This window comes from Phocoena sinus, chromosome 5 (assembly GCF_008692025.1).
Source record: "Phocoena sinus isolate mPhoSin1 chromosome 5, mPhoSin1.pri, whole genome shotgun sequence".
NCBI classification, from domain to species: Eukaryota; Metazoa; Chordata; class Mammalia; order Artiodactyla; family Phocoenidae; genus Phocoena; species Phocoena sinus.
The window spans coordinates 92,575,584-92,833,882 of record NC_045767.1 but is presented as its reverse complement, the minus strand read 5'-3'; the positions used below and the strand labels follow the sequence as shown (position 1 = coordinate 92,833,882).

The 258,299-nt window shown below is 39.1% G+C and overlaps 2 protein-coding genes, 2 long non-coding RNA genes and 1 other non-coding gene across 10 annotated transcripts; 1 reads left to right on the top strand and 4 right to left on the bottom strand.

Moving 5' to 3' along the window:
• Nucleotides 1-47,041: 47,041 nt before the first annotated feature.
• LOC116754888 lies at nt 47,042-47,202 on the bottom strand. Its single transcript, XR_004350214.1, has one exon. It is a non-coding gene; the product is annotated as a U1 spliceosomal RNA (small nuclear RNA).
• An 8,180-nt stretch (nt 47,203-55,382) lies between these two features.
• Nucleotides 55,383-57,722, bottom strand: LOC116753829. Its single transcript, XR_004349884.1, has 2 exons — nt 57,181-57,722; nt 55,383-55,560 (listed from the first exon to the last, which is right to left on the bottom strand). It is a non-coding gene; the product is annotated as an uncharacterized LOC116753829 (long non-coding RNA).
• A 72-nt stretch (nt 57,723-57,794) lies between these two features.
• Nucleotides 57,795-62,047, bottom strand: LOC116753828. Its single transcript, XR_004349883.1, has 4 exons — nt 61,727-62,047; nt 60,937-61,004; nt 58,442-58,534; nt 57,795-58,221 (listed from the first exon to the last, which is right to left on the bottom strand). It is a non-coding gene; the product is annotated as an uncharacterized LOC116753828 (long non-coding RNA).
• A 13,644-nt stretch (nt 62,048-75,691) lies between these two features.
• Nucleotides 75,692-165,817, bottom strand: USO1 (USO1 vesicle transport factor). Of its 4 annotated transcripts, XM_032632452.1 has the most exons (25): nt 165,566-165,799; nt 140,300-140,386; nt 140,158-140,222; nt 133,088-133,164; nt 120,951-121,051; nt 120,114-120,216; nt 119,862-119,917; nt 115,519-115,639; nt 107,250-107,428; nt 101,198-101,338; nt 99,263-99,351; nt 98,712-98,866; nt 97,894-98,105; nt 96,221-96,241; nt 90,133-90,243; nt 89,660-89,778; nt 89,327-89,508; nt 88,939-89,060; nt 86,314-86,452; nt 84,061-84,224; nt 83,015-83,104; nt 80,484-80,582; nt 79,087-79,194; nt 77,285-77,500; nt 75,692-76,734 (listed from the first exon to the last, which is right to left on the bottom strand). In XM_032632452.1, exons 1-25 carry the CDS (start codon nt 165,629-165,631, stop codon nt 76,645-76,647), a joined length of 2,913 nt encoding a protein of 970 aa, XP_032488343.1. In that variant the 5' UTR covers nt 165,632-165,799; the 3' UTR covers nt 75,692-76,644. The 4 variants fall into 4 exon arrangements, with proteins under 4 accessions (XP_032488343.1, XP_032488344.1, XP_032488345.1 ...); XM_032632453.1 differs by lacking the exon at nt 96,221-96,241 and having other exon boundaries at nt 165,566-165,817; XM_032632454.1 differs by lacking the exons at nt 90,133-90,243; nt 96,221-96,241.
• Nucleotides 165,818-166,008: 191 nt separating this feature from the next.
• G3BP2 (G3BP stress granule assembly factor 2) lies at nt 166,009-252,520 on the top strand. 3 transcript variants are annotated; one of them, XM_032632808.1, is made up of 12 exons: nt 166,009-166,168; nt 236,243-236,361; nt 238,696-238,777; nt 239,564-239,737; nt 240,266-240,356; nt 241,068-241,170; nt 241,675-241,855; nt 242,846-242,944; nt 247,105-247,207; nt 248,419-248,547; nt 249,114-249,232; nt 249,571-252,520. In XM_032632808.1, exons 2-12 carry the CDS (start codon nt 236,267-236,269, stop codon nt 249,841-249,843), a joined length of 1,449 nt encoding a protein of 482 aa, XP_032488699.1. In that variant the 5' UTR covers nt 166,009-166,168; nt 236,243-236,266; the 3' UTR covers nt 249,844-252,520. The 3 variants fall into 3 exon arrangements, with proteins under 3 accessions (XP_032488699.1, XP_032488698.1, XP_032488700.1); XM_032632807.1 differs by lacking the exon at nt 166,009-166,168 and adding an exon at nt 221,201-221,509; XM_032632809.1 differs by lacking the exons at nt 166,009-166,168; nt 242,846-242,944 and adding an exon at nt 221,207-221,509.
• Nucleotides 252,521-258,299: the final 5,779 nt, after the last annotated feature.

The window sequence follows — 258,299 nt, the reverse complement described above, 5'->3', positions numbered from 1 at the left end:
GCAAGGTAGCAGGATACAAGAGTAACATATAGAAATTGGTTGCATTTCTTTACACCAGCAATGAAATATCAGAAAGGGAATGTAAAAACACAATATGTTTTAAAATCACACCAAAAAAAAAAATACTTAGGAATAAACCTGACCAAGGAGGTGAAAGACTGATATGCTGAGAACTATAAAACATTAATAAAGGAAATTAAAGATGATTCAAAGAAATGAAAGATATCCCATGCTCTTGGCCTGGAAGAATATTGTTCAAATGGCCATACTACCCAAAGCAATCTACAGATTTAATGTGATCCCTATCACATTACCCATGACATTTTTCACAGAACTAAAACAAATAATCCTAAAATTTATATGGAACCATAAAGACCCTGAATTGCCAAAGCAATCCTAAGGAAAAAGAACAAAAGAGGAGGCTTCCCTGGTGGCGCAGTGGTTAAGAATCTGCCTGCCAATGCAGGGGACACAGGTTTGAGCCCTGGTCCAGGAATATCCCACATGCCATGGAGCAACTAAGTCCGTGAGCCACAACTACTGAGCCTGCATGCCACAACTACTGAAGCTCATGCTCCTAGAGCCTGTGCTGCACAACGAGAGAAGCCACTGCAATGAGAAGCCCGTGCACTGCAACAAAGAGTAGCCCCCACTTGCCGCAACAAGAGAAAAGCCCTCACGCAGCAACGAAGACCCAACACAGCCATAAATAAATAAATAAATAAAAATTTAAAAAGAAAAAAGGAGGAGGCATAACCCTCCCAGACTTCAAACAATACTACAAAGCTACAGTAATCAAAACAGTGTGGTATTGGCACAAAAACAGACATATGGATCAATGGGACAGAATAGAGACCCCAGTAATAAACCCACACACCTATGGTCAATCTTTGACAAAGGAAGCAAGGCTATAAAAAGAGAAAAAGACAGTTTCTTTAGCGAGTGGTGCTTGCTAAGGTGGTTCTTTAGCAAGTCTACAAATAACAAATGCTGGAGAGGGTGTGGAAAAAAGGGAACCCTCCTACACTCTTGGTGGGAATGTAAGTTGGTGCAGCCACTATGGAAAATAGTATGGATGTTCCTCACAAAACTAAAAATAGAATTACCATGTTATCCAGCGATCCCACTCCCTGGGCATATATCCAGACAAAACTATAATTTAAAAAGATACATGCACCCCTACGTTCATAGCAGCATTATTCATAATAGCCAAGACATGGAAACAACCTAAATGTCCATCGACAGATGAATGGATAAAGAAGATGTGGTACATATATACAATGGAATACTACGCAGCCATAAAGAAGAGGGAAATAATGCCATTTGCAGCAACATGGATGCAACTGGAGATTATCATACTAAGTGAAGTAAGTCAGAAAGAGAAAGACAAATACCATATGATATCACTTATATGTGGAATCTAAAATATGGCACAAATGAACCTATCTATGAAACAGAAACAGAATCACAGATATAGAGAACAGACCTGTGGTTGCCAAAAGGATGGGAGAGAAGGGGAGGGATGGACTGCGAGTTTGGGGTTAGTAGATGCAAACTATTACTTACAGAATTGATAAACAACAAGGTCCTATTGTATAGCACAGGGAACTATATTCAGTATCCTGGGATAAACCATAATGGAAAATAATATAAAAAAGAATGTATATATGTGTATAGCTGAGTTACTTTGCTCTACAGCACAAATGAACACAATATTATAAATCAAATATACTTCAATAAAAAAATAATAATCACCTGTGTATTTGGGGGTGGGGATGAGGTTAGAGTGTTTCTGCATACTTTTAAATACATAGGTGCCCTATCCCATTTCAGAATTTTCGCAAGGTAGGTATAAGTATTTTAAAATTCTGAAGTCTATCCCAATTAAGAACCACTGATAATTCAACCCCTTCATTGTATACCTTTTATTTATTGTTTTTATAATGTCTTATTGGTAAAGGAAAGTTGTGAAAAATTGTTTGTGTAATCCCATGACCCAAACATATGGATTCTTTTCAGTATTTACTTTTTCTTGTTAAAACTAAAATGTTTATATAATTTAATGTTCTGCTTTTGTTTTATAAATTGACATCTGTGTTGTTACATACTCTTCATGATTATTCCTTTAATGGCTGCATAATATCAAATAGATGCAATATAATCTATTCAGCCATGCTCCAATTGTTAAACATGTATATTGTTTCCAGTTTTTAATTATTATAAATAATACTATGGTTAATAACTTTGCGCACATAGCTTGTTTCATAAAAAGCTCTTGAATTGTACATTTTCTTAGGCTAGACTCCCAGGAATCAGATTACTTTGTCAAATGTTGGAGAGTCTATAAAAAGATTTACTGTAAGGCTCATATGATTATGGCAGCTGAGAAGTTCCAAGATCAGCAGTCAGCAAACTGGAGACCCCGGAGAGTTGATGGTGTGGTTCCAGTCTGAGTCTGAAGGCAGGAGAAGACCGATATTCCAGCTTAAAGACTGTCAAGCAGAGAGAAAGAATTTTTTCTTACTCAGCCTTTTTTTTGACTTTTATTTTTTTATACAGCAGGTTCTTATTAGTCATCAACTTTATACACATCAGTATATACATGTCAATACGTTTGTTCTCTACATCTGTGTCTCAACTTCTGCCCTGCAAATCGGTTCATCTGTACCATTTTTCTAGGTTCCACATACATGCGTTAATAGACGATATTTGTTTTTCTCTTTCTGACTTACTTCACTCTGTATGACAGTCTCTAGATCCACCCACGTCTCAAAAAATGACTCAATTTCGTTCCTTTTTATGGCTGAGTAATATTCCATTGTATATATGTACCACATCTTCTTTATCCATTCGTCTGTCGATGAGCATTTAGGTTGCTTCCATGACCTGGCTATTGTAAATAGTGCTGCAATGAACATTGGGGTGCATGTGTCTTTTTGAATTATGGTTTTCTCTGGGTATATGCCAGTAGTGGGATTTCTGAGTCATATGGTAATTCTATTTTTAGTTTTTTAAGGAACCTCCATACTGTTCTCCATAGTGGCTGTATCAATTTGCATTCCCACCAACAGTGCAAGAGGGTTCCCTTTTCTCCACACCCTCTCCAGCATTTGTTGTTTGTAGATTTTCTGATGATGCCCATTCTAACTGGTGTGAGGTGATACCTCACTGTAGTTTTGATTTGCATTTCTCTAATAATTAGTGATGTTAAGCAGCTTTTCAGGTGCTTCTTGGCCACCTGTATATCTTCTTTGGAGAAATGTCTATTTAGGTCTTCTGCCCATTTTTTTTTTTTTAAACCAGGGCCAATTTTATTTTTATTTATTTATTTATGGCTGTGTTGAGTCTTCGTTTCTGTGCGAGGGCTTTCTCTAGTTGTGGCAAGTGGGGGCCGCTCTTCATCGCGGTGCGTGGGCCTCTCACTATCACGGTCTCTCTTGTTGCAGAGCACAGGCTCCAGGGGCACAGGCTCAGTAATTGTGGCTCACGGGCCCAGGTGCTCCGTGGCATGTGGGATCTTCCCAGACCAGGGCTCAAACCCATGTCCCCTGCATTGGCAGGCAGATTCTCAACCATTGCGCCACCAGGGAAGCCCCCTTGTGCCCATTTTTGGATTAGGTTGTTTGTTTTTTCAATATTGAGCTGCATGAGCTGTTTATATATTTTGGAGATTAATCCTTTGTTAATTCATTTGCAAATATTTCCCCTCATTCTGAAGGTTGTCTTTTCGTCTTCTTTATGGTTTCCTTTGCTATGCAAAAGCTTTGAAACTTCATTAGGTCCTATTTGTTTATTTATGTTTTTATTTCCATTACTCTAGGAGGTGGATCAAAAAAGATTTTGCTCTGATTTATGTCCAAAAGTGTTCTTCCTATGTTTTCCTCTAAGAGTTTTATAGTGCCCGGTCTTACAGTTAGGTCTCGAAACCATTTTGAGGTTTTTTTTTTTATGGTGTTAGGGAGTGTTCTAATTTCATTCTTTTACATGTAGCTGTCCAGTTTTCCCAGCACCACTTACTGAAGAGACTGTCTTTTCTCCATTGTATATCCTTGCCACCTTTGTCATAGATTAGTTGACCATCGGTGAGTGTGTTTATCTCTGGGCTCTCTATCTTGTTCCATTGATCTATGTTACTGTTTTTGTACAAGTACAATATTGTCTTGATGACTGTAGCTTTCTAGTAAAGTCTGAAGTAAGGGAGTCTGATTCCTCCAGCTCTGTTTTTCTGCCTCAAGACTGCTTTGGCTATTCGGGGTCTTATGTGTCTCCATACAAATTTTAAGATTTTTTGTTCTAGTTCTGTAAAAAATGCCATTGGTAATATGATAGGGATTGCATTGAATCTGCAGATTGCTTTGGGTAGTACAGTCATTTTCACAATATTGATTCTTCCAATCCAAGAACATGGTATATCTCTCCATCTGTTGATATCATCTTTAACTTCTTTCATCAGTGTCTTATAGTTTTCTGCATACAGGTCTTTTGTCTCCTTAGGTAGGTTTATTCCTAGGTATTTTATTCTTTTTGTTGCAATGGTAAATGGGAGTGTTTCCTTAATTTCTCTTTCAGATTTTTCATCTTTAGTGTATAGGAATGCAAGAGATTTCTTGGCACTAGTTTTGTATCTTCAAATTTAGCACATTCATTGATTAGCTCTAGTAGCTTTCTGGTGGCATCTTTAGGATTCTCTATGTATAGTATCATGTCATCTGCAAACAGTGACAGTTTTCCTTCTTTTCTGATGTGGATTCCTTTTTATTTCTTTTTCTTCTCTGATTGCTGTGGCTAAAACTTCCAAAACTATGTTGAATAATAGTGGTGAGACTGGACATCCTTGTCTTGTTCCTGAACTTAGAGGAAATGCTTTCAGTTTTTCACAATTGAGAATCATGTTTGCTGTGGGTGTGTTGCATATGGCCTCTATTATGTTGAGCTAGGGTCCCTCTATGCCCACTTTCTGGAGAGTTTTTATCATAAATGGGTGTTGAATTTTGTCAAAAGCTTTTTCTGCATCTATTGAGATGATCATAAGGTTTTTATTCTTCAATTTGTTAATATGGTGTATCAACATTGATTGATATGCATCTATCGAAGAATCCTTGCATCCCTATAATAAACCCCACTCAATCATGGTGTATGATCCTTTTAATGTGTTGTTGGATTCTGTTTGCTAGTATTTTGTTGAGGATTTTTGCATCTATATTCATCAGTGATATTGGTCTGTAATTTTCTTTTTTTGTAGTATCTTTGTCTGGTTTTGGTATCAGGGTGATGGTGGCCTTATAGAATGAGTGTGGGAGTGTTCCTTCCTCTGCAATTTTTTGAAAGAGTTTGAGAAGGATGGGTGTTAGGTCTTCTCTAAATGTTTGAATGAATTCCCCTGTGAAGCCATCTGGTCCTGGACTTCTGTTTGTTGGAATATTTTTAATCACAGTTTCAATTTCACTTACTTGTGATTGTTCTGTTCATATTTTCTATTTCTTCCTGGTTCAGTCTTGGAAGGTTATACCTTTCTAAGAATTTGTCCATTTCTTCCAGGTTGTCCATTTTATTGGCATAGAGTTGCTTGTACTAGTCTCTTAGGATGCTTTGTATTTCTGCAGTGTGTGTTGTAACTTCTTTTTCATTTCTAATTTTCTTGATTTGAGTCCTCTCCCTCTTTTTCTTGATCAGTCTGGCTAATGATTTATCAATTTTGTTTATCTTCTCAAATAACCAGCTTTTAGTTTTATTGATCTTTGCTATTGTTTTCTTTGTTTCTATTTCATTTATTTCTACTATGATCTTGATTTCTTTCCTTCTGCTAACTTTGGGTTTTGTTTGTTCGTCTTTCTCTAGTTCCTTTAGGTGTAAGGTTAGATTGTTTATTTGAGATTTTTCTTGTTTCTTGAGGTAGGATTGTATAGCTATAAACTTCCCTCTTAGAACTGCTTTTGCTGCATCCCATAGGTTTTGGATCACCGTGTATTCATTGTCATTTGTCTCTAGGTATTTTTTGATTTCCTCTTTGATTTTTCAGTGATCTCTTGGTTATTTAGTAATGTATTGTTTAGCCTCCATGTGTTTCTGTTTTTAAATTTTTTTCCCCTGTAATTCATCTCTCATCTCATAGTGTTGTGGTCAGAAAAGATGCTTGATATGGTTTCAATTTTCTTAAATTTACTGAGGCTTGATTTGTGACCCAAGATGTGATCTATCCTGGAGAATGTTCTGTGCACACTTGAGAAGAAAGTGTAATCTGCTGTTTTTGGATGGAATGTCCTATAAATATCAATTAAATCTATCTGGTCTATTGTGTCATTTAAAGCTTCTGTTTCCTTATTTTCATTTTGGATGATCTGTCCATCGGTGTAAGTGAGGTGTTAAAGTCCCCCACTATTATTGTGTTACTGTCGATTTCCTCTTTTAGAGCTGTTAGCAGTCACCTTATGTATTGAGGTGCTCGTATGTTGGGTGCATATGTTTATAATTGTTATATCTTCTTCTTGGATTGATCCCTTGATCATTATGTAGTGTCCTTCCTTGTCTCTTGTCACATTCTTTATTTTAAAGTCTATTTTATCTGATATGAGTATTGCTTCTCCAGGTTTCTTTTGATTTCCATTTTCATGGAATACCTTTTTCCATCCCCTCACTTTCAGTCTGTATGTGTCCCTAGGTCTGAAGTGGATCTCTTGTAGACAGCATATATATGGGTCTTGTTTTTGTCTCCATTCAGCAAGCCTGTGTCTTTTGGTTGGAGCATTTAATCCATTAACATTTAAGGTAATTATCAATATGTATGTTCCTATGACCATTTTCTTAATTGTTTTGGGTTTGTTTTTATAGGTCCTCTTCTTCTCTTGTGTTTCCCACATAGAGAAGTTCCTTTAGCATTTGTTGTAGAGATGCTTTGGTAGTGCTGAATTCTCTTAGCTTTTGCTTGTCTGTAAAGTTTTGATTTCTCCATCGCATCTGAATGATAGAGTAGAGTAATCTTGGTTGTTGGTTCTTCCCTTTCATCACTTTAAGTATATCATGCCACTCCCTTCTGGCTTGTAGAGTTTCTGCTGGGAAATCAGCTGTTAACCTTATGGGAGTTCCTTTGTATGTTATTTGTCCTTTTTCCCTTGCTGCTTTCAATAATTTTTCTTTGTCTTTAACTTTTGCCAATTTGATTACTATGTGTCTTGGCATGTTTCTCCTTGGATTTATCCTGTATGGGACTCGCTGCACTTCCTGGACTTGGGTGGCTATTTCCTTTCCCATGTTAGGGAAGTTTTCGACTATAATCTCTTCAAATATTTTCTCGGGTCCTTTCTCTGTCTCTTCTCCTTCTGGGACCCCTATAATGCGAATGTTGTTGCATTTAATATTGTCCCTGAGGTCTCTTATGCTGTCTTCATTTGTTTTCATTCTGTTTTCTTTATTCTGTTCCACAGCAGTGCATTACACCATCCTGTCTTCCAGGTCACTTATCCGTTCTTCTGCCTCAGTTATTCTGCTATTGATTCCTTCTAGTGTAGTTTTCATTTCAGGTATTGTATTGTTCATCTGTTTGTTCTTTAATCCTTGTAGGTCTTTGTTAAACATTTCTTGCATCTTCTCGATCTTTGCCTCCATTCTTTTTCTGAGGTCCTGGATCATCTTCACTATTATTATTCTGAATTCCTTTTCTGGGTGTTTGCCTATCTCCACTTCATTTAGTTGTTTTTCTGGGGTTTTATGTTGTTCCTTCATCTGGTACATAGCCCTCTGCCTTTTCATCATGTCTCTCTGTGAATGTGGTTTTTTTCCACAGGCTCCAGGTTTGTAGTTCCTCTTGCTTCTGCTGTCTGCCCTCTGGTGGATGTGGCTATCTAAGAGGCTTGTGCAAGTTTCCTGATGGGAGCGACTGGTGGTAGGTAGAGTTGATTGTTGCTCTGGTGGGCAGAGCTCAGTAAATCTTTAATCTGCTTGACTGCTGAGGGTGGGGCTGGGTTCCCTCCCTGTTGGTTGTTTGGCCTGAGGCAACCCAACACTAGAGCCTACCTGGGCTCTTTGGTGGGGCTAATGGCAGACTCTGGGAAGGCTCACGCCAAGGAGTACTTCCCACAACTTCTGCTGCCAGTGTCCTTGTCTCCACGGTGAGCCACAGCCACCCCCCGCCTCTTCAGGAGACCCTCCAACACTAGCAGGTAGGTCTGGTTCAGTCTCCCCTGTGGTCACTGCTCTTTCCCCTGTGTCCCGATGCACACACTACTTTGTGTGTGCCCTCCAAGAGTGGAGTCTCTGTCTCCCCCAGTCCTGTTGAAGTCCTGCAATCAGATCCCACTAGCCTTCAAAGACTGATTCTCTAGGAATTCCTCCTCCCGTTGCTGGACCCCCAGGTTGGGAAGCCTGACGTGGGGCTCAGAACCTTCACTCCAGTGGGTAGCCTTCTGTGGTATAAGTGTTCTCCAGTCTGTGAGTCACCCACCCAGCAGTTATGGGATTTGATTTTACTGTGACTGCGCCCCTCCTACCGTCTCATTGTGGCTTCTCCTTTGTCCTTGGATGTGGGGTGTCTTTTTTGGTGAGTTCCAGTGTCTTCCTGTTGATGATTGTCCAGCAGCTAGTTGTGATTCTGGTGTTCTCACAAGAGGGAGTGAGAGCACGTCCTTCTACTCCACTATCTTCATTCTTGCATGATATTTTAATTTCTGAGTAAAAAATTATAGGTTGCTGTCTAATACGGTTGCCATGAGCCACATGTGGCTGCTGAGTACTTGTAACACGATGACTCCAAGTGTAGAGAGGCTTGCTTTTGTTGGCTCCTGGGACATGCTGAGCTTTCCCCTGCTTGAGTCTCGCACTGCTGAAAGTCCTTTGCTGTGATGGTGATTGGCTCTGGTTCAGCTCACCTCCTCAGAGAGGCTGCTCCTGTCCCCAGGCACCAGAGGGACTGTTGACTGTATCACCCTTTGCTCTGGGGCTTGCTGATGATGGGCAAGGGGCCCTGGAAGGAGGGTCCAGATGGAGCGGCCCCACTGGAAGGCCCGAGAGTATCTGACGGGGTTCGTGGCCTGTGCAGAGGGGTGATTGCGAGGTCGTGAGAAATGGCTGGACTGCCCTGGGACCGTGCAGAGTTGCAAGGCACCGGGAGGCCGGGCGACGGCTGCACAGGACCTCAGGGAGAGGGCGAGCTCGGAAGGGCGCCTCCGGGCCAGTGGTTCTAAGTTAACATCAAGGTCTGCCGGTTCGTGGTAGCCGCAGCACCCACGGTGGTCCCCCACCCAACGGCGGCCCAGGCCACCACTTTCCAGGTGCCCTCTGGAACAACCTAGCCCACGAGGAGGGTCATTCTCGTCCCAATGAGTCACCTGGACTCGGGCAAGGGGCCCGGCCCAAGGTCACAGAGCCAGCCAGTGAAGGAGGTGGATTCGAACCCGGAGCCGGGCCAATGTTACCGGGCCTTTCTTGGCGGGCCAGAGCCGAGGCTGCCCACCCGGCATATCCCAGGGACTGGACTGGCTTGCGGACCCAGTGGCGGGGGCACGGAGCGCTGGGGCATCTGGGAGCCTATCAAAGAGCTCAGCCTTTTATTCTATTCAGGCCTTAAATGAATTGGATGAGGCCCACCCACACTGGGGAGGCCAATCTGCTTTACTCGGTCTACTGATTCAGATGTTAATCTCATCCAGAAGCACCCTCACAGATATACCCAGAAATAATATTTAACCAAGTATCTTGGCACCCCGTGGCCAAGTTGACACATAACATTAATCATCACAGGTGTGAACATTTTTTTTTTTTTTTTTTTTTCAGGTGTGAACATTTTAACGACATATTGCTTTCCAGGATGAAGCATAGTTGTTTCACTAAAAACTCACGAGCTTAGAGTACAGTCATTTCTAACTTTTGCTAAAGGCAAACAATGGTGTTTCCTTGCTATTTTAATATGCATTTCTTTGATTAGCATCTGCCCTACCTCATTTGTAAAGTAAGGAAATTGAGGTCCAGCTGGGTATGTAATCTAGTTAATGACACAACCAAGACCAGAACCCTTGATCCCTCGCTCCATCCACTGTCCTTTCCAGTTTTTTCAGGACAAACTAGGTTTGTTTGGTTTGACTATAAACAATCCGTTTCTCCTGCCCTCTTTTCTTGTTTGGCAAACACACCCTGAAGTGACCCCGGCCCCCAGTGATATCCTGCCTCCTGGTGGCCACACCTTTGTGTGTTTCCCCTCTCCATGTGTTGCAGGCAGGACCTGTGACTTGCCTTTGAGCAGTAGTATACGGCAAAGGTGATGGGGTGTTACTCCTGTGATTATACTACATTATATAAAATCCCATGTTAGTAGAGTGGAACAGGAGATTCTCTGCTGGCTTGAGGAAACAAGCAGCCATGTTGAGGGAACCCACATGACAAGGAACTTTGGGTGTCCTGTAGGATCTGCAGACAGCTTCCAACTGATGGCTATGAAAAACCAGGGCCTTCTCTCATACAAGGAAATAAATTTTGCAAACAACCTGACTTAGCTTGGAAGCAGCTTCTTCCGGATGTAGTTGAGCCTCCCAGTGAGAAGGCCTCCTGGCCAACACCTAGACTGCAGGCTTGTGAGACCCTGAGCTGAAGATCCAGTAAAGCTGTGCCCAGACTCTTGACCCACAGAAACTGTGAGCTAATAAATGTGTGTTGTTTTAATCCACTCCGTTTGTGGTTATTTGTTTCACAGCATAGAAAACCAACACACTGTGCTTCCTGGAAAACTTTTCATTTTCTTATTCCATTACTCCAGAAAAGTGAGTACAGTCTGGAGAAAAGTTCAGATATTTTAGTGAATACATATGGCCCATGTGTTTACCTTGCCTGATTCATTAACTGAGAGACCAAGTATACTAATGAATTCACATTTATATCTGTCTGACATATCTCCTGAAAACAGTTAAAACTCAGCAAATGAAGTATGTGTTGTTCCCCCCACCCCCACCCCTTCTTTGTGATTAAAGGTAAACAAGGACTCTGAGGCTTCAAAATAACTCAGAGAGGATGAGTTAGAGCCCTGGGGGGTTACTATGTATAGGAATATATTGTGGAGAGGAGCCCCTGAAGACGTCACTCCAACCAAAGGCAAGGGTGGGGCTTATAAAGGCAAAAGCCACAAAGCTTCACAAGGTAACATGATGGGTCAGTTTAAACAAGTCCTTGGCTTGTCAGTTCAGGATTGGTTGGTTATAGTGAGGCTTGGAGTGTCAACGGCTGAACTCCGAGTTCCTTCCTTGAGTCTAGATAGCATAGTCACAGGTTCACATCAGGCCCTTCTCACTCTGATCAGTTTTCTGGGAAGCAGTTTCTCTGGCTCCTTCTTCAGGGGCCCTCACTGCTGTTTACACCTTTCAGGCTCTGTGTTCTGTGGGCAAGTCCTATTTGCACACTCAAGGCTCAGAGAAAATTTCCTTTATCAATTTGCATAGTGAATTAATAGGCGGTTGGTTTCAAGGGAGTTTTAATTTAAAAGGAAGTTTTTAATTGCTCTAGGAAGAAATAGCAAAATCATGACTCGAATCCAGTGATTTAGCCTTAACTGCTCATTAAAATCATCTGGGGAGCTTTTAAAACATAGGATGCCTGTGACCCCACTCCAGAACAATTAAATCAAAATCTCTGAGTAAGAGGCCGCGCTATCAGAATGTTTTAAAGGTTCTCCAGGTGATTCTGACTCCAATACTGCGTATACTGCGTATCTAATTGGTTTACCCTGCAATAGGGAAGGGTGATTATTTGCTAAGACATTAACCGCTACTCGTACTAGTGTAACTCTAAGTATAGGAGGCCAATTCAGAAACCTAACATTTTCAGATTTAGATGAGGAAACTGCTAAATAACCCCAAATAGTATTACCAGACACAAGGAAGCCTTGTGTCAGACAGAACATATATACTTCTCCACTTGGATATTTAATGGGCATCTCAAAACGTAACATTTCCAAAATAATATATTCCCCCCAAAATCTATTCCTTTCATGATCTTTCCCAGCTGATTAAATGTCAGTTTCATTCCACCAGTTTCTTAGGCAAAAGACAAACAAAAACACACACCTCTGTTTTTCTTGTTTCCCACAACCGATCCTTCAGCAAATCTTGTTGACTCTACATTCAAAACACGTCCAGAATTGAACCCCTTCTTACTCCTCCACTGCTACTTCCCTAGTCTAAACCATATGATTTCTCACCAGTCTACCCACTTCCTCCCTTACTTGTATTGCAGTGATTCTCAAAGTTTTTGATCACAGGATCCCTTTATGCTGTTAAAAATGATTGAAGATCCCAAAGAGCTTTTGTTTATGTATGTTTACTGTATTAGAAATTGAAACTGAGAAATATTTTACTTATCAATCATTTTAAAATAAAAACTATACTTATATGTTAATACAAATAACATATTTTTAAACTTTTTATTTTGCAATAATTAGAGACTCAGAAGAAGTTGAAAAATAATGCCAAGAGATCCCAGGTTTCCATCACCCACCTTCCCTCAGTGGTGACATCTTACTTAACCACAGTACATTATCAAAACCAAATTGATGGGCTTCCCTGGTGGCGCAGTGGTTGCGAGTCCGCCTGCCGATGCAGGGGACACGGGTTCGTGCCCCGGTCCGGGAAGATCCCACATGCCGCGGAGCGGCTGGGCCCGTGAGCCATGGCCGCTGAGCCTGCGCGTCTGGAGCCTGTGCTCCGCAATGGGAGAGGCCACAACAGTGAGAGGCCCGTGTACCGCAAAAAAAAAAAAAAGAAAAAAAAAAAAACAAATTGATAATAGCATATTTTAAAGAAGATTAATTATGTATCCCTACAACAATCAAAATTCCATGAAAAGCATGGCATTTTTACATATTTCCAAATCTCTTTAATATCTGGCTTAATTGAAGACAGCTGGATTCTCGTAACTGCTTCTGCAGTCAATCTGCCATGAAATGTTTTGTTGGCTGAAGTATATGAAAAAAATCTAGCCTCATACGGATATATATTGATAGTTGAAAAAGGATGGACTGTTTTAATAGCCTTTTCAGATAACTGTGGATATTCTTCTTTGATACTATGCCAAAAGTTGACAAATGGTAGTTCTTAAAGGTTAGTATAAATGGGGAATTTGAAACCATGTCAATAAACGTTTCATGCTGTCAATACTATACAGGCAAAGACCACCAGGAACATACCTATAATTGAACAAAGTTAGGTTTGCTGAATGTTCCAGGCCAGCTAATGGCAGCCACAGCTGATAACACATGGAGCAGAAGAACCACCCAGCTGAGCTCAGTTAATCACATAATTGTGAAATATAATAAATAGTTATTGTTGTTTAAAGCCACTAACTTTTGGGATAATTGGTTATCCAGCAATAGATAACCCAAGACATTTGACAATCCCAGGAATTAAAGTTTCACCATGTTAGTCCATGAAGGATAGTGTCCGAAAGGGCTCATACTTCCCAGAAACATTATTTTCTAAGAATATACTAACAGTCTTTCCCTATTGCGGGATTTTTGACATATCTTCAAGTTATAAATATTTTGGAGGTTTGTTTTCTAAGCAATTACTACTGCTGCTGGACAGAGAACTCACATGCGGTTATAATTAGGGTTCTATAAATCTCTAACAATCGTTGCTTCAAATATGAATGTTTATTTCTGTAGAACTCAAAACCCCCTTTTACCCTTGTTTTAATGATTAAAACAAAGTCATAAATTTCTTAATCTTTGGGTTAGTATCTTGAAATATTTCCCAGGCACAGACTTCAGACACTAAACATAACCTCAAAACCACTTCTCAGGGGCTTCCCTGGTGGCGCAGTGGTTGAGAGTCCGCCTGCCAATGCAGGGGACACGGGTTCGAGCCCTGGTCTGGGAAGATCCCACATGCCGCGGAGCAACTAGGCCCGTGAGCCACAACTACTGAGCCTGAGCACCTGGAGCCTGTGCTCCGCAACAAGAGAGGCCGCGATAGTGAGAGGCCCGCGCACCGCGATGAAGAGTGGCCCCCGCTTGCCACAGCTAGAGTAAGCCCTCGCACAGAAACGAAGACCCAACACAGCCATAAATAAATTAATTAATTTAAAAAAAACACAAAAAATACCCCACTTCTCAGGCAGGTGTGCACTGGCACTGCTCCCAGAGGCAGCTTAGTTCTGTTTTCAGAGAGATGTACATGTTGGAAAGTTTTTCCCTTGTATTAAACATCAGCCTGGTATGAGGGTCTGGAGTCAGAAGACATGGATTTTGATTCCCAGCTATGGGATCTGGGAGGTCATCTGAGCTCCCTGCCGTCCTGCTCTTTAGGAGGCGGGGGCCATAAACACCCACACAGGTGTGTTGATTCTGGGGGCTAATAAACACAAAATCAGAAACACAGAATTGTCTTGACCGAGCCCTCTTCTTGGTCTGAAACTATAGGACACAGGGCTGAATCTCTATTACTGACCAATTATAAATCATTTTATTTTTTTCCCAGCTGAAGATAATTTTAGGTGTTCATTTTTTGTAAACATTATATTTTAATTTTAACTATTTCAAATGTACTCACTTGGATTTTTTTCTTTTCTTCTGAAGTTGTTTTTATGGAATCTTACATTTATGGCAAAGGATACTGATTTTTCAATTACAGCATTGAGGTAGTGTTTTCTTTTAAAATAAGAGTCCAGGGACTTGCCTGGCAGTCCAGCAAGTTAAGACTCTGTGCTTCCAATGCAGGGGGCGTGGGTTCCATCCCTGGTCAGAGAACTAAGATCCCACATGCCGTGGGTGTGGTCAAAACATTAAAAAATAATAATAAAAATAAAATAAGAGATCCAGAGTTTGAGAAACATCAGACTTGCAGACAAAGTCCAGACTGTATGATCCAGCCTGTGCCCATCTCTACAGTCTCAAATCTGAGCTGCTTCCAAACACTTTCTAGCCACTTGGGTTTTCCTATGGTTCCCCCAGGTATACCCTACCTTTCACATACTGGTTCCCTGATCCTGAATTGCATGTGTCCCACCCAACTCTCCCCACCTGTTGGCCTAGCCTCATTCTTTAAAACCCAGCTCAAATGCCTTCTCCTGTGTGAGGCCTTCTGGGAATGCATCTTCTCCTCAATCCAGCTTTCCTTGGGTTCCTTCCACTAAATCCCAACTCGCACACTCCCAGTGATCCGCTTACGTGCGAGCTCCACCAGCTCCCTAGTAACAGAGGGCAGGTTTCATACTCTATTCACATTGCGTCTCCAGCAACTGGCCAGACACTCCACAAATATCATTTGAGTTAATGAATATTAATAAGGGTCAAGAATTTCCTTGTTTCTAGGTTGGAATCCACCACTAGGATACAAATTCCTACAAGTGTTTCTGGGAAGGTTAACAAAACTGTATCACACAGAACCCAACCTTGTCATGGCAACAAAAAAAAAATCCTTTTTTTTTTTTTTTAACAGAAAGATAAAAACAAGCTACACAGATTTTTATGTAAATGATAATATGCTGGTGTTTTGAGCATATGGGGAAATGTACCCTCATACATTGTTGGTAGAGGTGTAAATTGGTGCAAAAAATTCTCATTCTCTTTGACCCAGTATTTCCACTTCTGGATGACTATTTTCAGAAACACTCTCAAGAGTACCAAAATCACTTGTACACAGATGTTCTTGGCAGCATTGCTTGTAATAGCAAAAAAAAAATTAGAAGCTACCCCAAAGTCCATTAATGAAGGATGGGGTAAAAAAATTTATGAAACACTATGCAGTCATTAAAGAGAATTATCTACCATTAGCTGTGGTTACTCCTGGGGTGTGCATTTATGTGGGACTTTCACTTTCTATTCATATAGTGCACCATCAAAGTTTTCGGTGAAATTCTGGGAAAAAATATAATTGGCAAGGCTATTATTATTCAGTATCCTTTAAGGCTTTTCTTAGGATCATGAGATACTTTTTAAAAAAAATATTTATTTATTTGGCTGTGCCTGGTCTTAGTTGCGGTGCACTGGATCTTCGTTGGGGCATGCAGGATCTAGTTCCCTGATCGAACCCGGGCCCCGTGCATTGGGAGCGTGAAGCCTTAACCACTGGACCACCAGGGAAGTCCCATGATCATAACATACTTTTGTAATTAAAAAAATACAAATAAACCAAACTACAGTTTGATGTTCCTTTAAATAAGGGCCCCTACACCTCAATAAATGATACTTTTAAAGCCACTAGATGTCACTCTAAGCAAATGCTCTGTGTCATAGCGTGGCTGTTAGAAAACGCTGATCCCTCATCACCAGCTAGCTAGAAGTAGAGATGTTATCTGGTCTCGCAAACGCTGACTTCCGGGGAAGAGTCCCCGCAGAGCTCCAGCAGGTGCCACACAGTGTGCCAAGGGGTGCAAGTGAGGAAAGGTGAGACGCAGACACAGGACACCGGAGGGAGGCAGGGCTGGACCTGGACCCTGAGCTGGGAAAGGGATCCTCCCAGCAGAAGCAGAGCCCACCACGGCCACGGTCATGCAGCTTCGCCTTACTTCTGGGCCACGAATTTATGTGTATTAGCTGCCAAAATTTTGCTTCCAAAATTTCTACCTTCAGGCAAAACCTTTCCAGCACCTAGGAAGGAGTTGTGGGGAAAAAAAGAAAATCCAGCCCAAATCTGATCAAACTTCTGGATCTACCTAGCAAATGACAGGCGCTACAGAGCTCAGAGGAATTCGTGAAATGACAACATGAGCTTACAGTCAGCAAAACCCAGACTGGGGACTCTACACGACCAATAACCTGGTTTCTTCAACAAATAAATTATAAGGAGACAGAAAGAGATGAAGGGGAAACCCTTAAATCAAACGAGGCTTAAGAGCCCTGTCAACCAACTGCAACGTATAGAACTTATTTGGATCCCTAATCAAAGAAACTAATGGGAAAAAAAAAAAATCAGATGTGTGAATAGTGACTGGATATTTGATATTTCAGAATTACTGTTAAGTTTTTAGGTATGATAAATATATTAAGGTTTTTTTGTTTTTAAGTCCTTAGAGAAACATACTGAAATATTTACTGGGATTTGTTTCAAACTAAGGGCCAGTGTGAGGGGTTATAGATGAAATCACACTGGCCCTGAGTTGATCATTGTTGAAGCTGGGTGATTACATGAGTTTGTGGGGCCTTTAGGGACTTTCCACCCCCTCACTTGTTCCCGTAAACCAATTCTTCTCCCTATCGTGCGCCACTCCTTCTCCCTATCGAAACCAATTCTTCTCCCTATCGTGCACCACTCCTTCTCCCTATCGAAACCAATTCTTGGAGTTTTTCAGTTGACGGGGACTTGCCAGACAGTGGGTAATTTTCCAGTTGCCCGTAACAGGTATACGCCCTAACCGCCACAATGAACAAACAACTATAACGGCCAGAAGGTGGGACAAAAGTTCCTAAGCCACTGAATTCAAAAGTCACCACATTTACCCAATCATTGTGAGAATATACCCGCCCTATGAGTAAATAAACCTATAAAAAGTATGTGATTCCGCTTTTAGGGGTTCCCCATCGGCCTCCTGCGTGAGGTTCAGGGAACCCCGGTGCATCGGCTCCTAATAAACCTCTTGCGTGTTGCAGCGGCTCTCGACTCTTGGCGGTTCTTGGGCGAGTTGGAATCCCTCGTAGACCGTTTGGGTCTAACAAGTTAATTATACTGTTCTTTTTACTTTTTTGTTTGAATTTTACTATAAGCATTGTTTAAAATTAGACATCAGCGTTAAGATGGGAGGAATAAATGACATACTTGCCAAAAAAAACAATCAGAGAAACTTCCTCAGGGCACAACTAAAGCCAGATGAGAACCACAGCAGTCAGTAAATTTCCCAGTGGACAAGAGCTAAATAAACACAGTTCGTTTATCAGTTCTGTGGGATTTGGGAGGGGAAATTAAGCCTCAGCTTCCTTATCTGTAAATGGGCATCACATCGGTATTTTCCAGGGGAGTCACGTGACTTCAATGAAAGAAGCATATCAAAGAGTATTTTGAAACCCATGACAAACTACCCGAGTTCTAACAGTAGTTTATGTGGTAACACTAGTTCATTTATTCACACGTATGTTCCGTAAACATTTATGAAGGGCCAGATGCTGCGTTAGGCACTGTGAATACAAAGATGATGGGACCTTAGCCGGCTTTGTCTAATTCCGTGTTTCTCAACCCTGGGCACACATTAAAAATACCAATGCCTGGGCATTCGCCCAGACTAATTAAGTCAGAGTCTCTGGATGTGGGTCTTGGCATAGGGATTTTGTTTGTTTAGAGCTTCACGAGTGATTGATTCCACTGTGGGGCCACGGTTGAGAACCATTCGTCTAATCGATTTTGATCAATGAGTAGTTCTGAGTAATCTTTAAGAAGCCTGGGTCTTAAAAAAATGGTACAAATGAACTTATTTACAAAACAGAAATAGAGTCACAGATGTAGAAAAACTTATGGTTACCGGGGGGAAAGGGGGTGGGGAGGGATGAATTGGGAGATTGGGATTGACGTATACACACTACCATATATAAAATAGATAATAAGGACCTACTGTATAGCACAGGGAACTCTTTTCAATACTCTGTAATGGCCTACATGGGAAAAGAATCTTAAGAAGAGTGGATATATGTATCTGTATAACTGATTCACTTTGCTGTACAGCAGAAACTAATACAACATTGTAAATCAGTTATATTCTAATAAAAAAATTAAAAAAAAAAAGCCTGGGTCTTGGCTTATGTAATTTTCAAGCAACTTTTAATGACTAGAGCACCCTCTAAGGTGTTTGCTCTCTGAAAGGACAAGGACTTGTCCAGCTGTGCACTGATTGTGGCCGTCTGGCCACACCTGACTTCCCAGTGGTTGACAAAAGAGACAGGGAATTTTAGGTATTTCCCATGGAATTTTTCATGGTGTTTTTCTTCCCTATAGGGGATTTATCTTTTCTGATTATAAAAGGTTTGGGGTTTTGTAAAAGTCCCAGTTTCAGATATGAACAAAGGAGGCGGGTCAGGGTTCCTGACTCAGATTCCGAGTCAGACCTCCCAGAGTTTGCATCCCTGAGTCATGCTGAGCCCTGAAACCACGGGGTGTGAGGGAGGAGAGCAGTGAGCCTGACCACACCAATCTACTCAGCACAGAATTCCCCACAAACACTTCCTGTTTGACCTTCCGGTTTGTTCCAGAAGGTTCTGAAAAGAGAGACATAGGATCCGTTGAAATGCATAATAACGGAAAGAAAATCAGGTTGAGAGTAAAGTTTCTGGAGAAAAAACGTGAAATAACGCTGTGAAAGCAGCATCCCAGATTCTCCAAGTCTCTTTACTAGATGCATGAGTTGTGTAAAACCATGGAAATAAAGATTTACGTGTGGTGGGATCTTACTTTACTTCTTCCCTCTACATATCCAGGCATCTTTCTTCCTCAATACATATCCTCAAATGCAAGCACCTGGATGAGATCTTTACGGGTACCAAGGAAGTCCAGAAGAAGGAAAGTATATGCTCTGGAACCACAGATGCTAAGTGATACCCCAGCTCTACCCCTTACCCATGTGTAACCTTCAGTAAAACGCTGAAATGTTTCTCTATCTGTACAGTGAGGTTCATGATAATATTTCATAACGTTGCTGGGAGGATTAAATGAGATAAAGTGTAAATGAGATTAAGTGAGATAAAGAATGCTTAGCACAGCATCTACTGCATAGTAAACTATGATTAAGTTTAACACAGGATCTACTGCCAGAAATCCCACAGACCAAATGCTTCTTAAATTTTGTGCATATGAATCACCTGGAGACCTTGCAACTCAGGGTACAAGTTTTAGTTTGGGAAGATGAGAAAGTTCTGGAGATGGATGGTAAGGTGGCACAACAATGTAAATTACCTAATGCCACTGAACTGTACTTTTTAAAATGATTAAAATGGCAAATTTTGTTATGTACGTTTTATCACAATTTTTTCTTTAAAATCTTTTTTTTTTTTTTTTTTAAAAAAAAGCACTTTCAGAAGCATTTCTAGTAAGCTCCTAGGGGAGACTGATGATGTTGGTTTGCAGACCACACTTTGAGTAGCAAGGTCCTCTGGGTAATGAACCACTACCATCAAATCTATATTGCACTTTATAGTTTACATAAGGCATTTCTACATCCCTTGTCTCTGTGATCCCCACAATAACAACACATGATACTGTATTCGGAGCAAACACAATGCTTCCTCACCTGCAGACAACCCCTTGATCTTGGGTTGTAGCCCTTTACATCACATCAGGACTGACTATATAGGCAGATAGGACGTTACTTGAGGGCCTCTTCATTTTTTTCCAGTTTTTGACTGCTTTTTTTAGGCCAAGTCTCCCAAGCAAATGCTTCCCATATCAACCTAGGCCTTCCTTCCCCATTTATGTTTATGGCTGGGGTAAAGATAGGTTCTCCAGCCTAAATAGGGAGCATTTGCTTCACCCATTGGATGCTTGCCTTCCTCCCAATCTGCTTGGGGGCATTTCAAATATTTCCTCTGTATTTACCATCTTACTGACAGAATACATGGAAAACGGCTTTGTCATGTCTGTCGAGTGCCGGACCTGACAGCATTTGTTGGAATTCTAGTTTTTGTTTAGTCATCACTGCTACATATCTGCAAGTGAAAACAGAGCTGGGCGCTCTCAGCTACACTGTGTGCGCTACATGATCACCAGCCCAAAACAACAGTTCCCCAAGTGTGCCTACGTAACCTAGTGAGAGTACCCTTCCTTGGAGAGCTATGAACATAGCCCTAATTAGTGCATTTGCTCACAGCTCTTTCTTGTACCAGACGTTCATGCAGGTTCGGATTTTGGGCTGTCACTTGGAGTCATCTGCAGGAATCCTGCAGTAATGTGTCCATTTCCCAAGCCATTGGGAACAAGAACAAGGTCACTGGGCATCCATAACTCCACTTGAAAGAGTAGGTTGTCCTGTCAGCTTTCTAATCCAAGAAGAAACTGCGTTGCCGAGGCCAAAGTGCCTGCCGCCGGCCCCTCCAACAGTGGGATTCCCTACAACCACCAGCAGGATTTCTTGGGCGTCTCAAATCTCAAAAAGAAAGGAGGCAGGACAGGCACCCTAGAGTTCAAGTCCCTTAGAACATGGTTCTCCACATTAGAATCATCTGGGGAGGCAAGCATTTTAAAAAATATTGACACCTGGGCCCCATTCCGCATCAACAGAATCAGAAAGTCTGGGGGTGGAAATTGGGCATCAACAATTATTTTAAAGTCTAATGTGTGGCCATGTTGAAAACCTCTACCTTAGAGGGCTTCTGTTTTGTTTTGTTTAGACCTTAATCAGAGCAAAAATTATAACTGACAAAGAGGCTGGAGCCTCTCATTACAAAACATAAGATTCAAATGTCTTTGATGACACAATGTGAACACTGAGTCTGAGCGAAGCAGCAGTTTTGGTGAAACTGTAATCATGTTGTGTGTTTACCTCAAGAGTGAGGATAATTCGGTTTTCGGTGACAGCACAGAACCAAGGGCCAGCTGCCACCTCAAGAAGCCCTGGACTGCTGACCCAGCCCCGAGGCAAGAACCGGGAAGAAGGAGGGTTTGGTGTGCCTTGCTCACAGGAATGCCCACCAAATACTGGCTGGACTCGTTGAATTTTGAAACAAAAAGTGTAACCATAAAAGAATTACAGGACTTCCCTGGTGGCGCAGTGGTTGAGAGTCCGCCTGCTGATGCAGGGGATACGGGTTCGTGCCCCGGTCTGGGAAGATCCCACATGCCGCGGAGCAGCTGGGCCCGTGAGCCATGGCCGCTGAGCCTGTGCATCCGGAGCCTGTGCTCCGCAACGGGAGAGGCCACAACAGTGAGAGGCCCGCGTACCGCAAAAAGAAAAAAATAAAAAGAATTACAAAAATTAATCTCTTTATCTGAGAGATAAGTTTGGAATTAACTGTTCCAGGAAGTAGACAGCAAACATACCAGAACTCGGCAAAGTAATAACACACCAAATTCACTAAAAATCAGTACGTATTAAAACTTGATTTCTGGGGCTTCCCTGGCGGCGCAGTGGTTGAGAGTCCGCCTGCCGATGCAGGGGATACGGGTTCGTGCCCCGGTCTGGGAAGATCCCACATGCCGCGGAGCGGCTGGGCCCGTGAGCCATGGCCGCTGAGCCTGCGCGTCCGGAGCCTGTGCTCCGCAACGGGAGAGGCCACAGCAGTGGGAGGCCCGCGTACCGCAAAAACCAACCAACAAACAAACTTGATTTCTGGATTTCTTGGTCTCTCTGTCACAACACTCTCCTTCATTAGGAGGAGTATTTGGCTGGACATGCTTTAGGAAAATGAGATCTCCAAAATGTTTTATCTACAAAAAGTTTTCAAGACTTACATTCTTTAAATCCATTCTCCTTAAATGGATTTAAAGCATATTCTAAGCAGGGTTCTCCAAACCTGGACGGATATCAGCTTTGTAAAAAATGCTGGATCAGAATCACCTAAGATGGGGTCCCAGAGCTTGTAGATGGCATATTTACTTCCCATTGCTGCTATAGCAAATTACCAACTTAGTGGCTTAAAACAAAATAAATTTATTCTCTTACCATTCAGTAGGTCAGAAATCCAACACAGGTCTCGGCGAGGCTGCTTTCCTTTCTGGAGGCTCTAGGAGAGCATCTGTTCCCTGCCTTGTCCAGCTTCTAGGGGCTGCCTACATTACCCGGCTCATGGCCCCTTTCTCCACCTTCAAAGCCAGCAACAGCACAGTGAGTTCTCACATCACCTCACTCTGACCTCCTCTTCTGCCTCCCTCCTCCTTCTTTAAGGGCCTGTGTAATTAAATTGGGCCCATCTGGATAATGCAGGATGCTATCAACATCTCAAGGACCTTAATCACACCTGCAAAGTCCTTTTTGCTATGTAAGTTAACCCATTCCGGGGATTAGGGTCTGGACCTCTTTAGGGAGGCTCATTAGTCAGCCCCGTACAAATGGTTAAATCTCCCCCAGATAAATTTGAGGCAGCTTGTCCATGCACCATCACTTGAGAACCACTGCTGAATGTCAAAGCCTCTCTCCATCCCATATCTATCTCCCAGTCCCAGCCTTGATTTCCTTCTAATGAAATTCACATGGTTCTTTCCCCGTCTGCATTGTCATTCCTACCCACAACCTCCATCACAGTGGGGAGTGAGACCTCCGGATGATTTTCATTTATTCTCTGAGAAATGTTAGAGTGTCTCTATTTTTCACTTTCCTCATTTTATTTTAAGAACAATTGGTTATAAGCCCTTACTAATCATAAATGTCTCCTTCAATATAATTCAGTTGGTTAAGAATGAGTTAATACACTAGTATATTCCCTAGAGTCTTGGTCAGAAAACATCAGTGTCCATATGCTTAAGAACCTAAATAAGTTAAACTAACATTTTTTTTTAATATCTTTTTTACCTGGGGTGTTCTGGTTAAAAAGAACTAGCTCCTGTTAACTCAGGTAAGTGGAGGAAGGGTGGGATTTCTTATAAAGATACAGACAGAGCAATGAGAGCCGGAATCAAAGAGCAGAAAATGTAGTAGTTGGGCATCATTCACCATGAAATTGAGAAGAGGAGGGATATTTCGGGATCCAAAGGCATCCTTAGAATATCAGCGGCAGAATGTTCTAAATCTTTCCTCTGAAGTGGCTTCCTGAATATAACTCAGCAAATTATCCTCACTTTGGGGAATAAACATAGTCTTTTAAAACCCATTAAACTCAGTGGCAACTACTGACATACATTTTAATATTTTTAATGAAAATATAGAGAGTAAAAAATTCGAACAATATAAATAGGTATAAAATGAAAAAATTCTTCTAGAAAGAGACCTTTGTTAACAGTTTGTACATATCCTTCCAGAATTATTTAAAGGTACACATAAGCATATTGGAATATATCTTTTTAAAAGCACACGTGAAGTTACATGATTTGTTCCTTGATTTTTTTCACCAAACAATATATTTTGGTGACTTTTTCATATTCTTACACATAAGTCTACTTCATTCTTTTCAGTGGTTTGTTTAATATATTCCATTCCATGGCTTACCATAATTTATTTAATTAGTCCCCAACTGAGGAAGAGTTAGATGACCAGATTTTTGCAAATATAAACAATAATGCAATAAATAAATCCTCTTGTCCATTTTTCATTGTCCCCTTGTCTGATTATAGAGGCAAGGCAAATTCCTAGAAGTGGAATTGCTGAGTCAAAGGGTATGTGCATTTTAAATCTTATTAATTTGCTATCCATTGTATTTCTTCCGTGAACCACTTACTCATGTTCTTATTCTATTTCCTATTGAGTTACTCATTTTTTTCTTATTTATTTTAAAGTGATTTTTATATATGAAGGAACTTAGTCCTCTGACATATGACATTTTGACATTTTTCTTTTGATTTCATTAACTATTGAAGTTATCTCTTTCCTAAGGAAGAGTTAGAACCTAGAGGTTTTTGCTTATCTGTTTTGGCTTTTGAATCACCCAGCTAGTTAGGATTCCTAGAACACCACTCTATGTGCAGATTTTCCTGCCAATTTAGGCCCTCTCATCTTTCAGCCAGTAAACTATTAAGCATCTATTAAAATTAGTGTTTACAAGGAGTTTGTAGTTGCCATATTATGTAAAAAAAAAAAAAAAGGCAAGAATTCCCTAAGATTTCAGGTACATAAATAATATGTTAAAGAAATGACTAGAAGGAAATGCAGTAAAAATTACTAGTGGTCCGCTCTAAGTATTAGGATCATGAGTTGTTCTTATGTCCTTTTTTGTTCATATACATATATTAATAACAAGTTTATTGAAATATAATTCACAATCCATAAAGTTCAACCTTTTAGAGTGTACAGTTCAATGGCTTCAGTATATTCCTGGAGTTGTACATCATCACCATTCTCTAATTCCAGAACATTTTCATCACCCTAAAAGAAACAGCATACTCATTAGCATCACTCCCATTCCCCCTCTCCCCAGCTCTTGCGACTATTAATCTGCTTTCTGTCTCTATGTATTTGCCTATTCTGAACATTTCATATAAATGAAATCATACAATATGTGGACATTTGTATCTGGCGCCTTTCTCTTTTTGCATAATGTTTTCAAAGTGCATACATGTTGCAGCAGTTATCAGTACCTCATTTCTTTTTATTTTTTTTAACCTAACAAAAATATTTTTTCAGGTTTCCTCAAAAATGCTAATTCCCTCACTAAATTAAAAATACTATTAGACTTTATTATGACCACTTAGGGATAACTTGAGGTCTCATTCTAAAAAAAATTTTTTTCATTAATGTCACGCTTAGTTCTAAGAACAGAGTAAAGTGTTCTGGTGTTATAAAGACTTTTTTTTCCCCTCTGTAGCTATCATACATCCTGACTTACTACACTTTTTAACCCTTTGACCTGCCCTCATCCATTTCTCTCATCACCCCCACCACACTTCTGGCAACCACCAATCTGTTTTCTGTTTGATTTGTTTTGTTTTGTTTTAGATTCCACAGATAAGAGAGATCATATGGTATTTGTCTTTGTCTGACTTATTTCACTTAGCATAATGCCCTCCAGCCTCAACCATGTGGTCACAAATGGCAAGATTTCCTTCTTTTTTATGGCTGAATAATATTCCTTTGTTCCATTTTCTTTCTATCAATCTATCATCTATCTATCTATCTACCTACCTATGCTACATTTTCTTTTATCTATTCACCCATTGATAGAAAATTAGGTTGTTTAAGTTATATATTGTGGCTATTATAAATAATGCTGCAATGAACATGGGGCTGCATATATCTTTTTGAGTTAGTGTTTTCATTTTCTTTGGATAAATACCCAAATGTGGAATTGCTGGGTCATATGGTAGTTCTATTTTTAGTTTTTTGAGGAGTCTCCATACTGTTTTCCAAAGTGGCTATACCAATTTACATTCCTACTAAGAGTGTACAAGGGTTACCTTTTCTCCACATCCTCACCAACACTTGTTATTTCTTGCCTTTTTGATAATAGCCATTCTAACAGGTGTGAAGTGATATCTCACTGTCATTTTGATTTGCATTTCCCTGATAATTAATGACATTAAGCATCTTTTCATGTGCCTCTTGGCCATCTGTACCTCTTCTTTGGGAAAATGTCTATTCAGATCTTCTGCCCATTTTTTAATCAAATTGGGGTTTTTTTGTTGTTTTTCCTTTTGTTTTTTTGCTATTGAGTTGTATGAGTTCTTTATATATTTTTGGATATTAATCCCTTAACAGATATATGATTTGCAAATATTTTCTCCCATTCAGTAGGTTGCCTTTTCATTTTGGTGGTGATTTCCTTTGCTGTGCATAAGTATTTTATTTATTTTATTTTATTTTATGTGTATATGCTAAAGTTTTTTAGTGTGATATAGTCCCACTTTATTTTTCCTTTTCTTTTGCTTTTGGTGCCAGATTAAAAACAGTCATCACCAAGACCAATGTCAAGGAGCTTACAGCTGTTTTCTTCTAGGATTTTAATAGTTTCAGGTCTTACGTGCAAGTCTTTACTCCACTTTGAGTTAATTTTTGTGTATGGTGTAAGATAGTGGTCAAGTTTCATTCTTTTTCATGTGGCTGTCCAGTTTTCCCAACACCATTTATTGAAGAGACTGTCCTTTCCCCACTGTATATTTTTGACTCCTTTGTTGTAAATTAATTGACCATATATGTATGGGTTTATTTCTGGGCTCTCTATTCTGTCTCATTGATCTATGTGTGTTTTTATGCCAATACAATATTGTTTTAATTACTATGGTTTCGTAATATAGTTTGAAATCAGGGAGGGTTATGCCTCCAGGTTTGTTTGTCCTCATAATTGCTTTAGCTATTTGAGGGTTTTTTGTGGTTCCATATACATTTTAGGATTATTTGTTCTATTTCTTTAAAAAATATCATTGGTATTTTGATACAGATTGCATTGAATCTGAAGATTGCTTTAGATACTAAGGACATTTTAACAATAACAATTCTTCCAATTCATGAGCATGGAATATCTTTACATTTATTTGTGTCTTCTTCAATTTATTTCATTAATGACTTGTAGTCGTCAATATATAGGTCTTTCACATCCTTGGTTAAATTTATTCCTAGGTATTTTATTCTTTTTGAGGCAATTGTAAATGGAATTGTTTTTATTTCTCTTTCTGATAGTTCATTATTAGTGTACAAAAATGCAACAGATTTTTGTATATTAAATTTGTATCCTGCATCTTTACTGAATTCATTTACTAGCTCTAACAATTTTCTTTGATGGAGTCTTTAAGGTTTTCTGTATATAATATCATGTCATCTGCAAAGAGTGGCAGTTTTACTCCTCCCTTTCCAATTTGGATGCCTTTTATTTCTTTTTCTTGCCTAATTGCTCTGGCTAGGACTTGCACAAGAGTGGGCATCCTTGTCTTCCTCCTGATCTTAGAGGAAAAGCTTTCAGCTTTTCACCATTGAGTATAATGTTAGCTGTGGGCTTATCATCTATGGCCTTTATTATGTTGAAGCACATTTCCTCTATAACTACTTTGATTAGGGTTTTTATCATAAATGGATGATGAATGTTTTCAAGGGCTTTTTCTGCATCTATTAATATAATTATATGATTTTTATTCTTCATGTTGTTAATGTAGTGTATCACACTGACTGACCTGAGAATGTTGAAATAGCCTTGCATCCCTGGAATAAATCCCATTTCATCATGGTGTATGATCCTTTTAATGTATTGTTGATTTTGGTTTGCTAGTATTTTGTTGAGTATTTTTTCATCTTTGTTCATCAGGGCTATTAGCCTGTAATTTTCTTTTCTTGTGGCATCCTTTTCTGGTTTTAGTATCAGGGTAATGCTGGCCTCAAAAAATGAATTTGAAAGGGTTCCTTCCTCTTCTATTTTTTGGAAGAGTTTGAGAAGGATTCTTTGAATGTTTGGTAGAATTTATCAGTGAAGCTGTCTGGTCCTGGATTTTGTTTGTTGATTACTGATTCAATCTCTTTACTAGTAATTGGTCTCTTCAAATTTTCTACTTCATCATGATTCAGTCTTGGTAGGTTGTATATTTCTAGGAATTTATCCATTTCTTCTAGGTTGTCAAATTTATTGGTGTGTAATTATTCATAGTAGTCTCTTATGATCCTTTGTATTTCTGTGGTATCAGTTGTAATAGCTCCTCTTTCATTTCTGATTTTATTTAATTGAGCCTTCTCTCTCTCTCTCTTTTTTTTTTTTTTTTGGTGAGTCTAGCTAAAGGCTTGTCAATTTTGTTCATCTTTTCAAAGAACTAGCTCTTAGTTTCATCGATCTTCTCTATTGTTTCTTCAGTCTCTATTTCATTTATTTTTGCTCTGATCTTTGTTATTTCCTTCCTTCTACTAACTTTGGATTTTGTTTTTTCTTCTTTTTTTTTCTGGTTCTTTGTGGGGTAAAGTTAGGTTGTTTATTTGAAATATTTCTTGTGTCTTGAGGTTGGATTTTATCATTATGAACTACCCTTTTAGAACTGCTTTTGCTGCATCCCACAAATTTTGGTATGCTGTATTTACATTTTCATTTTTCTCAAGGTATTTTTTTATTTTACTTTTTAATTCTTCTTTGATCCGTTTATTTTTCAGTAGAATGTTGTTTAATCTCCACATATTTGTGAATTTTCCAGTTTTCTTCATGTAATTTCTAGTTTCATATTTTTGTGGTCAGAAGAAATGCTTGTTATGATTTTGATACTCTTAAATTTATTAACTTGTTTTGTGTCCTAACATGTGATCTATCTTGGAGAATATTCCATGTGCACTTGAAAAGAATGTACATTCTGCTGCTGTTGGATAGAATGTTCTGTGTATATCTATTAAGTCAATCTGATCCATCGTGTCACTTAAGGCCAATGTTTCCTTATTGACTTTCTGTCTGGATGATATAGCCATTGATATAAGTGGAGTATTAAAATTTCCTACTATTATTGTATTGTTGTCTATTTCTCCCTTTAAGTCTGTTAATAGTTGCTCTATATATTGAGGTGCTCCTGTGTTGGGTGCATAAATATTTATAAATGTTATATCCTTTTGTTGGATTGACCCCTTTATCATTATGTAATGCCCATCTTTGTATCTTATTATAATCTCTCTTTCAAAGTCTATTTTGTCTGATATAAGTATGTCTACTCCAGCTTTCTTTTGGTTTCCATTTGCATGGAATATCTTTTCCCATCCCTTCACTTTCGTTCTGTGTGTATCCTACATCTAAAGTGAATTTCTTGTAGGCAGCATATTGATGGGTCTTGTTTTATTTATCCATTCAGCCATTTTATGTCTTTTTTTTTTTTTTTTAATTGGCCACACCACATGGCTTGTGAGATCTTAGTTCCCCTGACAAGGGATTGAACCTGGGCCATGGCAGTGAAAGCACCAAGTTCTAACCACTGGATCACCAGGGAACTCCCATGTCCTTCAACTGGAGAATTTAGTTCTTTTACATTTTAAAGTAATTATTGATATGTATATACTTATTGCCCTTTTGTTAACTGTTTTCTGCTTTTATAGTTCCTCTCTGTTCCTTTCTTCTTTTGCTCTCTTCCTTTGTAGTTTGATATCTTTCCTTAGTGGTATTATGTTACTCCTTTCGCTTTATCTTTTGCATATTTACTATAGGTTTTTGCTTTGTGGTTACCATAAAGCTTACATTTAACAACTTGTATCTATAACAGCATATTTTAAGTTGATAACAACTTAAGTTTGATTCCATTCTAAAGCTCAACATTTTTACCCTCCCCACTGCTCATTTTATGTTTCTTGACATCATATTTCCATCTTTTTATCTTGTGTATCCCTTAACTAATTATTGTAATCATATTTATTTTTACTACTTTTGTCTTTTAACCTTTATACTAGCTTTATAAGTGATTAATCCACTAACTTTATTATATATCTACCTTTCCAATGAGATTTACTGTTTCATATGTTTTCTTGTTACTAACCAGAACCTTTTCTTTTCAGCTTAAAGAAGTCCGTTTAACATTTCTTGTAAAGCTGGTTTAGTGGTGAAGAACTCCTTTATCTTTTGCTTGTCTGGAAACCTCTTTGTCCCTCCTTCAATTCCGAATAACTCTGCTGTTTAAAGTATTCCTGGTTGGAAGTTTTTTTCTTTCAGTACTTTGAATATATTGTGCCATTCCTTTTATTGCTAAATAATATTCCATTGTGTGTATATACCACATTTTGTTTACTTATTCATCAGTTGATGGATACCTGGGTTGTTTCCACTTTTTGGTTATTATGAATAATGTTGCTATGAATACTCATTTACCAGTTTTTGTGTAGATATATGTTTTCGATTTTCTTGGCAAACCATAGGAGTGAAATTGCTGAATTGTAGCTCTTTTCTGTGTGGTCCAAATTTTCTGAAGGTTATGAGTTGTTTTTATAAGATAAAATAATCTTTGTTCAAAAGTTAAATGCACCTTGGGACTTCCCTGGTAGTCCATTGGTAAAGAATCCACCTTAGGGCTTCCCTGGTGGTGCAGTGGTTAAGAATCTGCCTGCCAATGCATGGGACACGGGTTCGAGCCCTGGCCCGGGAAGATGCCACATGCTGCGGAGCAACTAAGCCCGTGTGCCACAACTACTGAAGCCTGCGTGCCTAGAGCCCGCGCTCCACAACAAGAGAAGCCACTGCAATGAGAAGCTCATCCACCGCAATGAAGAGTAGCCCCCACTTGCGGCAACCAGAGAAAGCCTGCGTGCAGCAATGAAGAACCAATGCAGCCAAAAATAAATATAAAAAATAAATAAAATTTTAAAAATAAAATAAAATAAAACCACAAAAAAATAAGAATCCACCTTACAATGCAGGGGATGTGGATTTGATCCCTGGTCAGGGAACTAAGATCCCACATGCTACAGGGCAACTAAGCCCGCATGCCACAACTACTCAGCTTGTGCACTTCAACTAGAGCCCACATGCCGCAAACTACAGAGCCCATGTGCTCTGGAGCCTGCATGCCACAATTAGAGAAGAGAAAACCCACACACCACAACTAGAGAGAAGCCCACAAACCACAATGAAGAGACTGTGCACCTCAACGAAAGATCCCACATGCCTCAACAAAGATCCCACGTGCCACAACTAAGACCTGATGCAGCCAAAAAAATTTTTTCTTCTTATTTTTTTTTATTTTATTTTTTTGCGGTACGCGGGCCTCTCACTGTTGTGGCCTCTCCTGTTGCGGAGCACAGGCTCTGGACGCGCAGGCTCAGCGGCCATGGCTCACGGGCCCAGCTGCTCCACGGCATGTGGGATATTCCTGGACCGGGGCACGAACACGCGTCCCCTGCATTGGCAGGCGGACTCTCAACCACTGCGCCAGCAGGGAAGCCCCTCCCTTCTTATTTTGAAGAGAGTATAGATTAGCAATATAGACCACCTTCTTGACTTAGTCATATCTACCAAGAAAACCAACCCTTGTACCAGTCCAAACAAGTAAGCAGCCAGTGGTTTATAACACCAGTCTAAATCCAGTCAAAAACACAAAAAGAAAACATGCCAATGACCTGAATATTCTGTGTCTCTCTTAATGGATTTTCCAGTGTTGGCAGAACAAAAATTCAACCATCCAACATCTAAGTTACACTTACTATATCATGCCTGTCTTTCTGTGGGATAGAGAGAGAGTCTCCTCATGGTTACGTGGTCCATACAAATTCATCAGGACTCATACTCCCACCCTCTGGTTCATTCTGCTTCCATACTTTTAAGGGCTGGCACTAGATATTTTCTCTTGTGCTCAAACCTCTCTTCCCACTTAACTATCCAAGTGGGCTAACCTGTAATGGGCTAACCAGACACTGGTTATTCAAATGGCCCCTTACAATATTTTGTTCTACTTAAACATGCTTCTTTGCACACTAGCTTAGAAGCAATGAGGCTCCATAAAGACAAAAGACACATGCAGATCATTGCAACATATAACAGATAAAATCTTCCAAAAATGGACAAGAAAACGATATGTAACAATTTTTTAAATGGGCATCAAATACATTCATAGAAAGATAGATACATGTATAGATATGTGATAAAGCAAATAATTCATAGTTAAGAGTAGAATCTAGGGCTTCCCTGGTGGCACAGTGGTTGGGAGTCCACCTGCTGTTGTAGGGGACATGGGTTCATGCCCTGGTCCGGGAGGATCCCACATGCCGTGGAGCGGCTGGGCCCGTGGGCCATGGTTGCTGGGCCTGCATGTCCGGAGCCTGTGCTCCACAACGGGAGAGGCCACAACAGTGAGAGGCCCGCGTACTGCAAAAAAAAAAAAAGAAATTAGAATATTTTCTCACATTATATACAAAAATAAATTCAAAATGGCTTAAAAAGCTAAATATAAGATCAAAACCCATAAAACTCCTAGAAGAAAATATAGCACACTCTTTGACATAAGTCATAGCAATATTTTTTTGGATATGTCTTCTTAGGCAAAGGAAACAAAAATAAACAAATGGGACCTAATTAAACTTAAAACCTTTTGCACAGCAAAGGAAACCATTGACAAAATGAAAAGACAACCTACTGAGTGGGAGAAAATATTTGCAAATGATATGACTGATAAGGGGTTAATATCCAAAATATATAAAGAGCTCATATAGCTCAATATCAAAAGAAACCCAAACAACCCAATTAACAAACGGCAGAAAACCTGAATAGACATTTTTCCAAAGAAGACATACAGATGGCCAACAGGCACATGAAAAGATACTCAACACTGCTAATCATCAGAGAAATGCAAATCAAAACCACAGTGAGATATCACCTCACATCTGTCCAAATGGCTATCATCAAAAAGACCACAAGTAACAAATGTTTGCGAGGATGTGGAGAAAAGGAAACCCTCCTACACTGTTGGTGGGAATGTAAACTGGTGTAGTCATTATGGAAAACAGTATGGAGGTTCCTCAAAAAACTAAAAATAGAACTACCCTATGATCCAGCAATTCTACTCCAAGGTATACATGCAAAGAAAACGAAAACACTAATTTGAAAAGATATATGTACCCCAATGTTCACAGCAACTTTATTTACAATATCTAAGATATAGAAGCAACCTAAGTGCCCATCAATAGATGAATGGATAAAGAATCTGTGTGTGTGTGTGTGTGTGTGTGTATACATATACACATACACATACATACACACATATATACATACACAGACACACACAATGGAATATTAGCCATAAAAAAGAACAAAATTTTGCCATGTGCAACAACATGGATGGACCTGGAGGGTTTCATGCTTAGTGAAATAAGATGGAGAAAGACAAAGACTGTATGCTATCACTCATAGGTGGAATCTAAAAAATAGAACAAACGAATGAATATAACAAAACAAACAGACACAGATATAGAGAACAAACTAATGGTTACCAGTGGGGACAGGGAGGGGGCAAGATAGCAGTAGGGGATTAAGTAGTACAAACTACTTTGTATAAAATAAGATACAAGGATTTACTGTACGGCACAGGGAATATAGCCAATATTTTATACTAACTTTAAATGGAGCATAATCTATAAAATACTGAATCACTATGTTGTACACCTGAAACGAATATAATATTGTAAATCAACTACACTTAAAAAAAAAAGCAAAAGCCACACTGAGAAAGTGTGTTACATTCTGCCCTGGATGGTGGTCTGTGTTTCTTAGTGCTGAGGGCTTGTGAATCTTCAAAGGGAAAGCACATACTCCTGTGGGATGCCAAATCCGAGAAAGCTGAGAGGTCCACCCGCTCAGATTTGTTCCTGAAGAAACAAACTTCTGATCACCACTGTTGAGAAGCCAAGAGTTAGTGCCTCAATATAGGAGACACAGATAAGTTAACAAACAAGGTTCTGATATGGCTCCCAGACCATCCCGTTCGCTGCTGCTCAGCGTGGTGGCTGGACTCCCATTGTGATGGATCCAGAAGTTTCTTTGATTTTTCCCACTTATCCATTACCTCTGTTCCAGACAAGATGAAAGAGGAGAACGGGTACTGCTTTAAAAGGAATCAATCTGTTTTATCATACTAGAGAAAAAGAGTGAATTCCGGGCTGTGGGCATTTACACTATTCACATACTTACGTAGCTGGAACATGGTGGAAGGTCTGTGAGGTGAAGTTGTGAAGTTTGCATTTTATTTCATTTTGCATTGGAGTTTCAAAGCACTAGAACTTTTTCCCAGAACTAGGTGACACTATTTTGATTAGCCCAATAAAGGAGTGCTCATTTATATATATATATATATATATATATATATATATATATATATATAGTGAAAGGAATTGGGTTTGGCAAAGTGATGCCTTGGCTAAGCTGTTGGTGTCCCACAGGTGATGTTATTTAAGACTAATAACCTAGATTTTGGTAAAAATGCTGCAGCCTGATCTGCCTGGACCATAAAAGTGAAACCTATAGATGTGGAGAGTATAGGACTTCTCTGAAAGGAGCTAAATATTTATCCTGTCAAACATACAGGAGCAAGAGATGAATGGGTTTTTGTCGGAGGAGGGAAGAATTTCCTTTCTCTGGTATTGAGTTAGCTGGGACCTGGACTCTGAGATAAGGAGAGCCCTGGGGATTTTTTCTGTGGAAAACCAAACTGACCTTCACCAGGTGTAGCCAACACAGGCAGTGGCTGAGCTGGGACTCGGAGGGCTGACTCTTAGGCTAGTGCTTCCTCCACTTATCCAGCTCACAGCCTCTGTCTCCCCACTGAATGAGATGGCAGAAAAAGACATCCTCTGTCAATGCATGATTCACACAAATTTCAACGGATTTATGTTAAGTCTTTTAAGTTGAAATTCTCAGGGCGTATCTCCTAGCCAAACTACTAATACAAGTATGGTACTTTTCTAGTTGTTGCAATTATTTGTCCTGATTGTTCATTAGCAAAACCCTAGGTCTCCTGAATTACTCATGTCTCAAGAATAACCACAAAAATGTATTATGATCAGAGACAAGGGTCTTGGCCCTGCAAAGAATGAGGTATTGTCCTTGCACAGGGAAACCCCTGTCCCATTCCTATGTAAATGAGGGTCATGAGGAATCTTTTTTTTTTTAAGTGCTGATACTGCACGTCATTAGTATCCACATATATAAATATCTTCTGACTATCCAGATCATCTGCAAACGAGGCGTCAAGGAAATCTTAACGATATTGGACATTTCATTTTTCCTGGTGTACAAGGTAATAAATATCCTTTCAATTATAAATTACATTATCTCATAAAAGATATGGACAACTAGAAAGGTTGAGAATTAAAGAATTTAATTTATTTACAATAAAATTTTAATTCTCTTTTATAGTCATGGCCTATGCTTTTAATTCTTTAAATATTGTCTCATGTACTCACATGTTTATTTATTTTAAATATGTTACTCTGATGTTTGCTCTGGGTTATGTTAGGGCTTTAAAATAGTGACTGAAAACAAATTATAGAAAAACAGCAGTGACAAAAATCCTACATAAGTGGAATATTCAAAGTTATCCTTCAAATGTGCATTCCTGTTTCCCTCTTCCATATTTACAGCAATGTATATAAGGAAAAATAAGGGGAACATCAACAGTTATAACAGGGGAACATGAAGGATGCAAGCCTTCCAGCAGGCAATAATATTTACATAAATTTGGTCTTCCTATCATCCTCTTGAAGGTTTTCTTCCCATTTCAAATATTGTTTAACCTTGAAGATGGACTTTCAAAGTCAGTCATTGGCGGTTTGGTTCAGGACATATTCTCTTATGGCATTTCACAGATCTAAGATTATTGGATATGTGTTGTCATTTTGTCTTGATTTGTTTTAAAATTACATTTAGAGCTCTCTTTGTAAAAAGTATTTCAAATGGCAGAATTAAGTTTTATTGAAAACATTTACCAAGAGTGACACCACTTACAAAACTCAATAAATATACTCTTGATAAAAATTACAGTAATCCTATGGAGAAATAAAACAATTATACTTATCTTCAGAATGCCTGATCTCTCTTCTCTTCCCTCAACACAACAAAAAAGGCATTTTGTATATCATTTAAAAGATGATGGAATTTTTCTTGTTTTCATGAAAAATGAAAATGATTGAAATAAAAGTTGCCACGATACAGTAGAAAACAGAAAAACCATGAACCTATTAGAATTTACTAACACATCAAATAAACAATCTACATCATAATATAGGAGTATAGACAAGACAAATACCCACTTCTAAGTGGATATTATACTAATGATATCTACCTATCAAAGTCATTGTAAGAATCAAATGAAATAATAACTCTTTTAAAAGCTGTGTTTTTACAAGCAGTTAATAGAATAGACCAATATTCTTTTAAACTCACTGGGGGAATATTCCTAATAAGCATGAAATGTTTTATACTGTACTGTACTTGAATGCACGCATGCGTGTGTGTGTGTATGTTGTAGATCTTGAATTAGAGCCACACACAATTCTTTTTTGTTGTTGTTGTTGTTTGTTTGTTTTTTTGCTGTACGCGGGCCTCTCACCGTTGTGGCCTCTCCAGTTGCAGAGCACAGGCTCTGGACGCGCAGGCCCAGCGGCCATGGCTCACGGGCCCAGCCGCTCCGCGGCATGTGGGATCTTCCCAGACCGGGGCACGAACCCGCGTCCCCTGCATCGGCAGGCGGACTCTCAACCACTGCGCCACCAGGGAAGCCCCACACACAATTCTTAAGGCACGTGAATCATAATCTACATTCCAAGTGTTTAATATCTTCCAGAATCTCTAATCTATACATCCTTTGGTTCCCAATAGCATAATCTTCGCCAAGCTCCTTAATAATGTGCCTGATCCAGTGTCACGCTACATAAGCAGGAAAGGGCTCCATATTTTCCAAGTTAAGAATTAATACTCTGTTTTACTTGTAGATAGAGTCAAAAGATGAAACTGGTGTTTCTGATCACTTTCCTTTTGGTCACAGCTCACTGCACACCAGTAAGTAAACTCTTAATGTCTATTTCTGCAAATCAGTCTTGGTTCATGCATTCCAAACTTTTATATTCAACCCTCAAAAAAAAAAAAATCTATCATTGGATTCAAAGCCACAGTCTCCATTTTAAGTTTCTTTGGAGCTAAAAGTAGCTCTTTCAACCTATTTTAAAAGACACTGTTAGAAAAACAATAGATTTGAGTCAAGCACAGCAGAGAAACTCTCCTGGCCTCAGAACAGAGCAGTCATTCTCAATCTTGGCCACACTATGGAATTGCTTGGGGAACTTTAAAAAGTCCTGATGTCTGGGTCCCACCCCCAAAACCTGACTTAATTGGCCTGGGGTGTGATCCAGGCATCAGGATTTTTATATGCTCCCCAGGTGATTATTTCACTGGGCCACGGAGGTTGAGAACCACTGGATGACGGAGGGGCTGTCAGAGGGAGCTGTGATTGCTCTGGAGAAGCCCTTGATAAACCCTGAGACAAACGGAAGCCGCGTGGTAGCAGGTTAAGGAAAACTACAGCTCAGGTCGTTATTATGAAAAAAGCATAGAGTGAGTAGGCTGAGAGAATTACAGGCTTACCTCGGAGACATTGCAAGTTCGGTTCCAGACCACAACAATAAAGCAAATATTGTAAGAAAGTGGGTCACACGAATTTCTTGGCTTCCCAGTGCATGTAAAAGTTATGTTTACACTATACTGTAATCTATTATGTGTGCAGTAGCGTTATGTCTACAAAACAATGTGCACCTTTATTGAAGAATATTTTATTGCTAAAAAACGCTAACCATCATCTGAGCCTTCAGCAGGTCGTAGTAGTAATATTTTTAAAGATCACTGAGCACAGATCACCATGATAAATATGACAATAATCAAAAGTTTGAAATATTGTGAGAATTATCGAAATGTGACATGGAGACATGAAGTGAGCAAAAGCACTGGTGGAAAAATGAATGATAGACTTGTCACAGGGTTGCCACAAACCTTCAATTTGTAAAAAAAAAAAAAAAAAAAACCACTATCTGTGAAGTGCAATAAAACTAGGTATGCTTGTACCTGAGATAATATTTTTGGTATTAAAAAGGATTAGTGACCGATGTTAACAGATGCAACGTCCATTCGCTTATTCTGTAAACAAATTTTTCTTGAAATGGGCGGATCGTGCTAGGTGCCAGCATTACACAGATGACAAAACATAGCCCCTGCCTTCTGGGAACTCAAAGTCTAAATCTCCTAGTTAATTACTATTATTATCATTACATCTGTTTCCTCGGTCTCCATACTCTTCCTCTCAATTTTCACAGGTACGAGAATTTCATTCTGGAATTCACCATGATCGCTTCTTAAACTGGAAGGTAACTGTTCTTTTTTTAAAAAACCAAAATTAGGAATATTTGTTGTCTCCTAGGAAGATATGATTTAGGGAGAAAATATGTGACATTTTCAAGAAGTAATATTTTCAGGAACATAAAGCATGATTACAAGATTTTCTCCAAGAAGAGGAACCCTCTTACTCTTTTGGTGGGAATGTAAATTAGTGTAGCCACTATGGAGAATAGTATGGAGGTTCCTCAAAAAACTAAAAATAGAGTTGTCATATGATCCAGCAATTCCACTTCTGGGCATATACCCAGACAAAACTATAATTTGAGAAGATATATGAACGCCTATGTTCATAGCAGCACTATTTATAATAGCCAGGACATGGAAGCAACTTAAATGTGTATCATCGGATGAATGGATAAAGAAGATATGGCACATATATACAATGGAATATTACTCAGCCATAAAAAGAAACGAAATTGAGCTATTTGTAATGAGGTGGATAGACCTAGAGTCTGTCATACAGAGTGAAGTAAGCCAGAAAGAGAAAGACAAATACCGTATGCTAACACATATATATGAAATTTAAGAAAAAAAAAATGTCATGAAGAACCTAGGGGTAAGACAGGAATAAAGACACAGACTTACTAGAGAATGGACTTGAGGATATGGGGAGGGGGAAGGGTAAGCTGTGACAAAGCGAGAGAGAGGCATGGACATATATACACTGCCAAACGTAAGGTAGATAGCTAGTGGGAAGCAGCCGCATAGCACAGGGTGATCAGCTCTGTGCTTTGTGACCGCCTGGAGGGGTGAGATAGGGAGGGTGGGAGGGAGGGAGACGCAAGAGGGAAGAGATATGGGAACATATGTATAACTGATTCACGTTGTTATAAAGCAGAAACTAACACACTATTGTAAAGCAATTATACTCCAATAAAGATGTAAAAAAAAAAAGAAAGATGTGGTATATATATACAATGGAATATTACTCAGCCATTCAAAAGAATGAACTAATGCCATTTGCATCAACCTGGATGCAACTAGAGATTATCATACTAAGTGAAGTAAGTCAGAAGGAGAAAGACAAATACCATATGATATCACTTATATGTGGAATCTAAAATATGACACAAATGAACATATCTACAAAACAGAAATAGACCCACAGAGATAGAGAACAGATTTGTGGTTGCCAAGGGGGAGGGGGCTGGAGGAGGGATGGAGTGGGAATTTGGGGATAGCACATGTAAACTATTACATATAGAATGAATATCAACAAGGTCCTACTGTAAAGCACAGAGAACTATATTCAATATCCTGTAATAAACAGTAATGGAAAAGAATATGAAAAAGAATATACATATGTATAACTGAGTCACTTTGCTGTACAGCAGAAATTAACACAACATTGCAAGTCAACTATACTTCAACAAAATTAAAAAAAAAAAAGATTTTCTCCAAGGTAAAAATGAAAAATCTAAGGTGGGAAGCATAGGAACCAGCCTCGCTGGCATACCTAGGAATTCTGTGGACAGTTCCTGCCAGTTGGGAGAATCATCTCCAGAGAAATAGACCATCTCCAGGCCTGTGAAAGTTAGAACACTAGCCTTGTGTCACTTCTTGTCTGGGTGAACAGCACCCTTCTCAATATACAACTGGTTTAGATCTTTCTCTTTCGCAAAAAGGGGATAACATAAGTCATTAAACATCTTCTACAAGTTTAGCATAATCTGACTTAAATAATCTAGAACCCAGAGATCACCAGAATACTTTGTTTTTGCAACTGAATATTATGTCCTTACTTTTCAGAGGATCCATCAAAGAATGCGCCCATGTAGACTGCATCACCTGGTAAACCCATTAAATACATCCATTATAATATCTAAAATTCCTCATTAACAAGTTACACGTATTATTAATTCCTTTTAGAAGACTTCATCTCAACAGACAAATGTCTACTTCCTTTTGCCAAGCAAGCTCAGAGATAAATTTATACTTATTTTCAGTAATTATCTTTAGCATAGATTTTGATCTGTAGATTGTGGCCTCTTGGTGTATTGCTTGCTGCTTTGCATCTTCCTGAAGATGCTTGGAGCATCTTTGAAAGCTCAGGTTTCTGCTCAGAGAGAATTGCCAAAGCACACAGCTCTCTGTTCCTCACCCTGGCTCTCAACTTCCTTTTCCTTTTATAGTCTGACTAAAAAGGCAGAGATAAATCTTTATGTTTCTATGGACTCTGGTTGTTTTTTAGTGGAGTTAATCTCTGGAAAATTTTTGTACTGATACTCATCTCAGCTGACTCCTAACTCCCTTTTCTTCTATATGATCGTCCAATTTACATTACAACAAGCTTCTTTACTACTCACAGACCTTAAAGTAATTTTTGCAATTTCTTCTTGGAAGTATTTCTTTTTTTAAGAACTTAAAAAATTATATGTGAACTGAAACAAAATTTCCTAACAATTAAATGTCAGGTAACTGTTTTTATTTTCCCCCTCTTGCAGTACCTTCAGAGGTTTTATGAACTCTTCAATATCAGTGTAAGTTTTCATTTTTGATTTTTCTATCATTATCAACACTTGAAAGAAGAATGAAGGTTCAGGAAAATAAAGGGAAAGACAGGAAATGTGAAATCATGTTTGAGGGTTTTGTTATCATAATACTGGCTAATTTCCCATTTATATCTTATTTTTAATAAAATTTTAAGTCACTGCTTATGAATTAAGGATGTTCCACATACTAACAAAATTGCTAATTAATGGAAGAACTAAAACTTGTGAATCTGTCTGAAAAGCATTACAATTTCTTGAAAATGTTGAAGATAGTTATTAAGCAAAAGTCCTTTCAAATTTTCATTACATGTATCCTACTAAAAATATCTGAGAGGGAAGTTACATTTAAAAAAATATACAAAAAAAAAATATATACATATATATTTATATATAAAAATACGTGAAATTATTTAAGAAATTGTAATTTCTTAAAATTATTCTATTTCCTTCTATTTTTCAGCTCTGAAATGTCCCTTTTATGCCAAAGTCACCATCTTATTTTCTAATTCCTTGAGCATTTTAATCATAGTTATTTTAAAGTCAGTGTCTGGTAACTCCACTGTTTGGACCTCCTGAGGGTCTGCTTCTATGATAGACTTTTTTTCACTGTCACTTGAGTCTCGTTCCCCCCCCAACCCCACCCCCTCTGGATTCTTTTTTTAGCCTGGTTGTTTTTGATTGAGCAGTGAACACTGTTTTGGAAAATGATAGAGACAACTTGAGGTTCGGGGTGAAGTTATCGTCCTCCAGAGAGAATTTACTTTTGTTTCTAGACTATGTAGACTGTGGGGACAACATTCACAGATCACCTTGATCCACTTGGAGACTGAAATGATTAGAACAAGTTCCCGTGGTTCACTCTTACCACCAGGGTGAGGTCTTTGGAGTCCTAGCCTTAAGCTGGGTTACTTACCAAGTCTCCTCTCCGGCAGCCCCTGAACTTGAACTTTTGGCCCCCAGCCCTGTGAGTTTTGTCAAAAGTGCTGGGCTTCCAGCCTTTCAGCCACTGCTTTAGGAGTCTCCAGTTGCCTTGAGCGCAGTCAAATGCCTCCCTGGGATTATTGCCTCCCCAGGATCTCGGGTCCATAAAGCCTCACTTTCTTAGAACTCTGCTACCTTCAGAAGTATGCATAAACATTTGGCGGTGGGGGCGTCCAACTCTTCTAGTTGTTCTTCCCAAAAAGATTGGCTGAAACAACAAGGTTGGAAAGAAAGTACTTGCTTTTCTTTGCAAAGTTGAAATGCAAACAATTTGAAATTTCAGTAATTAACTGTCATACACATAGAGAGAAATAGAGGAAGTTGGTAATGTTAATAAAACAAAAAAAATGGTATTGGTTGAAAATTCTCCCCTCTTATCTATATAAACTTAAAAATATTTTAGGGCTTCCCTGGTGGCGCAGTGGTTGAGAGTCCGCCTGCCGATGCAGGGGACACGGGTTCGTGCCCCGGTCTGGGAGGATCCCACATGCCGCGGAGCGGCTGGGCCCGTGAGCCATGGCCGCTGAGCCTGCGCGTCCGGAGCCTGTCCTCCGCAACGGGAGAGGCCACAACAGTGAGAGGCCCGCGTAAAGCATAAAAAAAAAAAAAAAAATATTTTATTACTCAAGTAGTAGCTACGTAATATTTATATGTCGAGGATTTATAAATGCCTTCTTTGTCTTGATTTTTGTTTTATCAGCGGAAACCACCAACGAACAGACGGACTACCATAGTCCCCATGCTACCATTCTCACCAATAACAGAAATCACTCCTCCTTTGACTCCTAACCCAACAGGCTCCTTTACCCCTGACAGACGGGGAGATTCATGATTCATGAAGTTCTCCAGGAACTTCGTAGCCAAATGCAGCTTCTTTCTCCAGCATTGTTTAACACTGCAACTGACGATCAATGACTTCATCTCTCTGCTCCTTGTACCACAGTGAACACTTTTCAGTATCCTGGCTAAAATGGCAGTGCTTCATTAAAAATGTTTATATCACTATATTATTCCCACGTGGAATGTCATTTTCCATCATTATCGACACTTAAAGAGAGATCAGGAAAACAAGCAAAGGAATCTAGGAAACAGGGTCTCTTTTTCTCTGGGAAGTCATATGCCTAGCTAAGAACCAGAGATTCTACGACAAAGGAAGGAAGGAAAAAGAATATCGGGGAGGGGTATGCAGCCTGCAGTCTCTGCCATTCTTGGGGAGGGGTGGGTGACAGGACTGTCCTCAGCCTACATCCAAGCCCTTGAGAGACCACTGGGATGTTTCCGGCAAGAGGAGATGGTGTTTTGACCCTTTCAACTGGGATGGAAATTGATGAAGCCATGCGGAAATGCACTTAAAATTTCCTTTTGTCTTATTTGAGAGGCAAAGTTACAAATTTCTCCCTAATCTGTCTCTACAGATGTACAAGGCAAAAAGGAACAAAAAAGATTTTACAGATATTACTCATTCTCCACCTCTACAAATCCGCACGCAGTCCACTTTTCAGGAAAGAGAGTGGTAACCATTTCACCTCTTAATTAAGAAGAGTGATCACAGTCTGTTAGTCCCTTCTGTTCCTTCGTGGTGGAAAAAATCACTACATGGCATTCATAGGGGACTTTGGCTTCATTTGGGAAGTTTCCCAAAGGTCTGTCCTTACAACTGGTTCAACAGGGCTACATCTAAAAGTCAAAGGGAATGGAGTCTGCATAGGAGGGGACATGCATCTATTTCATAGAAACCAAAGTCTCAGACTTGGAAAGGACCTTAGAGGCCATTGAGTGGATATCACCTGGAAGCTTGTTAGAAATGCAAAAGAGATCAGGCTCCACTGGGGACCTACTGAAGCAGTATTTGTGTTTAAGCAGGACCCCCCAGTGCTCCTCCAAAACATCACTGACATATAGACATCTGCCAGAACACCTCAGTCTATGTAAGAGAGACATTCCATAGTCTTTTCTTGGCTAGCTTTGATCTTGGAAAAGTCTTTTTTTTTTTTTTTTTTTTGGGCTACGCGGGCCTCCTCACTGCCGTGGCCTCTCCCGTTGCGGAGCACAGGCTCCAGACGCGCAGGCTCAGCGGCCATGGCTCACAGGCCCAGCCACTCCGCGGCATGTGGGATCTTCCCAGACCGGGGCACGAACCCGTGTCCCCTGCATTGGCAGGTGGACTCTCAACCACTGCGCCACCAGGGAAGCCCTAAATGTCATTTTTTTCTATGGAGTTAAAGTTTGGTTCTAATCCAGCTCTTTGGGGTCACATCAGATAAATCCAGCCTGGTTTCTCAATGCTAACCCTTCAAGTAAATAAAGATAACTTTCACAGTCCCGAGTTCCTCCAAGAAAACTTCCCCAGTTCTCCAACCATCCTCTGTATGACATGGTATGATTTTTCAATATCCTGGGAGTCTTTGCCAAATATTCTTTAGTTTTTATATTGTCCCCATCCTCGAAGATGGTTTTCAAAACTGCACATAATACCACAGATGTGATCTGGAAAATGATAAAAATGGGGTGATTGTCTCCGACATTCCAGATCCCACATCTATTAATATGATTTAGGGCTGTGACTGTCTTATTTTTCTTAATATTTATTTATGTATCTGGCTGTGCCAGGTCTTAGTTGCAGCACGTGGGATCTTCTTAGCTGTGGCATGCATGCAGGATGCAGGATCTAGCTCCCTGACCATGGATCAAACCTGGGCCCCCTGCATTGTGAGCACGGAGTCTTAACCATTGGACCCCAGGGAAGTCCCTGTAACTGACTTTTTGGGTAATCACTAAGTCCTTTTCCTGCATTGCTAAAAACATGTTAGATGTTTCCTGTGCCTGTACCCTTGGACTGAAGGACAGGACCTTACATTTACCTCTGTTACCACTTATGTGATTAGACCCAGCTCGGCATTCTCACACACAGATATTTCTAATCTAGACTCTATCATTAAATATATTTTAGGTCAGTAGTCCAATACATGGTCTTAACTCTCTCTGTTTGTTCACCTATCCATCCAACATACAATTTTAAGTATTTCCTCGGTTCCAGGCACTGGGGAAACAGATGACAACAGGACAGTCTGGACTTCTGTCCTCATGGGATTCTCACTGCTTTGAAGCAGTATTTGCTATCCCAGGGAGGGTGCTGTTAAACATAAAATATATTCGACGGTATAGTGGATACCGTAAGGGCTATAAATTAGTTTCATGACCAAAGCACTGAGAACAAATAGGAGACTTAGTAAAGCAAATATTTACATGGCTAACAAAGGGTATGTTACATGCATCTTGATAGCTGAAGCCTGGAAGGAAATGCTTACCCAGAACTTCCCAGCCCCGTCTCCATGTTAGTATCATCTGGGGACCTTAAATACACCTAGGTCCCATCCCAGACCTACAGGATTGACATTCTTGGCTGTGCAAGGAACCAAAGCATCAGCATGTTAAAAATGCCTGGGGTGATCCTAATGTGTAGCTGGGTTTGAGAACCATGGCTCCACACGGATTCTCGGAAGCACGGTGGTCCCTCTACATTGTGTGGATTGGTTCTGGGACCCCGCACGGATACCAGAACCTGTGGATGCCCAAATCCCTTATATATTGTAAAATGACCTAGTATTTGCAAACAACCTATGCACATCCTCCCTGTATACTTAAAATCATATCTAGCTTACTTATAATACCTAATACAATGTAAATGCTGTGTAGTTTTTACACTGTATTGTTCGGGAAATAATGACAAGAAAAAAAAGTCTGTCTGTGTTAAGTACAGTCACAACCATCATGGGCCTAACTACCTAGTACACGTCAGCAATAACGTAACATTTTCTTTCAACACTTGGGTTGCTTTTGTTAATGACCTGAAAGAGAACTACATAGAATAAAACACAGAATATTTAAAACACAGATACAAATAAAAAAATAGAAATAGAGAGAATGTAAATTCATTCCCTCTTTCTTTCACACACACTCTGTGTTAACACTTACCGAAACCCTGGTTCTTCTCTCTTGATAAGCCTGGTATGATGATGATGTCGACAATGACAACAGCTGTATGGTGCTTACAGTGCCCACGCGGTTGGGCGATGAGACGTGTGGCACTGAGACCTCAGGCTGAATTGAACCTTTGACAGAACATCAGAAGGATCATCGCAGTGGGAGGAACCGGTTTCTGACTGCAAATTGTTGACGCTTTGGAGGAGGCTTAATAACAGTCAGGACCTGCTGTAGAAAAGTGTTTCTTTTTCTTTGCAACATCAAACAAGTCTTGCAGTAGCTCTGGGAAGGTGTTGTTAGCCCTCGGGCTTATTTCAGGGTTGTATTTGAGAATCAGTTCCTTCAACAGGTGGAGCTGTTGAAAAATCTGCCACAGGTTTTTCAAACATCCAAGCCAACGAACACTGCTTTTGAAAAAGCTACTTCATCATCACTCTGGCCCTGAGCGATAAGTCCTGCACGCTGCCAAGGCCCCGCCCCCCACCATCTGGAGCACGAGCTGGATCCTGGCACTGCTTCCCTTCACACTCCAAACACTCCACACAGACGCTCACTCTATTCCTGCAAGCGCTAGACCATCACTTACAAAAGAAAGACGTTCCAAATTGTAAACGCCAGGCGGTAACATCTTGGATCCCAAAATATTTGCAAAAACATGTACAACGTGAACAAGGCCAAAGGACACTGCGCATGTTTACACACTTCCAGCGCCTTTTAGTGGTGTCATTCTCTAGCTCCTGACAAATCTGCAGGCTTTATTGATGCAGTAGGCTGAATAACAGCCCACCAAACCTCCCACGTCCCGATCTCTGGAACCTGTGAAAATGTTACTTTGTGGAAAACAGCTCTAGCAAGTGTCATTAAGGATTGGAGGTGGAAAGTATCACGAGTTACCCAAGTGCCCTTACAGAAAAAAAAAAGAAAGGCCTATTTAAGAGATGTCAGGAGGAGCAAAACGCTAACCCGTTGACTTCAAAACAAAAGGGTCTACAGCAAATAATTCATAAAAACGATATAAAAAACATTCCCGTTAACTATAACCCGACCATAGCCGCAATCTTACTTTTCTTCTTGTCAAAGTTTTGAATGCTACCGGTTCATTCCTGTTTCAAGAAAGAAGGCATAGCTACCTAGAATAACACATAACTCCGAAATAAAAGTAAACCTGCTGAAAAACAAAAAAAAGGCGATGTTACGAAAGCATTTGACACGCGCTTAGAGCTCACTTTCCTCGTTAAATAACACATATCAGGGAAAAGTACGAACACAGTTCCTTTACACCACAGATTGTACAAGCAAACTTCCAATACTTGGGAGAATTGCAAGGATGACCTCCAAAGATGAAAACTAAAACTCGCGCTCAAAAAATACAACTGCAGGATCCCTATACTTCTTCTTTCCAGTAAGCGTGAGATCGTTCCATGGCCGGGCACCTCACCCTCAAATTCAAATAACTCTAAAGATAGGATCACTTTTCTCATGCAGTCTATAGACCCCCTTACTTCTAGAATAAAGAGTTTCTAAGCTAATATTACCAGCAGCAATATTTTGATATCTAGATATTGCCAAAAATCTTAGAAAAAATATGTGTAGCTTAAGCATGACCAGCAGTCACTGCGCTCATCTACGTATTCCAAACCCCTTTTGTGGTCTCATTTAGCGCGTCCTTTTCCTAGCATTGTTAGTGGTGCAGTTCCAATAAAACTTAAAGGTAAAGACACTCTACAAATTTAAAGATAAACAACATAAATTAGCTGCTTCCTTCAAGGGCTTGGGGCAAATGACGTCGCTGTGATATCTGCCGGTTCAGCAAGATATGTGATATCTGGCGGTTCTGTACACGTAACTAAAAGAGCTAGTCTGAAAAGATGAAATTTGGCAAACCACGTTTGAAAATCCAGTCCTTGTATTGATGAAAATACGTTGTCAGTTTAAAGCTTCAAGCACAAGGACAAAACATGTTTTCTTTCAAATATGCGGCAAATGATCGCCCTTAACCTGAAAGGTCAGTTGCACAAACACTCATTCTAACTTTGAATTGAGCAAACTAGGGAGAGAGCTCGTGCAGCGCCCCCTCCCACACACACGTATTTGGAGAAGTCTGGGGAGTCTGCACAGCCGGAGAGATCACACTCCGCCAGTGGAAACCAGCTTCGTGATCAGAGTGTCTCCCCTTCCAAGCAAGAATAAATGGTTTCCATGTATCCTTAAACCCTCCTGTCTTCAACTCTGCAAGCACAGGGTCCTCCATTCCCCTTTTCACTGGGCCTTTGAAATCCAGAACAAGACTGCTGGAAAATCCATCCTGCAGGAAACTCCCGAGCCCTCCTAGACTCATATTAGACTTCAAAAGGAGCAAATCCTGTCTCAGGCAATGGTTAGTAATTCACATTTCCACGTCCACACGATAAATGTTATCACTCTCCCCAATCCTCTCCTTCCTTCTTCACTGTGAATTAGAATTGCAGTTTCCAAGTTTACCTGTTCTTCAGTTGTCTCTCTTGGGATTACACTGGAACCAGGACTCTTCTGGTATTCTCCCTTGGCCAAAATAAATTAGCCAGAGTTTTATATCTTTTAAACAGGAAGAAAAAATGCTGTTTCAAAAAATCTTTAAAGGTAGACCAGAATAACTGAGAATACAGAGGTGCCTGAGGTGGAGAGAGACACAAATGTTGGGGCAAGAGGAGGGGACTCTGATGTGAGCTGCAATCTGACCTTTAGACAGTCTACCAGTGTGATTTTTTCCAGACTATCTCCCCCAAAGAAAAAAGTATTATGTAATATAGACATACATATTACACATATATACATCTACATAAACATATACATAGATATAATCTATAAGCATAATATCTACATTTTGTTTTGTGACATAAAATTTCAGATACCTGGAAATCTGGTTGGGAAGCACTCATGTAAGGGAAAAAAGTGATGTCTATACACTAGACTACTGTTACCATCAGACAAATCTTAAATCCGAAATGCCATTTTTGGATTTGTGACTAGTAGTGCCTTCTTAAACAAATAACAGAGCTGTGAACGAGCCCATAGTCTTACAAGGCTAGTTTCAATATTTCACAAGAAATTCATTGATACTGGCCTAGGAATCAAAATATTTATCTAAGACAGTCTGCCTCAGGGCAAGAAGGTCCTCCTCTTGTAGCTCAAGCAGGGTAAGAAAAGCATTAGTGCTATAATCCTCACAGAAACCCTGCAGACGTGAATATCCTTTAAGGAGAGCCACAATGTGATTAGAAAAATATAAGGAAATATACATGCGTGATAAATACTAATATAAGTTAGCATAGAGAAAGCGGAGAAGCTTCTTTCTTAGTCATTTTACAAAGGTTGAAAACCTCTTGGCAAAACCAAAGTAGACATAATAATCTCGAAGATAAATCTCATTTATGAAAAATGCAAAACTCTTAACTAAATCTATAAAATCTTTATGAACTGAAGCTAGTAGGGTATTAAAAGAACATATACAATAACTAAATAGGTTTCACACCGGGAGTATAGAACTGAAGTACATGTAAGTATACTGTACATGTGGGCAGGATACAAATTTGCTCTCTAGAAAGCTCTCTTGGAGGAACTTCCCTTGCAGGATGTGGATGTGTACACTTTCTGGTACATTTCTATTTGCCCACCAAGCATAACATGGGAGCAAAGGCCAGCACAGGAGAAGACATGATGTAACTTAGGTTCACTTAATTAGAATTTGACGTGTGCCTTGTATTTTTCTCTGACAACAATGGTAGTTTTTATCTGGAAAAAAAATAAAACTTACACACAAAATATTTCAAATGTTACTTGTCTACAGGATTTGGTTCTCTTTCTTTGAGGGGTTCTCTGGTGGTCAGGAATTCACGGTCCATGTACTGTACTGGCCTCACCCAGTTTCTGAAGTGCATGTTCCCCTCCAGCCTCGGTATAATTATGTATGATCAAGGGCGTGTGGTTGGCTTCAAAGCCAGGGGTAAGCAATTCTCTCAAAAACAAATCCTGAAAACAGACTGTCACTCCCCATCTGACATCATCTTTCGTAAGGCGTCCCATCTAGAAAACACACAAAGCCACGGGCGTTTTGTGGGGTTAAGAGAGTGTCTGGTGGGTATTGCTCTCTGGCGGAGCTTCCTGCCTGTCTTAGAAGGCTCCAGCGGCAGATGAGTCTTGAGGGGTCTGGAGGGAAATGCCTACGCTCTGATGTATTGATTTATGGATTCAGGGCTTAGCGACCTTCAGGCGTCAGCTAGAGCAGGAGCTATTTCTGGCGGATATGGCAACATGAAATTGTCACTGGAGTAGAGTGGAATGTTTGTATCCTGGGGGCGGGCAACAAGACCCACAGGGGTAGGAAAAGATTTAAGAATTTTTAAATTCATACTTTTCAACTTATTTTTTAGTGAGTTCTATAATGTACATAATAAATATGCAGTAGAACGTGCTTAAAACGGGTAAATAATTATGATATATATACATACACATATATATGCACATATATGGCGCACACTCCAAAATTGTTTACTGATGAAGCACAAAAAGAAACAGAGACCACGGTGGTAGAAGTCTGTTAGGTGAGCGAGCCTGTTGATTTGCCTGCAAGGTTTCCAATTCCTTCTTCCCTGTGGTCTCCCCCAGCAGATTCGCTGAAGGGAAAAGACAGATACAGAATCTGCAAAGTCTGTGGCTGGGAAAGATTTTCCCGTACATTTCTTTGTTGTTCAAACTTGAAATGATAAGACTGTAGTCATTAAATATGTTTTCTCCTTTGCTAAACCTCTAGAGGAGTGAGTACTTTAAGAGAAGAGATGAAGGAAACAAAACAGCCCCATACCTACAAGATGTTTTAAAAATTAGCATCTCTTGGATAAAAGGGTCATTTTACTCAGATTGTTTACTATAGCTTTCCTAACGTCATTCCAGCAAGCTTTTAAGAAAATTTAACTGAGCAGGTAATTTAAACATGTACTGGTTATTAAAACCTGTTTTGTAGCATTGTTGGGAAGATCAAATAGAGAGCACAGTGCTTTGGCTGTAATGAGAGCTTAGTGAGGATTAGTTTTGTTATTTCTGTTTTATTATTATTATTTAAAAATTTTAAATTATTATGACATAGCTCCCCGCTTGGCCTTTCTTGAGGTGGTTCTCTAGATTTCTGGAAGTTATTTGGGACCCTGGGAAATTTATTCTCTCTTACCCTCTTTCCAGGCAGGCCTGGTTTCACATCCCATTGTCCCTGACCAAACATGGGTGCTTAATTCTCCTCTGATATGGAGCATTCTTACTGAGCAGTTCTCTTATATGTGGCCAGACTGGTCAGGTTGCTTTTCCTTCGTAAGGAGCCAGCGGAACTGGCAGGACTGACAAGCCTTTAATATAAAAGGTAATAACTTTCATCTCTTTATCCCTGCCACCTTGCACAGTGCTCAATAAATGTTTATTGGATTGAACTGAATATTAGGAGAGGCAGTAAATTCAGTCAAAGGAATGACTCTCTAAAGGTGGAATATCAGACAATATCACAGGGAGGGAAAGAGAGGTCATCTTTGGGAGTTAATATTCCTTAGACGCTACTACAGAGTATCAGCATAATCTGGGAATGGCCCACTATGGGGAGTGCTGGTCAGGTGTGTGTCAGAGGAAGACCCTAGATTCATGGGAAAATAAAAGTAGACAGTATCATTGTATATGACAGGGAGGTGGCTCCCAGGTACAGAGGTACCCCAACACCTGGAACTGTACCACATATATATAGAACCAAGGGGCCTGAAGAGCAAGTCTTGGGAGCAGTACAGCGGGCCTGTGTCTTAGCTTGGGCTCCTATAATACAATACCATAGACTGGGTGGATTAAGCAGCAGAAACTTATTTCTTACAGTTCTGGAGGCTGGGCATGGTCAGGTGCCAGCATGGTCAGGTTCTGGTGAGGGTTCTCTCTTCTTAGCTTGCAGTCACCTTCTTGTGGTATCTTCACACGGCAGAGAGACAGAGTATGGGAGCAAGCAATCTCTCTGGTCTCTTCTTTTAAGGGCACTAATCTTATCATTAGGATCTCAGCCTCATGACGTCATCTAAACCTAATTATCTCCCAAAGACACACCTGTAAATATCATCCTACCTACCTGGGGAGGGGGGTAGGGCTTCAACATATGAATTTGAGGGGGACTCAATTCAGTCCACAGCAGCCTCAGTACTCGGGTTGGAATCCCGATCTTCATTTCATAGCCAGGGCTTTGGGCAAATTATTCAACCTCACTTTGCCTCAGTTTCCTCATCCATAAGATAGAAATAGAAATACAAGTCCCTGCCTCAGGCTGCTGTTGTGAGGCATGGACAAATACAATGAAAGAACCTGGACCAGTGTCTGCAGCGTGGCAACTGTGAGTTATTTTTGTTATTAGCTATAATTATCCAGGTAGGTGAGGGCAAACGAAAACCCTTCATTAGGTGAAAGCTGAGCTTTGCACTTGAACCCAACCAGAACACCCACCTTAGCTAGGTCAACATTTACCAGTGGCCTCGGGAGTTGGCAGCAAATGACCTGGAACCAGCCTACGTGCCGTCACGGGTCTGCCCCGACACCTAGTCTCCTGTGCAGAGCATCAGGCTTCCCTTCCCACCAACTGGGCCTACCTTGTACTTCCCGTTCTCTCTCAACTGCCACCTTGTCTTAGCATTTCTTTGTGTCTGTCATTTTCTCACTTCTCGAGGGAAATCTTTAAGGGTTCTTGGCAGCCATTCTCTGGTGGCCAAAGAGCCCTATTCCCTCCTCAGGGTGCCTTCCTAGGACTAGCTGCTGCCAAGGGGCTGCCACTCATGCTGGTTCTTCCTCTACTTGGATCCCCAGAGCAGACGTCAGCAGGGCAGCCACCAGAACAGGAGATGCTTGGGGGAGAGACCCACAACAAGGGCAGGAAGTCCAGACAGTACTGCAGTCTTTTTAAGCTCCCAGATTCCATTTAGCTTTGTTCTCCCTCCTTCCTCCAGACCTATCAGACCCAACACCCCCTTTTAAATACAAATATCTTGTAATTCTCAGGTGAGTCTCCAGTAATGAAATGCATAGATAAAACCATCTACCTGTATACTTACCTCCAAAGTGCTAATATAATGCTCTAACTGTGCTATAAAGCAGAACTAAAGAGAGTGATTTATAGATATTTCAATATGTAGACGCTCAGGCATGACACTGTTAGAAGACAGTGTCTGTCAGCTCCTTGGTTTCCAGACAGACCTCCATGAATACGACACGCACAAATGCAAGTGGTAGGCCATTGGTGATTTGATTTTCCAAAATGGTGGGCATTTCCTGGAAAATTCCAAACAAAGTTCAATTTTGCCTGGATCTACCTGAGAACCACTGCTCTAGGCCGTTTTGAGAAAAGCTCTGTGTAAATGGTAAAATATTCACGCATGCCCATTTCCCTGTCCAACTCCAAAGGGCCAAGTAAGAAACAGAGGCCTGGGGATCAGAAAGAATCAACTGGAGTCAAGACAGACATTCAAACCCTGCTGTACCACCTCCTTTGATGTGACCTTGGGGCAGTTATTAACCTTTCTAACCTTGGCTTCCTCATCTACAAAATATGCATATAAAATACCCACCTGATGTAGTTACTGCAAGGATTAAATGAAATCATGTGTGAAAAGCACACTACACAGGACCTGGAATATAGAAAGCTCTCAGTAAAGGCTTTTAGAGTGACAAGTAGGCAGGAAATAGCACAGGGAAGGAAAAAAAACTCTTTTTCCTCTTCCCATCTTAGGTTCTCCAACTGGGGCCTGTAAGCTGGCAAAGACAGATTAACAAGAGAAAAACGGAAGTTTATTAACATGTGCATCATGCATGTACACAAGGGAGCACCTAGCGATGAGTAACCCAAAGAGGGGGTTAGAGTTTGGGCTCATAGCTTATCTTAGGCTAAAACAGAGGAAAGGGGTTTGGGGTTTCTGGGTGTGGGAGACCAGTCATGGGAAGGTGATCAGAGAAAGCACAGTAACAAGGGCAGTTTAGGAAGGCTTGTTATGCAGATTTAAGTCATACCCTCTCCATTGGTAAGAGTTGTTAAGAGCCCTCCTCTTCCTGGTAGAGAGGGAGACATCGTTCACAAGTGGAAATCTTTACAAAAGGAAAACTTATCCCGTTTTTAGAACTTTTCCTGCATCTACTGGGTCTCAGTGGCCTTAAGCTCAAAATAACTCAGATGCCAAGAGGCATAATTTGGGGTGGCATATTCTGCTACCCTTCAATAGTCAACAAATATTCACATCAGAGCTCTTCAGATGGTCCCTGCCTCCAAAGGTGTGACTTGCAGCGTCTCCCCGACACCAGGAACTAAGTCCAGGAGAAAGACAAGTCCAGCTGGGGAGCTGTCCCCTGTTTTCTTTGCCCTCGGGGAACCAGGCTCACTGACTCACAGGGCTCGGTGGGTCTCCAGTGGCTCCTGGAGAAGCCTACAGGGTCACCCACCACCCTGTGGAGTCAGGATCCCTAGAAAATACCTCAAGGGCCTCTGTGGCTGAAGAATATTGACCACCTACCATGGGGTTGGGGTGATACCGGTCAAGAAGCAGCCAGGATCTTGGTGGTGTCACGTGCTTAACCAGAGCCTGATTTTCTAGGACACATACGACCGTCAAGTACTTCTGCTTTAGATATTTTTTGCTCTTGAAATGTCCATCTTCTGACCTAGACAGCTGTGCGAGGCACTGTTCAGGCCAAACTCACCCCGAGTTGCATCCGGTTTATGGATCCTCTCAGCAAATATTTAATGAGTAATCACTGTGAGCAAGGGATGAAGCAGTAAGCAGTGCAGGCAGAAATCCACTCTTTTTATTTGATCTCTTAAATAGACTATGAATTCTTCTCTATTTGTGCTCACCTCAGAGCATGATGGTAATAATAAAAGATTAAAACATATAGAGGGCTGCCATGTTCCATGCACTATTTTAAGTGATTCATAACTGCACTTTTAAGTGCATGTCCTCATTCACATTTCATAATCACCCTTGAAATAGCTTTTATTTATTTACTTTCAATTTATGTATTTTATTTTTGGCTGCGTTGAGTCTTCACTGCTGTGCGCGGGCTTTCTCCAGTTGAGGCAAGCGTGGGCTACTCTTCGTTGCGGTGCGCGGGCTTCTCCTTGTGGTGGCTTCTCTTGTTCCCGAGCAGGTGCTCTAGGTGCGTGGGCTTCAGTAGTTGTGGTGCGCAAGCTCAGTAGTTGTGGCTCACGGGCTCTAGAGCGCAGGCTCAGTAGTTGTGGTGCACGGGCTTCGCCGCTCCGCAGCATGTGGGATCTTCCCGGACCAGGCCTCAACCCCGTGTCCCCTGCATTGGCAGGCGGATTCTTAACCACTGTGCTATCAAGGAAGCGTGAAATAGCTTTTAATATTATCTCCATTTTATAGATGAGGAAAATGAGGCATGAAGAGGTTAAATAATTTGCCCCAGGTCACACAGCTAGCAAGTGTCAAAGTCAGTATTTCAAGTCCCACCTGCTCCAGCACCTCTGTGCTCTACCTCCCATGGTACACAGTGGGTGTTTAATAAATAAAGGTTGAATGATCAAGACATCATCTATGTATACGTATGCACATGTTTATTTATATAAATAAAAAAGTTTCACTTGTGCTTTCAGCACCTCAGCATGGCGTAGCGTGTGAGTCTTCTCGTCTTTCTCCATGGAGTTCTCACATCTCAGATGGTGAGTAGTCACTGGTGTGTTCCCACTTCTTCCCCTTCCAGGGTATCTAGATTTACCTATAGGAACACAAAGGCACATGACATCTAGGTTTCCTATACTCTGGAGATAAGATAGATTATGTCAAATTTTTTTCCCCATTCTTATACCCTTTTATATCCATTCCCTCTTTCAAGAAAGGATCTAAATTCATTTATGCTAAAATGAAGGTGACTAAGGGTAACTTAGGAATCAATACATGTTCAGAAGCAATGTTTAAGTTACTGACTCCAAGGCAGGGAGAGAGAGAGAGAGACTAAATTGGATAAGGGGAAGGTCCTTCTGCTCAAGAATAACTCCACAACACATTCTACCTAAAAAAATATTTAAGTTTAGGTTTTTGTTTGAAGACGCAGAGAAGAGCCCATGGGTACAGAGGGAGATGGAAAAGGAGAACAACAGAGATCTGACTCAGAGTCTCCAATGTGCTGCTTATTTCGTCTGAAATATTTTTTCCTTCCACCCCTCACCCAGAGCAGCCCTGCTCCTCCCTCAATATCCCTTAACTGCTAGTCATCCCTGGGAGTGTAGTTTAAACAGCACTTCCCTGACCCTCCCTCCTTCCCCACACCAGTCAAGTCAGATCATCCCAGACACACTCGCATTCCCTGCACTTCTTTGAAGCACTTTATTTTTTCTTTAATATTTATTTACTTACTTATTTGGTTGCACCAGGTCTTAGTTGCGGCAGGCAGGCTCCTTAGTTGTCGCATGTGAACTCTTGGTTGTGGCATGCATGTGGGACCTAGTTCCCTGACCAGGGATTGAACCCAGCCTCCCTGCATTGGGAGCGCAGAGTCTTAGCTCACTGCGCCACCAGGGAAGTCCCTATAATAATGTTTTTAATATTTACAAAGTCAGAACATTAATATCACCTTCAGCATCTTAAACTCGCTTATTTTGGTTTTGTTTTCTAATCGATTCTCTCCCATCAGCCATGTATAAAATGATTTTTCCTTTTCTAGCATTTTGTGGAACATTTTCAAAGTTTTCAATTTATACTGCTAGAGAATGCCCCATTTTCCAGCTCTTCTAATTACATGGATGGATATGACCAAATTGTCTGGTAGTATGGTCTAAAAATATACGGAATTGATTTTCCAAGTCATATTTGCCAATGCCAGATGCATTAGGCCTTTATGTTATTTTAAGATACTTTTAAAAATATTGAAATACATCTTCTGACAATCTTCACAATTAAATAAACCACTAGATACTTTTACAAAATGGTAATAGGCAGTAGGTGAGCATCAAGGACGAATGTTCAGCCAAGGCCACTTATGAGGTGAAAGTATTTTGAGATACAAATCCAATTTTTATAGGCAAGAATTTTTTCTTGGGATTCATCCGAATTTGTATATTTTTGGTTATGGCCTGCATTCGGTCAAAAACACCTATAATGTTCTTAAGATAAAGATCTATTTTGCAAAGCATCTGTGAGGGTAGTTAGCAGAGCTGTTTGGAGACTGGATTTCAGATTCATTGTAGCTTTGCCCCTTTGCCTGAGATCAGTGGTTAAAATGGACTTCTGACACACGGTCAGAGCAGGGTTCAGATATTGGCGGTATTATCTTTGGAATTGTAATTTTTGTAGTTCTTACGTGTATTTCCTAGGGCTGCTGTAACGAATTAGCACAAACCTGGTGACTTAAAACGATAGAAGTTTATTCTCAGAGTCTAGAAGTCAGAAGTCACGGTGTCAGCAGGGCCATGTGTTCTCCAAAGGCTTTCAGGGAGAACCCTTCCTTGCCTCCTCCAGCTTCTATTGGCTCTTGAAGTTCCTTGGCTGGTGGCAGCATAATTCCAGTCTTTGCCTCCATCCTCGCAGGGCCTTCTCCCCTGTTTCTCTGTGTCTTAAAACTCTCTTATTGGGTTAAATCCAGGATGAACTCATCTGGAGATCCTCAATTATATCTGCAAAGGCCCTATTTCCAAAGAAGGTCACAGTCACAGTACTGAGGGTTAGAACTGGTACAGGTCTTTCTAGGGAACACGGTTCGACCTGCCACACCTACCAAAGTCCATTTAGGGCGTGTGATGTATCACACCCACCCTTCTCATCTATCACAATGTGCTCCTTCAGAGGACCCGGTGGCAGGGCAGAGGTGGGCCAAGCCATGAGCTCAACATGACACATCTTTGAAGACTGGGACATTATTATAGGGACTTCCCTGGTGGTGTGGTGAGTTAAGACTCTGCGCTCCCAATGCAGGGAGCCTGGGTTCAATCCCTGGTCAGGGAACTAGATCCCAGTAGTTTCCTGGAAGATTTTTTTTTGTTGAGAAAAATTTAACGGGTGATTTAAAACATATAAATAGTATAATAAGCGTATTGTGGCACAGAGTTCAAAATTCACGTAAATATTTAAGAGGAAATGGGAGACTCCAGCATATATTTCAGTAGGCAATGGCTTTCCTACTAGGCCTCTAGAGGAACGGCATCCACTCTTTTGCTGGTGGGGTACCTCAGAGTGAAAGTTTGGGCTTTGTCATCACAGTCCCCATTATTCACGAGCAACCTAGAAGTCTGTAACATATAATTTGTCATTTTGTGGAAACTTGAATTGTGTGTTGCTATTGACTGATTTATGGGAACAAATGACTAACCTAGCAAGTCAGTCTGGCTGGTCACCCAGCATAGGCATCTAGACTCGGCAATATTGTCCCCGGTTCTCACCCGTTCTGTGGGAGATAGAGTAAAATACACGGTCATGTGTGAATTTTAGAATTTGTACAAGTGATTTATTCAACATATATTTCTTGACCAATGGTATGGGGATACAAGAATGATTCCCCCAAAGAGAAAGAATTCTTGTTCTTTCCAAAAAGGTAGATAGATAGATAGATATAGATATATGTCTACTATATATTTAGAATTAATGGGAAAGATGAGCATACATACCATTGCTGCCCATTTGGCTGAATCAGGATGGACATCGCTAATTGATCTTGGCGCTCTTTCCTGCTGAGTCCGTGTTTTAGTCTGCTTGGGCTGCTGTACAAAATATCATAGACTGGGTGATTCAAACAATAAGAACTGATTTCCCCCAGTTCTGGAGGCTGGGAAGTCCAAGATCAAGGTGCCAGCCAACCCATTCCTGGTGAAGCCTCTCTTTTTGATTTGCAGACGACCATCTTGTATCCGCACATGGCAGAGAGAGAGGAAGCGAGCTCTCTGGTGTCTTGTCTTATAAAAGCACCAAGCCCAGTCATGAGGACTCCAACCTCACAACCTAATTACGTTCCAAAGGCCCCACCTCCAAACTATCACACTGGGAATTAGGGTTTCAATATATGAATTGTAGGGGGACACAAATACTTAGTTCATAGCAGCCCAGTTATGGCTTCAGGAACAAAGGACATCTGCGCTTCCTGTATGCCTTCTTCATAGGGCTGGTATCAGAAGTGAGAGCATACTGTTTTAACCACTGATTTTGATAATTTTATATTCAGAGCGATGCTTTCTATTTATACATTTTTTTTCATGAGATACTTTTGGCATTATTATTCACTTAATTCATCCAAGGGACTAAAAACATTTTGGAACATTACAGGATGTCACAAAGGGCCTAATGTGAAGATCTAAGTGGAAATCCTCTGAAGTTAGAAAAAAAAAAAAAAAGGGAATTTTAGCCAACATACACATAGCTGAAAAGGTGTGTGTTTTTGGGGGGAGAAGATAAAAGTCAAAGTTGAAACCTGGCTTGCCTCTGGGGTCTGGCTGAGGGGGCGTGGGGTGGTATCAGGGGTAATTTTGCACATGGGCTCACAGACCAACTTGCACCATCTCTGAGGTCCCAGCCGAGGAGGAAGCTGAGATGAGAAGGCCAAGGTTGGCTCTGGCTGCAGAGCACAGACACAGAAACACAAGGCAAGAGAGTATGTGAGGCCAGGGCTCCGGTGAGAAGGAGGGATGGGGACAGAGACCGCTTCTGGCCCTTGACTTGCCCCGAGTCTGTCTGCACGGTTCCCATTTTATCCAAGACATTATGTATCTTGCCAGAGCCACACACTTAGTATATGTACTTTGAGTAGCTCTTCTCCACATTTTGAGTAATAGGTACCCATTTGGAAAGGAAGCAACAGACCAAAAGAAAAAAGGGGTTCTAAGACAACTTCATTTTTCTGTTTATAGAAAGGGGTGCTTGGTTTGCCAGAAGAGAGCAGTGACAGCAGTCCTGGGTACAGAAAAAGCTACTATATAGTTCAGATGCTGGTAAGTCAATAATAGCATTTATGTTTCCTAAAAGAATTGTTACTTTGGATCAGGGTTTCTCAGTAGCGGCACTACTGACTTTTGGGGCTGGATAATTCTTTGTTGCCGAGTTGCCCTGTGCATTGCAGGATGTTTAGCAGCATCCCTGACCTGTCCCTTCTAGACGCCAATAGCCCCCCTATCCTCCATATGTGACAGCCAACAATGTCTCCAGACATTGTCAAGTGTCCCCTGGAGGGCAGAATTTCTCCCAGGTTAGGAACTTTTGTTTTAGATAATTGACAAGAGAAGTCCATACTTGAATTGTTGAAACTTAGCACTCTGGTAATATTTGAGGGACTGGTAAAATAAGAGTGTGTCTGAATTTTTCAAACCTCTTGTGTACTGAACCCAAACAGAAATATTTCGGATTCAGCGAGAACAGATTTTTCTTTTTCATGTAATATTCTTCTGTCATACCAGAAAAATTTGGTCCTGGGCTAAGTTTAGAAGATATAAAGCTGAAACTAACCATTTCAATTCTAATATCATCCTGAAGGAAATCCTAAAATAACAATGACACCAACCAAAAATTTAATCATTTAGGACATAATGACTAGGATGTTTGTAGGCTCTAACTCTTGCCTAAAAAGCTCTGTGGCTCCCTTAGCAAGACCAACAGAACTTGGGCTCAAGAAAAACTTTGACCTATTTGTAGTTTTTGTTCATGGCACTTTACTACTCTATTGGGAAACTGGTGATGAAAAATAGGTCAATGGAGACAAGAAGGATATAAAGATATTAGACCAAATGAAAGGACACTGATGAGTCATGGGGTTTGTGGAGTATCGCTCACTTGTGCCAAAAAGATTTCTTTGTTGAAGATGTCCTATCATTGTGACACACTGGTAATAAAGGGGAGAAAAATGAAAGGACAGAAAATATCTAGCCCATCTTAACTGTTCAAAGCACCAGCATGCAAATGACTCTGGTGGTGGGTGGCAGTGACCAGGGTACAGCAGCGATCTAAGGATGCTTTAGGACCTTTCTACTTGGGGACACTGACATGGACCTGTCCCTAGGAATTGCTTCCCCATTCTCTAAGTTCTGTATCTCAGAGGACAGATGGCATTCAAAATGTAGGCAAATCAGGCAAAAGCCAAACCAGTTTCCCAGTTTAGTCCAACTTCAACCACACTTACCTATTGCATGTCACCCCAGCCTCAGATGCTCCCTTTATCTCCTACAGAAGTCGTATGTGCACTGCTCCCTCAAAAAAAAAAAAAAAGGGGGGGGGTTCTTTTAGGCCAAAACTGTCAATTAGCCTGGCGCCATCTGTATACTCCAGCCAGGAAGTGCTTTCTCTAACTTGATCTCTCTGTCCTTCTACTTACAGCCTATTCAAACACTAAAAGAGCGACCAGAGAATACTTACGACAGGAAGGCAGCACACTTGCTAGCTTTGTGGCCTTCCAGTGTTTTTGGAGCACCAGATGGAATAAGACCCCCTGTCAGCACGGTGGCGCATGTCCAGCTTCTCCAGTGCCCATCATTCCTCGACAGAGTCCGTCCACCCCGTCTCTTCCCGTTGGGAAGCACAGCTCTGAGAGGCCCTGTCCTTGCACCCTCTGCCCAGTCCAAGACATCAGAGGGAAATGGAGAGGCCTCTGTACCTGGGAACCTGGGGACCTACTGTGGTGTGTCAGCCAGGTTTCCCTCGACACCCCAAGTTCTGAATACTCCAGGTCTCCCCACAAAGGGAGTACTTCACAGCAGCAGCTTCCCCACCTCCCCTCCCCCCGCCGACTAAGGAGCCCCGGGGAGATACGTAAGCTGAAGTGTTCAGTGCTCCCTTCTCTTGGGAGAAGGCCCAGACCCACATCTGCCTGTGCCGCTGTCTGCGTGTGGAAGCAAATTTCAAGGGAAGTGTTCAAAGCTCAGCAGCTCCTGGTCATAGTCAATCACCCCTGGGGATGTACCCTGTGAACCTACTTTTATTACAGGATTCACCTCAATCACCAACTCCCGTAGAAATGAAGTTCTTCTCTCAGGAAGTGCCACAGAACCAGGAAAGCGACGTTGGCACGTACACTTTGAGGCAATTTCTCACTGTTACCTAAAAATAAAACAGCACAACTTCTAAACCATCTCTGAAAAAAAATTTTTTTTCAGCCAATTGTAGGCAAAAGTGGGAAGCCATAGGAATTTGCCATCTGTTGCCCTGTCCTATCTTTTTATTTTTGCATTTTTGTCCCTTACCCTAGGGATTGGAATCTCCTGTTCTCAAATTGTCTCTGCCAAATCTGGATTCTTTTTTTAAAATAGATCAAGTCTTGTTAGTCTTTTTGTAGTTTTTAAAAATTTATTTAATTTATTTTATTATGTATTTATTTTGGCTGTGCCAGGTCTTAGTTGCAGTATGCATGCGGGATCTGGTTCCCAGCCCAGGGCTCGAACCTGGGCCCCCTGCATTGGGAGCAAGGAGTCTTACCCACTGGACCACCAGGGAAGTCCCTGGAAAGATTCTGATGTTGGTCATTTATGCTTTTAATTCCTACTGTACTCTTTAGACTACTGAGATAATTTCGATGTCGTTGGTCTCCAACACTTGAGCTGTGGCCACCAGAGTAAAAGAGAAAGCCCAGATGATAACAGAATAATTCTAAATTGCAAAATTCTTAAAAGAAAATTCTCAGAAAAGAGCTGTTTTAGCAGGAAATTTTAAAAAATACATCAGTTTTCGGGAATTCCCTGGTGGCACCGTGGTTAAGAATCCACCTGCCAATGCAGGGGACCTGGGCCGCTAAGATCCCACATGCTGCGGAGCAACTAAGCCCGTGCGCCACAACTACTGAAGCCCACGCAGCTAGAGCCCATGCTCTGCAACAAGAGAAGCCACTGCAATGAGAGGCCCACGCACCGCAACGAAGAGTAGCCCCTGCTCGCCGCAACTAGAGAAAGCCCGTACTCAGCAATGAAGACCCAACACAGCCAAAAATAAATAAATTAAAATAAATAAAAATTTAAAAAATAGAATAAAATAAAAATACACCAGTTTTCTTCTCAGTTAAATCAGAGTCTCCTTCAAGTGGAAACAGCTGCATTGACAATGTATCTTCAGAGAGTGAATTGGTAGAGATGATAAAGGAGTGAGCATGAATCAGAAGCTAAACTATGCCACCTATGCAGACGGCTGGAATTGAAAAGCTGCAGCAACTACTCAATTTGATAATGGTACAACTGACAGAGATCCACTCAAAAATTTTAGTGGTGCTTGTCTGCAGCAAATGAAATGAAAAGCTTAGAGCTGACTCAAAGGAGGAAGCTAACCTACTCAATAAAACAGAAGTTGATCTTCTGTTAGACAGCTTCTGTTGCAGACGGTAAAACTATCCAGTCTGGACAAGGTTGAAAGGACAAAGCATACGTCTTGATAGAAACCTTTCTATGAACTGGTTGCACAAATCTTGAAACTGGAAGAAAGAAGAATGATGTTAAAAACACATCAAAATGAGGATTTGGTTATTAAAACTTAATATATGATCAAGTAGCATTTTACGGGCTTAGAGCAGTGGTGTGAGGGCAAATGTTTAACTGGGTCTCTGGGAGGATAAAGCTCCAGTCTGTGGTTTTTGTCATGACATCGCTAAATACAGAGTTGTGAAGAGGTGTACAGCAGCACACCATAGATAGTATTTCCTCCATACAGATAGATAAGAGTCAGCAGAAACATCCTCAAGAGCATAGATAATAGTACAGTAATTAGGAAGTGTTGAATTGAGTTTAGAGTACTTATTACCTATGTTTTTATTTTTTTAATTGATTTTTTTTTTTTACAATTAATTAATTAATTTTTGGCTGCAATGTGGTGCACAGGCTTCTCATTGCGGTGGCTTCTCTTGTTGTGGATCCCGGGCTCTAACCCCGCAGGCTTCAGTAGTTGTGGCTTGTGGGGTCTAGAGCGAAGGCTCAGTAGTTGTGGCGCACGGGTTTAGTGGCCCCGCAGCATGGGATCTTCCCGGACCAGGGCTCGAACCCGTGTCCCCTTCATTGGCAGGCGGATTCTTAACCACTGCGCCACCAGGGAAGCCCTACCTTTGTTTTTAGTATAATTTATTTAATTGTAAGTTTATATAATTCAATTTTAAATAATGGCCATGTTTAAAAACCAGCTCACAAAATCTCTAAAAAATTAACGAGCAATTCCAGCACACCACTAGGCATGAAAATTAAATCAAAAGACAAAAAGCAGCAGACACAAGGGAATCTTGCAGCACCAGAATGACTATATTATTGTATTTCTAGACATAACACATTAAGAAAAGTTGAAAAATGAAAGTGGAAATAGAAATCCTAGTGCTTACAAATGTAAAGTACCACAGGAACTTTTCTATACTGTACTGCATGTAGGAAAGCATGTGTATTAATAAAGAATCCAGAAGAAAGTAAAAGGAAATACACAGATGGGGCTGTTATCACCAAAGCATGTGTTAGAATGGGATGAAGAAATAGGAGAAAAGGAAGAAAAACATGCAGCTGGGCAAATACAGGGCAACCTGAAAGATTTAATGCAGCCCTTTTGTAATTTGGAATAAGTTTTTGTACTTCAGAGTCTTAGACATCACAAAAGCTCTTGGAGTAAGAAACAAAATTTTGAAATGTAAGTTAATTCACTTGCTTTATAGACTTGCTGACTTTCAAGGGAGATTGAGAGCAGAAAACATTTTCAAAATCCAAGTTAAGGAGCTGGGAAAACAACCACTTTCACTTTTTTCCTACACTGCAATCTTCCACTCTGAAAAATAGGTTAGCATTTGAAGGGGATCAGGATGTGCCACCCCCAAATATGTCACATTGGCACACAGATTATTTTGAGCTGAAGGCAACTGAGAAGAAAAAGCTACAGGAAAGGGCTTCCCTGGTGGCGCAGTGGTTGAGGGTCCGCCTGCCGATGCAGGGGACGCGGGTTCGTGCCCCAGTCTGGCAAGATCCCACATGCCGTGGAGCGGCTGGGCCCGTGAGCCATGGCCACTGAGCCTGCGCGTCCGGAGCCTGTGCTCCGCAACGGGAGAGGCCACAACAGTGAGAGGCCCGCATACCACAAAAAAAAAAAAAACAAAAAAAAACTACAGGAAAGTTCTCTGCCTTCCCTTTATCTGCCTGAAAGCAGGCTATAAATTTCCCTTTAGGAAGGTGTGTCCCCACTGTACCAGGAAGAAAAGAACACTCATCATCAGAGACTGGGAGTCAACACTGAGATGAGTTTGCCTAAACAAACTTTATTAAAATAACCCTTATCTTCCATTAGCTCTCCAATACATTTTCTAGTCACTTCTCTACAATTTATTGTCCTTTGAACCTCAAATCCCCTTTCCTTTGTTAAAATGGTAATATATGTCCCCAAGTCTAGACACTTCTTTAACTTTTCTGTGAACTCCTGTGCACATAAAAAACTAATAAATTTGTATTCCTTCTCTCCTGTTAACTCTGTCTTTTGTCAGTTGAGTTCAGACCTCATTCATGAAACAAACCTAAGAGAGTAGAGGAAAAATTTTCCTCCTCCACACAGTGACGGTAACTCAGTGCCTTTCAAAGGTTGTCTAAAGGCTTAACTGTGCTTACTTGATACCAGATGCACAGCCCATCACTAATATCCATTCTCCTTCCATGGCTGACATCACTAATCAAGCAGGGTACCTTTTCCCACTGAGCAAAATGTGGTCTCACGATCTCAACCCAGTAGACCAAGCTGCCATACAAGGTGCAACCTACTAGCCAATTCTGGCTCAGGAACGTCATCAAAAAGACCTTGAATATATGAAGATCTGCTAAAAAGTAAAAACAACAGAAATTTCATGTGGTTATAAGAAACACACAGAAATAATCTAATCTACCACTGCAGAAAGTAATCAACTGCTTAAAGTCAAACTTAATAGCTGCAGGGACTTCAAAACCAAAAGCTGCTGTTGAACTAATTGCAAAATTTTCATCTAATACACCAGGGCTTGGAATAGATCCTAATGGTTATTTTATCTCCATTAAAGGCAATTGGATAAGCAGGCCATTAACAGTAGATTCAGCTTCCGTGCTTGTGCCCAACAGGAAACATTTCTATTTCAAGCCTTTAAAAAATTTACCATCATTGAGACATAGTCAATAGATAATTGGTGAGGCTGATGCAGTAATAAATGCTTAATAGATAAATCTTCCCCATCTGTAATTCTTTAATAACAGGGATAGATTTCAGTGTACAGACTTCTAAAATACAACAGTCCTCCAAGGTCATTCTCTGTTCTAATGTCCTTTGGACAATGAATACAATTTTTAATTCATGCAGACTTATAATTCTCTCACAATTTGATTATATTTTATCAGTTTGGGTGATTTCAATTAAACAAAATAGGAAAGATAGAAAATAGAGACCAAAGCCCAAAACTTTCAAAGTTTTTTTTTTTAAATGCAAAGAATGATAAAGAATCAGATTTGCTGTAAAATAGCTAGTGGGAAGCAGCTGCATAGCACAGGGAGATCAGCTCAGTGCTTTGTGACCACCTAGAGGGGTGGGATAGGGAGGGTGGGAGGGAGACACAAGAGGGAGGAGATATGGGGATATATGTATATGTAGAGCTGACTCACTTTGTTATAAAGCAGAAACGAACACACCATTGTAAAGCAATTACACTCCAATAAAGATGTTAAAAAAAATCAGATTTGTTGCAGGAGGACTCAATTGTTAGGTAATTAATAGATAGTAAGAAAACTTTCAAAAACAGTGACCAACAATGGGTCTCTTTTCATCCAAGTTCCCACAGATCACTTCTGAGAATGCTTTCAAGTCAATCTGAACAAAAGTAACCTCCTTTCTTAAAGAAAAGAAGAAAAAGAAAAAAATATATACAATTATCACAAGAGCATAGGCATTATGACACTAACATAAAGCAAATGAAAGTCAGAAAGAATGAAGAAAAAGTACGGAGAGCATGGCACAAAAAGGTATTCTTAAAAGAGGACTTCAAGTAAATGTTTCTTTGCCCAAAAAAACGTAAATACAGTTGAGCAGATCTGTTGGTTTTGTAGTGAAGACAGGAACAAGCTGTGGTGTCCCATGCTCTGTTCCTTCTGGAGGCGTCATTATCGGCAGACCCTCTGTAAAGCTAAATACGGGTCAGAAGGGCTTAAAATATTGTCAAAGGTAAAATATCGTCAAAGGTTCTGCCACATAGGAATCTAGAAAAATGGTACAGATGAACTTATTTGCAAAGCAGAAATAGAGTCACAGATGTAGAAAACAAACTTACAGTTACCAAGGAGGGTAAGGGAGGGTGGGATGGATGAATTGGGAGATTGGGATCGACATATATATACTACTATATATAAAATAGATAACTAATAAGAACCTACTGTATAGCTCAGGGAACTCTACTCAGTGCTCTGTGGTGACCTAAATGGGAAGGAAATCTAAAAAAGAGGGGATATATGTATATGTATAACTGATTCACTTTGCTGTACAGCAGAAACTAACACAACATTGTAAAGCAACTATACTCTAATAAAAGTTGATAATAATAATAAAAGGTTCTGCTACATAATTTGAAAGTGAGTTCTGTAAAAAAACAATTATTCCCTCCCAAATGGTTAATCTGTTTCCAACACACCACACATGCAACACAAACAGACACACACACATGCAACACAAACAGACACACACACACACACACACACACACAGGAGAGAAAAGTTAAAAACTCAAAAAGAAGGAAACGCTGAGAACAAACTGGACATAATAAACATTTTTGGTTTAAAAAATCAAGGAGTGCTTAAGTTTATTAAATGACATTTTACCCCATAGAGAAATTTTGACTCAGGAAGGTAAAGTTAGTGGAAAAGAAACATAAATGAACCATACAGATCCATATTACTCCTTAACTAAGGTGGGAAATTACTTATCTCTGTGTTAACAAAGATAAAATACCTAACCAGAGAAAAACACTCATTATGATCAAAACAGAGTTATCATGAATAAGCACTGGTGGATAATATATGAAAAATTTTAGTCCATTACTATTAATTGCACAAAATGCCCATGTTAATTAGCTACTTATAAAGGGCATTCCCTTAAACATTTTGTAAGAAAAAGGCCTTTTGAAGGGATAATGAATGTTCTATGTAAGTCACACATAAAACCAAGCAATTATATGCCTATGCCCCTAGATTTCATAGTGAAGACAGGAACAAGACGGCTGCCCTCTCTCATTTTCTTAAAGGCTCATCATTAAAACCCCAGGGATGGCTGGGAGAAATCATCCCAGACCATTCTACATGATGACCCATGAACTTTGCCTTCTTGAAGGGATGCTAGAATGCAACCCACTCCATGGAATGCAAGTTCTTTATAATTTTTGAAGTCTCAGGCTTCAAAATTAATTACATGCAATTATTATTTGGTCAATGTCCCTAATTCTGTTAAATTTGTAAGTACTCAAAGCAGATATTGACATCTTTGAAACAATGGGACAGAAGTTCTCATATTTCTAATTTGAATACGAAAAAGTAAATAGAATTCATTTATCTAGTCAGTATTTATGGACTGCCCTCTATATGCCAAGCATTGATCTAGGCACTGGGATTCAGATATGAACAAGACAATTTTCCTGCCCTCTCGGGGCTTACTTTCATTCTTGGAGGTGTAGAGACACAAACATTCGTAGACAGTGATTGGTGTTACGAAGTGAATAAAACAGTGTGATAGGATGGAGGCTACTGGCATATTGGCTGTTAGGACTGTCCTTCAAGCCCTGTCTCATTCCCACCCCACCTTGCTTCTGCTTCATTCCTCTCTGCAGTGAACTTTCTCCACCTCTCTGTTCCATATCTGGTGTGGACGGCTACTCCACAGCCCTCCAGTTCACATCTTCCTGGTTTAAGAAGCTGGAAGAGAATACAAATATCAATTCCTGGAGCAGAGAATCTGGCCCATCTTGGGTCAGGGGTGCAACCCCTAGTCCACTCAACTACTATAGTCAAGACAGGAACATTTAGAAAAGATAAAGTTTAATTGCAAACAGTACAAGGGAACAGCCTTCCCAGATGAAAACAAAAACGAAAACCAAAAAACCCACACAAGTATTTAAAGGAAAAGAAACTCAAACTACAAAGGTTATGACAGTTACACTTGTCTGCTCATGGTGGGAAAACAGCAACTTTCCCACATGACTATCAGTTTCACAAAGGTCATGATGTATCTTTAGACAGCAGCATGGCAAAAATCAGGGACAAAATTATTTTGGCTAGGGAGTCCAGGTTTACAGGAAATAGTTAACGCTATTGGAGATCAGAACCAGTCAGAATGACTCCAATTTTTTTGGTTTATCTCAGGGTGCAAAGCTTTGTCCCGAATTTGATACGTAAAGTGCTCAGTTATACTGGAAGCAAGACCAAGTGTCAGCTTTTGTATCTACAATTCACAAGCTACAAACATAGCAGCTAGGGTCCATCCCCAGCTAAAGGAGGCAGTTAAGGGGGTTGCTCTGAGCTGAAGAGACTTCCAAAAGAAAAGCCACAGAAGACTATATTGCAGATTTCTAAGTCTTCACATTTGACTAGTACTTTCTATAAAACACCTTTACATGCCTATTTTTTAAAATAAGTACTTATTTATTTGGCTGTGCCAGGTCTTAGTTGCAGCATGCCTGCGGGATGTAGTTCCCTGACCAGGGTTCGAACCCAGGCCCCCTGCATTGGGAGTGCAGGGTCCTAACCACTGCACCACCAGGGAAGTCCCTCATGCCTATTCATACAGTCAATCCTCAAAATTCTGTAAGAAAAGAATACTAGTTAAAACTTATTAAGCACTTTAGATATGTGCCACCAGTTCTTGAGCATTTACAAGCATTGTTCTCACACCTTTACATATATTAACTCTTAGTAATTCACTTAATCCCCATAATATGCCTATGAACATAAGGTATGACTACTATCTCATTTTACAGGTAATGAAATTGAGGCACACAGGGGTTAAGTAATTTGCCCACAGTCACACAGCTTAAAAGTGGTGTAGTTGGAATCTGACCCCAAGTAACCCAGCTCTAGAGTCCATGCTTTTACTCACTGTTCTACACCAGGGATCCCCAACCCATTTGCCATGGACCGGTACTGGTCCGTGGCCCGTCAGAAACCGGGCCACACAGAAGAGGGTGATCGGCAGGTGAGCGAGGGAAGCTCCATCAGCCGCTCCCCATTGCTCCCCATCGCTCGCATCACCGCCTGAACCTTCCCCCCACTGCTGCCCCCATCTGTGGAAAAACTGTCTTCCCTGAAACCGGTCCCTGGTGCCAAAAATTTGGGGACTGCTATTCTACACAGCCTCTCTAGAAATGAATGTTATTCCAATTTTACAGATGAAGAAATAATCAGTACTCAGAGATTAAGGTACTTGCTGAAGGTCAGTAATAGGATAAGTGACCTCAAGTCACTTGAGTCTAGTGACCTAGAATAAGCTGAGATTTTAAATCCAGTCCTTTGACTTCAAGCCAGGTTTCCTTCAATACTAACAATAACAGCAGCAGCAACAACAGTTGACAATTATACAGGGCCTACCACGTGCCAGGCACTGTTCTATATACTTTACATACATAACTAATTTAATCCACAGCTCTATGACATAGATACTATTATTAGTCTCGTTTCACGGAAGAGGAAATTGAGGCGTAGAGAGGTTAAATAACTTGCTCAAGGCCATGCAGCTGGAAAGTGGCAGAGTCAGGATTCAAACTCAGGCAGTCTATCTCCAGAATCTAGACTCCTAACCACTGACCACGTCTTACACTGCCTCTTCATGCTCTACAACCATCTTCTCCAGCAGGATCAGTAAGGGAAAAGATGGAGGTGAAGGACACTAACATTTACTGGTTATACTTTCACATGTGATTCACCGCCCCTCCCTCTCAGGCCTGTTCCCACTGAAGGGTTATACTCTGCACTGACATTAGTTTGGCCATGACTTGCTTTGGTCATTGAAATGTGAATGAAAGTGATGCCACTTCTAAGCGCCACCGTGAGGTTCTGCCACCTCTCTTTTCCCTTTGCCAAGAGACCTGCCTGTCCGAGGAAGAACCTGCTTCTTCAGTGTTGGTCTTGGAATGACGATTTGGAGCAGAGTACAGAGGACATGCTAAGGACACGAACATGAACAAGAAGTATCCTTGGGAGACTTCTCTGGTGGCACAGTGGTTAAGAATCCGCCTGCCAATGCAGGGGACACGGGTTTTGATCCCTTGTCCGGGAAGATCCCACATGCTGCAGAGCAACTAAGCCCATGTGCCACAACTACTGAGTCCATGCACCACAACTACTGAAGCCCATGTGCCCTAGAGCCTGTGCTCCACGACAAGAGAAGCCACCGCAACAAGAAGGCCGGGCACCACAATGAAGAGTAGCCCCTGCTCGCCGCAACTAGAGAAAGCCCATGCACAGCAACAAAGACCCAACACAGCCAAAATTAAAAAAAAAAGAAAAAGAAATATGGTTCAAGAAAACAAAAGTATGCAGCATCCCATGATCTCCACTTCCTGGTATTCATGCCTCTGTGTAATCCCCTCCCAAGAGTGGGCAGGACCTGATTTGTTTCTAACCAATTGACTACAGCATGGTGATGAATGTCACGCCTGTGATTATATTACTTTAATTTTATTTATTTTTGGCTGCACTGGGTCTTCGTTGCTGTGTGTGGCTTTCTCTAGGTGTGGCGAGCAGGGGCTACTCTTCGTTGTGGTGCCCGGGCTTCTCACTGCAGTGGCTTCTCTTGTTGCAGAGCACGGGCTCTAGGCGCGTGGGCTTCAGTAGTTGTGGCTTGCAGGATTAGTTGTGATGCAGCATGTGGGATCTTCCTGGACCAGGGATCGAACCATGTCCCCTGAATTGGCAGGCGAATTCTTGACCACTGAGCCACCAGGGAAGTCCCTATATTACTATGTATAAAACACAGTCTTGCTGGCTGACTGGGGCTAGAGCTTTCCCTTGCTGGCTTGATGAAGTCAGCAAGCATGTTGAGGGAGCCCATGAGGCAAGGAACTAGGGGTGACCATTAGTTGCTGAGGGCAGACTTCCGCCAACTGCCAGTAAGAAACTGAAGCCCTCAGTTATACAGCTGTAAGGAAATGAATTCTACCAACAACCTGAATGAGTGTTGGAAGCTGATTCTCCTCCAGTTGAGCCTGCAGATAAGAATACAGCCTGGCTGCCACCTTATTGCGGCCTTGGGACCAAAAGCAGAGGACCTAGTTAAGCTGTGCCCTGACTCCTGACCCAAAGACTAGGGAGATAATAAATGTGTGTTATTTTAAGCCACTAAATTTGTGGTAATTTGTAGTGCAGTATAGAAACCTAGGTAATACTTAAGCTTTTATTCTGCTCATCCTGCCTTTAAACAGGCTGACCATTTTTGCTGCAAAACAGTTGCCTACAATTTTTGTTTTACAGGCTTTACTTATGCAACCTCATTTTGGGTCTAGAACATGAGGGTAAAAAAGAATCAGAAAGTTCCACTCCATATCCACCACAGCAACTAGTTTGCATCTCACCTTCTCCCTGATACTAGGCAACATGTTATTTCACAGGGTACTGGCATGAAATGTCACAGAGAAGTGACAGAACTTGTTAAGGGTCACAAAATGGTTTTACCCTTTTAGATATCCTACTAGATTCAGAGAATACACTTATTTAAATAAATCTAGAATTAAAAGCCAGAGCTGAAAAAAGACTAGCAAAGTAGATACTGGGACTCACTTGTTTACGTTCTCACGGTAGAAAAACATAATTACAAAGTGGTCTCACGTTTTTGTAAGGAGCAAAATCAAGAGTAACATATAACTGTAGCAAGGTCAATGTTTAAGCTTTTTCAAACTAAAACAACTAGTCACGGTTGCTTAGAATGAATATGGGAAAACCTATGTCTAGACAAAATGGGTCAATCCGCAGGAAGGGAAACCACATTTAAGATAGATATGTGTCATACCTTAATGTTTTTCTCTCTGGAAACTTTTTTTTTTCTGTACGTGGGCCTCTCACTGTTGCGGCCTCTCCTGTTGCAGAGCACAGGCTCCGGACGCGCAGACTCAGCGGCCATGCCTCACGGGCACAGCCACTCCGCGGCATGTGGGATCTTCCTGGACCGGGGCACGAACCCGTGTCCCCTGCATCGGCAGGTGGACTCTCAACCACTGCACCACCGGGGAAGCCCTCTCTGGAAACATTTTAATTTTCATTTTGAAAGGTTATAGAAAATCCTAAAGTTTCTCAGTTGTAGACATAGAAAAACTGCAAGAATAACTTTAGAGTTTCTGGAAGGGAAGCAAGTCACTAACCCACAAAAGGTACAATTTGATAAAATAACCTGCATTAAAATAAAACCTTTCAAAGGATATAATGTAATTGTAAACAGATATTTTCTTTAGATAAATATCTTCTATTTGGTTAGCAGGGCAGATTCCTCAAAACAAACAAACAAAAACAAAAACCAACCAAACAAAAAACCCCACAGTTTAATTAGGTTCACTAGTAAAGTACTAGTCTATGTTAATAGAATAATGTGTTTCATTAAAGCTGTTTGAAAAGAATTAAGTTTTTATTTTCCAAAATTGCAGTAGGAAATCAGTTTAAAGGTCAGAGCTTGCTCAGTTTTGCCCTTAATTCCAAGGCTCAAATTTGCTCTGGAGTAAGATTATTTCGTTACTCATTTAATATTTCTTAAGATCCATCCCCACCACTGAAGGCTGAATTGCCCAAAGGCTCAGTTCTTGGCTGCCTTCTCTACACTCACTCCCCATAAGAACTTACCCTACTGGGCGGACTTAAATTCCATCTCTATACTATTTTTTCCAACACAAATGAGCTCCAAACTGCCTACTGAACATCTATCTATTAGTATAAATCTATCGACTTGGGTCTCAGATTTAGCAAGCCTAACACACAACTCTAGATCTCACCCCAAACCTGTTCCGCCCGCCGTCCCCCAGGAGTTAATTCTTGTCTTGCTCCTCTACTCCCCAGACACATGCAATTCATCAACGAACCCTCTCAGCTCTACCTGTAAAATGTATCCCAAATCCTACACTTTAGACACCTCCACCCCCACAGTGTAGTCTGAACTACACCTGCTTTTGCTTAGATGGGGCCAATAGCTTCCTACCTAGTCCCCTGGCTTTCTTTCTTGGCCTCCTCCCCATAGACAATTCTCGACCTAGCGGAGAAAGTAATCTATGAATACAAATCAGATCTAATCGCCCTTCTGGTTAATGCAAGCTCCGTTCCAGAAGCTACAAAGCACTTGACATTGTCTTATGTACTTGTTTACTGTTTTCTCCTCCAGAACGTAAGTTATATGAGGAAGGGACTTTGTCTCATTCATATCCCCAGTGCCTACAAGCAGTACTCAGCACATTTATACACTCAGTAAATATTCATTGAATGTATTAATACATTTTGCTGTAACAGTAAAGATTTTGGTTCTGATGAACGTTATGAGGCCCTTACCTGGCCGCAAAAAAACCCCAAAACTTTCAGACAAGGGTTTGATCTGCTCTCAGCATAATTTCAAAGTAGTAACTTAAGACTCTAAAATGTGAGCTGTTACTTTTACCTTTTGTAGTAACCTTGGATGATTATTCTCTCCTTTCCAATGTGCTAGAAGTGTAAACTACACTTGAATAAAACTTCAAATAAGGACAAATATGTTTTGTGCTTCATGACTGCTCCACTGTTAGAGCTCTCAATACATGGAGATAGCCTTTAATGTGAGGGCTGACAAAAGGGCAGAGGAAAGAACACATGCAAAAGCAAAGTGAGAAATGAAAAAGCAGGATATGTGCCATGATGGCAAATATCTTGGTATGGTTCTAAAGTATACTTGAAGGGAACTAAACTAGATAGTGGTAGAGCACAAAGAGTCTTATCCACATGGCTAAGGGCTCCAAACAGTAGGCAACTGCAATCTCTTTGGCTCCTATCTGCATTTCAGAAAGCTTATTGCAGTGAATATGGAGGATGGCCTGCAGAGGCAGCATCCAACTGGAGGCGCAGAGACCAGTTTAGGAGGCTCCAGAAGCAATCCAGGCAAAGACAGACAGACAAACAAACAAAACCCCAAAAAACGATAGCTATGCTAGGAAGGTGTCCGTCTGGGCTCCAGGCTGGACTGTGCAGCTTTGAGGCCTTCTTGTGTCTTCTCTGCTCCAAGCCAGCCTGAGTGACTGAACTTTGGCAAACTATCACTGATTTTGCAGAGATTTCTTTCTGAAGATCTTTGGTATTCCATGATTTCTGGAAGTATGATTCTTACTCCTGACACATTTTTCCTTATCCTTGTAACATTAGCCTGAAGTGTTTACTACGTGGGGTCAAGTTTAGGAAAACTCCACACGGTCTGAGCTGGTCCAGTAATAATCACATGGTTCTCTGACGGCAGACGCCATCTCAGGATGGCGTGGCAGCGCTGGGATTAGGCAGGGGCGTGGTGCAGTATTCACGGGTGCTCTGCAACACACAGCCATCTCCCCTTTCAAGACATGTGAAGATACTTCTTTCAAAAGTCTGTGCCCCTTAGTGGACTGCTCAAATTATTCCTGAAGCCAGGAGGCAGATGATATACATAATGCCCCAACTCTTGCTGTCTTGCCTTTAAGAAAGCCTACTTCTTTAAATAGAAATCATTGTGAAGAAAGAACTTCAATGCTCAATTTAGAAACATCCAAGCCCTTCTCCAACTTCTGCTTTTTCTCCAATTAGCCCCTCCGCTCTTACGGAATCCGAATTATTGGCTTTAAATGATAAGATTGCTGTTATCATGCAGTTATAGCAAAGCCCTTTTAGTAAGAGAAGGACTCCTTTCACCACTTCCTTCTGCCTCATCTTGTACAAAGACTACTACTCTCAAAATCTAAAAAAGGGAACCATGACGAGGGATTAGGTGAACATAATATCTATTTTTATTACGAAAACATTAAATTTTGACACATTGCTTCATTGCTTTTTAAAAATCTATTATCTGACTTAAACCTATTCAGCAAAAATGCCAATAAGTTATATAAACCATAGTTTGGATCTTTTTAAAACTAGGAACATAATATGTTTTATAATAATCAAACAATAATACTAATTCTGAGCTGTATGAGCTGTTAACTTGTAATCTGTTTTAATGTTTAGCTTAAAAATAAAACCAAAACCAAACACATGCTGATACACTGTTGCAGAAGTTTCTCAGAAACACCCTCCTCTTCACTGTGTGCTAATATCCTTCTTCTTCACTGAGGTACAGAATGCAGCCATATCAAGTGTCAAGGCACTCATTCTCCACTGCCCTATCCCACTCACCTTAGGAGTCACACTGGATAGAGGGCTGATGATATATTATCCCCCAGAATAATGTTATCTTGCCTTTAAGTAAATCCATTCCTTTAAAAGGAAATCATTAGCTAAGAACTCCAATACTGAATTTAGAAACAGTGATTCCAACACACATTAAATCAACCGTGTTAGTATTTAAAGTCACAAATTCTGAAAAGTAAAAATAGCAGACAAATACAGAACTTAGATAAACAACCAATGAACTAAAGGCAAAGAGCATTGCCACCACATGCCTGAAAATATTATATTTTTGGTGTCTGAAGCTCTTTGCAAATTATATTTTGGGATAGTCCAGTTCAATAAAAGATGTGTGTTCTACATGAAGTCAGAATAACAGGATTATCAACATGGGTGGTGGCTTCATTTTAAAAATACATCAATAGTTGTATTAGTGAATGTCTGCCACTTGGTTTCTAAATCTTTACTTCCTGTGGAGGCAAACCAAAGCACTGTCTTAAGACTCCGTCTTCAAAGTTACAATGTAACCCCTATCATTCCTAGAGATTGTAAAGCTAGATATGACCCTGTCCCTTGCTGTCATCTTCATCTTCATCATCCTCATCATCTTGGTCTCCGGATTCAAGTTCATCCTCTTCTTCAACCTAAAGGGAAAATATATACATTTAACATTGAGGATTTGCTCACTTCACATTCAACACATAATGATATCTACTCTGTTGATACATTCTTTATTCCAGAAATTAAAGTAGATTACAGGCCATCTGATTTCCTTGATTTAATGTTCAAGGATCCCTGTCATTTTTAACATGACACGAGATACATAGGTTAACTTGCTGCCAGATGGCTACACCTCTCTACACACAAACCTGAATCAACACGGCAAAAGAGGACGACACATTTGGATAGTGAGAGTCTTGTTACCACAGGAGCAATCAAATCAATTCACTTTCTAGGCTCAGAGCCCCAAAGAGAACAGTTAACAAACGCTGGAAATTGCATCTAATCTGTGTCTTAAGTCAATTCACTGAATACCATAAGAGTGGTGCAGATGATACCACGTTCACGTACCTACAGATCTCTGCCTGTAGTATCGATATATAGGCACAACATTCCCATGTCACAGTACAATATTTAAAAATACATCATAAAGAAACACAATATAAATCATTTTTGGAAACACTGCAATCTTACTGGATGACCAAGTTCCTTGAGTTTATTCTTCAATGAAAATATTTTCTGATCCTGATCAGCCAACAGCACCAAGAGATCATCTTGTTCTTTTTTAGAATCTGTAATGTCCACCTCAAGCTTGTTTTTCTCATTTTGTAAAATGGCAATGGTACTGTTAGATGAATCCAGCTGCTCTTTAATAGCAGTTCTTTCCTCAGACAGAGCTTTAATTTCATTCTAGGAAAAGAAAGGTGAAAATCACTAATCTAAAATTAGTATTCACTCTCCTAGGGTTTTAACAAATATGTTCTTTCTTTGATAAATTGCTGCAATTGTCTAGTCTGAAGAATTTGGGGTTAGGGGTTGGGGGAAGAGGAGGTTTAAAACACACACACACACACACACACACACACACACTCACTCATCTAGTAACATGAGAATTTATGTTAGGCTATACATCAAAGATGGTTACTGTAAAAAATAGAGTTTAACAACCAAAAATAGTTTTAATTACCTATTCCTCAAAAAATCCTACCATTTCAGATATCAGAGGGATAAATAAAGACATAAAACATTTTATAACAGAAGCCTAGTTAGCATCAGAATTAGAATTGAAGTTTAAAAATAAAATTCTATCCAACTTCACACATACAATTAAATGGAAAAGAAAAATAGCTTCAAGTAAAATCAATGGTTTAAAAATAAAATAATTTGGGCTTCCCTGGTGGTGCAGTGGTTGAGAGTCCGCCTGCCGATGCAGGGGACACGGGTTCGTGCCCCGGTCCAGGAAGATCCCACATACCGCGGAGCGGCTGGGCCCGTGAGCCATGGCCGCTGAGCCTGTGCGTCTGGAGCCTGTGCTCCGCACGGGAGGGGCCACAATAGTGAGAGGCCCGCGTACCGCAAAAAAAAAAAAAAGAATTTGACCACAATCCAAAAGGCAAAATCACACATTATCTTCCTTTTTCCATGTTTTAATTCCTACCTTTTTTTTTTTATTACTGTTACCTCATTCCTTTCTTCATGTTATCTATTTTGATTTCTCTGTCACACAAAAGGCTGGCAGGATTTAATATGCCTGTGTTCCTCAGCCTATGGAAAACCTACAGGTGGCTTGTGTATTAGCCAAATCTATACTCCTCGTTTCTTACTGTGATTAAAGATTGATAAGCAAACTTAACTATTTTTTTACTCTTACTAAAATCTATGTTTTTACTTGCAAAGTACATTCATATACATTCTTATTTTATATATTTAATACCACTGTTTGAAATGGCATTTAAAAATCTTCATTTGTGGGACTTCCCTGGTGGCACAGTGGTTAAGACTCTGCCTGCCAATGCAGGGGACACGGGTTTGATTCCTGGTCTGGGAAGATCCCACATGCTGTGGAGCACCTAAGCCAGTGTGCCACAACTACTGAGCCTGAGCTCTATAGCCTGCGAGCCACAACTACTGAGCCTATGTGCTGCAACTACTGAAGCCCACGTGCCTAGAGCCCATGCTCTGCAACAAGAGAAGCCACTGCAATGAGAAGCCTGTGCACCGCAACGAAGAGTAGCCCCCGCTCGCTGCAACTAGAGAAAGCCCGCGCACAGCAATGAAGACCCAACACAGCCCAAACAAACAAAACAAAAAAAACCCCCTTCACTTGTGCCACCTTTAGTCATCCAAATAGGAATGGACGTATTGTGAGATAAAATTACACTCCATTAACTTTCTGCATAAATCTAAGGATTTGAGAAATTAAGTGAAATAAAATCAAATTTCCTGGAGTTCATTTCATATAATATGCAATGAGTAAAAGTTTCACCAAAACCAACCTTTAATTCTTTAGTTTCTTGTAATAATGCTGACAGTCTTCCTTCTACATCAGTAGTTTTTGTAGCTATTACAGTTTCACTCTCTCCTGGTATAGGAACTGATTTTGCCTGAAAGTAGAAATTGGAAAAACAAATGTTTCTTTACAGTTACAATCTAAACGAAATTCCAAAGATGATTTAATTTTCTAGCTATTTTGAAATTTTCTCTCCAATAACAGAAAGTCTAATTCTTTATGTATTTACCCACAATAAAGTGCTTTCCCTACATAGATAAGTTGCCCCTTCAGTGGAGCGGGAGGCTGAGTCAGGAGTGGCATGGCATCAGCTCTCATCAGAGTATGAGGAAGGCTGGGTTAAGCAAATACCTTAAACTGTGGAAGGGGCTTTGGAACTGGTAGAGGCTAAAAGAATTTTGAGGTTCATGTTAGACAAAGTCTAAATTGGCTTGAAGAGACTGTTGATGGAGATATGGACATTCAAGGTAATTCCAGTAAGGGCTCATAAAGCTTTCTATAGAGAAAGCTTCTATGGTTTTAGTGAAAACATGTATCATCATGAACAGAATGTTGGTAGAAGTATGGATGTTAAAGGTTTTGGTGAGCTCTCAGAGATGAGGAACATGTTATTGGAAAGTGGAGGAAAGGTGATCCTTGTTATATATAATGTGGCAAAGAACTTAGCTGAATTGAGTTCTAGTGTTGTGAAAAGCAGAACTTGTGAGTGACGAACTATTTAGCTGAGGAAACCTCTAACCAAAGCATTAAAGGTGTGGCCTGGTTTCTCCTTGCTGCTTATAGTAAAATGTGAGAGGACAGAGATAAACTGAAGGAGGAACTGTTAAGAAAAGGGAATCAGAACTTGAAGATTCAGAAGATTCTCAACCTATCCCTATTGCAATAAATGACAAAGCATGTTCTACTGAAACATCAGGGGTGTGGCTGGACAACCAATTATGAAGCGGTTACTCGTGTAACACATGGACACAATCAACCATCTCTGTAGAAGCTGGAATAGAAATGTAGTTCCCCAGGAGGGATCCAGGAGGACTTTGCTTGATGGCTTGGAACCCTGTGAATTGCATGGGTCACCAACAAGGTTTTTGACAATTTTATACCAGCAGAAAACCTGCCAGGTTAGAATGAAGGAGACAAAGATGGGGTGAAATATAAAACACCAACAAAATGAACCGTGAATAACTGATTAAACTGACCTGGTGAGTCTGACTATAATATGGCTGTCCTCATGGCCAAGAAGCCTGCGTGACTGGAACTCTGGCTAACGGATAACCTGAATGGAAGGTGCTATCTGACAAATTTGCTTCTTTTCCACAGTGGCTGATAAATAACCTTCCAACCTTGTGTTTACTACCTTTGAGAACAAAAAAATAATTAACTTACAAATGCTTCTGTTTTCTCTAACAGCTCCTGCTTTTCTGTCTGTAGTTTGGTGATCTCAGAAGACTGTGAGTTTAACTGAGACTTTAATGTTGCCAGTTCCTAAGAGACAAAAATAGTTAAGCTGTAACATTAAACAGCATTAATTTCATCAAGGAAATGTCTATTTACAGGAAGAAATAAAAAATTATTTCCTTTCTTGGCCCTTCTCTCTCAAATCACAACTTCCAAGTTTTAAAATTTAAGTGGAAGAACTATTCTTGAACTTGGTGGGTTCAAGATGGAGAATTAAACGTGTAGATTAAACATGTTCACCTCTGCTTCCTTGTGAGATCCAATGTAAAAAATTATAAAGGGAGGGAGGAAGGGAACGAGAAAGGAAGGTGGGAAGGAGGTCGGGAGAGAGGGACGGTGGAAGGGTGGGCAGGAGGGAGAAACCCACAAGGACAGAGAGTAAAAGAAAAGAGCAATAAATTGGGGAATTTCAGAAAGCAAACGACTGACTTTCTGACTCGGCACACATGAGACAGCTGAAACGTAGGCTGACCTTTTAGAAAGCCATGCTGCTACCTGACGTACAATGCGTAACTACCAAAGGGCCTGGGATGTTTTGGAAAGTGTGAGTAAAAATGGAGTCAAAAACAGCAGGGTTGGTTGTAAGCCGGCTTAGGAATAGACCACCAAATCCCTGTCCTACTCTCATGCATCAGGTAACTTTTCCTTTTCTCCTGGTGGAAGACTAAAGGTATATTATTTGAAAAGGGCAAAATAGGATGGTTTTAGACTTGGGGGCCACCAAACATAGATGAAAGCATTAGACTTCCCTAGCGGTCCAGTGGTTAAGACTCCATGCTCCCAATACAGGGGGCACAGGTTCGAGCCCTGGTTGGGGAACTAAGATCCTGCATGCTACACAGTGCGGCCAAAAAAATAAAAAAGTACTCTAGTGAAAGTGGCAGAATTAATTGAAAGTTTATATATTACAGATGTTGAAATTTCCAAACTTCTTGCTCTCTCCCCCACCCCCAGAAAAAGTACAGGAAAATAAAACAATTGTAACAGTGGTTCTCCACTAGGGGCTATCTTCCCCCATGATATCTGGCAGTGTCTGGAGATATTGTGGTAAGTAGTGGGGTACTGTCATGTAGAAAGCATTTTTATTCTCTTAAAACTTTCTATCATGTACATACACGCCTTTTCTTGGATTGCTTTTTTTCAGTTATCAAAATGAGTCATGTAAACATGGAATTTATGAACCTTTTTGGTTTTCTTTTTATACCATATTTTACTACATATTATAAAAAACAAAACTGTCATTTAAAATATATCTTTGGGGCACTTCCCTGCTGGTGCAGTGGGTAAGACTCTGCGATCCCAATACAGGGGGCCCGGGTTTGATCCCTGGTCAGGGAACTAGATCCCACATGCATGCCGCAACTAAGGAGCCTGCGTGCCACAACTAAGGAGCCTGAATGCCACAACTAAGACCTGGCACAACCAAATAAATAAATAATATTTAAAATATATCTTTGGGAAACACAAAAAGTAAAAATGTTTACTTGGGATTTACAAACTAAGGGTATATATTAAGAACTTAATTCCCATTAACTTTAATATAGTTCTAGAATTAATAAAATCAAAATAGATATTGCTCTTCCTCACAAGAACAAAACATTATGGACACGTATTAGAGAGTTGTAAATCGTTAATGACAAATTATTATTTTTTTTTTAAAAAACATAATTTAAGTAGATTGTAGAATCTACTCTGGGGTACAAAGACACTATCAAAATAAGACATTTTGTTTCTCTCTTTCCGATCATTCCCATCATATCAGACATGTCAGTGGGTAAGAACCAGCTGGCTACTGGAGGGAGAAGGAAGTTAGTCCTAGCTTGGCCAGGCTGTTCACTTCTTTCTTTAGTAACACTTTTTTTTTCTTTTAAAGAAACATATATTCCTTCTTCAAGAAAGGAAGGAAGGAAGGGAGGATGGAAGGAGGAAAAGGCTTATTTGCTTTTCTAAACAATATAAATTACTACAGCAGAAAAAGTATATATTTTGCTTTTTAGCTAGAGTCATCTAATTGAGATATATACAAGTTTACTTCCTGTTTTTCCCTTTTCCAATTTTAAAAACCAACATTTTTCTGGATAGAATGACTTAAATGCCCAATACACTTAACCAACCAGTTACCATGAAAATTAGGCATAAGACTTTATATCTTCATATTTGTGGCTTATAAATATATTTAAGGTTTCCTTAACTGTTAGTTTACTGATAATCTATAAATAATCTGGGTAAGATGCAGAGATCTGTTAAAAAGAACATCACTGAAAAATAAAAACACAATATAAAGCAAAATACCATTACTGTATAATTAAAACAGCTTCTGGATTTTCAAATGGCTGTCTTCACTATCAAATTTTGCTTACACCTGACAAAGCAGTTCTAGATTAATGGAACTGCAGTGCTGTTATGCTATTATAATTAAAACAAGGCAAAACAGAGCTTGGATCAAGCTGAAAAATGACCTGTTTTAATTCTTCAATTTGTTCAGAATCTCTTGCTGAAGCTGTCGCTGAAGACTGTTCATTTGTGCCAGGTGATGGTTGGGACGATTTCTACAAAGAGCATAGAAATAAACTATGAAATAAATTCAGTTTAAAGAGACAGAAAAAAAACCCAAAACTGTACATATATAAGCTATGTCTGGTATACGTTTACCAAAAAATTTCACATTGACATGTAAAATTTTATACTCAAAATAACATTTCAACATAGCACCTACTGTCTACAAATTTTCCATAGCTAATAAATTTATACTCATGCCAAGTAATTTATTAAATCTAGGCACTTAACTGAGGTCATATGAAGAAAGAGCATAAAAGCAGGTATTTATTGAGTGATTTCCATGTATTAAAAGAACCTTATACAGGGCTTCTCTGGCGGCACAATGGTTAAGAATCTGCCTGCCAACGCAGGGGACATGGGTTCGAGCCCTGGTCCGGGAAGATCCCACATGCCGCGGAGCACATCAGACTGTGCGCCACAGCTACTGATCCTGCATTCTAAAGTCCACAAACCACAACTACTGAGCCCGTGCGCCTAGAGCCCGTGCTGCGTGACAAGAGAAGCCACCGCAATGAGAAGCCCGTGCAATGCAACGAAGACTAGCCCCTGCTCACTGCAACCAGAGAAAGCCCGCACACAGCAACCAAGACCCAATGCAGCCGAAAGTAAAAAAAATAAAAAATTTTAAAGAAATGAATAAAATCTATCTTTAAAAAAAAAATCACTAAAAGAGCTTTTAACAGTGTATCTCATTTAATTCTCACAGCAATGAGACAGATATCACCACCACCATTTTATAGCTCAGGAAACAAGTTTAAAGAGGTTAACTAAGTTGCTTAAATTCAGTTAGCTAGGAAGCACTGAAGCTTTAGACAGTCTGACACCAGAGCTCATATTCTAAAACCTTAATATGATACTGTAGCTTAAGGGATCGAGCAAAATAAACAAGCTGGATAATGAGAATTATTCTTGACTTCTCGTTTAAAAAATGTCAACATTCACTTACCAAATTTTCAATGAAAGCGTCCTTTTCAGCCAGTTGGCTTTTTAAAAGTTCCTGATTACTTTTTAATTCTTCTACCTCTTCTCGCAACCTACCAATTTCTTCTGGCTGAATACCATTCATCTGAGCCCCATCACTGTAAGAACCTTGATGCTGATTGTCTTTTCCTATTAGACAGGCATAAAATTTGAAAAACCAGCACGAAACTTTTCATTTTTTGAATTGATGATTCAAGTATAAAATAAATACATACTTTCCTTAATAATTACTTTGGCAGGATTTTTGCAAGCACATTTCATCTTTGCAAAATAGTGTTTTTTTGTTTTGTTTTTTTCCAGCCACGCCGTAGGTGCGGCATGTAGGATTTTAGTCCCCTGACCAGGGATCCCAATGCCCCCTACATTGGGAGCATGGAGTCTTAACCACTGGACTGCCAGGGAAGTTCTGAAAAACAGTGTATTGATAAAAATAATGATATTTTCTGGGAAGAAAAAGAGCATAGTCTTAAGACTAAACTGCATGGTTTAGTGATCTAAGATTAAGAATTACAGTAGTTTACCTCTTGCACTGTTGGTGGGTATGTAAATTGATACAGCCACTGTGGAGAACAGTATGGAGTTTCCTTAAAAAACTAAAACTAGAACTACCATACGACCCAGCAATCCCACTACTGGGCATATACCCTGAGAAAACCATAATTCAAAAGGAGTCATGTACCAAAATGTTCATTGCAGCTCTGTTTACAATAGCCAGGACATGGAAGCAACCTAAGTATCCATCAACAGATGAATGGATAAAGAAGATGTAACACATATATACAATGGAATATTAGCCATAAAAAGAAACGAAATTGAGTTATTTGTAGTGAGGTGGATGGACCTAGAGTCTGTCATACAGAGTGAAGTAAGTCAGAAAGAGAAAAACAAATACCATATGATATGGAATCAAAAAAAAAGAAAAAAAAAAAAAACAGGTCATGAAGAACCTAGGGGCAAGGTGGGAATAAAGACACAGACCTAACTAGAGAATGGACTTGAGGATACGGGGAAGGGGGAAGGGTAAGCTGGGACAAAGTGAGAGAGTGGCATGGACATATATACACTACCAAACGTAAAATAGATAGCTAGTGGGAAGCAGCCGCATAGCACAGGGAGATCAGCTCGGTGCTTTGTGACCCCCTAGAGGGGTGGGATAGGGATGGTGGGAGGGAGACGCAAGAGGGAAGAGATATGGGGACATATGTATATGTATAACTGATTCACTTTGTTATAAGGCAGAAACTAACACACCATTGTAAAGCAATTATACTCCAATAAAGATTTAAAAAAAAAAAGAATTACAGTAGTTGAAATTCCAATTCTGTCAATTAATATAAGAGAAAATAAAATCCTTTTAAAAATCTTCATAGCACACTTCCCTGGTGGTCCAGGGGCTAATACCCTGCACTCCCAATGCAGGGGGCCCAGGTTCGACCCCTGGTCAGGGAACTAGATGCCAAATGTCACAACTAAGAGTTCGCATGCTGCAGCTAAAGATCTCACACGCAGCAACTAAGACCCAGTGTGGCCAAATAAATAAATAAATATTTCTAAAAAAAACTTCACAGAGGACTAGCTTTCTATATGGACTAAAAGAACTGACAACTTATTGTCATTAAATAGAGGAAGTAAAAGATATTTTCTTCTGAAAATTTTGGTCACCTTCATATAAATAAAATTAATTATATTTCTAAGTAGCTAGCATTCCAACCATAAGCAGTGTAGAATGAGACTATTTACAAGCATTTGAGCTCCTAGCATGTGCCAGGCACTGAACTAGAATTTTATATATATTATTTCATTTAATTCTCAGATGACACAGGTGCTACTATCAGCTCTGTTTTGCAGATAAGGAAATGAAAAGGTTAGACCAGTCAACTGGCTAGACATTAGAATCACCTGGGGAGCTTGTAATTAATAATCACTGATGCCTGGACCCAACTCCCAACTAATTAAATTAGAAACCTCAGTGGGGTTTCAGTATTGGTGTTAAAAAAATAAAAATATCAGGGGATCTTAATGTATAGGTAGCTAAGGTTGAGAATCAATGGATCAGATAATCAAACACTGAGCAGAGAGCTTGGACTTCAAACTCTGACTTACATGTTTGTCACAGTGATTAATTTAAGGTTACAGAAAGACTAGTCCACAAGAATAACCTGTCTGACTTTGTCCAGCTCCTGGGGACACTACAACAGGAATGGCTAGCTACACTTACCTAGCTGTACTTTAAGAAGATTATACTGATCCTTGTGTTGCTGAATCTGAGATACTTGCTGTGTGACCGCTGTCTGGAGCTGTTCGTTTTGACATTTTAACGTAGAAATCTGCTGCTTCAATTCCTCAAGTTGCAGATCCTGTGAACCAAAACATAACTGAAGTGTTTTACATTCAGACTAGTTAGCATTAAGAGGATGAACAAATTAAAAATTAGAGATTATTTTGGGTGAGGATGTTAAACTACTCAATATCTCCAAAAGCGTTCTATAATTAAGCAGTAACACATTAATATATGCACCAAGGCCAATTAACATGCAGCAGGACTGTTAGCTTTCAAGGCCCCATTATATGGCGCCATCTGCGATCTCACTGTAATTTTGGTTTGGGGGTGGGGGGAGGTCAATTTTAAAAACTTCATTCTATGGTCCATCAAACTATTTAAGATATTTATACCAAATTATTTAAGAAGCTTAGTATATGTATAGATATGTATGTACCTCTGTTACTTTTAACATTAAAAGACAATCATATAACAAAACACTTAGAATTCTGGAAAAAACAGGTTTCATCTCTTATCACCCTAGTGTAGTAACTAGTTAGAATTTGATCTGTCTTCATTTTCTTCTAATTCTTTCCAACCCAGGTTTTTTAAACTTGTCATAATCCGTCCACATACATTTTGTAACCTTTAATTTGCTTACTACTCAATCAAAATTTCCCAATATTAATCAGTAGATGCAATGTAATTTATACTCAAAAGCAACACTGAGGTTGCTCTCCATTTTTCCAAATGATAATATCATTACAATAAATATTTTAGTCCATATATTCTCCTGTTCTCCTGAATTTTGGAGAATTTCCTTAGGATGCATTATCAAATGTAATTCAAAGTTTATATAAACATTTTACAGCTCTCGATGCTTGTTGCCTAATTGTCAAATGGCATTCTAAGTGATGAGAATATTTAAAATTAACATTTCTAAAGAAAAGTGATTATAGTAATTGTGTCAAATCACTCTTTTCTTCTTCCAAATCAACCATATTTATCAGCTCCAAGTGCAAGCAAGCTATAATATCACATTCCAAGTATTTATTTCCCATTGCTCTAAAAATTACATTTTACCATCTGGAAATGACTCCAAATTTGTACTAAGACAGATGAAAAATCCTAATAACCATGGGTAGTGTAACGATTCAAATTTGGATCATTCAAAGATGATTCTAATTTACTAATCTGCTTATAAACTGAAAAGCTCAGACTGAACGCTAAATACACCACTAGTATATTTTTATTCTTTCTGAGAATTTCATTCTCAACAATACAGATTGCGGGGAAAAGAATACATCGGCAGCTCTCATTTAGAGGGCTCTACACAAAAGCTCTTAGGAGCCACACCTGCCTCAAGCTGTCACAATCAGCAGGGGGTGGAGGGCAGTGCAGGGAAGGGGCAGCAGCCTGCCCCACATGAGACGCCCCCGTATATTGTTTCCATGACTCTGGAATTTTAACACCGTAACACTGCAGCACTTTCTAGGATTCCATTCCAATAAAGGTATATGTACCAGAGTGAGGAATTAAATGAGAGAAGAAAACCAAGAAACATCCTGAAGGAATGTAATGGAAGGCGTAAGGTGCTCAACACTACCCAAGTGTGGGGTTCATCGGTATCCTGCAAAGAAAATGTCAGCTGACCATTTTGAAAATGTAGTTTCAACTTAACTCATCATGACGCACTCTAGTAAATCAGCTCCCTCTTGTTCTATCTAATTTAATATCATCTATTCGGGTGCGCAAGACAGAGATCTAAGGATCGTATCTGACCCTTTCTACTCCCTCGTCCCCAGGTCCAATCACTACCAAGTCCTGTCAGTTTTATCTTCTTTGGTTTCCACATTTCTCAGGACCGTCCCCTCTACACCACACAGCGTGAGCTTTGGAGTCCCAGTAACACACGTGTATTTGAATTCTGTTCCACCAAGCACTGAGTGACCTTGGACAAGTTTAAATTCTCTAAGTCTCAGACTCCTCATTTATTCCGAACTGCAGATGTCAGCTACTTTGAAGGGATATTGTGAAAAGTAAATGAGATGGTGTTTAACTGTATTCGGTGAGCACCTAGAACACAGTACACAAAACAGCAGCCGCTATCATCGTCGTCAACCATCAGTTTCCCAACTGCCACCCACCACCACCACCTCCTCCTTGGGCTCCCTCTCTGTAGCCTTGCCTCTCAAATTCTCCTTCATACAGCCAACGAGTGTTCTGTGTCCATGCCAGTAACACCTCCCGTCCCTCTCTCTGCTTGCCTAGCTTACTCATTGTCATCCTTTTAGGACTCAGCTTCTCTGTCTTCTCCAAGCACCTGCTCCTACCTAGCTAAGTTAGGTGCCTCTCAATGCTGCCACATACCTTCGATTATCTTTACCACTAGACTTGCTTAGCATATACTAAGCTCTCAGTGTGTTGAATACTCAGATGCTTTTGAATTATTTAGGAAAACGATGAGTTTTACTTTGTGTATCCTGTTGCATTTGGAAATGCTGAGAGAAATTCCTCCCTAAAGTAGAGAAGTATCTATACTTTTAGTATAACCGAGGTTGGATACAATTTATCAGTACGTACTTGCTCTCGAATCATATTTTTGTAGTGAGTCACAATACTGTCATGCTGCTCTAGTGTTTTCTTCACCTCTTCTTCTTGTTTATCTTCTTCACTGGACTTATAAATAGCCTTAGTTATCACACCTGTAAAAGAAGACTTATTTAAAATACTGTTTTATTATTAAGACTTAGTCAGTAAAAACATATGGCCTAACTGCATGAGAGATAAGAAATCATCTTTCCAATCTTACTGAATGCCAAAAGTCCTTAAGTGGGCCACAGATCAAGAGCTAGGAAAAAAAATACTTTTAGGCTTATCATATAATCTGCATGTATCCAGAATATACATATGCAATACAATCCTAGGTACTACTTTCTAATGAATATCAAGATAAACTTTGTTGTCTTACCTTCAAGTTCTTTTACCAGCTTTGTAAACTCATGATCAAATATCATGTATTCTGGACTGGGGAAGTTTGGCTGGGGTTTCTGAGATGCTCTGGAATACAACTCATGTTTGCTAATAAATCCTAGTTTCTCTATGAAATTCTCTTTGCCGATCCTCTTCTCTATCAGTTGTTTTAGTTTCTCTCTACAGAGATAAGCATATTGAGATGCTTAAAAAAAAAGGCATAATGAAACATAAAAGCTTGGTCTACATTATACTTTGGCAGAAAAAATTTATCATTATCTCTTGATGACATTAGCAAGTCATTTTCCCCTGGCATTTTCCCCTTACTTACTTCATATAGCTCTCAAGTGAGTTATCATTGAAGTAAATCGAAATGCCCAACAGAAGAGCACATAAGCCTTGGACCAACTGTTCTTCCTCTCCAAGATTTTCTGCAATTTGTCCTGTAAGCTGAAAACTTTGTTAAGAAAACTAATGGTTCATAATATGCAGAGTACTTTGTTTTACAATTTGAATTTGACATGTATTTCATGTAAGAGTTTCTACAAAAAATTCTATACGCAGTCCGAGTAAACATAACACAATGGTACACGTACACTCACACACCCACCCACCCACCCACACCCACACCTACACCCACACAGCTTAAGTAAGGATCATTGTCACCATAACAGTTTAAAAAGTTGTTACATAGATAAAGAGGATTCAAATATTTGGGGCATGGAGCTAACTCTAGTTGAGAAGAAATAGAAAAGATAAAAAAGGTAAATACTTACATGCATCTTACTAAAACATAAAGGATACAAAGGGAACATTGGCTGAATTGTGAAGAAAATGTGTTACTGCAATGGGGCAGTTGCTAAGCCAGGTACAAAGCAACATTAGTAACCCAACTCTTGTCTGTATTTTGCTTCCCTGCAATAAACAAGGTGGCAGAAATCTTGTTTTATTTTTTTCAAACTTAAAGTTGCCCTAAGATCCCTCCCCATCTGCATAAAAAGATATTTAACATCTTATAAAAGATGTGTCAGGTATCTGGATTTTAAAAATTGAACAAGAGAATGCATTCTTGTATACTCTCTGGGCTGCACTTCCCAAAATAAACCGAGAGCAGAAATTAGACTTGATCCACGCTCATAAGCATATACCAGGTTATCTAAAATACTATTAATGGAAAATCTGATATGCTAAGGAAGAAATATATGATGTGGATGCTTAAAAAATTTTATCAGTCCTAAAACACTTTACAAAGACATAAATTTGCTGGCAAATTTATGATGTTTCAATAGGAATTTTAAGAACAATTTTCTCATAAAAGGACAAATTCTACCTCCTTCAAAAAACATCAAGAAAAATACAAAGAAATAATCTCCTGAATTATTTAGTCAAATTTCATTAACGAATATATTTCTCTAACAAGAAAATAAATAAACCATGTTACAAACCCCCTGAGAAATGCCAAATAATGAGAAATCACAAACTTAATGAAGGAGAAAAAGATTTATTTAAATTAGCTAAGTGCCTCAAACCACTAACTATATTGCCGCCAAGTATGTTAAACAATACTGAAAACTAGCATGTCCATCAACATTACAGTTTCCTAAATTTTGATACAACACATTTGTATCTCTTATGAGATATTCTCTTAGCTCATTAATATTGCCATTGCCCACATTATATTACATAACCTGTATTTTTGTTTAAGAAAAACAAAACTTGTGTGAAACAAAATAATGGAAATTAGCACAGTAATGCATCGCTCTGGGAGTAATTTCAGAAAATATCCAAAATGCAATTATTCAAAAATCTAGACAATGAATGGATTTAAAGTAACCATTACTGTGTTTTGAAAAATTTCTATCACTCAGCCAGACAGTTCTAATTTCACGAACCGTGATGTCAGTATCTTGAACTTTCCATAATCTTTTTTCAAGTATACTTAATATTTAATTAAACAAATTCAAATTAGACCTCTTCAAATGATTTACCAAGTAAGCATTAATCAGTATGAATTTAATTTTTACATAAGGCATTATTTTTGCTTTTTCCTTGCCTTTATGTCATTACTGTCCACAATAAATTTTCATGTTACCCAAGTACACTGTAGTTTAAAAATATAGTTATTCTCAACTGACTATGTGCCACAGAGAATTTACAACTAATTACTCAAGTTATAAATGTGAATGTTTTGTTGATTTCCCCTGGTTATACATAAAAAGTTTATTACCGGAATACCATTTGCAGGTACCAAATATACCGACATTGTATATACAAGGGCATTCTATCAAATCACTGGCTGATGTCTGAGTAAACAAAAATGGAATTAGATTCAATTTTGAAAAGTAGGTCATTTGGGGTCTAACTGAAGGTTAAGAGCACAGTCAAACATAACTAGTTAGAACCAGGCAGAAGATAGAATGGAACACCCTGTTGACTACAGCAACAAAAGAAGATAAAGTACTCAGGAATGAGCCTAATCAAAACTCTATAAAACCTAAATGAGGAAAGTTTAAAAACACTTCTAAGAGCACAAAAGCAGACACAAATCAACAGAAAGACACATGTTCTTAGAGAGAACGACTCAAGATCATGAAGATATTGACTCTACATTAATTTGTAAAATTAATGTGATCCAAATAAAAATATCAACAGGTTTTGTTTTGTTTCTTCTGGAACGAAACAACCTGCTTTTCAAGTTCAAATGGAAAAATAAACAAGCAAGAATAACTAGAGAAACTGTAAAAAAATGAAAGAGAGCAATGAGGTGATACTACCTCATGAACAGACAAATCAAGGAGCAGAACGGAAAGTCCAGAAATGATCCAGCTACAAATGGAAATTTAGTATGTGAAAAAGACAGAATATAACTATCAGTGGTTACAGACAGACTTCAAAGATGTTGGCAAAACTAGAGAGCAGTTCAAAAGAGCAGAGGATCCATATCTCACACAATTCAGAGAAAAAGAGAACAAAGATTTAAATGCAAAAATGAAACCAGAAAGTATGAGATGGAAATACTGGCAAATTCCTTAACATCTTGAAGTGGCGAAAGCCTACGTATGACTTAAAATGTAGAAGCGATAAAATAAAAGTCTGATACCCAAAAAAAAAAAAAAATCCAAAGCAAAACACCAAGATCCTATCAGGAAAAATATATTTGTAACTTATCACAGACAAGGGTTAAGTTCCTTAATATGAGTTCCTATAAAGAAGAAATGATTAACAACCCGATAGAAAAATGGGCAGATGATAAAAGGGTTTAATGAAAACACCTTCAAATGATGCATAAATATACAGAAAACTATTCAGCCTTTTAGTAAGAAAAATATAAATTAAAACTCACTAAGATAACATTTTCCACCTATCAGCAGACTGGCAAAAGTACAAGTGTGACAACACACTGTTGGGAGGCTGTGGGGGAAGAGAGCACCTAGCACACCGTAATCTTACTTTACTTTGCAAGGAGAAGTGCAAGGTTCTATTAAGTGAAACAAAACAAAACAAAACACCAAGGTGCAGATCAGGGCACATACGGAAAAAACACTTCCAGATGTAGAAGAAAAGAGTAACAGGAGGCAGGGAACTAGGACAGGGTTGGGGCCAAGACTTCGTGTATCATTTTGATTTCTAAACCATGTATTTATCCATTTCAAATTTTTTTTTTTTTTTTTTTTTTTTTTTTTTTTTGCGGTACGCGGGCCTCTCACTGCCGTGGCCTCTCCCGTTGCGGAGCACAGGCTCCGGACGCGCAGGCTCAGCGGCCATGGCTCACGAGCCCAGCCGCTCCGCGGCATGTGGGATCTTCCCAGACCGGGGCACGAACCCGCGTCCCCTGCATCGGCAGGCGGACTCCCAACCACTGCGCCACCAGGGAAGCCCTATCCATTTCAAATTTAAAGGACTAAAGTTTTAATTCTAAGAGTGGCAGTATGGTGTCGGTGAAAATGACATTTGGTTTGGAATTAGAAGAACCAAATCTTCCACTGCCTTACCTTGGACAAGTTCAATACACTACATGGGCCTCAACTCCTTCATTTAGTAAACAGAGGTGGCTGGATTAAATGATCTCAAAGAGGTTAAGAAGACAGGCTCTGAAGCCAAGATACCAGGATTCATATCCTGGTTCTAAAACTCAACAGCCATGAAACCTCAGGCAACTTAACTTCTCTTCCTCATCCTTAAACAGGAGTAACAGTTAATACCTATCTCATGGATTATAAATGGGTTAATACATGTAAAGAACTTAGAAGCAGCACATGGTACACAGTGAGTGCTCTACAAATGTTATAAACTATTACCATCATTTCTAACTCTGTGACTCTACATACAACTCTCTACCTACTAGCATATTAAAAGCAGAACTAATGCCCCCAATTTAAAATAGATGGCAGAAGTTTGAACTGGGAAAAGAAAAAAATGATACAATTGCTGGGATAATTTTTTTTTAAACATCAGTGAAATGCAGGCAAGTCCTTGCTTTGCTGCGTTAACAGAAATCCATGCATACTGTAAACGTGCAAAGTGAGTACTTTGTAATAATGGTCTTTTGTGCAGACTACGTTATTCTGATGTTCATCAAACCATGATTTATAACAGGGAAAAATGGGAGATAATTAAATGTGCAATTAAACTTAATTAAAAGATAATTAAATGTGCAATTAACTAACTTAGGGTATATCTACTTAGTGAAATATATACTGTGCAACCATATAAGGTGATGTTGACTTAGTGTTTACTAACACGGAAAATACTTGTAAGAAAAAATGCAGAATACAAAATAGAATCTAATGCATGATCACTGCTACGTAAATAAACAGTATAGGGAAAAAAAAAGCCTGAAATTTTACCAGTAGTTACCTTTGGGTAGTAGAATGAGGGACATTATTCTCTTTCTACTTTCTATTTTTCGAAATTTTCCAAAATGAAAAGAAAAATAAACTATTAGAGAGCGCAAAAATGTTACAGTATTTGTCCAGTATACTATCATAAAATGTTGATAATAATATAAATCCAACAAAATCCTGATCAAGCTGCTCTATCCCGCCAAATAAGTAAAATTAGAAATTGAGCAGTAAAAGCTATCAAAACATTCTATTTCAGCGCTCTCTCATTTTCTGATGGATTCCTTACAATATAAACAGCTAGACCAGCTAAAAGAATGCCACACTTGGGAATTCCCTGGTGGTCCAGTGGTTAGGACTCCACGCTTCCACTGCAGGGGGCGCAGGTTTGATCCCTGGTTGGGGAACTAAGATCTCACAAGCCATGCAGGGCGGCCAAAAAAAAAAAAAAAAAAAGCTAAAACTATTCATTTTGTTTATGTGTTACACAAACACATTTGTTTGCATGTTTGTTTACAGGTTTAAGTCAAGAAAAAATACCTATCTCTTCTCAGCCCCTTAGAGTTTGTGAACCGCTGACAAAACCAAAGATTTTATAGGATGGAAGAGAACCACAGACAAAATAAACGATCCTGAATCACCTTTAACATAAGCTACTATGTTGCCCCAATTATATTTTCTAAATAAAAATCCCTCATACTCCTACTCTGTGGATTTCAAGTTTAGTATTTGTGCATTGTTCATTTAAATAATATGTAAAGGTAACAGTTTAAACTTCCAGTGTTTAAGTATTAAAATGAGGTTCTAGAGTATTATGATCAGATTCACTCTTTTGTTTTTTCTTTATGCGGTACGTGGGCCTCTCACCGTTGTGGGCTCTCCCGCTGCAGAGCACAGGCTCCGGATGCACAGGCTCAGTGGCCATGGCTCACGGGCCCAGCCGCTCCACGGCATGTGGGATCCTCCCAGACCGGGGCACGAACCCGCGTCCCCTGCATCAGCAGGTGGACTCTCAACCACTGCGCCACCAGGGAAGCCCTCAGATTCATGTTTTAGTGGTGGCCTCTGAGGACAGAGAATTAATAGGAAAGGGACATGATGGAACTTTTTGGGTTTCTGAATACTATGCTCTATATCTTGTTTTGGGTGGTGGTTACCGAAGTATATTCAACCATCAAAAATCATCAGATTGAACACTTAAGGTCTCTGCATTTTACTGTATATAAATTATACCTCCAAAAATTTCCCTTTTAAATGAATGACATGTATACTTATACTTTACCTAATATAAAAAAATTCTGCCAGCTAAAGCTTCCAAATATGTCTGTGTGTGAGCTATTAACATGTGTTAAATCATGCTCATACAATTCCTAATAGGACCTGTTATTACTGTCCACACTGCATAATTGAACACAAATTATGAACACAAATTCCAAGTACGGGATTAAGGTACATGCCATTTTTGCCAAATACTCCAGAAAACAAATCAAAACTAAATACAAATCACACTCTCCCCCAACACACATCAAAAACTAATCCCCAATGGTAGTGTAGCATATGGGTTACATCCAGAATAATTCAAGAGATTTAAACTCTTTCAAATTACAAAATAATACTTACTATTGTATATTTTCAATAACCTAAGTAATATAAAAGTCATCACATTCTTTCACATACTGATTAAAGACAAAATTCTTAATCCTAAATTTTACTACCTTTGAAATGGTTTCATTGGAAATAAAGAAGCAAGCTTGGGTGAAAAATCACACCAAAAACCCAAAACCAAGGAATTCCAGAAAGTGCAAGCATCCCCAGAGGAAGCACCAGTATAGCTTCAGATTCCCATTCCTATAGTCCTTAATAACACCACTACAATACCCCACGGAGAAAAACTGGAGAGCCACGATAGAGATTAACTTGCTGACACATACAAGTGTGAGTAGAATATAACTTCAAACAAGCAGTTAAAAAAACCAATCAGCAAAACCCAAGACAAAGAAAAAGGCTTGCTGTAGGAGGAAAATGCCTAAGCCCAAACAAGTAATACATACCCGTCGGTCGATCTTATCACCCTGCAAATTATACATTAAAAATTATTCATAAATATTACTGCTTTAGAGAAATGTAAATCTAGAAAAGTCCCTCAAATACAGTCTCTAGAAACCCAAGCCAATAATCTGGGACAGGATAGTTCTAATCTTTTATTCTATAACAATGTATATACATTTTAGAGGAGAATGGATAATTTTATAGCACTGTCATTACTTAGACTGGTAGCACACCACTATCTTGAGGATTTCTCATTATGCATTAATTGTAATTGCAATGTTAGAGTGAAGTATGTGGTGATGACTGTTGGGCAGTTAATTTCTGTTTGGCTCAAGAAAAGCTGTTACACACTACTATATATAATATAGATAATTAATAAGGACCTACTGTATAGCACAGGGAACTCTACTCAGTACTCTGTAATGGCCTATATGGGAAAAGAATCTAATAAAGAGTGGATATATGTATAACTAATTCACTTTGCTGTACATGTGAAACTAACACAACATTATAAATCAACTATACTCCAATAAAAAATTAAGAAAAAACAAAGAAATGAATAGCTGTTTCCACTCACAGCAACAAGAGAATGACAAGTATTAAATAAGTAAGGATATGAATGCTTTGGGGTACTTTTAAAAAATCACTAAGAGACAAATGATAAAGTTAAAATAGGCTCTCAATCAAAGTAAACCTATTCTAAGCAACAAAGGAAGTGTTCAACTCCCATTTCAGTACAGTTAATTTTCAAGGTTTCATTTATAACTTCATATGGATAGCACTGACGTTCTCTAAAAGCTCACAATAAAACAATTCAACCAGTGTGGCAAAATTAAGAACTAAGAAGGACTCCGCATATCAGGGGGAAGGGATTAGGATAATACCAGTGGATGGATCAATTTTAGGCTTATGTACATTTTTACTCTCCTTGAGTGAATCTGAATGTCTATGACTTTACAGTTTTGCTAACGCATGAACCTGAATTGTTTAACAACAAGGCTGGCACATGTGGGTAAATCCTCTAATAATAGTAAGGGACATTCCTAAAAGCCCTAGCATCCACATTTCAATGAAGCTTAGCTGCTTTCCTTAGGAGTCTAAAGGAATGTAAACATTTTAAGTTGTTTACCTACATCTTACTAGGTAAATTATATGTCTTGGCATTTTGAGGATTTGAGAGCTCACAAACATCAAGGGGGTTTACTGTTTAACTATATAAGCATTGGAATGGTATTTTATTTTTGTTTTTTGAAAGGAAGATCAATTGCTCTGGGAAGAGAAAGAGCGAGGTGCACAGCTATGAACCACTCTATTCTATTCCCTCTCATAAATGACCCGAATTCAGCTATTAAGCAGAAACAGAAAATGACATGCAAAAACTGTGTGGATGATATAAAAAGAAAACAAGTCAAAAAAAACCACCTTTCTGTCCAGAACATGTGTTCCCATCATGATGCAGACCTTATTCACAATTTGGCAAAACCATTCTTATAAGAATATTTATTGCTTTCTCTCCACAAAACCATTTCTGGTGACAGTGAGCTAATGAGCAGTCCTTGCCTCTCTCCTTTTTCATCTACATCTACTAAGGACATCCTTAAACGCTTGTATCACTGACATCAAAGTGAAACTTTCTCCCCCCGCCCCCTTAGAGAAGTTTTGCTGGCTACTTTACCTGTGAAAGGATGTTGGTGCACTGTTGCAATAAAGAAACTGGAGGGTTGCCAATACTTGTAGCAAGTTGAACCCTGAGCAATTGTTCTTTCTGGGTAGCATTTTCTTGTAAAGCATGGGCAAGGGCCACAGCAGCACACCAGTTTGAAAGTGAATCAGTAGAAAATAAACCTCCGCATAACAACTGACCAGCTGAGACTGAGTTACCTGTTGCTACAAAGATGGCAGGCAGATAATAAGGTAAAAATTAATTATGTTGCTTTCCAAACACACAAAAATAGTATGAAATGCTACTTAAAAATTTGCTAATTAGTAGTATTAAGTAATACTTTCAAAAGTCTGTTTTTTCAAAAACAAATGCAAAGATGACAAAAAAGTACTTTGGAAGAAAAGTTGCAGAACAAAGAAATATTAGAATATTTTAGGCATCAAACTGATGATGGTAATACTCCAGAAATTATTACCTTAATTAAAAACTACTTTCTAAAACAAATTCAAGGAAATGCAATATTTTAAATATTCTATTACATTCTAATATTCTACATTTAAATATCTACTACACATTTATGATATATTTTACCATTAAAAGCTTAAAAGACAATTACTTTAAAACTGAAATTAGAATTAAATTATTTACGGGACTTCCCTGGTGGCGCAGTGGATAGGACTCTGTGCTCCCAGCGCAGGGGGCCTGGGTTCGATCCCTGATCAGGGAACTAGATCCCACCTGCATGCTGCAACTAAGAAGCCCGCCTGCTGCAACTAAGACCTGGTGCAACCAAATAAATATTAAAAAAAAAAAAGAATTAAATTATTTACCATCAATAGTGGAAGGCAGAAGTGTTGACACAATTTCTCCTTGTCCTTTCTGATTTTTATATAAGAAACACTGGAAACAGTAGAGAACAGCACAGCGCAATACAAATGGCTGTCTTTCGTTAACCATGGACATAAGAAGTACTACAATGGCTGGTCTGTTGCATTTAAAAAGAAAAGAACAAAAAGAAACATTGTAATCCAGGTACACAAATCAATAGCTAGTCATTTTTATTGACTGAAAAACCATAGCCAGAACACAAGCGAGTAACTATTTTCATCTCCATTTCACAGAAAAGATAACTGCAGCTGTGAGAAATGAAGTGATCTGTTTGCTTAAGGCACATAGCTAGGAAGTGATACCTGAGCCCAAATACATAAGTTCCAAAGACCACAAACTCTTTAAATACCAACATATTTATCTTGTCAGATAATTTGTTTCAAAACACATGACTGAACTTCTTAAAAGAATAAGGTATGTATATGAGATATCCTTAAATCCCAAAGTAAGTTTTCACTTCCTCTGTGGGATCTCAGTATTTCCCCTTTCCTACCTTGGTGGGTTTGAAGGTGCATTTACAGAAGCAAAGTAGTCTTGGTTTACTTGACAGCCTCGAATAACTTCTGATACAGTATTAATGGTCTGTAATGAATGGGGATGGGGAGAGAATTTAGAGAAAGTCAGTCAAGGGAAAAACCCTGTTTCCAAAAGAAGAAAATGTTATATTCTTTTGCTTTTTGCTTTTAAATGGCAAAACCTAGACACCAAAAAAATCAGTGACAGCATTATAGACTTGTAACACTTTCTTGAGATAACATTTTAAAACATTAAGCGTAGGCCTCTAACTAAAAATAACACGTGACCACATGCATTTAAAATCTCGAAAAACTAAAATTAATATCTCCTAAGAGATAGAATCCATTTCTATGAAACAAGAAAAGGGTGCTTAAAAATAAAATCAGAGAACAAATTTAAAATGTTAACAAATTAAAAATTCAATTTAAGGATGAAGTTGAAAAAAAGCCTCCAAGAAAACAGAATAAAAAGACAAACTGGATCCAGAAAGTCCAACAATCTATTAATAGAGTTGCAGAAACAGAAAAGAGGAAAGAAATGGTCAAGGAATATGTAAAACATCCTCAGAACTGAAGTACTTATGTCTCTGGCTTAAAAGGGCCCCAAAATTACTGGGGGTGGGGGTGGGGTGTGTGGTACAGCACATCACCAGTAAATTTCAGAAAACCATAAACAAAGAAAGATTCTAGGGAGAGAAAGCAGGTTACACAAAAAGGACGAAGATTCAAAATGGCTTCAGATTTCAGCAACACTGGAACAGCAACACTGGAATAATGTTCTAAAAGTTGAATGTTAATGATTTCCAATTCTGAATTCCATACCTAACCAAACATTAGAGTCATACTGCAGGTGGAGGAGTGACATGAAAGAGCTAAAAACAAATTATCTTGCCATTTGCCCTCTCTCAGGAAGTAAAATAAGATAATGAACCAAGGGGTGGGAGAAAAAGACACAGAATCCAGATAACCAAGGAATCCCCAAGTTAAGAGAGAGGAAAAAGGATCGTTGGAGGATGGTGAATGAAAGTCCCAGAATAAGAGATGTGTGGCAGAAATAGAGAATAAGCAGCCCATATTTGAGTAGGAAGATGGAGGGCTTCCGGAAGAAGGTCTGGAATGCGGAACAATGTGTTAACACATTAACACATATAACAGTGTTAATATGTATAGATACATAGAAAATCTGTAAAATGAAAAAAGAATACTATTATAACTCAGGAAAGAAAAAGGGTTATTAAAAAAAGATATAGAGCTCTATTTGGCTTAGCAGGAAACAGTATTGGAATAGTCATAAAACTATAAACCCTGATTATTGATTTAAATACAAATTACGGGGGTGACAAGGAGGAAGTAAAGCGGGAAGGTTATATAGGGGGGAAGTGGGGCTTAGGGTAGGGAGAAGGGAGTCCAAAGACAGTTTTTGCTATAAAACTTTTACTATTATCTGTGCTTTTTAATATGCATGTGTTAATTTGAGAAAAAAATTAAATAAACTAAACCTTTCTTTTCTTCAAACTAACTTCTTTTTCTTAATAGGCAAGAAACAGAAAATGTCATGTCAAGGAAAAAGAATTTATTATTCTACGAATAAGACTCAAATCTTACTTGACTAAGTCATACCCTTCTCAAAATTAAAAACATAAATCATACTGTTCACTCATGTTGAATACAATAAAATTAATGAGAAATCTTCTAAGCTTTAACATTATTTATATACTATTAAACTTGAGGAATGAATACACCTTTTGGAATTGATACTGTCATCATTATGCTAATATTTTATAGGGTCAATAAGGAATTTAACATACAAGAATGGTTAACAATTCCTATTTTTCATTCAGCTGATATCTAATTCTTCCTAGGCTTCCTGATTTCAGCTTCCACAGAGTAGCCTCTGCCTTTATTTGGTTTACCTCAGTCAGGATATCAGCAGGAACTCCAGTGGCCATTAGGATAGTGCAAAGCTGCTGCAGTAAGCCACACTGGAACATAGCTTTTTGGCAGCTACTGGTAGCACCGGGAGGGTTATTTGGAGAAACCAGTACACGAACAAGCTGCGAAAGAAAGAGAACACAAAATCTGTCTTTTAAAGATCTGAAAAGTCTTGAGACAAATTTGATCTATATGAACAGAAAACCTATGTGAAGGATTCCCTCAACTGCTCAGCCAGATCTAGGAGCTCTTTGCTTCATGCTCTCATGGCCATAGTTCTGTTACAGTACATACCACATTATGCTATTTCCTTAATTTTATCTCCTTCAGGTCATTGTGAACTCCCAGAGAGTAGAAACTGCCCCAGTCATTTTTTGTATCTCAAACAACAAGCACAGTATTTGTAACATAGTCCGTATTCAAAAAATGAATAATGAATAAGTAAGAGGATGGTAGATTTCTTATGGAAGTAAGGATGAAAGACCTAATCGTAAAGCAGGTTTGAAAATAGAATGGCCTGAGGTGTGATAAAATTCCTCCCAAACTGGAAATATTTAAAGAGAGGGCAAAATGAACAACTGGAGACATGGCTGAAGATTTGTGCATTAGGCAAGGTGTTAGCCTCATTGACTGTTAATGCTAATTAAATCCCTAAGGTTCTATGATGCTATGATTAGTCTAACCTTGAACATGAAATTTCAGAGACATGAAAAATGTTATCTTAAACAACTGTTCAGCACAGTTACATCTTCAAAATAAATCTGTATATACCTTACATTTTAAAACTAAAGTTATATGTATATGTGTGTACAAAATCTTATATATATATATATATATATATATATATATATATCAAGATCAAATGGTATACTTATGATAATACTTTATTAATGACAAAGTGCTATACAAATGTTACCCTAAATGTACAGAAGTAATCAATGATATAACAGAGGAGACTAAAACAATTTTATTGCTATAGCTGGTGCATATGATAGATAATGACTTCACTAAGAAAGGGGACGTTTTTGTGGGGGGAGATAAAATATAAAAAATAAAATGGGTATGAAAAGCGCTATTTTTACTGCTGGTGAATAAAAAGGTGACCGGCAATCACTAGAATTTGTGGAAAAACTCAGTCAGTAGTTAAATCAGTAAATTATGAAGAATTGAAATAGTTAATGTTTCCACGTCTGGCCTAGCAGACATTCTCCAAGAGGTTTCATTAATAAACTGATGTCACAGGAGAGAGGCTTTAGGACTACACATTGGCTCTTGTTTTTGGACCTTTCTAGCTAGACGTCGGTGGTTTTTATTTGTGGATTTTTGTTTTAAATTTATTACCCTTCTATTCCTGCTTTTTAAAACATACAGGCATACCTTGGAGATATTGCAGGTTCTCTTCCAGACCACCACAATAAAGCAAATATCACAATGAAGCAAATCACACAAACTTTCTGGTTTTCTAATTGCAAATAAGAGTTATGTTTACACTATACTGTAGTCCCTTATGTGTGCAATAACATTATGTCTAAAAAAACATGGAGAAACCTTAATTAAAAAAATACTTTATTGGGCTTCCCTGGTGTCGCAGTGGTTGAGAGTCTGCCTGCCGATGCAGGGGACGCGGGTTCGTGCCCCGGTCCGGGAAGATCCCACATGCCGCGGAGTGGCTGGGCCCGTGAGCCATGGCTGCTGAGCCTGCGCGTCCGGAGCCTGTGCTCCGCAATGGGAGAGGCCACAACAGTGAGAGGCCTGCATACGCAAAACAAACAAACAAACAAACAACAAAAAAAAATACTTTATTGCTAAAAAATGCTGACCAGCATCTGAGCCTTCAGCGTGTCACAATCTCTTTGTTGGTGGAGTTTGATGTTGATGGCTGCTGACTGATCAGGGTGGTGGTTGCTGAAGGTTGGGGTGTCTGTGGCAATTTCTTAAAATAAGACAACAGTGAAGTTTAGTGCATCGGCTTTCTTTTCCTTTCACGATTTCTCTGTAGCATGCAATGCTGTTTGATAGCATTTTACCCACACTTCTTTCAAAATTGGTGTCAATCCTCTCAAGCCCTGTCACTGCTTTATCAATTAAGTTTTTGTAATATCCTTTGTTGTCATTTCAACAATCTTCACAGCATCTTCACCAAGAGTAGATTCCATTTCAAGAAACCACTTTCTCTGCTCATCCATAAGAAGCAACTCCTCATCCATTCAAGTTTTATCATAAATTGTAGCAATTCAGTCCCATCTCCAGGCTCCACTTCTAATTCGAGTTCTTTTGCTGTTTCCACCACATCTGCGGTTACTTCTTCCACTTAGGTCTTGAATCCCTCAAGGTCATCCATGATGGTTGGAATCAACTTCTTCCAAATCCCTGTTAATGTTGATATTTTGACCTCTTCCCAGGAGTCACAAATGTTCTTCATTTTCCAGAAAGTTTTCAATTGCCTAGATCCATCAGAGGAATCACTATCTATGGCAGCTACAGCCTTACAAAATGTATTTCTTAGGGACTTCCCTGGTGGTCCAGTGGTTAAGATCCCACGCTCCCAATGCAGGGGGCCCAGGTTCAATCCCTGGTCAGGGAACTACATCCCGCATGCTGCAACTAAGACCTGGTGCAGCCAAACAAACAAACAAACAAATAAATATTAAAAAACAAAGAAACCAAAATGTATTTCTTAAATAATGAGACTTGTAAGTCAAAATCACTCCTTGGTCTATGGGCTGCAGAGTGGACATTGTGTTAGCTGGCATGAAAACAACATTAATCTCCTTGTACACTTCCTTCAGAGCTCTTGGCTGACCAAGTGCATTGTCAATGAGCAGTAATATTTTGAAAGGAATCTTTTTTTTTCTGAGCAGTAGGTCTCAACCGTAGGTTGAAAATATTCAGTAAACCATATTGTAAACAGATGTGCTGTCATCCAGGCTTTGTTGTTCCATTTAATAGAGCACAGGCAGAAAAGATTTGGCTTATAATTCTTAAGAGCCATAGAATTTTTGGAATGGTAAATGAACACTGGCTTTAAATTAAAGACACCAGCTGCATTAGCCCTTAACAAGACAGTCAGCCTGTCCTTCGAAGCTTTGAAGCCAGGCATTGATTTCTCTCTGGCTTCTCTCTAGCTATGAAAGTCCTAGGTGGCATCTTCTTCCAGTAGAAAGCTGTTTCATCTACGTTGAAAATTTGTTGTTTAGTGTAGCCACCATCATTAATTATCTTAGCTAAATCACCTGGATAATTTGCTGCAGCTTCTATATCAGCACTTGCTGCTTCACCTTGTACTTTTATGTTATGAAGATGGCTTCTTTCCTTAAACCTCATGAACCTCTGCTAGCTTCAAACTTTTCTTCTGCAGTTACCTCACCTCTCTCAACCTTCACAGAATTGAAGAGTTGTAAGGGCCTGGCTCCAGAATAGGCTCTGGCTTAAGGGAATGTTATCATTGGTTAGATCATCTATCTAGGCCACTAAAACTTTCTCCATATCATCAATAAGGCTGTTTCACTTTCTTATCGTTCATATATTCATTGGGGTGGCACTTATAATTTCCTTCAATAACTCTTCCTCTGCATTCACAACTTGGCTAAGTGGTGCAAGAGGCCTAGCTTTTGGCCTATGAAGGCTTTCAACATGCCTTCCTCACTAAGCTTAATCATTTCCAGCTTTTGATTTAAAGTGAGAGACATGGGACCCTTCCTTTCACTTGAACACTTAGAGGCCACTGTGAAGTTATTAACTGGCCTAATTTCAATATTGTTATGTCTCAGGGAATAGGGAGATGGGGAACAGTCAGTCAGTGGAGCAGTCAAACACACACATTTATCAATTAAGTTCTCTATCTTACATGGGTGTGATTCGTGGTGCCCCAAAACAATTACAATAGTTACATCAAATATACTGATTGCAGATCACCATAACAAATATAATAATAATGAAAAGGAGTCTCTCATAAGGTAATGAGCTTTCTGAGAGTCACTGGCAGTATCTATCCAAAAAATGGCACAGAATGGGTTCCTGTAGGTAGAATTAGTCATAAAATTATCATTCCAAGAAAAAATTTAAATGTTTTACAACTAAAAAATTTTTCAATAAGATGCTTCCCCCAAATTTAATTTGCAAAATGTGAATGAACTATCCTCAAGTGGGTCAATTTCAATTTTTAGTGGCCTAGAATTCCATAATAATTATAACTGTGATGATGAATAATTCTAAATGGAAATATCTATCCAAAAAGGATTGTTTATCATCAATTGTAATGCATTTTCATTTGGTACATAATAGAGAACTTGAAATACAAGCAACCCTAAATATAAGCAATAAAGCTATCAAGAAAGAACCCTCTAATAGGTTGAAAAGCAGAAGATAACCTGTGGCCTGTGAAGCTATGACTCCATCAACTACTCAGTCTTTGCGTGGAGAATATATTAAAGTGAGTTAAACTCAGTTTCTTTATTTTGAAGTTTATGCTCTTCAAGATTAGTATCTAGTTTATTCACTTTCTAAAAGCAAAGAATACTTAAAGAAAGAACTAACTTACTATATAACCAGAATACTGTGTTTTTCTGTTTATTTATATTTATATAAATATTTATATTCTAAATTTTTTTAGGGGGTAAAATAGTCCTTTAATTTTTAACAAGTGACACTTCCTTCAAAAATAATTATTTACGTAGTACCCTAAGCTATAAAACATGAGTAAGCTGCTGAAGCAGTTTAAATTTTCACTCTAGCAGGAAACATATATGTAATTTGTACATCATTAGATGCCTTCATTTTCTCTAATCACGTTTTGAAAATTACTTTTCTAGAGGAATTTCCTTTATTAAGACAGCAACGTTGAGCAAAAATATCAAGCTTACCACTGGGACACTATTTCTAAAACATAAAAAACTAATGGCCTTGAAATGTGTAATACTGACAAGTAAAAATATAGACAATGAAGATAGGAGTATAAATAGAATGATTCTGCCCATGTTCTCCTGTAAAATATCTTCCTGACAGTTTTTAGGCATATTCTAAATAGGTTAAGTATATAATTTATTATCTAAACTGGAACACTTCTGAAGTGAAAGAGGACACTATTAGTAATTACAAAATGAATACTGGCCTGGTGACCTGGGGCATATGGTCACCCTAATTATCAATCAACGCTATGCAGGCAACTCCCAGAGCATGCAACAATATGTGGATTCTAATTACCAGTCTGATTAACCATCTAGTTTTGAGGAACACAACTTCAGAGATGCAGGCACAATTCAGAGACACTCGAAGACCCACAGGAATCACTAGAGAGTTAGTAAGGTGGGAGACCCGTATAAGCTTAAGGGTCTGGAGAAGGGGAATTCAATAAAGGGATAAGTAAGTAAAATATTCTAAAAACTCTGTCATTTTCTCTGATGTAGAATTCATTTGGGATTCTACCGTCTTCACTTTTACTGTCTATCACCACCAAGCTTTCACCATAAAGCTTAAATAAAATTACACGTGATTTGTCAATTTAACTTGTATTAGATTTAAAACTCAAGACTATTAATCTTTGGGGGCAGGGACATTACCAATCATTTCCAAGCATCCAGTGCCTGGCTCTCAGTAAATGTTTACTGAATGAATTTCTTTGAACTTAATATTCTGAGTATTAAAATTTATGATATTAGAACCTTAATTGAAGATAGTAGATTTTAAAAATTCAACTCAACAAGCTAACCTGTTATTTTCTAGTGCAAAACCTTTCAGGAAACTGTATGTTTGGATTTGCTTTAAAATAATCCTGCAGGGCCAGAGAGAGGGATAAAAGATGAAACAAAACTGCCAGATGTTAATAATTATTGAAACTAACTGATGGGTGTGGGGGGGGAATCTCCATCTCTGCGTATAACTGCAAATCTCCATATTAAAAGCGTTTTTTTTTTTTTTAAAGCCCATCTGAAACCAACTCAACATCCTGGATTTATCAAAACACAAGCCATTTTCTTTTCTTTGAAAGTATCACTGTCAAAATTGTTATCACATTTATGTCTAAGGACAGTATACCTGTAGCATTAGGTGCAGATTAGTCACTTTCTGTGCGGACCAGCCTGAATTTTCATCTCCAACTTCAAACCAAGGTTTCATACGCTGAATATATGAGCCTTCTTTAAAAAAATTTTGATTGGAATTGTTGTTTTTTAACAGGTTTTGAAGCAAAATCAGACAATCTTCCACTACTATACCTGGGGAAAGAATGTAGAATGGAATGTTGAGGCTGATAAAACCTGAAGGAAAATTTAATCCTCAAACACTTCAAAAGAAAACTCTCAGTGCTCAGCATCTCTTCAGTGTGCACAGCAGTGAGCCTGCTCCTTCTCAGGTCCCCCAGTGATCTCCTGACTTCTATTCTCAACTATCCACTCACCTCAGTAACACATTTTTTTCTTCAAATCCAGCTTACACATCATTTCTTCAGAAATGATTAGCAAGATCCAGTGAGTAGGTTAGGATCACCAGCTATATGCTCTCACAGTAGCCTGCCCCTTTTATTATTATGCAGTATCTGTCTTCACTAGATTATAATTCATGAAGACAGGAATTTGGGAATGTCCTACTTACCTCTCTGTATCCTCAGCAGATATAGAGACAAGATCCCACGTGCCACATGGTGTGGCCAAAATAAAAAAATAATAATAAAATAAACACCAATGGGAAAGATAAGCAGGAATTAGTCGCATGAAGTGGGTGGGATGCAGAAAAGCATTCCAAGAAGAAAGTAAAATGGCTTTTAAAAAAAAGTCTACATTTCAGGACTTCCCTGGTGGTCCAGCGGTTAAGACTCTGCACTCCCACCGCAGGGGGCGCAGGTTTGATGAGATCCCGCATGCCACGTGATGAGGCCAAAAAAAAAAGAGAGACAAGATAGCAGATGTATACATGGTAGGTCACTACTAAATATTTGTTGAATGAATCAATCATATATTATTTAATCGCTAAGAAGCACCTGACATTGCTGTCTTTATGCCTCTTCCTTGAAACTTCCTCTTCTTTTGGCTTCTAAAACACTAACGACTCCCTCCTGGTTCTCCTTACAGATATCTGGCCACTCCTCAGGCTTCCTAACCAATGAGCTCTGTTTCCTCTGCAAAGCATATGAAAAAAAGAGGCTGGATGCTCACAGCGAGTAGGTTCCTCTGTGTAGTACATGCACACTTTTGCTCCTACTAGTTAAGCTGCACGATTATAAGAATTAATTGCGGGGCTTCCCTGGTGGCGCAGTGGTTGAGAGTCCGCCTGCCGATGCACAGGGGACACGGGTTCGTGCCCCCGTCCGGGAAGATCCCACATGCCGCAGAACAGCTGGGCCCGTGAGCCATGGCCACTGAGCCTGCGCGTCCGGAGCTTGTGCTCCGCAACGGGAGAGGCCACAACAGCGAGAGGCCCGTACCACCAAAAAAAAAAAAAAAAAAAAAAAAAAAAAAAGAATTGCTTTTAAAAAATGAACAGATTTTAGGGAATTCCCTGGTGGTCCAGTGGTTAGGGCTCTGCGTTTTCACTGCTGAGGGCCTGGGTTCAATCCCTGGTTGGGGAACTAAACTAAGATCCCACAAGCCGTGCGGCAGGGTCAAAGACAAAACAAAACAACAACAAAAACTCCAAAAAACAGACTTGATTTTTCAGAGCAGCTTCAGGTTTACAGAAAAACCGAGCAACAAATAAAGGGAATTCCCATATACTCTCTTCGTGTCAGTTTGCACTGCTATTACCATTTAGCATTAGTGTGGTACATTTGTTAAACTGATGAATGAATATTGATACATTATTAACTCACGTCATAGTTTACATTAGGGTTCACTCTTTGTGTTGTAAATTCTATAGATTTCAACATATGTATAATTTCATGTACCCACGGTTACAGTATCACACAGAATAGTTTCACTGCTCTAAAAATCCTGTGTTCCACCTATCCATTCCTTTCTTCCTACCCCCGAATCCCAGGCAACCACTGGTCTTTTTACTGTCTCTTTATGGTTTTGTCTTTTCTGAATGTCATATACTTGGAATCATAAAGTATGTAGCCTCTCCAGACTGTGTTATTTCACTTAGCAATATGCATTTAAGGTTCCTCCAGGACTTTTCATGGCTTGAAAACTTTTCAATCGTTGAATAATATTCCAATGTCTGAAGGTACCACAGTTTGTTTACCCATTCACCTACTGGAGGACATCTTGGTTGCTTCCAAGTTTTGGCAATTATGAATAAAGCTGCCATAAATATTCACGTGCAGGATTTGTATAGATACAAGTTTTCTACTCATTTGGGTAAATACCAAGGAGTGTGATTGCTGGACTGTATGTTAAGAGTATGTTAAACTTAGTAAGAAACCACCAAACGGTCTTCCAAAATGGTTGTATCATTTTGCATTCCCATCAGCAATACATGAGAGTTCTACACCCTTGCTTACTTTTGGTGGTGTCAGTGTTCTGGATTTTTGCCTAATAGGTGTATAGTGATGTCTCATTGTTTTAGTTTGCATTTCCCTAATGACATATGATGTTGAGTGTCTTTTCATATGCTATATACCATCTATATATTTTCTTTGGTGATATGTCTGCTCAGATCTTTTGTTCATTTTTTAATTGGGTTGTTTCTTTACTTCTTATTGAACTTTAAGAGTTCTCTGTACATTCTGGATACAAGTCCTTTTCCAGATGTGTTTTGCAAATCTTTTCTTTCAGTCTGTGGCTTACCTTTGCATTCTCTCAGCAGTGTCTTTTGCAGACTAAATTTTCAATTTAGTGAAGTCCCACTTAACCATTTTCTCTTTCATCTAAGAGTAAATTACTTTTACTCACTAAGGCTCAGGCCATCTAGCTGTACCATCTATTACCAGTCCTCACTGCAGTTCTGTAACAAATTCATGGTCACTACTCCTTGTTCACTGCAAACACCAGCACCTCATTCAGAGTCTTCTTTCTATCTCCATGTTCTGCTGTCACTCTTGATTTCAATTTCAATGACAACCCATCTAATATCTGGACCCCTCAGTTCCTTGGCCTCATCTTCAGAGATAATCCTTACTCTATTACTAAAACCTCCCATCTTTCCAGCTCAAGTATTCTCAATATATCTGTTCTATGGCTTCCCTGAGACTTTCAACCCATCAACAAGTCTTCTTTCTTCTTCTATTTTTTTTGCAGAACGCGGGCCTCTTACTGTTGTGGCTTCTCCCGTTGCGGAGCACAGGCTCCGGACACGCAGGCCCAGCGGCCATGGCTCACGGGCCCAGCCGCTCTGCAGCACGTGGGATCCTCCTGGACCGGGGCACGAACCCGCGTCCCCTGCATCGGTAGGCGGACTCTCAACCACTGCGCCACCAGGGAAGCCCCCTTTCTTCTTTTTAAAAACCCTTCTGTCTTTACTTCCTTCCCGATCTAGCTTAGCACATATAGGTCTTCATTTCTTCCACCCTACAGGTAATTTGCTGAGCTCTCTTGTCTCACTATCTTTTCATAGCACCCGCCTGGAAAGGCACTATCCTGTCAAAAACTGCCTGCCTGGCTTTTTTTCTCTATCTGTACCTAGACATCTGAGTACTGGGGGAGACAGGGGATCACACAATCAAGTAGCCTGCACTGCTATGAAATCATGGTGAACACCCTCAATGGGGCCTTTATCCTTGCCTGGAAATCTTCCTAATTCCAATAGTCAACAAGCTCTCCTATCCTCCAAAAGACTATTTTCAGTCTTCTCCCCCTTCTCCTCTTTCAGTCCTCCTCTTTCACTCTCAGCATATGCCTCTGCCTTCAACTCAACTCCCTGTCACCAAATGTGAAAAAGGACTTGCATCTTCACCTGCGCTATCCCCCGTTATGATGGAAGATGAGCTCCTTCCTCTCCTATCTTAAACAGCCAGTTCCTACCTCTCCTGTGGATTCTAATAACTTCCTCCTTTTTCAGGTATTATGTACCACTGATTGTTGTCTTTTCTTTCTCTCTCTCTGTCTCATATCATATTTGTGTCCCCTCTCTGCTTGCTCACGGTTGTTGTAGTCTCTTCCATTTTAAAGAAAAAGCCCTTTTAGATTAAAGGAGAATAATCTGATAATTTCCACAGATGTAGAAAAAAAATAAAAAGTTATTAAAATGCAAGACTCATGATAAAAACTCTTAGCAAAAATCAAACTTAAAGGTGAAACATCAACATTCTCATTACAGTCAGCAACTATTCAACACTGTACTAAAGATTCTAATCAGTGCAATGAGACAAAGAAAAGAAAAGTGGTATAAGAACTGAAAACAAAAAAGATTACACTTATTTGTAGAAAATATCGTATCTACACAGAAAGTCCAAGGAGAACTAATGGTTTAATAAGATGGTTGGATACAAGATCAATATACAAAAATCAAGTAGTAACCAATTTGAAAATGTAATAAAAAAAGATCCCATTCACATGTAACAAAAAGTATAAGTTGCCTAGAAATGAATCTAATAAAAAAAATATACAACTCTTGTGCTCAAAATTATAAAACATTACTGAAAGACATAAAAGAAGACCTGAATAGATTAAAAGATATACCTGGGTTCATGGATAGAAAAAGCCAATGATGATTCTCCTTAATCTTTAAACTCAATATCAGGGCTTCCCTGGTGGCTCAGTGGTTAAGAATCTGCCTGTCAATGCAGGGGACACACGTTCGAGCCCTGGTCCGGGAAGATCCCACATGCTGCAGAGCAACTAAGCCTGTGTGCCACAACTACTGAGCCTGTGCTCTAGAGCCCACAAGCCACAATTACTGAGCCCGCGTGCTATAACTACTGAAGCCCACATGCCTAGAACCTGTGCTACGCAACAAGAGAAGCCATTGCAATGAGAAGCTTGCGCACCGCAACTAAGAGTAGCCCCTGCTCGCCACAACTAGAGAAAGCCTGCGCACAGCAATGAAGACCCAACACAGCCAAAAATAAATAAATAAATAATAACTTAAAAAAAACCCCAAACAACTCAATATATTTCCAATCAAAATCCCAACTAGGATTTTCAGATAACTTGACTAGCAAAGAAGTTTCATTCATATGAAGAATAAAAGGGAAAGATGCAAAAGACAATTCTGAAGAGGGCCAAGATAGGAAATTTTTCATATATTCTAATAGATAGGATATTATTATGAAGCTTTTGTAATTAAAAGAGTGTGGTTTTAGTGTAGAACTAGACAGACTAATGGAACATAACAGAGAACTCAGAAACAGACCTTCACACGTATGGAAATTTGATCACAAATCTTATAACATCATTCAAATGCAAAATCCCTATTAATTAAATGTAAAGGACACATTTAAAAAGTCTTCAGTATAAGAAAGTGATGGAAACTCTCCTTATGACCTTGAGGTAGAGACAGATTTCTTAAACAAAACATAAAAGCATAAACTATTAAAAAAAACCCAACATGTTATTACGCTAAAATTTTAAACTTTAATAGAAACACTATAAACAAATTAATAGAAGATAACTGAAACATGTATAATCAACAAATGATTAGTATCCAGAATACATAAAGAACTCCCAGTAATCAACTGGAAAAGGAAAAACGATCTTATACAAAAACGGGCGAGAAGGTAATTCAGAGGGGTAAAAGATAAACAAAAATAAATGGTGACTACTCCCATGAAAATATGCTTAATCTCATTAATTTAAGAAATGAAATAAAATCTCAATAAGACATTATCTCACACTCATCAAATTGGCAAGGAAGGACTGACAAGGATGTGAAGAAACAGGAACTTGAAAACACTGTTGATGGAGTACAGGTTGATAAAACCACTTAAGAGAGCCATTCGACAATATCTGGTAATGGTGAAAAAAGTACAACTCTATTTGTAGGTATATAGAGAAACTTAACACACAAGTAAATACATAAAGACCATTCATTGTAACAGTTTATATTAGCAAAAATAGAAACAATCTAATTGTCAACTCAATCAGAAAATAATAGATCATAGTATATTCATAATACAGAATAATATATAGCACTTAAAATAAATGAACTATAGTAACATGTATCAACATGGATAAATCTCAGAAATACAATGTTGAATTAAAAACAGCAAGTTGTGGGACTTCCCTGGCAGTCTAGTGGTAAAGACTTCAAGCTTCCACTGCAGGGGGTGCCGGTTCAATCCCTTGTTGGGGAACTAAGATCCCGCATGCCGTGTGGCGGAAAAAAAAATTAATAAAAAAAACCCCAAAACATTAACTTGTGAGGTTATATTCAGAAGGATACTTTATTTAAAAGAACTGGATGGTAGGTGCACAAGTGTTTGTTATGCTATTTTCTATTGTTTTCTGTATGTATGAAATATTTCATATCTCAAAAAAAAATTTAAGAAAAGAAAAATAGTTCCTTGTCAACCTCCAGTTCTGTTCACCTGGCTCTCCCCTGACTTTACCAAATTCCTGATATGAGTTTTCTCTGCTATTCTATTTTCCCTCTTCTAACTTACTCCTCTGACACTACAATCTTGATTCTGAGGCAACCACTAAACACAAATGCTGTCCCCAAGGTCCCCAATGATGTCTATGTTCTAAGTCCTACAGATACATTTCTGTCCTATCTTGATATCTCAGTGACTTCTTACACTGCTACCGATTCCCCCAACCCTTCTAAGTGTGGTTCTCCTCTTGCCTCACGGCCTGTTTCTTCTCAGTCTCTTTTACCGATACCTCTTCCTCTATGATCTCTTAACAATTTGTATTCCTTAGGGTTTGTCCTAGCACTTCCCTTCTCACTCTTCACTTACTCTAAGTGACTCATCTAATCTTTCTTGTTTATCTAATTTTGTTTTACCTATATTATAAAGACTCTCAAATCTTTATCACCAGCCTGGTCCTGCCTTCCAGATTAGTAAGCCAACTGTCAACCTATACTACACTACTTGCTAACCCCAGTTCAGTGAATGCAAATAAACTCATTTTTCTCCTCTGACTCTAGTGCTAGGTTTTTTGATCAATTTCTCATTAAAAACAACAAAAATGCTGAATTAAAAAAAAAAAGCCTAGGAGCAACGAAGAACTGATAGTACAGCAGGCTAAAACTGACAAGAAAATGGATATCTATACAGATAGTTAAGTATAAAAGTACCTTTTGGCTGGCAGTACGTTTCTCAATCTTGAGAAATCTAAACTTTTTATTTTGACAGTCTCATGGGACAGAGGGAAAACAAACCAAAGCCAAGGGTATACACAAAGTAGGGAAGGAATCTAACAGAAAACTTTTCACCTAATAAAATGGGACCTCAAAAGGATATATCCTAAGGAAAAAAAAAAAACAAAAAAGGATATATCCTCAGGGTGCAAAAAATGCAAAGATAACTAGTCCTCATAGGTTTTGTAGCTCGGGTTTGCATTACCTGAGTAGTCCAGGGAATATCAACCCTTCAATCTGGAATGAGGTGATCCCAGACAAACTGCACCCCCAGGGCTTGGCAGAAACAAGCACATTTTCTCTGAAAGAAATTACTTTCATCCTAGGATTCAAATTCCTATAAGTAATTCTGCTAAGTACGACACAAAACATAGTCAAAGAGAACCATGTACACAGAAAATGTTGTACCATGCGTAAGAACCAGCAGAGCAAAGTATCAGACCCACAAAGACTTAAAATACTGCGATTATCAGACAGAGATCGTGAAGTAATTGTTTCTTATATTCAAAGAAATAAAAGATAAGTTGAAAATACATGCAGAGAAAACAAAGTTATAAAAAAATTACCTAGCAAATTTGCCAAAGAAAAAAGCAGAACTTCTAGAAAAGAAAAATTTTAAACTCAATGGACACATTCAAAAGCTGATCAAATACAGGTGAAGAGAGAATCGTTTAAATAGAAAACAGGTCAGAAGAAATAATCCAGAAGAAAGCCTGAAAAGATAAAGAGACAGAAAATGCAGACAAGAAAGTAAGATGATAAAGTGAGAATCTAATCATATGACAGAGAACTGAATCTGAGTTCAGAAAGATAGGAAAAAATGTGATGGAGCAGTATTTGAGGAGACATAGCTGAGATTTTCCAGAAATGATGTAAGATATCAACAGATTCTGGAAGTTTAACAAATATTAAGCAGGATAAATAAAAAGAAATCCATATTCAACACACCACAATGGAAGAAAGAAAGAATATAAGTATCCATCCTCCCTCAGGGAAGCCTCTCTCAACATCTAACAAAACAACAAAGAAAATGTATGTCCTCATTTCTCCCTTCAGTTGCATTCCTGAAAAGTTAACAAGTCCGTGAGAACAAAAGGAATCTTTCCAGATCAATCTCTTCATACTATACCTCCATCACTGTTCCCCTCCTCGGTAATAATGTCCAGTAGTCTCTCAAAAGCATTTTCAAAAGCAACAATTTTCTGGATTGCTCCATTGCTTCTTGTTAGTGCCTGTAGTAGTAAGACGCCCTTATGGAGAAGAAAGATAATGTTTAGTGGAATACAGCTTTTACAAGACATTTAAAAACTACTTTAAAAACCACTGAGTTTTAGAAGTGGCAGGAATTTCACAAGTCCAACTCCTTCACTTTATAGATAGGGCAAACAAGGACAGAGAAGGTGAGCAATTTACCTCCCTAAGCTATATAAATCTCGAAAGACAGATCCTTGACTACCAATTCCTAATTCAGTTCTCTTTTCACCGTATAATATAAATATACAACAATTCTTGCATATTCATCAATCATTCATTACCTGGCTTTCACTGTGGTCTAAGAGAGTTGAACATGATTATATTTGTCTCAGTAATGCCTTGGTACATGCTTCACAACAGTAACAATAAAAAATTGTGAAATCAATAATATAAATCAATAAACATCACCACATTTTAGCAGGGAAAGTTCAGATATTCTTGTAATTATCTGGCCCGGAAATTCCCAAAACTTGATTCTAAGTTGATAGAAAAAAAGAAGAATGAGAATTCATGCCTCATGAACACCATGTCTAGTATGAGACAATTCTCAGTAGTCTTTGCTTCTGATTTTTAGTTTTCTCAGCTCCTGTTGAGCTAGATTTAGGTTATATATTTTGCAACTTCTTTATTATTCAAGAAATATTCACTGTTAACCATTTCTGCTTATTTCACTATCAAACAACAAGTATTTTATGAGCCCACAGGAGCCCAACAATACCAGAATGGTCAAAGAGACAGAAAATATTTAATGAAAAAAACAGGTATTTCTTAGAGGAAGAGGAAGAGCAACTAAGTAGTTCAAAAGTTCCAAAGAGTCAAATAAGCCGTTGGCTGTCAGTACTGGGCAAGTAAGTATTTATATAAGACAAAAAGTACCCACAGCCTTACTGGGGTTTTCCTACTCATTTCCCTTACTGTCCAGTCTCAACATTAGATGAGAGAGAAAGCAAAAGTGGTTATTTTTACATGTCATATTCTCCTACTTAATCTTAACTTGAGTTTAACTGCTAACAAAGGGAGGAATAAATACAGTGGAAAGAACACTAAGGTTATGAGTTCAATACAGTGGGTTTCTTAAAGGTCTACTTACTAGCTGTGCAACTTGAAGCAAATTACATAAACTCTGTATGTAATGTAAGTCTTAGTATACCCATGTGTAAAACAAGGATGGTATCTTTGTCATAGGGTTTTTATGAGGACTAAAGGAGATAAAATAACTCCTATAGAACCTAAATTCTCAATACATATCAGTTTCTTTTCCCTGACTATTAAGAGACATATTCCTCTAATCAAACACATCCACTAAAATGTTACTAGACATGAAAGTATACTCATTGGTCATTGAAAGTAAGTGGACACCAATTCCTTACTTTAAAAACTGGTAATTAAAGGGATTTAGCTATTTATCCTCCCTTTCATCTATGAATTATAATTCAGGGTAGTAAAATATACTGGTTGATGAAGTAAAGTTCTTCTTTGAGGAAGATTACAGCTGAATAAATGTGAATGAATGACAGAATTATAGAAATCATCATTTTGAAACTCTTAACAAAATAAATGAATCAGGCAATGATCATTAATGAATGATCAGATGTAATGGATGAAGGGATCCATGGAGGGATCTGGCTGTCACCACCTGAATCAAACACACTGATCACTACAAGTGAGACAGCCAGATATTACATTTCCTGATGTGCTGCAAAATTAAGTACACTGCATCATCTAGGAAATATCAAAGCAAAGAGGTGAACCAGAAGTTAATCAAGCCCTTTAGAAAGTTAACAGACATTAACAATCAAATGTAATGAGAGAGCCTTGTCTGGAAACTGATTTGAAGAAACCAACTGTAAAAGACATTTATGAGACAACTGGGAAACTTGAGTACAGAAATAGTTACCTTATTAAATGAGAGCTAAGACAAAGTTGTTATCTCATTAAATGTGATGGCATTGTAGTTATATAAGGAAATACACACACATACACACACACACAACATGTATACTGAAGTATGTAATAGTGAAATTATACAGATTGTTTGATTCCTTTCAAATACCCTAGTCAAAAATAAAGGAGAGTGGTGAGGGGAGGGATGGATGAAACAAGTATAATAAAATCTTGAAAATTAATGGTTTTAGGGGACGGGTTTGTCTGTATTCTCTCTACTTTCATGTGTGTTTACATTTCTCATAATAAAAAACTAAAAATTAAAGAATGGAATTACAGTGTATCATTTAGAAGTGAGCTGGTAGTTACTTCCTAGAGTTTTCTCAACCTTTCTTGCTAATTTTTAAGCCCTAAGTAACATAAATAAATATGATAGTTCACTGTATCTATGATAAATGACCAACTAATTCTCTAAATCCAGATCAAATTCAATGTTTCAAATATAAAACAAACTGAGGCTAAAAATCTTTACCAACAGGCTCCCAGAGAGGTTAGTCAATGTTAATAACTGTCATTGAATGCAATGAGAAATATTAAAAAGAAGGAAATGAAAAGAGAATTTTAAAAGAAGGATAAAGAAAGAAAAAGATACAAAGGATGCGGTGGGGGTGGGGGGTGGGGGGCGGAAGCAGTGTATTATTCTGGGCAGGAACAGAGTGCCATTAGTAACTGCCACAGGTGCCAGTTAGTTTCCTCTGGTTGCTGGAGTCAACTGTGGTGTATTACACTGTGTTTTACTGCATAATATTCGATAGTAAGTCTCCACAAAGAATTTAAATGAATCTGTGAAGCCAAAGGAAAGATGGCTGTAAAACTCCAAAATCTAAACATCACAGCAAAAATATAACTTAATCTCTAATCATAAAAGTAATGAAAGCCAACATAGAGAATCATTTTATCTGTCTCAAATAAAAACTGAGGAAAAAAGGTTAGGAAAAGAAAAAAAAGAGTAGAGAGTTAAAGGAAAGAGAAGAGCAGAACACCAAATTCAGGTTTCAGATACATACTAATATTTTAGTCAAGAAAAGACACTCAACATTCCTAATAGGTAGGTACACAATTCTTAAAAGAATATTAAAGTATAAAAACTGTCCTTCTCATGAGTTATACTACTATATCATTTCACCACTTATATTACTGCATTGACGTATGTACTACAAAATTTTAAATGCAAAGCTAAAAAAAAAACTGTCTATGTGGATTAGAAGTCAAGAGCATTTCAGTTTTGTCTCTGCTTTGTCAGGAAACAGTTGTGAGATTAAAAGCAATCCAAATGGTATTTATTAGCACTTAAGATGAGAAAGGTACAGGGCCAGGTACCACAAACACAAAGATGAATAAGACATCACTAACAAAGGACAAGTCACTTGGTTTCTGTGAGTCTTGGGCTTCTCAGTGTAAATATGGAGACTGAATTAGCTTGATAAGATCCCCTAGCTCTAAATTTTAATTTTAAAGATTTTTCCAGGGGCTTCCCTGGTGGCGCAGTGGTCGAGAGTCCACCTGCCGATGCAGGGGACACAGGTTTGTGCCCCGGTCCGGGAAGATCCCACATGCCGCAGAGCGGCTGGGCCCGTGAGCCATGGCCGCTGAGCCTGTGCGTCCAGAGCCTGTGCTCTGCAATGGGAGAGGCCACAACAGTGAGAGGCCCGCGTACAGCAAAAAAAAAAAAAAAAAAAAGATTTTTCCAATTGCTACCTAAAGTATTATGGTTTTGATCAAGTTGTAGATAACAACAGAAAAGAATGTTCAAGTAACAAAACAATATTCATCAATAGAAAATACTCAAATGTATATGCAAATAATAAAATAAATCAGAATGAAAAATTAACTCCAAAGCAAATCATGCTCTATAGTTAAAGAGAGATTACAAGGAAAATCCTTTGAAATATGTATTCAATCAACTAAGGGTGATGATTCCAAATGTTACACTTTGTTAAGTTTATACAGTTCAATGTCTAGGGATGTTTCCTCTGCTCTTTCTGGAGGTAGAATTTGGTGTCAGTACAACCTTTCAGAAAAGGATGGAAGAAATCCTAAACTTGTGGAAGGCATAAATTTGAATAGCAAAGTCATTTGTCTAAGCCAAAATACTGAATAGGTTGGAAACAAAGAAAAAATGTGGCCTTGTATATAACTTCAAAAGGTCTAAACCATTACCCCAACTTTCCAAATCTAACTTCTATGACTCTGAATAAGGGTCAACAAAGATTTCATTTGCAAAAAGAGAAAAAAAGCTGCATATTCTTAGACTTTTTTTCAAACTTGACTTACATCATTACGTATAACTTCCCTGGAATCCGCTAATAAGTCCATCAACCTTGAAACACCTAGAAACATATAACCATGTGAAAAACACTGGCAGATCAAAAACACAAATAGTGATTCAAATTATAAACAATTTATTAACACATCATTTCAGTCCCCCCCCCCGTAGGAATGATCCTCAATTTTACTTTGTTTGTTTTTGTTTTTTATGATCCTCACTTTTAAATCAAAATAATATAAGGAAGATGAGTCACTCACCCATAGGACTGACTAAAATAATTTGCTGCACTTGAGGCCCTAGTTGTTTTAAAAGAGAAGTAAGAAGCTTCACACCAGGCCAGCGGACGTGGAAATCAAACTCCTACAATATAGGAATTTAAAAAATGTAACATTTGTAATTCACATTTTCAAGCAAAACTTTTCAACTAGTAGAATGGTACCAAAAACTATAAACAAACAAAAAAGAGTTTGTCAAACTTTAAAAAATTAACTTAAGAAATAAAAAGCAATAAAAAGAAAAGAGTTATTATAAATTGATCAAACTGATTAAACTGTTGTTGACTAGATATAACAGTACTTTGTAAAAATGGAAATAAGAAGCAGACAGTATTCTAAGAAACTACATAGTTCTTAAAACACACATGTGAATCTCTTGTAATGATACAACAAATTTCAGTATCTTGAAAAGGTATATAGGGGCTTCCCTGGTGGTGCAGTGGTTAAGAATCCACCTGCCAATGTAGGGGACACAGGTTCAAGCCCTGGTCCAGGAAGATCCCACAGGCCACGGAACAACTAAGCCCGTGCGCCACAAGTACTGAGCCTGCGCTCCAGAGCCCATAAGCCACAACTACGGAAGCCTGTGTGCCTAGAGCCCGTGCTCTGCAACAAGAAGCCTGTGCACTGCAACAAAGAGTAGCCCCCGCTCACCACAACTAGGCTTCCGCATGCAGCAACGAAGACCCAATGCACCAAAAATAAATAAATTTATTTTTAAAAAAAAGGTATCTATATATGTTGCTTCCTCAAAAACACCCAAAAGGGTCACAAAACAAGCTTATTAAGATGACAAAAATAGCAAGGTTCTTTACTTACCTCTAATAAAGATAACAGAAGAGTGACATTTTCTTGCTGCTTAATGAAAATTTCTGTAAACTGGCTTCCCAAATCCTCACTCTGTCTTGTGGAGTTTTCTTCTGTAATATTCAAAGACAAAGTATTTGAATATGACGCTTTGTTATTTTAAAGTATCCTTTTTGTTGAAAAAGCTAAGCAGAAATGATAATTTTCTTGGAACAGTGTGCCTGGAAGTGATACCACAATTATGCTAGAAAGACATATCCTTAAAATAACTTTCAAGGTCATTTAAATAAATTTTTATTCTTTAATTGTTTAAATATGATATTCAAAGACAATATATTTAGATTTTCACATTTTCCCAAGGTTATTTTTCGGTTAAACTTCTAACTCGAGTACAAGGGAATTTATTGGGGTGATGGAAATATTCTATCTCAAATGTGATAGTGGTTATACTACTGTATACATCTGCCCAACACACAGGACTATACAACCCCAAAAAATAAATTTTAATGTATGTAAATTATACCTCAAAAGCTCCTCCCCCCCAAACATTAGTGAACATATAGTCCTTGCTGACTCTGTTACTATGTTAAATAATTTAATTTTAAAATTAAACCAATCATCTACAGATTTTTCAGTATCTTTTTCAAGCAAATCAACATATATATCTTATAGTTATTCGGCAATAAAACCAGAATTTGCATTTAAGTTTTCACTTATTCTTTAAAAGATTTTATATTTGTCCTTAACACTTAAAAGTCTTTAAGCTGGGGCCTCCCTGGTGGTGCAGTGGTTGAGAGTCCGCCTGCCGATGCAGGGGACACGGGTTCGTGCCCCGGTCCGGGAGGATCCCACATGCCGCGGAGCGGCTAGGCCCATGAGCCATGGCCGCTGAGCCTGCGCATCCGGAGCCTGTGCTCCGCAATGGGAGAGGCCCACGTACAGCAAAAAAAAAAAAAAAAAAAAAAAAAAAAAAAAGAAAGTCTTTAAGCTATTTGTTGTTTCAATGTACTTTGTCAAAAAAATGTAAAGGATCACTAAAAACTGAAGCAACAATTGCCAAAGCAAATTATCATTTAAAATCTGCCTACTCTAATAAATGCAATTTAGAGATGGCAAAGACACTACTCCCCATTCCCTTACCCATTCCAGACATAGCTAAGCCTTTTCCACATATTGCTCCAGGCAGTGACTATAAACCAAAGGAGTTGGCAGTTAAGATCAAACATATTTATTATCTCTCAAATAGTTCTTTTTTAAATGTGAGATTTTAATATTAATATACTTTAGAAATGGAAAAAACCCAGCAGATGACAAGAAAAGCAAGACAATCTGACAGTGACAGTGGTAATCTCATCTAACTATTTGTAGAGAAAAGAGAACAAAGAAGAGACCAAAAGTAGAAAAGAAATATTTTAATATTCTGGGTTATTAATAAAACCTAATTTCTCACATATTAATATGCTAGGTTTATCCTTCAGAAACCCTAAGAAATATTTCTTTTATCATCTCTTGCATCAGTAAAAGAATTCAGTTTCTGAACCTTAAAACTACATTACTTAAACAAAAAATACTTTATTTTTAAAAGGACTAGTCTGGCTGTGCTAAGATGTCAGGGAAAGAGGGAAATAATAAGGAGAGCTATTAGGAGGCAATAATCAAGGTAAGTGGTGACAGTGACTTAGACACTGGTCACAATTCTTATGAAAATAGAAGGAACAAGATTTGTTGGCATATTCCTTACAGGGGTATGAGAAGGGGGGAAAAGAAAAGGAAAGGTGGTTCTAAGGTTTCAGCCTAAAGAAGTGGAAGGATGGCACTGCCACTTACTGAGATTGGAAACACTGGAAGAAGCAAGTTGAGAGTATAGACAGAATCATAAGTTTAGTTTTGGATGTGTTAAGTTTGAGACACATAAAAATTTGAGTGGAGATATCAATCAAGTAAGCAGTTGGATAAACACAAGCATAGCTGTCAGTGGATAAGTTTGGGTTGGACATACACATTAGAATGATAAACATAAAAATGATATTTAAAGTCACAAGACTGGATGATACAGGGCATCTACAAAAAACTTATAGCTAACATCAAACTTAATGGTAAATGATTGAATGCTTTCCACTTAAGATGAGGAAAGAGGCAAGAATATTTACTTTCACCAATTCTAATCAACATTGTACTGGAGATCTTAGTGCCATAGGGTAGGAAAAAGAATAAAAGGCATACAGACTGGAACGGAAGAAGTAAAACTGTATTTACAGATGACATGTTTGTCTATGTAGAAAATCCTATGGAATCTACAAAAAACTTACTAGAGAGTGAATTTAGCAAAGTTAAGTGGAACAAAAGGTCAATATACAAAATTAATTGCATTTCTATATACTGGTGATGAACAATTAGAAATTCAAATTTAAAAAACAGCACCAATTAAAACAGCATCGAAAAGTATTAAAGACTTAGGGATAAATCTGATAAAAGACGTATAAGACCTATTTACTTTGAGAACTCCAAAATGGTGCTGAGAGAAATTAAAGAAGACTTAGATAATATATATACTGTGTTCTTGTATTAGAAGGCACAGTATTGTTAAAATGGCAGTTTGCCCCAAATCAATCTGTAGATTTAACAGAATCCCAATCAAAATCTCAGTAAGTTTTTTCTGCCGAAATTGACAAACTGATTCTAAAATTGATATGGGAGCGTAAAGGACCAAAAAGAGCCAAAATAATTTTGAAAAAGAACAAAGTTGGAGGACTTACACTACATAATTTCAAGATATAAAGGTGGGGTAACCAACACATGTCACGTAGGCAAAATGACAGACATAGAGACCAACAGAATACGAAGTCCAGAAATAGATCCATTGGCTCACAGACCTAATCATGAGAGTTAAAACTATGAAACTTTTAAAAGAAAACACAGGAGAAAATCTTAGTGATTTTAGGTTTGGCAAAGGTTTCATAAATAGGAAACAAAAGGTCCAAATTATATAAGAAAAAAATTGATAAACTGGAGTTAATCAAACTTAAAAATTTTGCTCTTCAAAAGACAATGATAGGAAAATAAAAAGGCAAGTCACAGACTGGGAGAAAGTATTTGTGAAATATACATCACAAGGACTTATATCTAGAATATATACAGAACTCTTACAACTCAAGTATAAGAAGACAATCCAGTAAAAAAATGAACAAAAGATTTGAATAAACACTTCACCAAAGAATGAAAAGGTATATGGATGGCAAATAATCACATCAAAAATTGTTCAATATAGGGCTTCCCTGGTGGCGCAGTGGTTGGGAGTCCACCTGCCGATGCAGGGGACATGGGTTCGTGCCCCGGGCCGGGAAGATCCCACATGCAGCAGAGCGGCTGGGCCCGTGAGCCATGGCCACTGAGCCTGCGCGGCGGAGCCTGTGCTCCGCAATGAGAGAGGACACAACAGTGAGAGGCCCGCGTACCGCAAAAAAAAAAAAAAAAGTTCAATATAATCATTCATTATGAAAATACAAATTAAAACTACCATGAGATACTATTTCACACCTACTAGAACAGCTAAAATTTAAAAAGACAGACCATATCAAGTATTGGAGAGGATGTGGAGGAACTAGAATTCTCATACACCACCAGTGGGAATGTAAAATGGTACAACTACTTTGAAAAACAGTTTGGCAGTTTCTTATAAAGTTAAATATACACCTACTATCACTTAGCCATTCTATTCCTAGGTATTTACTCAAGAGAAATGAAAATACATGTCCACAAAAAGACTTGTGCATAGTACGAAGCTTCAAATGTAACAGCTAAAAACTTGGAAACAAGCCAAATGCCCACCAACAGGGGAATGGATTAACAAATTGTTATATATTCATACAACAAAATATCAATACCACTCAGCAATAAAAAGGACTAACCTATTGACATACACCATGAATGAAACTCAGAATAATTATGCTGGGTGAAAGAAGCCAGACCAAAAAAACCAAAAAGAGAGTATATACTGTATGATCTCATTTACATAAAATTCTAGAAAAATGCAAAGTAATCTACAGTAATCACAGATCTATGATTGATAGGGCTGGAAGGAGGAGGAATGGATTACAAACAAGCACAAGGAAACTTGGATATGTTCATTATTTTGGTGGCGGTGGTGATGGTTTCATGGGTTTATACATGTCAAAACTCATGAAATTGTACATCTGTACATTTATTATATTTCAATTATAATTCAATAAAGCTGTGTGTGGGGAAAAGAAATCCAATTGGAGATATCAAGTAAGTATTTGAATACACAATTATGGACATCAGTGGAGAGGTCTGGGTTGGACACATATATTTGAGAGGCAAGCATACAAACTATATTTGAAGTCACAAGCCTAGATGAGATCACCAAAGGAAAGGATAGAGAAGGAAAGAAATCCATGCCCTGGAATGTTCCAATGTTAAGAGGCTGGGGAGATGAAAGAAAACAGCAAAGGAGACAAAGAAAAAGTAGCGCCATGAGACAGAAAGAAAATCAGGGGACAGTGGAGACTGAGAAATGAGTGAAAAAGTGTTTCAAAGAGAAAGGAGCAATTAACTGTCAAGTACTATCTCTGAACTTAACATGAAAGAGAAATGAGAAATTGCTAAAAGAGAAATTGCTAACACAGGCAAAAGTAATTTGTTTATGAACAGAATGGCTAGGGTATGGAGTAGTCAAATACTTTCTTGAGAGGCAATACAGTAAAAAGGAAGAAGCTCACAAAGGTTTTTGAGTCAGACCAATTAAGCCCATATTCATCCATTTAGTCACATTACTTTGGGCAAATAGCCCAGATATATCAAGCTTCAGTTTCCTTAATTGTAAAATGGGAACAATTTTCTTTCACACAGGGTTTTCTTTGAGGATTCAAAATAAGTATTGATAAAACATGTAGCACAGTACTTGGTGAATAATAAGTGCTCAACTAACAACAGCAACATCATCATCTCTAAAGCAGGATTTCTCAACCTCTGCACTATTGACAATGACATTGTTGTGAGAGACTCCCTATGCATTTTAGGATGTTTAGCAGCATCCCTGGCCTTTATCCACAAGATACCAGTTGCACTCCCTTACGTATCCTCAAGTTGTGACAACCAAAAATATTTCCAGACGTTAACGAATGTCCTCTAGGTGGCAGGAGGGGCCAAACTGCCCTTAAGAACCACAGTCCTAAGATTTATTATATGCTATACATGTACATGTACTATCAAGTTTTGTTTCTTTTGGCTGTGCCACACAGCTTGTGGGATCTTAGTTCCCCGACCAGGGATCAAACCTGGGCCCTCGGCAGTGAAAGTGCAGAGTCCTAACCACTGGACCACCAGGGAATTCCCTCAAGTTTTAAAATTATACAGAACATAAATCTTCTTTTGATGATTCAAAAAAATTTTGAGATTCTTGTAAGGTTATTATTAATGAGTATTATCACCAAGATGCAAAAGATGTTTAAAGAAACGTATATCCTATGATATTCCCAGAAACATGCTTGTCTGTAAGCAAATCCTGTTATTGATATTTTACCTTGTATCTCTTTCTCATAAGAGTTGCATGCAATCTCCCAAAATAAGTAGTTACTTGAGTTTATGGTTGTTTGGATGCCAAATAAAAATAAATTTCCTGGATTTGTAACATTAGTAAGCTATTAATTTTTGCCCTCCAAGTTTAATTTTTTAGATTAATGGAAGAATTGTTTAGGGAAGCAGTCATTATTTCCACTGAAACATTTCCATTATTTCAGGAAAAACAGATAGAGGGGGGCAAAACAGATAGCTTGAAAGCTATCTACATGTTACTGTACAATTATTATGTCAAGGGTATTAAGTTAAAGTGGCAAAGGCTTGATGCTACAAAGGTCTAATATTAATCAGAAGGAAGTCTAATACTCAAACATAACTAGCGTGGACTCAAGGGACGATGTCTATCATTGATCTGCTTAAAAGATTTCCTGTTGTTCCATTGGGAGCAGACAAAATCCTGTGCCCTAATTATTCAAACACCTCTGAACGTAAAATTTTGCATGGTACATTGTGGTTTTCAATGCTCAAAGTTGAATTCACCATGGAGTTGGAAAAAAAACTCAGACTGGTTAAGTAGCAAGAGTGCACACCCTTCCCATTTTATTTGCAAGGTGACATGATGATGGAAAGGGAGATGACAAATTGGAAAAGATATGGAAATCTGGGAGCTAATAAAATCTCCTGAAAATCTCCCTCTTTGGAATCAGCTATGAATAAGAGCCCTGATTCCCATGGTATGGTAGGTAAATGCCCTGTATCCAATAAAATTTCATAAGATTCGCTGGGCTAATGAGCCTACCTTGTTTTTACCTACCCTGGAACCCTAACAAACCATGGCTCTGTGGCGGATGGTACCAAGAACAAATACCTAGCCAAATTCTAATGAAATTCTATAGATAAAAAAGCAGATAAAGAAAACTACAAAAAGTGGCCCACATATGTGAAAATAGCTCTCCAAATACATGAGAAATCTATGTTGAAAAGGCAAGTAACTTAACTGTCTCCACCTTAGAACTGTTTCCCTCTAGAAACTACTATCACAGCAATGCAATGACCTAATTGCGATGCTTTGTAGGGCTATTTTGCATTTGCATATTTTCATATTTATTGCATGAAACAACACTTGGGTATATAATTAATAAAATGCTTTTGAAATATAATTTATTTTACAATGGTTTTTATTTGAGTGGTGTGAATACAGTAGAGAATATAAACTCAACTACAGGGACAAGACAGTAATGTACGTAAATGAAGCAGGCCAGGTATAAGACTACAGAAAGGATGGAGAGTACGTGTCCGATCTAAGGAAAGCAGCAGTTACTCAGCTCCAGCTGACTCTGCCGTGGGAGAATGCAGGTCCAGGTGTTGTCGGTCTTCAGATTTTTTAAAAAGAGAAGTTTAAAATCTAAAAACTGATGCAAAACCTCCAAAATTTTAATATTAGGAACTTATTTATTATCTAAAATACTAAGTGGCCAAGCTTGCTTATAAGACAGATAATGCCCTTGGGCCCAAAGATTGTGACTTCTAGAGAAGAGCTCAAAATAAAATTCATTGACATTTGGGAGAATATTCAAAGACTTGTAAGTTAATCAATAGACCCAATGCAGCCAAAAAGAAAGAAAGAAAGAAAGGGAGGAAAACCATATACAGACTTGATGGATTCCTCCCATGAAATATTTAAAAAATGCTGAAATATTTTTATGTGGATAAATACAAACAATTAAGCTGTGGGTTTAAGCCTTGGTTAGCATTTCTCGAAATGCAGGATTGTGTGGCACGTTAACAGGTATCTCATGAAAGCAAGTGCAGGTGTAAAAATGTATTTGGATTAAACAAAATTGAACAGGTTTCTTTACTGCAGGATCCTCAGTATTTACTATACGAATGTAAATTTTGTGAAGTTTCAGAGCGGGATATACTATGTTACGTTTATTTAACATAGACACCTTTTAATACGGAGAACTCTAGGTCTTTTGCGCTATACTTTAAGGAACACAGGTTTAACCCAAGAAAAAGCTTAATTCAATGTATGCATTGAGCACATGCTAATAACTTAGCAGGAAGTAGACTTAATACTGTACATTCAATTTATTCTGTAGCTATACTGTATAAAATACTATAGCTTAGCAGTATATAATTAAGATCTATGTTTTTTTTTTTTTTTTTTTTTTTTTTTTTTTTTTTTTTATGCGTTACGCGGGCCTCTCACCGCTGTGGCCTCTCCCGTTGCGGAGGACAGGCTCCGGACGCGCAGGCCCAGCGGCCACGGCTCACGGGCCCAGCCGCTCCGCGGCATGCGGGATCCTCCCAGACCGGGGCACGAACCCGTGTCCCCTGCATCGGCAGGCGGACTCCCAACCACTGCGCCACCAGGGAAGCCCAAGATCTATGTTTTGAATTGAACTAGTAAAATATGATCCAGTTCCAGGAATCTACAGCTCCTTCTGGTTTAACATTGTCAACTAAAAAAGTGTTAGTGAGATATACTCTATTTCCTTTAAGTTATAGTCTTAAGACAGCACTTCTGAATTTTAATGTAGAGTCCTACAAAGCTTTGCTAAGCAATTAAAGTAACATACAAAGCTATTTTGATGTAGAAGTAAATTAAGCTAAAACTACTACATTAATTATATCTAAAGGTTGTAAACCAAAACTAGATTCATGAAATATTATATCTATTTCACATGTAAGCAAAGGTGTGAGACAATTAACCATCCTTTCTCATCCAATATATTTTAAAAATTCTAGAGCTGAGTCTATTTTTTACATCCTATAGCTGATAGGATGATATAGCTGATACTTGGTATACTTATCATAACCTGTAAAAGTCAATGTCCCTTTACTGTAAGATAAATGAAAAATTAAGAATAAAATGGCCCTTTGATATTATAGTGAAAATAAACCTATGACAGGTACATGAAATTAAAGATTGCTTTTTAAAAAGTCCTTATATACCTCTGGAAACATTTCAGGCCTATTTATGTAACTGGTTTTTAACTAAATATTTGTATATACATTTATTCTTCATATGTATTTAGTTGTATTTTTTCCAGTGGTATAAGCAATATTAAAAAATATTCTGGGGCTTCCCTGGTGGCGCAGTGGTTGAGGGTCCGCCTGCCGATGCAGGGGACGCGGGTTTGTGCCCCGGTCCGGGAGGATCCCACGTGCCGCGGAGCGGCTGGGCCCGTGAGCCATGGCCGCTGAGCCTGCGCGTCCGGAGCCTGTGCTCCGCAATAGGAGAGGAGAGGCCACAAAAGTGAGAGGCCCGCATACCGCAAAAAGAAACAAAAAACAAGCATTCTGGACCTTCTCTTTGGAACTCCACTCCATATCAAGTTCACAACCCATATTATGGAGGACAAAACGGCTTTATAGAAAGAGATATTCTAATAAAAGTAGTCCTATCTCAGAGTGAGGGAATATCAAGTAACCTTCTTTTACACTGTGGTCAATTAGTTAAACAAGTACACCTATATTTTTTTAACATTTGTCTGCATCGTATAAACTAGTTATAAAATTATAAGATTTAATAAAGAATCTAGTCAGAAAAATGGCCATAATTTATTAAATCAGAAATCTATGGAATACAAAAAAATGTATAAAAAAAATCCTGTTACCCTACTTACTAGACAATACTATGTAATTTACATGGTCACAGGGTTTTCATTTTCTCATCTTTTTAGAAAAGACAAAAATGTCACCTACCTCACAGGTTGCTATGAGGATCAAATAAGATAATTGACATAAAAGCACTGTAAAATTTAAAGCTCTATACAAATATGATGAAATAATAATAGAAACAACAGCTACTGATGTGTACTACTCAACAAGGAAATAGCACTGTCACAAGAGTCAAGGCATAATGCTCAATATTATCTGCTTTCAAACAAGGGGTTCAAATTTCACAAAAGGTAATGCTATACAGCTTAATAAGTTAGTTTCTTTGTTAGTTTCTCGTTAGGTATAGGCAATTTTGTTATGTACCATTTTAAACCTACTTTAGAAAAGGATTTTTTCTTCCTCATTTTAAAAAGTTAAGGATCTCACGAAAAATGGTAAAACAAAATAAAATGTGGTTACTTAAATTATGAGGAAAAGAAGTATAATGTTAAAAGTAAATGGAACTTGAAAAGGATCACCAGAAAAAAGAAAGACAGTATTGGTGAGTTTTATAAATTAATATAAAAAATGTCAGTAACCAGACATTATTGTGCATGCATTATTTTAAAGGGACAATATCAACATACAAGTATTCTCTGAACTGGAATACCTTCCAGTTCTTATTGAATATAGGTAAAATTTATATGTATACATATATATGTATACATTTTCAAATATTATTTTTATTTTTAAATAAACTTCCTCAAAATTTTTTCCCCAGGAAGTATATAAAAAGTAATTCGAATAGATTGTCCTACCAGAGAAAAAGTTTAATTTTGTTAAAATATGCACTAGAATATTTTCTGTGTTCTGGACAATAGATTTAGTAGCCATAGAAACAATAAATAGTAATATAAGATTATCAAATATTCCTCTTTCATGAAGAAATTCATATATAGTGAAACAAATCTCAAGACTTTTTGTACCAGCCAGAAGAAACTCACTTGACAGTGTCCTTTTATATTATCAGAAATTATGCCTAAAAGCATCATGCATATTAAATGCAATCTTTTACCTTCAACATCATCTGAAAAGGTAGACAGAAATAAATAAAAAGTGGGTGATAAAAAAAAGTTTCTTATGTAATAGTACTCACAATAAAATAAATAAGAGCTTAAAAACATCAAATAAACAATATAATCTCTTGAAAGAAGAGACTCATACTCATTTTACTCAAATCTGAGATATCCTAATAGAGATACAGCATATGCTATAAATGTAGGATTATGAGACATATTTATCAATAAATTGAAGGGTTATTAAAATATCCTCAAGGTAAAGAACTCTAAAATGAAGTTCATTATGGCAGCTAAGAATTATCTTTTGATGAAGCAGTAAAGAGAGAGTATCAATAACAGAACTGAAGGCCATATTTCTCAATATCTAGATTTAAAAAAATTGACTCTTTCAGGCTATTACCCTAACTTCATATTTTAATCTTTCCTAGAAGAAATGATTCTATTACTGTTTCTCCAAAGAATCGTTTATCCTGTTTCATCCAAAGAATCATTTTTAGATGTTGAATTAAAAATAAGGAGCGCAAATACATTAAGAGAAGCAAAAAGTTAGACTTTAAACATTATTAGATTGCAAATTTATAATAAAGGAAAACTACCTAATTGATGCTATATAGTTTTTTAAAACACAAAAATTATCACTACAAACTAGAAAAGAGTTAAATTTTCCATCTGAAACAACTAAGAGGAGTCTTTTTCTTTAATGTTTTCTAACAAGTGTATTGTATCTAATTTTCTCATCTGAGAAATGACTAGGAGAAATAAGTATCTTTATCTTCAAAGTGTGTTCTTGCGTGTACTGTATTTAAGTATTGTCATGTGACTGACAGCCTCTTTTTCCATGGGAACCAAATTATGTTTACTAAAGATTTTCTACTAAAGAAATTAATAAAGTTAAATTGTCAGCTAGATATCACAGAGAAATAAAAATTTAAGAAAAAGGATATTCAAGTCTAAGAAATTGTGACTATTCAGGACAACCTAGTTTCAAATGTTCCTACTACTGGTATTTTGTGAAGTTAATATCTACATATATTTCTGTTCTACTTTTATTTCAACAAAATATGTGCAAACTCAATATTATCTACATTTCCTTATGCCTTGTCTACTCCAATTTTGGAAGACCCTATAACTTCCGTCTAAATTAGACTTATAAAATACATGAATATTGCCCTTCTGATTGTCTAGAAAAATGAAAGACCCACTGTGTCCTACTACAACAGCCAATGTGATATGAGGAAAGCACTCTTCAACAGCACTGTAAAATGTTACTCAGTGCATGTTTATACAATAAATGGAACAAAATGTATAGGCTTCCAGTCAAGTATTTCACATGCTGGAAGTTCCCTGGTGGGCCTAGTAGTCAGGATTCCAGGCTTTCACGGCTGTGGCCTGGGTTCAGTCCCAGGTCTGGGAACTGATATCCTGGAAGCTGTGTGGTGTGACCAAAACAAAACGAAACAAAACCTTTTAAATTTAAAAAATTGTTGCTCTTTATAAGTTAACGTAAGCCTTATGTGAAAAGTTTAAGTATATATCAGGAAAAACCCTCTAACTTCATACTGCTCACCAGGTAACATATAAATAAAATAGTTTGATTTTTAATCAATAGCCAAAAATGATTATTTAATCTAGAGAATACTAATATTCATTCTGCTCAACTAAAATCAATACAAAGAGAGGGAAAAATATTTTTTAAAAAAGAAGAATCTAATTCCATCTCCTATTCACATACAAAGCAATCATCTTAAAGATATTTTTCTGGAACTAAGCTAATGTCTTCCCTTTACTGATGAAAAACAAAAAACAAAAAAGAAAAAAGAAAAAATCCTTATAAATAAATTTATAAAATAAACTCAACCTTAAACCAGCAAAATTGGCACAATCTAGTTGATTTTATGTACAGAGAACACAGTAAAAGAAACTTACCTACTTCTTCTTCTTCATCATTAGATATTATATTATATAGTGTGTCCAAAGCATAACCTATTATTTCAGAATCCGAACTGGAAGAAAGAAATTATTATACTTATACAATGCTAGTTAGAGTATAGCTGTTATGACCATTTTATACTCTTATTTAATAAGACTGTAGGAAACATTAATCCCATTTCTGAAAACCTACCCTAGGAAAATATCAGAGTGCAAACTGTAAAGATGTATAAAGGTTCATTTTTATTTATAATAGTGAAAAATTAGAAGCAACCTAAATGTCCAATAATTTTTTTAAAAAGTGTGGTAAATCCATACCTATAGCAGCAATTATAAAATGTATTTTTAAAGAATGTTTAATGACATGGTAATTAAAACACCCTTGATTTAGTGCCAGTAGGAAAAAACTGAATATTAACAATTAATGTGCAGAATGATCCAATCTAGCAAAAAATATATATATATACATTCATGTGTCTATACATATTTTAAGAAAACCTTATAAATAAATTTGTAAAATAAACCCAACTTTAAAACCAGCAAAATTAGTACAAGTCAGGTAATTTTATAAGTCTGTGTGTATGTTTACATATATGTTTTATAATATATATATAATCTTTATATAACACATATAATGTTTATATAAACATAACAGTGTTATCTCTAGTTGGACCTCTAGGATTTGTTTCCCTGATTTATATCTTATTTTCTAAAAAAAAAAAAACTTATGGTAAACATGTACTATTTATAATATCAGGATGTGTAAGATTTTTTTCTATTTTTCTTTTCTCTTTTGTTTCAGGAAGTATAAGATTTTTTAGTTGTTGATAAACAGACAAATTTTGAAAGCATGACGGAGGATGATGGCATTTAGAGTGAAAAGCAAGAGTGAGATACAGGTCAGAAAGATTCAGTGAATATGAAAAAGTGACTAGGAGTGAAAGCAAAGATGGGGGACAAAAGGGGTCACAACCAGAGGATATAAATCTCAAATGAAGTGGGTCTTTTGAATTATTATTATTTACCATTCTTGTTTTTGAGAAATTTTGAGGGACATCTTTTAAGAGACTATTGAGAAAGTAGGAACAGAAGGGAACTTCCTGAAAATGAAAATCCAACAACTAACATATGTAATGGTGAAGGACTAAATGCTTTACCCCTAAGATGAGGAACAAGATAATGATGTCTCTTCCAGCCACTTCTATCCAACATTGAACTTGAGGTTCTAGCTCGAGCAATTAGGCAAGAAAAGGAAATAAAAGGCATACAGATGGGAAAGGAAGAACTAAAACTACACCTATTCCCAGATGACATGATCTTGAACACAGAAAATCCTAAGGAATCCACTAAAAACCTATTAGAACTAGTAAACAAATTCAGCAAAATTGAAGGACATATGCTCAATATATAAAAAAAATCAGTTGTATTTCTGTATACTATCAATGAACAATCAGAAAATAAAATTAAAAGAACAATCCATTTAAATAACATAAAAAAGATTTAAATACTTTGGAATAAATTTTACTAAAGTACAAGACTGAAAACTACAAAACACTGTTGAAAGAAATTACCTAAAATTCAAATAAATGAAAAGATAATCTGTGTTCATGAACAGGAAGATGTAATGCTGTTAACATGGTAATATACCCCAACTTGATTTACAGATTCACACAATCCCTATAAAAATCCCAGCTGCCAGCTGATCATAAAATCTGTATGGGAATTCAACGTATCCAGAATAGCCAAAATAATCTTCAAAAACAAAGTTGAAGGACTCACATTTTCTGATTTCAAAACTTACCGCAAAATTATAGTAATCAAGACTGTGGCACTGGCATAAGAATAGACATAGAGATCAACAGAATAGAAAGCCTAAAAGTAAAGTCTAACATTTATTTCAATTGATTTTTGGCAAGGATGCAAAGACCATTCAATGAGGAAAGAACAGTCTCTTGAACAAATGGTGCTAGGACAACTAGATAGCCACATGCAAAAAACTGAAGCTGGACCCCTACTTCACACCATATACAAAAATTAACTCAAAATGGGATATAAGATCTAAATGTAAGAGCTAAAGCTATAAAACTCTTAGAAGAAAACACAGGTACAAATATACAAAGCATTAGATTAGGCAATGGTTTCTTAGATTTGACATCAAAAGCATAAGCAAGAAAAGATAAAACAGATAAACTGCATTTTGTCAAAATTAAAAACTTTTGTCCTTCAAAGGACACTATCAAGAAAATGTCCTTTGGGGCTTCCCTGGTGGCGCAGTGGTTAAGAATCCACCTGCCAACGCAGAGGACACAGGTCTGAGCCCTGGTCCAGGAAGATCCCACATGCGGCAGAGCAACTAAGCCTGTGCACACCTACTGAAGCCTGCGCGCCTAGAGCCCATGCTCCGAAACAAAGAGAAGCCACCGTGATAAGCCCATGCACCGTAATGAAGAGTAGCCCCTGCTCATCGCAACTAAAGCCTTCGTGCAGCAACGAAGACCCATTGCAGCCAAAAAAAAAAAAACAATAAATAAATTAAAAGAAAAAAAAGTGTCCTTTGACGACCCAAAGAATGGGAAAAAAATATTTGCAAATCATGTTAAGGGACTTGTATCCAGAATGTATACATACAATTGAATAATAAAAAGACAAGTAACCAAATTAATAGCAGGCAAAATACTTAGACATTTCTCTAAAAAAGATATACAAGGGGACTTTCCCGGTGATCCAGTGGTTAAGACTACACGCTTCCACTGCAGGCGGCCTGGGTTCAATCCCTGGTCAGGGACCTAAGATCCCACATGCCTCGGGGCCAAAAATAATAATTAAAAAAATTAAAAAGATACACAAATGGTAAATAAGTACATGGAAAGATACTCAACATCATTAGTCATTAGGTAAATACAAATCAAAACCAAAATAAGATGCCAAGTTCACCCACTAGGATGGCCATTTTAAAAAAGGGACAATAACAAGTGTTGGTGAGGAGAAATTGGACCTTTATACACTTCAGATGAAGATATAAAATGGTGCAGCCTCCATGCAAGAGTTTGGCAATTTCTTAAAAAGTTAAACCACATGACTCAACAATTGCATTCCTTTGTATAAAACATATGTTCACACAAAAACTAGTACACAAATGTTCATAATAACGTTATTCATAACAGCCAATAAACGGAAATATCCCAAATGTCTGTCAACAGAAGAATGGATAAACAAAATGGTATATCCATACAATGGAATATTATTCAGACAGAAAAGGGATGAAATACTAATACATGTTATAACACGGATGGACCTTGAAATATTATGCTAAGTGGAAGAAGCCAGACACAAAAGCCACACATTGTATGATTCCATTTACATGAAATGTCCAAAACAGTCAAATTTATATAGACACAAAGGAGACTGGTGGCTGCTAGGCACTGCGGGGAGGAGGGAATAGGCAATGACAACTAATGGATACTGGATTTCTTTTGAAGTGATGAAAATGTTCTAGAATTAGATAGTGGTGATAGTTGCACAACTTTGTGAATATACTAAAACCATTGAAATGTACACTTAAAAAAAAAACAACAAAAAACTACTGAGGTGTCATGGTTTGGAAACAGTTTCCATCAGACAACTTTCAGGCCCTGAGTGTGGGACCTGGGAGAACTAGCAGTCTCTCCTCAAGATGGCTATAAGAGAAGCAGCCCCATGGACAGATGGAGAGTTTCAAGCCAGGCCAAGAAAGGGAACACAACTCTCTGTGATGTAGCCAGGCATGAAGCGGATTCAGTTGAAGGATTCTGAGAGTGTTAGTTAGGCCAAGAGCAGAAGCATAAAAGAGTAATGAAGATGAGAAGTGGAAAGAGATGGCTGCAGAATATGGACCTTTGCAATCAATGAAGTTAAGAAAACACTCACAGAACATTTTGAGAACAGAAGATAACAGATAAGTATTGGAAGCAAATGGAAAGGGAATTTAGCACAAGAGAAGGAATGAAACACAAGAAGGCTCAGAGAAGTGTGGCTTTGTTTGTTGCCTAAGGGTCATAATAAAACACCCATCAGCCTCTAACGTGATCAATTATTAGTTCACACATTCACCAGGCTATATGGTATACCTTATTTCTAAACATGGTGCCTGGCACATAGTAAATGTGCTATAAATGTTTTAAAAAATATTATTTCTTAACCTTTATATCAAGAGTATCTACACATTTATTTTCTACTGTGCACTAAAAATGACAATAAGGGCCACTTTACATAGAGGTAGATTCTGTTTTCCATATCAAGATGTTAGTCGTTTCATTACCAACTTTATAAGACTCAGTGAGAAAATGTATACATAAAGACACATGAAATAAAAAAAAGAAAAATTATATGTATGTATAATAATCACACTGAAGTTTTTTTGACCTAAGGCCCATTTTCTCATAACTTGGAATATTGTTTAAAGCAGGTAACTAACTTGGGTTATTTTATTAGTTTTCTACTGATGCTGTAATAAATTACCACAAACTTAGTGGCTTATATAATCCAAATATAGTACCTTACTGTTCTGGAAGTCAGAGGTCTGAAATGGGTCTCACTGGACTAAAATCAAGGTCTCAGCAGGGCTGCCTTCCTTTCTGATGGCTTTAAGGGGAGAATCCATTTCCTTGCCTTTTCCAGTTCTAGAGGCCTCCTTTCATCTTTAAAGCCAGCAAAGACAGGTTGAGATCTTCTCACATCACCTCATTCTGACCTCCTCTTCTGCATTCCTCTTCTCGTTTTAAGAAGCCTCAGGATTATACTGGGCCCACTTGGATAACCCAACATAATCTCCCCTACCTCAAAATCCATAACCTAATCATATCTTCAAAGTCCCTTTGCCATCTAAGGTAACATTCATAGGTTGTGCTGATAGAATATAAATATCTTTGGGGGAACCATTACTCTGCCTACTGCAGTTGCCCACTCTGGTGTTAATAAAACAGACAGTCCTGACATATCCAGTGGATTTATTCAAACACATTAGAATTAGTTGGATATGAAAGGTAGCCAACGTGGGTCATACTGAGGAGGATAGAGAAGGTTCTAATTGGTATGAACAAGCAGCTGGGCATTGCTGAAATATAATTTAAAAAGGGGTTATGAGGTTAGACAAGCAGCATCTTGATCTTTAAAAAGCTTATATGCTTTGCTTTGTTTGAGGAACTTGGACTTCACACTGCAGGGAGCTGTGAAATACATTAAATAGGTGAGTGACAGAAGATTTACATTTCAGACAGAAATGTAAATGAAATGAAATTCTTGAAATGAATGGAAGGACAAAGAGATCAGAGGCAAAGAATACAGTTTGAGGTGGTGGTGTTTTTTTAAATTAATTAATGAATTTATTTATTTTTGGCTGTGTTGGGTCTTCGTTTCTGTGCAAGGGATTGCTCTAGTCGCTGGAAGCGGGGGCCACTTCTCATCGCGGTGCACGGGCCTCTCACTACCGTGGTCTCTCTTGTTGCGGAGCACAGGCACCAGACACGCAGGCTCAGTAGTTGTGGCTCACGGTCCCAGTTGCTCCGCGGCATGTGGGATCTTCCCAGACCAGGGCTTGAACCCGTGTCCCCTGCATTGGCAGGCGGATTCTTAACCACTGTGCCACCAGGGAAGCCCGTGGTGGTTTTAAAATATGTCAAAAAACCCTCTTTGATACAGCTCCTTTCAAAAAGTGGACCCTAATTCTCCTCTTTTTAAGTGTAGGCTGTATTTATTTACTTGCTTCTCAAAATAAAACGTGATGGGATTGATGATATGTGACTTCTGAGACTAAGTCCTACAAGGCATTGTGGCTTTGTTCTCTCTCTAGGATCACCTGCTCTGGGAGAAGCCAGTTCCCATATCATGAGGATGCTCAAGCAGCCCTACAGAGAGAGCAACAAGGTGAGGTACTGAGGCCTCTTGCCAACAGCAGTGTTAGTGAGCCATCTTGGAATCAGATACTCCAGCCCCAGTCAGGCCTTCAGATGACTGTACTCCTGGCTGACATCTTGCATGCAACCTCATGAGAGACCCTGAGCCAGACCACCTAGCTAAGCCACTTCTGAATTCCTGATCCACAGAAACTGTGACATTAATATTTGTTATTTTGAGCCAGTAAGTTTTGAGGTAATATGTTATGCAGCAATAGATAACCAATACAGCGGCTATGAAAATGGCTTAAATGATTAATATTGAGAGCCAGAACTAAGACCAACAATGGAAATCAAGAAAATTCACGGATTCCAGCTTCTTTTTTGTCTGGATGGGCATAATGCGTAAAGGAGAGGGGTAAGTTCAGCACAAATCCTCCAGTTTCCTGTTTTAATGGAAAGGTGCTAACTGGGATGAACTTGGGTCAAAAGGCAGTTGAAGTGGATTGGGTGGGTAGGGGGCATGTGTGGAATAGGAGTAGGACAACTAGAGACAAATTAACTTTTGAACATTTATAATTTAAGATACCTCTGAGAGCTCTTGATATGGTAGAGAAGTCTGTTGAACAGCTAAAGCTTTAGGATATATTTATTAACTAGGCGTAAGATTTGAAAGTTATTCATGTATAGTTGTTAATTAAAACCAAAGAGGCAGATACTCTCTTAAAGAGAAATTGAAAGAGCAAAAACTACGCTGAGTGATTTTTCCCTTAAGACATCATTCTATTAGTACAGTTTATTTCTCTCCCCCCAAAAACAAAGTCTGGATAATTGATATACCATAATATTCATATTATATTATAGAACAGTACATTATAGTATATCTGAATGAAAATCAACACATTCATTTGGTCAATTCAAACTCCAAATTTTAAGCCTTTAATTAGCAGTAACTTCATTATATTTTTATATAATGGAAAACTTTCAACCCCTGAAGGTTGAGATTATGTCTGTCCTAATGCTTAATTAGCACAGTGGTTTGCACCTAGTATCCAATAACTGTTTATTGAAATGACAACTGAAAGTAAAAACTTAATAGCCTTAACATGTCAATCATTTCTGGAATAGTGACTCTAAAACAAATTAATTAAAATTTCAAGAAAAATTAGGGAGAAAAATCATTAAGTAGAGACATACCGATCTGTTTGTAAAACATGGATAAGATGTTCCATAGCTTGAATACCCACTTCCAAGCGATATTTCTGCACAAAAGAAAAATGTTATTTAAGTAACTAATATCCAACTTAATAAACCTAATAACTGATAAAGTGTTACAGACCTTAGATAATGATTTGAGAGCACGCACAGCATTTCTTCGATCATCCAGTAAAGTAGATGAAGCTACTCTATCACAAAGCTTTTGAATCTGTCAGGGAAAAATGAAATAGCATTAATAGAATAAAAAGAACAAAAAAGAAACATGAAATTTTCCCCCAAATTTATACATTTGGAAAAAAAAATCAATAAATGGGATGTCATGGAAATAGTCTTTTCACAAATCAAAATAACTAGGTAGTATTATAATCTTGTTACAGAGATCAAATAGATTTTTCACAGAGACTTGAGAAATGGAAGTGGCGGAAGAGAAGTCAAATAAAGTAAGTCATATAAATTGAGGAATTAGGAGAAATTAGTAGAACCAGAGCTTTCTAAACATATCTATTACAGCTGTTTGAACCAAGAGGGTTGCATAATCCATTAGGGTTACGGTATATGATGGGAAGTTAATAAAAAACATTAAAATAACGATTGTTTACATCATAACTTCACCCTAACGTTTCCACTATATATTTGAACGAGAAAAGTCAGAACTGTTTATCAAAAATTTAAAGTGTGCCTCAAAATTTAGAAGGGTGAAATGTTCCAAGCTTTTAATAAATTTGCAGGAATTAAAACTTGAACTGAACTTTAAAATAAACCTTGGAGCATTATTTACAATAGGAAAAAATTGGAAACAACTGTCCATCAAGAGAAGAAAAACTAAATAAATTGTGGTACATTCTTCAGTTGAATACTATGCAGCTACTCAAAAAAATTAACTGTACTGACATGAAAATACTGTGATTTAATAAATAGTGGGGAAAAAAAAGCAAGTGGTAAAAGTATAAATAAATTGTGAGTCCACTGTAGTAAAAGTACCAAACTGTATGTGTATGTAAAATTGCATTAAAAAATAATTTGGAAACTTAAAACTATAAAACCTTCTAGAAGAAAGCACTAGAGAAAATCCTCGTGACTTTAAAGTAGGCAAAGTTTTCTCAGACACATACTAAGAGTATAATTGATAAAAGAAAAACATGGTAGTTTGGACTTCATCACTCCTGTTCTCCAAAAGACAGTGTTAAGAGAATGAAAAGACAAGCCACAGAATAGATGAAAATACTTGGAAAACATCTGATAAAGAATGGTTTTTAAAACCACTATACTCAGGTCCTTTACAGCTCTAACAGTTTGTTACTATTTTATTATTATTTATTCCTTAATGACAGTTCTTAGTAAGATTCTATAAATATGAGTTTGGCATAGCACAAACTTTTGCAACCTATGTATTGAAATTAATGGCTTAAATACATATAGTGTTTTCCAAATTATGTTCTATAGACTTCCAGTGTCCCAGAAGATATCAACAGACTTCCTATGATCACAGAACCAGTGGGAAACACAAGGTTATACAAAATTAAATATGTTGGGCTTCCCTGGTGGCGCAGTGGTTAAGAATCCACCTGCCAATGCAGGGGACGAAGGTTCGAGCCCTGGTCCGGGAAGATCCCACATGCCGCCGAGCAACTAAGCCCGTGTGCCACAACTACTGAAGCCCGCGTACCTAGAGCCCATGCTCCGCCACAAGAGAAGCCACTGCAGTGAGAAGCCCGTGCAATGCAGCGAAGAGTAACCCCCGCAAGCCAGCACGCACTGACGAAGACCCATCGCAGCCAAAAATAAATAAATTAGGGCTTCCCTGGTGGCGCAGTGGTTGAGAGTCCGCCTGCCGATGCAGGGGACACGGGTTTGTGCCCCGGTCTGGGAAGATCCCACATGCTGCGGAGCGGCTGGGCCTGTGAGCCATGGCCGCTGAGCCTGCGCGTCCGGAGCCTGTGCTTTGCAACGGGAGAGGCCACAGCAGTGAGAGGCCCGCGTACCGCAAAAAAAATAAATAAATAAATAAATAAATAAATAAATTTATTTTAAAAAAATTAAATATGTTTCTGCACAGTTATGCTGATTTTAATTTCTTCATACTGCAAATGCAGTATGTCAACCGAGCTTCGCTTTCGTTTTGATTTAATTCATTCTACCTACTCACATTTTGAAATTATTCCTACCTTAAATTGTATTTACTTCATAGTAATTATATTGACTTTCCAAAATGAAAATAATAAAGTTTTCGCTTTATTAAATAACTGGTTGATAGTTTTGCTACAACAATTTTTTTTACCATGAAAAAAACTACATAAATATCTCCTGAGAAGAGATAAATCTCAGAACTCTCAGCTTAAAAGAATTTCTCAAGCCAAAAACAGTTTTCCTGAGTATGAGTATAATTTCTTCTACTTGGGTCTTGTACATCTTTTTTTTTTTTAATTTTATTTTTTTATACAGCAGGCTCTTATTACTCATCAATTTTATACACATCAGTGTATACATGTCAATCGCAATCGCCCAATTCAGCACACCACCATCACCATCACCATCCCCCCCGCCGCGGCTTTCCCCCCTTGGTGTCCATACGTTTGTTCTGCACACCTGTGTCTCAACATCTGCCCTGCAAACCAGTTCATCTGTACCATTTTTCTAGGTTCCACATACATGCGTTAATAGACGATATTTGTTTTTCTCTTTCTGACTTACTTCACTCTGTATGACAGTCTGTAGATCCATCCATGTCTCAACAAATGACCCAATTTCGTTCCTTTTTATGGCTGAGTAATATTCCACTGTATATATGCATCACAACTTCTTTATCCATTCATCTGCGAACGGGCATTTAGGTTGCTTCCATGACCTGGCTATTGTAAACATTGCTGCAGTGAACATTGGGGTGCATGTGTCTTTTTGAATTATGGTTCTCTGAGTATATGCCCAGTAGTGGGATTGCTGGATCACATGGTAATTTTATTTTTAGTTTTTTAAGGAACCACCATACTGCTCTCCATAGTGACTGTATCAATTTACATTCCCACCAACAGTGCAAGAGGGTTCCCTTTCCTCCACACCCTCTTCAGCATTTGTTGTTTACAGATTTTCTGATGATGCCCATTCTAACTGGTGTGAGGTGATACGTCATTGTAGTTTTGATTTGCATTTCTCTAATAATTAGTGATGTTGAGCAGCTTTTCATGTGCTTCTTGGCCATCGGTATGTCTTCTTTAGAGAAGGTCTATTTAGGTCTTCTGCCCATTTTTGGATTGGGTTGTTTGTTTCTTTAATATTGAGCTGCATGAGCTGTTTATATATTTTGGAGATTAATCCTTTGTCCGTTGATTCGTTTGCAAATATTTTCTCCCACTCTGAGGGTTGTCTTTTTGTCTTGTTTACAGTTTCGTTTGCTGTGCAAAAGCTCTGAAGTTTCATTAGGTCCCATTTGTTTATTTTTGTTTTTATTTCCATTACGCTAGGAGGTGGATCAAAAAAGATCTTGCTGTGATTCATGTCAAAGACTGTTCTTCCTATGTTTTTCTCTAAGAGTTTTATAGTGTCCAGTCTTACACTTAGGTCTCGAATCCAATTTGAGCTTATTTTTGTGTATGGTGTTAGGGAGTGTTCTAATTTCATTCTTTTAAAGGTAGCTGTCCAGTTTTCCCAGAACCACTTATTGAAGAGGCTGTCTTTTCTCCATTGTATATCCTTGCCTCCTTTGTCATAGATTAGTTGACCATAGGTGCATGGGTTTATCTCTGGGCTTTCTATCCTGTTCCATTTATCTATATTTCTGTTTTTGTGCCAGTACCATATTGTCTTGATTACTGTAGCTTTGCAGTATAGTCTGAAGTCAGGGAGCCTGATTCCTCCAGCTCCATTTTTTTCCCTCAAGACTGCTTTGGCCATTCGAAGTCTTTTGTGTCTCCATACAAATCTTAAGATATTTTGTTCTAGTTCCGTAAAAAATGCCATTGGTAATTTGATAGGGATTGCATTGAATCTGTAGATTGCTTTGGGTAGTATAGTCATTTTCAGAATATTGATTCTTCCAATCCAAGAATATGGTGTATCTCTTGATCTGTTGGTGTCATCTTTAATTTCTTTCATCAGTGTCTTACAGTTTTCTGCATACAGGTCTTTTGTCTCCCTAGGTAGGTTTATTCCTAGGTTTTTTGTTGCAGTGGTAAATGGTAGTGTTTCCTAATTTCTCTTTCAGATTTTTCATCATTAATGTATAGGAATGCAAGAGATTTCTGTGCACTAATTTTGTATCCTGCAAATTTACCAAATTCATTGATTAGCTCTAGTAGTTTTCTGGTGGCATTTTTAGGATTCTCTATGTATAGTATCATGTCATCTGCAAACACTGGCAGTTTTACTCCTTTCCCAATTTGTATTCCTTTTGTTTCTTTTTCTTCTCTGATTGCCGTGGCTAAGACTTTGAACTATGTTGAATAATAGTGGCGAGAGGGGACATCCTTGTCTTGTTCCTGATGTTAGAGGAAATGCTTTCCAATTTTCACCAATGAGGGCTTCCCTGGTGGCGCAGTGGTTGAGAGTCCGCCTGCCGATGCAGGGGACACAGGTTCGTGCCCCGGTACAGGAAGATCCCAGATGCCGCGGAGCGGCTGGGCCTGTGAGCCATGGCCGCTGAGCGTGCGCGTCCTGAGCCTGTGCTCTGCAACGGGAGAGGCCACAACAGTGAGAGGCCCGCGAACAACAACAACAACAACAACAGAATATCATGCCACTCCCTTTTGCCTTGTAGAGTTTTTGCTGAGAAATCAGCTGTTAACTTTATGGGAGTTCCCTTGTATGTTGTCATTTTCCCCTTGCTGCTTTCAATAATTTTTCTTTGTCTTTAATTTTTGCCAATTCGATTACTATGTGTCTCGGTGTGTTTCTCCTTGGGTTTATCGTGTATGGGACTCTCTGCACTTCTTGGACTTGGGTGACTATTTCCTTTCCCATGTTAAGGATGGGATCACATATAATCTCTTCAAATATTTTCTCGGGTCCTTTCTCTCTCTCTTCTCCTTCTGGGGCCCCTATAATGTGAATGTTGTTGCGTTTAATGTTGTCCCAGAGGTCTCTTAGGCTGTCTTCATTTCTTGTCATTCTTTTTTCTTTATTCTGTTCCGCAGCAGTGAATTCCACCATTCTGTCTTCCAGGTCACTTATCCGTTCTTCTGCCTCAGTTATTCTGCTATTGATTCCTTCTAGTGTATTTTTGATTTCAGTTACTGTATTGTCCATCTCTGTTTGTTTGTTTTTTAAGTCTTCTTGGTGTTTGTTCTTTAATTCTTCTAGGTCTTTGTTAAACATTTCTTGCATTTTCTTGATCTTTACCTCCATTCTTTTTCCGAGGTCCTGGATCATCTTCACTATGATTATTCTGATTCTTTTTCTGGAAGGTTGCCTATCTCCACTTCATTTAGTTGTTTTACTGGGATTTTATCTTGTTCCTTCATTTGGCAGATAGCCCTCTGACTTTTCATCTTGTCTATCTTTCTGTGAACATGGTTTTTGTTCCACAGGCTGCAGGATTGTAGTTTTTCTTGCTTCTCAGGTCTTGTACATCTTTTCATAATTTTTTTTTTTTAGGTAGTTTAGAGGTACCTAAAAAATAGGAAGGCATTTCCTGCTTCTTCCTAGCCCTAAACCTCAAGCACTGGTTCTAAATCTGAGATTCCCATCTTGGTTAGAGTACTTCATCCCAGTACCCTGTAATGCTTGAATTTTAGTATCAGCCCCATCTTTGGTTGGTGTACAGACAGATTTGTGTCAGAATACGAACTTCCATGTCTAAAAGCTCTTTAATCATTATCTGTTGAAGGTGGCTATTTAATCTGGGGGAGACACTTAGCTTTAGGAATATTGAAGGGAGATGATCATAATCCTAGAGTTTGGGGGTTTGCTTTGTTTTCAATCTTTTATTTTGTGTTCTAACATGCTAACATTTAAGCCTTGTTAATTTTTTTGTGGTGGGGGGGCCGCACTGTGTGGCATTGTGGGATCTCATTTCCTGGACCAGGGATCAAACCCACGCCCCCTGCATTGGAAGCATGGAGTCTTAACCACTGGACCGCCAGGGAAGTCCCGAACCTTGTTAATTATTTTTAAATGCTTTAAGATATACACAAAGGTAATAATTTCAGCATCATGAAGATAAATATTCAATATAAGTTAAAATAGCAATGATGTTATCTTTCATCTATCAGTCTCACAAAAATTAAAATAATACTACCATATATTAATACTATATGATTCCATTTTTATAACTCAGGAAACCAAGCAAAACTAATCTAAGCTATCAGAAGTCAGGATGGTGGTTGTTCATGGGGGTGGGCAGTGAGTGGAAGCACAAAAGGGACTTCTAGGGTGCTGGTAATGTCCTGTTCCTTGATCTGGGTGCTGGATACATAGGTGTGTTCAGGTTATGAGGTTTATGTATATGACATGTGTACTTTTCTATATCTTCAATAAAATGATTTTAAAAACAGAACTATACAGGATAGAGAAAGACATAGATTAATGAACTGGCTTATATTCTATCAGATGGAAAGTAACCTAAAAAAGTGTCAATTTGGCAAAAACTATTACAACTTAAAATGTTCATACCCTTTCCACCAGGCATTCTTATTTCTAGGAACTTATCCTTTAAAAACATGCCTACAGGGGGCTTCCCTGGTGGTGCAGTGGTTAAGAATCTGCCTGCCAATGCAGGGGACACGGTTCAAGCCCTGGTCCATGAAGATTCCCACATGCCCAGAACAACTAAGCCCGTGAGCCACAACTACTGAGCCCATGCACCACAACTACTGAAGCCTGTGCGCCTAGAGCCTATGCCCTGCAACAAGAGAAGCCACTGCAATGAGAAGTCCGCGCACCGCAACAAAGAGTGGCCCCCACTTGCTGCAACTAGAGAAAGTCTGCACGCAGGAACGAAGACCCAACGCAGCCAAAAACAAAGAAAACAAAATGCCCACAAATACACAATGTTATATACTAGAATGTTCTTTGTAGCAATATTTTTAACAGCTAAAAAATAAATCTAGCTTCCATCACATAAGGATATAATAAATAAGTCTGTAACACTGATGAGGTCCCTTACCAAACCATGCTGGCACCCTGATCTCAGACTTCTAGACTCCAGAACTGTGAGCAATAAATTTATGCTGTTTATTGGGGTAAAAAAGAAAGGGCGGATGGAATCTAAAGGTTCATCCACCAATCAGAAAACAGTTAACTAACATATAGTACACATACACTATGCAATTAATCAAATGAGTAAAGCAGATCCATATGCACTGACATGAAAGGATGTCCAAGATACATTAAGTGAAAATAGAAAACAGTTAATAGTATATTTAGCATGAGCTCATTTTGGTTTAAAACTATACCATTAATAAACTATGTGAATACTATAAAATTCTTAGAGGAAAACATAGGCAGACACTGTCTGACATAAATTGCAGCAAGATCTTTTTTGATCCACCTCCTAGAGCAATGAAAATTAAAATAAACAATGAAAATATGAAAATAAACTAATTAAACTTAAACGCTTCTGCACAGCAAAGGAAACCATAAACAGAATGAAAAGACAACCTACAGAATGGGAGAAAATATTTACAAACAGAGCAACTGACAAGAAATTAATCTTTAAAATATACAAACAGCTCATACAGCTCAATGGCAAACAAAACAAAACAATCCCAAATCACAAAATAGGCAGAAGATCTAAACACACGTTTCTCCAAAGAAGACATCAAGATGCCCAAAAAGCACATGAAAAGCTGAATATCACTAATTACTAGAGAAATGCAAATCAAAACTACAATGAGGTATCACCTGACACCAGTCAGAATGGCCATCATCAAAAAATCTACAAACAATAAATGCTGGAGAGAGTGTGGAGAAAAGGGAAACCTCCTACACTGTTGGTGGGAATGTAAATTGGTCCAACCATTATGGAGTACAGTATGGAAGTTCCTTAGAAAACTAAAAATAGGGCTTCCCTGGTGGCGCAGTGGTTGAGAGTCTGCCTGCCGATTCAGGGCACACGGGTTTGTGCCCCGGTCCGGGAAGATCCCACATGCCGCGGGGCGGCTGGGCCTGTGAGCCATGGCCGCTGAGCCTGCGCACCCGGAGCCTGTGCTCCACAATGGGAGAGGCCACAACAGTGAGAGGCCCACATACAGAAAACAAACAAACAAACAAACTAAAAATAGAGCTACCATATGACTCAGCAATCCCACTCCTGGGCATATATCCAGAGAAAACCATAATTTGAAAAGATACATGCACCCCAGTGTTCACTACAGCACTATTTACAATAGCCAAGACATGGAAGCAACCTAAATGTCCATCAACAGAGGAATGGATAAAGAAGATGTGGTATGTATATATATATATATATATATATATATGTATGTATATATATATATATAATGGAATATTATTCAGCCATAAAAAAGAATGAAATAATGTCATTTGCAGCAACATGGATGGACCTAGAGATTGTCATACTGAGTGAAGTAAGTCAGACAGAGAAAGACAAATATCATATGATATTGCTTATATGTGCAATTTAAAAAAATGATACAAATGAACTTGTTCACAAAACAGAAATAAAGTCGCAGATGTAGAAAACAAACTTATGGTTACCAGGGGGCGGGAAAGAAGGGAGAGGGAAAAATTGGGAGATTGGGATTGACATATACACACTACTATATATAAAATAAATAACAAGGACCTACTGTATAGCACAGGGAACTCTTCTCAATACTCTGTAATGACCTATATGGGAAAAGAATCTAAAAAGAGTGGATATACGTATATGTATAACTGATTAACTCTGCTGTACGGCAGAAACTAATGCAACATTTTAAATCAACTATACTCTAATAAAAAATTTAAAAAAGAATTATTAATGTGATTCTACTGCTAGAGTGAAAGTTAGGAACATAGAAATAAATAATTTTTCAAAGGAAAAAAAATACTATGTGAACATGTATAGAAAAAATTAAGACTATGTACCATACTGTCTTTCAGTGGGTTGCTGGAAATGTTCATTTTCTACATTATTTCTGATGTTTGAATTTTGATAATGAACAAGTATTACCTTTATAAGCAGAAAAGTGTAATAATGGAATAAAGTGAACTGGTTTATGTTTTATTGGAATTTCTAGGATATTTTCATGACTGACTGAACTCATCTTTAAAAGATGCTATCTTTACTCTGCTGATCAAAATAGTATGAAATCTGCTCTTAACTGATAAAAATAAACTAGCATAATAAAAATATCCTCAATGGCTCCCTACTGCCTATAAAGTCCATTTTTTTTTTAGACTAGAATGCACAGTCATTACTCAGTCAATAAATACACACTGAGCATGTATGTATTTGTTCTTGTGCTAACCAAAATAAGATATGCTCTCTGGCCACAAAGAGCTTAGACATGAAGACAGTTGTGTAAATAAACTACACTAACAAATTAAAGTTATATAAGTATATGCTTATAAAGCAGGTGCACAAAAGAAAAAGTAGTAAATTCTATCTGAAAGTGAAACTGTTATGTTTACTTCCCTGCAAAATGCATGTGTTGAAATCCTAACCCCCAGTGTGATGGTATTAGGAGGTAGGGGCCTTTGGAAGGTGATTAGGGTGGGAGGGTGGAGCCCTCATGAATGGGATTAGTGCCCTTATATAAGAGACCCAAAGAGCTCCTTCATGCCTTCTGCCACATGAAGACACTGGAGAAGATGGCAGTGTATGAACCAGGAAGCAGGCCCTCAATAGACAAAGAATCTGCCAGCACCTTGATTTTGGACTTCCCAGCCTCCAGAACTACGAGAAATGTGTTTGTTGCTTAAACCAACAAACCTATTGTATTTTTGTTACAGCAGCCCAGATAAACTAAGACAGATACTGTTTAAGAATGGTATATTGAGGATGACACTCTTGAATCAAGAATTAAAGGATGAGTAGTTCACCAGACAATATAAGGAAGGAATGCCAGGCATAGAAAATGATTTCTTACTTTATAATTGTGTATACATATTTTAATGTAGAAAATAGCATTTTATAGTCCAAATAAGAAAATTGGTCTAATTTGAGTTTATAAATTTTATATATCTATGAACAATTTTTATATTATGCACATACATATATATACTTGTTCTATTAAAATAATATACCAAATGAAATTTCTAAAATATGAAAGCTTTCCTTTTAAATTAATTTTATTTTACTATTATTATTTTTTTGGCCACACCATGTGGCTTGCGGGATCTTAGATCCCCAACCAGGGATTGAACCTGGGCCCTTGGCAGTGAAAGTGCTGAGTCCTAACCACAGGACCACCAGGGAATTCCCTACAATAATTTTAAATGCTTCTTATTTCTGGGAATGATGATCAATCTAAAATAATGTGTGGGGGGGAAAGGATTATATAAGATTAAACTGTTAGCTAAAAACAGATTTCTAATGACTTCAAATTATATGTTTCTGCTTCAATTGACTCTGATTAATAAGCAAATCACTAGTGTTTTTTAGAAGGTTGCAAAATGGAACTTAAAAATTAATCACTATTTTAAAGTGTAGTATTTACAATTATAGAAATAAAATCCATTCATTCCTGAGTTTGGGTAAATATGTATCAAGACTATTTTTAAAACTATAAACATTCTGAGAGTTCCCTGGTTGCCTAGTGGTTGGGATTCTGGGCTTTCACTGACGTGGCTTGGGTTCAGTCCCTGGTCAGGGAACTGAGATCCTGCAAGCCACGTGATGTGGCCAAAAACAATACTATAAACATGCTTTTTATCTATTAAAGTTGGGTTTTAGTGGCAAGTACATATTCTTCCTGATTGGGGATTTTATTATATTATTTATTTATTTTTCTTTTTTTTTCTTACAGCTTTATTGAGATATAATTGACACAATTGATTGGGGATTTTAATCGGAACTTTCTCTCTAGTGACTTAAGGCAATTACCATACTGCAAACCAATAAGAGTAAAAAATGAATATAAGAACAACTTATTTATCCAGAACCATAATTAAGCTATTTCAGATACTTTCTGTCAGGCACCAAAATGGTCTTTTCATTTTAGTGATTTCTGATAGCAATCTAATACTAATTACAACCTTCCCTGTCTTCTTAAACAAAGAACATAATTATAAGCTTTCTTAGCATTTAAACTTAAGTCCTCTCCAATATCAGATATAGGGATGTCTTAGGTGTTAAATGAAGTAATGAATATAAAAGTTTTTGTAGGGCTTCCCTGGTGGCGCAGTGGTTGAGAGTCCGCCTGCCGATGCAGGGGACGCGGGTTCGTGCCCCCGTCTGGGAAGATCCCACATGCCGCGGAGCGGCTAGGCCCGTGAGCCATGGCCGTTGAGCCTGCGCGTCCGGAGCCTGTGCTCCGCAACGGGAGAGGCCACAACAGTGAGAGACCCACATACTGCAAAAAAAAAAAAAAAAAAGTTTTTGCAGAGTACCTGGCACCTATAAATGCTCAATAAATGTTTAACAAACTTTATTATTACCAAACTTCTATGAGTCCTTTGTATTAATTTTCTATCCTATCAGGCTTTTGGCTGTCATTTCCATCATATACGTTTCTAACAGACAGTTCAAGTTTTGCAGATTTTAATCTGCTACTGAGTGAGAAATCTGATAATTAGGCTAGATAGTAATATGTCTAAAACCCCAAATTACTCAGGCTTGAAATCAAGATTGAGTACATGGACTTCGCAACTTCTACTTTTGCTATGCGAAAGCCATATTACCTCCTGATAATATTCCATACAGTTGAAGTTTCTGAATAAGTGATCTCTCCATAATAAAGTGCTATGTTGCAACCTTTTACAGACAATGGAAACCAAATGAAAGGAAAATATTACATATGTTCCAAACCTTACAAAGACAGCAATGTTTCAGGCCAAACACAGGTCTATATTTTTCAGTTGACATTTACCAAGAAAAAATTTTGTGGCACAAGTACACTTAATTTTTCTTCAGAAACTGAAGATTTCAAAGACCATTATTCCATTTATTCCTGACTTAAAACACCAACACAATGCAGTATGATTGTGCTTCATTAACCATTCTTTTAGTTATTAGAACCCTCTGTGCTTTAGCTGGGCACAAAGGCTGTCCACCTACACTACTTTCTGAGCTTTCCTTACACCTGGGCATAGAAAATGATTACACTCTGGCCAATGAGTTCCTTGTACCTTCCAAGTCATGTCCTTAAAAGGAAGCTATTTGTTCTTCATGCCTCTTTCTTCTTCCCTCAGCCTGGAACTTAACCTGCAGGTAATGAAGCACCTTCAACAATTCAAACAAGGGCACCATCCCAGCAGATGGCAGAACAAGATAAAGAGCAGCACCTGGGCCCCTGGATCACCCTGAGGAACATAACTAACCTATCCTAGGGATTGCCTTCTAATTGGACTTTTATTGGACAAAGACACAAACTTTTATCTTGGTTAGACCTCTGTTATAGCAGCTGATCCAATACCTAAACTAATAAACGCATTTTACAGGAGAGGAAACTAAGGTTCAGGGATAAAACAATGCACCCCAAAATACCCTGCCAGTTTGGTGGTACAGTCCAGATTCTAACTGAGCTACAGATGTCTCACTGCAAAGCCCACACACTTTCTACTATCCTACATTGCCTCTTATGCAGAGAAATGGGAGCCTGAGCACCTGTTGCAAACTACAGGGACTGCAAGATTTTTTTTCTTTTTTGTAAATAGGGGAACACTGTAATGTAGTTCCTGTGAATAGCTTCCACTTTCACTACAGACCAGTAAGGACCCTCATAAGCCTGCCCAGCCAGGGTAGTCCCTTGTTCTAAGGGAGTTGGAGCTTTACTCTGGGAAAGCTATAATCAGAAGCTACCAAGTATTTATGAAAAAGTCAGCACTATATATAAGTACTTAAGAAATTAATATACTCACTTTTAAAGAATTAATCTGGCTGAGATAATAAGGAGAAACTAGAGCAGAAAGAGATTACAGAAAAAATATGTCAGCTCATTATAACAGACAAGGAATAAGGTAAAAAAAAGGGCATTAGGGTGGTGGCAATGGGGAAGGGCTGAAGCGATAGATAAGACAAAAGAATATTTGAAAGAAATGAATTTAAGAGGCTTGAGAATAAAGAATAAAATGTCTGAAACAGCTGCTGTTTGGAATTCAACTTCTAGAAATTTGTCCTAAGGCAATATATGTACAGTCATAATTACAAGAACAACCACTGCAGCACTTAATAGAAAAAGAAACAAAACAGAAGGACCTTAAATACCCATTCATGGAGCACTTACACTTTTCATTTTATACACTTCTACAGCTTTTCCTTAAGCATGTATTCAAATGTCTCTTTTGTCTTTAAAAAAAAAAAGAATCAGAGAATCAAAAAGCATCACTGAATAAGCTAGCTGAAATTTGATATGAATCCGCAATCACTTTTCTATATCTCAGAATATTCTGGTTTTGGTAAAGTCAAAGGAGTAATAGTGTCTGAAGAATTCCATGCCATAATCTTGAAGTTGGTGATTCATTCATTCATTCAACAAACGTTAGAGTGCTGCTACCCTCATCAGGGCCATGGTCAGTGCAACCAGAGAGCAGTGGTTTGTGACAAGGTAAGTTCAGAAATTGGACTAAGCAGGGGGGTGAGGGATGAGTAAAATAGGTGAAGGAGATTAAGAGGTACAAACTTTCAGTTATACAATAAGTCATACAGATGTAATGTACAGCATAGGGAATATAGTCAATAATATTGCAATAACTTTGCATGGTGACAGATAGTAAGTAGACTTACAGTGGTGATCATTTTGTAATGTACAAAACTACCAAACCACTATGTTGTACACCTGAAACTATTATAATATTATAAGTCAATTATACTTCAATAGAAATGAAAAAAGAGGACTTCCCTGGTGGAACAATGGTTAAGAATCTGCCTGCCAATGCAGGGGACACGGGTTCGAGCCCTGGTCCGAGAAGATCCCACATGCCATGGAGCAACTAAGCCCGTGTGCCACAACTACTGAGCCTGCGCTCTAGAGCCCAAGAGCCACAACTACTGAGCCCATATGCCACAACTACTGAAGCCCGCATGCCTAGAGCCCATGCTGCACAACAACAGAAGCCACCGCAATGAGAAGCCCGTGCATGGCAACAGAGTAGCCCCCGCTGGTTGCAACTAGAGAAAGCCCATTCGCAGCAACAAAGACCCAACGCAGCCAAAAATAAATTAATAAATAATTTTTTAAAAAAAGAAAAGAAAAAGAAAGAAACTGGGACTAAGCATTAGAAACTTCTACAACAACTGGATACCTCTGTGGTTGTTTAATAAAAAAAAAAATTGGGCTTGTATATTGTACGTCCATGAGTATGTGTGTGTATATTGTCATTTCATTTTCCTATAAATACATTTTTATTATATTTTACAAAAGTATTGGTCTGTGATGAATTGGAAATTGGGGGATAAAAAAACAATCCAACTGGTTCTTCACCACAGTCAGTTTGAGAAATACTATTAAAGTGCTTAATATCTTGCTGGGCCCTGCAAAATTCTATTTTGGAGAAACAGTAGTGAATCACTACAGAAGGTACCTACTCAAATGAAATTATAATAGCAAGGAGACAAGAGAATAAATTAAAAACAAGATAAATACAGAAAATAATAAGTGCACTGAGGGAAGTGATTAGGGAAATAAGACAGAGACTGGGTGGAAAGTAGTACTTTGGACAGCATAGCTGGTCAGAAGGTCCCAAGTTATGCAATGATTTGCATATAGTCGGATGTGTGGATAATTGGTATCAAAAATGAAGCAAGTGGAAAAGTAGGGAAGCAGAGTGAATGAGGATGTTACCATCAGAAGGAAAAAGGACAGTATTTTAGAGTTGAAGGATATGTTTATTCAGTGTCCCACATGGGATCCTGAGGTGAGAGATTTTTGTTGCTAGCAACTCACTCACTCTCTCAGAATCCGACCAAGGAGGCCACTTAGTAGTTTAAAGCAAAATTTATAAATTTACTATTTTTTTGAGGTCACAGACTGTTGCCCTAGTCCTCAACACCCTTACCTACATGACGGGAGCATTAGAAAGGAAGTACAAGTTTAAATCCCACAGATTTCAATGCCATCCTGCTCCTTTTCAGTTAACATTTTGCTGCCATTATTGATCAAAAGAGTGAGTTATAATACAGAAGAAATTAATCCAGTCTACTTCAGTAAAAAATCAGAAATATTTGTCCCTACGCCTTTTACCAAAGTACTCATTATCACAGCATACTACCAAGGTGCCACATTTCAGATGACCATTCTGTAGACTTCAAACAACTAACCTTCCCAGATTTTCTGCCTGAATCAACAGAGATATAAGTACAGTTGACCCTTGAACAACAGTTATGACCCTTGAGCAACAGTTATGAACTGCACAGGTCCACTTATACTTTTTTTTCAGTAGCAAATACTGCAGTACTATGTGATCCTTGGCTGGTTGAATCCGAGGATATGAGGATATGGAGGAACCGTGGATACACAGAGTCAACTATAAATTAAATTACAGGAGGATTTTCTACTGTGCAGAGCGTTGGTGTTGTTCAAAGGTCAACTGTACAGTCAGGATATGTAAGGTTACAGAATAGAACTTCTGTCTATTTGCTTGAAACAAAGAAACTTACAAACATTTTTAAAAACTCTCTAAAAAAAACAACTATGTTCATTGATTAGTAAATAGAAAAATTCTAATACCTACTGTTAAAATTTTTAAAAATCAAATAGCTATGAATATAACTATTTCACTCATAAAGAAACTCATTTGTGTAACAAACATTGGTAAATGCAAAGAAAACACTCTGAAGGATGTACAACAAACTTCATTAGAGATTACTCCTGGTAATGGGAAATAAGATCATGAAAAGAGGAAGAAAGGGGCAACTTTAGACTATATACCGATTTGAATTATTTATAATAAGCATGTTTTCAACTACTGTTTCAATAACACAAACATTTAAAGAAATTTCCAGAATATGTTAGACTTTGCTTTGATTCTATTACCTGCTCTAACATACCACCTGATTGACTCACTGTTCATCTACTTTCTGAACACTGTTGGTTCTTGTTATTCATAATAGCTATGCTCTATAGTCACCATGAACACTGAATTAGCAGACACTGAACTGCTGTGCCTAAAGGAAATACAGTGCTAGGTTCCTGTGAGTCCCTGGTATCATTTTCATCAATGGATCCAATACATAACCTTGTTTAACATGTGCTTCTGTTTAAAGACATCTTATTCAATATATACCCTTGATTCATTAACACTGAACTCACAGCTACCAGCGCTATTACTCATGCCTGAGTAAGCTTATCTAACACACATATTTTCTCCACAAGGCACATCACAGCTTTCTTATGCAATACTTCGGAACACTAGACAACAGTTCAGCGCTACATTTGGGGCCAGTTTTAACAGCAAAATTTTTAAAAAGCACAGAAATGCAAAACACATGACACTAAACAGACTGTGAAAAGGACACTTGTTTATAGTATAAGAGTTGAAACAAGAAGGCAGAATATCTTTTTGTTTGACCTCAGTTGGGAATGCACACATCAGTGACGCTGATTTTTTGCTACTCTGCATCTGTCCACAAATCAGTGTGAAAGTGTTGCGTGTATGAATTTTGGGGTTACAAACAAATTTTAGCGTGTAGGTGAATTCACAAATACAGAATCAGTGAATAACAAGGATTGACTGTATCTTAAATACAAGCTTTCTAAGTCAGTTTTGTTATCTACAAGATGGAAGAATAAACTAGATAAATTCTAAGGCTACTTAATACTCAAAACTTTACTCAATTTTACCTACTTAGTAATAATGTAGTTATTTGCTATAAACCTCTGAAAAAATCTATTTGGCCTATACAGTGTTTAAAATAATTTTTAAGCCAATATTTCAAAATCAAAAGACTTCATGTAAAACTCCAGATTTCTACCTTTTCTTTTTCTCTCTCTTTTTTTTTTTTTGCTGAACGTGGGCCTCTCATTGTTGTGGCCTCTCCCGTTGCGGAGCACAGGCTCCGGATGCGCAGGCTCAACGGCCATGGCTCACAGGCCCAGCCGCTCTGCGGCATGTGGGATCCTCCCGGGAAAGGGCAAGAACCCGTGTCCCCTGCATCGGCAGGCGGATTCTCAACGACTGCGCCACCAGGGAAGCCCTCTACCTTTTCTTGAAAAACATCAGCCTGTTAGCTAATGGTAGCTAACACTGTATTTCATACAATTTGAGAAGCCAATGATTATAAGATCCACCATTTTTTAAATGTATTGCCAAGAAAAAAGAAATACTGCCAATTATAATTACAAGATGCAACCTGACTTCAGAGATGTTTAAATGCTAAAGTGCATTACAGAACTGTTAAAATATGGCATGTATAGCACTTACTATGTGCCAGCTATGTTCTAAAATTCTTTATACTTTTTAATTTATTTAATCTTCACCAAAATCCTATTGATAGGCACTATTACTATCCACATTTTAGAGATAAGGAAAACAGGCACGGTGGGTAAGTGACTTGTCCAAGTTCCCAGAACTAGTATGTGGTGCGACGGGATTCAAAGCCATTAAATCGGCACTCTGCAACAACTGGCTGAAGCTGAGCACTAGCTACACTCTCAAGGCAGGACATGCAGGCTCCAGTTTCATCCCAGACCTCTGCTCTCTTCTCTAACCCGACCTGCTTCACTGAACAATGATGTTACCCAACTGACACTGTTGGGATTTGAGTTTGTGATTCTTGCATTAAACAACAGAATACTACATATTAATAAAAAACAGTTCTAAAGAGAAAAAATATGTATGAGTAAAATTTAACCCAGAGTTAATCTTATTTAAAAGGATCAGAAAGGGGTGATAAGAAGGAAAAACTTAAGAGACAGCAGTATTTCAACTAATTCATACTATGCTAACTAGGTATTAGAGTTAATCAGAGATAAATACAATGATGAATTAGATATGGATCCTGTTATCAAGATGCTTTTATAGTCTATTAGAAGAGGATATAGTGTAATTAAGAAAAGCAACTAAAAATCTGATATTTTAAATAATTTCTAATAAAGTAGCTGTATGTTTTAACATGCAAAGACCTCTAAGACATATCAATCAATGAAAAAGATAAGCTGTAAAACACTATAAACAGTGTATCATTTGTGAAAAAGATAAATATGCTCATACAAATATATAATTCTATACTGTATGATTATTCATAAAGGTCTGGAAAGATTTATACCAAACTAAGAATAGTGGTTATTTCAGGAAAGAGAACTGAAATTGGAGATGGTAGTCAAAGAAGACTTAAACCTTACTAGTATTGTTTGCCATTTTGTGTAATAAAATAAAAAGCTAATTAGTAAACTAATATGTATAACCTCATGCAGGTGACTATGTTTCAGGACTCTTGTTTTCAGTAATTGCCATGTGAGGTTCACAATTCCACTTATTAAGAAAAATATGAAAAGAACAAAAAATTCCATTAATAATTGATAAATTGGGCATAATCAGAATTATAACCTTATAATCCAAATTTAATGTTTGTTTGTTTTGCTTACTAATAGTGTCATTTATTTTTATTCAGTAATACACAAAGGAGGCCAAAAAAGAAGCAATGGGAATAGGAGTGACTAGGAAAGAAAAACCTGAGATGAGGAATGTGAAACTTTTTAGGTTTACCTCTGAGAAGTAAAAGGGGTAAAAAAGAAGATGGCATAAAACTAGGTTGGTGAGTCACATTTAAAAGACACTGACATAATGTAGTTTGCAATATTTTCTCACAATTCCTAATAGAAATCCATATTTTTTTTTACTATTCAGTAACTATTTAACTGACATGCAAAAATGAAAGGAATGTCAATTTAAAAAAATTGAATTCAACCATTCAATCATTTATTCAACAAATATTTATCAAGCACCTAATACCAACTTATTTGATATAACTTTGCCTTCATGGAGCTTAAAACATAGTTATAACTTTTTTGGAGCGAACTTCCCCAACCATGACTATAGGACTAAAATAATTCATGCTAATCAACAGTCAATTCATTTATATTGTTTGAATGGAATAAAAAAATTACTGTTTTCAAATACAAAAAAGAGCTAGAAATTTGGTTTAACTCAAACTCTACTACTGAGAAGATTTTCCAAAAAGAAAAAAAAGCAAAAGCCAGACTTATCTTCAGATGACCTAAATTATTACAATCTAAAAAAAAAAAAAAAAGTAGGAACATTACAGTCAAACACAGTCTCTCTGCAGATAAATCCATAAACCTAACACAATCTATTTCCATTACAATTACCAATAAGTCAGCTGACATAATATACTGCATTTATTCTCCATGCTTTCTCTCAGAGATGAACTATGTTTTCCAAAAGCACACCCTTTTAAGCAAGGCATCATAATGAAACTTCTCTACCAAATAACAAATGCTAGCATCTCAAAGTCTAACACTACCAAAGTTTTCAAGTTAAATGTGACTAACTTTTTATACAAAGAATGTTTATGGCATTTCTGCCTGAGGTATAAAAATATAAGCATGTCTTTTCTATGATATCTACAACACAAAAATCAGACAGAACAGTATAAATAATAAGAGATAAATGTATAAAAAGAGAAACAAATTTATATAAGAAATTCTTACATTCTCTCCTAAAAGATAATTCAGAAGTGATTACAATTACTTCTCAAACCATAAAGCATCAGGAATTACTTTGTCTTTTAGGCAGCCAAATGGGCAACGCTTCATGAACTCCATAAAACTGATGATAATGAAGAACTTCTAAAATGCAGCATTCCTTTAAAAAAATATATCATTTAGGACAATAGTAACCAACATGTGTTCCTCAGAACACTAGACATACAAGGTTTCCTGGAGGAAAAAATGTATATCATCAATTAGATTTGGCAAACACAACTTAGTTTATATCTCCATCTTGAAAATATTTGAAAACATCACACAGTGCCTATTTAATAAACCTTGTATAAGTATCAGGTTTTTTGTTTTGTTTTTGACCATCACTCAGTACACACTTCTTTAGTAACAGAACCCTTTCAAGTACATCTACTCACTTTCTTTGGGACATGGTTTGGTATGCAAATTTTAAATGATACAAATAATCTATACATAATAAACCTTCAAAAGAGCCATGTAGGGACTTCCCTGGTGGTGCAGTGGTTAAGAATCCACCTGCCAATGCAGGGGACACGGGTTCCAGCCCTGGTCCAGGAAGATCCCACATGCCACGGAGCAACTAGGCCTGTGCGCCACAACTACTGAGCCTGCGCTCTAGAGACCGTGAGCCACAACTATTGAGCCCGTGCGCCTAGAGCCCGGGAGCCACAACTACTGAGCTCGCACGCCTAGAGCCCGTGCTCTGCGACAAGAGAAGCCACCGCAAAGAGAAGCCCGCACAGCGCAATGAAGAATAGCCCCCACTCACTGCAGCTAGAGAAAGTCCACACGCAGCAACAAAGGCTCAACGCAGCCAAAAATAAATACATTTATCAAAAAAAAAAAAAAAGTCATGTAGTTTTCAATAGACACTACTTAAAAAGAATATAAGAGACATCTTTGATTGGGTATAGAAGTGATCAAAGCACAGATCATTATTAAGGCTTTCTCTGACACTGTTATTATAAGAGAGCTAAGAGGGAAAACACATTACTATACTGACCTGGTTATTAATGTAGAATATGAAACAGGAATCCAGATACAGGAGTTTCAGGCTACACATTTATAGTAACGTGGTACCTAATGTGCTTGACTAAACCAAAACTATGTCTAAATTTAAGTGCACATTCCTTAATAACAATTTTTATTAAAAGAAACTACAGCAGTAAAAAAAAAAAAAAAGAAACTACAGCTGTGTCCGTATTGTTAGCTCTTTTGCTTTTTAAGCCAGCTGACCAAAGTCTGATGGAAAAAGAGATGCCTTAACAGTAGAGTAATTCTGCATATCTTTTCTGGACTTTTGCAACTTTCATGCCTTGGGACACAATTTGAGAAGAGAATCCCCCCTCTCCACGATTTATCACCAAATGTAGTTAACACTTTTCTTGGAATCTGCCAAGAAACTCGCTTTTAAAAAAAGATATTAGTTGGAAGGTAGATGGGAAATTAAGCACATCTGAGCACTCAAAAGAATGAGTAGGATTTTTACTATAATTAGTGTTTATTTGGACCTAGCAAAGGATGCCAAGGCTAAGGAGGCTTCAATCATCAGAAATCAGTGCCTTTCTCTACTAAAGTAAAAAGGAGAAATCAAATTAAAAAGTATTTGAGGGCTTTCCTGGTGGCGCAGTGGTTGAGAGTCCGCCTGCCGATGCAGAGGACACGTGAGCCATGGCCGCTGAGCCTGCGCGTCAGGAGCCTGTGCTCCGCAACGGGAGAGGCCACAACAGTGAGAGGCCCGCATACCGCAAAAAAAAAAAAAAAAATGTATTTGACTCTAAAACAGGAAAGGTTTAAGGTGAATGAAATTCTAGACTTAAAATATTCCAAACTTTATAGAATTATTGACTATCATATGATACAAACACAAATATTTACTATTTTGTTTCTAAAGAACATCTTAATACCAGTCCAAAGTTACTCTTAACTAAGTATGAAAAGCTAGGCACTATGCAAGCAATAACACAGCTCACACAGTTAGAAGGCACTTTAGTTAAGAAAAAGCAGGAAAGCAGTCAAAGCACGGCAAACCTGAAAAATCCTTTAAGTAAAAAGTTCGACAAAAAAAAAAAAAAAAAAAGTTCGACGTAATGAATTTCAATCATTCCAGAACTTTGATTCCTACAGTCTTTAAAAAGTATTGTTTCAGCACCTAGTAATTGGTAAGCTGCTATGATTACAGTTCTGTGATTTCTTTCATAACACCATAATTAATTCATTTAACAAATATTTATTTAGTATTACTACGGAAAAACAAAGATTAAAATATCTACGGGGACTTCTCTGGTGGCACAGTGGTTAAGAATTCACCTGCCAGTGCAGGGGACACGGGTTCGAGCCCTGGTCCGGGAAGAACCCACATGCCGCGGAGCAACTAAGTCCGTGTGCCACAACTACTGAGCCCGCGTGCCACAGCTACTGAAGCCCATGGGCCTAGAGCCCGTGCTCCACAACAAGAGGAGCCACTGCAATGAGAAGCCCGCGCACCACAACGTAGAGTAACGCCTGCTCACCACAACTAGAGAAAGCCCGTACACAGCAACGAAGACCCAACGCAAATATTAATTAATTAAAAATAAAAATAAAATATATATGAACACTGCCCAAAAGATGCTTAAGAGTCCAGAAGAGATGGCACAGATTTAAAGGGTAGAAAATGGTAAAGAGCCTAAGAAATGCACAATCTACTTAAATTGTGAAGATTGCTCAGAGGGGAAAGATTCTATGCAGCTTGGTGGGGAAAGAAGTAAGGGGTGCAAATCAGGGAAGGGATCGATGATGGATTTAAAGGAGAAGTAGAATTTAGACAATGAAAAGAGGCTTTCCACTGGAAAGAGATGAGAATAGCAAAAAAGATGGAAAACCACAATGAAAATAATTTAATTTTGCAGGAATGGACAAACCTACAAAATACTAGCTGATAATGCAGAAGTTAGATATTTTAAGCTCTGGCAACTGGAATATCCAGGTCACTTCAAATCACCAATTAAAAGATCTAATATTGTACCAACACACTCTATTGATGCTCTATAAATACTTCTAAATTAGTGACCCATGACCCCTTATATCAATTATTCTTCCTGATGGAATGAGATGGTGAAATAAATTTTATTCATACTGTAACTCAGAGTAAACTATTAATTCTCATCAGAAGACATATTAGTTCTCCAATTTTGAGTATACACGTTCAAAGTTAGGCAAGAACAAGGATCCCCCCAACTTTCCTTTCAGTTTATATATACAAGATACACATCTGATACTCAAGTTTCAACTTTGAAATCATGATATAAAAGCTATGTTGTTCCATTCACTATGGCAAGATCAAAGTGTTCTAGTCTCAGCTCTGCAATACTGCACAAATTGCTTTAGTGCTCTGTGCCTCAGTTTCCTAACTTGTAAAATAAGGGGGTTCCACCTGGATGATCTGCAAAGGGGCTTTCAGCTTTAAAATCCTATACCCAGTTAAATGAACATCACCTTTTCTACAGAAGTCATTGTGCCAAGACTAACTATAACAAAAAGAGTATTCTTTCCCTAAACACATGTAATAAAAATTAGCCTTTATTAAGCACATACTAAGTCTTAGGCTCTTTCTATTCCTTACTTCACTTAATCTTCACTACACCCATCAGAGTAGGCATTTTCCTCATTTTACTCATAAGGTTTCAGCCTCTCTTGCCTGTTCAATCCAATTAGGGGTGGAAGGCAAGGATTCAAATCAAGGTCTAACTCCAAAGCAAGCTCTAATAAACCACACTATAAAACTTGGTGCCTCAAAGAAAAATATCAGACAGATAATATACACAAACAAAAGCTGAAGGGGTGGGCTGTGACTATGGTAACCTGGAGAGAGCGTGGTCTTCTAAGAGCGCAGCTCAGCTGCCTTGAAGCCCCGGTGGGAATGGACAAGAGAAGCCAAATATTGGTTTGTGTGTCTGCATGTGAAATCTCCTGATTTTCATATGAAGGAAGATAAGATTCACCAGCCTTCAGCTTCTGCTTTAAACAGTTCTAACTCAGATTTTGTGAGGTTAGTTCTAATAATTATATAAATTTCCAAAATTCCCAGATAAGTATTAAAATACAGGGCAGCAGCAATAAAGCCTAGGCTTTGATGTAAGGCAAACTTTGGTTGAATCCCTGCTCCATTACTAGCAGTGTGACCTAGGTCAAGTTACTTCACCTCTCTAAGCCTCATTTCTTCATTTGTAAAGTGAGGATACTATCACCTATCTTTCAGGGTGGTTAGGGATCTAAGGAGAATGTGAACTATAAAGAGCACAGTACCCAGCACAAGGTAAGAGCTTGACAAATGAAAGCTATTATTTACCCTTCAGGATCCCAGTTAACACAGAACATGGGATCTATGTTCATAGACAACCCAGTAATGCATACAAATACTACCCAAAGTTTACCTTTAAAATGTCATACTTTGGACTTCCCTGGTGGCGCAGTGGTTAAGAATCCGCCTGCCAATGCAGGGGACACGGGTTCGAGCCCTGGTCCAGGGAGATCCCACATGCTGCAGAGCAGCTAAGCCCTTGCACCACAACTACCGAGCCTGCGCTCTAGAGCCCATGCGCCACAACTACTGAGGCCGTGTCCCACAACTACTGAAGCCCGCGCACCTACAGCCCGTGCTCTGCAACGAGAAGCCACCGCAATGAGAAGCCCGTGCACCGCAACGAAGAGTAGACCCCGCTCGCTGCAGCTAGAGAAAGCCCGCGCGCAGCAACGAAGACCCAACGCAGCCCCCCCAAAAGGTCGTAGTTTGTCACTTTCTTGTAGATCTAAAATTACTCTCAAATTAAAAGCTTAGTTTTAAAAAATGTCATATACACTCATTTCTAATAGACAACCAAACTTCGAAGAAAGTTTATCCTAAACCTAAAATCGAACCAACTTATCAAATACTGTTTGTAGTAGCCAACAATTTTTTTAAAGTGACGCTGCAAATCCTGTTACCACGAGTTTAGACTTCTGAATGGGGTGAATGGAAGGGAAATGTGTTTCCAAAGCAGTTTGAGCGCGAAAGATCCCTACAACGTCCGAGGGAGTATTTCCCAAATATTTGGGTAAGACTGAAAAACGGGGTCCGAACTAATAACACCTGGCAGAACGACCTGTCTCCAATTGAAGGGACAGGGGCAGGCAGCTTCGTGCCCAAACTATCGTATTATTCTTAGCCAACTGCTCTGGTCAACAGCTGGGTTTTAAACCTTCTTGCTGTCTTCCCCAAAGCCCCATTCCAGACCGCGAGGGAGGGAGCTGGACTTTCCTCACCACCAGTGTAGACACTGGCGAAACGGGAGGGACAGGCCCGCGGCCCCGAGGGGCGTGGGAGACAGGTCGGGCCACCGCTGCCCCGTATCGATGACTTCCCGGGCGGCACCACCCGCGGACCACCACCAAGCGGCCTGCGGAGCTGTTGTCAGCAGGGCCGAGCCGCCGCGCTGGGGGTTTCGTTGGGGGCGTGAGGAAATAACTCGGGGGTTTCAGGAGAGGATGGAAGGCACGGGGGCAAAGGGGGAGGAGGCATTTGGACTCCCGGCCCATGGTGACGCGCGGGAGGTGACCTCCGGGCCCCCGAGTCCTCCGTCCCAGTTCCTGCCCGGACCCTTCCCAAGTCCCGGACCCGCCGCTCCTCTCACCGTCTCAGCTTCTGTGTGCTGGGGTCCGGCACTCTGACCCCCCATAACCCCGCGGAGGAAATTCATTTTGCCGGTCAGCCACCGGCTCCACCGGCCCCGTCGGGAAAGAAAAGATAACTTCCCCTGTCCTCCGCAGGGCCTGGCCCCCCAAGCCCGCACTCAGCGCTCTCCGGCCGCCACCAACACCGCCTCTTACTCGGCTGCAGCTCCAGCCCCCTAAGCCCGGAAACAGCCTCCACCACCTGTCGAAATGCGCATGCGCGGGGACGTGGCATTACGTGGCTGCTCGAAGGGCGAGGGCAAGGGGGAAAGCAGGCGAGAGGAGGCCGGTAGCCTGGGTCCGCCCAAGCCCCGCCCACTGCTCAGGCCCCGCCTCCCTCCGCAAGGACACTCCTCCTACCCTAGCCCTGCGCTGGTCGCTCGGGCTGGTCCCAACCACCCACGTGGTCCGAGCCCTGCCCTGCCAGCTGGAGAGGATCCGGATAGTGTACGCATTTTGGCTTGCAGGGTGTTTAATTGTCGCCGGACGTAGTGCAAGCTGTCAAATCTGGGGTCGTATTTTGTTGAGTCGAAAGTGAAATTTTCCTTCGGCCGACGTGACAGGTAAGGGTTCCCGGCCCCTGGAAGGGTTCTTTTGGTTTCGCGGTGTAGCAGTACCGGCGTTGTGGCCTTCTTGTCCCCGCAAATTGCATTTCTTTACAGGGCTTTGTTTGGTGGTAAAAAGGTTGCTAGAGCCCCCTCATTCCACTGCCACAGGAGGGCGCATTTCTCAGCTCTTGCTCTTCCAACCTGCTAAAAGGAATTCCTGGATCTAAATACCAGGTACACCGCTATTTTCCTGTGGTTTGGGGAGGAAACCACTCGAAACCTGCATTTAACTTACTAGAGAAAATACATTGATCTGCCGTGTCAGTTCGGCAGCTAGTAGCATGACGTTTTGTTATTAACTCTAAACCCCTACATTTTCGGTGTGGTTTTTTTTTTAGCATGAAAAATGGCATTTTTCAAATCGGTATGCCTTGTTTCTTTCGAAATGAGAGTGCCAGGTACACACGCTTATGGAGTAGTCTTGTAAATAAATATCTTGAACCTAAAAAGCGCAGGGTCTAGTTAGCTAATTGATTAATACACGTCTCCACTTGGATGCCCCACAGGTCTCAGATTCCCCGGCCTCCCTTAAAGAAAACAAAATCAATGTGCTTTTTCTGTGTGCCCTGACACGCTCTTTGGTACCATTAGCCAAATAATTGCCTAAGCTAGAAGGAGGAAGCTGGGAGGAATCTGAAACTCTGGATTGCACCCCCATGTGTTCAGTAGTCAATCCTGTCATGTCTATTTATAGAATATTGCTCAAATAGGTCTCTGCTCTCCATGCTCTCTGCTTCTGACATAGTTTATGTTGTCATTTTCCACCAAGATTATGGCAATAGCTTCCTAACTAGTTTGTCTGCATTCACGCCCTGGCTTCCTTCCAGTCATCTGCAGTCCACCCTTGGGTGAGCCTAACAATAACAAAACACCTGTCTGTGTTGATCTTCTTCTGAAAGTCCTCCAGTGGTTGCCCATTCTCTCCATAATAAAATCCAAACTCCTTAGCTTGGTGTACAGGCCTATTATGTTCTGGCTCTTGCCTGTCTTTCTAGCTCCTGTCTCCCTCACATACTCTGGATATATGCCTGGATATGCCCTTCCCCTCCCTCCACTTCATCAAGGAAACTCCTGCTAGTTCCTTAAGACTTTTTTTTTTAATTTATTTTTATTTATTTTTGGCTGTGTTGGGTCTTTGTTGCTGCTCACAGGCTTCCTCTAGATGCCGCGAGCGGGGGCTACTCTTCGTTGCGGTGCGTGGGCTTCTCATTGCGGTGGCTTCTCTTGTTGCAGAGCATGGGCTCTAGGCTTGTGGGCTTCAGTAGTTGTGGCGCGTGGGCTCAGTAGATGTGGCTCACGGGCTCTAGAGCACAGGCTCAGTAGTTGTGGCGCATGGACTTAGTTGCTCCACAGCACGTGGGATCTTCCCAGACCAGGGCTTGAACCTGTGTCCCCTGCATTGGCAGGCGGATTCTTAACCACTGTGCCACCAGGGAAGCCCCATAGTTCCTTAAGACTTAACTCTGGCATCCTCTGAAAGCTCTTCCTGAAATCCAGATACGTATGTATATGCTAGCACTTTGCAGTTGTTGATATGTGGGAAGCTCTCAATAAATGCCTGTTGAACCGGACTGTTAAGGGCACAACTGTGTTATTCATTTTTATATCTCTGTGGCTTAGCATTGTCCCATAAAAGGTGATATTAATGGATACATGAACAAAACATTAAAGGAAATATGAATATAATGCTAAGGAAGAAGGTCCTTTTTTCATCTGTAAAGTGGGATTGCAGATAACACATATCACAAAGGCTCTGGTGCATGTTCCTTTCCTAGTGCCAAGGTTTTAAGCCTGGGTGACTTGGAGAACAGTGGGGATCATACTGCCCAAAATACTGTACACTAAGCATTGTCCTCTGCTTTAAAACTGGACACTTGACATTTTGCTTCAGACATTTTCCATGGGGGCATTTCATTGCAGCCTAAAAAAAATAACCAATAAATGCTCAGCATTTTTATTACCAGGTAATGTGTGCAAAGAACTTCACCCAGTCCCTAAGCCTTACCCCTCCCTGAGCCTCTCCTCACCTCCTCCCTGTGCCCCACTCTACCCCACTATCAGAGATAAAGCTCTGAGGTCAAGTGGGACTCATGGATGTCTATCACATGTATTATTTGGTAATAAAAAGTAGCGCCTTGACATCTTAGCAGAATTATTTTAAGACACCACCCTTTTCAAAATGCCCTGCTTTGTTTTAAATTTTGCTGAATGTAGTAAGTCACTAACAGCGTACTATGAGTTTTCCCTTCATTTGACCTGTTTTCTTCCCTAACAGCCTCCACTGGCCAGGAAGGACTATGGGCAGGAGGAGTGGGCAGTCTGGGACAGAGGAAATGAGGGTGGAGCCCCCAGATTTCCCCTTGACCTCACAGTCTTGCCTCTCTCCTGGTGTCTGGGAAGGGGTAGAGCTGCTTGATGCTTCCAGGAAAAAGAGGAGGCAGAGAGGGTACAGTGCCTAATTTTTCCCCCAATCGGGCGTCTGAAAAGGGAGCAGCCATGAAATGGACTGAAAAGAGAAAGGAGATTACATGCAAATCCAGTTCCACTGATTTTATAGAGAAAAGTCAGAGACCATGTCTCGTTCCTATTTGTACCCTTTAATGATCTAGCATAATTCCTTTTACATGGCAGATGCTCAAGCACCATAAAGGAAGAGAAAAAACATGAAAAAATTGTGACTGCCTGACTTACGCCCTTATACTTCTCACTTTCTTAAGTCTAAATATTCAGTATAAGAATGTCATGAATCATTAACATACGTATAATCCAAAATTTTAACTTGGGTAAATTAAAATTATTTTTCTGACAACAGAGCAACTAACAAAATTCATTGGTTTGAAATCCACTTTTAGAATTGCTTCCTTACAATCCCCTAGTTCAGTCGCTCTCCTCAGTGGCCCACTTTCCCCATCCTTTCTTACTTTCTAGTGGCAAACTCAACAACAACAATGAAATATCATTGCACAAGATTGTGTTTTGATTGAGGGTAGTGGTGATACGGTGGGGTGTTGTCCATACCGACTTAGGAGGATGAGTGGAGGTGATAATTTGTGTTTGAAATATATCACATACAGGTTTTTAAAGACTAGTTACTGGAAAATCAGGGTTCAAAAATATTTTTGATAACATTATGTATTAATTTTATTTATTAATCAAATAACACACCGCAAAATAAATTGATAATGATGAAACAGCAATTGAAATTCATAACCAATCAATAGTAACAGTATCAAAAACATTTGTGCTCTATCTTTGCTAGACTATCTATTCAAAGGACTTTACATAAAATGATTGACTTAATCCTCACAACAACCTTATGGGTAGTGTCATTAGCCCCATTTTTCAGATGGCGAAGCAGGCACAGAGAGTAACTTGCCTGATGTCATACCACTAGGAAGTGGCACAGCTGGGACATAAATTGGCAATCTAACTCCAAAGCCTGTGCTCTTATGTACTATGCTATCTGACCTCTCTAGACTCAAGGCACCAAGTAGAAAGGTGGTATACAAGTCCCTGTGTAATCTGGCCCCTCTGTTGTCTCTCTGACCTTACCTCCTGCTTTATTCCTTCTAGTCTAGCAACACTGGCTTGCTTGTGTTCCTGAAATTTGATTTCCCCTCATGGCCTTTGTGCTTGTTTTTTCCTGTGTTTTGGTTGTTTGCTACTCTACCCACATGGAGAAATGCCTCACTCCCTTCACCTTATTTAAGTCTGCTCAAAGGCCACTTGGGTCTCTCCTGACTGTTTTACGTTGCAACCTCCCCATACTCCTTCCTCTGCTGTGCTTATTTTCCTCTGTAGCACTTATCAGTCTGATACCTTATTCTCTTAAGATGCCATCAAGTTCACCTCAGAGAAAGAAGGAAAGAAAAAAAACCAAAAACGCCGCTGACTCTAAGATGCCATCTACCAAAAGACACATCCCAATTTTAGGTTTCATAAAATGTGAAGAAATGTTCATCATGGCATTAATGGAATCTTGTTTATTGTGTATTTCCCCACCATCACCTGAATGTAAACCCTTAAGGGTAGGGATTTTAGCCATTTTGTAAATTGCTATATCTTCAGTGCTTAAGCACAGTATCTGATGCATAGACAGCACTTGGTAGCTCTTTAATGGATGAATGAACTCCCCAAATGAGGAAATTCCCACTTTCAGCTTGTATGCATGGAAGCAGAAATTCTGCAGTGTTGCTGCATTGCATGGCAGCCAGACTTCCTCAATAGAGTCTGAAACAGGGTCCTCAGAAAATTGTATTAACTAATTTTAGTTTATGAATATTTTGTTGGCTTTCAGTAACCAACTTAGTAATTAACACTTAGTCAGATGTAAAGACAAACGTCTGGGGAAGGACTTAAATTTTTAGGATCAGATAGCATCCCATTGGGAGAATCATCTCAACCTCCCAGTGGCAAGCTTACTTTTGTTTGAAATTCGTTACACTAATGCAGTTATTGTCATCATCGTAGACTCCTTCTTCTTCTTCTTTAAGACAGGTGATACATTCATATGGTTAAAATATAAAGTGCAAAAGGGTATTTAGCAAAAAGTCTCCCTACTATTCCTTGGCCACCCAGGCAATTAATATAGATAATTATTGTTTATCCTTCCGGATATACATATATGCATATGGACTCTCTCGCTTTTAATAACACAAATAAATGTAGCACATTGTACACACTGTTTTACACCTTACTTTTTCCCATTTAATGTATCTTGGAAATTGTTCCATACAAGAAGAGGTATTCTTCATCCTTTCTTATTGTGTTCCATGAAATGCTTTAAAAATATTTTTTAAAGCCCTAGGAATTCCTTGGAAGAGGAGGGTGCAAGAAAGAGGGTTCTGGGCCCCCATCCTGCTCCATTTGATTGATTTCATTTGTTTATACTTCCTATGTCATTTGAACAAAAAGATTCAGAGGCTAAAATGTTGGACAGCCACCTCTCTTAGGAGATGCGAAACATGACCAAGGCAAGCACTTTGAACTGTCAAGTAGTTTCACATGCTCTAGAGTCCAGGATGCAAATTTCTGCTCTACCTGTTTTGAGAAGAACAATAATAGTATCTTCCTCATATGGTTGTTAGAATTTTATTAGATAATAACTTCAATGCGCTTAGTACTTTAGTACATGAAGCAGAGTAAGTACTTAATAAAGGTTAGAGTGGAGACTCAGATACCTTTGGTGTATATCATCAATTTCTTAACAACCGAACATTTAAAGATATTACCCTATAATAGTACTCAACTCAAACTTTATTGGCTTATGTTACTGAAAAGTCTGATACTTCAGATATGACTTGATCTGGGGCATCAAGATAATCTCTCCAGGATCTGGGCTTTCATTATATCTGGACTCTGCTCTTTATATTGGTTTCTTTCTCTGGCTCTGTACAAGGGCAAGTTGGCTGTCAGTTCCTGCAGTCCTATAACCTCCCAGGACCAAGTTCATCAAGGAAGACTCTTTACCTCTCTCCTTAGAATCTCAGCAAAAGTCCTCTTATGACTCACTGGATCTTATTGGGGCACGTGTCTTTGTGTTGGGCCAATTCCTATAGCCCTGTGTATGAGGTGCTCTGATTGGCCTTGATTCACACGCCCACCTCTAAAACAAGCAGTGGGAATCCTCCCCTCAATTCAAAGCATATGGCATAAGAACAGGGGAACAGGGACTTTCTTCAAAGGAGAGCTAGACTACTGTTCCAGGAGAAAGTTTATCAGGATAGGAAAAATAGAATAGATGCTCACTATATGCCCTGATGGACTTGACTGCTTGCCAGGTTTTTAGGGGTTTTTTTTGTTTTTTGTTTTGCTCAGGACACGCAGGCTCAGCGGCCATGGCTCATGGGCCTAGCCGCTCCGCAGCATATGGGATCTTCCCGGACCGGGGCACGAACCCGTGTTCCCTGCATCAGTAGGCGGACTCTCAATCACTGTGCCACCAAGGAAGCCCGCCAGGTTTTTTAAAAAAATATTTTCCCAGCAGTGCGACTAGCATTTGCTCACATCAGTACTGTTGCTGTGTGAAAGGTTCAAGAGATCATGTTGCATTATTTAATAAAAGTAATTTTACACTGCTTTGTATTTATATCTACACCCTCTTTTAAAAAAGTACAGTCCAGGTGTGTTTCCATTCTTAGGAAAATACAATAAAGAGAATTGCTTACTTATGAAACACCTTAACTAGGAAATCCCATTTTCAGTTCCAACGGACTTTTTATAAGACTGTTTATTAAAGGACAAATTTATCAGCTCCAGGCCCAGGCACTCTTACCTCCTGTAGAGAATTTGACTGTCACCTCTCCACACCCACTGTGTTCCCCCAACATCTATAACTAGCTGAACAGGCAGGTCCTGAATAGCCAGGATGGGGTGGAAGATTTTACTGCCCCATTGCACAGCTAGACTAAGTCCTTTGAAGTTCGCATTACTAGGTGATGCCAAGATTCCCTGGAAGCTTAAGATGACTTAGTATGGAGTCATTGCCACGTTCATTAGCAGTTCATGACCCAGAGCAAGTTGCAGCTGACTACCTCATTTGCCTGAGCCTGTGGCCCAAGTGAGTACAAGAGCAGGGGACCCTGTAGGCTCTCTCTTGGAAGAGCCTACAGTCGGTCAATGTAGATTGGACCTTCAGGCCAGCAGGATGGTAACTGACCTGGAACAGAACTTTTCAAAGCCAGCCCACATGTCAAAGATCCCCTCTCTCCCCAGTTCCAGTTCTTTAATGATGTTGATTATGAGCAACCAATGGCCTATGATGGCAAATTATTCACTGTATGAATAATTGGGGTAGGCTCAGTAACTCGCAGATTAGGTGGAGGGTCCAGAGCTGGCATGCAGTTTGAGGAAAGAAGAGGGAGCTGGGTGTGGACCTAATTGTCTGCCCGCAGATCAGGCGTCCATGGGCAGAGGAATGGAAGATGAGAAGATTATGAGCACAGAGAGGCAGAGGAGAGAAGTCTTCTCTTTAGCTTGACTGTTCCATGATGCTGCCCTGCCCAGGATCTCAAACACCGTACTAGTCGTGGGTAGTATAAAGAACTAGAAGAGCTCCAGCTTACGCTTCCCACTACCCTCTCCCTAACTCCAACACCTGCATACACACATGGCCTTTCCAGGGCAGGGCCACAGTTTGTGAGACACAAAGGACCCACAACCAAGTCCTTAAACTGCTCCCTCTCTCCCAGGTATGTGCATAGTGAGTCCTAAATTGCTCAGAATCCAAGGTCTCAATAGGTCATTGCCACAGCCAATCTCCTTCCTGTGAGGGCACTGCTATCTAGGTCTGGTTCAGGTTTCTGGGTCAGAGCAAAATGACTCTACTGGCATTTGGATACTTATTTCATGGTATAATAAATATCAAGATCTTTGTTTTTTTTAAAAGCTCAAAATTCATAACCACTTAAAACAAATCAATGAAACTACAAATTTAACACCTTTCATTTTAATAGAATTAGTGATTCTAAGTTCTGCTGTGTCCTTCAACTTCAGGAGAGTTGCATATCTGATGGGTTGGTTGGACCTGAGTACAGTGCCTTCCTGTACCTTTCAGTCTTCTGCCTGGAGCTTTTGGAATCTTGGCCTGTAGGTACCTACTTGGGTCTGGCCAGAGACTTAGGCTCCCTGTTTTTGATTTTTCCTTGCCGTTTTAGGAAGGATGGTCCTTCTTGGGGACTAACTCCTGCCTTCCCTGGTGGAATGAACCACTTTGTTCAAAGAGCTTTTCTCCCAAAATTCATACTCAGCCCCTCCCTCTTTTTGAGGGGTGGGATGGGGTAGGAGATGGAGTTGCAGGAGCTGATTGATAATGAGAGGGGGTTAGAAAGGCTTCTGTGAAGGAGAGAAGAGGCAAAGAAGAGGAAGGGGAGAGAGAGTGGTGAAAGAGATCCAAGAAACTGAATGGAACTGCTGACTAATATCTGCAACTAGAGTATTACACCCACAGAAATACAGGTTTTTGTTTTTTTTTTTTTCTTCAGTACTTAAAAATTGCTCGGTATAGCAGAATACTGAAAACAGATGTGCTTGGTTTCCTGAACTACTGATTCAGCAAACATATGAGTCTCTGTCCTCTCTGCCAGGCCCTGCTATAAGTTCTCTCCCACTATAGGTTCATTCTGGAGTGCTAAAATTCTTATTCCCATTTCATAGAGAGCGAAGCCTGGGCTTCAGCATGGTATAGGTCAAAATGGCATGTTTTGTTTGCAAACCTAAACAGAACTGGGTTTTCATTCTAGTCCTGCCACTTTTGAATGGTGTAGCCTTGGGCAAATTAAACTTAATTTTGCTATATCTGTTTTGATTACCTTCTGCCTTGCAACAGAAAACCAAAGAATGCCTTAAAACAAATTGTCTGGGATCTAAGCTGGAATCTTTCTGCTAAGCAATTACTTGGCTTGAGGCTTTCATCTTTTTTGTTACAAGCTGGTTGTAGTTGCATCCTTATCTGGAAAGAAAGAAGGGCAAAGGTCAAGGTCAAAAGTTATCTATCAACAAGTTACCTGTTCTTCCCCACTCTTTACTCTTGTAACTTTTATTCTGAACTAATTTTAGAATTGAAGAAAGGTTGCAAAAATTGCACAAAGAATTCCCAAATATTTTATACCCAGATCAAACGTTAACATTTTTACCCCAATTAATTTATCATTTTTTTTCTCTCTAAATATATACATTTTTCCCCTGAATCACCTGGAGAAGAATTTATAGGCATGATGTCCCTTTACTTCAGTGTCAAATTCCTAACAACAAAAGCATTTTCTTAAATAACACAGGCCTTATTCAAATTTTGCCAGGAGTCCCAATTATTTTCTTTTCTGGCCCAGTATCCAAACCAGGATTACACACTACATTTTGATGTTGTCTCTATAGTCATCTTCAGTCTGGAACGGTTCCTCTTTCTTTGTCTTTTATGATTTCAATATTTGGAATAGTACAGGATAGATCAGTTACTTTGTGGAATGCCCCACAATTGGGGTTTGTCTGACCTTCCCGATTAAGTTCAGATGGTGCATCTTTGGCATCTTTGCTAGGAATATCGCAGAAGTGCTGCCCTTCTCACAGTGCATCGTCTCAGGAGGTACATAACATTTGTTTGTCCCACTATTAGCGATATTAATTTTGATCATCTGTTTAAGGTGTTGTCTGCCAAACATTCTCTACTGTTTTTTTCCCTTTGATGTTAATAAGTATAATTGGGGGAATATGCTTTAATATTGATAAATATCCTGTTTCTTCTCATCAAACTTTCACCCTTCAGTTCTAGCATCCATTGATAATTCTTACCTGAATCAATAGTAGTTGCCAGTCTGCTTTCCAGGAAGCCCCATCTTTCAAGTTCTACCTGTTTTGTTAAGAACTTTGCCCAGCCTTAGTTGCAAGAGAGCCTGGGAAATGCATTATTATGTTATTCTGCTTTGGTATAAGCATATTGCTACCCCCAGTAAAATTGGGGTTCTCTTAAGTAAAGAGGGGAGAATAAAAACTTACTACACCTTGCCAACCCAATAGCATCATTCTTAGGATTAAATTAAATGGTCTTTGTAAAAACATCTACCAAGGAGCCTGTAACATGGTTGATATTTTAAAATATCCCTCCCCAACCTGTGGGAACAGGGTTTTATTTATTTGTTTTGTTTTGTTGATCACTTGTGGTCACATAGCTAGTAAATAGCAGAACAGGTCTACAAACCCTAGTCTGGTCCCTACACCATAGTTTCCTTTTGCTGGTTTTAGAAATTCTGTATTCTCTTAAATCTTTCAGCCGTATGACTAAAACTACCTCTACAGTATATTAATATATAAAACTATATTAATCTGTACAACTGTTGTAGAATGGTCCTGTTTACCTAGATGAAGATAGCATTATGTATATATTAAATAAATAAAACCTGGCTTAAATTTCTTTATATTTGGGTGTGTTCCTCTCCATGTAGTCCAAGGCAGTTGTTCTCTTTTGGGGTAATGGCTATTAATTCCTCCAGGAATCATAATCTGGAAAGACATCGAGGGGAAAATGGTTAGAGAATAAGGTATCTGCTCAGCATTATAAATAAATACACCCCCATGTTTTATTGATTCTTTGCAGTTTTTAAAATATTTAAGAGAAAGAGAGAATTGTAAAACTCTATCTCCTGCCAACGATAAGAATTGGAATTTTAAAATTCCCTTGTCACAGAATCAGTATGAAAGAACATAAAATTTTAATACCAGTTGGCAGCAGAAAATGTCACTTCATTTAACTCAGAATTTTACACTGAACATCATGGAGAATAATAATATCAGTACATGACAGAAATAAAAAATGATGATAGAAAAGTGATAAATCAGGATACAAAATTGTATATACTGAATGATAATAGCTAAGTTTAAAATATACGGGGAATTCCCTGGCGGTCCAGTGGTTAGGATTCCGCACTTCCACTGCAGGGGGCCAGGGTTCGATCCCTGGTTGGGGAACTAAGCTACTGCAAGCTGATCCTGTAAGCTGCATGGGGTGGCCAGAAAAAAAAAAAAAAAAGATTAAATAAAATAAATAAATAAAATTGGGTAAGTATTTAAAATATATACATAGGAAGAAGCCTAGAAAGAAATGTAGTAAGATGTGAATTCAGAGTAGTTATATTTCGGTGGAAGGATATGGGTCATGTTTTCTTCTTTCAACTGTTCCATAATTTTTACTGGATAAGTTTTTCTTTAAATAAATATGCCCTTTTTTTTTCCTCTAAATAATCACAAATAATAACAAGCTTAGAAAAGATATTAGGTAGAAACAGTTTTGGAAGAGAAACATCTGGAGCCCCTGACAAAACTATTAGTTTGCTTTTGAGGAGAAACCCAAGGAGCCCCATGTTGCAGCTGATGCCTGAACTTGAATTTCATTTCATCCATCTTGGTACCATCTACTTTCCTCTCTCTCTTCCATTCTTTCTTTCCTTCTTTTCTCTTTTACTGTAAGGTAGGTGAAGAGATTAATTTTAAGAAAGAGATAGAGTTTCATATAGTAGAAAGAACATTACAGTTTAAAGCCAGATAGATACGAATCCTGGCATCATCATTTATTCATTCCACAAACATTATCTGAGCAATTACTATGGAATGTACTATTGTAGGCTTTGGAGATTCAGCAATGATTGAAAACAGATAAAAATGTCTGTTTTCATGAAACTTATATTCTAATGGGGGTAGACAGTGTGATTTAAAAGTTCCTGGAAGGACCCTTGGATCAAAAATTACCTTCCTAACAGATGTTTACAATGCATAAAAGTATGCCATGAAGGACTTAGCCTTTTGGGTCAACAAACATCTTCTTTTAGCCTTTTGGGTCAACAAACATCTTCCCGTTGCAGAGCACAGGCTCCGGACGCGCAGGCCCAACGGCCATGGCTCACGGGCCTAGCCGTTCCACGGCATGTGGGATCTTCCCTGACCGGGGCACGAACCCGTGTCTCCTGAACCCGTGTCTCCTGCATCGGCAGGCGGACTGTCAACCACTGGGCCACCAGGGAAGCCCAAACATCTTCTTTTAAAATGCAAATATCAATGAAAAGAGTACATTCTCATCATGCTTAACTGTCCTTCATTTATTAGTGTGAATTAATTGTCATATACCTCAGGAGCTAAATGAGAACCATGCTTTGCTAGAATGAGCATTTTAATTGTGAGAGGCCCATTAGGTACTATCCGGGAAGGGTACTCTTGAGTGGGTTTCCGAGTAAGCACTATGAGGGTCCTGTGGCACGAGGTAATTTAGGAAGGGCAAAGCAGATGAAGAAAGAACAGTGGTAGGAAATAAATTTAACCCTTAACATGTATGAGTTTGTCTTGGGGATCCAGAAGTCTTCCCAGGTTTAGATACCTCCCCTGCCTCCTTCCCTTCATAATCACGTATTTCTTTTAAAAGAGTACCTTAGGACCAGGACATTCCTGAGATACATATCTGTGACCTTTCTCAATCCCTCACATTATCAAATACTCCTAGGATGTATCATCTCTTTCACAAAATGCTTAAGATATAAATGGACGAATGAATGAGTACATATTTTTAAAAGTAGTAAAGATCAGTAACAGCCCCATTGAGATGCAAATGCAAGTCCTCTGCTCATTCAGTAGCTTGCCTCTTGTTCACACTTTTATAAATTTATTTATTTATTTAATTTTGGGTGTGTTGGGTCTTCGTTTCTGTGCGAGGGCTTTCTCTAGTTGCGGCTAGTGGGGGCCACTCTTCATCGCGGTGCGCGGGCCTCTCTTGTTGCAGAGCACAGGCTCCAGATGCACAGGCTCAGTAATTGTGGCTCACGGGCCTAGTCGCTCCACGGCATGTGGGATCCTCCCAGACCAGGGCTCGAACCCGCGTCCCCTGCATTGGCAGGCAGACTCTCAACCACTGCACCACCAGGGAAGCCCTCTTGCTCACACTTTTAAATGACAGTTCACTGTCAGAGACCTCTGGGTCTCTGAAAAGAACAAAATTTAAAACATGCAGATACCAAGGTTTATACTTACATCTCTATCTCTACATCATCCTCCCTCTGGTTCAGTTTTCACCTCAACCACGATGGTGCGTCTATTCCTGTTATTCTGAAATTGTGTCACGTAAGGTTGTGAAGAAGTTCTGTGAGAGTCTGGGGTCCATCCTGAGTCTTCAAAAGAACTCAGGTTAAAGAAGAGTCTCTTGTAAGGATATAGGGGAATCTTCAAGGAAATCTTTAGGAAATACAGCCTGGGCCTCATGAGAACTGGAGAGTCAACATGCAGGTAGCGTGTGTGAGTGTGTGTGTGTGTGTGTGTCTAGATATGTCAGGCTTCATAATCTCGTCTGTGCTTTTTTCAATGAGTCTATTCCATTCTCCTGCTTTCTGTGCTGACTCACGGCCTCTCTGCTTCCAGGATTGCAAGTGGCTTTGGCCACTGACCAGACCCCAGCCCGTTCTCAATGTAACCTCACAGCTCAGCTCCCAGTAACTGACTCAAGATGACTCTGGGAATCTGACTGGCTCAGCTTGGGTCAGGTGTCCATCCTGGTCCAGTTAGAAGGTGTGCTTAATAAATGTTCCCTCATTATTGCTGCTTATGTTCTCCTTTATCTTGGCTTACAGAGTGTAAGGGAGGTGGGAGGACAGGAGATTTGGTGTATCCTGTTGCAAAGACCCTTTGGACTGTTCAGTTTTACTTGAGTTTAGTGGTAGTTGGTATTATTATTATTATTTTTGCGGTACGTGGGCCTCTCACTGCTGTGGCCTCTCCCGCTGCGGAGCGCAGCCTCCGGGTGCGCAGGCTCAGCGGCCATGGCTCACGGGCCCAGCCGCTCCGCGGCACGTGGGATCCTCCCGGACCGGGGCACGAGCCCGTGTCCCCCGCATCGGCAGGCGGACTCTCAACCACTGCGCCACCAGGGAAGCCCTGGTAGTTGGTATTATTTCCTAACAACAATTACTGCCAACAATTTCTTGTGCTGCGCACTTTTCATATATTGTCTTCATTAACTGTCTCAACCTCCTGACTTTCATCCCCTTCATGCAAAAGGAAATGGTTGGAAGAGCGAGGTTAAGTAACTTGCGAAGGTCACAAAGCTCAATTACTGGGATTTGAGCTGAGATTTTTGTGACTGCAGAGCCTGTGTCCTCTCCTGATTTTCCACATCTATCCCTGGGCATGTCATTGGCTGGTCCTGACCACTGCCATAGCTTAACCCCAGTACTTCCCTCAGGTAAGCTCTCCCACTTTGGAGAAGTAGATAATTTGTTAGAAGGAGAACTCTAACCAATAGGCTACAGAGCTCCACCCAGTAACAGTGTTTCCCAGTTGTTTCCAGTCTGAGACAAAGCTGTGATCTTGCCAGAACATATGTAGACAAGAAGAGGTTGCTGTCTTGGTTTCTCATATTGAGTCATCCACCAACCCAAGAAGTGGTCCAAACACACACTATACTTTGGCTCTTATATAAGTTATAAGTTATCATTAATGTTCAATAATAGCTGAGTGCTTAGTACCTGGTATGTGGTGGTATGTTCAATAAGCTTTTTTTTTTTTCGTTAAACTGAACTAGCCAACTTTAGCTTATATCCTCTCATCAAATTGAAGCCAAGGGTCATCAGCGCTAGTTTGTTATTATCCAAGGGTCTTACTCCATTTGAGCCACTGTAACAGAATACCATAGACTGGGTGGCTTATAAACAACAGAAATTTATTTTCTACCAGTTCTGGTGGCTGGAGGCCCAAGATCGAGGTGCTGGCAGATTCCATGTCTGGTGAGGATCCACTTCCTGGTTCACAGACCTTTGTCTTTTTGTTGTGTCCTCACAAAGCAGAAGGGACAAGGGCCTCATTTATGGAGGCTCTAATCCCATTTGGAGCCCTCATGACCTAATCACCTCCCAAAGCCCCCACCTACAGTGCCATCACATTGGGTGCTAGGATTTCAACAGATTTTGTAGGGGGAAACAAATAATCAGACTTTAGCACCAAGTTGAAGTTGAAGGAATTGAAAGGAATCATGATTAACAGGTTAGCAATGTTTCAAACAGATGATTCTGTAAAAAAAAAAAATGACACTTTTCAAATAAAAATGAGCCACAGACTTTCAGACTTTATACTTGAAGGAGAAGATCCCAGTGGAGAGGGATCAACTGGACCATAGTATCATCATTGTGTCCCCAGGATGTACCTCCTCAGGTCTCTAACAAATTACTCCTGCCACCAACATGTTGGCCTCTAAGAGGCACTGTTTCCCCTCCAAGGCTGTGGACCCCTCACTGGCTGTGAATCAAATCTAAGGCAGAGCCTAACTAAAGCTGTGTTTTATCTGCTAGGAGATAACCACAGGGAAATAAACAGCGAGAGTGAGAGTGATGCCCATCTTTATAATCTGGTTTATAAGGAGAGTGTATTGATCCTGTCTTCCTGGCTCTTGGACTGTTGATGAAGATTGGGCCCTCTTTAATCCCAACATTGAGGAATCACTTACCAGGCTTGCTGCTAGGGGTTGGGCAGAACAAAATGCAAGGTCCCTTCTCACAGTCAAGTCTAGTAGGGGAGAGACATGGCAAAGGGGAGGCCCTGACAGCCTTGCTTAGATCCACCCTCACAGTGCCTGGTTTTCTGCTTTGGCACTGAGGATACTTCCCTTCAGACAACACCTATCGCCAGCAGGGTAGCCATTGCAGCACGCAGCACAGTCCTAACGCATTTTGTCAATTCATGTACTTGATAATAGAGGGTCTGTTTGTTGCGTATGCATTTGAATTTACTATGAAATAAATTTCTATTTTATGTATAAATTGGCCAAAATACAGGTATTGATATAATAGCTAAGAAAACCAATTAGCTAATTCATTCAATTGGGATTATGTTTACATCTTTATTCTCAGGATTCAAGGTTTAATATTGAATAATAGGTTCTACTCTCATTAAATCCAGTTCTGCTCTGAATACATGTCATGAGATTTGAACGATACAAGTTTATTTTAATTTTATAAAATTTCTATTTGGCAAGTCTAAGGCCAGTCAACATTTTTCTAAGTTGACTTGTTAAACCCTAGGATTCTAATAAAACTAACCAGTAATGATCCTTTATAGAAGAAATGTGAATGGCATCCTCATTCATCAATTTGATGATTGTTTGAATTTAGAAAAATGTTGACTGGCCTTAGACTTGCCAAATATAAATTTTGTCTTCTCCCATCAAACACATTTCCACACACATGCCACGGGGCGGCTGGGCCCGTGAGCCATGGCCGCTGGGCCTGCGCGTCCGGAGACTGTGCTCCACAACAGGAGAGGCCACAACAGTGAGAGGCCCGCATACCACAAAAAAAAAAAAAAAAAAAAACAACACATTTCCACATATATACTTGGTTATCTGTGCTTTTACATTTCCCTTTTGCTGTTACGGTTGTTAGCTTTCAGTTCCCACTGCTATGCATGATAGTCCTTTGCACTCTGATTTCCTCCTTATGATCTAATATGGACTTTTAGTAGTGGCCAGCTTTTATTGAGTATGTACTGTGTTCCAAGGACTTGGCAGGTATCAGCTAACAGAATCCTTGTAACTGCCCTTAGGTGGTCAGTAGGGTACCTACCATTATGATGCCCATTCTGTGATTATTTGGCCAAAGTCACACAGCCAGCAAGAGGCACAGCTTGGGATTCAAACCCAATCGAGCTACAGAGTCTACAACACTATGCAAAAATATACAATACTGCCTCAATATTCAGGTGTATTAGAATAGCTGAAGTTCAAGGGTAAGTAGGATCTTAGTAGAGTTTCCAAAAGGACTCACCTGTGAATTAATATCTTGATACATATATAACCTCTCTGAGACTTTTCTCAACTATAAAATAGAAATAATAATAGAATTGACCTGATAGCACTGCTTGAGGATTAAATGAGTGTGTGTGTGTGTGTGTGTGTGTGTTTATGTATATATGTGTGTGTGTGTGTATGTGTGCATATGTATATATGTGTGTGTGTGTGTGTATATGTATGTATGTGTGCATATGTGAAGAACCTTAAACAGGACCTGGCATATAGCAAGTACTTATTATGCTAAGCACTATTCCTGTGCTCAGTAAATGATAGCTGCCCTTACAATCATCTGTGAGTTTCAAGGACAGTAAGATTTTCTGATATCCAATGGTCTAGGTACCAAGAAGCCCTCACGCACATTCCTCCTTCATAGCCCTCTTCCACAGCTCCTTTACCCTCTACCAACTCTTGTTTTTTAACCTTTTTTTTAATTGAAGTATAGTTAATTTACAATGTTGTGTTAGTTTCAGGTATACAGCAAAGTGATTCAGTTATATCTATATACATACATACATATATATATATACACACATACACACACGCACACACATACATATATATTCTTTCTTCAGATTCTCTTCCATTTTAGGTTATTACAAGATATTGAATATAGTTCTCTGTGCTGTATCGTAGGTCCTTGTTCACCCTCTGCCAGCTGTTAAGGACCCTGCCGGTGCTAAGGTGGGAGCTCTCATAAGTGGCTGAAGAAGAACATTTCCAGGGTCCCAGGGACTTGCCACTCCTTAGCCTTGGCACCTGCCCCGTCCTTTTTTCCCTGGCCGGCCTGCCCCCACTTCCACTCTTTCTCAGGGGACCCCTCTCCCCAGGCCCAGTGTGGGTGGGAAGTGCTCTCTGGCTGTCCTGCTCAGCACAAGGCTTTTGTTTTCTAAATAAGCTTTATAGCTAATCACTGCAGGGGAACGGCCTGGAAACTAGCTGTAGGGAAATCCATAAGAAAGTACGAAGGTGACTTAATTTAGCTCTAGTCTATAATCTTGACTTCTGTTGAAATGGTAAACTAGCATCCCCTTCAGGCTCTGCCTCTGTGCTTTTACTTTTGAGAATACAACAGATTTTCTTTAGGCTTTGGCCTCTTGTTTTCTTTGGGTGGGCCTTTACCTCCTGCTGCCCAGGCAGGCGTAGGTGTTCTGTTTCCTCAGGTGTGCCATTTGCATCTTTGAGGAGCTGCAGGTGGGGACCTCAGGCAGTTAAATGTACCTTCCCCTCCCTGGGGATTATCCCCTCTGGGCATTTCCTCCCTAAATTGGGCAATGAGTTTAGGTGATCTCTGGCCAGGGCAAGAGGTAAAAAATAAACAAATAAAAAACAAAATTTCATAGAAAGATTACAGAGGGCATTTTGTCTAAGATCCAAAATATATTTATCAAGAGAAGTCATTTATTCTGAACAGACAAGAGGCATTGCCATAAAATGAAATTATATTTAGGTTAAAATTATCTTGTAATCCAACATGTAATCCATAATAAGAAAATGAAATGACCTTAAAAACATTTTATGAGTCAAGTCAATAGCGAAAGAGGGGAGGGAATTATGAACGAAAGGTAAGTTATTAGGCCAGCTGCCAAAGATGTTAGTTAAAGGCACCCCTTGCCTTCTGTCTTCCTCCTGCCCCCTCCTTTGTTCTTGCTGGAGCCTGTGTGATATTTTTAAGAAAACCACATGTGGTTTCTCTCTTGGCTAACATACCTCAGTACTTCCCCATTGCCTTCAGGATAAAATTCAAAACGTTTGATTTATATAAGTCCCTCAGGCTTCAAATTTGCCTTGCCCCAACTTCCTAAACTCGAGCTTCACTAAACAGCTTCAGTTCCTAACCATTCTTACCTCCAGAAGTTTGCCCCGGCTTACCCTCCACCTAGACCACTTCCCATCCACAAAGTTGGCTTCTACTCATCTTCCCATTTCAGTTCCCCGACACCCAGAATCTGGTACTCCCATCTGCCTCTCCTATAGATTTTACCCCACTGTGTTAAACTTCCCTGCTGGCTAATCTGTATGTCCAGTTCAGCAGACCTCAGTCTACAGGAGGCCCTGTTTTGTCTCTTTCACAGGCCTCCATCCAGGTTAGTGTTTGGCTCTTGTAGACACTTAGTAAATAGTTGTTGAATGAAAGGATGGCCAGGGGAGGAGGTTGCATAACTGGTAAGTGCTGTGGATGGGAGGACTGACAGGTGTAGTCTTGTGGGCTGGGAGCTGGGGGCTGCACCCTCGTACTGTGTCAGGTCTCCGAGTGCCTGGTCCTCACAACTAGACCGTAAATTTCTTGAAACCCTGTAAGACTGGCTTCTGCTAACCGGACCTTGCACCGACCTTAAGTTTGTTCATTTGTTATGTGTAGGAAGATATGTTAACAGGAGGAATAGACTCCTCTTCAGCACTTTTTGTGCCCACAGGAAGTTACAAGGAAGCCAGATTACAATCAGAAGGTTGCTTGTGGGAGCCTCTTTCCTTCTTCCTTCTGTAAACAGCATTTACTTAGTAGTGCCTACTGTGTTGGAACAAAAGCATGTGGGTGATTTTAAGGACTGCCCTTCAGCTAAGGAAGTTAGGAGACTGTTCTTCCTGCTATGCAGGCATTACTGTGCCAGTATAGTGGCCCTAGCGCTGGATGCTGCAGGAATCACCCCTTGGGGTGGGCCCTGGGTGCCTTTCTTTTATCCTTCCAAGGTTGACCAACTGACCTTCTCACTGATGCCTTCTGTTTATACATTCAGGCTGCTTATGTCCAGATTTACCTCATGGAAACACTTAGAAGTCTCTTCCGGGCCATTGACATACCTCTGCTGTGTCCGATGCCAGTCTTATTTCCAAATTCCAGGGTAGGCCTGGTGGGCAGGGGTGTCCAGGGCAGTAATCACCTTGCTTGTAGCTTCCAAATATACTTCTGCTGATGTAACCATAAATAATGCTTATTCTTATAGCAGGGCCCATGTGGAGATTTAAAATTCAGTATTTGCAATGAAATATTGGACATACTCGATCATCAGGTTGTCAGGGAGAAAGAATTGCTATACAGTCTTAGGTTCAGTTGTTGGGGGCCTTTGAATTAAACTGACAAAGAACAGATATGCAAGAGAAAAGACAGAATTTAATCACGTGTTTTTATTAATGTGTGTTCAGGAGTTCACAGAAAATGTGACTCACGGGGGCAGTTAGGATTGGGGGCTTATATCCCATCTTAACAGAGGAAAGGGGAGGGGAGGAGGGCATTTACAAGAAAACAAAAGACTTCTTAATAAGGGAAGGGGAGGGGGAGAAAGGGCATGTATGAGAAAACAAGTTTTTGGAAAGGTAAATGGGCCCTGAGTATCATGGGAGATATGATAGTTTTTGTGACAATGTTTGTTTAGTCGTGCTGTGGTGACTTCTCAAGATCTCTGGTGATAAGAATGTTCCTTGGTTGGTTTCTGACAATTGGGTGCTTTGAGTTATTTTGGGAGGCTCTGCTCTCAGGCAGATAAGAGATTTCAGGAACTCAAATGCCTTCTGCTCAAAATAATTTTTATGCCACAGTGACATATTCTGGACCCCTTCACTGAAGTGCTTTTACTCTAGAGTATTTCAATGGGTAGGAGAGAATTGGATGAAATTGTTCTCCCAAATTATATCAGTATTTGTATTGGAGCCCAGAAACCTTAAAACAGGGTCTAGAATATAAAACAAATAAAAACAAACATAGTGACTAGGGTATTATTTACTGGATCCAGATGACACTGTTGTTTCAAGTGTAAAATATTACTCACTCAACAAGATTCCTTTTAGCAAATTAAGGGGGATAAGAAAACAATTTTATTCAAACCAAATGGTTTAAAATTATCAGGCCAATTTTATTTAATCTTTTCCCAGTTTTAAGGGTGGCATTAATAAACTCTAATAGTATATTTTCTGCACCCTTCTCTCTTTCTCTGACAATAAAAAATAATCTCATTCATTCAAGAAATATTTATCTTACTAGCACTGTTCTATTTGCTGGGAGTTTTATTTTTTACTCATTTTGTGATGTGCCAAAGATGGGCAAGGAAACTAAATACAGGATCAAAAAGACCAAGAGCTTGCTACCCCCAGGGAGATGAAGTGAAAGAAAACTTTGAGGAAGTGGCCCCAAAAGAGAAAGGAAAAAAACAGAGGTGTATGCCCAGCAGTCTTAACTCCTGAAAGGTTAGAATTGGTAAATTATGGCTAAAGCTGGAGAAAAGGTTCAGTACCTACAAAATAATGTAGCAGAACCTATCTTTTGGGGAAATAGGACACAGAAGAATAAATATCCTTGATATATGTTGCGTTCACAGAATGACCTCATCTCTTTGGAACCTAGAAATCGAAAGAGTAATGAGGCTTTCTAGAATAGTGATGCCGGGTTAGAGAAGTTTGACCTGAGCTAGACAGGGCTGAATTAGAGAATATAGGGTTGAGGAGATAAGCTGTTGTACAAATAGTATGCTTTCTGATCAGCTGTATTTAACATATCATATGGTTTCTAAACATTTCCTCATTTAGTTCTTACAACAGTCCCATAAAGTACTAGTATTATTTCGATTTTACAGAAGAGGAAACAAATTATGTAACTATTCTTTTACTGATGAACATTATTTCCTGTTTTTTTCCATGCTCAATTAAACATTTAAATCATATGTCCTTAAGTGCTCCTGTTTTTTTTGTTTGTTTGTTTGTTTTCGGTACACGGGGCTCTCACTGTTGTGGCCTCTCCCGTTGCAGAGCACAGGCTCAGGACGCGCAGGCTCAGCGGCCATGGCTCACGGGCCCAGCCGCTCCGCGGCATGTGGGATCTTCCCGGACCGGGGCACGAACCCGTGTCCCCTGCATGGGCAGGCGGACTCTCAACCACTGCGCCACCAGGGAAGCCCTATCCTGTTTTTATTTATGTTGATTTCTTTGCATATTTTAATGGATAATACAAGATTACTTTTCCATATTTGCTATGCTTATAACTAGGCAAAAAACGTACATATTTAAACCTGGAAGGAAATAAAATCGCTAAGCTAACAGTATTTGTATTCGGTGGTGTAATTATGGCTGACGTATTTTTGCTTCCCGTTTTCTACATTTTTGTACTGAGTATATATTAGTGAAAATGAAAATAATGCGTAAACTTACAAATCAGTGATATGATGTAGCTTAGGGAAATATTCATGAAATCTTTCCTAAAAGCAGTAACTATAGGTGAAAACATTATCTCAGTGTAAGCCATGACACAGGCAGATAAAATCTGAAATACATTAGTTTCAAAATCAATATAGTATGTTGTGGTTCATAAACTAATTAGAATCAAATCTTATAAACACTTTATAAGGCATGCAGACAAGGCCAGGGTTATAGGAGGCTGGCTGGGTGGTCCAACTTGCAGGAGAAAATAAAAAAGGACAGTGGGAGAGGCAGGCTGAAGCAGTGAATAGGAATGGCCCAGCCTTCAGAGTCAGCTGTGGACTGACACGTGGTTTTTTTTTTTTATAAATTTATTTTATTTATTTATTTTTGGCTGCATTGGGTCTTCGTTGCTGCGCACGGGCTTTCTCTAGTTGCGGCGAGCGGGGGCTACTCTTCGTTGCGGTGCGCAGGCTTCTCATCGCGGTGGCTTCTCTTGTTGCAGGGCACAGGCTCTAGGCTCCCGGGCTTCAGTCATTGCGTCATGAGGGCTCAGTAGTTGTGGCGCACGGGCGTAGTTGCTCCGCGGCATGTGGAATCTTCCCAGACCAGGGCTTGAACCCGTGTCCCCTGCATTGGCAGGCGGATTCTCAACCACTGCGCCACCAGGGAAGTCCTGACACGTGGTTTTGAACAAGTTCCCTCCTCTGTAAATGGAAATGATTCCCACCGTGCAGATCTGTGCTGAGAATGGAGCCAACTGGAGTGGGCTCAAAAAGGGTAGAAGAGGAATTAGAGAGAGCAACTATAGAAAACTCTTTTGAGGAATTGTACTCTAAGAAGCAAAGAAATGGAGGGGTAGCTAGAGGGGAATGTGGTAGGGGAAGTTTGTTGTTGTTTCAAAGCCCGTTTATGTGCTGATGGGAATGATCTAGTGGAGAGAGAAAAAGTAGTGATGATGGAGAACTGCAGCAGTGATGCTGCTGAGTAGGTGAGAGGGGAGGATTAGCCTTAGGTGGGAGCATAGTCTATGGAAAGCAGCAGGGGGACAGGGAGTGAGGTGCAGATGCTGGCACATGGGAGAGTTTGCAAGTGTCTTGGTTGCTCTTGACTGTGTTATGGGATTAAGTCCCTAAAACAAACAGCACCACCAAAGGGAATGCATTGGGAAGGTAAGTGGGGGAAGTTGGCAAATTGAGGACAGCAGAGAAGCTGTGACATAGTCGTTTAGGAGAGTAAATTGATAGGAAACGTATAATTGCAGTGGCAGTGGAGGTAGGGTCACTGAGGGCCTGCTGGAAGTCAGTAGGCCAGTGAGATCAGCTGGCACTGTTGTGTGTTCTCCTCCAAGCACAGGGACTGGGCTGAAGTGTCAGCAGAGCTGCTTCCTTTTGTAGGCTCTAGGGGAGAACAGGTTTCTTTGCCTGTGCCCGTTTCTAGAGGCCACTTGCACGTCTTGGCTCATGGTCCCTTCCTCCATCTTCAAAGCCAGCAACATAGGGACTTCCCTGGTGGCGCAGTGGTTGAGAGTCCGCCTGCCGATGCAGGAGACGCGGGTTCGTGCCCCGGTCCGGGAAGATCCCACATGCCGCGGAGCGGCTGGGCCCGTGAGCCATGGCCGCTGAGCCTGCGTGTCTGGAGCCTGTGCTCCGCAACGGGAGAGGCCACAACAGTGAGAGACCCGCGTACCGCAAAAAAAAAAAAAGCCAGCAACATAGCGTTGTTTAATCTCCTTCACTGACTCTGCTTCCTTCCTCACGTTGCCTTCTCTCTGACGCGGCCGCTCTTGCCTCCGTCTCTTGAGATCCTGGTGATTACTCTGGGCCCACCCAGATAATCCAGGACAATCTCCCCATCCTCAAATCCTTAATCACATCTGCAAAGTCCCTTTTTGCCATGTAAAGTAACATATTCACAGGTCTGCGGGTTAGGACTCAGACATCCTTGGGGGGGCCATTATTCTGTCTCCCAGAATTAGTGAAGTTGAATATGTTTTCATATGATTATTAGCTTTTTGTATTTCTTCTTTTGTGAACTACCCATTCCTGACATTTTTTTCTATTAATTCTTAGTCTTTCTCATTCATTTGGAAGAACTCTTTCTCTTAAGGGTATAAACCCTAACAGTGCAGTATTTTGCATATTTCCCCCCAGTTTATTGCTTGCTTTTCAACTTTGTTTACAAGGTATTATCTGACTTTAAAAAAGCGTGTTCCTTTTTAAAACTTTATATTGTGGAAGATGTCAAACAAATAAAAATAGATGAGTATATTAAATTTCCACATATTTATCGCCAAGCTTAAGTAATTATCGACTCAAAGCTAACCTTATTTTATCTGTACTCTTACCTACTTCCCCTAAATTATTTGTTGTATTGAATACCAGACATATCATTTCATCCATGAATATTTCAGCAAAATACATTAATTTTACGATTTAAATTTTCTTAGATTATTTTCTCTAAGGTTTCTGGGTTTGGTGCCATGTACAAAAAAGCTCACTTCACTTGTCTTTTTCAAGGGGGTGAAACTAGAGTCTGAATATATGTTTTTGTACCTTTTAAGGAAGTCAAAAGTTCCCTTTTTCTTAACTTGTTTTTATTAGGAATGACCATTTTCTGACTGCTTAAACAAGTATATTTGAGCATACAGAAAATGCTGTGAATTCAACTTCACGTTACCCTTTGCGTGCATGTGGACAGGGGACTGTGTGAAAGGATTACAGTTATAAAATTAGCAGCCTGCCCATTGGTGCCCGCACTCCTGATTTAGTCCTCTTTCCATGACGACACTGATGATTGGGAACAACTGCTAGAAGACTGGCAATTGTCTGCCACACCTGCATCATTTACACTTTTCAGTGTTTTTTGCCAAGGCCTCAGGGCACTGGGAAGTAAAAACAAATACGAAACGGAGGGGAAGAACGAATCCCCTTCTTCATAGTCAGTCTGCTGCTTGATGACCCCGTTCCTGTTCTCAAAGGCGTGAGCCCCACGGTCCTTTGTCTAACACAGCCCACTCTGGGATGGACTGTTGGCAACCAGAGACGGGATTAGAGAGCCATTGGCTTCCACGTCAAAAAATAAGAACTATAACCAGTACAGTTATTAATTAGGACTGGGTAAGACTAGGTGATATGTTAGAGTTCCAGACATAAAAGGGGGCGGCAGGGCGGCAGTGCTGCGTGTGCTTGTCAGAGCTAGCACCTCCACAGCCAAACATGACTCAAACCTTACTACCATAAATACCAACGGATTTGTTTGGCAGCCTCTAACTTCCTACCCGATCTGGTTTCCACCTCTTTCTCCGAAAATTCTTCTTTGGAAGGTTACCGGCCAGGTCCTGGACATTATTTCATTCTCTGTCCTGAGTGTCCTTTCTTGCCACCAGGGGAGCCCCTCTGTGTGTATCTTTGACTGCTGTGGTCACTGCCTCCTCTCCCTTCATCCCTTAATTGTGGCTCCTCTGTAGGCTTTGAGAGTCACCTGTGCCTCTCTCTTAGCACTCACTCCTCAGCTTCAACTCTTTTGCTCCCAAAAGCTCCATTTTCAAGCCCAACTTCTTTCCTGAGCTCCTGATCCACATTTCTGGCTAATTTCCGGCGATGTCAGGTTGACCTGGCTTACTTTGGACTTCTGAGCCCAACTCCTGCCTTGAACTTTAGATCCCGGACACTAGTACCCAGCACCTCCAGGCTCGGACCCACCCAGTTCAGGAGATGGTCATGGCAGCAACCAAAAAGGATCACAGTTTGGTGACTCTTAGAATTGAGTCTGATTGCTATAAACCAGGCAGGCCTGAATTGAGCCTGTGGTACGTGAGAGGGACTGCAGTCACACAACCTTCCCTCCAGGGCACCTGGATACTGCTTGTCTTTTCTTTTCAAGAACTTCACTTTCGGGACTTCCCTGGTGACACAGTGGCTAAGAATCCACCTGCCAATGCAGGGGACACAGGTTCATGCCCTGATCCAGGAAGATCCCACATGCCGTGGAGCAACTAAGCCCGTGCGCCGCAAGTACTGAGCCTGCGCTCTAGAGCCCGCGAGCCACAACTACTGAGCTTACTTTCCCTCTAGGTCTGAAGCCTGTTTTCCTGAGGCCCTGAAAATACTGATTAGTTTTACCATGTCCCTTCCCAGACAATCAAATCTTGTTTTGTTTTTTCCCATCCCCACTAGTGTTGTGCCCTAACCTTCTCGGGCAGAATAAGCCGTAGGGCTCTTCTGAACATTCATAGGTCTTGACCATTACCTCTTCTCAAAGTCCTGCCTTCTTTTGTGTCCTGCTGCTCCAGCTTCCTTCATGCTTTTATTACCTCATGCTAATAATTTCGGGAAATCCCTCCAAGTGTTATTTCTGGATGTGGTACCTCGTACTTCAGCTCCTCCTACCTTCTAGGTGCCATCTTAAATTCTTCCTTGAGGGACTTCCCTGGTGGCACCGTGGTTAAGACTCCACGCTCCCAATGCAGGGGGCCCGGGTTCAATCCTTGGTCAGGGAACTAGATCCCACATGCATACCACAACCAAGAGTTCACATGCCACAACTAAGGAACCTGCCTGCTGCAACTAAGACCTGGCACTACCAAATAAATAAATAAATATTAAAATAAAATTGTTCCTAGAAGTTGGTGAGGTATAAAGATATACTTACCTTTAAAGTACATTTTTTTTTTACAATTACTAATTTTATTAGCATTATTTTTATTATTTATTTTCAACTGCATATCATATGAAAGGTTGGAGGGCCTGGCTTTGGTAGTTTCCCATAAAGTCAAGCAAGCACTCTTTTGACATATGTGCTTGTTTACTAAAGTTGTACCTAAAATATTTTCAAATACTCGCTTTATCGTGTTGCTGCATGGGAAAATGCCTTCAGTTACCTTTCACCTCAAGCCATATAGTCCACACTTACTGGTATGCTATTGGAGGTCTTCTGCAGATACTCTCTAGTATTTGTTTTTCATTCATTTTTTTTTCAGTTTTATTGAGATACAATTGACATACAACATTGTGTACTTTAAGGTGTACAGTGTGAGGATTTGATATAACTCTTTGGTATTATTAATAGGGGGATTCTGTTTCCTCCTCTTCCTTTTCTTTTTCCCCTCTCCCTCCCATTCTAATGCATTCACTGACTAAATAATTATTGATCACCTAGAGAGGCAGGTCAGTATATAAAGAGGAGAAGCCGGGCTTCCCTGGTGGTGCAGTGGTTGAGAGTCCACCTCCCGATGCAGGGGACACGGGTTCGTGCCCCGGTCCGGGAAGATCTCACATGCCGCGGAGCGGCTGGGCCCGTGAGCCATGGCCGCTGAGCCTGAGTGTCCGGAGCCTGTGCTCCGCAACAGGACAGGCCACAACAGTGAGAGGCCCGCATACAGCAAAAAAAAAAAAAGAGAGAGAAGCCCGTGGCAGTGGGGGCTGCAGAAGACTGGAGGGATGATGCCCCGCCATCCCAAGGGAGCAGCAACAACTCATCTCCCCATTGTTTCCGTGTGGACTGTGGGTCCAATGTTGTCAAATCGTCACCTTTTTCAAGAGAAGCTGGACATTTAAATTTTGGTGTGAAATCTCCCAATTTTAAATGTTAGTAACAAATTCAAAAACGTTTTAAACCCTGTGAAGGCTAAGCAGAACAACTGTGAGCTGGATCTGGCCTGCGGGCTCCAAGTTTGCACCTCTACTCTCCAGAAACTCCTCCAAGCCCCTCCATGTTCCCCGATCCCTTGTGTTTTCCTGGCTCTTCCTTTTGTCCTTTGCATCCCATTAGCTGGACTGCCCAACCCCATTCTCTCCATTGATCTAAATCCTAACTCCTACCTGACCTTTAAGATCAAACTCAAAGTCAGCTGTGTGGCATGCTTGGCTTTTCAGCAGCAAGTAGGGGAAACCAAAATCAGCAGTGGGTTGACATGTGGTCTAGATACCAAATCCTGGGAGGTCAGCCAAGGCAGGGATCACATTCTCGATCTACAAGTGTGGGGAACAGAGAGCCAGAGGACAAGAAGTTTGTGACTTGGGTGAAGGGGTCTGAGCAAGTACTAGACGCAGGACACTGAAGATCAGAATGGCGCTTCAGAATAGTCCCAAGACAACAGCTTTTAAAAATAAGACAGAACTTTTTAGTTTTTGAAGGGAAAGAAAACAGGAAGGGCAACTAACCTACTCTGTGCTAGGTATGTGTCAAAGTCATACCAAAGTTTAGAGAGATCAAATAGCTTACTCATGTCGTATAGCTAAAAAATGGCAGAGAATTTAGATTTTCAATTCTTTGTGGAAACCATTATACCAGTGGTTCTTAATTTTGGCTGAATATTAGAATCACCTGGGGAGAGTGTGTGTGTGTGTGTGTGTGTGTGTGTGTGTGTGTGTGTGTGCCTCTGTGTCTGTGTGTTTAGGCAATATATCACTGGGTCTGGAGTTTGATCCCTGGGGAGCTTTAAAAAATTCAGGTGCCTGGGTGGCACCCCATACCAATTAAATAGAATCTCTAGTGGTAGGATTCAGGCATTGGTAGTTTTCAAGGTTCCCCAGGTGATATCAGTGTGCAGCCAAGGTGGAGAACCCCTGAGTCCTTCCCACAATATTGACTCCTGCTGAGCATTGCTCACAGAGAAGGGAAGAAGTGAGTAATAAACAGATAGGGGTCAAGGAGGCCAGTGGAACTCAAGTAGTATTATTTTAATCAGTTCTTCCTTCCAGTGGAAATGTACATCTGTACTCATTGTACAACCAGATAGCCAGTCTGAGAGTTGAGGGAATAAGTAGGAACCAGTCAGTGGAATAGAGCAATGGGAGTATAAAATATTAGTTTTTGTTTTCATTTTTTTTTTTAAGTGTACAATTCAATAGTTTTTAGTATATTCATAGAGTTCTGCTTAACCATCACCACAGTCAAAAAGAAACTCCATACCCTTTAGCTGTCAACCACCAGCCTTAAGCAATCACTTATCTACTTTCTTCTCTATAGATTTTCCTTTTCTGGACCCAAATGTTGGTTTTTAACCCAGGTGCTTCACTGATGCAGGACCCATGCTGATCCTTGTTATTTTTATCTATTTTTTACTTTTTATTACACCATAACATATGTACAGAAAGAAAGCATAAACCATAAGTCTACAGCTCAGTACAGTTTTGCAGACTGAGCTCACCAGATAACCAGTACCAGGTCAAGAACAAACCTTATCAGCATCTCAGAAGCTTCCCTTGTGCCCCCCTCCTTCAAGGGTAACCATTCTCCTGACTTACACAAGCATAGGTTAGTTTTGCCTGCTTTTGAACTTTGTACCAATGGACTTACAGAATATGTCCTTTTTTGTTTCTGGCTTCTTTTACTCAACATTATGTTTGTGAGATCCATACTTGCCAGTAGCCATGGTGATCTTTTGATGTTAAATTCACCTAGTTTCCTGCAGAACAAATTATTTGGAAAGGTTCATTGAGACTCTAAAATATTCTTCAGATGATTTATTGAATAAGCCGCCTCCTTTGGTCAGTATGAAAATAATCTAGTCCTGGAGGATTTTTTTGAAATTTAAATTCAGAAGACTGAAATTGTTGAGGGCGAGTGAAAGCATCTCCGGCTTGGGAGTTAGTTGGACGAGTCAGTAAACTTGAACTGAATAAACTTTAATGTTTATAAACATTTAACAAACATAAGAAATTGAATTCCTTATCTAGGTCTTTCTTCCTGGGATCTTTTATTTTGGCATGTCTTTGGGAGCTGCTTATGATTTTTCCTCCTATATAATTTTTTTTTCTTTCACATCTAATATCCAATACTGTAAACCAACCCCTTTCTTCACTTAGGAATGTTTAAGACCAAACATAAGGCTAGGAATGAAGTAGCGTTTTTATACCTGCAAGTGTTAGGAAGTGCCATATGATTTACTCCTAGTTTCCTTAGCAATTTCTTCTCCTTGCACACTCAGACAAGCTAGTAGAATGCATGCTAAACATGGCGAAGGACTTTGCACAGAAATTTGTTCTCTGTGGAATTTCATTTTATGTACGAACAAGGTTTGCCCTTCAGTATAAAGCACAAGCAGGTCTTTGTGAATCTGGTTTTTCCTAATGTATTTGAATTTTCAGGTGCCTTAGGGAGGCTCTGAAAGTGGGGGAGGGATGTGGGTCTTGGGCTGTGCTTTCTTATCTAGAATATCACAGAGCAACTGGGGTATGAGGTCAGTGTCTTGATTTGAGACCAACCAGATCAGAAGCATTGAAAATGAAGGCTCTGTGACGTTTAAAATACACACAACAAACATAGTAACCCATAAATGTGCTTCCTTCACTAGATACTACTTCCCTGTGTCCATAAAATTAGCAATGATGTTTAGTCCTCAGACCAGAAATTTCCAAAAATGATTTGAAATATGTATCCCTAAGCCAACTGGCAGAAACCAATCACTTCAACAGATTTCTATGACTAAGTATTGCTCCAGCTTACTCTGTGATTCCCTTAAGACCCCACATTTTATAGGAAAGGTCATCACACCCCTGCCTGTTCCAAGAGAAAGAAAAAAGACTGCTCTTAAATGCTTAAAAACTCTATTTTCTCAGTTTGTAGTGAAATAGGGAGGAAACGCAGAGTTCATGGAAACTAAGCCCAGCTTTTCTGAGACGTCTGTCGTGTCATCTTTGCCCATCACAGAAATAGGTTCTGGGGTGAAAGTGCTTGTGCAAATATTTTTTCTAGGAATTTTTTTTTTTTTTTTTTGCTGTACGCGGTACTCTCACTGTTGTGGCCTCTCCCGTTGCGGGGCACAGGCTCCGGACGCGCAGGCTCAGCGGCCATGGCTCACGGGCCCAGCCGCTCTACGGCATGTGGGATCTTCCCGGACCGGGGCACGAACCCGTGTCCCCTGCATCGGCAGGGGGACTCTCAACCACTGCGCCACCAGGGAAGCCCATCTAGGATTTATATACAGTGGGAAAACTTAAAGAAAATGTTTCTTTAAATTCTATTTACCCTATGCCTATCCTTTCTGAGATATCCTGCCCGGCCTTGATATCATTATTATGGTAACACCAAACTGCCTAATCTTGCCAGCCCTGTCACCGCTGCTGCACCTCTGTGCTTGCTCTTCCCTCTGCCTGGGCCAGCTGTTGTCAACCACTGCACTTTCTTCACTGGCTCATTCTTACTTCATCTTCAAGATTGAGCTCAGGTGTCACCTCCTCCAGGAATTCTGAACCTCCAGTTTGACATGATTGCCCCTTCTGTTTTGTTGTTGTTTTCTTCCACAGTACTTCCCACCCAGCAACTCTCCAGGGCCCAGGTAATGCCCTGAAAGTTGTGAGCGACACTGTATTTCTTTTTTTTTTTTTTTTTTTAACATCTTTATTGGGGTATAATTGCTTTACAATGGTGTGTTAGTTTCTGATTTATAACAAAGTGAATCAGCTATACATATACATGTGCTCCCATGTGTCTTCCCTCTTGCGTCTCCCTCCCTCCCACTCTCCCCCTCCCACCCCTCCAGGCTGTCCCAAAGCCCCGAGCTTATATCCCTGTGCCTTGCGGCTGCTTCCCCCTAGCTATCTACCTTACTACGTTTGTTAGTGTGTATATGTCCATGACTCTCTCTCGCCCTGTCAAAACTCACCCTTCCCCCTCCCCATATCCTCAAGTCCATTCTCCAGTAGGTCTGCGCCTCTATTCCTGTCTTATCCCTAGGTTCTTCATGACATTTTTTCCCCTTAAATTCCATATATATGTGTTAGCATACGGTATTTGTCTTTGTCTTTCTGACTTACTTCACTCTGTATGACAGACTCTAGGTCTATCCATCTCATTACAAATATCTCAATTTCATTTCTTTTTAAGGCTGAGTAATATTCCATCGTGTATATGTGCCACATCTTCTTTATCCATTCGTCCGATGATGGGCGCTTAGGTTCTTTCCATCTCCAGGCTATTGTAAATAGAGCTGCAATGAACATTTTGGTACATGACTCTTTTTGAATTTTGGTTTTCTCAGGGTATATGCCCAGTAGTGGGATTGCTGGGTCATATGGTAATTCTATTTGTAGTTTTTTAAGGAACCTCCATACTGTTCTCCATAGTGGCTGAACCAATTCACATTCCCACCAGCAGTGCAAGAGTGTCCCCTTTTCTCCACACCCTCTCCAGCATTTATTGTTTCTAGATTTTTTGATGATGGCCATTCTGACTGGTGTGAGATGATATCTCATTGTAGTTTGATTTGCATTTCTCTCATGATTAATGATGTTGAGCATTCTTTCATGTGTTTGTTGGCATTCTGTATATCTTCTTTGGAGAAATGTCTGTTTAGGTCTTCTGCCCATTTTTGGATGGGGTTGTTTGTTTTTTTGTTATTGAGCTGCATGAGCTGCTTGTAAATTTTGGAGATTAATCCTTTGTCAGTTGCTTCATTTGCAAATATTTTCTCCCATTCTGAGGGTTGTCTTTTGGTCTTGATTATGGTTTCCTTTGCTGTGCAAAAGCTTTGAAGTTTCATTAGGTCCCATTTGTTTATTTTTGTTTTTATTTCCATTACTCTAGGAGGTGGGTCAGAAAGGATCTTGCTGTGATTTATGTCATAGAGTGTTCTTCCTATGTTTTCCTCTAAGAGTTTGATAGTTTCTGGCCTTACATTTAGGTCTTTAATCCATTTTGAGCTTATTTTTGTGTATGGTGTTAGGGAGTGATCTAATCTCATACTTTCACATGTACCTGTCCAGTTTTCCCAGCACCATTTATTGAAGAGGCTGTCCTTTCTCCACTGTACATTCCTGCCTCCTTTATCAAAGATAAGGTGTCCATATGTGTGTGGGTTTATCTCTGAGCTTTCTATCCTGTTCCACTGATCTATCTTTCTGTTTTTGTGCCAGTACCATACTGTCTTGATTACTGTTGCTTTGTAGTATAGTCTGAAGTCAGGGAGCCTGATTCCTCCAGCTCCTTTTTTCGTTCTCAAGATTGCTTTGGCTATTCGGGGTCTTTTGTGTTTCCATACAAATTGCGAAATTTTTTGTTCTAGTTCTGTGAAAAATGCCAGTGGTAGTTTGATAGGGATTGCATTGAATCTGTAGATTGCTTTGGGTAGTAGAGTCATTTTCACAATGTTGATTCTTCCCATCCAAGAACATGGTATATCTCTCCATCTATTTGTATCATCTTTAATTTCTTTCATCAGTGTCTTATAATTTTCTGCATACAGGTCTTTCATATCCTTAGGTAGGTTTATTCCTAGATATTTTATTCTTTTTGTTGCAATGGTAAATGGGAGTGTTTTCTTGATTTCACTTTCAGATTTTTCATCATTAGTATATAGGAATGCCAGAGATTTCTGTGCATTAATTTTGTATCCTGCTACTTTACCAAATTCATTGATTAGCTCTAGTAGTTTTCTGGTAGCATCTTTAGGATACTCTATGTATAGTATCATGTCATCTGCAAACAGTGACAGCTTTACTTCTTCTTTTCCGATTTGGATTCCTTTTATTTCCTTTTCTTCTCTGATTGCTGTGGCTAAAACTTCCAAAACTATGTTGAATAAGAGTGGTGAGAGTGGGCAACCTTGTCTTGTTCCTGATCTTAGTGGAAATGCTTTCAGTTTTTCACCATTGAGGATGATGTTTGCTGTGGGCTTGTCATATATGGCCTTTATTATGTTGAGAAAAGTTCCCTCTACGCCTACTTTCTGGAGGGTTTTTATCATAAATCGGTGTTGAATTTTGTCAAAAGCTTTCTCTGCATCTATTGAGATGATCATATGGTTTTTCTCCTTCAATTTGTTAATATGGTTTATCACATTGATAGATTTGCGTATATTGAAGAATCCTTGCATTCCTGGAATAAACCCCACTTGATCATGGTGTATGATCCTTTTAATGTGCTGTTGGATTCTGTTTGCTAGTATTTTGTTGAGGATTTTTGCATCTATGTTCATCAGTGATATTGGCCTGTAGTTTTCTTTCTTTGTGACATCCTTGTCTGGTTTTGGTATCAAGGTGATGGTGGCCTTGTAGAAGGAATTTGGGAGTGTTCCTCCCTCTGCTATATTTTGGAAGTGTTCGAGAAGGATAGGTGTTAGCTCTTCTCTAAACGTTTGATAGAATTCACCTGTGAAGCCATCTGGTCCTGGGCTTTTGTTTGTTGGAAGATTTTTAATCACAGTTTCAATTTCAGTGCTTGTGATTGGTCTGTTCATATTTTCTATTTCTTCCTGATTCAGTCTTGGCAGGTTGTGCATTTCTAAGAATTTGTCCATTTCTTCCAGATTGTCCATTTTATTGGCATAGAGTTGCTTGTAGTAATCTCTCATGATTTTTTTTATTTCTGCAGTGTCAGTTGTTATTTCTCCTTTCTCATTTCTAATTCTATTGATTTGAGTCTTCTCCCTTTTTTTCTTGATGAGTCTGGCTAGTGGTTTATCTATTTTGTTTATCTTCTCAAAGAACCAGCTTTTAGTTTTATTGATCTTTGCTATCGTTTCCTTCATTTCTTTTTCATTTATTTCTGATCTGATTTTTATGATTTCTTTCCTTCTGCTAGCTTTGGGGCTTTCTTGTTCTTCTTTCTCTAATTGCTTGAGGTCTAAGGTTAGGTTGTTTATTCGAGATGTTTCCTGCTTCTTAAGGTGGGCTTGTATTGCTATAAACTTCCCCCTTAGAACTGCTTTTGCTGCATCCCATAGGTTTTGGGTCGTTGTGTCTCCATTGTCATTTGTTTCTAGGTATTTTTTTATTTCCTCTTTGATTTCTTCAGTGATCACTTCATTATTAAGTAGTGTATTGTTTAGCCTCCATGTGTTTGTATATTTTACAGATCTTTTCCTGTAATTGATATCTAGTCTCATGGCGTTGTGGTCAGAAAAGATACTTGATACAATTTCAATTTTCTTAAATTTACCAAGGCTTGATTTGTGACCCAAGATATGATCTATCCTGGAGAATGTTCCATGAGCACTTGAGAAAAATGTGTATTCTGTTGTTTTTGGATGGAGTGTCCTATAAATATCAATTAAGTCCATCTTGTTTAATGTATCATTTAAAGCTTGTGTTTCCTTATTTATTTTCATTTTGGATGATCTGTCCATGGGTGAAAGTGGGGTGTTAAAGTCCCCTACTATGAATGTGTTACTGTCAATTTCCCCTTTTATGGCTGTTAGTATTTGCCTTACGTATTGAGGTGCTCCTATGTTGGGTGCATAAATATTTACAATTGTTATATCTTCTTCTTGGATCGATCCCTTGATCATTATGTAGTGTCCTTCTTTATCCCTTTTAATAGTCCTTATTTTAAAGTCTATTTTGTCTGATATGAGAATTGCTACTCCAGCTTTCTTTTGGTTTCCATTTGCATGGAATATCTTTTTCCATCCCCTTACTTTCAGTCTGTATGTGTCTCTAGGTCTGAGGTGGGTCTCTTGTAGACAGCATATATAAGGGTCTTGTTTTTGTATCCATTCAGCCAATCTGTGTCTTTTGGTGGGAGCATTTAGTCCATTTACATTTAAGGTAATTATCGATATGTATGTTCCTATTCCCATTTTCTATATTGTTTTGGGTTCGTTATTATAGGTCGTTTCCTTCTTTTGCATTTCTTATCTAGAGAAGTTCCTTTAGCATTTGTTGTAAAGCTGGTTTGGTGGTGCTGAACTCTCTCAGCTTTTGCTTGTCTGTAAAGGTTTTAATTTCTCCATCAAATCTGAATGAGATCCTTGCTGGGTAGAGGAGTCTTGGTTGCAGGTTTTTCTCCTTCATCACTTTCAGTATGTCCTGCCACTCCCTTCTGGCTTGTAGGGTTTCTGCTGAGAGATCAGCTGTTAACCTTATGGGGATTCCCTTGTGTGTTATTTGTTGTTTTTCCCTTGCTGCTTTTAATATGCTTTCTTTGTATTTAATTTTTGATAGTTTGATTAATATGTGTCTTGGCGTATTTCTCCTTGTATTTATCCTGTATGGGACTCTCTGTGCTTCCTGGACTTGATTAACTATTTCCTTTCCCATATTAGGGAAGTTTTCAACTATAATCTCTTCAAATATTTTCTCAGTCCCTTTCTTTTTTTCTTCTTCTTCTGGAACCCCTATAATTCGAATGTTGGTGCGTTTAATGTTGTCCCAGAGCTCTCTGAGACTGTCCTCAGTTCTTTTCATTCTTTTTTCTTTATTCTGCTCTGCAGTAGTTATTTCCACTACTTTATCTTCCAGGTCACTTATCCGTTCTTCTGCCTCAGTTATTCTGCTATTGATCCTATCTAGAGTACTTTTAATTTCATTTATTGCGTTGTTCATCGTTGCTTGTTTCATCTTTAGTTCTTGTAGGTCCTTGTTAACTGTTTCTTGCATTTTGTCCATTCTACTTCCAAGATTTCGGATCATCCTTACTATCATTATTCTGAATTCTTTTTCAGGTAGATTGCCTATTTCCTCTTCATTGTTAGGTCTGGTGGGTTTTTATCTTGCTCCTTCATCTGCTGTGTGTTTTTCTGTCTTCTCATTTTGCTTATCTTACTGTGTTTGGGGTCTCCTTTTTCAGGCTGCACGTTCGTAGTTCCCGTTGTTTTTGATGTCTGTCTCCAGTGGCTAAGGTTGTTTCAGCGGGTTGTGTAGGCTTCCTGGTGGAGGGGACTAGTGCCTGTGTTGTGCTGGATGAGGCTGGATCTTGTCTCTCTAGTGGGCAGGTTCACGTCTGGTGGTGTGTTTTGGGGTGTCTGTGGCCTTGTTATGATTTTAGGCAGCCTCTCTGCTAATGGGTGGGGTTGTGTTCCTGTTTTTGCTAGTTGTTTGGCATAGGTTGTCCAGCACTGTGGCTTGCTGGTCGTTGAGTGAAGCTGGGTGCTGGTGTTAAGATGGAGGTCTCTGGGAGATTTCCACCGTTTATTATGTGGAGCTGGGTGGTCTCTTGTTGATCAGTGTCCTGAAGTTGGTTCTCCTACCTCAGAGGCAGAGCCCTGCCTCCTGGGCTGGAGCACCAAGAGCCTTTCATCCACACGGCTCAGAATAAAAGGGAGGAAAAGTAGAGAGAATTATTAGAAGTATGAGGAAAGAAAGAAGGAAAGGAGGAAAGGAAGGAGGAAGAAAGAAGCAAAGAAGGAAAGAAAGGAGGGAGGGAGGGAGGGAGGGAGGAAGGAAGGAAAGAAGGAGGGAAAGAAGGAGAAAATGTAGAGAGAATTAGTAGAAGTTTGAGGAAAGAGAGAAGGAAAGGAGGAAAGGAAGGAAGGAAGAAAGAAGCAAAGGAGGAAAGAAAGGAGGGAGGGAGGGAGGAAGGAAGGAAGGTAGGAGGGAAAGAAGGAGAAAATGTAGAGAGAATTAGTATAAGTATGAGGAAAGAAAGAAGGAAAGGAGGAAAGGAAGGAAGGAAGAAAGAAGCAAAGAAGGAAAGAAAGGGAGGGAGGGGAGAAGGAAGGAAGGAAGGAGGGAAAGAAGGAGAAAATGTAGAGAGAATTAGTAGAAGTTTGAGGAAAGAAAGAAGGAAAGGAGGAAAGGAGGAAAGGAAGGAAGGAAGAAAGAAGCAAAGAAGGAAAGAAAGGAGGGAGGAAGGGAGGGAGGAAGGGAGGAAGGAAGGAGGGAAAGAAGGAAAAAAGACAGAAAGAAAGAAGATACAGTAAAAATAAAATAAAGTATAATATAGTTATTGTACTAAAAAATATTTAGAAAGAAAGAAAAAAAAAAAAGAACAGATAGAACCCTAGGACAAATGTTGGAAACAAAGCTATACAGAGAAAATCTTACACAGAAGCATACACATACGTGTTCACAAAGAGAGGCAAAGGGGGAAAAAATCATAAATCCTGCTCCCAGAGACCACCTCCTCAACCTGGGGTGATTCGCTGTCTAAAGGAGGGAAGGAAGGAAGGAAAGAAAGAAAGAACGAAGGTAAAGTACAATAAAGTTATTACAATTAAAATTAATTATTAAGAAAAAAAAATTTTTTTTTAAAAAAAACCATGGACGGATAGAGCCCTAGGACAAAAAGTTGGAAGCAAAGCTATACAGAGAAAATCTTACACAGAAGCATACACATACACGTTCACAAAGAGAGGCAAAGGGGGAAAAATCATAAATCCTGCTCCCAGAGACCACCTCCTCAACCTGGGGTGATTCGCTGTCTAAAGGAGGGAAGGAAGGAAGGAAAGAAAGAAAGAAAGAACGAAGGTAAAGTACAATAAAGTTATTACAATTAAAATTAATTATTAAGAAAAAAAAATTTTTTTTAAAAAAAAACCATGGACGGATAGAGCCCTAGGACAAATGTTGGAAGCAAAGCTATACAGAGAAAATCTTACACAGAAGCATACACATACACGTTCACAAAGAGAGGCAAAGGGGGAAAAATCATAAATCCTGCTCCCAGAGACCACCCCCTCAACCTGGGGTGATTCGCTGTCTAAAGGAGGGAAGGAGGGAAGGAAAGAAAGAAAGAAAGAACGAAGGTAAAGTTCAATAAAGTTATTACAATTAAAATTATTAAAAAAAAATTTTTTTTAAAAAAAAAAAAAAAACCATGGACGGATAGAGCCCTAGGACAAATGGTGGAAGCAAGAGTATACAGACAAGATCTCACACAGAAGCATACACGCACACATTCACAAAAAGAGGAAAAGGGAAAAAAATCACAGATCTCGCTCCTAAATTCCCCCTCTTCAATTTGGGATCACTCCCTGTCTATTCAGGTATTCCACAATGCAGGGCACATCAAGTTGATCGTGGAGCTTCAATCCGCCGCCTCCGCGGCTGCCGGGAGAGACCTCCCCCTCTCCTCCCTGCTCTCACAGCTCACAGGAGCTCAGCTTTGTACCCGGTCCTGCCCCTGCGCGCAGATCGCTGGAGGGCGTCTGTTTTTTTGCTCAGACAGGACGGGGTTAAAGGAGCCGCTGATTCGGGAGCTCCGGCTCACTCAGGCCGGGGGTTGGGGGATGGGGGAAGGAGGGGCACTGCGTGCGTGGCGGGCCTGCGGCGGCAGAGGCGGCGTGACGCTGCGGCAGAGGCCGGCGTGACGCTGCACCAGCCTGAGACCCGCCGTGCGTACTCCCGGGGAAGTTGTCCCTGGATCCCGGGAACCTGGCAGTGGCGGCCTGCACAGGCTCCGCGGAAGAGGGGCGCGGAGAGTGACCAGTGCTCGCACACAGCCCCCCTGGTGACAGCAGCAGCAGCCCCAGCGTCTCCCGCCCGTCTCTGGGTCCGCGGTTTCAGCCGCAGCTCGCGCCCGTCTCTGGGGCTCGCGCTTCCCGCCGCGGCTCGCGCCCGTCTCGGGGGCTCGCGCCCTCAGCTGCGGCTCGCGCCCGTCTCTGGGGTTCGCGCTTTTAGCCGCGGCTCGCGCCCGTCTCTGGAGTTCCTTTAAGCAGCGCTCTTAAACCCCTCTCCTCGCGCACCAGGAAACAAGAGGGAAGAAAAAGTCTCTTGCCTCTTCGGCCGGTGCCGGCTTTTCCCCGAACTCCCTCCCGGCTAGTCGTGGCGCACCAACCCCTTCAGGCTATGCTCAAGCCGCCAACCCCAGTCCTCTCCCTGCGCTCCGTCCAAAACCGAAACCGGAGCTTCAGCTCGCAGCCCCGCCCGCCCCGGCGGGTGAGCAGACAAGCCTCTCGGGTTGGTGAGTGCCGGTCGGCACCGATCGTCTGTGCAGGAATCTCCCCGCTTTGCCCTCCGCACCCGTCGCTGTGCACTACTCCGCGGTCCCGAAACTCCCCCCTCCGCCTCCCGCAGTCTCCGCCCGCGGAGGGGCTTCCTAGTGTGTGGAAACTTTTCCTCCTTCACAGCTCCCTCCCACTGGTGCAGGTGCCGTCCTTATTCTTTTGTCTCTGTTTTTTCTTTTTTCTTTTGCCCTACCCAGGTACGTGGGGAGTTTCTTGCCTTTTGGGAGCTCTGAGGTCTTCTGCCAGCCTTCAGTAGGTGTTCTGTAGGAGTTGTTCCACGTGTAGATGTATTTCTGGTGTATCCGTGAGGAGGAAGGCGATCTCCACGTCTTACTCTTCCGCCATCTTCCCGCCGACCCTCTAAGCAGCACTCTTAAACCCCTCTCTTCGAGCACCAGGAAACAAAGAGGAAAGAAAGAGTTTCTTGCCTCTTCGGCAGGTGCAGGCTTTTCCCTGAACTCCCTCCCGGCTAGTCGTGGTGCACTAACCCCTTCAGGCTTTGTTCAAGCCGCCAACCCCAGTCCTCTCCCTGCGCTCCGTCCATGTATTTCTTTTTTAAGCTTTTTATTTTATATTGGAGTATAGTCACTTAACAGCGTTGTGATAGTTTCAGGTGTACAGCAAAGCGACTCAGCCATACATGTACATGTGTCCATTCTCCCCTCCCATCCAGGCTGCCACATAACATTGAGCAGAGTTCCTCATGCTGTATAGTAGGTCCTTGTTGGTTAGGTTATCCTTTTGAAATATAACAGTGTGTACATGTCAATCCCAAACTCCCTAACTATCCGCCCCCCCCGCCCCCGCCTCACCCCGCCCTGTAACCATAAGTTCATTCTCTAGGTCTGTGAGTCCATTTCTGTTTTGTAAATATGTTCATTTGCATCATTTCTTTTTAGATTCCGTATATAAACGATATCATACGCTATTTCTTTCTCTGTCTGACTTACTTCACTCAGTATGACAATGTCTAGGTGCATCCATGTTGCTGCAAATGTAACTGCCCCTTCTGTTTGTTCTCACTGCACCCTGAGCAAATCTCTGTCTTAAACCTTAGCAGATACACTCCTTGAAAGCAAACTATTAATGACAGTTAAAATGATGACTTATATAACTGTCCTTTTATTTTTCTTTTAAAAATCGTAATATTGGCCCATTTCCAAACTTTAGGTTTAGTTTAATCCTTAATGGAAAACATGCGGCTTTGTGAAATACACACTATCGTTATTTTTGTCTACTATTATTCAGAAACAATTTAGATGAAGCTTCTATCTAACTCTAAGGGTCCTTAAGCACACCATTGATGCTGAGCAAATATGGACTGGAATACACATTTTAAAAAATTGTCTCATTCCCTGCTTTTGTTTTTTGTGTCTCTGTATGTCCCTTCCTTTACTAACCCCTTATGGTCTCTGTTACAGTAGATTTTCTCTCTTCTAATTTCCAAAAAGCAGTTCCTTGTTTATGCTGTTTACTCACCTTATGGATTTGGGTTTCCAAGACTACCCCAAATGACACAGTTTATTTCCCTTTTCAGAACCATGTCTGAAAGCCACATACCTGGCACCTAGTGAAGGGTGATATCTGGGCTATGACCATATGGCCTAACAGAAATCATGATAGTTTATACCTGTGCTGAGAACTGAATATGCAGCAGTTCTGTGAGATTCGAACTGCAATTGTGCCTTTTTACAGACAACGAACAGATTCAGAGAACTTAATAACTTGCCCAGCATCCTACAAGTTTTCACTGCGGAGCTGGGTTTAAGAACCAAACTCCACCAGATTCCAGAACTTATGCTTTAAAATTTTTGTAACTGTTTTATTCTGAAATAAAATAAGTATAGATTAATAGGGAGTTGCAAAGAAATGTACAGGGAGGTCCTGTGCAACCTTCACCCCACCTCCCCCGATTTGGCATCCTGCATCATTGTGGTATACTATCAAAACCAGGAAATAGTAAGCTGAGGTCATTGATTAGCATAGAATTTTAGTTAAATATGGCTTTTGAATGAAAATAGCATTCTTTATATTGTAAAGCCTTCATTTTAATAAACAACTCATTATTACCATGATATACATTGAAGAATGAGGTTTAGGTCACTGGTTCTTTACCTTTTAGGACATAGATGTATTTTAGAAGGCAATGAAATAGGTACCTTTCCAGCAAAAAAAGACATATGCACACATACATACAAAATGTTCATGGTTTCATAAACATCCTCTATCTCCATCCCTCAAAGTGTGCATAGACAGCTTAAAAACTTCTGGCTTTGGGCTTCCCTGGTGGCGCAGTTGTTGGGAGTCCTCCTGCTGATGCAGGGGACGCGGGTTCGTGCCCCGGTCTGGGAGGATCCCACGTGCCGCGGAGCGGCTGGGCCTGTGAGCCATGGCCTTTGGGCCTGCGCCTCCGGAGCCTGTGCTCCGCAGCGGGAGAGGCCATAACAGTGAGAGGCCTGCATACCGCAAAAAAAAAAAAAACAAAACACAATTCTGGCTTTGAGCGACATTTAAGGAAATTACATTTGAGAATTCCCTGGTGGTCCAGTGGTCAGGACTCAGCACTTTCACCACCAAGGCCTGGTCGGGGAAATAATATCCCATAAGCTGTGCTGCGCGGCCAAAAAAACCCCCAAGAAACAAAAAAACCCATTACATTTACTTACATCTGAAACAGTCTTTCTTAGTGCTTTTTAAATCTTTTCCCATCTCTGCTTATAGAAAAGCCTCCAAACCCTCTTATTACTCTTTTACTTAAGGGGCTGAAAGTTCCTTGGATTTCCTACAGCTCTTGGTTGCTTAGGGAAAAAGTCCGCTTCCAACATTATTGCTCCTATGAACACACTTTATCTGGGTCTGCTTTCTTGTGCATAAAAGTCCTTTGGTCAATAACTTTTATTTTATTTTATTATTATTTTTTAAACATCTTTATTAGAGTATAATTGCTTTACAATGGTGTTTTAGTTTCTGCTTTATAACAAAGTGAATCAGCTCTACATATACATATATCCCATATCTCCTCCCTTTTGTGTCTCCCTCCCACCCACCCTATCCGCCCCCTCTAGGTGGTCACAAAGCACCAAGCTGATCTCCCTGTGCTATGCGGCCGCTTCCCACTAGCTATCTGTTTTACATTTGGTAGTATATATAAGTCCATGCTACTCTCTCACTTCGTCCCAGCTTACCCTTCCCCCTCCCCGTGTCCTCAAGTCCATTCTCTACATCTGCGTCATTAGTCCTGTCCTGTCCCTAGGTTCTTCATAACCATTGTTTTTGTTTTTGTTTTTTAAATTCCATATATATGTGTTAGCATACAGTATTTGTTTTTCTCTTTCTGACTTACCTCACTCTGTATGACAGACTCTAGGTCCATCCACCTCATTACAAATAACTCAATTTAGTTTCTTTCTATGGCTAAGTAATATTCCACTGTATGTATGTGCCACATCTTCTTTATCCATTCATCTGTCGGTGGACCCTTAGGTTGCTTCCATGTCCTGGTTTGTAAATAGAGCTGCAATGAACATTGTGGTACATGACTCTTTTTGAATTATGGTTTTCTCAGGGTATATGCCCAGTAGTGGGATGCTGGGTCGTATGGTAGTTCTATTTTTAGTTTTTTAAGGAACCTCCATACTGTTCTCCATAGTGGTATATCTGTTTACATTCCCACCAGCAGTGCAAGAGGGTTCCCTTTTCTCCACCCCCTCTCCAGCATTTATTGTTTGTGGATTTTTTGATGATGGCCATTCTGATTGGTGTGAGGTGATACCTCTTTGTAGTTTTGATTTGCATTTCTCTAATGATTAGTGATGTTGAGCATTCTTTCATGTGTTTGTTGGCTATCTGTATATCTTTTTTGGAGAAATGTCTATTTAGGTCTTCCGCCCATTTTTGGATTGGGTTGTTTGTTTTTTTGATATTGAGCCGCATGAGCTGCTTGTAAATTTTGGAGATTAGTCCTTTGTTGGTTGCTTCATTTGCAAATATTTTCTCCCATTCTGAGGGTTGTCATTTCATCTTGTTTATGGTTTCCTTTGCTGTGCAAAAGCTTTTAAGTTTCATTAGGTCCCATTTGTTTTTTTTGTTGTTGTTGTTTGTTTTTTTTTGCGGTATGCTGGCCTCTCACTGTTGTGGCCTCTCCCTTTGCGGAGCACAGGCTCCGGACGCGCAGCCTCAGCAGCCATGGCTCACGGACCTAGCCCCTCTGCGGCATGTGGGATCTTCCTGGACCGGGGCATGAACCCGTGTCCCCTGCATCGGCAGGCAGACTCTCAACCACTGCGCCACCAGGGAAGCCCCCATTTGTTTATTTTTGTTTTTATTTCCATTTCTCTAGGAGGTGGGTCACAAAGGATCTTGCTGTGATTTATGTCATAGAGTGTTCTTCCTGTGTTTTCCTCTTAGAGTTTTATAGTGTCTGGCCTTACATTTAGGTCTTTAATCCATTTTGAGTTTATTTTTGTGTATGGTGTTAGGGAGGGTTCTAATTTCACTCTTTTACATGTAGCTGTCCAGTTTTCCCAGCTCCACTTATTGAAGAGGCTGTCTTTTCTCCACTGTATATTCTTGCCTTTATCAAAAACAAGGTGACCATATGTGCATGGATTTATCAAAAATAAGGTGGCCTTATGTGCGTGGGTTTACCTCTGGGCTTTCTAGCCTGTTCCATTGACCTATATTTCTGTTTTTGTGCCAGTACCATACTGTATTGATGACTGTAGCTTTGCAGTATAGTCTGAAGTCTGGGCACCTGATTCCTCCAGCTCTGTTTTTCTTTCTCAAGATTGCTTTGGCTATTCAGGGTCTTTTGTGTTTCCATACAAATTGTGAAAATTTTAGTCCTAGTTCTGTGAAAAATGCCATTGGCAGTTTGATAGGGATTGCACTAAATCTGTAGATTGCTTTGGGTAGTATAGTCATTTTCACAATGTTGATTCTTCCTATCCAAGAACATGGTATATCTCTCCATCTGTTTGTATCATCTTTAATTTCTTTCATCAGTGTCTTATAGTTTCTGCATACAGGTCTTTTGTCTCCTTAGGTAGGTTTACTCTTAGGTGTTTTATTCTTTTTGTTGCAGTGGTAAATGGGAGTATTTCCTTAATTTCTCTTTGAGAATTTTCATCATTGGTGTATAGGAATGCAAGAGATTTCTGCACATTAATATTGTATCCTGCTACTTTACCAAATTCATTGATTAGCTCTAGTAGTTCTCTGGTAGCATCTTTAGGATTCTCTATATGTAGTATCATGTCATCTGCAAACAGTGACAGCTTTACTTCTTCTTTTCCGATTTGTATTCCTTTTATTTCTTTTTCTTCTCTGATTGCTGTGGCTAAAACTTCCAAAACTATGTTGAATAATAGTGGTGAGAGTGGGCAACCTTGTCTTGTTCCTGATCTTAGTGGAAATGGTTTCAGTTTTTCACCATTGAGGCCGATGTTGGCTGTGGGTTTGTCATATATGGCCTTTACTATGTTGAGGTAGGTTCCCTGTATGCCTGCTTTCTGGAGGATTTTTATCATAAATGGTTGTTGAATTTTGTCAAAAGCTTTTTCTGCATCTATTGAGATGATCATATGGTTTTTATCCTTCAATTTGTTAATATGGTGTATCACATTGATTGATTTGCATATATTGAAGAATTCTTGCATTCCTGGGATACACCCCACTTGATCATGGCATATGATCCTTTTAATGTGCTGTTGGATTCTATTTGCTAGTATTTTGTTGAGAATTTTTGCATCTATGTTCATCAGTGATATTGGCCTGTAGTTCTCTTTCTTTGTGACATCTTTGTCTGGTGTTGGTATCAGGGTGATGGTGGCCTTGTAGAATGAGTTTGGCAGTGTTCCTCCCTCTGCCATATTTTGGAAGAGTTTGAGAAGGATAGGTGTTACCTCTTCTCTAAATGTTTGATAGTGGTCAATATCTTTTAAGTTGTCTTTCCCTTTTCGGGTCACCACCAAGAACGTGGGAATTTGGGGTCATGGCTCTTGAGTTAGGGATCAGGCCTTGGATCTCTGAAGCTCAGCTAAATATGAGAATGTCACTGGGAACTCCTGTCAGTTTTGAGCTAGCTGCCACGAGCCAGGAAATGTATAATATTTCCACAGCCAGGGCTCACCCAGAGAGTGAGTCAACAAGGCATAGGTCAGAGCCACAATCCGGAAGGAGGAGGGTAGAGATATATTAAAAAAAAAAAAAAAAAAGCCAGGCGATGGTCTGACCAGAAGTGTAGGGCAAATCTTGATTCTGAGGAAGATTCTTGCCTTAGTAATAAACCTATTTTGTGCTTTAGCAAGGAGGTAAAGCTTGGAGAAGTGTTCTGCTGCCATGGATCCAGAAGCCTGGGTTTAGCTAGTCAAGAACCTACAAGGAAGTGGTCACACCTAGAAATGTGTGGGTGGAATCAAGGGCTGATGCAGACACTTTGCACGAGGAATTGGCTGTGTTTTGCTCTCAATTGTTTAAGATAGAAGAAAGCCCGTATGCTTTCACTGTGTATCAGCTACCTAATTTTTTTATGATCACCTTTCTCCAATCAGAAGAAGTTTCACAACTGCTCTACCACTTTTAAGTTTTTTGTCTGCTGATGAATGTATTCCATTTTACATACGGTTGGTTTTTTACTGCCGTGAGTAGTTCCATAGCCTGGTTGCTAAAAGAGACTAGTGGAACAAATTGCTTTCCAAGGTATGGTATCCATTTCCTCCTCCTGAATTTGTCTACTTAAGACAAAGTCTTTTGCCCTCGTTTCTTTGCACTGTCAGACCAAGTATTTGACCCAGGAGGAGAAATGGAGAGTGGAAGGATGGAGGGTGGTCTTGGGCTAGTGTCTGTTTATGACTTTATAAAGTGCTGTGTTGGGGTCCCCTGTTGTTGAACGTCTGCCTCAGTTCTACAACAGGAATCAGACCATGCCAGGCACTGTGCTAAACAGTGTAAATAATCCTCCCAACAACTCTAAAGTTGGCTAGGTTTTTTGTTTGTTTGTTTTTGGCTGTGCCACACGGCATACAGGATCTTCATTTCCCGACCAGGGATTGCACCTGTGCCCGCTACAGTGGAAGCATGGGTTCTTAACCACTGGACCACCAAGGAAGTCCCCTAAAGTTGGCTGTTTATCCATGAGGAAACTAAAGGTCAAAGAAATGAACTAACCTTACCAGTGTCACAACACTAGTCAGTGAAGAAAATGGGATTTGATCCCATGTGTTTCATCCTATATTTAAGCAGAGAATTTGGTCCTCAGCTGTGCTTTCTCATGGTACAACCTCTCTCATGTCCTCTCCCCTCCATGAGGAAATCTGGTTCAGGGATAGGAGTTGACACTAACTTAATCTGTTGGAGACTGATTTAACGACCCCAGAATGCCATTTCACAGAGGGAGATATGCCTTGCCAATAAATAGAATATCAGCTGACCAGGGCCCCTCCTCTGGGTCAGAGTGCTTAGTGAGAATTGGATACCCTCAAGGCATCTCATATCCAGACTGTAAGGCCTGAAGGATTAAACACAAGCTGTAGCCCTGGGATGGCTAGATGTCTGCCAAATATAGTCTACCCTGAAAAGTGCAAGATAAACGTTGATGAAGCTTCTTTCCAAAGCCATCATTTTCTGGACTCCTGGCAATTCAGGGCAGATGACTTCTCTTTTATTTGTATTATCTTTAGTTGTTACACTTGCCAGAATTACTGTTATCTCTTAGATCACTTAGCCTGAGGTGATTTTAGCTGTCATTATAACTTTCTGAGCAGTGGATAGAATCCATTAGAATTTACAAACCATTATTCAGGGTGGGTTATTCTTATAATCCCAAACCTAATTCTTTGGGTGTTGATTTATGATGAGATTTTTGTCTCTAAATTCTGAATAAGTCATCTCAGAGTTTGCAATCTTTATTCTCTCAAGCTTGGGAGCTTTTAGAATCTCCCCTACTTGAAGACTTTAATAGATAAGATCAAAACCAGCTACATTGCTAAAATCCACCACCCATAGCAGTCATTTATTTATTTACATTTTATACTTAACAACAAATAGGCAGGCTGTGCAAGTGTTTTATGTACCTTTCTGGATGTGTGACATTTTCACATAAAACGCCCAAATGAAGAGGAAGAAAATCTCTTTAGACCCTACCTGTCCCAGTTTCACAAAGATAATGGATGGAAAGATTTCAGGAGAAATGAACATTCGATTCTTTCTTCAGGCCGTTATAGTCTTTCTCCCCTCCTGCTCTAAAAGGAATGGGTTCATCCTACTCCTGGGAGTAGGTTTCTCTTTGCATCAAAAAGCTTTGTAGGGCTTCCCTGGTGGCGCAGTGGTTGAGAGTCCGCCTGCCGATGCAGGGGACACGGGTTCGTGCCCTGGTCCGGGAAGATCCCACATGCCGCGGAGCGGCTGGGCCCGTGAGCCATGGCCGCTGAGCCTGCGCGTCCGGAGCCTGTGCTCCGCAACGGGAGAGGCCACAACAGTGAGAGGTCCGCGTACCAAAAAAAAAAAAAAAGCTTTGTAAAGATCCAGCTGTACCAAGACAGCCCTGAAATTCTTGAGTAACAGGTTTTCAATTAGGAATATTTGCTCTAAGGCTAAGGAGGTTCATCATTTAGTGGTGGGATATGGTAGAGCGGCACGAGCCACCGGGGACTCGGGTCTCTTTCTAAATTGGACACTTTTAGCCTTGTGCAGCTTACCTACTTTGTGAATTGCTTGTGAAAGTGAAATGAGATAATGTGTTTGAAAGTGTTCTGAAAACTAAAAAATGCTATGTACAACTGTAAGTTGTTACTTCCAAGCAAAGCAGCAAGCAGTTAGTGAAAAAGGAATTAGTTGAAAGCAACTGGTGCATGTACCTTTTCAAGCACCAAACATGAAGTGCTGTTGTTTATTGAGCATTTACCATGTGCCAGGCATGGTATAAATGTTTTACTTCTATTAACTAATCGAATCTTTACAGTACCCTAATAAGGTAGATATTATTGTCCCCATTTTACAGATGAGAAACACTGAAGCACAGAAAAGTTAAGCATCCTGCCCAAAGTAATATACCTAGGAAATACACCCAGGGAATACATTTAATAAGTGATGAGATGAAGCCGGAATGCAAATCCAGGCAGCCTGGCTCCAGAGCCCAGACTACACCACTGCCAGCATAATCCTTACTAACTGAATTGGCAGCAGGTACAAGACATTTGTAATGCATGTCTCAAAAGATTAAATGTTACGTAAGTCTTGAAAGGTTAAAATTGTGATGAGTAAAGACACTAAGAAAAATGAGTATCCTTGAAGGATTTGGATTTGAATCCCTTCCAATGCCAGTCTTCATAGTTTTGAGTCCTACCTTACTTATATAGAACGCATAGCCCTTAAACATGCATGTAAAGTCACCCCTTAAACACCTACATCATCAGCAAAATGGTGGTAATGGTATTGGTTGATCCTTTAAGATCCAGTAAGGTTAAAAATGGTCAAATGAGAGGGTCTAGAGGAAAAGCCTTATAAAGTAGAATGTCAGAGAAGTATTTTATGCTGAAATCTATAATAATAATCAGGAATCAGTTAACATATTTCTAATGATTTTCTTTTTAAAAATTCATCTGCTAATGGTGATTGGATCTGATTCTTTTCCTTTTCTTTTTTGTAAAAAAAACTATCAACCATATTTTTTTTTTTTTTTTTGCTGTACGTGGGCCTCTCACTGTTGTGGCCTCTCCCGTTGCGGAGCACAGGCTCCAGACGCGCAGGCTCAGCCACTTTGAGGCATGTGGGATCTTCCCGGACCGGGGCACGAACCCGTGTCCCCTGCATCGGCAGGCAGACTCTCAACCACTGTGCCACCAGGGAAGCCCCTATCAACCATATTTTTAACTTAAGATTGATTCATAAACATATTTAAGATTGAAGTATAAATATGTGACATAAAAATATATTCTTAAATATTTAAATCTATAACTTTTGATGTATATGTGTCAAGGATATGTGTCATAGTTTATTTAACCATTCACTCTTATCGGACATTTAGGATGCCTCCAGTTTTTAAATGATAATAAATAAATAACATCACAGTGAATTTCTTGGGCATATCTTAAGAGGGATAAATGCCCAGAAGTAGAATTATTGACTCAAAAAGCACAAGCATTTTAAAGCTTTTGATATATCTTGCCAAATTGCTTTTTTAAAAGGATGAATTAATGCTTACTTGCAACAGAAGTCTACAAAGGAGCTTTTTTTTTTTTTTTTGCATATTGGATGTTTTCATTTTTAAATATTTGCCAGTTTGTATATGGTTTGCCATTGTTTCCGTTTAACAGCTCTTCGTATATGTTTAATGCTATGTCCTTTTTTCTATAAATGGGACATACTTTGCATGTTTATTGATTAGGTTTTCATACTGATTTCTTTTTTTTTTTTTTTTTTTTTTTTTTTGCGGTACGTGGGCCTCTCACTGTTGCGGCGTCTCCCGTTGCGGAGCACAGGCTCCGGACGCGCAGGCGCAGCGGCCATGGCTCACGGGCCCAGCCGCTCCGCAGCATGTGGGATCTTCCCGGACCGGGGCACGAACCCGTGTCCCCTGCATCGGCAGTCAGACTCTCAACCACTGCGCCACAAGGGAAGCCCTCATACTGATTTCTTATCAAGGTTTGCTAGTCCTTTGATTCAAATTTGTGGCAGAAATGTGCAATTACATAGCTTGTATTTATTTTGATTACATTCTCATAACTTTCTTTATAATTTAGTATATTGCCTCTAAGCTTAGGATGTCATTCCCCACCTGTGTAACCATTGGAAAAAACATTAAGTAGGCCTACTATGTACTAACATAAAATGATGTCTGTTTTTTAAGAGAAAAAAAAGTAGTATCCTGCAAAGCAATGTTTAATTATGATCATATCTCTCTCTCTCTGCCCCCCTACACACACACACACACACACACACACACACACACACACACACACATTTATTTATTCACTAATTGATTTTGATTGTCTTCTTTATGGCAGAGATACAGCATTGAACAAAACAGACAAAATCTGAGCTCTTATGGAACTTGGTTTATTGGAGAGGCCAACAATTTAAAAAAACCCATCATGGGATTTCCCTGGTGGTCCAGTGGGTAAGACTCCAAGCTCCCAATGCAGGGGGCCCAGATTCAATCCCTGGTCGGGGAACTAGATCCTACATGCATGCCACAACTCAGAGTCTGCAGGCCGCAACTAAGAAGTCCGCATGCCGCAACAATAAATAAATAAACAAACAAACCCATCAAAGGATAAATATAATGTCAGGTAGTGCTAAGTGCTATTAACAGACGTAGAGCAGAGTAAGAGATGGAGAGTGACTGGGGCTCCTTTAGATTCATTGGTCAGAGATCTATCTGAAGTGGCATTAGATCAGAAAGTATTGGATGAAGTAACTAGTATGATATTTTATACAAGCATATGGATAGAAAAATACCAAAGTTCTGTAGTCCCCTTCTTAGTGAATATTACCAGCGGCTCTCTTGTCACCCAGACAAAACCAGCAAAGCATCCTATCCTAGACTTCTCCCTTACTCCCCATACCTAGTTAATCATCACAATTTTGCCACCTATATACTTATAAATTTCTTTTCCACTTGCCACTGTCTTCTCTTAGGCCCTTGTCACTTTTTGTTCTTTTTCGCTGTTTGAAAAGATATCTTAGTTCAATTTGTTGTAATAAATAATGCACAATTAAATTATATAATGCATGAGAGCTAACTTGGTGGGGCTTCCACGGGCCAAATGGGGACAATGTGAGCATGAAAATAAATGTTGATATTAATGGATGATCAGGTAGAAATCCATGAGTTCACACTGATATAAATAAAAGATTTTTAAAAAATGAGAAAGGAGAAAAGGTCTTCTTTATAGTAGAATTGCAGCTGATAAGTGTGGAAAGAATGATGGATTTAGAAAAATCACACTTAGGTAGCCACTATAACAAAAACTGATTCGGCCAAAGAATCGTCAATGGCTGCTAAAACTGGGTGAAACTATCATGAGAAATGGGTTATGTACAGAGTTTCAAAGTACCAGACTACACAACTGTAATTACTTATTAATTACAAAGGGAAAAACAGAACTGTATAGTGGAGAAGCCCGTCAGACACTGCATTAACCGTGAAGGGAACATCACCAGTAATAGGACACACAGACATCATGTGCCTCCATATGATGCACTGAGGACAGAACAGTACTTCTCTGGTATTTTTCCCAAAAATGTATAATCTAGATCTAAATATCAGGAAACAACAGAGGTTACCAAATTCAGGGGCATTCTTTAAAATAATTGTCCTGTACTCTTTAAAAATATCAAGGTCATGAAAGAAGAAAGACTGAGAAAAAACTTTGGACTACAGAAGACTAAGGTGACATGATAACCAGATTCATTTGTAATCCTGAATTGTATCCTGGACCAGAAAACAATTTTTTCCTTTTGATATTAGTTGGACAGTTGATGAAATTTGAGTGTCTGTAGATTATAGTACTGTAAAAATGTTAATTCCTGATCTTGATAATTGTATCGTGGATATAGAAGTAAATGTCCTTGTCTTTTAAGAAATACACACTGAAGTGTTTAGGGGTAAAGGGATATCATGTCCAAAGAAAATTGCAACTAGAGTCTCTTCTAGATGCTTTTTTATGGATAGAGGTCACATGACAATCTACCAGTTGTCTGACAGAGTATCCATAATAACCACGAACCCGTGTCCCCTGCATCGGCAGGCGGACTCTCAACCACTGCGCCACCAGGGAAGGCCTATTTATTTTTTTAAAGATGCAGTTATTTTATTTTATTTATTTATTTATATTTTTGGCTGTGTTGGGTCTTCGTTTCTGTGCGTGGGCTTTCTCTAGTTGCAGCGAGCGGGGGCCACTCTTCATCAAGCTGCGCGGGCCTCTCACTGTCGCAGCCTCTCGTGTTGTGGAGCACAGGCTCCAGACGCGCAGGCTCAGTAGTTGTGGCTCACGGGCCTAGTTGCTCCGCGGCATGTGGGATCTTCCCAGACCAGGGCTCGAACCCGTGTCCCCTGCATTGGCAGGCAGATTCTCAACCACTGCGCCACCAGGGAAGCCCTGGAAGCTATTATTGAGTGGACACTCTGCCAGACAACCTGTAGGTTACCATTTGAGTTACACTATTTATAAAAAACAACCTAGAAGAGAACCTAGGAAATATAGGGAGATTACAAAATAACCACAGAATACAGCTTAGACAAGCTGGTAGACTATGTAAGCAGTATAAGGTTAACTGAAGGGTAGTTAGTGTAACGTAAAATCATGCCTAACTCACCTTTAGAATGCCTGAGTGAGATATTTCAGTATGAGTGCTTGGGGAAATCAGTAGATGCAGTTTATTTTGATTTTTCACAAACTTTTGATAAAGGTTCACATCTAAGACACACTTTGGGGTGGGGATGTGAAATGTCAAAGGAAGGGCTGAGGTGTATAAGAGAAAAAGTAGTAAGAAAAGAAGTAATGGTAAGAACTAAATTAGGGATGGGATGCCTTGCATGGTAAGGACTTGGGATTTTATTGTGTTGCCTTTGGAGGGTTTTGAGAATGTCATCTGATTTATAGCTATAAAGGATCTGGTTGCTGTGGGAATATAATAATAATAATAGCAGTAATAGTGCTAAGTGTTTAATCTAGAATAAATGTTGAAGGTAGAGGGAACAGAAATTTACTGGTGATTTGCTGTGTGGTGTGAGACAGAGTCAAGGATGACTTAAAAGTTTTTGGCTTGAGCCACTGAATGAATACATTCCTACTTCTCTCCCTGCCTTATTGTCTGTCCCGGGAGGGGGTATTTAATGGAGGTTATATTCGTAGGGCAGGAAGATTCCTTAGGTTATTGCAGTCATTCTGGAAAGACAAAAGGGTCCTGAACCTGGGCAGAGCTATACGTATGGAGAAGTATTCAGAGGGCACGGACTTAAGAGTCATTTAGGAAGTAAAAATAACTACTTAGGAAAACAGTTTTGGGTATTTCAATAAAATTGAAGGTAATGAAGTCGTTTTTCCCAGTAACTCCACCTATTGATATGTACCCTCGGACAAGGGTTGTCTGAGGCCTGTTTTTATACAGCCCCAGAGCTAAGAATATTTCTTTTATTAATACATTTTTGAAGGATTTAAAAACGGGAATGCGTGGGTTGGATATGTTACAAAGACCATTTATGGCTCTCAAGTCCTAAAATATTTACTGTCTGTCCCTAACAGTATAAGTTTGCCAACCATGGTGTAGATCAGTGGTTTTTAAAGTGTCGTTCCTAGAGCAGCAGTAGCAGCAGCATCTGGGAACTTGTTAGAAATGCGGATTCTCAGGCCTCAACATAGACTTGCTGAATCAGAAACCCTGGGAGGGGGCCCAGCATTGTTTTAACAGGCTCCCCAGGTGATTCTGATGCATGTTAATTTCTGAGAATCACTGCTCTAGAGAAATTTTTGTACTTGGTGAGGAATAACAGCATTGTGCATAAGAGCTTCACAGTGGAAACAGTAGAAATGTCAATCAACAGAAGAGATAAGTAACTTGTGCCAATTAATACAAGGAGAGTATTCCATAGCATGGAGTGTAAAGGCAGACTGCTTGTGTTTGAATCCCAGCTCCAACAGAGTAGTAGCTGTGTGACCTTGGGCATGTTAACTTGACCTCTCTAAGCCTTAGTTTCCTCCTGTATAAAATTAGCATAAAAATCCTAACTACTTTATAGGGTTATTATGAGGATTAAACAATTAAAACAGAAGAGTGGCTGGCACATAAGTATTAGATTTGAAGGGCAGTTTTCATGTAATGTATTGTGATACTTTAAGGAAAAACATGTCAAAGTTCATAAGAGTGATAGTCTGCCCATATATTTTGCATATAACAATGTGATTAAGCAGCGTAAGTTAATAGTAGTGTAGATTTTGGAGGTTCAAATGTTGCACTGCCCCGTAAACCTCAGTTTTCACACGTGAAAAATACTTTAAAGTTAGTTACTCTAAAAGAATTAAGAAAACTGGTGAAATGTATATGCCTGAGTTTTGTTTCTTCTGTGGGCATTTCCTTTCCTAATTGCCTTTTATTCCTTTCACCATTTCGTCAGCCCTTCCTTCCAAAATTCCTCAGCTGTCTTGATAGTCTCTGAGAAACACTGCCAGAACTAAGGTGCAAAGTGGCTTCCTTGACTGTAAGAAGATGTGGCTTTTTCCATGAATCAAGGTCATGAGAGTCAGTGTCTAGTGTTTTCCCAGCTATGCCCCTGCGGCCAAGTCTGGGCCTAGATCTAGGACAGGTCTGTAATCCTGATATCTCCTGGGATTTCAGCTTTTAGCTGCTTTAGCATGTAAAATGCTTAGTATGTATTTAGCAACGCCTAACGCTAAACAACACACAAAGAAACAGAACTGTTTTTTCTCTCTGTGGAGACACGTCCTATTTTTCTACATCCCAGTACTTAGCACCCAGTAGGCCCCATAATATAGCGTTGAACGATTTTGAACTTCTCGGTGGAGCTTAAAAACCTCCATTTCCTAGGCTGAGTTTAGGGTGCAAGCAGCTGAAACCACTGGCTGCATTTTTACTCTCGTCTAGAGCAGCAACCTGCAGACACCTAGTTAAGAGAGAAAAAAAAATCACTAAAATTCCCTTCCTCTTAATAACATAAAAGGACCAGAAAAATCAGTCCCCAAAAGACAACGCAGAAGGCACAGCGCTGCAGCGACCCGGCTCCTGTTCGGGTGCGCTCTCGAAGGGCGAAGAGGCCGGATCCTTGGGGCAGGAGAAAGGCAGCCTTCTTGTGACGTCAAATCAGCGGACTCTCGCCCCGGCTTCACGCCGGTTCCGGTTCCCCGGCTTTCCGGGCGCGAGAGTACGTGAGCGCGGCGGCGTTCTGCGCGTGCTCCGCAGAGAGACGCGAGAAGGTTGGGTCCAGCTCGCGGAGGAGATGCGTGATTGGCTGAAGCCGTGCTGGGGGGTCCCCCAGCCCTTTCGGCAGGGGTTAAAACAATAAGAGGGGGCGGTGGCAAAGGGGGCGGGAGTCCGTGTTCCTTTGTCGTTCGCCGCAGTGCCTGGCGCCCGGGAAGAGGTGGTTGTGAGGGGAACCAGTTCGTGGCTCTCCGCTTCCGAGGTCTGAGGTTTGTCGGAGGAGGGAGAGGGCGGCGAGCGACAAGAATCTGCTGCAGCCGGTCCTCGGCGAACTTTCCCGCTGACCTCCGCGCGACGTACCCGCCGCCGCTGTTGGTTGGAGGTGTGTATGGGGGCCTGGGAAGGGCGGTCGGTCTGGTGGTCGGAAGGGGACATTCCAGTCGCGCGCCGCGGCTCGAGGCAACCGTACCAGTGAATGAGCTCCGGTGTCGGAGGTGTAGCTGCAGAGAGAGACATTGTTCTTGCCGGCTGCCTACGCTTGCTGTGTGTGCGAGCGAGAAGCCGAGCTTTTTCCTCAGGTGAGGGATGGGAGGCCGTGGAGGGGGGGAGGTGACCGGCGCGCGTCGTGCGGACGCAGGGCTCCGAGGGCACAGGTGGGGCCCGGGTTGTGGGAGATGAGGTGGGCGAGCTAGGAAAGGGGACGCAGTTGCTCCCCAAAGGCGCGCTGATGGAGGCTTCGGACGGGACATGGGGGAGTGGGCTTGCCCGATAGGATGTTTCGGGTGCGGAGCCCACCAGCCTCGTCCCAGACTCTTGCGGCTCTTATTCCCGGTTCCTTGGCAGTGGGGAGGCCGCCGCCGCCCCGCCCGTGGGGGAGGGGAAAAAGAGGCTGTATCGGCGGAGGGCAGAAGCGACGCAGATGCGAAAGTAGCGGCCTCCGGGCACCATTTCGGTGCACGGAAACAGAATCCGGCTCTGAAGGCAGCCTTCGCTTTGCTTACCCAGTACCTGGTGTTCTGCGGTCCTTGACCCTCCCCCCGCGGGTTTATCCCGAAGGAGCTGGGAAACCCGGGCTGTATATAACGTACGCCTTCTCCGTGCCCTTTTTATGTAGGCGATCTCTTGCTGACCCAGGAATAGAAGAGATGTTTGAGTGCTTTGAGGAATGGCTTTCTTCCTCTTCCCCCATGTCTTCTTGGGGAGGGTGGGAAGGATAGTCAAGGGGAGGAACATAGCATCCGTATATTGTGTTAATATTGTTAGTTGAATCTGATCGAATTTTACCTGCCTCTCCAAAGGCAGATTTCTTAAGATGGCCCTGTGCCGCTTTGGGGCGAGTATAGATATGCATCTACAATTTTCCGCATAGATCAATTTTTTCCCTCCAATGTATGCCTACTTTCTTAACAGATTTTTTTTTTTTTGGAGGGGCAGTACCTTTGCTCTCTTAAAAATCAAGCACCAGCAAAAACCCACAGAACCCACGTGCACCGAAGCTGGAATAATAGCAAAGTTGTGCCCTTCCCCCCCCCACATGATTGTTGTGATAATAACTTGTGTTGAAATACTGGTTTTAACACCTGGTGCTGGTCTTCCAAATGTTAGCATTGCATGTACCTGGATCTGTGAATCATTAACTGCAGTTAGGCGACCCCATATGCTACAGGGGAAGAAGATGGGAATTCCTTGTCTGGCTCCATATTTGGCAGTTAATATAGCCTTAGGCATGTGGACAGTTTCTAAACAGTTGACCCTATTAGTATCCAGTGGTCCTTTTGATGTCCAAACTCCTGGTCTCAAAAAATAGACGGTATGATTAGTTTCAAATTCTTAGTACTGAATTATGTGTTGTTTCTCATCTTCCCATTTTCTTAAATATTTAGGATTATTCATGTGTATCCTTGTGTTATGATTTAATCACTAGAGGCTGTTTAATTCTGAAAGGTTGTCCACGAATTATAGGGAGGATAAGGACCTCAAATGGATTGTTTACAATTTAAGAGCTGTTATGGTTCAGGTTGCTGAATATTCAGGGGTTGAAATGTTTGTCAGCGGTGAACAAGCAACAAGAGGAAAGAACCAGAATGCTTGTGGGGTGGATGGGGATCAAAAATGGAAGGAGAAGAAAATAAGTCTTTAATAATTTGATAGTCGTATTGAGTGAGTGTTTAGTTAGCAGGTGAGTAGTTGAGTTGTTAGCAGACAGCTCTTGAGTTTGAATAGGATTGGCACTCTTGGTAGTAGGATATATTTATTATCCATATTTCATTTATGAGAGATCAAAAATGAAAATCTCCATATCAGTTACTGAAAATCTGTAAATACCCATAGTGTCTTTAGGTTAACAGTTTCCTTGTCCTGAAGAATTATTGCTGTTTGCCTGTTATCAGGATTTTCTAGGTTGCTTTAAATAAGACTTTTCCCCACATATTTTATACTGAGTGCGTATGGAGATGAGGAATGACCCCTTTACAAGGCTGGTTTTGATAGTTACAAATTAGGTTGTTTCTGAACTTAAATTCAGTAGAATTTAATTGACAAACTTGACTTAACTCTCCACTGGAAAACATTTAAGGGCTGACAGAACAGACAAGTTCTATCTCCCAGAACTCTGGAGTGGCTTCAGAAACAATAGAATCAGTTTCTTGACTGCTGTTTCTCAGCGTATTTTTATCTTAATTTCCAGATATTTTACTCTATGTTGATACACTATTGTAGTATGCTAGGATGACTGTTTTGGATTTCCTGTTATGTTACTGTTTTCTGCCTTTTGGCTCCTCCCTACAGTATCAAATTAGCTAAGTTAGACTTTAAACTTTTTTATATTCTTGCATCCCTGATGGTTCTTCATAAGCGGTGGTTGTTAAACAGGTGTAATGAAAACGTCACTAAAGGGAGGAGACCTGATTTCAAATCCTCTGTCTCATAACTATAACTGAGGGACCTTGAACTCCTTTCCTTCAGCTCTCAAAACATCATGGTTTCCTTTTCTGTAAATGAAGCTAATATCCTATCTATTTCACGGAGGTAGAGGAATGTGTAGTTACTTGTTAAATCTTAAAGCCTAATATAAATACACGCTTTAATTTTTGTGGGGCTGCGTTTCCATTTCTTTAATGCTTGGTCACTTTTAATAGCTTCTGAACTTCAAAACTTGCCTCCTTACCTTTGGGGCCTGAGAAGAGAAAAAATCCACAGCTACCTTTTATTTCTGTGACTGGTGGTTAGATCTTGTTTGTGATGCTTTCATTCTGCGGTGTGCCACAACAAATTGAAGGTTGCTGTTCTAAATAGATACACATTGCTCTTTTTTAAAAAATTTATTTATTTTTGGCTGCATTGGGTCTTCGTTGCTGCGCGCGGCCTTTCTCTAGTTGTGGTGAGAGGGGCTTACTCTTCGTTGCGGTGCGCGGGCTTCTCCTTGCGGTGGCTTCTCTGGCTGCAGAGCACGGGCTTAGTTGCTCTGCGGCATGTGGGATCTTCCCGGACCAGGGCTGGAACCCGTGTCCTCTGCATTGGCAGGCGGATTATTTTTATTTTTATTTTTATTTTATTTAGTTTTTGGCTGCACCCCATGGCATGTGGGATCTTAGTTCCCCAACCAGGGATCTAACCCAGGTCTCCTGCATTGGAAGGCAGAGTCTTAACCACTGGACCTCCGGGGAAGTCCCAATAGGCGGATTCTTAACCACTGTGCCACCAGGGAAGCCCTGCATTGCTCTTTCGATTGGTAAAGTCATTCTAAACAAAGACCATCTGGAATTTCCAAAGGTTTCAATTTTAATATGAGGTTAGCTGTCAGAAATGGATCTTCCAGTCCATGGTTCAGTGAGAATGGGCCTGGGCCTGACTAGGGTGAGACCAGCCATGAGTGAGGGGCTCTAGAGAGAAAGGGGTGGGTAAGTATCCAATAGTAGAGACAAGTTGTGTCCTAGCATAGACATAGCCTCTGGTAACATAGTTTCTGATAAGATAACTGCATCCTGTTACTAGGATCTTACTCTTTTTATATAGAAAGCAAGATAAAGTACTACATCTAACTGTACAGTACTGAAAAAAATTTTTTGTAGAGTTTTTTCTGTTTTTCAAAATGTCATTTTCTTTTGGTGTCTTGACTTTCCTTTTTAAGACAACATGGTGTCTCAACTTCTCAGCAGTTTTCATTTTGCACGTTCTTTTTCCAGTTATTAAAGTAGCCACCAAATTGTGACATGAAATTTCATGTAAGTAATTTGCAATAAGTGAAATCCTACTCACCTCCGCCCCAGCTGCTTGAGCCAAAGATACTGCAGTTCTCATCACTCGTTATAGATGTCGGTCAGAACATTCCAGGCTCCTCAAAGAGTGAATTTTTGATTGTGCATTTTGATGCTTATATATAGTGGTGGTGGTTGCAGCCAGGTGTTCAGGGTTAACAGTTTAGTATAACTAGAGTTTATGATCCTATGTAGATATATCTATTTTATTACTTAATATAGAATGGAGGTGCCATTTCAGAGATTCCTAAGATTAAAAAGAATTAACGGAATACAAAATTACTTTACTTGGATAACCTTCTCTTTTGTATTGTAATCTGCTCTGATAATTATTTTGCAGTAGTAGATCTAAGGAATTAATTTCATTTTCTTGTTCAAGTGCACACATTGCCTTCATATTATTGAAATCATATCTTAGTTGCAAATTTTATACTGCTTTTTTTCCTATGGTTTTATAGTCTTTGACAATATTTTAATGATTGCATATGAACTGATGTTTCACAGTTGGGGTTCAGTGTATTGTATTTTTGTTTGTAAGACAGTTACTTTTTTGTTTTTAAGACCGTTAATTTAATATTAGGTTATCAGAAAAAAATAGTGCTATATCAGGTAAGCATATCAAATGTTTTTTAAATTACCTCTTGGAAACAACAAAATTTGAGAGTGCACCTTAGGATCTAGGCAGTAAGTTTTTGTTTCTCTGTGTAGCTGCTGATTTTAAATTCCAGCATGGTATCTTTATCACTGTTCCTCCCATCCCCACCTCCTCAATTTTATCTTCAATTAGTTGGTAGTATTTAAGCACACTCAGACTTTAACCATAAATTGTCACTAATGTTGTATGCATAATGTCAGATTACTTTTTTGCTTTGCTTGAAGTGCTAAATGAATTTTCACACTTTCGACCTTTATTCTAGAGCCATGTTTTCTAACTAATAACATGTATCTGTTAGATGGTTATCAGAAAGTAAATGAAAATTTTAAAGTGTTTTTTAAAATCACAAAGTACATATATACTCTTTGTAGTATTCAGACAGTATAGTAAATAGTTACCAGTGGTGGTCTGAATTGGTATGTAGTTTGTTTTTTTTTTCCCTAGACCCACAACACATATTATCTTGTATATTTCTTTTTGTATCATGCCTTTTTTCCAAAGATGGGATTTGTAGCATTCTACAATTTAGTTATTAACTTTTGTGGGGAGTACTTTTTGTCTATTTTTATAACTTTCCTATTATCTTTGTGCAATTGTGCATGTATTTCTTTGTAGTATGTCTTAGAAGTGGGATTACTGGTTATATGTGTTCATTTTAAATTAATTTTATTAAAACTGCAAAATTACATCTCCAAAAGGTTTTAACTATATTTCCACCAACACTGTATTTGAAAGAGCCTATTTCCCCAACCCCTTTAACAGTACTGGATATGATCAGTCATTTTCATTTCTGTTAATATAATAGATGAAAGACTGAATAAACTGCGTTTTTTGAACTGTTGGATATTGTCAGTTTCAGCGTTACCTTACAAATAAGTGCTTGGTATGTGGTAGATTCTCCATAAATGTTTGTGAAATGATTAATATAAAGCATAATTGTATTGCTAAATTTTTTAAATTGAGGAATAAGTTACAATCAGTAAAAACTGGTCTTTTCATGTGTTCAGTTGTATGATTTTGGATAGACATACACAGTCATGAAACCACCACTACAATCAAGATATATTTCTTTCCCTTCTGTCTCTAGCCCCTGATCTGATTTAGCCCTATAATTTTCATTTTCGTAGACTGACATATCAGTAGAATCATATAGCATTAACTTTATCTTTAGGTAATATTTTGGAAACTCTTTCATGTTGTTTCATATATCAATAAGTTCTTTTTATTGCCAAGGATTTGATTATTTGTATTTACCACAGTTTGTTCATTCACTTGGCTAATGGTCATTTTGTTGTTTCCAGGTTTTGAGTGTTTATTAATAAAGCTGCTGCAAACAACATACAGGTGTCTGTGTGGACATGTACTTCATTTCTTTTGGATAAATATGTAGGAGTGGGATTGCTGGGTAATATGAGACATGTATGTTTAATTTTATGAGAAACTGCCGTACTGTTTTCCAAAGTGACTATACTATTTTTTTGTTCCTGCCAACTTTTCCCATCCTTGCAGGCACTTACTATTTTTAGATTTTAATGTTAGCCATTAAAGGTATTTAGTGGTATGTCATCATGGTTTTAATTTGTAATTTTGAATGATTATTGATTTCATGTTTATTTGCCATCTGTATATCTTGATGTGGACTGTATATTCAGATCTTTTGCCCATTTAAAATTGGATTTCTTATTAAGTTAGGAGAGGCCTGTCTTCTGGGAATAAATCCTTTATTAGATATGTATTCTACAAATATTTTCTTTCATACTGTGGCTTGTCTTTTCATTTTCTTGATGACTTTGAACAGACGTTTTACATTTGATGTAAGCCCAATTTGTCAGTTTTCTAAAATTTTTTCTTTTTGTGTATTATCTAAAATCTTTACTTAACCTAAGGTTATTAAGGTTTTTTCCTGTCCTTTTTCCTAGAAGCCTAGAGTTAGGTTTTACATGTAGGTCCGTGGTCCATTTCAGGGTAATTTTTGTACATGGTACAAAGTATGAGTCAAACTTCCTTTTGTTTTAACATGTAGACATCAAGTTGTTCCAAAATCATTTTGTTGAAAAGAGAATTACTTTGGTACCTTTGAAAATAAATTGACTGTATTGTGTGGGTCTACTATAATGCTAAATTTTTTAGATTTATCTCTAAAAGTTCTTAGAATTACTTGTGCTAAAGCTGCTTTACTTGTTTTGTTTGGACCTTTAGTTAATCTCAAAACTCTTAACTTCATATTGCAGTAGTATGTGTACACGTAAATGAATTGTGTACACGTATATACATTTACATATAAATAAGAACTAGAGTATAGAAGACTGACTTTAAAAATATTTTGGAATTACATGATTAATGATTTTTTTATTCATTAGCATTCCCCCATATAAGCTTTTTTTCCCTTTCAGTTTTATTGAGATAAAATTGACATAGCACTATATAAGTTTGTGTACAGCATGATGATTTGACATACATTGTGAAATGATTATCGCATAAGTTTTGAACACCATCCTCTCAGATACAAAATTAAAGAAATAGAAAAAATTTTTGTGATGAGAACTCTTTGGATTTACTTTCTTAACAACTTTACGTATGTAACATACAGCAGTGTTGTATTTTATCATGTTGTACATTACATCTTTTGTAGGAGGTTTATTCATTAACTATTGAAATACCTTTGTAGTTTGGTAGGCTAGTTCTCTTAAGAGGTCTTTTTTTTTTTAAATGGCTCCACCACATGGAGTGCTGGATCTTAGTTTCCCAACCAGGGATCGAACCTGTGCCCCCCTGTAGTGGAAGTGCAGAGTCCTAATCACTGGATCATCAGGGACTTCCCTTAAGAGGTCTTTAGTATGACAGATTTGTTCAACAAATTTTTTAATCCTTTTATGTACAAAGTAATGGTAGATGCTGCAAAGACTGTCTTGAGCATCTCCTGGAAGCATAACACTGCTAGGCTTATGCTCAACATTAACTTAAAGGAGACTTCCAAACAGGAAGTCTGTTTATTAACACATAAATGTGTTAATAAAAGAGCCAAGGAAGATGTGTGTAGTACTGAGAGAAGAAATGATTAATCCTGCCTGAGGGACCTAGCTAAGAAAGCCACGTAGGGTTGGAATAGGATCTTGAGTAGGCTTTTGAAAAGTGCATGAAGGAGCAGTTTGTGGTTTTGAGGAGACAGTCGTCTCCTAAAAATTCTTTTCTCTTTTAGCTCTGGCTTGAAATACTCACTTCCTCATTTTCTACATGTCAGATTTCTACTCCTGTTGCAATGCAAGCGGTACATTCTTTGTGGTAGGGCTGTAGCATTTATCATATTAGATAATTGTGTTTAGGAATTCTGTCTCCCAAGCAGCAGATCAAGTCTGACATGTTCACCTTTGTTTTTCCATGCATAGAATCTGGCATATATATAGAAGGTATTCAGTAAATCTTGAATGAATTTGTGTTACCCCACCTGTTTACCCAGCCTGTGTTGAATGAAGTAAGACAATGGCCTAGAGTAATGATGGTAAGTGGTATAATATTCTTAGAGCGTAGAATTTGTTTAGAGAGGTGAGAAGTGTAATGGAAGATAAATTTGAAATGTTGGTTAGGGCCTTGTATGTCAGACTGGATTTCAGTGGAAGGCCTTATACTTCAAACTGAATGCAGGTGTTTGGATTTTACTGTATACAGTGTATGCTACACATGATACAGAAGTTTGGAAGACTTTTGAGGAAGAACTGAAAGGGTCTGAATTCAATGGGAACAGACAGGATGGGACAAATTCCAAGAAATTTTCGAGTTGTCTAGATTTTGCAGTTTGAAGCTTAAAGAGGGAAAGTCACTTAGAACTAAGCTTGCAAACAAGATGGTGGCACCATTAGCAGAAATAAGGAAACTGCTTTCTCTTTATAGGGGAGGGTGCATATATTGGGTTACCTGTGAGTTCATATGTGGGTATTCAGCAAGGGGTTAAAAATGTCAAATTTGAGTTCATGGCAGAGACTACATATAAATTTAGGTATATCTGAGAGCTGAAGCCATTTGACAATCTGAAATTGCCACATTAGAAGACAGACCTTGAGGACTTTTGCATTTTGATGAGAAGGAAAGTTGCCTCATGGTAGAAATCTAGAAACATTAGGAGGAGGTGAGCAACAGGGATAGTGTAGACAGGTAGAAGACTGAGATCGTTGGATTTTTGGGAATTGTGACTTTTCAGAGAATTACATTTAAGGGAGAACTTAGATTATAATATTTGAGAGGGGAGTAGAGAAGGGGAAGACTAAGATGCAGTTAGTAATTTAGGTGAGAGTATGATTTTTTTTTTTTTTAATTTTAACTTTTGGCTGCATTGGGTCTTTGTTGGAGTGCACGGGCTCTAGGAAGGGCGGGCTCAGTATTTGCTGCAGCGCACCGGCTTAGTTGCTCTGCGGAATGTGTGATCTTCCCGGCCCAGGGATCGAACCCCTGTCCCCTGCATTGGCAGACAGATTCTTAACCACTGCTCCACCAGGGAAGTCCCCAGAATATGATTAATAAAGTGCCATGACAAAGGCCCAAAGTACTTTGAGAATTCAGGGGAAAGACAATTGTATTCTATTCGGAAATCAGGAAAGATTTTCAGGAGAACAGTATTTTAGCTGGGCCCAAATGAATGCATTTTTTGGACATATTATTTTACTGCATTTCTGCTAAATTGTTTAGTCTCTGGAATAAATACCTGCAATGCTTGGCTATTCATGAAGTAGCTCTGTTCTGGTTATTCTTGCATTATATTGAAGCTAAATCTACCTTCCTGTAGTTTCCATTCACTGTTGAACTAATATTTAACTTATGCATATTAGAACAGAACTGTCAGTCCATTTTAGACATTACATTCATATTCATGTAGCCTGAGATTGTTTGTTTTGGGGGGAGCCCCATTATATTAGTGATTTTTAACTAAAGAACAAACAAAAACCCTAAGTGTTTTCCTAAAAACTGAAGCTTTGGTCAAGGAGAAAAGAGAAAGGATGATAACTTTTTTAAAGGATATCTTGAAATTGAGGAAACTTGAGCATGTTGTAGGATATAAAGCACACTGTGACTTTCTTTGCTATCTTGGATTTGTGTTCATAGTGTTACTTTTTCCTCTCCTCCATTCCCCTCTTAATGGACATAAAGAGGTTCAGAAAAGATGGTGACAGTTGATAATAGAGCAGTTTCCCATGAGAGCTGGAGTAGATGTGCTTCAGAAATTAGTCTAGGCAAATGGAGAGGAGGAAACATTTTAAGAGACAGGAATGAGGGGCTTCCCTGGTGACGCAGTGGTTAAGAATCCGCCTGCCAATGCAGGGGACACGGGTTCGAGCCGTGGCCCAGGAAGATCCCACATGCCATGGAGAAGCTAAGTCCATGCACCACAACTACTGAGCCTGCAAGCCACAACTACTGAAGCCTGTGTGCCTAGGGCCTGTGTTCCGCACGAAGAGAAGCCACCACAGTGAGAAGCTCGCTCACCGCAACTAGAGAAAAGTCCGCGCACAGCAACGAAGACCCAACACAGCCATAAGTAAACAAATTTATTAAAAAAGAGAGACAGGAATAAAAGGATGTTGATTAAGATACACAGGAATTACGGGCAGAGTTAGTGAATGACCTCTGAAGTAGTTGAAGCTCTGTAAATAGTAAGGAAAGTCAGATGTAATCATGTTGGTATCTTTTTTTTTTTTTTTGTGGTATGCGGGCCTCTCACTGTTGTGGCCTCTCCCATTGTGGAGCACAGGCTCCGGACGCGCAGGCTCAGCGGCCATGGCTCACGGGCCCAGCCGCTCCGCGGCATGTGGGATCTTCCCGGACCGGGGCACGAACCCGCGTCCCCTGCATTGGCAGGTGGACTCTCAACCACGGCGCCACCAGGGAAGCCCTTCATGTTGGTATCTTGATGAATAAATAGGATTGATGTTGCTTTTAACTGACAGGAAAAGAGTACATTTTACATTGTACATCCCAGTATGACAGCAGTCTCCACATATTCAAGTGTTTTGTGGGAAAGCGGGGCTTAATACATGGAATTTCACTTTCTATAAAAAGGTGTTAAATGATAATTGCTCTTTCTTTGAAGGTGCTAGAAGCCAGTAGTCTCTGAAGATTCTTTTTGTACATAAGTATCCTTAAATCTTGGCTATCTTTGTTGAACTGTATAGTCTTGTAGGCTTGACCAGAGATCACTTCTCAATTTGTGAATTAAGATCCAAAAAGGTCATGACTTTTTCATGGCCTTAGATAGTTAAAAACCTTTCTTACTTTCATGTTCAGAGGGATGTGTGTGTGTGTGTGTATTTATATATCTGTGTATATATACACACACACATATATATAGAAGGACCCAAATCCCAGAAATTGCTTACCTATGACTTGGGTTCTTTGCTGTGAATAAATTTCCCTCCTCCAGGGGAGAACACTGGAAGATGGCGATTGTTTCTGTAGAATACATAAATTAACCTGTTGTTAAAAGTAGGTAAGTCAGTGAGGTTGCTTTTTTCCCCTTCTATACTTTTACTTTCTGGTTAATGGAGTTCACTTCCATCAGTCGATTATATTTTAGCCTTCTAAATTGAGTCACTAAATCAGTTAAACAAGAAACTGATCTGTAAGTTACATTTAAGTCAGTGCAGTTAACTGAAACACCATCCTCTAAGTAACCTCTTCATTTCATTTTATCATTCCCTGGGAGAGCCTCCCCGTAACTTTAAAAAAGTGTACTCTGCATAGCCTCTTATGTATAGCTATTTGTTTAGGCTTTTACCAGATTAGCACTGCCTTATCTTGTTCACCATTTGAAGTTCACTTTTCAGATTAACCTTTTTTTAATAAATAATAATTTATTGAGTTAATCAAGTAAAAGTTACCTCCACTGCCCATCTCCTTTGCCTGTCTCTCTGATCTAAATTGATATCATGGCCTTATGGCCATCAACCTTAGTGACTATATAGGTAGTGGGCGATGTGAAGCCTCTCCCGAACTTTGTTACAGTAACTCTAGTGTATTTTGACCTTTCTCTGACATTGATATGTGTAATTGGTACCTTTTTTTTTTTTCACTTTAGTTATATGTAGGTGACAAAAATGGTAGGTGAATATGTACTTTATAAATGTGATGGGAAATTGGGGTAAATAACAAAGTCTCACTGTAGAAAATCTGGAAATTGGGCAAAAAAAGAAGGAAATACAAGAATCTCCAAACCCAGAAACAATCCCTAATAGTATTTTTGTCATTAACCATTTGAACAAAATTATTTTGTACATAATTATTTTATTCAGAGGGTAAGTTAGTATCTTCCCACAGCTTAAATCGGTTGTTACAGTATTTAAATGTGTAAAATTTCCACATTTTTGTTATTTTATAAAATTTTACTAGGTGAATCTACTGTTCTTAAACCTTCCCCATCATTCAAAATAAAAATACTGTTTCTTTGCTTCATTACTTTTTTAAATTAAAAAAAATTATTTATTTATACATTTATTTATTTACTTTTGTCTGTTTTGGGTCTTCGTTGCTGTGCGTGGGCAGGCTTTCTCTAGTTGCAGTGATCGGGGGCTACCCTTCGTTGTGGTGCACGGGCTTCTCATTTCGGTGGCTTCTGTTGCAGAGCACGGGCTCTAGGCGTCCGGGCTTCAGGAGTTGCAGCTCACAGGCTCTAGAGTGCAGGCTCAGTAGTTGTGGCACATGAGCTTAGTTGCTCCGCAGCATGTGGCATCTTCCCGGGCCAGGGCTGGAACCTCTGTCCCCTGCATTGGCAGGCAGATTCTTAACCACTGTGCCACCAGGGAAGTCCCCTGCTTCATTACTTTAAATGTAGCAAATGAGAGTTCTTTTTGTTTTTTAATAATTTATTTATTTTTGGCTGCGTTGGGTCTTTGTTGCTGCGCACGGGCTTTCTCTAGTTTGCGGCATGTGAGCTTGTCAGTGGCTTCTCTTGTTGCAGAGCACAGGCTCTAGGCACGTGGGCTTCAGTAGTTGCCCCTCATGGGCTCTAGAGTGCAGACTCAGTAGTTGTGGCGCACAGGCTTAGTTGCTCTGTGGCATGTGGGATCTTCCTGGACCAGGCCTCGAACCTGTGTCCCCTGCTTTGGCAGGTGGATTCTTAACCACTGTGCCACCAAGGAAGTCCTGAGAGTCCTTCTATGCATTAGAATTTGTTCATCTATTTGGAGGTTTTTCGGTTTGGGGGAAACTAATGGCACCTGAAATGACAGTATCTGATTCTACTTTGTGGATTAACTTTTTTTTTTTTTTTTATTGAGTTGGTTTGATTGTAGGTAGTACAGAATTCAAGGTAGAGCAAAGGTTGAAGAGCAGACTGGCAGGATTCTGGGATGGGTTTACTTTGACCTCACAGCTAAGGTAGAAGTGGCTAAGGATGAACTGAAGAGATGAGCCACTGTATGAACATTTAAGAAAAAAAATGTGCCACAGGCTCTAAGACAACCCTTCATTCTAGCTAGAGGTGGCAACGGATGTTATGGAAGAGAATTCAGGTGTTTAAACAGCAATGGAAGTAAGGGTCACCATCACCTGAGGCATAAAGAACAGCTTAGTTTTTGCCAGAGTTCCTAATTCCACCTGTGGCCAGGGGACCCTTCCCCTTGGCCTTCACGTTTACATCCAGCTTCTTCTTTTTTTGTTACTGCTTGAAAGCCTTATCGTCCTCTTCCATCTCCTTGGCCTGCTTCAAGGGCTGCTTCAAGGGCTTCTTGCCACTGTGCCTTCCCCAGACCCTGCCACTGGAAGCAGTTAATTATTTTTGAAAGGAGTTAGGAATTATATAAAAATGTAAACACATTTTTTTTTAATATCGAATGAGAGTTGCAAGACAGTTGGAAAAGAGAAACGGGGAACCTAATAGAGCATTATATAACAGTTGAGTTGGGAGTCACTAGAATTGTAGAGTTTTATCTGTAGGTTCCATTATGGCTGGTATCTTTTTTTTTTTTTTATTAAAAACAGCATCACAATTGTAATGATTATGGTGGGCTATCTTTGTGAAATTTTTTGTTTAAAGGAAACCTACTTTGAGGGAATTCCCTGGTGGTCCAGTGGTTAGGACTCCGTGCTGTCACTGCCTAGGGTGTGGGTTTGATCTTTGGTCAGGGAACTAAGATCCTGCCACGTGGTGCAGCCAAAGAAAAAGAAAAAGAAACCTATGTTGAAATTTATTTGTTAACAGGAATTTAAACTGCATCCTGATTTACCCAGTAGATACACACATGTATATAGTGTGTGTGTGTGTGTGTGTGTGTGTGTGTGTGTGTGTGTATATATATGTATGTATATATGTATTTAAACAAGTAATATTCAAATTTTCTTTTTTTCTTCCCTTTTCTCCAATTCCTAATGTTATAATTTTTACTATTTGAGGGGGTATAAACATATAAATCATTTACTTTAAATGATGAAAGGTTGTGTTTCTATTTTTATTTTGTACTTGATTTCCTTGACGTTATCTTTGAGATTTTGGGCTTAGAGATACTTTATCATAGCACCTAACCTGTTCTGTTCCGTTTGCTTGTCTATATTCCATGACAGACTATATACTCCTGAGGGCTAGAGTCTTGTTCACTAGGTTATCCCATTTACTGTAAACAGTGCCTGGCATGTAATTAGGTAATTAATAGCAAGAAAGGTTAGAAAGACATACACCAAATGTAAAAAACCATTATCTGAGTGTTGAGGTTATTGCTGAGTTTTAATCATTATCATGTTGAAAACAGTGAAATTAATCCCTAGAAGGAGAGAGTACAAAGAAGACAAAAATCAGTACTGTCTGTGATAAATGTAATCACCAAGTCCTGATTTGTGCCCTCTGCCTAGTTTTCAAAAATAAACTGTTGGAATCCAAGAATGTAGGAGATAATGGTCCCCAAAGGAAAAAGATACTATGCGTGGGAAGACTTTATTATGGTGCCCCTAGTCTGAGACAGCGCTGGGACTCTTGGGAATTAGAAAGAGAACTATGCTACTTCCCCCTGTATTGAAGGATAGGGAGATCAAGAAGTAGAGACAAAGGGGAGATGGCAGATGTTGGAGATTATCAGTAGTTGTTTGGAATTTATTATTTTGCTGTTGTAGTTACTTTTTAACAAATGATATTTTCTTTATTTTCATTTGAATGGCTGAGAAGATTTACTTCATGGAATTTAATAAAGATGACTTTTAATAGTTATTATTCTTATGTTTGCTCCCTTAGCATTTGACATTGTGCAGCAAAGAAATGGTTATGGAGAAGCCCAGTCCGCTGCTTGTAGGGCGGGAGTTTGTGAGGCAATATTATACTTTGCTGAATAAAGCTCCAGAATATTTACACAGGTAAATTTTAATTGCATATTTGATATTTTTATTTGGTTTTATTTTTTTTAATATGACTACATATAAATATTGTCTTCCCTGTTTTATGTCCTGACAGTACCTTTGCAAAGCACACCCGGTATTTTAACAGTCTGATGGCTTAAAACCAGTGTTTTTCGTTTTTTTGACTCAAATATATAGTAAGGAAAACACCTCACATTATATCCCATTATATAACACATTCACATCTGTACACATCACATACATATACACAATTACATACTCTTGGTGTTTTATATTTCATTTTTTTATAAAAACCACAGACTTGACCAACTAATGGGTTCTAGTCTTTATTGAAATCACAGACTTAAGTTTGGTTTTTGTTCTTTGGGGTTTTTTGTTTTTTGGGGTTTTTTTTGAGTTGTCTTTAGCAATGTTAGGAAATGAATCAGTTAAGTGATCATACTTGTGAAAATTACTTCTGATTGATGCACAAGATAGTATTCCTTGGTAAAACAGCAACAGTAGCCTTGTTTACTATTTTGGCAAGAGTTGGACATCTGTAAGGTTCTTTTTTCCCAGAGATTGAAATAAAATTGATTTATATTATGAATAGTATTTATAATTTTTGTTCTACCTGGTTTATTTTAACAGGTGGAAGATAAGTGAGACCTTTGTAAGTATTAGGCTCTGCAAACATTTGTTGTAGAACACACTAGCCAAGTGAGTTAAGGATAAATATACCATTGTCACTTCATGTGGGAAAGACTGTTAAAAGGACTTACGGTTTTATCTATAGGTTCTCTTTATATAATCATGCTGGGCATTCTGAAGTTTTACTTCTCATTATGCCCCTCCATTGTTAAACCTGTGTGTAATACTCCCTATGTTATCCCGGGGGCATTTTTATATAACTACCACCTCCTCCCGTCCCGTCCCCCCCCATCAAAAGGAATACCTATACATTTTCTATTATAAAAATATTCTTATTGACAGGGTATGTGAATTTGAGGGAGAATGGAATTAATAAGGCCTTTTATTATCTGAAATTTAGTCTTCACAATGTAGGCATTAGCATTTTTAGCTTTCTTTTTTTTTAACAAGGAAAAACAAGGCTCTCTACCATCATTTCAAATAACAGCACAAACTTCTGTTTTATACTTAGCTATGTAACAGATTTCCCTGTTAATGAACATTTAGTTTTAATTTTTCACTTATTAACACTAATGAATATCCTTACACATGCATTTTTGTGCACCTTTCTAGTTATGTTCTTAGGCTAAGTTCCTAGAAGTAGAATTGTTAAGTCAAAGGTATGACTATCTCTAAGGCTTTTCTTATACAGCTAAATTGTCCTCCAGAAAAATGATAGCTGTTTACATGCTTGCCAGTAGTACATGAGAGAAAATAATATAAACTTAAAAATATGGGTAATGGTTAAAAGCATGGACTCTGGAGCCAGCTGCCCCAACTTGATAGGTGTGTGACCTTTGAGGAGTTAATTTAACCTCTTTGAACTTCAGTTTGTTCATTTAGATAATAGCACTTACTCCTGAGGTGTTAGGAGAGTAAAATGAATCAATATGTATGTAGTGCACTGAGAACATTGCTTGGCATGGAGGAAGTCTTACATGTTTTATTACAATAGGAGCTGAGTTCTCTTTACGAAAAAATTAACTTTGCATGTTGATAACCTTAATTTAGGAAGATATTAATTCTAATTGCTTTAGGTAATACCAGAGAAACACTAATTTGTCATGTACTTAAGAGCAGTATAAAAATATAATTGAGAAATTAGATGCCGAAATAATGTAGATTTTTAAACTTAGTCTCTGAACTATTACAATTAATTTAAATTTAAACTTTTAACCTAAGCCTTTGGAATTAGTAATCATTTGGAACTCTCAGGAGAATGAATGTTAAACAGTATCTGATTCCCAAACAAATTTAGATAATTGAGTTTTTGTATCTGATGGGGAAAAAAAGGGTAAATTAACTACAGCATCAGTGTTTAGAATATATTTTGAATATCTCATTTTTCCACTTAACAAAATATAGATATGGTAAGAATTAGATGAGAATAGCTAATGACTGAGTGTATATTTAGTGTGCCAGGCACACTAAGAATTCTGTGTCATTACTCATTTAATCCTTACAACAACTCTATGGAGAAGGTACTCTTGTTCTGTTTTATAACCAAGGAAACTGAACTTTGAGGACTGTAAGTCTCAAGATTACATAGCTAATGAGTGACAGAACCTGACCTGGAAACTAGGTCCGTTTGACACAAGAACTCTACTGCCTCTTACACTTCTCTTCACAACTGAAAGTCAATCATTATCAATGGTTTTACAGGTTTTATGGCAGGAATTCTTCTTATGTTCATGGTGGAGTAGATGCTAGTGGAAAGCCCCAGGAGGCAGTTTATGGCCAAAATGTAAGTATCAATTTTATATGCATTTTAGATTACTTTAGGTTTTGTTTGTTTGTTTGTTTTTTTGAGGTAAGATAGAGATTTGGAAAATAGCTTCTTGTGCCAGTGGATTTCTTTTTGAATGTAATCAGCTATACTAGAATTATGTTACAGTAGTCATGGGATGTGCTTTGAGTTCTTACAAACATTGATTTTGTACGAAGCACGGGTATTACACTGGCATGGATACAAAAGAGAAAATGGAACATTTTAATATCCTTGGTGTATTTTATACATGAAATAGTTGAGACAGTGTGTATAGCATTTATAGAAATGTGGTCTAAACCTTATGTTACAGGAGTGCATAGGAGTATATACTCCTTATGACTTTGTAGAGGATGTGGGACTTCCAGCAGACTCTGAATGATAGGTTTTGGCCTTACCAAACAAGAGGATATTGAAAGTAGGAGAAATGGCATCAGCAGACAAGCAGTAAAGTTAGGTGCGAGGTCAAGGAGTAGTCAACACAGTTTACGTGAATGACTAGTACTTAATATGAAACAGTGGGAGAAAGCTGCACAAAGCCTATAATATGAGACAGCCATTGTGATTTCTTGTATAGAGAGGTGACATGTTGAAACTAGTGGTTCTAGGAACATTAGTCTGTCAGTAATGCCTAGCATGGTGGAATGGATTCAAATGAGGCAGTTAATATTCTAGAGTTGCAAGGAAATCAAAGTCTGTAGTATTTAATAGGTTATGCAGTATCATGAGTTTGTATTTCCACCCCACCTTCTTCTCCTAATAAAGGATATACACCACAAAGTATTATCTCTGAACTTCAGCGAATGTCACACTAAAATTCGTCATGTGGATGCTCATGCAACCTTGAGTGATGGAGTAGTGGTCCAGGTCATGGGTTTGCTGTCTAATAGTGGACAGCCAGAGAGGAAGTTTATGCAGACCTTTGTTCTGGCTCCTGAAGTAAGTTTTCATTTCAATTAATTTTCAGTTACGTGATTTCATTTTACTGTTACTAGTTGCTTGAAGTGGCCAGAGTTTCTTCTTGCAGGCATAGGTATGCATGTAACATATGTTGAGAAATATGACCTGTTGATTAATTTATTTGAGCTTTGTGTGTGTGCTTTGACTTTAGAAGTAAAAATGAGATCCTGATGCTAATGTGTAAATAGATGATTAAGATTATAGAAATAATATTAAAAGTATGTTATTATTTAATAGGTTACATATTAAACAAAATGGAAAAATTCTGTTTGTTAATTGGTCCTGGTTCTTTTATATTGAGTACCCATTTCTTGAGTTTCAGTATTCCTTGAGTGATCTTCTGTAATTTACTTTATATTAACATCAGAGCATGTTCAACTTTGGAAAATTATCTTCAGTCTATATCATTTCTGTATTATTAAAATAGAAATTGTGTTTATTTGTTATATTTATGTAATACCACATTTATGGGTATTTATGGAATATTTGGATGTTGTTTTCCTATAGGGATCTGTTCCAAATAAGTTTTATGTTCACAATGATATGTTTCGTTATGAAGATGAAGTATTTGGTGATTCTGAACCAGAACTTGATGAAGGTGAGGTTACTTTGAAGATATAAGGGTTTTGTCAGTATCAGTACTCTTTAAGGACATGGAAAGTGTGAAACTAAAGAAATTTGCCTCTGTCGTAACTGAGTCAAACTCTTTTTCTCCTTTTTGTTCTTGTTCTTGTTATAAAAGAAATAGTTCATTATATGAAATTACATAAAAATCGTACATAGGAAGTGAAAAATTTCCCTCAATTTCATCCTCTATAGATAACCAAGAGTTTGGTGCCTATTATAGAATTTTGTTGTATTCCATACTGATCAGTACTTTTATAAAAGTGGAAGTACACTGGCTCAATGCTTGCTTTTTTTCACTTAATATATCTTTGTTGGCTGGGTTTGTTTTTTTTTTTTTTTTTGGCTATACCATAATTAATTAATTGATCTTCCGTTGATATACATCAGCTTGTTTCCTTTTCTTTACCACTATTCCTCCATTGAATCTATGTGACGAAGGAAACTGAGTTATGACTTTAATAGCATTTTTTCTTACGCTTCCCTGTTACTAATAGGCCTTTTTAAAAAATAGAGTAAATTCCAAAATTCATCTGGCTTGCTCTTCAGTTTAAGAGAACAAGGAATATTGCAATTAAGTGCTTTTGTAAGAAATATCATGACTTCTTTAAACATTAAAAATACATATATCAAATTGTGTATTAAATCCTCTTAAGACGAGATACGGTATATTATGTATTTTCAGAATCAGAAGATGAAGTAGAAGAGGAACAAGAAGAAAGGCAACCATCTCCAGAACCTGTGCAAGAAAATGCTAGCAGTGGTTACTATGAAGCTCACCCTGTGACGTAAGAATAGTGTCTGCAAGGCCAAATTTGGTCTAAACTATAATGTAGTTGCAAGCTGGTTTTTGTTCCTAGAATTATTGTTGAAAGTAAATTTTGCTAAAGCTGTGAAACCAGCATTTGAGAATTTACTCTGTATATGCAAAGTAAATTCTATATGGAAAGCATTGTTTTATTTAATTGAAAAATTGAATTTGGTTTGGCCCAAAACTGATCATTTGCTGATAATGCATTGTGTTTGGGACAACACAGAGTAAGCATTTTATTTTTTGAATATGCAGTTTGTTTATAGTTAGTATTAAAGTAAACATTTTTAGTAATCCAGTTTTTAAATTATGTTAAATGCTGCTTGGGGAGTATTATTCCCTCTGCCTTCTAGTTCTTAATGGACTTTTGCTTCAAAACAGCTTATTACTAGTTATGCCCATTAAATTAGAGAAATGCAGAATTTTATTTGAATTGATCATTTCACTCATACTGAAAAGTGAACAAAATATTTTATTGTAGTAATGGCATAGAGGAGCCATTGGAAGAATCGTCTCATGAACCTGAACCTGAGCCAGAATCTGAAACAAAGACTGAAGAGCAGAAACCACAAGCAGAGGAGAAGAACTTGGAAGACTTAGAGGAGAAGTCCGCTTCTCCTCCTCCCGCTGAGCCTGTGTCTCTGCCACAGGAACCACCAAAGGTTAGAGCAGAGGAGCTCTTCACACCTGTGACGTCACACTGTCTTACTTGGTGCCATTAATGAAGCATGACCTTTGTTCTGTTAATTAAATTGTTTAATAGTAAGCTATGCTGTTTTTATGTATATGAAAGAAGCTGTGGGGATTTTTTTGGTAATTCTGAGGAAATTTTATTGTATTTTCACCCCCTAAAAAACACCCCTCAGGGTAAAATTTAAGATTAATCCTTGTCTGTGTGCAGTGTTTAGTATCTTCTAGTCCATGTACTAAAACTGAGAGTTGCTCTTCCATTCTGTATTAAGTCCTCTATGCACGGATGCAACAGGAGTCATGCAATTTGCCAACTTAAAACAAGTTGACCTATTGCTAAGAGAAGTGATTCAAGTTATTTCTGGTTTAAATGGGAACAATTTCCTTACTACACCAATTAAACTATCTTGGAAACATGAGTGACACCCATAGTGTATCATTTAAACCTACCTAAAACACGTTTTATCTTTCTGTAAAGTAGAAGGTTAAAGTATATTTGCGTAGTGAGAGAAGGAGATTCCTTGTTCAATTTGTGAATGTCTGTTAAACTTTCCAGCTAGTACTTTCTTCTTTGCTATCCTTCCCCTCTCCCCTTGACACCATCACAACACCTTATCTTCCCCCAAATGGGGAAAGAAATTGGTTCTGTTAGGTTCTTATTTTTCTAGCATGTGTAGTTGTTAGTGGTTTTGTTTGCCACTAGCTCATCTCTTTAGAGCATATAGGAACTTGCTTGTGGATTTATTTAGTAGTTCAGACAAAACAGTCAAATAATCTTGCATAATGAGATTTTGAAAGCTGGCACATAGACTGGCATGTGTGTGTGTGCCTTTCTTTTAGGAGTCCTCCAATATAGAACAGTAGTTTAGAAATGAAAAGAAAATATATATTTGGAAGTTTCCCTATAGGAATGTTGGTGGTTTTCCATGATTAGTAGTCTAGGTTTGTTGCATTTCCTGCAGGCTTTCTCCTGGGCTTCAGTGACCAGTAAAAACCTGCCTCCTAGTGGTACTGTTTCTTCCTCTGGAATTCCACCCCATGTTAAAGCACCAGTCTCACAGGTAACCAATCTGTGAACACATTGGATTGTATCCTTGTTACATTGCCAATTGCTTATCTTTTTTATACTTTTTAAAATGAGTCAATCAGAAATTATGGATTAAATATACAAAAAAATTGTATTAAATGTCAGTGCACCCACTTTAATTGCCAAATCTCCATTCATCATCTACATAGGTGGTATTTGGGGTTTGGGTGTGTCAAATACAGATTAAGTTAGTTTTACCAATATATATTGTCATTTAACAGCCTTCTTAAAATAACCAAAAAAATATCCTTTTTAAAAATTTAGAATTTTATTTAGCAAAAATATTTTAGGGAAGAAATTTGGAAAGGCACAAAGTAGTATGGCATTATAAAGAATCATTGTTTTTTAAAAATAAAAAAACTCTAAAAAAAAATACACTGCCTAAGCTTTCAGTCTGTAAGTGGTTCATACTGTTTAATTGAAGCCTGTACCAACTTATGACTGTAGTGTTCACCTTAACTAATCATTCTAGTATTCTGCTTTTTGTCTGTTTGTCATCTTACCCATTTCAGAGCTTTCAAAAACATTGAAAATAAGACACTGGCTACCTAATAAGTTTATTAGGTATAGTGTAGAATTAACTAAATTCTAAAGTTAATAGGCATAGTTATAGGGTGTCCAATACTTTCCCCTACATTTTGAATCAAACTTCGTTCCACTAGAAAATTTACATTTAGAATGGTTAGTGCACATAAAATTGTGTTTATATACCTCTTTATATGCTCTAAACAGTCAAACTTTGAGATTTCAAAAGTAGCTAGTAATAGACAGCCTTTCTGGTGTTGTGTGCATAATCAGCTACGTAATAGAATACATGACCTCGTGATACCTTTTTTTTTTTCAGCTAGATATTCAGGAAATATTGAGTAATTACCTCAGATCACAAACTAGAATTCTGTCCTAACGCAGAAGATTAATTTGCCACGTATTGACTGCTTTTCTACCCATCTGAACACTCAATAAGTGACTTGTGGATTTTTTTTTTTTGAAATGCTTGGTTTCTTATCAAATTTGCATTAGGAATCCTTTGGGTTGTTACTTAATTTCAGAGAGTTGGCTACATTTATTTTAAACTCACTGCTAGTTAAAAGTTAAGAGTAGCTTATACCTCTTACACCTTTAGTGTGGCACCAGGCATTGTGCAAAGCACTAGCACGTAATATTTATTCTTATCTAATCCTCACAACCACCCTGTGAGTATGGTTACTGTTATTATTCCTGTTTTACAGATAAGTAAATTAAGGGCTAGAGAACTTCACCCAAGGTCAGATAGCTATGTAAATAAAAAAGTAGGGCTTCGAATTTATGCAGTTGGACACTCATGGAAGCCTATAGGTTTCTTTAGCCCTTGGAGGGGAATGTATCTCTATTTACATCAAAGAAGAGTGCTGTGTCGAAGAGTGCTGTGTCTAAGCCATGTCTAAATTACATTATATTAGATCCTAACCTCTTGTCCAGGGGGAAAAATTTTTTTAAGTTTTAAAAAAAAATTGTAAGAGACTGTGATTCCCAGCCTACCCCCTTATTAAAACAAAAATTTAAACATTTATAATTTAAACCTTAAAAGAACTTTCTGATCTCCTTAAGCTATGTTAGAATGGATTCATGATTTTTTCCACTTGATTTAATAAACCCTTCGATTTTATTTTGTTACTTTGGTGTAGTATCCATTTCCTTAACACTTTTAGCATAGATTATTAATAAAAGGAGAATTAAATCTAATTCCAGGGTATTGGTAGGCATTAATTTAGAAGTAGGTAAGTTAATTTCTTGGTAAATTTCTTAGAAGTCGATTAGTTCATTTAAATAGCTTATGTGCGGTTGAAGTACATATTAGTTGTGGTTTTACCTGCTGTTGAGTTGATTTGATGGTTTCATGTTTATTTCATATTCTATTTGATTTTCATTTGTGGAATTTCTCATGTGAGCTCACTTTTTGGTTGCATGGAATTAATTGTAAGGCCCTAAAGTAGTATGTGGTATCTTAGTTATTTTTACCTCCTTGGAGCAAATAGTTTTCATGAAATTGAGCCTGAAGAATTGTAAGCGTACAGCTGGCTTAGTTGACATACAGTAATCAGTTACTGAAAGAAATTTTGATAATTTTTTTTGGTCTCATTTTTTCTATATTGGCATCATCTAATATCTAAAAGTCAGGTTGCTAAATTAATGTGTGGATTATTTGTAAGATGTTGGCACTTACTTAAATTTGTGTTTTTTAATTTTAAATCCTTAAAGGATAATGAAGAACTTTTTTGTTTTGTTACTTGCAGTTAGTTTTGTTTCAGTAATATGTTTTGAAAAGAATCTGAATCGGTCAGCCAGAATTCTTTTTCTTGGTTTGAATGAGTCGAGGTTTTTCTGAGACATTTAAATTAAAAGGTGTACATTTGCTATTTTTATTACTTTATTAAACATACTAGCTTCGTCAGACTTTGTTAGAGAACCTCCTTTAATTCTGTTTTACTTTCATACTGAAGTAAGTTTTGCTTTTAGGCCCTGCCCTGCTTAGCTGAAATTTCTAAATAACTACCTTTTTCAGCCATCACATTTTCGGTCAAATTATTATGTAGTCTTAAATTCTAAATACAGATAGAAGTGGTCTCAGGGCTGTAACTTAGGTCCCCTGGTCAGGCATAGAACATTCTCCTACATGTTTTGTTAGAGAACTAAAAATGTAATTTAATTTTAAATGAACCAATAGTTACTGAACATCTATGTTTAATGACACTGTGCTTGGTTCTTTATCTGGTGTAGAAATAAGATATGGTCATTGTAGGAATAAATACATACTAAAAACCTGGGAAAATTAAACATTAAAAAAATTTTTTTAACTAGCAAAATTCTAGAACATGGAAAGCAACTTCATTTTGAGGGAAATGGGAAATCTATATGGAAGAAAAACAATTGGGGGAGACAGGCAAATCTGTTAAAAACTGCTAGGGTAGGAGATAATATACCTTCTGGTTACAGTGGGTGAAATTTTAACAAATGGTTGTTTTTGAAAGAAACATATCTCTTTGTATCAAAATGTGTCCTTGCAAATTATAATATCCCAGCTATATAAATTATGAAAGAGTTTGAGCCACTGCCTGGGCTGAGGTACTCAGAGATGATCAGCCATAAAGATAGGACTGAAATTACTAGCTTTCTGATTTGAGGATACATTCTTCATATTCCTGTTGAGGGTTTTCAGCATCCTTTGCAGGTGCGTGTATTTTGTCTCTTCCTCGGACCATAAATATTTAGGCAATAGACACAGCCTGAAGAGGTTGGGAATACTGAAAATGCCAATGTATTAAGGAAAAGGTAATAGTTGATGCAGATGTCATTTTGTTTTTAGCATAGTTACTTTAAATATATGTGTTCAATTTAGCAGTTAGCAGAAACTTTTGGAGAGTACCTTAAAATGAACTATTACTTCCCCTGCCACCCCCAAGAACTAATTAAGAAATATTGTTGGGGTCAGTCCTTAAATAAATGCACACCTCCCCCATTAGGAAGAACAATAGGGAGCTAAAGGACTTCTTTGACTATTTGAGATGCTATCAACACGTTCCTATCTTGTTTTTTTAATGTGCATTTTAACTTAAAGATAGTATTTTTAGATGGTAGAGTACACTAAATTGTATATTTTGAACTATCAAAATATGGATTTTTTTAAATAAAATTATGGGATGGGGTTTAGAAGATATTGCCGAGCACTATTAAATTTGAAGGGCAGCATACTAGAGAGTTAGAAAGGATGTGTCATATATTCTTGTCTTCCTAAGATAAAGATGGCTTTTTATTTTGTATATGTATTTACATGGAGTGGCTCATCTTGCATTTTTGAATTTTGTAGCGATACCTTTTATGCTATCTCAATGTGGATGTAACTTTATTGAAAAAATATGGTTGTAAATAAAAAGCAGCTTATTGTGAGTTATAGCCTTGAGTGAGAAAATAAAATTTACCCTACAGTCCTAGATTGGTACAGAATATCTTTATAAAAATTTATGTTTCACATATATAGGACACTATGTTAAAAATATTCTGAACTTAAAATGACCATTATGCCTTGGTTGTTTCTTTAGTTGTTTTTCTCCTGTGGAATGTGTTGCTTCATAATGTGTTTTTTCCCTTGTATTTTAGCCGAGAGTGGAAGCTAAACCAGAAGTTCAGTCTCAGCCACCTCGTGTGCGTGAACAGCGACCTAGAGAACGACCTGGTTTCCCTCCTAGAGGACCAAGACCAGGTGAGTCAGCCCCTTCTGTGGCCTTCAGCACTTAAGCACTTGAAAAGTTGAAGACCGAACTTAAAAAGATTTTTAAAAAATTATAATGTGTTTTATATGCAAATCTTTTTAGTACCAAACTGCTTAAAGGCTTAAGTAACCTGCTAAATATAGCCTGGGCAAAACAACTTTGAGGGGAAGATTAGTTGACATGCCATAGAGACATGTATTTTGAAAGTGTAAAAGAATTTAGAGACACATTTTATTTGGTTATTGTCACTGGTTCTAAGAATTCAAAACCGAGCTGCCAATAACCTACTCTCTTACTTAGCACTCTTATCTCTTCACAGATAAACAGTAAGCACACCCTGATTCTTCTTATTTTGATTGTCTTAGGTATTAAGTAAGTTGTCATGATTTTTGACTTGTTTCCATTGTTAGCTAATATATGTAGAACCTCTGTTTGAATTCTATAAGTATGTTTAGATTGCTTTTGGGAGGAGGTGGGAGATGTATACATCAAATTTAGAAAATGTAATTTTTTCCCACAAAAGTAAAATAAGTGATGTGCTATAAGTCATGGGAGCTGGGGTTTATCCCAGCTTTGTCAGTGATTGAGTTTATGATCTCGGGTGAGACCCTTAAATCATGAGCTTCTCTTACACCATTCAGTTACTACACACATTTTCCCTGTGTGATGCCTTTCTTTATATGCCTCATTGTGTTGCTTGTGTCATTGGGAAGATCAAATAAGATTTTATATATATACATATAAGAGCACTCTTATGTGTATAAAAGGCTATATAAATGAGATGTTATTGCTATTAAATTTATGGATTTGGCTATAATTTCATACAACCAAAGATTAATTTGTGAATTTCCAAATACTAAACAATTATTTAGTACAAATATACCTCACTATCTGAAATCTATTTGGTTTCTCGGTGATGGCCGGAGTTTGGTTAAGGAGGAATACTTGTACTGCTAGTATTTGGCTTTCATATAATCAGACCAGTAGACCTAGAAGAAGGGACTTCAGCAATCTAGTCAGTGTTACGTTTTTTTCTAACTAACCTACTAATAATAGGCATTTCCACCTCTGTTGAAGGAGCTTATTAAATAAACTAAAACAGGAATATCAAGTTGTTTTTTTTTTTTTTTACATTCATTGCTTTGAGCTATTTTTTGTATGACATTGTAAACTTTAATATCTGCTCTTCTCCTTTTCTCAGGCAGAGGAGATATTGAACAGAATGAAGCTGATAACCGTAGAATAATTCGCTATCCAGATAGTCATCAACTCTTTGTTGGTAACTTGCCACACGATATTGATGAAAATGAACTGAAAGAGTTCTTCATGAGTAAGTAGTTTATTTTGCTTTATTGTAAAATTAAGCAGGAGGAGAAGAGAACTCTTTTCATAGTGTATTGAGGATTTTTTAAAAAAACATTTACCTCTCTGTACTATGTATATCTCTAGGTACTAATCACCTTGATCAGAAGGGTGTAGAAGGTTGTACCAGATGTTTCTCAGTGACTGTACTGAGTGTTGGTTGACTTGCCTGATTCTGTAGAGGTTAGAGGAAAGAGCTGGATGAATCAGTCTTAGATTTGGAAATGGGATTCATTTGGCAAATTCAAGTCAGAAATAGAAAATAACATTGTCTCTCTGAAACTGTGTAGGTAACTTCCCTTTAGAAAGGAGTAATAAAGATGCAGAAGGGTGACAAAACAAGCTAGTTTTTATTGGCATCTTAAGTGAATGACCTGTAAGAGTGAATGTACCTTAATTGTCACTGGGTATAGCAGCTTGCAACTTTTGTTTTGAAATGGATCAAGGAGATTAAGGTATTTCATCCTGAACAATTAAAGTCACAAAATATTCTGTTAAACTATTTAACCCTTGGTGTAATGTATATTTTCACAGGTTTTGGAAACGTTGTGGAACTTCGCATCAATACCAAGGGTGTTGGGGGAAAGCTTCCAAATTTTGGTTTTGTGGTTTTTGATGACTCTGAACCAGTTCAGAGAATCTTAATTGCAAAAGTAAGTGACTTAAAGGGCATAATTCAATACTTTATTATTCCTGTTGTATTTAGTATTACTTAGAAAGTCTTTTTTTAAATGGTAAAGTTAAAAATAGTTTACTGTGAAATGGTATTTATGCAAAGAATAAAGATTTGTTAGTAGTTTTAAAGTCTGAAGTATGGATTGCTTTAAATTTATTTCATTATTTGCTCTGGTAATGAAGGTTGGAATAGGTTGCATATTGAGAATTTCATGAAAAGTTTTTTTGTCTCCCTGGATTTTCTTACTTATTTATGATACTACATTACTATTATTGTCTAACCTGCCCATGTAAAATTTTTTCTTCCCTTGTAAAGCCAATTATGTTTCGAGGGGAAGTACGTTTAAATGTGGAAGAGAAGAAGACAAGAGCTGCCAGAGAGCGAGAAACTCGAGGTGGTGGTGATGATCGCAGGGATATTAGGCGCAATGATCGAGGTCCTGGTGGTCCCCGTGGAATAGTGGGCGGTGGAATGATGCGGGACCGGGATGGAAGAGGACCCCCTCCAAGAGGTGGCATGGCACAGAAACTTGGCTCTGGGAGAGGAACCGGGCAGATGGAAGGCCGCTTCACAGGACAGCGTCGCTGAGGCTCCACTGTTGGCAAAGTTTTGGCAGTGGTACATTATTCATCGTGTTTGCATTCTTGTTAATTTTTTTTGGCTTTGGAATGTGACACAGCCTTTTTGATCATTTCTTTGATGTGAAAAGCATCTTTTGGTTATCAGTTAAATTGAGGTGGACATTATTTCCCCAGTTTTACAACAGGATTCGCATTGTTAATTTATAAATCTAGACTTGGAGAATTAAGGACTGAGAAATGACCATATCTTAAACTGTCTGCAACAAAAATGAACTTAAAAGGACATGCCCAACTGAATTCAGGTCCTTTGAGTCAAAAAAAAATCCTCTGCTGCACATTTTGTTTAAGTGTTACTGTTTCTGCCTATTATGTTGGAAACACAGATAGTGCAATTTGTGCAATTGGAGAATCTTGCCTTTTTCCTTGGCTCCCCCCAAAAATACAAACCAACAGAAACTTGTTATGCACTAATGGGTACTCTGAACTCATTAACATTGACATCTGCAAAGGAGGCAACAGGGGAAAAAATCTTTCATCTTTTTTTCCAGTAGCGCATAGTTGTGAAATGATGAGGGCATTTTTACCTGCTTGCTGTGACCAGCGTGTGTATACATAAACCTTAACAAGACTACAAGTATATTCCAGAAGGAAATCATTTAGTTATGAACTAAATAACAAAAATCCGAACTTCAAATGCTATGGTCTTGAATATTAGACCAGATTTAGTAGCTCCATATCTAAGATTTTTCTACCTGCCCCTCTTCAGTACAGGGATGGCTGGCTGCTCAACACACTCCTCCTCCCCCGTTTCCTTTCTTTAAGCTGTGTACAGTGAAAATTGTCTTTACTGTATTTTGTTCTCTGGTAATGTAATAAGCATGATGGTGCCTTCTATTAATACATCATTCCAGTCTTGCTGGTAATTTTGTACAGTATAGTGTATGAATTGCTGTGCTGCAAAGCCAAACAGCTACAAAATGTTGAAAAATCATTGAAGTGTATAAAAATTGCAGTATCTTTAAAATCAGTAAAATTGATTAGCATATTATTTACCTTGTTCTTCAGTTAACAACTTTGTGTTCTCTGTGGGAGGGAGTCTTGTGTGTTTGGGAGGGAGGGGGAAGGAGGAAGTCAGTTATTTGAGTAAGTCTCTTGTTGACTTTTCTGTTAGCCTGAATGTGAACGTTGAAGCATATCACTTGAGAGGTGCTGGAAAAGTCAATCAACTTGATGCACATTTTTAGTGACATTTTAAAAGCGGTCAGATTCCATAAATGGCAAGTAAACCTGGAGTGAGGATACTGCAATTTTCAGAGAAAAGAACAGCAGCTCTTAAGTGTTTGCATTTCTATTTGGGGGGCAGGGAACTGTCATTCATTTTGCACAATTCTTGAACTGATGTCAGCACCCGAGTGGCTCTGAATTTAAGTCTGGGACGACATCTTTTATTTTTACATGAATTTCTAAACAATTCTGTGAGCAAAGTTTGTAGCTGCTGGATTATTGTCTGTCTTTATAGCAAGTTCCAGTAAACCACAAGTATGACAAAAGGATATCCAATTTTATGCTTGGAGCATTTAGTACCTACTAGTTTCTGGATGTTTCAGGCTAGGAGTGGGGTAAATAAGTGTGACCACTTAAAGCTGCTTGTTAGCATGGAAGACTTCTCCATTCTATCTTAGTAAAAACAAACAAAAAATGCACTTGACATAATAGCAAACTGGTTCTGAATTATGGAACTGTGTTTGCTGTTTAGTAAACTAGCAAATGATGCACATATTTTGTTTTTCATGTACTGGGCAGTATAAGTAAAATTAAATCTGTCCCTTTTTTTCCCCCTTGAATGAGGTCTTCCATGTTCAAGGAAAAGTCTTGCACTATTGCGTATATTTTGGGGACACAGATTTCTCAGTTTCCATTTTGTGGGGTGGTTAAGGATTTTTTTCCTGTTTGAAATACTTTTACACTTTCTGATGTATAGTACTTGAAGTTCTTACCAGAAAATTACTTTTGAGTTTTGAAGCCTGTATTCAAACTGCTTTTAAATGAGTGGTTTCTTGTCAGTGTTTTGTTTTTTATAGCATATTTTCCCTCTTTCATTTCTTTCTCCTTCCCATTTTATATATATATATATATATATATATATATATAAAATTTCCAATCCAAGATATTGCCCTGCCACCCATGAAAACTTCTGGCACCAAAAGTAATGACAGATGTTAAGTGTAATAGAAGATTAAAGCAAAGAGCCATTCAGCTTCAGTCTTTACATACCATGAGTAAAACATTAAAACATCACATGGAGAAGTTTACATGGTGATTGTTCACCTGCAGTACTGTGGACTTTTAACATTTTGTCCCCTTTCAGTGAACCAGAGTAAAAGTATTCATCTATCATTACTGTTATTTGCTGTTTTCTGTTTTGTTTTGTTTTTTGTTTTTTTTCTTTTTGGATGGTAATATTCTATTCTATCCTTATGACACTATTGCAACCAAATTGGCTTTACCATCTTGGCTTTAGTAGGTATAGAAGACAATGGATTACCATCTTTATTGCTGTAATGTGTTAAGCATTATATGCTAGTAGTATCTAGTTTAATTGTTTCAGGTGGAAAGTATTCTTTGAGTTTCCATTTTGAATGTGTTTGGACTAAACAAACAATAAACTACTGATGTCTGCAGCATTTATCTATGTCCCTAATTTAATCTATAGGTTTGTGTTCCAGAATATTTTCTCCCAATTGCATTTCACACAACCTAAGTAAAAATAAGGAATTACTCTAAAACCAACTATTATTTGTGAAATCTGATATATAAAATAAATCATTTAAGTAAGACTTGAGCATTGTTAGAGACCTACCTCAGTTCAATTAGATAGCTGGTATACAAGATAAAGAATGTTAGAACAGAATAATAAGTGGTAAGGAAGGTGAGAATGATGTAAAGCAGACGGCTAAACATTTATTTTTTATAAAAATCTTGGATTTTCCAAAGGATTGCTAAATCATCTCAGAAGGAAAAGAGAAAGGGGATGGGAAGACTGAGGTTATCTGAAGTTAAGGACATGCCCCAGTTCAGCAATTAGAACAGATTTGTCAAGCTCTGAAGGAATATTAAAAAGGAAAGAATAGTTATCGTTATGAATATATACTTTAAATGAGTAGTGAAGTCATAAGGCCTATGTAGTTTCAGAACTTTGTTAAAAGGGATGATAAAAGTGAATTTTCATAACACTTTATGAAGGTTCCTTAAATCAGTCTGCACAGGTTTGTACTGAAGCAAAGCCAGAACAATCATTTAAATACTGCTGGGCAGTAAGACTTAAGTTTTTGTTTTTGTTTTTGTGTTTATTTTTTTTGCAGTACGCGGGCCTCTCACTGTTGTGGCCTCTCCCGTTGCGGAGCGCAGGCTCAGCGGCCATGGCTCACGGGCCCAGCCGCTCCGCGGCATGTGGGATCCTCCCGGACTGGGGCACAAACCCGTGTCCCCTGCATCGGCAGGCGGACTCCCAACCACTGCACCACCAGGGAAGCCCTATGGAAAGAATTTTTAGAGGGGGTAAAATGTATATGTGACACTATATTGCAAACAGAACCAGATTTGAAGGAGCAAAATATCATTTGGTCCAGGAAATTTATATGGAACAAAATATTTGAAAGTTTTAGCCCTACAAGATGCTACGTTTCAAACTGTGTTATATAATATAGTCTTTGTATCAAGTGAATGAAAATTTAGTGGATATATGTTGATACTTTTCCTTTAAATTGGGACAGCTTGCTCATCGTTTATATTTAACTACAGATGAAGACTTGATTTTTTTTTTCATTCTATGTTCATAAGACTAATTATTAAGTCTTGACCAATTTAATGCCAGAATTCTAAATTATTTTAAATTACTGGATAAATGAATTATTTATTATGTCCTGAAAGAGATTTCCCTTCGTGATGGAGTTCAGTGGGTTCATATAGTGCTTGTTTTTTAAAAATTTGCATAATTAAGTCAGAATTCCTAAGTAATGAAGTTTCTGGGTATTTTTGACAAAGACTGCAATCTTCCAATCTATGTAGTATATAAACACCTTATACTTCAGAATTAATAGGAAATGAAGTCTGTTTTTAGCATTACCAAATACTGGGCAAAATACTATAAATGTGGGTTTAGGATTAAACATTCACAGAAAGATTACTACTCTTGTCCTTGATCTCCTAAGAGTTTTGATAAAGCTGATTGCCTAATTGGAATGCTTTGTTTTGTGGCATTAATAATATTCTTTTAACTGTTCCTGTTTTCTGTACTCTTTATCACCCCATAACCACCATTATCCCCCCAACACACACACACACACACACACACACACACACACATCTCTTCTGTCCTCAGTCTCTTTCCCCACAAATTTTCTCTGAACGGTTTCATTTAGGCCAGGAACTACCTTAGCTTCAGTATATTGTCCATTCAGTAGACTCCATATAGTGTGATGGTCAAGAGAAGGGCTTTGGAGACAGTCTGGCCTTGAATGGCAACTCCACCATTCAATGGTTACATTTTCTTTTCTTTTTCTTTTTTTATTTTTTTTCACATCTTTGCTGGAGTATAACTGCTTTACAATGGTGTGTTAGTTTCTGCTTTATAACAAAGTGAATCAGTTATACATATGTCCGCATATCTCTTCCCTCTTGCGTCTCCCTCCCTCCCAACCTCCCTATCCCACCCCTCCAGGCGGTCACAAAGCACCGAGCTGATCTTCCTGTGCTATGTGGCTGCTTCCCACTAGTTATCTATTTTACGTTTGGTAGTGTATATATGTCCATTCCTCAATGGTTACATTTTCTGAGCTCCTGTTTAACTCATTTGTAAAATGAGGTGGATGATTGTGAGGATTCAGTGAACTAATACATAAAGCACCTAAAACAATGTACTGGGCACTCAGCAAGTGTTACGTGATACTGTTTTTTACTCAGTTGAATTTCTACTGCCTCTCTATTCTGTGTTTCAAACACTTTTTCAAACACTTGTCCCCTTTTGAAGTCCTTCAGTAATTCAGAATTTGAAAGTCCAAAACAATGTGTTTTATCTTTCTAAGTGATATGCATACCTGGCTCTCTGATAATGAACATCTCTCTTTTTCTGACCTATTTAACCTAGAAATGTTTGTAGTCTCATCTGTTCTTCTTAATATTTTCTGTTTGTCTCCCTTCTATCCATTGTTCAGGCTGCAGGAAGATCTGTTCATGCTCTTATTAACTTTCACTGGCTCATTTAATTCATTAACTATTGAACCTCTGTGTGCCAGGTGCTGTTCTACGTACTCTTGATAAATGATGAAATGAACAAGGTTCCCTGCTCAGGTTAAAAAGGTCTAAAAGTTAGTGTTTGCATATTTAAGAAGGTAGCTAGGGGGCAGACCATAAGGAGGTAGGTCCTTATCCCAAGACCAATAGGAAGTTGAAGATTTTGTTGAGTGACAGGAAGGTAATTCTACTTTGAAATCTCTGGAGTTCAATAAGTTAGGCCTCTGGGTTAATGGAAGGAGTTAAATATGAGTAAATGAGGTGAAAGGATGCTGTAGTAGTTCAGTCAAGAGCTATGAAAATAGAATGGTTGTAGTAGCTTGGACTAGAGTGGTGATGTTAGAAACCTAAAGAATTTGAAAGACTTAGGGGGTAGAACAGCCAGGTCTTGGTGAGGAAAAAGGTGGTATCTAAGAATCTGAAGTTGTTCACTTGCATAATTGGAAAAGTAAGGTGATATGTGGAACAAATTACTGATAAAAAAAACAGGTTTCATGATGGGGAGGCAGGAGTGCTATTGGAACCCTCTTGGCTTTCGGTGTGAAATGGACCTGAAAAGAGGAAGCTGTATAGAAGGGTATGTAATTGTGACTTGTGCCTTTTAATTTCAAAAACAGTATATAGAGTGGCAAGTTTTATGTGTATTTTATTTTATGACAACACAAGCATGGTATGCACATCACAGAAAGTAAAGAGAATCCAAAAGAATGAACATCCACAATTCAGCCTGTAGATGATCCCTATAAATACCTTGGTGTGTGTGTGTGTGTGTGTTTTCCTTTATACTATTAAACATTGCTTTAATGAAGACAGACCACTTAATGGTGTTCATCAAGTGTTTATTGAGCACCTCTGTGTGCCAGGCACTGTTCTTGATGTTGAGGGTACATGAGCAGGACAAGTCCGTAGGCCTCCCTCTGAGCTTATGTACTTTACAATGGAGAAGGGTAGTTGTAAATGCCATGTAAAGTAAGGTAAAACAAAGCAACTGAGTGGCAACTTTAGATGCCTAGAGTTGACATGAAACATAGGAGCTCTCCACTCAGGGACTAGATAACATGTAAGGCTTATAAAATTGGAAAAACTTAGAGGGTAATGAGAAGAAGCTGGGATAGGTGGATTTGGGTCAATGGGGGTAAAATGCTAACAGGTGAACTAGACTAGATCATATAATTAGCTTACATAACCAGTTTATTTGGGTATCTTTCCAATTGCAGTATGAAGCCATTAAAGAGAATTAAGCATAGGAGTGATATGCCATGTAGAGGCTAGATGGTAGGAGGATAAGAATGGAAATGAAGCTGTTGTGGTAGTTCAAGACTACTATATCTGAGGGAGGGAAATAGATTTATTTAGGTTATTTTTTGGCAGCTGAATTTAGGTGTCTGAAAGGAACTGAGAATGATTCAAGTTCTGAATAGTTAGCATAAACGTACAAATCAATGAAAATCAGATATTTCCACTTTAAAATAGTGTAACCAGTAAAATAGTTACCTTTACACCCATTTTTATCTCTAAAATGATTTTCCTCCAATATTTGAGGGTATACTGTGAATCATACTGCTGGTAGCTTTACATCTGATGTCATATTTAGGCAAACTAAGGTGTAGTTATCTATTTTACAGTCAGGGAGACAGGCTCAGAAAGTTTATTATGGTTACACTAGTATGAAATGATTTGAAATACTGGATTAGCTATTAAGAGTTGATCTGCTTTAAAAGATGAGTGATTTTAGGAGAAACGGGTTTTAAGCGCTAAAAGTTTAAACTTTGCAACGTATTTTTATCCTGGCTTTATTTCAGAAAATTGGGAAATCTCAGCCTCCCGCATTAGCCGACCTAAAATTAATTAAGGAACTACTACATTCAGGAACTACAGCGTTAAGCAGTGAGGCAGAGTGCAGACTTAGAACAGAAATCAAATAGCTGTGAAATACTGAGTCTCTGAGCTGAGAAAAGGGAAGAATTTTTGAGGGCTTGTCCTTTCACATAGATCTTAATCTGATAACCCTATTAAGTTCATCTATTGTTTTTTTTTTAAAGAGGTGAACTAAAGCTTGGAGAGGTAAAAACAAAGCTCCGCCTGGCGTATGGTGACAAGGATAGTGACTTGGAATAGAGAAGAGATGTGAGACATTTCAGTTGGATGGTGACTTAGCATAAAGGAGTAGTGATGTTTCAAAGACAGCACTAAAGATAACCAGTATGTGTGCAGGAAGTGAAAGACTTGTATAGCAGTCAGTGAATATTAGCATCTAATATGTGCCAGAAACCTCCATAGGTGCTGGCTGGCAATACAGCAAATACAGCCTACCCTCAGGAAACTTGTAGTTTTTGAGGGACGGAAGCAACAAACAAGTAATTTCAGTCCTGATTAGTCCTGGGCATAATACAACTCATTTAGTTCCAACGGCAATCCTGTGAGGAATACTATTTATTTTACAGAAGGATACATTCAGGCACAATGGGGTTGGTTACTTTTCCAATAGCACCTGGCTAATGGGGGATAGAACTAGTAGGGACTGTGATAGTAACTGGAGATGGGGCTGTTCCTTAATCACAACCGGGGGTGGTAATGAAAGGCCTCAGGAGGTATACTTGAGATCTGGAAGAGAAGGCAGCTTTGAGGAGGAAGAGCATTCCAAATCGAACAAATGCAGAGGCCCTGTATTTGGTTGGAGCTTGGAGTGTTCTAGGGCATTAACGCCAGTGTGGCCATAATAGTAAGCAGCTGATATCAAGAGATAGGTAACAGCTAAATCGAGGATGGCCTTGGAGTTGGATTTTACTCTTGAACTGGGATTGTAGGGATCTGGGCAAGGAAGTGACGTGATCTGAATTAGGGAACCAGTCAGGAAGGGCGGTTGGGTGATGTCGATGGTCGCTTGGATTAGGGTTGGAGCAGTGAAGATGGTGATAAATGGTCAGTTAATAAGATAATTTGGGATACAACCTACAACACTTGGTTATGAATTGGATTTTGAATGTGAGGGAAAGATAATTTTCAAGGATGTCTCCTAGGATTTTTATGCACCTTGGTGTGGAAGGCAGTAAGTACTCTTACTGAGATAGAGAAGCAGGAATGAAATGTGGAGGGAAGATCAACAGTTCTCTTATCCACGTTAAGTTTCATATGCCAGTTGGATATCCAAGAAGAAATGTCAGGCGGTAT

Excerpts from the sequence above, each read along its gene's own strand:
- USO1 (XM_032632452.1), bottom strand. The coding sequence starts at position 165,631 with ATGAATTTCCTCCGCGGGGTTATGGGGGGTCAGAGTGCCGGACCCCAG. Across the intron at positions 96,242-97,893 it reads GCACCAACATCCTTTCACAG|GGTGATAAGATCGACCGACG; the intron begins GTAAAGTAGCCA and ends TATAATTTGCAG. Across the intron at positions 76,735-77,284 it reads TCAAGGAACTTGGTCATCCA|GTTGAAGAAGAGGATGAACT; the intron begins GTAAGATTGCAG and ends TTTTCCCTTTAG.
- G3BP2 (XM_032632808.1), top strand. The coding sequence starts at position 236,267 with ATGGTTATGGAGAAGCCCAGTCCGCTGCTTGTAGGGCGGGAGTTTGTG. Across the intron at positions 239,738-240,265 it reads CCTTTGTTCTGGCTCCTGAA|GGATCTGTTCCAAATAAGTT; the intron begins GTAAGTTTTCAT and ends GTTTTCCTATAG. Across the intron at positions 249,233-249,570 it reads AGAGAATCTTAATTGCAAAA|CCAATTATGTTTCGAGGGGA; the intron begins GTAAGTGACTTA and ends TCCCTTGTAAAG.